Source organism: Pectinophora gossypiella, chromosome 8, assembly GCF_024362695.1.
Source record: "Pectinophora gossypiella chromosome 8, ilPecGoss1.1, whole genome shotgun sequence".
Classification (NCBI taxonomy): domain Eukaryota; kingdom Metazoa; phylum Arthropoda; class Insecta; order Lepidoptera; family Gelechiidae; genus Pectinophora; species Pectinophora gossypiella.
Genome location: NC_065411.1, coordinates 55,657 through 334,594, shown reverse-complemented (window position 1 = coordinate 334,594; position 278,938 = coordinate 55,657). Strand labels below are relative to the sequence as shown.

General features: G+C 38.9%; 1 protein-coding gene and 1 non-coding gene across 2 annotated transcripts; both read right to left on the bottom strand.

Moving 5' to 3' along the window:
- Positions 1-10,715: 10,715 nt before the first annotated feature.
- On the bottom strand, positions 10,716-10,788 carry Trnag-ccc (transfer RNA glycine (anticodon CCC)). The gene has a single exon. It is a non-coding gene; the product is annotated as a tRNA-Gly (tRNA).
- A 43,381-nt stretch (positions 10,789-54,169) lies between these two features.
- Positions 54,170-276,449, bottom strand: LOC126368627 (allatostatin-A receptor). The gene is made up of 5 exons (XM_050012697.1): positions 276,413-276,449; positions 276,084-276,269; positions 69,865-70,722; positions 61,017-61,172; positions 54,170-54,543 (listed from the first exon to the last, which is right to left on the bottom strand). The coding sequence occupies exons 3-5, from the start codon at positions 70,687-70,689 to the stop codon at positions 54,439-54,441; spliced, it is 1,086 nt and encodes a 361-aa protein (XP_049868654.1). The 5' UTR covers positions 70,690-70,722; positions 276,084-276,269; positions 276,413-276,449; the 3' UTR covers positions 54,170-54,438.
- Between the last annotated feature and the right edge of the window lie 2,489 nt (positions 276,450-278,938).

Below are 278,938 nucleotides of genomic sequence, written 5' to 3'. Positions count from 1 at the left end.
TGTCCGTAAGTAAGACGATCCGTGCTTTGGAAGGCACGTTAAGTCGTTGGTCCCGATTACTAAAGTCAAAGTCAAAAGATTTATTGCTACTTACTGATGTAAGTACGTAGTCGTCACGTGAGCCATGTCAGGGGCCTTTGGCGGCTCAATACTAATCCTGACACCAGGGTTGATGAGGTTGGTAATCCACCTCACAACCCACACGATAGAAGAAGTAATTCAACAGTTGCTCAACCAAAATCAAACTAAAAAGTCCGAAACGGGGAACAACAACCGTTTGCAGTAATCGGTCATCAGAACTTACTCCCATTTAGCAGAGAGACCAATAAACAGAACAAAACTCCACCAAACTCCTGCAGTGGAGTTGTGGACGATTAAACCTTGCGTTGGAGATCAATTGCAGTTTCAAACTTACTTGGTACATATAAAGGGTAGGCCACACGGGAGATGGCTCCGTTGCGTCGTCGCAGCGCTGTAATTTCAACGTACTGAGTGCGGACGTCGCAAAATGTCAAGTGGAAAGTCATTGTCAAATCTTCAAAATCAAATTGTTCAATGCATTTTCTGTTTTTTTTTTTGGATGATTGTTAATTCTTAAATGTATTTTTTTAAATAATAACGCAAAGATTGTTGCACTTTTAAAGTTGAAGAGATAAATTAGGTTTATCTCCTTGACAAAAACTGTTATATGTTTTTACAGAATTAAATTCACCGCTCTGTTAACGCAACGGACTCATAGCTCACTATTACCGAGCGAAATCAAAGATGACCAACTCAGTATTAATGTATAATAAAGAGTAAAAGATCACAAAATTATAATACGTAATGTGAAAAACCTAACTTACACCCCCGTTGCTATGCGCCATATAATCAACAATACCTAGGCAACGGGGGTTGCCATATCTGACGCCAACACTCACCCTGTGGCCTGTCATCCTTCTCTTCTATCGTGTGGGTTGTGAGGTGGTTTACCAACCTCAGCAACCCACCGAGCAAATATTATTAGTTAACACTGATTCTGACACCAGGGTTATTATTAAGCCGCCAAAGGTTTGACATGGTTTATCGTTTTGATTTAATTACTGTGTTTAGAGGAGCTCGGTGGCGCAGCGGTAAACGCGCTCGGTCTGCGATTGTTGAAGTTAAGCAACTTTCGCAAAGGCCGGCCATAGGACCACAAAAAAAAAAGTTTTCATCTCGAGCTCCTCCGTGCTTCGGAAGGCACGTTAAGCCGTTGGTCCCGGTTGCATTAGCAGTCGTTAATAACCATCAATCCGCACTGGGCCCGCGTGATGGTTTAAGGCCCGATCTCCCTATCCATCCATAGGGAAGGCCCGTGCCCCAGCAGTGGGGACGTTAATGGGCTGATCATCATCAGTGTGAAACAAAGCCTTAAGTAATACCTATATTTGCTCAGGTGTCGTAAAGTAACCGTAGTCGCAACGGAGCCACAGCGTACCGTGTGACCCGACTCTTATTTTGTACAGGTTAAAGTTTACCACACACAAATGTCAGGAATCTAGCAACTGAACTGGACTCTAATGGGTATTTAGTTAAGGACTGTTTTCAGGTGCGAACTCGGTTTATAGTCTAGTGTGCCAGTCAAGTGTGTTTGATTTACACCTGTTGTATAGTTTTAGTTGAAGTTGTTATGTTTTTAGGAGAATGTTTATGTGGGATTAGTTTCATATTTTTTAGTTCTTCGTAAATCTTGATAGATGTCGCTGTACAAAATTAGATCGCGCTATTAAGGTTGTTACGGAAAAATGCTAGGGTCGGTGTTTTGTTGGTATTAGTTTTATTCGACACCAGCTGCCCCGGCGACGGAGCAGCTCACCGGACAGGACACCACCGCCAGCTGACGGGCGCTCACTGGGCCTCCCCAATGGGGAACCACCCGGTGGGCTCGACCTCGCTGGCGGCACCACGGACGTAACATCGGGCTCACGGAGGGGCGTTCTCGCCCGCCGTGTCCCAACCCCGTGCCACGCCCGTTTTTGCGGGCGGCGACTGCAGCCACATTAAAGGGGCCATGCCCCGAGGATGTCTCCCCGTCGAAGAGAGAAGAAACCCGAGTTTTATTCTTGGGATTCTTTTTGGGCTTATTGGCACCACGCCGACGCTCTCAACAGTTTAGTTGAATGTCAAGGATGATTTTTGGTCCAAAGCAAAAGAGATACCATAATAAGCTGATGACTATATTCCCAATTGGGGTAGTCAGAGGTATATCCATCACATAAACTCTTTATTTTTTCCTTTCCTTCCACCGACTGTAATTGGAATACCATTGTATTTAAGTCTATAAATTATGTAATACAAACTGGATTAAAAGAAAAGAAAGGAAAACATGAAACAGTAGGACTAGGGCCCTGTGCTGGGAGGTTTTCTGGCCACGTCTTTCCCTCAGCGTTACAGATTCCGATGTGGTAGTAGTTTTACAGCTAGTTACATAATATGTAATTTAATTATGTTTGACGTTCAAAAAGCGCTAACTTTGTAAGCCAATTTTGAAAAATAAATATTTTTGATTTTTTTTGATTTTTTTTGAATCATAAGTTAAACTAAGTATCCACGCTTCACTGAGCCTTCTGTTAGACCAACGTGATAGGTAGTGAGCCTTATCCAAAAAAAATAGAGATGGCGCTGTCCATATCAAAGTGATAATTACCTGTTTTCTCATTGCTCGGGTATATAGTGATTCGAAAATATAATGTAATGGCAGAGGTATATATAAATATAATTGTTGCTAGACATTTGGAGCAGATATCTTCTAAATATATAAAAGGAGAAACTGACTGACTGACATATCAACGCACAGCCTAAACGGCTAAACGTAGGCACTTGAAATTTGGAAGGGACGTAGCGTAGGTACCGTAGAGGTGCACTAAGAAAGGAATTCCCGGAATTCCCATAGGAACGGGAATGAGCGGGAAAATCCCTTTTGTATGAATAAATCTAAACCGCTTAAGTTAGACGCTTGAAATTTGGCATGCAGGTACCATAGTAAACTTAAAGCTTAGTTGCAACAGAATATTGCAAAATTCCTACGGGAACGGGAGTTAGCGGGAAAAAAACATTTGTATGAAAAAATCTAAACTGCATAAGTTAGGTGCTTGAAATTTGACATGCACTCCCCCACACACAAAGATCTCTCTTTTATAACACGCCACGCGTACGAAGTCGCGGGCAAAAGCTAGTGTATACATATAATTATGTTGCTACCTATGCTTCTCTTTATTTTGATCAGAATAATAAGGCAGCTACCTCAGTGGTCCAGTGGTTGAGCGTTGTGCTCACGATCCCGAGGTTCCGGTTTCGAATCCCGGTGGGGACACAACACAAAAATCACTTTGTGATCCCTAGTTTGGTTTGGATATTACAGGCTGATCACTTGCTTGTCCAAAAATTAAGATGATCCGTGCTTCGGAAGGCACGTCAAAACTTTGGTCCCGGTAACTACTTACTGATGTAATTAAGTAGTGGTTACATGAGCCATAACAGGGGTCTTTGGCGGCTCAATAGTAATTCCGACACCTGGGTTGATGAGGCTGGTAATCCACCTCACAACCCTCACAAGAGACTACCACTGGACCACGGAGGCCCTTAGTGAATTTTGTGATATATCCCCACCGGAATTCGAACTCGGAGAGAGAGCACAGAGGTCGGTAAAAATGTTGAACAGGTCCTCTGTTGAGCAGCGATGTGTAAATCACGCGCAGTGACACAGTAGAAAATTAACACAAAACCACGCTAAAACGGAAATTGAATTCTATTTCAAAATGTAAACACATTTTGTTTGGAGGACAAAATTACATGACCGGAATGATAACCGAAATCGTTCCGGATTTTGCTTTTCCCTCTCAAAACATGCAACAAACGGAAACATGATTTCACAAACATGTTTTTATTTGGTCAAAGGGCAAAAGCATACCCTGACCCTTTATTTATTTATTTATTTATTTATTTATTTGTTGCACTCCATCCCTCGCCATCTATCGTGTTTTTGGGGAATACCGATTGGAAAGTCCCTCGTTGCGAAGTTAGACATACACAAACTGCCTATATATGTCCCACTGCTGGGCACAGGCCTCCCCTCAATCAACCGGAGGGGGTATGGAGCATACTCCACCATGCTGCTCCAATGCGGGTTGGTGGAGGTGTTTTTACGGCTAATAGCCGGGACCAACGGCTCAACGTGCTCTCCGAAACACGGAATCATCTTACTTTTTCGGACAATCAGGTGATTCAAGCCTGAAAAGTCCTTACCAAACAAAGGACAGTCTCACAAAGTGATTTCGACAATATCCCCATCGGGAATCGAACCCGGACCTCCAGATCGTGAGCCTAACGCTCTAACCACTAGACCACGGAGGCTGTTAAGTTAAGGAGGCTGTTAAGTGTGTGTGTTGTGAAGTTAGACATATAACCTTTTTTTTGACGAGAATTATTTTAGATTTGCCGAAGATGGCATTAACTACTTGTCCCGGACAAATGGGGAGCGCTGAAGCCTCTCACCCGGTACAAAGTTTAAGACAACAGGCCTGAGGGTGCCCAGTTGGGCGCGAACCTCGACTCAGGGCGTCGTCTGAGAGGAAAAATATTTGAAAGAATTAATCGACCCTAGTGGGTTGATAGCGATAAGCGCTGTTTGGGGGAAATCGTCGACCACGCCGATTTCCCCCAATCAAGACATAATCATACAATAAGGAATAATACTACGTATAGAATGGCAACTCTCCGCTCCCCACCAGCGGCTGAGCTAGGTTTACTTCACGTCAGGCACCGCATTGCAAACAAGTCCAGTTGTTTTCTAGAAGCGAATGCCTGTCTGACCTTCCAACCCGCGAAGGAAGGAAGGTAGAAAAGTTTGTATGTTTTGTTTGTGTGCAATAAAGATTAGTCACATACCTCCGAAACGCATTCCTCGAATAATTACAATTTTGCTAGAACAGGGGGGTTAAAATGGCCACATCAAAGCAATTCATCTAAGAACGCAATATTGCTATTTGACATTTGTTTGCGTTGCGCACTTACTTTTATATACGCATATGTCAATTTACAATATTGCTTTCTTAGATGAATTGCTTCGATATGGCCAGTTTTACCCCCCTGGTGTTAAAACGTAACATCTACAATCTGCCCTTTAATTATATATTAAATTGTTTGAACCTTCACCTTCTCGTGTAGATACCTTGTACATTATATCCTGTGATCCTTTCTGGCTACCCTGGATAAGATAAGGGTCACTTAACCTTTAGAGGGTAAGCGGGGTAATCTTGTAAGGATCTTTGTGGTCAATTTAAAAAGCGGAAGGTAAGTACGGAGGTAAGCTTGTGCAGGTTTTTTCGTTGACTACAATTTTGTTTTTCGAATGATATAATTTAGAATTGAATACCAAACTAATAGGGTAATTGACTCAAAGTCAAAATCATTTCATCAGCCGTACGACGCCCATAAATATGTATGTTATGTATGTCTCTCTCCTTGAGTTTGCGTGCTCTACCTTAGACTATGTGATTTTATTTCGACGTGACTTATTGTAGATTTGCCGCAGATGGCATTAACTACTTGGCCGGACAAATGGGGAGCGCTGAAGGCTCTCACCCGGTACAACGTTTAAGACAACAGGCCTGAGGGTGCCCAATTGGGCGCGAACCTCGGCTCAGGGCGTCGTCTGAGAGGAAAAATATTTTTACTGTTTTTTTACTGCACCAATCTGCTCAGGTGAATATAGATACACGCATAAGATCACGCCTATTTCCCGTTGGGGTAGGCAGAGGTTCTACTTACTACAATCCTGATACACCAGTTTTGCTTCTTCCACTCATCAAAGACTTCATGTACTCATTACGAATCTAGAAAGAAAGAAAGAAAGAAAGAAACATTTATTATTTAGGACACCACAGACACGGTTTACATATATATACATTATAATGACATCACATCAGAAGTTAACGCACACACGAAATATTTTCTATATAGAAACATGGAAAACGAACACAGAAACTTATACCTAAATTAAAATGTGACGTCATGTCGGCTTACCCATGTGTAGTGAATCTATACTTAGAATATAGATTTTCTATAACGGAATCTATCTAGGATCTATTAGAGATGTTTATGGTTAAAAGGCAAAGTAAGCGGGAATGCTCCGTACCTTTTTGGCAAAACGGCTTTTGTAAATAAAAAACTTCCATTATCCTGAGAGTGCAATACAACAATGCGTTCAGAGCGCTGCTGGGGCTGCAGCGACGCTGTAGCGCCTCCGGTATGTTCTGCGAGGCGCGTTTAGACGACTTCCACGCGATCATGCTTAAGCGCTGTGCGTCTCTGTTGCGTCGTGCGCGTGCCAGCCATCATGAGCGCATTGGTGGACCGGTTCGACTCACCGCTGCTGAACCGCTGCGTGCGATTGCACGCTGTTACATAGCTGCCCGCAGCTTCGGTGGTTCGGGCCGGCCTCATGTACTTAGTTTATTTTTATGTTGTTCGTCTTTCGAATCTGTTACTAATACGGACTAGTTTCCGAAATAAATATTTTGAATTTGAATTATAATCATCTTCCTTGCGTCATCCTGTTTTTCACGGGATCAGGTACCCACCACCCTGATATTGTGAAAAACTGGAGATTGAAATTGAGAGATGGAGATCCGTTAGATTAAAATCTCCATCATATTATTTACCTACTTATATCATTTGAAAATTTTAGGATATAACCACGGAATTGAAGAAAGAGAATGGAAAGGCTCTCACGCGCATTTTTTATGACACTCGCTATCGCCAGTTCAACCTCGCTCTATTTTACTTCTACTCCTGTAAACAGATAACTACAATAGCTCTACTCCTTCTCAAATTCCATTCAATTCCAGTTACTTTACTGGCAATGTATATTTTATGTGATAACTATTTTAAGTACTTTTTGATAAATCTGTACCGTCAGTGAAAAGTAATACAAGTCCAAAATTCCTGTTTTGAGAAAATCGAGTTTAAAGTTAAAAAAAAATTCTAGCTCGTGATTTACCAGGAATAATGGAACAGAAGTTAGATGTGTCGATAGGTGAAGATGGAAGGTTTCTTTTCTAATGTTTAGTAATATTTAGAACCTACACAATAATGATAGAGGATCAAAATAAATTACATGTACCTTTTTACACACATACCTATACAAAAGTCATTGTTGATATATCATATTTCAATTAATAATATTATAGCCGCTCATACTAAGGTTTTTAGCTTTGCTGTGATAGGAAGGGATGTCCCTGCATAGTCGATATTTGTTCTTTTGCAGGTTATAATGCACAAGACGACCTTTTAAAGTTCTATCGCGGAGCTCCGGTAAAGTTTGCGGACGAGTGGAGAGCAAAGTTGGAGTATGGACTATTAGGAGTATTAGCTGATACTTGTATGGCGCGCGTTTCGCGTTCTCTTGGCCCTACCAACCTTTTTCTTCTATTCCGTGGATATAAATACAATACTGGGAAAATACATCCTTCTTATCTTTAACTCACAGGTTTCTACACGATGTTTCCTTAACCGTTGCTATAACGATAAATTCCCAAATAACAAAGGTATTCAGTACCAATCTTTGTGAACGTTATAGGCCTGTTATCCTCATAAGGGTTAACTGAAACCACAAAACAATCTATTATCGGTATAGTAAACTTGTTTCTTCTATCTGGAGTAGTGACTTCACTTCAACTTCACTTCACTTTTGAGAGAAGTGACAAGAGCAGGTTAAAGTACCGCCCGAGTCAGACATTTTCGATTAAGTTTTCTGTTTGATTCATCTTAGGGGTTTAATATAAAATGTTGCATTCCACTGACTTGTGGTTCTGCATACCCCAATAGGGTTTACGGGCGTCACGTATTACGTCTGTGTTTTTGTGTGTCTTTAGGATATGTTAAAATCTACATGTAAGGCCGGGTTTTCACTGACGCGGAGATGTGATGGAGAAGAGCGGAGATGGACGGAGAAGAGCGGAGATGTGCGGATTCGACCAATCACAGCGTTCGAGAGCGCGAAAAACGAAGACGCTCTGTCACTCTCTCCCTCAAGGTGATTGGTCGATTCCTGCACATCTCCGCTCATCTCCGGATTCAACCAATCACAGCGTTCGAGAGCGCGAAAAACGAAGACGCTCTGTCACTCTCTCCCTCACAGTGATTGGTCGATTCCTGCACATCTCCGCACAGCTCAGCGTCAATGGAAACGCAGACTAACTGTAAACTTGTCGGTCTAAGTATTATTAGTACTCAATATTCTAGATAGATGGAGCTGTTGTCGGCTTAATGACGATTCATAGATCGAAAGAATTTCGCATGGACAGGAGGAGGACCCAGTGGTGTAATGGTTTATACGCTCGTCCCGGCTTGACAAGAGCTCGTGTTCGTGTATCCCGTCCGGGTCAGATTTTTTTTTCTATTTAATTTTCTCTTTGTGAGTTTCCCTTAGCACGAGTGAGTGCTAGAAAAACAAAAACCATTCACGTCTGTGTGTTAAGAAAACTTTACAAACGAGTCCAACTTTGTTATTTATACTGTTGGTGTTTTAACACAAAAAAAACCTTTTCACGAAAATGTTACTATTATTTCATGACAAGCAGGGAATTATGTTGGGGTTGCCACAAAAGAATTTGTACGTTATTTGTAACACTGACGACTTAAGCGGAAGCACATAAATAATAATCAGAAGCCCTCAGGCTGAAGCTGTACGAATAATGAAAGTAGTCTTAGAGTTCGCGGTTGATATGCGCTTACAAAAAAGTTTTATAATTTTTTCTTGTAGGAATATCAGACACACATACATACATACATACATACACATACATAAACTCACGCCTATTTCCCATCGGGGTAAGAGACTATAGAATTCCATTTGCTTCGATCCTGACACACTTCTCTTGCTTCCTCCACATTCATCAATCGCTTCATACACGCACGCCGGTTCAGAGTAGATCGTATTGAACCTTATATCAGACACATCCTTATTAAAAGTAAAGATTTAATTCTATTTTAGACTATGGCAAATAAATTCAGACATTACAGGTTGATCACCTGATTGTTCTAAAGTAAGATGATTAAACGTTAAGCCATTGGTCCCGGTTACTAAGTAAGTAATCGTTACATGAGCCATGTCAGGGGCCTTTGGGGGCTCAATAGTAACCCTGACACCAGGGTTGATGAGGTTGGTACTCCACCTCAAGACACACATGATAGAAGAAGTTTGAATTTATGTTTGGATCATATATAATTGATATCACGTGGTAATAGGTATTTGTGCCCGGTTATTCGCAATAGGCTCGTCTCTACTACATGGGACTCCAAAATAACTCGAGCTCATAGACTACAAGGAAAATGCCTCAAATAGATCTTGAGCCCGACTAATATTTTTCAATATCAAAGGAACTCTCCACGAGTTATATATTATTTTTCTTATATTGAAGATATTTTGTAAAAATATTATGTGCTCTTCGTTCTGCGTGCGGCTTCGCTCGCGTTAAATTCGGGTAACAACCCTTTACTAATATACCAATTTTTAGTATCCCACCTTGGAAACTGCGAAAAGTCCCATATCAAATTTCATCCCCTCTTTTGGTGTTGGAGGCAGCATTCCAAAACAAAAGAAGTTTTTTTGTTACTCACAAATATTCCGCGTATATACCAATTTTTAGCTATCTACCTTGAAAATATGCGGAATGCTTCATACAAACTTCCTCCCCTCATATTAGAAAAGTGGGGGGTTGGACAGGGACAAGTCCCATATAAAATTTCACTCCCTGTTTGAAGGGGTAAGGAGCAGGAGCAGAAAAAATCACGTTTTTTTTGTTGGTAACAAATTATAGTCCACATACCAAGGTTTAGCTTTCTACCTTGAAAATTGCGGATTGTTCCATAAAAACTTCCACCCTCCATTTTAGGCGGTTAGAAAGAGACAAAAAGTAACCTATATCAATTATCCTATTCAATTATCTAAACTTAAAAAAATACGTCATTTTGTCGCTTCGGTTTGCCGTGAAAGACGAAAAAACAAGCACAAAATTCAAAATTCAACATACATACATACATACATAAACTCACGCCCGTAATCCCTAGTGGGGTGGGCAGAGCCACAAGTAATCAAAGACAACTTGCAGCCACTGTCAAAATTCAAAAATAATTATTTTTCAAAATTGGCTTACAAAGTTAGCGGTTTTTGAACGTCAAAAAAATTAAATTACCAAAAAAAGAAAAAGGACGGAGAACCATTTGACTTAACTCAGAATCATGGTCTGAATCATCTCTCAAAGTTTTCGTTACAAAGTCACTAACACCCTTCTTCTTCATCTTATCGTTTCGTTTCGTTTCTATCGGTTGTGAGGTTGAATACCAACCTCATCAACCCTGGTGTCAGGATTATAACTGACCCACCAAAGGCCCCTGACATGGCCCATGTACCTATGCTATTTTGGGACGGCGGTACTTAACCAGATTACTCTTTCTGACTGTCACGTTATTACTGGTATGTTATTGTTATGTTTCAAACTGTATGTTTTACTGATTGTTTGTAACCTACTTGTACTGTTGTCCCAAATAAACGTCTTATCTATCTAACTATCTATGTAACGACTACATACTTACATCAGTAAGTAGTAACCGGGACCAACGGCTTAACGTACCAGGTGATCAGCTTGTAATGTCCTAACCAAACTAGGGATCACAAAGTGATTTTTGTGATATGTCCCAACCGGGATTCGAACCCGGGGCCTCTGGATCGGGAGCCCAACGCTCAACCATTGGACCACAGAGGACGTAAGTGTTAGAGTCGTGAATTATGTAGAGTTATTATTATCTGTTGTCATAATATAAATAGATTCGGAAACTTGTAAACAAAGTATACATTCTCGCTTGTAACAAAAATGTACCAGTGTTTTTAGGGTTCCGTAGCCTAATGGCAAAAAATGGAACCCTTATAGATTCGTCATGTCTGTCCGTCCGTCCGTCCGTCCGTATGTCACAGCCACTTTTCTCTGAAACTATAATAGCTATACTGTTGAAACTTGATAAATATGTGTATTCTGTGAACCGCATTAAGATTTTTACGCAATGATAGAAAAAAAACAATAAATTTTGGGGGTTTTATATAGAACTGAAACTCAAAAAAAAATTTTCATCAAACCCATACGTGTGGGGTATCTATAGATAGGTCTTCCAAAATGGTATTGAGGTTTCTAATATCATTTTTTCTAAACTGAATAGTTTGCGCGAGAGACACTTCCAAAGTGGTAAAATGTGTCCCCCCCCCCCGTAACTTCTAAAATAAGAGGAGGATAAAACTAAAAAAAATACATGATGTAGATTAGCATGCAAACTACCAATGAAAATTGGTTTGAACCAGATCTAGTAAGTAGTTTTTTTTTAATACATCATAAATCGTAAACCGTAATTTACTTTTCATTCAATCAACTCAAGTATAAAAAAAAACTTTTATGTTATGTTACTTGCTGTTACGGAACCCTTCATGGGCGAGTCCGACTCGCATTTGGCCGCTTTTTGTATGATTGAATTCTCGTGTATCGATCGTCTATGAAAGAAACTTGAGTAAATATACTAGGAAATCACATTAATATTCGATACCTTTGATCTTTAGGTATTTTGCTGAGTTTATTAAGACGATCAGGACCAACTCCTTTTTGACTTGACTTATAAAATATGCCACAAATGGCAATAACTACTTGGCTGGACAAATGGGGAGCGATGGAAGGTCTCGCCGGGTACAAATTTAAGATAACAGGCCTAAGAGTGCCCAGTTGGACGCAAACCTCGGCTCAGGGCGTCTGAGAGGATAATATTTGGAAGAATTAATCGACCCTAGTGGTCTGTTCGTCCCCACTGCTGGGGCACGAGCCTTCCATATGGATGGATAGGGAGATCGGGCCTTAAACCATCACGCGGGCCCAGTGCGGATTGATGGTTATTAACGACTGCTAATGGAGCCGGGACCAACGGCTTAACGTGCCTTCCGAAGCACGGAGGAGCTCGAGATGAAAACTTTTTTTTGTGGTCACCTATCCTTTGACCGGCCATTGCGAAAGTTGTTGTTGAAAAATATCTTTACTTAGTACTACGTAACATAGTTACACTTTGCTTCGTCAATATTTACATAACGAATGTTTCAACCACCGAAAACTACTGCAGCTTCTCACAAGCATTATAGCGAAGGTACAAGAAAAACCTCGTCAAATGGCCCTGACGTGCTTAAAAAAAAGTTATACATTTCTATAATTTGGTTGCTAATATGGAGGAGCTCGGTGGCGCAGCGGTAAACGCGCTCGGTCTGCGATTGTTGACGTAAAGCAACTTTCGCAGAGGCCGGTCACAGGATGGGTGACCACAAAAAAAAAAAGTTTTCATCTCGAGCTCCTCCGTGCTTCGGAAGGCACGGTAAGCCGTTGGTCCCGGCTGCATTAGCAGTCGTTAATAACCACCAATCCGTACTGGGCCCGCGTGGTGGTTTAAGGCCCGATCTCCCTATCCATCCATAGGGAAGGCCCGTGCCCCAGCAGTGGGGACGTTAATGGGCTGATGATGATGATGATGGTTGCTAATATCAGTTAACAGACAGTTAATCTCATGCATGCATCTTTTAAGTAATCATTTACCTCGCCTACTATAATAACTTTTTGTACAAATTCTGTTTAATGACTGTATTAAAACTTATCAAGGGTAAATTCTGAATGTCTTGATGATCATGGAATGAGTGACGAAAATAATGAAATGAAACAAAAACCAAAAGACTCACATACGCAATTTATTTTCAAATCAAGATTAAGTTACTTCATTGACAATTCGAGAGAGCGTCCGCCATTTTTCAAATTCAGCTGGAGCTAACCAGCAAGTTAGCAGCCCGAGGGTGGGAACCTGAGATGAATTTTAAACGAAGCATTGGTTGGCTGTGAATTGTCATTTGTAATCGTGAAGGATTATTTTAAAAGATCGCAAGGCTAGAATGACTTTAAAGTGTCAAAGGCCAAGGAGGAAATTCCAAGAATCATAGGCAGAGCCAAGCCGTGGTAGCCCGGTTGGCTGCTCATAGGATGGGTGACAAAAAAAAAGTTTTCATCTCGAGCTCCTCCGTGCTTCGGAAGGCACGTTAAACCGTTGGTCCCGGCTGCATTAGCAGTCGTTAATAACCATCAATCCGCACTGGGCCCGCGTGATGGTTTAAGGCCCGATCTCCCTATCCATCCATAGGGAAAGCCCGTGCCCCAGCAGTGGGGACGTTAATGGGCTGATGATGATGATGTCTGTAACCTGTAACGTGTGTTTATTAAATAAATAAATAAATAAAGCCTTTGAACTACGTTTTGCTAATTCTCTTCTCTACGCAAACCTAAGCTGTCCCGACCTGTTTTATCTTTAATCCCAACACTTAATACACCGTCGTGGATTTGTTAAGCCCTTTTACTAACAACATTCACTTCTAGTACCGCCTACGTATTTGACACCAATTTGGGTAAAGTGCTTTGTATTTTCATTTATCATTGTGACACTAAAGGCGTGGGATTCGTATTAGTCTACATAAACTGCCTATATACGTCCCACTGCTGGGCACAGGCCTCCCTTCAATCAACCGGAGGGGGTATGGAGCATACTCCACCACGCTGCTCCACTGCGGGTTGGTGGAGGTGTTTTTACGGCTAATAGCCGGGACCAACGGCTTCACCTCCGAAGCACGGAATCATCTTACTTTTTCGGACAATCAGGTGATTCAAGCCTGAAAAGTCCTTACCAAACAAAGGACAGTCTCACAAAGTGATTTCGACAATGTCCCCATCGGGAATCGAACCCGGATCTCCAGATCGTGAGCCTAACGCTCTAACCACTAGACCACGGAGGCTGTTATTAGTCTATTAGTTTTCAACTACTTACATAGTAACAACTGACTGATAAACGGGTCTATATTAAAGCGTATACGTTAATTATACTTACTCCTATTTCAATTTCGCAAAACAGTGGTGCCAATTCCTGTAGATGCTATCATGGTATAAAAACACCAGGAATGCTCAATCATATGACACACCGCCATTGCTAGTCCATTGATGACGTAAGTGTTACCATTCAATTGGTATCTCTCCAAGGACGCGAATTTTATTACTGAAAATTAAGTGAGTTACTAACTAATGTATTTAATTACTAATATTTGTCACGTACCTATACAAAAATCAAAAGTACAAAATATCCTTGCAAAGTAAATTGAAAACATTGAACGCGGGTAATTTATTTTTTACGAAATGACAACGTAGGGTCGGAAGACGTCGGATGGGCTAACCTTGAAAATGCTAGCTGTCAGTTTTGAGCATACCTGGTGTTTTTATGCCATGGACGCCGTATAATTTTATTGCAAACAAATGGGGAGCGCTAAGGGCTCTTACCCGGTACCTAAGGGTGCCAACTTCTCGGCACAGGGTATCGCCTGCCGAATTATTCTTATTATTATTGCGTATGGCAGACAAAAAATAAAATATCCTGCGTGGATCAAATATCCAGCTTAAGCTCCCTTAACCAAGTCTCTGCTGCATCCGTCACACAATGCAGCTCGGCTATACCACCTGGGAACTGGTGCAGAAGGCACTCGTTCACTATGTGAGATATGGTTTGATCCGGGTGACCACATTCACAGTATGGCGACTCCTTTAAGCCCTATTTATATATACTCGTAAATATAAAAGAATTATTCTAAAAGAGGGAAAGCTTCGACCACGCCGGCGGGGACGGATCATAAAGTGACAGATACAATGCATGTGAATACTTCCGGCAGAATGACCTCCGGGAGTGCCAAATTTATTTCTACTTCCTTTTTTTACTACAGATCAGATCAGGGGGGTTACAAAGGCCACATCAAAGCAATTTATTTAAAAAAGCAATATAGCATTGCGCACTCACTTTTATACAGGGTGTTAGTGACATCGTAACGAAAACTTTGAGGGATGATTCAGACCATGACTCTGAGTCATTATCAAGTGGATTTTTACGTCGCATAAATCATGTATTTTTTAATTTTTTAAAATTATTTTCAATTCTATACTTTTGCGATGGAAAATTCCACTTGATATTAACTCAGAATAATCAGCTGAAGCATCCCTCTCAGTATTCGTTACGATGTCACTTACACCCCGTACAAGTACATACGGTAGCCATACAAGTAGATATGGGTGTTAGTGATACCGTAACGAATATTGAGGGGGATGATTCAGACCATGATTCTGAGTTGATATCAAGTGGAATTTCCTGTCAAAAAATTCATGAATTTTTTTGTGTTTTTTTTAATTATTTTCCTATCCATACTTTTGCGACGGAAAATTCCACTTGATATCAACTCAGAATCATGGTCTGAATCATCCCTCAAAGTTTTCATTACGATGTCACTAACACCCTGTATATGCAAATGTCAAATTGCAATATTGCTTCTCTGGATGAATTGCTTCGATGTGGCTTTTTTAACCTCCCAGATTATCTTTTCATAAAAGTTGATGTCTATACGCAAACAACAACGTTATCACTTTGACATTCGGTATTCTATTTAAAATATTATTGTTTTTATAATACAAATCATAAAATACGCAATGAAGATTACATTTACTTGAATTAATGATGTTAATGATGTTTATATATTTATTATTATTTTAGTTAGGTATTATTGATTATTAAATATGTGGATTTTTTATTGGTTACTTTTATTTATAAATTGAAATTAATGTTTGATATTATATTATTCTGCATGACATTTAGGAATTATTATTATTGAGTTTAAATTTGAATTATATTATTGAATTATTGTCAAGTTCATATTATTATGTTGATTTCTCAGGTTGATTTAGTTTGTTTTATGCATGACAATTTTAAATTCGTATGTCAATTCTTGGCTGAATGTGCTGAGACCGATGACAACACTGTAACCCTGTAATATCTTGTAACACGCAATATTCACGAATTAATATATTTGTATTTGGGCTTAAAGCATCATCATCATTAAGAGTAGGGACAAGACCTCTGTAATTATAGCAACAGACGATCGAACCAGTGCGGGTCGCACCACGAACCTGGTCCGTTGTTGCACCAATTCGATCGTTCGTCCTAACCTTGGCTGGTTTTCCCTTCGCAGGTTGGGAGGTTGGGGTCAGACAGGCAATCGCTTCTGGAAAAAAACCAAGTTAATAACCAAACCAAGTTAAGTTAATAGTTAAATTAATGTGTGTATATTTTAATGTTGTAAATGTATATGTGTATTGTAGGTTTTACCTAATTAAACTTTTTTTTAAGTTTGTCACGTGGTTACGTTAGGTAAAAACCCTGCGAACACGATGTAAAGTTAGGTAGGAAGATGATTTACGCCTTTTGTGTAAGAACTTTAGAACGAAAAAACAGCCTCCGTGGTCTAGTGGTTAGAGCGTTAGGCTCACGATCTGGAGGTCCGGGTTCGATTCCCGATGGGGACATTGTAGAAATCACTTTGTGAGACTGTCCTTTGTTTGGTAAGGAATTTTCAGGCCTGAATCACCTGATTTTCTGAATAAGTAAGGCTTCGGTGATTTGGGCCGGCCTCATGTAGTTTATTTTTATGTTGTTGTTTGTAATCAGAAATCAGAATCATCTATTCAACTTAATTATCATGGATAAACTTGTTGAAGGTCAATGTAACATTTTTGAATCTACGTCATTTCGCAAGGTGTTATGGCTGAGGAGAAGAAATGACAAGAAACTGCCACAGTAACACATCTTTTAAAAACCAATGAGGGTATATTACAAGTTATTTAATAACTAGAGGAACACACTCAATACCAGTCATTTTTATCATTTAAGCTTTTTTACATGAAGTAAGCTTCATATGAGCTTTAAATTTATTTTCGGACAAATTTAATTTTCTTTTTAATAGAGTAATAGTCTTTCTCCACCAATCCGCAATGGAGCAGCGTGGTGGAGTATGCTCCATACCCCCTCCGGTTGATTGAGGGGAGGCCTGTGCCCAGCAGTGGGACATATTTACAGTATATAGGCAGTTTATGTAATAGTCTTTCGAATCTGTTACTAATACTAGGTTAAGCTTTTTGTTACTAACAAACTACGGACTAGTTAGGGAAATAAATATTTTGAATTGAATATCTCTCTAACCGCACCGCAATACCGAGTTCGTGGTGCCCGCACAGATTCGATCGTCTACTTGTACCTTAAGATTAGAACGGAGACAATGAAGGGCTGACTGTGGCGTCAGCCGCCTCCATCATTCAGCTTTAGTGGCTAACTTTACACCTATTCTGCCGACGTGGCGGCGAATAAATAATGAGCCTTTTAAGATAAAGGGGAGACGATTTGGTTACGTTAATACCCAGAGACCTGAAGTTCTGTGCTCACACTAGTGCTGCCGAACTATCGATAGTTTGATACTCGATCGTTGACATCAAAAATCATCTATACTATCGATAGAATCGATACTAATTGTCGATAGTTGATTTAGACCAATACTAGCTTCAAAGCACTACATCCACATATAGAAATTGAAATTAATATTTACACTGACGGCATAATATCCCATTGGAGTAATTCAATTCAAATTTAAATTCAAAAATATCTTTATACAGTAGGTAACATAGTTACACTTTGAATCGTCAATTTTTACTTAACGAACGTCTCATCCGCCTAAAACTACTGCAGCTTCTTACAACCTGTTTAGCCGGGGAAAAGAAGCTGCAAGAAAAACCTCGGCACAGGGCCGTAGACGTTCTTTAAAAGGTAGTTAGAGGTACTGTCATCGCAAGACCGACGCCTCACCAAGCTTTTTGTTCGAACGTTTAGGTGGTGAGCCGTATCGCCGTCTATAATGGTCGAGCCAAATGTGTTAGTCAAAACTGCACTTAAGATAAATTAATAATGAAACTCGTATAATGACTCGTTACTTAGCTACAAGAGAGCAGGCTCCGTTGGTTTGGGCACGTAAAAAGAAGACCTCCAGATTATGTGGGTAACGTTAGAGCCAATCTAAACATACCAGGGCTTAGACCAAGAGGACGACCAAAAACAAGATGGGCGGATGTGGTCAGAAAGGACCTGTGTATGTGCAATGTCTCCGAGAACAACACGTCCGATAGAGCGAAGTGGAAGAGAAGTACGAAGAAGGCAGAGCCCACCATCAGATGGGAATAATAAATGCCAAGGAGAGAGAGAGAGTATAATGACTCGTTAGTGAAGACTCTACTCCAAAGCCTAGAACATAGAAGAAGGGTAGCTAGTCTGTAGGCTTTATTATAGGATACTTCGGTGAGTGTGTGCAGGAACTTCACGAGTTCTACTCCATTCCACCTACGAACAAACTGGAGGTCGGCAGGCATTCAATCCTTATGTTGTAGATATACCAACAATTCGCACTAAACGTTTTCCCTCTTACTTTTTGATGCGCACAGAAAAGAACTGAACCTGTCTGCCATCGTCTGTTTTTCCTACTCGTTATAATCTGGGAGTCTTCAAGGCTAGATTAAATAGGCATTTGTTAGGTAAGCGTGATCCCTGACTCATCAGAATCAGAATCATTTATTCAACGTAATTATCATGGATAAACTTGTTGAAGGTCAATGTAACATTTTTGAATTTACGTCATTTCGCAAGGTGTTATGGCTGAGGAGAAGAAATGACAAGAAACTGCAACAGCAACAGATCTTTTAAATCAATGAAGGTACATTACAAGTTATTTAATAACTAGAGGAACACATTAAATACCAGACATTTTTATCATTAAGGTAATCATTAATCTTATAATAAGCTTTTTTACATAAAGTAAGCTTCACGTGAGCTTTAAATTTATTCTCTGACAAATTTAAAATATTATCTGGTATTTTATTGTAAAAACGTATATAGGTACATAACCCCAAAAAAGATGAATTTAATTTACTTAATCTAGAATTTTGAACAACAATTTTATTTTTATTTCTTGTATTGTAAGTATGCCACGATCCTACGATACCATCACTTACCATCAGGTGAGATTGTGGACTAACGCGAGCCTATATTATTAAAAAAAGTAACCATTGGTGCAAGTTCGGTACCGGGGTTGGAACCGGCGCTCCCGAGGAGCGAGGCGGTAAACCACAGGACCATAGTGCCTGTTAAATTATGTTTACGTATATTAAATCTCTCTCTCTCTCTCCTTGACATTTATTATTCCCATCTGATGGTGGGGTCTGCCTTCTTCGTACTTCTCTTCCACTTCACTCTATCGGATGTGTCGTTCTCGGAGACATTGAAAGAAAGAAAGAAAGAAAGAAACATTTATTACTTCCGGACATCACAGACACAGACAGACAGGTACATTACATTTAACACAGGACAGAAACCACACGGAAATCAATAAGTACACAGACAAAAAAAAATATCCAAAACAAAAAGAAAAGCAAACCAAAATCATAAAAACAATAATAATAAAACTAAGTATTCTAAATGCAACGCACTGACGGCCCGATCATCTGCGGTGGAGTCCGGAATAAAAGGACCTCGCTCAGCATAAGTCGCGGCGTGAGCCACGACGCTGGTATTCTGCGGGCCCTGCCGAGTGAGGCCACGGACATCGCGGTTTATTCGCGGTGCATTGCACATACACACCTGTGTATGTATGTGCAATGCACCGAAAAAGGACCTCCTTTTTGACCACATCCGCCCATCTTGTTTTTGGTCGTCCTCTTGGTCTAAGCCCTGGTATGTTTAGATTGGCTGTAACGTTACCCACATAATCTGGACGTCTTCTTTTTACGTGCCCAAACCAACGGCGCCTGCTCTCTTGTAGCTTTTTACGTATATTAAATCTGAAACATAAATATTTTCTTCCCATTTCTCATAATGGTAATAAATAATGGTACTTACTTCATTTAACGACTTTATCGAACACATCTCGACTTAATGTCGACCTAAAAAGATCGTTATTTGTAATTTATTTCTTTATTTACGACTTATGTCGGAGCCGTGGTTGCTTAGTAGGAAGAATGTCTGACTCTCACTGTGAGGTTGCAGCCAGTCGCAGGTTCAAATCAGCTGTGATGTTTAGATCATAAATGATTATCACACGGCGAAGGAAACCATACATTGTTTACGCGGTTACTATCATAATTAAAACACATAATTGGTAATTGCATAGAAATTGCTCTAGAGCAATAAGGCCGCCCAAATTGTACTGTATTCATGTGTTACGTCTGATTGTTGAAATTTAGTTCTGTGCAATGAAGTATATTTGATTTTTTGATTTTGATTTGATAATAACGGGTTTTTACCGGTTTTAAGCAGGGAGTCCCATATCCTTGCCTTAAACGCGGTAAGAATCCGTTATTATGTGTTTTAATTATGAAGGAAATCATGTCGAAGAAATCCATATCCCCGAGAAATGCACTTCGGAGGTATGAGTCCTAACCTTCGCTGGTTTTCCCTTCGCGGGTTGGAAGGTCACAGGCAATCGCTTTTGTGGAAAAACCAGATCTGTCACGTCTTTAGATTAGGTAAAAAGTCTGCGACGATATAAAGTTACGTAGAAAGATAATTTACGCCTTTCGTGTGAGAACTTGAGAATGAAAAAAACAGCCTCCGTGGTGTAGTGGTTAAAGCGTTGCGCTAACGATCTGGAGGTTTGGGTTTGATTCGCGATGGGGACATTATCGAAATCGCTTTGTGAGACTGTTCTTTGTTTGGTAAGGACATGTCTTTAATCACCTGATTGGCCGAAAAAGTAATAGGGTTCAGTGCTTCCAAAGGAACGTTAAGCAGTGTGGTGGAGTGTGCTTCATACCCCCTCCGGTGTATTGAGGGGAGGCCTGTGTCCAGAAATAGCGCTGTTTATGTTGCGTGCGACTCAGTAATAATTAAAACACATAATAACGGGTTCTTACCGCGTTTAAAGTAGGGATATGAGACTCCCGATATTTCGACACTGTTGCAAGTGCCATGATCACGGGATGACTGATGAGATTGGAGTGGAGTAGGTAGATCCATAATTTTCTACGGGCAGACATATCTGTCTACCCTCTTTCTTTGGCGCTTGTTGCCCGTTATTATGTGTTTTAATTATGATAATGGCCCCGATTCCTGCAGACATCTCTTAATTTTACTTTAAGTTATACCTGTCATTTTCTTATCCGCCGAAAAGGAAAGGGACGGATGATTGACAGCTCTTAATTTTAGGAAGAATGAGTAAATAAATTAATAACCCGGGCGAATTTTTAGACGGTTGTTTTAGATTTGTGCTTAAAATTGACGTGTGTTCCATAAATTTTATGCTTGTCGATTACCCGTCCCTTTCCTTTTCGGCGGATAAGAAAATGACAGATATAACCTAAAATAAAATTAGATGGTATTTACAGGAATTAGCACCAATAACCGCGTAAACTTAAAACGACTCGGTAATGTTGGTAAACCAGAACCACTTGGACCCAATGTATATTATTTACTCCCAATCTACGGAGAATGTGTAAAAAATAAACAAAAAGTTCAACAATACAGCACCCATTCAAAAGCCTAATAAACAACTTATTTTTTTACAATTTGTTTGAGAAAACTAAAGAGAGGTACGTACGTAAAAAAGGAAGTGAAAACCCACATTTTTAAAACACGGTCCCTTTTGTTATTGTGTGAAATTTTCCACCACATTCTTGAAGTAAAATATAAATGGCAATATTTTAGAGCACGTTCACTCGTTTTACAAAGCATAAAGACTTTATGGTATGCCACAATATATGGGAACAACGCGATTTGAACAATTTTCATCTTCTCTTCTTATCGTGTGGGTTGTGAGATGGAATACCAGCGTCATCAACCTTGGTGTAAGGGTTATGATTGAACCGCAAAAGGCCCCTGACATGGCTCATATAACGATTACTCACTTACATCAGTAAATAGTAACCGGGACCAACGGCTTAACGTGCCTTCCGAAGCACGGATCATCTTACTTTCGGAGAATCAGGTGATCAGCCTGTAATGTCCTAACCAAACTAAGGATCACAAAGTGATTTTTGTGATATGTCCCCACCGGGATTCGAACCCGGGGCCTTTGGATCGTGAGTCTAACAATTTTCATAATAAACACTTATAGACATGAAATATACCCACCAAATTTAACCACCAATCCACACTGGGCCCGCGTGGTGGTATAAGGCCCGAACTCCCTATCCATCCATAGGGAAGGCCCGTGCCCCAGCAGTGGGGACGTTAATGGGCTGATGATGATCTTAATTTAAAAGCCACGCTCTTGTCGGTGCAGCATTCTCAACTTCTTGACTATCCAAAGCCCATTCTTTAACTTCTTAATGACACGACGTTCGCCTTCTTTTTCAAATTCAAAAATATCTTTTTCATTAGGTAACATAGTTACACTTTGAATCGTCATTTTTTACATAACGAACGTCTCATCCGCCTAAAACTACTGCAGCTTCTCACAACCTGTATAGCCGGGGAAAAGAAGCTGCAAGAAAAACCTCGGCACAGGGCCCTAGACGTTTTAAAAAAAATCTCTTAAAAAAAAACTTCTCTTTAATATGTTCCATGTAAGTCCTTCCATGAAGTTTTTAATACATTTGGCGTGTCTTATTACGTAGCCAATTGGCTTGCATCTTCTATCCTCGTAAACTCTCAATATTTGTCCCTTCTCTCTTCATCATTAGTAAACCATAACACCTTGCGTAGTGACGTAGATCCAAAAATATTCAATTAACCTTCAACAAGTTTATCCGTAATAATTACGTTCTGGTTTCAGTAATCTTTTCTGACTTTCTGTTCAACTTATTATTTAGGTGTTTGATGTCATGAGCTTATTGGTTGCCTCTATGGCTAAAGTTAATTGCACTTCCATTAATGCTGAGTGTAGATGTAAACAAGTGCTGGAAAGAGTTGAAGAAAAGAGAACCATAATGAAGACTATAGAAAACCGGAGAGGAAATATCATTAGCCACATGATACGATACGATTCATTTATAACAAACATTATAGAAGAAAAACTTGAAGGGAAGAGAGGCAGGAGTAGACCTAGGAGAACATTTATGAAACAAATAAAAGAGAAGGTGCAGGTCGTGTCGTATCAGGGGGTGAAGGATTTGACGGGAAGAAGAGAGGAATGGCGATTACTCCACCGACAACAGCTCTTAAATAAAGAGAGAGAGAACAGTGATAACAATTCCATATAAAACTGAAAATTCTAACAGCAGCGCGTACGTCTCGAAAGTATCCAGCTCTCACGGCACAGCCACGACGTCGCGCGCGGCGCATATTATATCGAGGGCTTTGACCAATTAGTACCCGTACGACGTCTATCCACATAGATAGCATTCGATGCGTCTATTGGTTGAAACCCTCGGTATAATTGGCGCGGTTGACGTGCTTTCAGCTTAACCACCAGAAATGAAAGCCAGTGTGAAATGATCGAACATCAATCTCATTTTACTTTTCGACTTACTTTCGAATTTTATTCAACAATAAGGACGGCGTTTGAAGCTTTTATTGATGACGTCACAGGACAGTATTTCCATACAAACTCCAAAGAAAACTTTCGTTTTGACGTTTCGTAAAAAGTATCGCAACAAAAAAAAAATCATGTAAAATGTTGCCAAGACCAGATCATATTGATCACAATGACAAAAAAACATCAGATCTCATGTAGCGCCAAGTTTATAACACGTCCTATTTATACAAACTATGAGTTCACAAACTCTACACGTTAAGCAAAATATGGGACTTGCCTGTTTGCGCTTCGCTTTGCTCGTCTTGGCGGGGGCACTACCGTGCCCTCAGATCTCATTTGACTAAGTTGTTAAGTAGCCTATTTCAACATTAAGCAATTGGTCCTGCCATTTCGACACTAATAAAATATTCGTTTTACTGACTTACTTAAATAACTCGTATAAGTATGAGGGAGTTCAAATGTATAACCTATCGGTATGGTCAATTATATTAAAAAAAGGAATTTCTTTAACGCTTTAAAAAAAAAATAGCACGCCACATTTTGGAAAGGTAGTTTAAACCCGTTTGATATTTAATTTAATAGTAGGAAAGTGACAGAGGGTGAAATGACATTTATTTTTGGTCTACTACGATTTATGTGAACGATGAAATTAATTTTAGTTTTATCCTATTTTATCTTTTTTCTCATGTAAGAGACTTTGTATTGTCTTAAGTGAGAATAAATAATCAAATCAAATCAAATATACCACTTTATTGCACAAAACTAAAATTTCAACAATCAGACATAACACATGAATACAGTACAATTTGGGCGGCCTTATTGCTCTAGAGCAATTTCTTCCAGGCAACCGACTTTAAACTTCTAATAATCTTTAAACTTAACTCTGTCTCCCACAACTTGCGCCCCAGGTGTGATAAGACCGGCATTATGAAAGCTTCCTTATGGTGCTGGGACATAAATTCTGATGACATCCGACTCCCGTAAGGCTGCCCCCACATTGGGCGTTGGCCGAGCGTACGCGTTTCCTGAGCGTGCTGCCGCCGTCGGCGCGGCGCGGGCGTCGCGTCAGCGCGCCGTCTGTGGGGCGCGGGCTTCGCGTTGTCCAGCGCCGCACAAGCGCTGCGTGAACGCCGCGCAGACGCCGCGCTTACGTCGCGTTCCACGGGCGACTGACTGACTGACTGAGATGCTAGCGGGCGCGGGGGGGGAATGTGTGCGGGGGGCACGGGCGGCCGAACGCCCGTGGAACGCGACGTCTGCGCGGCGTTCACGCAGCGCTTGTGCGGCGCTGGACAACGCGAAGCCCGCGCCCCGCAGACGGTGCGCTGACGCGACGTCCGCGCCGCGCCGACGCCGGCAGCACGCTCAGGAAACGCGTACGCTCGGCCAACGCCCAATGTGGGGGCAGCCTAACAACGGACTGAACACAGGTTATGCTCCCACGCAGGAAAGACCGGGATGCCGGTTTTGAAGCTAATGTTCAGATTCCTTCGGTCAGTTGGTGCAAAATCCGTGAAATTTGAGCAATAAGCTCGCCCTCTATTACATGGGACTTAAACATACTTAGCTGGCGAAAAGTGAGTTTACATTGTGTGTACTGTATACCTCTGCCTACGACTTCGGGGTATCAAGCGTGATGCTGTGTATGAATGTAGTTGGTGGAATAAACAATGGCAAAAAACACGGATCATAAAAGGTTAGGAACATAATCTATTTTTTTATATCAAGCTACTTATAACCGATGTAAGCAGTCAGAAAGTAAATCTCAAAGTTCATAATTATCATAAGCTATCCAAATTGAAAATGAAAATGAAAAAAAGAAATGAAATAAAATGAATGAATGAAATTAATGATGATGGAAAATGCTGCACCGACAAGAATGTGGCTCTTGAATTGTTGATGATGATCCAAATTGATGTAGTCAGAGGTACATCCGTCGCAAGATGAACAAAGTACACACACTTCAACGAGCTTTCTGTTTTTTTTTTTTACTGTTTTTAGACCAATATGGTGAACCGTAGCGCCGTCTATACTGGTCGAACCAACCTGTGTTAGTGAAAAAAGTTTAACTTTATCACATATATAATTTCACGCTCGTAGATCGGACACTTCATATAAAAACTCATGTAACGAATACCTACGTACTTAATCCTCTTTAGCCCCGTTCAAAGAGCTACACCCACTGTTTCTACTTACACCTGCAATGCAGACTTGCTGAGCTCATGCACACAACTTAATAATTTGAAATTCGAACACTAGCTTCAACTTGAAAGTTCTCGAACTTGAAATTCTAAAAGCGCAAAGCCAGAAACTCTGGGAAAGAATGAAAGAACGAATGTAGTTCTCGTGTGGAGACTTCCAAAATAGGATGAAACACTATATCATACAGAGTGTTAGTGACATTATAACGAATGCTGAGGAGAGGAGGATGGTCCCGGTCATGATTCTAAGTTAATTGCAAAGTGGATTTTTTTTTTGCTTCTATGCTGTTCTGGGAGCAAATAAAAAACATAGAACACGTTCAGCTGCTTGTCTTCCCGGGCATGTCGTAAAAACCGACAGAGGGATTGTGTCCTCTAACATGATGGACTAATGTTATGGGCGATAGGCTGATCCCTTATCACCATAAAGTTCATCATATCCAGCTTACGACATCGTATCAACAGTGGCTGCAAGTTGTCTTTGATTACTTGTGGCTCTGCCCACCCCATTAGGGATTACGGGCGTGAGTTTATGTATGTATGTATGGAATTTTCCGTCGCAAAATTCAAGCTTTTTTGCGTTTATTTATAAATTATTTTCAATTATATACTTTTGCGATGAAAAAATCTACTTGATATTAACTCAGAATAATGAACTGAGTCATCCCTCTCAGTATTCATTACGATGTCACTTACACCCTGTACAAGTACATAATAGCAGCCATACAAGTAGGTATGGCTGTTAGTGATACCGTAACGAATACTGAGGGGCATGATTCAGACCATGGTTCTGAGTTGATATCTTTATTTATCTTTATTTATTTATTTATTTTCCAGTATTTAGGTATTGCTCTCATCTCTCACTCACAGGTATTGTTATAGTTTTACTAATGTCATTATGTCGAAATTATAAAGTTGCTTCAAAACGTGCCAGGATTTTGTAGACAAATATTACTAGGTACTTACTTATGATAATATACATTATATGATAAAGTATTAAATATTTTTTTGTAGGACGCTGTCAGGAGAGATCAAGGAAGTCACATTTGTTTACGTTGCGCAAAGCACATGTAGTAGTACCCGGCTTAGTCGCGCGTTTCAATAATTGTTTCCTCAATAAAATATGTTATGTTATCTACCTATTTCGATCACTGGAAATTACTAAAAGTGCTTACAAAATTTAATAAACAAGTAAGTTACATGTTGCAGCAAACATTTTTGATTCAATTAACGCAGTTGATTGCAAGTGATTCGATATTCAGTTCAATAATTTACAATTAAAAAAGAAATTGCCGAATGCCAATCAGCCAGTGTTGCAATCAAATTACGCCGAGAGTACGTATTGCAATTTCCCCGAAAAATACATTTTCGGAGGTATGTGATGTAACCTGTATTGAGCTGGTTTTCCCTTTGTGGATTGGAACGTCAGACAGGCAGTTGCTTTTATAAAAAACCGGACCTGTCAAATCTTCAGGTTAGGTAAGTGGATCCTGTGCAAAACGGGATAATAATAATTATTATTTATTTATTTCACGAAAAGTGTCTCAAATGTGTTAGTAAACTTATCTTAGATGTTAGTAGCCATATCTAATATTAGATGCTATGACATGCAAGTCACAGCATCTACGCAGACACGGGCAGTCGAGTCGCGCACCTATCATCGAGAGGGCGGGGTTGCCGCTGCTCCGCACCCTGCGCACCAGAGACATGCATCGCTTCCTCATAGTCGTATAAAAGCAATCGACACGAGCTTCAGGCTGCCTGTCCATTGAAGCGGAGCGAGCTTGCGGAGCGGTGAAACGGATAAATATTAACCAATAGGATTGCATAAAAACTCCGCTCAGCTGCAGTGGATAGAGATTGGTTAATCCTATTGGTTAATATTTATCCCTTTTACCGCTCCGCAAGCTCGCTCCGCTTAAATGGACAGGCAGCCTCAGCGGATATGCCCGAGGCGCTACAGAAGCGAGGCAGCCGCAAAAACACCCTGAAAGCGTTGTTGAGCTGGACGCGGATGGCGCTGTATGCTTTCTGAGTGAAGTTCGCCCACGTATTACAATCTCTGCAGCAATGAAGGACTTTCCAGGCTACGTTTTCCAAAAAAATATACAGATGGCGCTGTAAAAATTTTTCTTTATTTGAACTTCTAATTTCATGGATAACAGACATAACATGCATCTTTTACCTTTGTATTTCGGTATAAATGATGACCCTTATTACACCCAAGCACAGATGTTTTCCTTAACCACTGAGTATGCACGTAATCATTAATGATCCAAACATGTATTCGAAAATTTGGATTCTGTCCGTGATAGGATTTGAACCTGCGACCTCACAGTAAGAGTCAAGCGTTCTTTTAACTGGGCTACCACGGTTTCCTGCTGTAGATTTCAATATTGTAAATAAAAAAAAGATACTGTATTTATTACTCCACCCTCAGTTAGACTCCCGTTAGAATGGCAGCCATTCAACGACTGCCGTAGAAGATAACGAGTGATTAATTGTAGCTGTAACGATCACGGAGTACAAAAAAGAGGATGGGGCCAAATGAGCGTCAAACCAAGTACCATACAAGTATAGGCAAATGGTTCATACTTCAACATCGCACTCCACTCGTCCGCAAACTTTACGACACACGGAGCTCCGCGATAAAAAGCTCCGCTATTAAAAGGTCGTCTTGTTCATTCTAACTTGCAGGGGAAAAAATCAAATATCGACTGTCACGCAAGGAGATCCGTCCTTAACACAGGAAAGCTAAAAACTTTAGTATTATCGGTTTTTTTATCAAAAAAGTACTTTGTTATGCAGTAGCTTAAGAAAAGTACCTAATGATAAAATTGCAGCCTATCACATAAAATATATGTCGGAGTTAGTTATGAATTAAGAAGAGAAATTGATCAAATCGGAAAATAAAATGAAGTTACATCACTTCCGTCATGAAGTTGCAACGCTCCGACGAAAGGTGGCGTACGAGCAGAGCGGAGTGAAGTCGGGAGTCACTACAGAGTCGTCGTGTCGAGCGGACGTGCACTGCCGTTCTAGTCGGGCAGTCTACCGCGAACCATCGTCATGAGCGGACGTGTCGAATAATTACGAGGAGTGCTATAGTCGCTCACCTATAACTTGTAGGGACGTCAAGAAAGTGTGATCGGAAAAGAGCACCTAGCAAGTACGTTCACATGTCCCGATGATTCGGTCCGAATATAGGAACCATGGGTGGTGGAGGGCAAGTAGAGGGCGAGTAGCCCCTTCGCGCTAACGTCCTTATGCGCGCTAGATAACGAGAGACTGTGTAACCGTTACGAATACGGTGACGTTGCCGCGAGTGTGTACCTTATGCTGTGACTTTATTTAATCGTGATATAAAAACTATGTGGAAGTAAATAAAATGATTGTGATACTGATGACGGCCATTATTGTCTTCTAACGCCCATCCTCCATGATGATGATGATGTTACGACTCCCACTGTTACGACATATATATTGCCGGTAAAGTGGCTATGGAATTTGAGAAACAGTAGAGATATCGTGAGGAGCTCGGTGGCGCAGCGGTAAACGCGCTCGGTCTGCGATTGTTAAAGTTAAGCTACTTTCGCAAAGGCCGGTCATAGGATGGGTGACCACAAAAAAAGTTTTCATCTCGAGCTCCTCCGTGTTTCGGAAGGAACGTTAAGCCGTTGGTCCCGGCTGCATTAGCAGTCGTTAATAACCATCAATCCGCACTGGGCGCGCGTTACGGTTTAAGGCCCGATCTCCCTATCCATTCATAGGAAAGGCCCGTGCCCCAGCAGTGGGGGCGTTAATGGGCTGATGATGATTATGAGAGCTATTGTAGTTATCTGTTTGCAGGAGTAGTAGTAAAAGAGAGCGGGGTTGAATCTGTAACAGCGGTTCTCATATACATTGCCTTTCCATCTTCTTTCTTCTATTCCGTGGTAACGACTCACAGAGCCAGAGTAGGACTGTGGCTAAACAATGTTTTGTGGAAGTTCTTATTATCCACCCACCGGGGTAAGCAGACACTATGAAATTCCATTTGCTTCGATCCTGACACATTTATTTTGCTTCCTCCACATTCATCAATCGTTTCATACACGCACGCCAGTTCAGAGTAGATCGTACTGAACCTTTTTTAAGGACATCTCCAATTTGGTCAATGTACTTTCTAGGTCTTCCCCTGCCATCAACCTTCGCTTTATATACCGCTTTCGTAATCCTATTATCCTTCATCCGGTCTACATGTCCAAACCAACTTAACATTCCCTTCTCAATCTTAATTTTAGTCACTATATCGTCTTTTACACCACATCTCTCTCTTATCACACTGTTTCTCACTCTATCACTCACCTTAACACCGCAGATGCTTCGCAAAGACAGCATTAATCCTACTTTCATGCTTCTTCTGCCATACCCAACATTCACAACCGTACTTCAGCGTAGGGACAAGTACTAACTGCATTGTGAACAGCCATCCTCGCATCTTGCGAGATACATTGGCTACTAACAACTGCATGCATTGCCCCATTCACTAAATTACCCAATTTCACTCTATATTACATTATATAGAGCTACCAGCGGTATCTCCTTTCAAGACATACAGGTCACATAATTATGTTAGTGACACCGTAACCAACAACATATGATTTCCTAACGACAGAGTTCTAAAGAGATAAATAGATAAATGAAAGTATCTTTTAAATCGTCTATCTTTTTAAAAGTCGCTCCAAAGAAGATAGGGGCCAATTAGCGCTTGTGCAGCACAAAGCCTGTATCCGTGTGACGTTTTAAAATCGTGTTCCCATTCTTGCAGCCTTTAGAGCGTCATAAAGCCGTGTATAGACAGCCCTTCACTCAAAATTTATCTTCTCAAAGAATAAAATACTTACTACGTATAGAACGGTAACTCTCAACCCCGCACCGATTCGCGCGCCATCCTCATTCCCTCTGCTCCTCACCCCCTCGATCGAATCCAAAAGTAAAAAATAAAAATGAGAAATTATTCTTCTGTCATGTGGGCTGTGAAATGGATTACCAACGGGTCATTATTAAGCCACCAAAGGCCTCTGACATGGCTCATGTGACAAGATACTCGTAAATTAAACATTTCCGACTAGAAAACACCAACCATCGTTTTTAGTACAATACAGTAGACTCTATTTTTTATTACCGTGTGAAAGCCTTCAGCGCTCCCCATTTGTCCGGCCAAGTAGTTAATGCCACCTGAGGCAAATCTAAAATATGTAAATAAAACAAATAAATTATATCCATTATAATATAATTTCGTATTAACAGTGCATGTAAGTTGTCTTCGCTCCTCGTCTGTTCGGCCAATGAATTAAAGCCACCTTACGCAACCCACACACACAACTAGGTACAGACACTCTTCTCTCTCTCTCCTGACCATGACTTCCTGGAGATGGTGTCCTGGAGTCCTAAAGCACAGGGTATCCTAATTTAGCCTCCAGCCTCTACAAATATTACCTATCATGTTATGCTTATGCTAATTCTGTTTTGCTAGCAAATCTTTTCTTTGAATATAATTACTCTTAGATATAGGTAAGTAGGTATTATAAGTATGCTAAGGTAACGAGTGCAAGCTTGCCTACAAACCGCCTCGGCAGTTTGGCAGACTATTACACACACACACACACACTCACACACACACACACACACACACACACACACACACACACACACACACACACACACACACACACACACACACTCACACACACACACACACACACACACTCACACACACACACACACACACACACACACACACACATTACTCCATACCTAGAAGTTTTATTTTTGTTAATTTTAAATATTTTTATTATGTTTCAGTATTGTGTATGTTGATATAAGCAGTTATAATTTTTCATAGTGCTCTGTATTCTGTCCGTGTGTCCATTTTGTAAATCCTGACAGGAAATCATACTCTGGCCCCTGCGATACAAGCTGAGCTTAGTGCAGGGACCGCCGCATATCTAGAGTAATTGGTCTTATTATAGTTGTCTATATTTTTATTAAGGTAAAATTGTAAGCCTATGTTCAATAAAGATTATTATTATTATAAGTATTATAATACCACTTTGTGAATAAATAAAAAAATAAAGTGTATTTTTGCAACAAAATAAAAGATTTTATTTACTTACTTACCTACTAGAGTCAGTTTTCCTTTCATAACAATCTTGGAAACGTCAAGGCAAGAGTGAATAGGTATTTACAAATGAACGTATTCCGCCTTGCACACGGAATATAAGAATGAGGATGGAAAGGCCTTGGACGCGCAGTTTGTTCGCTCTCTTTTACTACTACTCCTGCAAACAGATAACTACAATACTGCCGTGTCATAAGAATCTCTGCTATCTCAAAAAATGTTGTTTTTAATAAATCGCCTTTAAAGTTTTTTTCAGTTAATCGTCTGTATAGTTCGTATTAAGTGAAATATCTGTTATCAAAATATGAGAAAATATTCTAAAAAGTACTCTGAATAAAGAAAGAAAGAAAGAAAGAAAGAAAGAAAGAAAGAAAGAAAGAAAGAAAGAAAGAAAGAAAGAAAGAAAGAAAGAAAGTATTTATTATTAGAGGACACCACAGTAACAATACAAACACAGTAGGGGAAAAAAAAATATTACACAAAATCACAATAACAGACACTTTTAATTTTTTTCTTTATTATAATAGTTTTTATTTAAATCGAGTTTAAGATTTCTGCATAACCACCCTTCCATAGAGATGTGGTCACGCGGCCTGTGCTATATTAAGTTTGGCACATCCAGCTGGTTTGTTATTAAAACTTTAATCTATCTATGCTAATTAGTGGTTGTATGAGATGAGCGTTGCAAGCTTTCTGTCTTCTTCTTTGCGAGTCGATGGCGATCAATACTATTTTTTTCTGTAAGGACTGCTTTTTGGGGTAGCCCGGGTTGAGTAGCTCTACTGCTTCTTAAATTCTATAGCTTATCGGCAATGTATATTTTATATGACAGGCTGCAATTGTATCATTAATTTTCGTAAGATACTACATACAAAAGTATTTTTTAATAAAAAACGATTATAAGGTTTTTAGCTTTCCTGTGATAAGGAGGAATCTCCTTGCATGATAGTCGATATTTGATTGTTTGCCATGCAGGTTATAATGCACAAGACAATGTTTTAATACTATGGTGGAGCTCCGAGCGCCGTAAAGTTTGTGCACGAGTGGCGTGCAAAGTTGAAATATGAACTCTTTGCTCATACTTTTTAAAAGGGTACTAACTAGTCAAATCAGTTACATTTTACTAAAAGTAAAAACAGAAATTACTATGGATGTATGATAATTGCAACCTGTGACGTCATAGAAAAAGGTGACAAAATTTCGCAATTAATAAATTATTATTATATTTTTATTTATGTATTTTATAAAAAAGGTAAATACAAAAAAGAAATCTTTTTTGTCGCCTTTACATCTATCTGCCTTTATTTAGTAATCAGAATTTTATAATTTATCTTTTACCTAGGAAATTACCCAATGATAAATTATTTAATATTCGCACGCTATTTGGTTGAGTGATGTACTTTTTTGTTGAATACAATATTATTATTTATGATTTTTTGTATTCAAATTCAAAAATTCTAAAATATTTATTTTTCAAAATTGGCTTACATAGTCAGCACTTTTTGAACGTCAAAAATTAAATTACATACATATTGGCCCCGATTCCTGCAGACACCGCCTAATTTTATTTTAAGTTATATCCGTCATTTTCATATCCGTCGAAAAGGAAAGGGACGGATGATTGACAGCTCTTAATTTTAGGAAGAATGAGTAAATTAATGTGTCGGGTTATTGACTGACGTAAAATTTTTAGACGGTTGGTTTAGATTTGTGCTTAAAATTGACGTGTGTTCCATAAATTTTATGCTTGTCGATCACCCGTCCCTTTCCTTTTCGGCGGATAAGAAAATGACAGATATAACTTAAAATAAAATTAGATGGTATTTACAGGAATTAGCACCATTATGTAACTAGCTGCAAAACTACTACCACATCGGAATCAGTAACGCTGAGGGAAAGACGTGGCCAGAAAACCTCCCAGCACAGGGCCCTAGTCCTACTGTTTCATGTACCATTCTAGAGCGAATAAATTTATTTCATTTCATTTCTTGTATGACGCGCGATTCGCGGTCACTTGGCCCTTCCAGCCGCTTTTTTCTATACCGTGGCCTAACGCCTACATGTCGTTAGGTAAATAAATAAATAATTTATTCCAATATTCCAGCAACGTCTCCGTTGTTGACGATTCATACCTGTGATTCTCGTGATAAGGTTAGGAGGTGAGAATCGTGTAATAAGTTCAAGATAAATTATGAAATTCTGATAACTAAATAATGACATACAAAACTAACGAAATCAACCAACTCAACCAACTCCAGGGGGTATGGAGTTTACTCCACCACGCTGCTCCGCTATCTATGCTATCTATGTGTGGGCTGGTATTGCTTTTATTGTTATTATATAATATAATATAAACAGCCTATAAACGTCCCACTGCTGGGCACAGGCCTCCCCTCAATCAACCCCCTCCGGTTGATTGAGGGGAGGCCTGTGCCCAGCTTATTATCGAGCTTACCTTAGGTTATGGATCCCGAAATTTTCATGATCTCGTCTAGTTCAAAAAAAAATTAAGTTAGGATAGCTGAAAACGATGAAAACTGCTTGTTTGTGATAGTGAGGTTAATTAAACAAAATATTTTTTTTTGAAAGAAAACAAAAAACAACTAACCGATATAATTTATTTATTTATTTATTTATTATAATGTAACGTAATGTGACGTAACGTTTCATCGCGCCTGTATTCCCGAAAGGGGAGGTCAGAGCACACCCCGGACACTTCATACAAACAACCTCGTTTTACACAGACAACACATCATCATCACCAGCCCATTAACGTCCCCACTGCTGGGGCACGGGCCTTCCCTATGGATGGATAGGGAGATCGGGCCTTAAACCACCACGCGGGCCCAGTGCGGATTGGTGGTTATTAACGACTGCTAATGCAGCCGGGACCAACGGCTTAACGTGCCTTCCGAAGCACGGAGGAGTTCGAGATGAAAACTTTTTTTTTGTGGTCACCCATCCTATGACCGGCCTTTGCGAAAGTTGCTTAACTTCAACAATCGCAGACCGAGCGCGTTGACCGCTGCGCCACCGAGCTCCTCGATACCTACAATAAAAACCTTATACGACGTCTGACGTCATACGATTCAAGTCTAAACTATGTACGAGGGGGGGGGGAAGGTAAATATCAGACGCTGGTGGGGAGCGGAGAGTTGCCGTTGTGGATATAGTATTATACCTTATTCTATGGTCAGTGGTCACAGTCGTGAGCAATATTGTTGCTTATGCAGATTTTATTTGCTGGGACTGAAGAAAACCCGCGGTGCAAGTGAAGATCCGGTTTATTTGGCAAACAACATTAAAAATACAAAGTTAAAAAGTAAAATACAAGTAAAAAATCTTAAGTAAAAATTCGTAAATAATCGATGTAAAATCAGTGAGAAGTAGAGAAGAAGTGATTCGTGACGTGTCCAATCAGATTCTTATTGGAAATCTTCGGTCCGGAACTAGCGGGCTGTGCGCGCATTACGTCGGCCAATCAGGAGCGCCGCGCCATGTATCCGCTCCTGGCGTCGCTCCCCGCGCCATGCCCCGCGTCGCTCCCCGCACCGCTCCCCGCGTCGCTCCTCCGTTTCGCGACGCAATTAGCGGGTCGTGCGTGGATTAACTTAGCCCGCGACCTCCTCTTCTCGGCTGTCCGTAACAAATATAATGTACCCACTTTAGGACTCTGTCGCATTAACATATTTTGACATTTAGTGAGACTTACAGTTCAATTTGTCAAAAAAGTTAATGTGACATGGTACCAAAGTTTTTATTTTATTTTATTTTTATTTTATTTTATTTGGGTAGCTTACAGCCTTTACAAAATGAATACTTATAAATACAAACAAATGCCAATGAAAAGCTACCACAAGTGAACATAAAACATTTTAAAATGTCCATACAGACTCAGATACACCCAGAAATTAAATTAGGTTCCTTGGTCAGCAAGGTTTTTACACTTTGAACGCTACTGCTAAATAGTGTATACATATTAATGCTCGTGACCGTACAGTACAAACATAATACACTTACTCCTCGCCAGTTATGTTTAAGGCCCATTGTAATAGGTCTTTTAGGTACTCTGAGTTTAGCAGAGAAGTCAATTTCGTGCTAAGTACCCTAGGTTCAAAGGCTGGCTTTAATTCAGACAAGCTTGAACTGTTGAGCACAAAGTAGATCCGACTGCTAAATCGAAACGGTGAAATAGGTTCAATTAGAGTGAAGTGAAATCAATACTTTGCAGAAACGGACGATGGTTGAAAAACGCAATGAAATATCTGAAATTTAGATAAAATCGTGGCTGACTTTTCTAACTGACGTATCTCTAATATTTTGACAAAGTGATTTGCGTCTTATTGACAATTGTAAGAGGTGCAAATCTGTTTTTACAATAATTGCAGATACGTTAGTTCGCTATATCAGCGCGGAAATGTTCTTTTTAAGTGTAGGCTTTATTATCACAGCACATGGCTATGTTCTGGGGGGTTAAAAAGGCCACATTAAAGCAATTCATCTGGAAAAGCAATATTGCTATTTGACATTATGTGCAAAGCGCGCTTACTTTTACATGCGCAAATGTCAAATTACAATACTAATTGCTTTGTTACTAGCCGTTTTTGGCAATCATCAACGGTCTCCGTGATCTAGTCAAGTGGTTGAGCGTTGGACTCACGATCCGGAAATCCCGGGTTCGAATCCCGGTGGGGACATATCACAAAAATCACTTTGTAAGCCCTGGTTTGCTTACGATATTACAGGGTGATTACCTGATTGTCCGAAAGTAAGATGATACGTGCTTCGGAAGGCACGATAAGCTGCTGGTCCCGGTTACTACTTACTAATGTAAGTAGTTAGTCGTTATATGAGCCATGTCAGGGGCCTTTGGCGGGTCAATAGTAACCCTAACATCAGGGTTGATGGGGTTGGTAATCCACCTCGCAACCCACACGACAGAAGAAGATGTGATTATCTAAAAGCAACTCCGCCACGACTCGATTCCACGTCTTCATTATCCCATTTTTAATAACATTCTTATTCCCTTTCCACAGGGTCCGCTTTCCTAACCTGAATATTTGATAGGATCGGTTTTTTCAGAGGCTGCCTGTCTACCCTTCCAACCCGAAGGGTAAATTAATACAATTACAGATTAGGTCACATACCTCTGAAAAGTCATTTTTTGGGGATGATGGTTTCTTTACTATGTTTTTGTTTCATCTCTAAATACATAATGGCTATTTAAGATCGAAACATGAATACATAATTAAACTGAATGCATACACGTCGCATGATATAAAGAAAGACACTGCTGGTAACCTGGGGAGTTAAAAAAGCCACATAGCAATAAGCTAGTTTCCAACTAGTCAAATCAGTTACTTTTTACTAAACGTCAAAACACGAAATTACTATGGAATTTGTACAAATAGGCAACCTGTGACGTCATGGAAAAACGAAACAAAATGTCGTATTTATTCATAAATTTTTCACATTTTTCTTTATTCAAATTCATAAATAAGTAAAATTGAAAAAAGAAAAGGTTTTTTGTCACATTTAGAACTGTCTTTATTTAGTACTTTTAGAATTTCATAATTTATGTTTGAAAACAGCAATATTGCTATTTGACATTTGTTTGCATTGCGCACTTAATTTTATATGCGCAAATGTCAAATTGCAATATGGCTTTTTTAGATGAATTGCTTCGATGATGTGGCCTTCTTGAGCCCCCTATTTACTTCATCATGTCCATGTAAGGGTTCCAATTACCAAATGTAGCTGCTTTATCACAGGATCCGTTGTTTGTTGAACATTGTATCAGCCAAAAAACGCATTAATCCAAGTTACATCTTTATCCGTTTTATTTATGTCTCCATAGTCTGTCTGTGGTCTGCCTCTAACAATATCCAATGCTGTCAATAAGTTAATTATTTCCGAAGCCTGCAACGAAGCGAAGGAGAGACAGCAAATGTAGCCTATTTATTGCTTCAGGGACAAATCAGAATCTCAAATTATATATCATGCTAAAATATACAGACATAAACTCACGCCCTCGGTAATCGTAGGGTGGGCAGAGCTGTAAGCAATGGAGAGACAACTTGAACTTGTGGTACCGTAGTCCTAAATGAAGTCCTAGTCATATGTCCCTATCAGAAATCAAACTGGGACCTTTAAATAGTGAACCAAACTCTTTTACAATTAGACCAGGGAGGCTGCATTTATTTAAAGTATTAGCTTTTGTTATGGAATTATAATCACTTTTTCAGAATAGATAAAAAATAGATAAAATAATTAAACAAAAAGCGACCTTTACTGTTCTGTGATGGTGACTATATTCCATGCAAAAGTGACATATTATATATAGTAGCTATAATAGCGCGTACGTCACAAATTCACAGTATCAGATAAGTTGTGAAAAGTTTCGCCTTGATTGCTCGAGCACTGAAAATGTAAACATTACGTCAGTCTATCACTGTCACCCTGACTTCAGGCTAAGAAATTCAGCGCCTGCCTATAAAAAGGCTTCTTTACAACCTAGTCAAATGAGTTAATTTTTACGAAACGCCAAAACGAAAGTTTTTCTTAAAGTTTGTATAGAAATACCATCCTGTGACGTCATCAATAAAAGCGGTCAAACGTCGTACTTATTGTTACTTAATTCATAAATAAAATTCGAAAATAAATCGAAAAGTAAAATGAGACTATGTAACTATGTAACAGCCTCCGTGGTCTAGTGGTTAGAGCGTTAGGATCACGATCTGGTCCGGGTTCGATTACCGATGGGGACATTGTCGAAATCACTTTGGGAGACTGTACTTTGTTTGGTAAGGACTTTTCAGGCTTGAATCACCTGATTGTCCGAAAAAGTAAGATGATTCCGTGCTTCGGAGGGTACGTTAAGCCGTTGGTCCCGGCTATTAGCCATAAAACACCTCCATCAATCCGCATTGGAGCAGTGTGGTGGAGTATGCTCCATACCCCCTCCGGTTGAATGAGGGGAGGCCTGAGCCCAGCAGTGGGACGTATATAGGCTGTTTATGTTATGTTATGTAAAATGAGACTGATTATTAATCACCGCATTTTATAATTTATTTTAGATTAGCATTTAATAATTTATCTTTGACTCAGTCAAATGCCCTATTAAGGCAATTTAGAACACATTTCAACAAAGTAGAATCGCTAATTGCTCGAGTTCTGCCATTTTATCTGTGAATACGAATTATGACGTGATAGCCAATGAATAAGTATCTAAACTCAGTGGTGCAATGTGGTGCAATGTTACGTCAGCCATATAAGAGCGCATCTTATGCGTTCCTAGATTGGAGACTTGTCGCCATGGCCGAATACGGCTGGGAAAGGATAGATCTAAACTCATCATCTCTCAAGCATTATCCCGTTTTCCACAGGGTCTACTTACCTAACCTGAACATTTGACAGGTCCGGTTTTTTACAGAAGCGAACACCTGTCTGACCTTCCAACCCGCGAACGGAAAACCAGCCCAATACAGGTTAGGTTACAAACCTCTGAAAATGCATTTCTCGGGAAAGTGAGTTTCCTCAGAATGTTTTTCTTTACCGGCACGTGATAATCATTTACGATCCAAACATGAATTCGAAAACAAATTCGACAATCATTGGTTTAAGCCTGTGCTGGATTCGAACCTACGACCTCAAAGCGAGAGGCAAGCGTTCTACCAGCTGTGCTACGACGGCTCACCTAACAATGTACCTAACTGTGTTACAAAAGCCATGTTGTGATTATATTACGTAGCACGTAGCATTGCTACGGCGTAGACACAGCTGCTACGATAGTTCAGATAGGCTGTAGGTTTGTTACCACAGAGTTCTATGCATACAGAAATGCCGCGGGAGCATAGCCAATGTGATCGTAATATGCACAAAATGAGCATATTATAAGGGGCAACAGTCGTATTTTAGAACTTTCCCCATCATTCAATTTCACATCTTTCACAACTGGCGCTTGAGCACGCAATGAGCGGAGGGTAAATCGATGTGGCGGTGCAGCTAGATATGTCTTGGCTTCACAGGCCGACGTGAGTTGACACTCGACATGCGGACTCGCGTAGTTGTAGAAAAGAATACCGCAATGAAAAAGAAAATTACAAACCTTTTGAAGTTTTTATGTATCTATCAATATCATCATCACCAGCCCATTAACGTCCCCACTGCTGGGGCACGGGCCTTTGCTATGGATGGATAGGGAGATCGGGCCTTAAACCTTCACGCGGGCCCAGTGCGGACTGATGGTTATTAACGACTGCTAGTGCAGCCGGGACCAACGGCTTAACGTGCCTTCCGATGCATGGAAATGATGAAATGCTCGAGATGAAAACTTTTTTTTGTGGTCACCCATCCTATGACCGGCCTTTGCGATAGTTGCTTAACTTCAACAATCGCAGACCGAGTGCGTTAACCGCTGCGCCATCGAGCTCCTCATGTATCAATTATAATAAAAATAAGATAAATTTCAAAAAGTTAGTATTTTTCATATCTATTTTGACTTTCTTTGTAAACGGATTATTTATAATCGGCTGCTCCCTGCCTGGACCCCCTTTGATTTGTTTATCATCATCTCCCTAGCATTATCGCGTTTTTCACAGGGTCCGATTACCTAACCTGAAGATATGACATTTTGACCCTTTGATTTACATATATACATACATAAACAGCCTACATACGTCCCACTGCTGGGCACAGGCCTCCCCTCAATCAACCGGAGGGGGTATGGAGCATACTCCACCACGCTGCTCCAATGCGGGTTGGTGGAGGTGTTTTTACGGCTGATAGCCGGGACCAACGGCTTAACGTGCCCTCTGAAGCACGGAATCAAATAAATAAATTTACATTTAAATTTACATGCAGAAAAAATAATAAGTAGATTTATTTTAATACACAAACAATACTAGATTTGTTTACAATAATAAGAGTATGATTAGAAAAAAACAACTATTTATTAAAGTTTACATGAACAAGATCGGAGCAAGAAATACTTCGAAAATGAGTAAAGTATTCACACATTCTCCACCAACCCGCAGTGGAGCAGCGTGGTGGAGTATGCTCCATACCCCCTCCGGTTGATTAAGGAGAGGCCTGTGCCCAGCAGTGGGACGTATATAGGCAGTTTATGAATGTATTCACACATATTTCTATTTCCGTATTGCTTGATTACGAGTACATACTATAATCTCACAGACTCACCGTGCCGCGGCTGGGGAGTAACATTAATTTTCTGTTAATTCTTTGATGTACTATTTATATCTTAGTTTACACGTGAATGTAGATATTGTTGGCAACCCAACAAATTTATTTTTTTGTTATATTTTAATATGGCAATAATTTTTCTCTCTGCTAAGAACTATTAGAACAACGACATTGTGCTCCTCAATTTAATTAACAATAAATTAATTATTAACAGTAACAATCAGTGCTTGTTATTAAAGTAGTGCATTAGTGGACCCACAACAGTGCGACAATCTAATTAATACAAGTTCGGTGTACCTAGTACTGTACAGAGATTAGGTAGAATTTATTGCTATAATTACTTGAAATTGTGTACTGAATCAAGGTCTCTCATACTTATACGAGTATATCATGGTATCTATCGACTGTCATAATCGTTGCAACTTTGCTAATCCTCCTGTTAACCCTTTCGCGGACAGAGACCATGGGCTATTGATTTGGAAACGGAACGTCATTAGACGTTCTGTCCTTGAAAGTGTTAATGATTTAGTTTAGTAAGATTGTTCCTTACGCTTATTAACAGCCGTTTACCTAAATACCTAAATATTAAATAATTTTTATTCATCTACTTAACGTAATTATCATTGATAAACTTGTAGCTACGGCTATACAGCTATACAGGTGTACGGCTATACAGGTTGTGAGAAGCTGCAGTAGTTTTAGGCGGATGAGACGTTCGTTATGTAAAATTGACGATTCAAAGTGTAACTATGTTACCAACTGAATAAAGATATTTTTGAATTTGAATTTGTAGAAGGCTAATTAATGTAACATTTTAAAATTTACGTCATCTCGCAAGGTGTTATGGCTGAGGAGAAGAAATGACAAGAAACTACAACAGCAACACATCATCTTTTAAATGAATGAGGATATACATTACAAGTTATTTAATAACTAGAGGAACACATTTAATACCAGACATTTTTATCATTTAGGTAATCATTAATCTTATAATAAGCTTTTTTACATAAAGTAAACTTCACATGAGCTTTAAAATTATTTTCTGACAAATTCAAAATATTATCTGGTATTTTATTGTATAAACGTATACATAACCCCAAAAAATCTAAAATTTTGTATAGTAATTTCATTTTTATTCCTACAAATTGTACATAATAAGTACTTACCCCACGGAACCCCACTAGCTCTGACGCAGCTTAACGATTTCAAAATGGCTGAAAACATTAACAAATTACATAACAATGGTGGCAGATCTTAACAAAAGCTTTCAAGCCAATCGGGAATTAATTAAACCACGAACCATTTAACGAAGTGAAACTGCATGTTAATAGCCTTAATGGCAGTGCAGCGATATCACAAAATATACATATGCAGTAAGACAGCTACATGCAATTAAAACACAGTAATAATAAGTAGTATCGGTAAAATATTATCTGTAGTTTTATCTTAGGTTTACGCAGTACGGTACGTAAAATTACATAAACACGCACACGCATAAGCACACACAAACGCACGCATACACACACACACACACACACACACACACAAAACAGAAACACACACAAACACAAACACAAACACACACACACACACACACACACACAAAGACAGGCGTCTTTAAATTCTAAACATAATTCATTGTGAATCCATCAGTCAGTTTTCTTGACCAGTCTGCTTACTTATTAACTTATTTATGAATTTTAATAAGAAAATGTTATAATAAGTAAAACTTTTTGTTACATTTTTCTATGACGTCACAGTGTGCTTCTTCATACAAATCCTATAGTAATTTCGTGTTGTGACGTTTGGTTTGGTAAAAAATAAAAAGTAACTGATTTGACTAGTTGAAAACAACCCTATAAGGCGTGTGCAGGAATCGCGGCCAATATGCGTATAACTAAAATACCCTTACTTGATATTAGCCATATTGATATACATGAATGTTTAATGGTAGGATTCCGAGGCGAGATTATGCGATCGACGGATTTGCTTAATGTGTTTCCGATATGGAGCTGTCAAGACGCTCTTCGGAGATAAATATTAGATTAGGCCAATATTTAAATAAATACAGAATTTCATAATTAAAGTAAAATGACATTTACTTACAGTACCATATTTATATACATGGTGTAAGTGTTAAAAAAACTAAAAAAAAACATGAATTTTGCGACGGAATATTCCATTTAAAATCAACACAGAATAATGGCCTGAAGCACCCCTCAAAGTTTTCGTTACGATGTCACTAACACTCTTCTTTTTCTTATCGTGTGGGTTGTGAGGTGCAATACCAACCCCATCAACCCTGGTGTCAGGGATATTATTGAGTCGCCACAGGCCCCTGACATAAGTAATAACCGGGACCAACGGCCCAAAGTCCCTTATTGAATTGAGAAGACCTTACGATCTCACATATGTCTACATCAACTACCGAATTATCTGTCAGTGTCATGTCACTTGTAAGTTTCAAACTAGTAACTAAGTGTCAGTTAACACTTGTGAAGATGAAACGTATGCCAAAGTTCCAAAAGTTATATAGACTTTATGAAGACATGTGCTAATTTGACAGTTGTGTTAGATACACACTTTTGGACTGTGGCCTTTAACAAGTTGGAAACGGTTATAACATAAGGCTATAACTTCTTATCGTGTGAGTTGTGAGGTGGAATACCAACCTCATCAACCCTGGTGTCAGGGTTACTATTGAGCCGCCAAAGGCCCCTGACATGACTCATGTAACGACTACTTATTTACATCAGTAAGTAATAACCGGGGCCAATGGATTAACGTGCCTTCCGAAGCACGGATCACCTTACTTTAGGACAATCAGGTGATCAGCCTGTAATGTCTTAACCAAACTAGGGATCACAAAGTGATTTTTGTGATATGTCCCCACCGGGATTCGAACCCGGGGCCTTCGGATCGTGAGCCCAACGCTCAACCACTGGACCACGGAGGCCGTTAAGGTTAAAACAATCAAACGGGTATAAAATAACGACAGTGTTGCCAATTTTATACCTGTGATTTTATTACCAGCAGGGCTAACAGGAAAATAAAAAAATGAAATGAAAAAAATATTTATTTCACTTTACAGCATGTGTTGCTAAGTATGGGTTGATGACTCCTTTTAGGCTTGGGCATGTGTTAGGTGTCAACGCTCTTCCGTAGTAACAAGTGAAGTGTTTGTTTAAGTAATAATAATAATAAAACACTTTATTGCACACAAATTCACAAATTATTTTTTTTTTCCTATAAAAAATACAGGAAAAAAATAATAAAAAAAATATATTTAAAATTAGGGTTAAAGTTAAATCTTAAATATACTCAGTAATAAATAGAAAAAGTAAGTAAAAGTTAAAAGAAAAAGTAATTTCTAACATGCGCGACGTGATAAAATTAATAATAATAATAAAAAAGTTAATTTAGACAAAACCTACAACACATATACATTTACATATTTAGTTGGATAACATAAAGGTAATTATCGATCGATTCAATAAATTTTGACGAAATCGATAAGTTTGTTTTTACCCTTAACACGCGTGCCACGTGATTTTGTTCGTACAACAATATCACATATTATATTATTATGAATGTTATTTTTCAAAAAATACTCTGCTCCGCACCACCCAAATCCCCTGGTAGTTGCGGCGTCCGAGTACATTCCGCTTAGGGACGGTACTGAAAAGTATCGGCGTCCGAAGGACGTAATATACGATCCCGACGACCCGATTACTCTAGCCATAGAGGCAGCCAATCAGCTCGCGACACCAAACACTACAGGTCCCCGATACCGACCCCGCCGGCGTGGTCGACGATTTCCCTCATTCAGCGCTTATCGCTATCGACCCACTAGGGTCGATTAATTCTTTCAAATATTTTTCCTCTCAGACGACGCCCTAAGCCGAGGTTCGCGCCCAACTGGGCACCCTCAGGCCTGTTGTCTTAAACGTTGTACCGGGTGAGAGCCTTCAGCGCTCCCCGTTTGTCCGGCCAAGTAGTTAATGCCATCTGCGGCAAATCTATAATAAGTCACGTCAAAAAAAATATACCTTACGTGGTTTTGACTACAAGGCGATCAAAGAGAATATACTAATCAGAAATCAGAATCATTTATTCAACGTAATTATAACGAATAAACTTGTTGAAGGTCAATTTAACATTTTTGAATCTCCGTCATTTCGGAAGTTGAAATGACAATAAACTGCGACAGCAGCACGTCTTTTTAATCAATGTAGGTATACAAGTTATTTAAAAACCATAGAGACACATTAAAATTAAGCATTGTTATAATTTAGGTAATCATTAATCTTATATCATACTTTTTTACAGATTTACTTTTTATAGGTAATTTAATCCAGTTCTACGTTTTAAAGGCGTCGTCATGCTCCCGAATCTAATGTACGTATTCAAATACAAACAGAGTCGAATTCAAACATAATTTTGCAAATTCCAATTTCACGGGAAAATATACCTGTCAATCAATTTTGTTTTTCTAAAAAAAAACTGATCGTCCACAGTGATGTGCCGTACTCAGAGTGGGAACATGGCAGTAAAAGGCACAAAATTTATGTGAAATCAGCTTTTAAATAGCATTTAGGGAATTAGGCGCATTAGGGCTAATTCTCATTATGGCTACCGACTCGCAAATGGACTACTTCTCATTATGGCAACTTCTCATTTTGGCTACTTCTGATTAGGGCTACTTCTCACTTGGACTACTTCTCATTATGGCAAAGAAGAATTTCAGAAAGCAGCCAGTATGCTTACTGTAGGTTACTTTTGATAAATTACTCAATTGTATAATAATATTTTATGTTTTTTTTTTATAAAGAACGTCTTGGGCCCTGTGCCGTGGTTTTTCTGGTAGCTTCTTTTCCCTGGCTATACAGGTTGTGAGAAGCTGCAGTAGTTTTAGGCGGATGAGACGTTCGTTATGTAAAGACTGACGATTCAAAATGTAACTTTGTTACCTACTGAATAAAGATATTTTTGAATTTGAATTTGAAGTTTGAATTTGATATCAAATCTTTTTACAACCTTTTTTATCATCATCATCTCCAGCTCATTAACGTCCCCACTGCTGGGGCACGGGCCTTCCCTATGAATGGATAGGGAGATCGGGCCTTAAACCACCACGCGGGCCCAGTGCGGATTGGTGGTTATTAACGACTACTAATGCAGCCGGGACCAACGGCTTAACGTGCCTTCCGAAGCACGGAGTAGCTCGAGATGAAAACTTTTTTTTGTGTTCACCCATCGCAGACGGAGCGCGTTTACCGCTGCGCCACCGAGCTCCTCATTTGTATAAATTCCTTTCATTTCGAATATTTTTACCTTTTTATACGATATTGTTTTTCAATCTGTTTTTTTTTACTTCTGACATACGTAAGATGAGAAATACATGTGTAAAAAAATAAAAAAAAATAAAAAAGTTTATTCAGGTAAAATCTACGACACATACATTTACAACATGAAAATATACTCACATTACATTAATATTTAGTTGGAAAACATAAAGGTATATGGGTGCCGCAGTTCACCAAAAAAGGCCAGGGTTCAGTGAAAATTTACCCAGAGGGCAACACTGAAACCGAACCGAAACCGAAAAAATCCCCAAATAAACCGAAATTGCTTAATTATTATAGACAGTACCAAAGAGTTTTTACAGCAGGAACATGTCTACTTTGGGGACATTCCCGGGAACGCGACATCACTGATTGTGCACTTGCTCATGAGAAATGACGAGGGGAAATTGAACGAAATATAAGGAGTGGAGGTAATAAATCAACGTAGAACTCACTCAATGATTAATTACACCAAGCCGATAGTCCATGACACCATTATTGTTGTGACAAGCGATTATAAGCACAAAGTTTACTTAAATTGAGTTTTGATACCGCAGCTTCGGGAGACTTTTACCATTTAAACATCCACTTAAAGCTTTAGATAAGCTTAAAGCTTAAAGGTAGTTATTGAGTGATGGTGCAGTAAATATTTAATGTTGTTAGTAGTAGAGTAGGAACAGCAAGGCCTGGGAACATCATCATCAGTAATTAAAGAGCCACGCTCTTATCGGTGCAGCGTTCTCCATTCTTGTCTATCAAATGCCAATTCTTTCACTTCCTTATAAGACACGACGTTCACCTTTTCTTTAATCTGTTCCATGTAAGCTCTTCTTGGTCTTCCCCTTTCTCACTTTCCTTGTAGCTTCCCTTCTCTCGTCATCATTCCCCTAGCATTATTCCATTTTTTCACAGGGTCCGCTTACCTAACCTGAAGATTTGTCAGGTTTTTTACAGAAGCGTCTGCCTGTCTGACGTCCCTTGAAACTTCCCTTCTATGATGTTTTTAATCATTTCGTCGTGACGTAATAAGTGTGAAGTTGTCCAGAACAGAGTGAGCCCAGAATAGGATTTTTCGCATATAAAAGTAAGTGAACCCTTACCCAGGGATACGGGTAAAGACCTCAACGGTTGCAGAGGCGGAGATGGGAGCCATTGGGCAATGCAGGACGGAAGAGGCGAGTCACAGGGACTGTAACCTGGAACCTGACAGAGAGCAGCAGTAACTGTCAGTACTATTCAGAGGCGGAGGACAGGAGTTCTAGTACGGCTTTGAAATAGACTACTCGGGCGTCATCCCATTCGCGTCATGCCATCCCACTGCGGGGCGGAATGCAAGAGGGAACCCACTACCCTATGTTTCCCTAAAAAGTAGCATGGAGAATGCTACACCGACAAGAGCGTGGCTCTTAAATTAGTGAATTAGTGAGGATGAAAAGTAAGTGAGCAATATCAACAAATGTCCAATAGCAATATTGCTTTTGCTTTAATATGGCCTTTGAGATTTAGCCCTCTGATATAAATAAAACAAATTACCACCAACTGCTCCTTTGCCGGTTTTAACGAAATTATAACAAAATTCAATCAGTAGATCTGAATAATAATTTGACTAATGAAGCAATTGTCTATTCAGAAATAATTAGAGCTGAACCAATATTCTTCCCGTCCTTAATCCATTGTAATTAAGAATACGTAAATTACATGAAAATTAGTCTTTAATCTGATTTCCTGAGGGGCGTAACTAAATTTCTTTTTCGACTTAAATTGATCAAATCATAATAGGCAGGCTTTAGGGCAGGTATAAAGTGAGGGTTGAGTACTTTGGACACTTTATCTGGAAAAATAATCTGTGGTAGAAAAGAAAAAACTACGTTCTACGTTCGTTGTTGAATGGAAGAAATGGCTGTAAACAATACGCTCGCCAATGAGGAAAAAAAAAAGTTGGCGATGTACAGATTTGCATTCACTTAACCTTCTAAGTAATTAAAATTTCATCGATAACAGACATGTGCATCTTTGTTTTTTGGTATTACCCTCGTTATAACACCCAGGCACAACACATTTTCCACCCATTATTATTCTAATCAAAATAAAGTGAAGCAAGCTATATCTCAATATCATGCAACAATTATTTTTATATACTTACTTTTATATGCGCTAATGTCAAATTGCAATATTGATTTTTTGGATGAATTCCTTCGAGTGGCCATTTTAACCCCTCATGTGTCACTGTTGAGTGTTCTTAAATTTTCACAGTTCCCCATGCTATTTGACTAAACAAACATAATTATTGTTTTGGTTATATTTTTACACTATAACCCTTTGCGCAGCGTTTAACTGCAAAATCATCGTGTTATATTTATTACCTACAGGAAAGATGAAAACTTAGAAAAACTTGTTTTTAATCAAAACTGTCTTTGCTAATTTTTGCTAGACAGTATGGAGAACTGTCAAAATTTAGGATCAATCAACAGCGCTGCCGCTTACATATTTTTTTATTTATTTTCTTATAAAAACAATTTTATTATTTGTACTCAATAGAACACACAAAGAAATCAGACAGTACAGGTAAGCTTATCTCTAAAAAAGAGATTTCTTCCAGCTGACCTACGTGATAAGGAGACATGCAGTGTATAATACTACAGATAGACATACCTACATACGCGTACAAATCTTATGAAATGTTACAAACACTGGCTTCTAGTGTTTAGTTTTTATTTGTTTTTTGTTTCCTTGATCTTCGTTTCATAATGATGCGGAGAAGGTACGTATTTATATATATTTTTTTTTAATTTTTTTTTAGGTAGGTATGTATTTTTAATGAGATTCAAGTGCAATGAAGAGTTTTTGTATTGTATTGTATTGTACGTATATTCTCCGCTCCGTTTATACTCACTCAACACCGCCTTTCTACCGTCCTCGTATACATTTTAAAGACCATTGCATGGTGTTTGTCCACGGCAAAGGAAACGAATTACCACTTTTATTGCGTCGCGACGTTATCCAATCTTATCGCGACAAATAACAGTTTAACATCACGCGAACATTGGTTACCAGTACTTTCAATTTACTAAGTTATTTTCGATGTAACATTCGTGTTATTTGATGGATTGCTGGTTGGGCTGTCGCAAGATTGGTTATTACATAACTTTTAGATTAACTACGGAATATAAAAAAGAGGTTGGTAGGGCCAATTGAGTGTCAATTATCGTCATCATCATTTCCCTTACATCATCCAGTTTTTCACAGTGTCCGCTTACCTAACCTGAAGATTTGACAGGTTTTTCACAGAATCGACTGCCTGTCTGACCTTCCAACCCGCGAAGGGAAAAACAGCCCAATAAGATTAGCTCACATACCTCTCACATTCTCGGGAATGTGGCTTTCCTCGCGTTTTCCTTTACCGCTCTTCTATCGTGTGGGTTGTGAGGTGGAGTACCAACCTCATCAACCCTGGTGTCAGGGTTACTATTGAGCCGCCAAAGGCCCCTGACATGGCTCATGTAACGACTACTTACTTACATCAGTAAGTAGTAACCGGGACCGACGGCTTAACGTGCCTTCCGAAGCACGGAACCCCCGCCTTTATCGCTGAGCACGTAATAATCATTTATGATCCAAATATGAATTTGAAAAAAATTCGTCAATGATTGTGCTGGACTCGAACCTGCGGCCTTAAAGTGAGAGGCAAGCGTTCTGCCAACTGGGCTACTGGGTACTGGGCAATTATACCTTGCGAAATAGCTTAGAACTATAAAAACCACTGATGTTCTTCAGATTGTAGGTGCTGACACAGCGCTAGCGCACAGCTAGCGGAGGCAGCCCCTCGCCTCACTGTACATTTAGTCTCTACGGTCCGGGCAACGGGGCAACACGCCTTAGAATTGGCTTTTCTAATATTTTATGTAGAACGCGCGCTCTACTGTGTTGATAAAGTGTAATGTAAATTTACTATGTTTTTCTCGGAAATAGACAGTGATCTCTATTAAGTGATTTTATTCATGAGCCCCAATAACACACCAAGGTCGATAACGTAGAGACTCCCTTAGGGAAACCCCACCCCCTAAGGCACACTAGCAAACACTAAAAGATCATTCCGTCGAATAAGTGAATAATTTCTCTCCCTATCAGAAAGTCTAAGTAGCAAAACGTCTAACGAGCAGTGTGTTTAATTAGAATACCGCCCATGTAGCGAAACGACTAAAGCCTAGGTTACACAGTGCGAGCTAACATGCGAGCTGACCGAGTCAGTTATTGAGGTGCAACTACTACGCACGTGTGACCTCATACGAGTTACTGTCATGTGCGAGTGGGACAGTTGCTCGCATCCGAGTTACTTCAACATTTTTTGTTTGTACTCGCTACTTGACTTCCCCCACCACACCACTCGCACGCCGCTCGGTCGTCAACTCGCACGATTTTGCGAAATGACAGTAGCTCGTACGCTCGGGCCCTCGCCGGGTACAGTGTTTCTTGTTTGGGCGACATGATACAAACGAATTCTACCAGTACACTGGTATAGTAGCTGTCTGAGCGAGGCGAGTCAAGCTACTGTCATACGAGTACACAGGCACAGTAGCTGTCTATTGTCACATCAGCTGCTCGCACTGTGTAACCTAGGCTTTACTATCAACGGGTCAATATAGCAGAACGTCTATTAAAGCAGTTTTATTTTATTTGTATCCTTTTGGTCGTTTTCTAGGTTCGTTATCGCCAGTTCATCGTATAGGAGCAAGCGTCGTTGAGCGAGGACATTTTTTTTTTGACGTGACTTATTGTAGATTTGCCGCTGATGGCATTAACTACTTGGCCGGACAAATGGGGAGCGCTAAAGGCTCTCACCCGGTACAACGTTTAAGACAACAGGCCTGAGGGTGCCCAATTGGGCGCGAACCTCGGCTCAGGGCGTCGTCTGAGAGGAAAAATATTTGAAAGAATTAATCGACCCTAGTTGGTCGATAGCGATAAGCGCTGAATGAGGGAAATCGTCGACCACGCCGGCTGGGTCGGTATCGGGGCCCTGAATTGAGCGAGGACACGAGACATGTCGCGCGTGAGGAAAGAACGTCTTTAATATAATTTTTCTTACCAGTGGATTTGGGTATCATAGTACACCATATAGTTTACAAAATCAATAGTAACATAACATAGCATCATACTTGTATCCCCGAGGGGGTAGGCAGAAGTGAGTGCTCCTCGCCTGCTATGTTTAAGCCCCTCGTGACCCACTGGCTTCACCCACCGGTGGGCGTATGGGTAATTCCGGTTTACCCGTGTACCCACTGCGTCAATAAATATCGAATTTTTAATCGATAATATTAAAATGATGGAAAGTCTATAGTCAATGAAGAACCCATTGACGTCCCCACTGCTGGGGCACGAGCCTTCCCTATGGATGGATAGGGAGATCGGGCCTTAAACCACCACGCGGGCCCAGTGCGGATTGGTGGTTATTAACGACTGCTAATGCAGTCGGGACCAATGGCTTAACGTGCCTTCCGAAGCACGGAGGAGCTCGAGATGAAAACTTTTATTTTTTGTGGTCACCCATCCTATGACCGGCCTTTGCGAAAGTTGCTTAACTTCAACAATCGCAGACCGAGCGCGTTTACCGCTGCGCCACCGAGCTACTCTACATAAACTCATAATATGGAATTTCATTTGCTTCGATCCTGACACACTTCTCTTGCTTCCCCCGCATTCATCAACGTTTCATACACGCACGCCGGTTCAGAGTAGATTGTACTGAACCTTTTCTAAGGAACCTGTCTACCTGTTTTTGTTCCTTTTCCAATTTGGTTAATGTGCGTCCTTCTAGATCAATGAAAAAATTATCGGAAAGTGTTATAATAGTGGCATTTTCTGAGTACCATGAGGTCACATTGATATCAAATACAGGGTGTTAGTGACATTGTAATGAAAACTTTGAGGCCTTTGATTAAGGCCGTGATTCTGAGCGGGTATCTAGGGGAATTTTCCGGCGCAAAAGTATGGAACTGAAAATAAATTGAAAAAAATCACTAAAATTATTATAAATTTTCCGACAGGAAATTCCACTTGAAGTCAACTCAGTATTTGTTACGGTGTTACTAACACCCATACGCACTTGTATGGCTACTGTACGTAATTGTAAGGGGTGTAAGTGACATCGTAACGAATACTGTGGGGGTAATTATGCTCATTATTCTGAATTAATATCAAGTGGAATTTTCCATCACAAAAGTATGGACATACATAAACTCACGCCTACTTCCCACCGGGGTAAGCAGAGACTATAGAATTCCATTTGCTTCGATCCTGACACACTTCTCTTGCTTCCTCCACATTCATCAATCGCTTCATACACGCACGCCGGTTCAGAGTAGATCGTATTGAACCTTTGAACAAAAGTATGGAACTGATAATAAATTGAAAAAATCACAAAAAAATTTATGAATTTTCCGACAGGAAATTCCACTTGATGTCAACTCAGAACCATGGTCTGAATCATCACCCTCAGTATTCGTTACCATGTCAGTAACAACTTATATATTACTATCGATGGCATATTACCTTCGGCCAAGTAGTTAAAGCCATCTTCGGCAAATCTACAACAAGTCACGTCAAAAAACAGAACTACTTTTTTAGACAAGTACTTACCTACATTAGAATAGATGAGAGCGGGTGGAAAGGGGGGGGGGGGGGGGGAGTAATAAAATGAAGACTATCAAAACATTGAATTTATTAACATAAGTTGTCTAAAGCATGGTACATAAAATGACATACAACAAATCAGAATTACTTTATTAACACTTACTTACTTTAGAATTTAACAATATAATCTAAAATTACAACATTATTTTATATTCGCCTATTAATAATTATTTCGATCATTTTTAAATGACAGTTTTTAAAACATTTTTTTCGTGATAAAATATTTTTGGTCATTAATAAACTCGGATTTGCCAATTATATTGTTACTTTTGAAGTAAAATTAATTTACATAAATTATTACTTTATAATTCTATCTATAAGAAGCGTTTACATTGATATCAAGTAAATTATTATTATCTATTTTTTTATTCTCTACGTGTATCTATCTAAGGGTGATAATTCGATGTATTAGCTACATAGACTCTAATTCATAAACTTAATAATTAAAAGTACAATTTTAAATATCGTCTGTATACATATTTTTTATTTACACAATTGAGAAAATTCGTCACTTATTTCCATGGGCTCAAATTATAGAAATGAGCAGACAAATTTTCTTTTAAAAACTTATCTACAATCTACAAGTTTTAAGTAGTTTACATAATAATTACTGAAAAATATTATCGTATAACTATACCTGTTTTCTAATAAGCAATCACAACATCTCTACATTAACAGTTTCAATATTTACACCTTATTATACCTAATATTACACGAAAGACTACACTTTGGTATACAGTAGGTCAAGTGAATCGATTCTGACGAACATCTCTTGTTAAATTTTACAACCTGTCATTTTCATCACTGAAATGTAAATGACGGAACTTAGAGCTGTCAATTGTCAACTTGACAGCTCTAAAAGAGTAAGTTTGTTCCGTTTTTGCATAGATATTATTTTTGATTTGGTTTTCCCCGTACGGCAAGGCAAAGGGAATTATGCCCATGCAGCCGTGTCTTATTAATTTTGCATAGACAACCAATCTCTGTAAAAAGAGTCCGCGGTGCATCTTGTCACAAGTGATATGACACTTTATTTGAACAGACATAACATCTTAACTTGAGAGAACGAACATTATAATATCTACAAAACTTAAAGTATGCGTATTTACAACACGGTTTGGACGCATTTTTAGAAAATCTCCTTAGTGTGAGTCTGTTTGTTTATCATGGGATGTCAGTGTACCTTTGTTTTTTTTTTAAAAATTCCGTTCCTTTCCTTCGAAAATGACAGGTAAAGTAGACATTTTTTGTTTTGTTTGTCGTTCAGAATCGACACCAGTGACGAACTTATCAGTCCTTAGCAACAGTCGCGCATATAACCGTTTACACAATGGTCGCTTGGTCGGTTGATAGGAACCTGGCGCGACTGCGAACCGACTCTCAGACTATGTCGTGGCAAGAGTTCCCGTTGCCTGTCCGTGTCGTCTTCGTCGGCTGTGGTCGGCCTGACATCCCATCGTTGTAAGGAGGTGGGCAGTACATTACCTGAGAAGAAAAAACAGACATTATTTTTTATTTTACTTCCTAATTCTAGGTGGTTAAGATGTTTTTTTGGTAGGTAGTTTTTCTGTTACAGAAAACTCTGTTAAAGTGGATGTAGCTCTGGCAACCTCATTGCGATATAGTCGTAAGCTTATGTGTTAAGTGTGTATTATTTAGTTTGTGTGGTGTGTGTGTGTGTGGGTTTCTCAATTTTGTGAGGTCGCAGGTTCCCTGCTCCGGCCTAAACCATGTCTTTATGATAGAATCATAAAAGTGATTATCACGTGCTCAGGGATGAAGAAAAATATCGTGTGGAAACCCACAACCTCGAGAAATGTGTTTCGGAGGTATGTTTTATGTTAGTGGGCTCTGTTTCCCGCATTTCGACTCTTAGATGGTCCATTATGAGTGCTATTGTTGACTACGCAAGCCAATATAACTCCTTATAGAAGGTCAGAAACCTCCTGGCGTTTCACAGGCTTCGCGACTCTTTGAGGATTTGTACCAGTTTTGCTTACACTCCCGTGCATTTTTCTGCATCCAGACAGACTCTTCAGAGTGAGCAGTCTGTAAGCCCTAAATTGAATAGATGTTTCGGAGGTAAGTGACTTAATCTGGATTGGGTTTGTGATCTCATCGCGGATTGTAACTGTTGGTAGGCTAAATAAAATAGAATAGAAATAGTTTATTATAAAAGGGCGCCACACAAAAAAAAGACAATAACATCATATCAAATTTCCACTAAATAATTACAAAAAAAGCAAGACGGATGTTTGTTGAAATGATCATAAGGTGGTGGACGTCGTGAGATAAAAGGGCCTCACTCAGCACAAGTCGTGGCGTGAACCACGACCCTGATATTATGTGGACCCTGTAAATAAAAAAATAGGCAAATTAATAGTAAATCGGCAGTCGCGTCTGTAAAAAAACGGACCAGACAAATCTTTAGGTTACGTATGCCGAATCCGTCATCTTTTTCGATTTAATTTTCCCGTTTTATCCAGTTGTGTTACTTCTAATCGCAATATCTGAAGGAAACAAGCAATGTTTCGTCTGTCTCTTTCATGATACGATCCTAAATCTGTCACTGACATGATTTATTATACAAATTACGTACGTGTTATATTACAAGGGAGAGATTATTCATATTGTTATACTTGTCAGGTCACGTCTCGTTATAGTAAACGTATTTCGGAAGTAATAATTAATCTAAATGTCATAGTCCTCAGTTTAGTTGCCGTCATGTACACACACATAGACTCACCATCCCACACACTACACACACACACACACACACACACACACACACACACACACACACACACACACACACACACACACACACACTGAATTATACACATGCATCACCTACTTGATACTTGTTACTACCAATATCTCGAAAAAATATATTCAGGAACAGCCTATATTCCTTAAATAAGCCACTTTTGAAAAACAAAAATGATATCAATGTTTGGTAAAAACTTATTTGGTTATACATATATTTCCCTTAAATAAATAAAATATAAGGAAAATAAATAAAACTGTCGTATTGGGTGCATACCTGTAATGATAGTTGTAAGATTGAATATATAAATAAATAAACCACCAACCGCGACCACGTTGTGTGACCAAAAAAAACACACACACACACACATAAATAGCCTCTCCTCATTCGATTGGAAGGATGGTGCATACTCCATGACGCTACTCAATTGCGGGTTGGTGTACGGGCTATTAGCTCATCATCCCAAAGTAACATGCTCCGCACTTCGGAAGGCACGTTAAGCCGTTATACTCAGTTACTACTTACTGATGTAAATAAGTAGTCGTTACATGAGCCATGGGGCTTTTGGCGGCTCAATAATAACCCTGAGGGTTGATGAGGCTGGTAATTCACCTCACAAACCACACGACAGACGGCGTGACGGCGTGGCGGGATGGTCTTATTGCTCTAGAGCAATAAGGCCGCCCAAATTGTACTGTATTCATGTGTTATGTCTGATTGTTCAAATTTTAGTTCTGTGCAATAAAGTATATTTGATTTGATTTGACAGAAGAACAGGGTAGTTTCCAATTAGTCAAATCAGTTATTTTTTACTAAAAGTCAAAACACAAAATTATAATGGAATTTGTATGAAAAGTAACTTGACTTGTGACGTCATAGAAAAACGTGATAAAATGTCGGACATATTGTTACGTGTTTCTTCATTAAAATTAATAAATAAGTTAAATATAAAATAGATGATGATAGAAAATGTTTTCCGTTAGTTTCAGATGAGTCTTTATTTAGTAATCAGAATTCCATAATTTATCTTTCAAGGATTCTAAATGCCCAATAGGGATATGTGGGAACATTAAGATAGTCACCTTCGAAAATACCTTCAAAACAGCATTGCAGAATTTGTTTGATATTATCTGTGTCTTTATTTTCTTCTATTATCTCGTGCGGGTTCAGAATTCCATAATTTATCTGGAACCTAGTACATAACCCAATTCTTTAAGCTATAATACTGCCAAAAATTCGTTGCCCAAACTTATATTAGGCACATTTCTATCATGACAAGATTAAAAATAAGTATTTGGGTTGATTTATTATTACAAAGCCGACAATGTTTATAAGCTCTTTATATAGAATGAAGTATAACATAAAAGTACTTTATGAATCAGTAAAACCATTTTCTTTGATGTATTTTTTACCATAATGTAAACATTATTTTTTATATTACAAAAGCATTTTTATTTTGCCGCTGATCTGCGAACAAAGAATAATGTTACTTACTTTCTATGTATAGATCGGTAATTCCCCGCACTAATTCGTATCGAGCGCCAAGCTAGATTTACCTCACCCCCTCTGGGTCGTACTTGACAGAGTGCGCGCAGATTGTTTCTCTCGCTCGCACTCAGGCGGTAAGATGGCGCACGATATTTTTGTATGGAGAGTTTGTGGTGTACTGGGAGTGAAGATTAGAATGTGCTCAACTATATACATAATTCACGAACAATGGACATGGGGACGATATAGGGTAGTTTCCAACTAGTCAACTTAGTTACTTTTTACTAAACGTCAAAACACGAAATTACTATGGAATTTCTCTGAAAAAGCAACCTGTGAAGTCATATAAAAACATGATAAAATGTCGCACTTAATTTATAAATTCAATTCCTTTATTAAAATTCATAAATAAGTTAAATAAAAAAAAAGGAAAACGTTTTTTGTTATCTTTAGAGCGAAAGTTGATGGTAGGGCTGGCAGAGGAAGACTGAGAATGACTTACGATGACCAAATTGGAGATGTCCTTAGAAAAGGTTCAATACGATCTACTCTGAACCGGCGTGCGTGTATGAAGCGATTGATGAATGTGGAGGAAGCAAGAGAAGTGTGTAGGGATCGAAGCAAATGGAATTCTATAGTCTCTGCTTACCCCGGTGGGAAATAGGCGTGAGTTTATGTATGTATGTATGTTAGATCTCTCTTTGTTTAATCATTAAAATTTCATAACTTATCTTGGACGCAGGAAACTACCCAATTTGACTATAGAATAGGCTGACAGTCAATGACGTATGAGAATACATAACGGTGACGTCATCACTCAATGTTGTCAAACGTCGTACTCATTGTTACGTTATTACTAAATGGGGTACTCGACTGGGTCAAAGAAAAATTATAAAATGCTAATCTAGAAATAGAAACCGGTTTAAGATGATCAAAAATTAATTACATTTTACTTTTTAACCCTTTCACGGACAGAGACCATGGGTCATTGATAGTTTATAAGGTAGTATGACACCTTGGAATCGGAACGTCTGTAGACGTTCTGTCCTTGAAAGTGTTAACTTATTTTCGAATTTTATTTACGAATGAAGTAACAATGAGTACGACGTTTGGCCGCTTTTATTGATGACGTCACAGGAAAGGATTTCCATACAAACTCCAAAGAAAACTTCCGTTTTTACGTTAGAAGCCTATTAAAATTGATTTTTATCGCTATGTATGGATTTAAGTATTTCTAAGTAATTATTTACTACGACTTTATTCCGCGAAGAAAGCTCGATGAAGCGTGGATACTGTTAGGTCGGAATCCGTGGTCCAGTGGTTGAGCGTTGTGCTCATGATCCGGAGGTCCCGGGTTCGAATCCCGGTGGGGACAAATCACGAAAATCACTTTGTGATCCCTAGTTTGGTTAGGACATTACAGGCTGATCACCTGATTGTCTAAAAAGTAAAAAGATCCGTGCTTCGGAAGGCACGTTAAGTCGTTGGTCCCGGTTATTACTTACTGGTGTAAGTACATAGTCGTTACATGAGACATGTCAGGGGCCTATGGCGGCTCAGTAATAACCCTGACACCAGGGTTGATGGGGTTGGTAATTCATCTTACAATCCACACGATAGAAGAAGAACTGTTAGGTCTTAGGTTATCTTGCGACGAATGTGCTCTGACTACCCCAATGGGTAATATAGTCGTGAGTTTATGTTATGTAGTGATAATGTATGTAAGAGAAACCTGGTTTAAGTAATACAATACAATTACACTTTATTGCACCAAAATAAAAAGAAATAGTTACAAAAAGACTCTTAACTAAGTACAACGCAAATGGCGGCCTTATCGCTTAAAGAGATTTCTTCCAGACAATATTAATGCGAGGCGTAAGTAAGTGTTTTATTAATGTTTACGAGTGTATATTAGATGGTTGAAGTTTTGGAAATGGCGCGCAAAAAGCACCTTGACACGAATATGTTTTCAGAACATCGAGTGCCCAAGTTTTCGGTACATTTTCCCAAATTTATAAACTAAGTACATAAGTATGCGAAATCACCTCATAATGTTTACGCATTGAAGCTTTTAAAAGTTATGAAAGAAACAAAAAGCATAGATTTTAATATTAAGTACTTAGTTAATGTAACGTCTTAAACCTAAATAAAGATTTTATCTATCTATCTATCATCTCTCTCTCTCTATTTAAGAGCTGCGATCTTGTCGGTGGAGTAATCGCCATTCCTCTCTTCTTCCCGCCAAAACCTTCACCTCCCGATACGACACGACCTGCACCTTCTCTTTTATTTGTTTCATAAATGTTATCCTTGGTCTACCCCTTCCTCTCTTCCCTTCAATTTTTCCTTCTATAATGTTTGTTATAAATGAATCGTGTCGTATCAGGTGGCCAATCATATTTCCTCTCCGGTTCTCTATAGTCTATCATAGACGTACTTAAATTATGTGTGTGGTATTATGTGGATTGATGGGGTTGGTAATCCACCTCACAACCCACACTATAGAAGAAGAATAATGTGTGTTTTGCTTTAGAGGTTAGTTTGTATACTTTTTTCTCTAGACTTAATATCTTTAAGGTGATACGCGATCAAATATTTGAAGGTTTAGCTTTTTGTTATGGGCATGTAATAATAAATAACGGCCTCCGTGGTACAGTGGTTGAGTGTTGGGTTTACGACCCGGAGGTCCCGCATTCGAATCCCGGTGGGGACATATCACAAAAATCACTTTGTGATTCCTAGTTTGGTTAGCACATACAGGCTGATCACCTGATTGTCCAAAAGTAAGATGTTCTGTGTTTCGGAAGGCACGTTAAGCCGTTGGTTCCGGTTACTACTTACTGATGTAAGTACGTAGTCGTTACATGAGTCATGTCAGGGGCATTTGGTGGCTCAATAGTAACCCCGACAACAGGGTTGGTGAGGTTGGTAATCCACATCCAAATCCTTCCCCTCCTGATACGACACGACCTGCACCTTCTCTTTTATTAGTTTCAGTAATGTTCTCCTAGGTCTACCCCTTCCTCTCTTCAATTAGTTTTAGTTTTTCTGTGGAGACATAAAATATTTCTAACAGCCTCCGTGGTCTAGTGGTTAGAGCGGTAGGCTCACGATCTGGAGGTCCGGGTTCGATTCCCGATGGGGACATTGTCGAAATCACTTTGTGAGGCTGTCCTTTGTTTGGTAAGGACTTTTCAGGCTTGAATCACCTGATTGTCCGAAAAAGTAAGATGATTCCGTGCTTCGGAGGGCCGTTGGTCCCGGCTAGTAGCCGTAAAAACACCTCCACCAACCCGCGTTGGAGCAGCATGGTGGAGTATGCTCCATACCCCCTCCGGTTGATTGCGGGGAGGCCTGTGCCCAGCAATGGGACGTATATAGATACTGGCCCCGATTCCTGCAGACACCGCCTAATTTTATTTTAAGTTATATCCGTCATTTTCATATCCGTCGAAAAGGAAAGGGACGGATGATTCACAGCTCTTAATTTTAGGAAGAATGAGTACATGAATGTATCGGGTTATTGACGGTTGGTTTAGATTTGTGCTTAAAATTGACGTGTGTTCCATAAATTTTATGCTTGTCGATTACCCGTCCCTTTCCTTTTCGGCGGATAAGAAAATGACAGATATAACTTAAATTAAAATTAGATGGTATTTACAGGAATTAGCACCACTGTTTATGTATGTTATGAGTCCCTTACCTTTCTAAAAGCGACCCTGAAGTTCTCAGAGAGGAAAGCGTACAGCACTGGGTTGACACAGCTGTTCATGTACGCGAGTACGTGCGACACGATCTGCGCCGTCACCGTGAAGTATGTTATGTGGTACTTGTCCAGGGCCTTCACTAGCAGAATTATCTGGAACAATCGAGAATAGGAATTAGCGTTTAATGTCACGACTCCAGAAATCAGAATCATAGAACATAATAAGTAGGAATTATATTATGTAATTATATTATATATAATATATATAATAATTATAATATGTGAATAAAGGTCTCTCATATACAAGTAAGTATATCATGGTCTTTGTCGACTATCATAATCGTTTGCAACTTTGCTAAAAAAAAGAACAGAAAGGAAAACATGAAAAGGACTAGGGCCCTGTGCTGAGAGGTTTTCTGGCCACGTCTTTCGCTCAGCGTTACAGATTCCGATGTGGTAGTAGTTTTACAGCTAGTTACATAATATGTAATTTAATTTTTTTGACGTTCAAAAAGCGCTAACTTTGTAAGCCAATTTAGAAAAATAAATATTTTTGAATTTTTGAATTTGCTAATCCCCCTGTTAACCCTTTCGCGGAAAGAGACCATGGCCCATTGATTTGTAATCGGAACGTCATTAGACGTTCTGTCCTTGAAAGTGTCAATGATTTAGTTTAGTAAGATTGTTCTTTACGCTTTTTAACAGCTGTTGGTCACCTATAGGTATATACATTTTTTATTCATCTATTCAACGTAATTATCACGGATAAATTTGTTGAAGGCCAGTGTTTAAATTTACGTCATTTCGCAAGGTGTTATGGCTGAAGAGAAGAAATGACAAGAAACTGCAACAGCAACACATCTTTTAAATCAATGAGGGTACATTACAAGTTATTTAATAACTAGAGGAACACATTCAATACCAGACATTTTATCATTTAGGTAATCAGAAACAAGTATCCTCTAAAGGACATTGTTTAAAAACCCTAAATCGATTTTCGAGGATCATGACGCCACCGTTCGTTAAAAGTAAAAAGCAAAAGTGAAAAGCAAAAAAAATGCTTAAAGCGTCGTCGTGTGGCAGTATAAAGCCGCAAAACTTATGTAAAAAATGCTTTATTACGTAACCTTTAGGCAGATAAAACCAGAGTACATTCATAAGCAATATAATGTACCCACTTTAGGACTCTGTCGCACTAACATATTTGACATTTAGTGAGACTTACCTACTCGACTTGTCAAAAAAGTTAATGTGACATGGTACCAAAGTGTATACATATTAATGCTCGTGACCGTACAAGAAAGAACAATTTGAAAAAGAAAAGCAGCCAGTGTCCTTACTATTAAAGAGTTTTTACAACGGGACATTCCCACTTTGGGAACATTCTCGAAAAGAACACACCACTGCACCTATGCATTAGCAGTAGTTATGTCAAATAAACACATAAAAGAACAAAAAAAAAAGTATTGTTTTTGTCAAATAATGATTGGTAGTTATTTGTTCATAAAAATCGCCGATAAATTCTTCAATACATTTTATTGTAGTCAATTACTGACACACATGCTTTCATAAAAGTCTTCATTTTTTAAGTAATATAATAATATTACCTAATATAATATATTTGTTAAAATAATGCTCCTATTTTCTTAGTACGTGGTTTGCTTTTTCTTAATTTAAATATTAATTTATTATTTATTTATTACAAAAAATTGCGGACACGATACGTTAAATTGTAAGCAATATGATACGATTCATAATTATTCGACTGTTCACAATCTCGCGAGATTCAAATCGATAGATTATAATCTAACGTTATTTACAATTTTACGGTGACATATCTACACATAAACACAGTTATGGCATAGAATAACGAATAATACTACATATAATGTAGAATGATAACAATAAACGATTTTTTATTATATATTTTATAAAAATATTATGATATAAACGATTTTTTATGTGATCGTGGCTTGCATACTTGACCTTTTTATTTATTATTTTAATTAATTGATTTTGTTGAATGAATTGTATCTTTTACAATAATAATAATTTTACATACAAACAGGTCACAATTTTGTTATAATGTAATTGTATCCGTTTGTTTTTTTACTTGACATCTTTTAATCAACAATTATAATTATAAATAATTAATAAAATTGTGGATACTAGTTCAATGTCATTTTTCTTTTTTTTATGAATACTTATACAATTACTGGGTTATGTACTGATACTGTTGTTAACTTTAAGACGTTTTATCTAATGTACAGTCACAAGTACTTATTAATATGTACCTATACACTTTGAAACCATGTCACATTAACTTTTTTGACAAATTAATGCGTAAGACTCATTAAATGTCAAACATGATAGTGCGACAGGGTTCTAAAGTGGGTACATGATATTGTGGGTACATGACTGTACATGATACATAACATAACATAAATAGCCTATAAACGTCCCACTGCTGGGCACAGGCCTCCTCTCAATCAACCGGAGAGGGTATGGAGCATACTCCACCACGCTGCTCTACTGCGGGTCGGTGGAGGTGTTTTTTACGGCTAATAGCCGGGACCAACCGCTTAACGTGCCCTCCGAAGCACGGAATCAACTTACTTTTTCGGACAATCAGGTGATTCAACCGTGAAAAGTCCTTTCCAAACAAAGGACAGTCTCACAAAGTGATTTCGACAATGTCCCCATCGGGAATCGAACCCGGACCTCCAGATCGTGAGCCTAACGTTCATACGCAACGCGCAAATAAATAAATGAACGAATGAATGAATAATTCTCCGCCCCGCACCATCGTAACGGGCGCCGACCTCACCCTCTGAGTCTTACTTTAAAAAAAATCAAAATTATTTATTTATTTATTATTTATTTTTTAATCTTAAATGGCCGCTTCTTCATCTTCTTATCGTGTCGATGGCAAACTAAATAGTATCGGCCCAATACTTGACAACAAGTATGACGCTATCAGCAGCGCTCATCGGATCTCCTGCGTGCAGGTGTTCGGGCACGCAGGACACGATGTAAGATATTCGCATTCGTTATGTAAAAAATGACGATTCATAGTGTAACTATGTTACTTATTGAATAAAGATATTTTTGAATTTGAATTTGCGGCTTTTCAGTCTTGGCCGCTAATTAGTAACTTATCTGTCTCCCTTACACTTACGCGTTAAGTTATAAGTACTTAAGTATATGTATAATTTCATAAGATCAATAGACGTTTCCCCTCGACATCCATATACCCATTTACTCTGAGCAAGCGTGAAATGTGTCTAATCTCAAATTTTGGTAATTATGTTCCTTAAAACTTTTTCAGATAATTTGAATATATTTTTTCTCTTCTTTATCCTGTTTATGTATATTTAGCTACCACAAATTTTACTTTTTCGACTGGTTTAGAATAAGCAGATGTATATATTATTTTTTAATATATGGTAAATTAGTCAAATATGATAAATTATTATATTTATTACGAAATGTAATAATGAAAATTTTCTTTTATGTTATGCACATATTCAAATGCAAAATGTGTAAATAAAATTAATAATGTTATTATTATGTTGTGATATTTTTGTACATTAATAGGACCTTAGCGCCTGAAATAAATGACTATTTTATTTAATTTAACAAAAACATTTTTTTCTTTAATTTGAGTACGAAGCTATGTCATCAACTTTACAATGCTTTAAAACGTCCACAGATTAAAATAGTCGAGTTTACTTTCAGGCTCGTTTGCATAACGATCCGTTTTGCAACACAACCCAATTTAAAACGTGAGCAATCAATCAAAGTGGCGTGCCTCGTTTTATGCGCTGGCGCATAGTAAATGCCTCGCTTGCCGTCGACCGGAGAAATTGACAGTATAACGAGTGAGTGTTGCTATAACATACTAGCTGCTACCCGCGAATTTGTTGAGGAGTCTCTTTTGTCGCGTCGCCTTAGACGTTGAATTTCCATTTAACGACTACATATTTACATCAGTAAGTAGTAACCGGGACCAACGGCTTAACGTGCCTTCTGAAGCACGGATCATCTTACTTTCGGACAATCAGGTGATCAGCCTGTAATGTCCTAACCAAACTAGGGATCACAAAGTAATTTTTGTGGTATGTCCCCACCGGGATTTGAACCCGAAACCTCCAGATCGTGAGCCCAACGCTCAACCACTGGACCACGGAAGTCGTTAATGGATGGATTACAAATAATGATTATCACGTGCTCAGCGGTGAAGGAAAGCATCGTGAGGCAACCTGTATTGGGCTGGTTTACCCTTCGATTTGGAAGGTCAGGCAGGCAATCGCTTCTGTAAAAAACCGGACCTGTCAAATCTTCAGGTAAGCGGACCCTGTGAAAAATGGGGTAGTGCTAGGGAGATGATGTAGCTATAAATATTATTTTTCTTTCGCTCCAAATAATCGCCGGCAACATGTGCCATCTTGGCAACATTTCGCCGACTTGCGTAATCTTTTTCACTTTATTTTTATTACATACATTTTTAATAAAATATGTAAAAAGACCGGAAACGCTCTTTGCCTGCCCGAGAATAAAAGAGGCAGAGGATCTTATACTTGGTGGACCAGCATGTCCCGATTATTGAGAAATGAAAATTTACCCGACCCGACAACCCTAGACAGAATGTCATGGCGCCGCAAAATTAGGAGAGCCGACCCCACCTAAAGTGGGATAGCACAAAGAAGAAGAAGATGTAAAAAACCGGATAACACTATGGACTAGAAGTCAACGAAAACAGTTATTTACAAATTCTTCTTCTTCTATCGTGTGGATTGAGAGGTGAATTACCAACCTCATCAACCCTGGTGTCAGGGTTATTATTGAGCCGCCAAAGGCCCCATTTACAAATTGAAATATCGATATTGCACTAACGTCTATCCTTGAACTGTGAACACACGTGTAATTCCGCAATAACGCTGAAATAGGATTCAGGTAAAGGAAAACTCTAGAATTTACTCGTGCGAAATTAAAAATAAAATGTTTAGATATTTTTGCTACACGCTTAAGGATTTCAAGACTAACAGCTTTATCTTGTGTATTTTTAAACCCCACTAAGTTTTTTTTTTTTTTCAAAAGTAGTATTATATTTGAAAAGACAACTAGCTTTTGCCTATAAGTACGGTCACGAGCATTAATATGTATACACTTTGGTACCATGTGACATTAACCTTTTTGACAAATTGAACTGCAAGTCTCACGAAATGTCAAATATGTTAGTGCGACAGAGTCCTAAAGTGGGTACATCATATTGCTCATGACTGTACGACGTCAAACATACTCCACCACACTGCTTCATTGCGGATTGATTCTATTTAATACGGCTAGTAGCCGGGACCAACGGCTTGACGTGCCTCCCGAAGCAAGATTAAAATCCTAATTTTTTGGACAATCATGTGATTAAGTCCACAATGTCCTACCCAAACAAAGGACAGTCTCACAAAGTAATTCTTCTTCTTACGTGTGGATTGTGAGGTGGATAACCAAACTCAGCAACTCGGGTGTCAGGGTTATTATTGACCCGCCAAAGGGTGACATGGCTCATGTAACGATTACTCACTTACATCAGTAAGTAGTAACCGGGACCAACGGCTTCCGAAGCACGGTTCATCTTACTTTCGGACAATCAGGTGATCAGCCTGTAACGTCCTTAACAATCTAGGGATCACAAAGTGATTTTGTGATAAATCTCCACCGGAATTCGAATCCGGGACCTCTGGATAGTGAGCCCAACGCTCAACCACTGGACCACAGAGGCCGTTACAAAGTAATTGATAATGTTCCCGTAGGAAACCCAATCCGCATCTCCAGAGCGCTTTATCGATCGATCTAAGGCTTCGTTAGACATCAGGGTTGATGAGGTTGGTAATCTACTTCACAACCCACACGTTATAAGAAGAGGTTTCGTTAAGGGACGCGCGGGGCGTCAAGCGCCGCTTTGCGCGACGCTGGCTGCGGGAGAAACAAACGTATGATAACGTGCTGAGCGTTCACAGAGAAGCGTATTTGCACGCGTTTGTTTTGTAGCGTAACACACTTCATCATCACCAGCCCATTAACGTCCCCACTGCTGGGGCACGGGCCTTCCCAATGGATGGATAGGGAGATCGGGCCTTAAACCAACACGCGGGCCCAGTGCGGATTGATGGTTATTAACGACTGCTAATGCAGTCGGGGCCAACGGCTTAACGTGCATTCCGAAGCACGGAGGAGCTCGAGATAAAAACTTTTTTTTTGTGGTCACTCATCTTATGACCGGCCTTTGCGAAAGTTGCTTAACTTCAACAATCGCAGACCGAGCGCGTGTACCGGCTGCGCTATCGAGCTCCTTAACACACAATACAATAAATCAAAATAAAATTGCTCTTCAAAATTCTAGGTTAAGTAAATTTCATTCATCTTTTTTGGGGTTATGTATACGTTTTTACAATAAAATACCAGATAATATTTTAAATTTGATTGAAAATAAATTTAAAGCTCATGTGAAGCTTACTTTATATAAAAAGCTTCTTATAAGATTAATAACTACGTAATTGATAAAAATGTCTGGTATTGTATGTGTTCCAAGTTATTAAATAACTTGTAATGTATACCCTCATTGGTTTTTAAAAGATGTGTTGCTGTTGCAGTTTCTTGTCATTTCGTCTCCTCAGCCATAACACCTAGCGAAATGACGTAAATTCGACAATGTTACATTGACCTCTAATAAGTTTATCCATGATATTTACGTTGAATGAATGATTCTGATTACGATACATATGTACTTGGTTGGTTGGCGTGGAAGGTAGCGGGCGTCGCGATGATTATTAGCGTGCTAAAACGAAAACCCTTCTTCTACCTTAGTCGGTTTTCAATTCATTCCCCCCTGTTAGTATAAATTTCCGTATCATTCATCATCAATTTAAGAGCGTGGCTCTTAAATTGCCCCGCTCCGTATCATTAGCCCCTTTAAAACTTTTGTTTATAATAAAGATTTGATATTAAATTAATAAGGAAGTCTTAACGGAAGAACATTAATTAAAATTTGCATTAAAGCTACCAACGCAGTTCTTTGTTGATCTATCGACTTCGCTTTGAACTCACTTGTGAATTGTAAAAGCCACTTTCGCTGTTTGAATTGAGGTTCATTATCAAAATTCATTAAAGCTGATGTGACTAGGGAAGAGTCGGTTATTTTACGTGCCTAAAAACAGTTTCTGTGAACTTGCGGTATGGACTAAATAATAATACAGCCTATAGAATGGTTATGGTTGAAAAACGTTCAGCTGCTTGTTTTCCCGGGCATGTCGTAAAAACCGACAGAGGGATTGTGTCCTCTAACATGATGGACTAATGTTATGGGCGATAGGCTCATCCCTTATCACCATAAGGTTCATCATATCCAGCTTACGACATTGTATCAACAGTGACAGTTGTCTTTGATTACTTGTGGCTCTGCCCACCCCATTAGGGATTACGGGTGTGAGTTTATGTATGTATGTAGAATGGTTATGGTAACATTCCCGCCCGCCGAACTAGATTTACCTCACCCATTTATTTAGTTCTGCCCTTCTCGGGAATGCAGGCGTGATGTTATGTTATGTAAGATCTTAAATAATACTAACTTCAACGAAATTATTACGTAAGCTCACGGTTATGTTCGAATTGGGACAGTCAAAGGTATATCCATCATAAGATGACTAAGTACCTTCACCTAGGATACATCACCCTCAAATTCTACCCCCGAGGAAGTACGCCGTTCTACCCGCACTAGACGTGTCCCTGGGCACCTCCAGGATTATGTGCTACTGATTCGTTAGTCGGGCGGGAAGAATGACGTGAATTCTCTATGTCTAATGTTGTCAGTTGTCAGGTATCACATTATTTTAAAAGTTGAATAAAGCCAACATTTTGGTAATGTCTCTTTCTGTTAGCCAACTTAGGTGAGCCGTACCGCCGTCTATAACGGTCGAGCCAACTGTGTCAGCGAAAACAGCACTTAAAATAAATGAATAACACTTGTGCAAGTTCGTTACGAGTTTTCGAATCGGTGCTCTTATTTTTTTTTAAAAAAGCTGCTCTCAATGAGAACCAAGCCGTTGTATCTACCACAGGACCACAGTGACTAACATGAAATTCTCGGGAAAGAACATTCGAAATTTTACTTTACACCGCCGGTCTTTCATGAAACGTTTTAAAGTGTTTACATAATCAAAACAAGACTGAAATCCTCCTCAAAATCTCTTTAATCATTACAAACGCTGCCTTAAAACAGTTAATCTCGACATCCAATGTTGTTTCCACAACACCCTCTAGCTCAAATCCCTGCGCAAACGGCTTTTGGAATATTTACCTTATTAAATTAATGCTTCTTATTTCTATACCTTTCCACGCCAACTTTATAAGATTATCCTGATTTTTAAGGCTTTTACAGTCAGCACCGTGAAAAGAAAAGCAAGATCTTTCATTTAAATTAAAATGTTTTTCGGGCGAGGAGTGTTTGAATATGGTAACGTCAAGGTGAGGTTCTAAAGTCGTTTGGGAGAAAAACATTTTACGAGATTTCGATTTCGGTACCTGCTTCAATTGTTAGGGAGGCATTAGACAGACTGCACTGTAGCATCGCACGTGGTTGGTATATTCAACTGTATACCATTGTACGGTGAGTTTGTGCAGTCGTTATATGAACTTTACGCGAACGGCTGCAGACATGCAGTGTCGATACACGCTGTATTTCATTAGTCAAGTTGCAAACGTTTAGGTCAAAAGACAGAAAGAAAGATGAAAATAATGTCTGAATCCACGATCAATACACTACGTATATTAAAAAGAAAGTAATAGTTACCTGTATAGGACACCAGCAAACAGCAAAGACTACAACGACGACCACAACCATTCTTGTGACCTTCTTCCTCCCCCTCCTGCTCTCAGCAGACACCCTCCCCCCCGGAGCACTCTTCCACAACCGCGTCAACATACACATGTACAACACACTGATCAGCGCCAGGGGGATCACATAAGAAGACAGGAAGAACGACATTTGGAAACCCAACTTGCTATAACCCTGCTCTTCCAAGAAGACGCAAGAGGAATGGTTCCTTCGGAAGTAGGAGTACTCGCGCTCCCCATGACAGATCCCCACAGGAATCGCAGTGGTGAGTATGACAACCCATATGCAGGCTATGGCGAGCAATGCGTTCTTCTCTGTACGTATAGACATTGAAGCTATAGGATGGACCACTGCCATAAACCTGTCCAAGGACATCAAGACAAGGGTATAGACAGAAGCGTGAGCGGTAACCACTATGAAATACTGGACGACTTTGCACCACCAGTCACCAAAAGGCCATCGCGGCATGACGTAGTCTGTCGCAGTGAAAGGCACACAGAAAATTACAAAGAGAAGATCAGCTACTGCAAGGTTGATTATGAGGAGGTTGGTGGTGGATCTCATGCCAGGGTTGGCAGCTACGACTAGGACGACCAAGGCATTGCCGACGAGACCAACGATTCCAATGAACCCGAAGAAGATAGGCACGACCCTGGAGACGACTTTCTCAAGCAGTTCTCCATTGTCGTCGTAGTTGCTGTAGTTGCACTGGAGACCAGCAATCTCTTCGCTGGTCAGATTGATGCATATGCTGTAGAACTCCTCTTCGGTGGACTCCATTTTTGAAGGTTCAACTGCTCATTTTACGGCTACCTGGAACAAAAGAAAATATACCGTTTAAGGAATGCATAAAAACTTACTCTTTTATGACTGAAGAGGGATTTTGTATACTTATTTTAAGTGTCTTAATAGTCATTGTGTTAGGCTTAAAGTAGTTAGTATTATTTAAGATCTTACACAATATAAGGCCTTCTTCTTCTATCGTGTGGGTTGTGAGGTTGAGTACCAACCTTATCAACCCTAGTGTCAGGGTTACTTTTGAGTCGCCAAAGGTCGTCAACATGGCTCACGTAACGACTACTTATATCAGTAAGTAGTAACCGGGACCAACGGCTTAACGTGCCTTCCGAAGCACGGATCATCTTACTTTCAGACAATCAGGTGATCAGCCTGTAATGTCCTAACCAAACTAGGGACCACAAAGTAATTTTTGTGATATGTCCCAACCGGGAATCGAACCCGGGACCTCCAGATCGTGAGCCCAACGGTCAACCACTGGACCATGGAGATCGTTAACATAAGGTGTACCTATAGTATAGATGGTATAGGTGTTCAGGTAATTTAAAATCACGAGAGGATAATTTTCAAAGACAGTACGCCTATTTAGCTAACGTCAGAACAAAAGTGTCCAACGCGTATTAGAAAGTCAATGATTTTTGGACTGGTGGTAACATAATATTGCTACAAAAGAGATGATACTCTTATGTATACTGGAATATCTATAAATAGATGTAATTCCTATCAGTATCGTATTATACCTATCAGTGAAAATATTTGCCCCTTAAGACGTGTTGATTACAGTTATTAATGTGGGATCAAACAACGATCCTATATGTATTTTGTATGTTTATGTTTATGTATATGTGTGTATGTATATTTGGAAAGATCTTGCGTGGTTCGTATCCTGTATTTGTTCGAAACTGCCCCACCTACCACTTTAAATAACATTCCCATAAATACCTCTTAACATGAGCATTTATTTCTTATTAGACGTTACTTATTGTAGATTTGCGACTATGCTGAGGACCCTCATCCGGTACAAAATTTAAGACAACAGGCCCAGTTAAACGCGAACCTCGACTCAGGGGGTCGTCGAAGAGGATAGTATTTGAAAGAATGAATCGACCCTAGCGGATCAATAGCGATAAGCGCTGAATGAGGAAATAGGTAGCCTAGTAGCATAGAATAAGGAATAATACTACGTATAGGACGGCAACTCTCCGCTCCCCACCAGCGGCTGAGCTAGGTTTACCTCACCTCCCTCGAGTACAGTTTGGCCTTGAGTCTTATGGCGTCAGACGTCACACACACAGATGCGCGTGTACGAAAACGTCAATGTGTGGTGTCTGTGTAAAACGAGGTGTTTTGTATGAAGTGTCCGGGGTGTGTTAGTAGTATTGAAATCAGACTTGGTTAAATAATTTGCGGCGTAATGAAGGCTGTCGAACAGAACAGCTGATAATAATATATCGGGTGGTCACCCAAGTGAACCACGTGATACACAATTATGTAAAAGGTCAATGAATAATGTGGATTAATTATTATTAATCCACATTATACACAGTGAGTACACTTGCTTTTGTTATATTTTTGGAATCTTACACAGGAAAGAAATGCTTTATCTATCACACACACACACACACACACATGAACATAAATTCAAATATATCTTATTCAGTAGGTAACTTAGTCACACTTTGAATCGTCATTCTTTACATAACGAATGTCTCATCCGCCTAAAACCTACCTATTGCAGCTTCTCACAACCTGTATAAGTAGAATATAATAGAAAATTCTTTATTATTTTTCATTTCTGTGAAACAATTTCATGTCCCAACTTGGGTGTGTACTTAACGCAATATGTCTTAAAGATTTACACATTCCCGGGAAAATAAGCTGCAAAAAACACCCACCATCGGCTCATACACATACACACAAACAAACGCACACACACACTTAATTTAAATTCATGCGAAATTTTGTAACTAGTATTAAAATAGTATCGCTTATGAATGTTATGTACATATTATAAACATATACAGTATTTTGATTTGTCAAACTTTTTAATTGGCTGTATAAGTATGTAATCTTAAGTTGTTAATATTGTAGTTTTATGCTGTAAAGTTTGCAATAAATGATAAAATAAAATAAATAAAATAAAATATTATAAACATAAATTGTTATAGAAGAGCGGAGCCACCTAATGCAAGCATAATGTCTGCTTAAACGGAAGCTCGAACCTTTACTTAATGCTATATAGGTACCCAATGTTACATTATATATTATACATATTTGTGAACATTAAAGTGAGTTTTCGTTTAGAACTGTTTATATTTGGTGATATGCTATAAAATAAGGTTGATATTTGAATCCATTCGTATCCCTTTGTAACCTTTCCAAACTGGTAGCATTATACCATATTATGACAGACGCGCTTAATTTACAAGATGTCATCTTACGGCACTATAATAAACGAGATTTTATTATTATTATTACAAAAAGGTGAGTATAAACAATTCACATACATACATACATAAACTCACGCCCGTAATCCCTAATGGGGTGGGCAGAGCCACAAGTAATCAAAGACAACTTGCAGCCACTGTTGATACGAAGTCCAAAGATGGATATGATGAACCTTATGGTGATAAGGGATCAGCCTATCGCCCATAACATTAGTCCATTATGTTAGAGGACACAATCCCTCTGTCGGTTTTTACGACATTCCCGGGAAGAGAAGCAGCTGAACGTGTTCTATGTTTTTTATATGCTCCCAGAACAGCATAGAAGCAAACAAAACAATTCACAATTTTATTATAATAATACAATTTGTCACATAATCAGAAACATACCTAACTTCGTCACGTTCAATTAGGCGTTTAAGTGTTCTGAATCTGACCTGGTCCAAACGAACCCATTACACTAGCGGCATTGCACAGCCACTGACAGGCGTTAGACCAGGCAAGACGCAGACCTAGGGTCACCCCCTCTGACTTTCAGTATAATAATTATTTATTTTGGAAGTTTTTCGTGATGTTCGCGTTCTGATATGAACCAGCGGCACGCTATGATGGGCGTTTGGACATAACCTAGTACAGCAATTCGCTCCGTCATATACTTACTTAGTTACATAAACAGCCTACATACGTCCCACTGCTGGGCACAGGCCTCCTCTCAATCAACCGGAGGGGGTATGCAGCATACTCCACCACGCTGCTTCACTGCGGGTTGGTGGAGGTGTTTTTACGGCTAATAGCCGGGACCAACGGCTTAACCTGCGTGTACTTACTTAGTTACTTATAAATTATTAGGAAACTTGATAAATACAATATAGTACAGCTATTTGCTCCTTTAATGTAGTTATTAATTAATTATGAAACTTGATCTTCTTCTATCATGTAGGTTGTGAGGTTAATTACCAACCCCATGAACCCTGGTAATTAATAAATTATCTTAAAAATAAAAAAAAATAAAATAACAATATAATTATCCAAGGCGTTGGTTCCGGTTATTACCCGTAAAAACACCTCCACCAACCCGCATTGGAGCAGCGTGTTGATTGAGGAATGTGCCCAGCAGTGGGACGTATATAGCCTGTTTATGTTATGTTAATGATTAACTACCATATCCGACATAAATAATTCTGTCAATTTAAAAATGGAAAAAATATTTTAAATATGGTGTGAGCCTCAGTGAGCTCAGCACCCATTGATGTTCAAAAATGTTACCCTGTCTAATATTGCCCGGGGCAAAAAATATAAGTCACATCAAAATGAAAAGCTAATAATTTCCGCGGTGTCAAAACATCGGGAAATTGGCATATAAGAGATTTTGATTTAGCAATAATGTTCCCGCAGAATCTCTTCATATTAAGTATGCCACTCAAACTGTCAAACGTAAAAGATAGCATTACCGATGAATATCTATGATACCTATATTCATTGATGTATAATCGCCCTAATTCCTGCAGATGCCTCCTGATTTTATTTTAAGGTAAACCATTTTCTTATGCACCGAATACTGATTGAAAACTGTTAATTTTAAAATAAATGAATAACCCGGCGAATCAAATAGGCATCTCGCTGATATTAACCCGTTTGACTTGTGCTGTCAACTTATCACTACTCACTACATAGTATAAAACAAAGTCGCTTTTTCTGTCCCTATACCCCTATGGTACGCTTAAATCTTTAAAACTACGCAACGGATTTTGATGCGGTTTTTTAATAGTTAGAGTGATTCAAGAGGAAGGTTTATAATTACATCCATTAAATAGTGGAGAAATACTGTTATTTTTGAGGTTTTTAATGTGATGTCGTAAATAATTTCATTTTTTCCTCAGCATTGCACCCGAGCGAAGACAGGCTAGTCGCTAGTAATTTTATAAGGTTATAAGTCAAAATAAAATTTTGAGAGGATTGTGTTTAGTGCCTATAATTGACGTGACAGTGGCCGAATTCCTGCAGACACCTCCTAATTTTATTTTAAGTTATACCCGTAATTTTTTTATCCGCCGAAAAGGAAAGGAACGGATGATTGTCAACAAGTTAATTTTAAAACGAATGAATAACCCGGGTGAATAAAATAGGCATCTCGCTGGTTTGCACTCCGTTTGACGTCGGGTTATTGTCCGATGTAAAAAAAAATTAAACGGTTGTTTTAGATTTCTGCTTAAAATTGACGTGTGTTCCATTAATTTTATGCCTGTCGATTACTCGTCTCTTTCTATTTCAGCGGATAAGACAATGATAGGTATAACTTAAAATAAAATTAAATTTCGTCTGCAGGAATTAGCACCAGTGTGTTCTATAATAAAATTTACTTGACTGTCGATTACACGTCCCTTTACTTTTCGGCGGAATAAGATGTACGATGTTGTCTTTTTGTTATACAAGGTCTATGGTTCAATAAGGGTGTACCGTCAATACTGTCTAGAGTGAATATATTGAGCTGCCGAAGTATTAGCTACTATCTTTTGATCGTAGTTTTCGATATCAAAGATCAAAAGGTGAACAGTAAATTGGAATGTAACCTTTCCTTCTCAATGGGGTAGAGAGAAGACACGTTTCTGCATTGGTGTCATTTATTACGCTATTTCTAAAGACGAAGGTAAATTCCGGCCATTCGTATGCCAGGTTCGTATGTTTTTCGAGTCTTGGCGAAATATACTGCCTTTACAAAAGGAAGACTAGAAATATTACCAGGTTTAAAATATCGAAAGAAGTCCACATAAAAAAAAAAAAAACAGCTGTGCAAATTGGCCGACGGTAAACACCTTTTTAAATAAATCATTATTTTTTTTTAGAAATAATTGACAAGTCATAAGATACAAATAAAAACAAGAAGCTTAATAAATCAATAGGACTTATTACCCATCAGACCCGATTCGTCAAGGTCTGGGGCTCAAGCATCGTGTGTCACCACGATATCGCCATATATTTCATAGGAACCTAAACCCGATGCCCACCGAAATCCCCTGGTAGTTGTGGCTTTCGAATACATTCCTCTTAGAGAAAGTACTGAAAAGTATCGGTGTCTGGGGGACGTAATATACGAACCGAAAAATTTTAAACTTTTTTATTTTCATGAAAAAGGTTCTGCTCATAGAAAAATATTCAAGTACTTTTATGTTTTTCATTTTAAGGGCAAATCTACGGATAAAGACCTCAACGGTACGGCAATGCAGGACGGATGGGGCAAGTCACAGGGACTGTAACCTGGAACCTGACAGAGGGCAGCAGTAACTGTCAGTACTATTCAAAGGCGGAGGACAGGAGTCCTAGTGTGGCTTTGTAATAGACTACTCTGGGCGCTTTTTCACTTGCGTCAGACAGAGTACTGGGGGGCGGAAGGCAAGAGGGAAACCACTGTCCTATTTTTCCCTACAATTTGGGCATAGAAAATGCTGCACCGGCAAGAGCTTGGCTCTTAAATTGATGATGAAGGAACAAATATATATGTCTACGCTTTGCCGTTTATTTCTACATTTGATGTTTGTTGGAGGACTATATTGCGAGAATAATACAATATAATATTCCTTTGGTTTATATGTGAAAAAATATAACAATAAATATATGTTTATTAGTGTTTCTGCTTGATTGATGTAAAGGAAGAAAGCGAAGGAAATGGAATTCCATTGTAACTGCTTACCCCGGTGGGAAATAAGCGTGACTTTATGTGTGTGTATATAATATATCATTGATGGCGTATTACTGTATTATTACTCAAAAATGTGCGTGTGTGTGTGTGTGCTTATGTTTTATTCGTATGTTTATGTCCTTTGTATATGTTGTTGTGCAATAAAGTATTATTGATTGATTGATTGAAATGTGAATAAAAAAATAAGTAGTTATGTGATGTTATTAATAACATAGCTATAGGTATCGTGCGCTTTTGCAATATCTCTATATTGCGAAGCTAATGGAGCCCATATAAACATCAGATCTAACTTTTTCCCTAACAAAACATAGCACAGAAAACTCAACGATAATACCACTAAGTAGAATACATAATCCGATGGAATGCTGTTCACAATTCCATCTGACAACATAATGCAGCAGTCAAGACTCGTCAAGAGGGGATTAACTGGCTTCTACTGGGAGCTATTGTGGAACTATTTTAGAATCTTAAAGGCTTCGGCACATAAAAAGCTGGAACAGGTTAGAAGCAGCGCGGCGCAGTTTCAACGCGGGCGTAGAATAAGGAATATAGAACGTATAGAACGGCATCTCTCCGCTCCCCACCAGCGGCTGACCTAGGTTTACCTCACCTCCTCTCGGTCTTACTTTAGTTTTCAATCGTACGGACGTCAGACGACACACACAGATGCGCGTGTATGATAATGTCAATGTGTAGTGTCTGTGTAAAACAAGGTGTTTTGTATAAAGTTGTCGTAAAATTTTGTACCTGGTAAGAGCGGTCAGCGCTCCCCATTTGTCCGGCCAAGTAGTCAATGACATTTGAAGCAAATCTACAATAAGTCACGTCAAACAAAAGCATTTGCAACGCTTTTGTTAGGTAACGCCCCACTTGTAATGTAATGTACCTGTCTGTCTGTGTCTGTGGTGTCCGGAAGTAATAAATGTTTCTTTCTTTCTTTCTTTCTTTGTCATATTTGATTCTCATGCAGTATTTTCCCATAATGTGGTGTTTCTTTCTTATTTGCTTTCGATATCATATATATGATCATGAATATATGTGTTTTGTTCGTGATATTATATTATTTTTCACTAACACCGTTGGCTCGATCAATATAGACGGCGATAAGGCTCGCCTATCACGTTGGTCTAATAGAAAGCTCGGTGTAGGAGGAAACCCACTAAGTACTTAGTTCATCTTGCGATGGATGTACGTCTGTCTACCCCAATCTCGATATACTAGTGAGCATGTTATCTTATATTTCGTATAAATCTATTACATATTGCATATATCATATATTGCATGCTGTGTTTACTTATAATTAGTCACTACATTTAGCTTATAAGTTGCAAATGTGTTACTTATTACAATGTACTAATGTAAGTGATTGTTAGTAAACCAAATAAATAAAATAAAATAAAATTACACACGATGCTCTGTTACCACGCAGGAATGCTGAAACTGCCACCGTTCCGCGCCTGCGCTACTGCGCTTTTGGTGTGTCGAAGTCTTTAGGTTTGTTAAGCTGATTTGAATCTGTTAGGAGAGTATAGAGGTAGTTTACTACTAACACAATTTTCTGTTGAAGTGGGAAATAAATTATCCATTCAGGTTTATCGATAAATTTCATTTGTAGATAAAAGTAGAATAAGATAGGCGTGATAGCTCAGTTAGTAGAATGCTCGCCTCTCACTTTGAGGTCGAATCCACCACAGGCCTACACCAATGATTTTCGAATTTGTTTTTGAATTCATGTTTGGATCATAAATGATTATCACGTGATCAGCTGTGAAGGAAAACGTCATGAGGACAACCACATTCCCGAGAAATGCATTTTCGGATGTGACCTAACCTGTACTTTCTGAAAATAAAAAATCAGCTTAACTTTCAGCTATAAACCAGATATATATTCAACTAAGCATATTCTGGCGTTCGTATCTGCCAAACTACGGTAGGAAGAGATATTGCTACGTGCTAGTGATGCCAATGTCTCGATTTGTTAAACATGTCCCATTTCAGAAGGCCTTATTGTAGGGACATATTGGTGCTAATTCCTGCAGACGTCATCTTATTTTATTTTAAGTTATACCTGTCATTTTCTTATCCATTGAAAAAGGAAGGGACGGGTATAATCGATAGAAATAAAATTTATGGAATACACGTCAATTTTAAGCAGAAATATAAAACAACCGTCTAAAAATATTACATCGGCCAGTAACCCGACAGAGTCAGCACGTCAAACGAATTACATACCAGCGAGATGTCTATATTATTCGCCTGGGTTATTCATTCGTTTTAAAATTAACTTGTTGACAATCACCCGTCCCTTTCCTTTTCGACGGATAAGAAAAGGAAGGACATAACTTAAAATAAAATTAGGCGGTGTCTGCAGGAATCGGGGCCATTATGCCTCTAAGCCGTGTATTAGTAGTTAAATTACAGGTCATTTTTTTTTTTTTTTTATTTAAGGAAAACATACAGCTTAAAATAACACATGTATCAGTATAACACACTTAAGGTAGTACAGAAGCCAATGAAGTTTTCACCAAGAATTAATGCATGCACTTGGGTATACAAAAAGAAGTAAAAATAAAACACATATAGGATGATTAAAAGAGAATACGAATTTAGACATAATAGTAATAATATTAGTGAGTACAGTATATCTTTGAGTACTTACTCTTCAGTAGTCAGTTTAACTTACTAATAACAAACAAAATAAAGAAAGAAACAAAACACACATAAGTACTTATTTTAATTCAATTTAAATAGAATTTTTTATTCTATTTTTTTCTTTCTTTCACCTTTTTATGTTTCATGCATTGAATAAAGTATAATCTCTCTCTTTATTTAAGAGCTGCGCTCTTGTCGGTGGTGTAATCGCCATTCCTCTCTTCTTCCCGCCAAATCCTTCACCTCCTGATACGACACGACCTGCACCTTCTCTTTTATTTGTTTCATAAATGTTCTCCTAGGTCTACCCCTTCCTCTCTTCCCTTCAATTTTTCCTTCTTTTATGTATGATGTTTTTCCTTGTATGATGTGTGTAGAATAATACTACGTAATAATACTGCGCCCCGGATCATACTCAGGCCTGTTGTCTTAAATTTTGTACCGGGTGAGAGCCCCCAGCGCTCCCCATTTGTCCGGCCAAGTAGTAAATGCCATCTGCGGCAAATCTACAATAAGAAACGGCAAAAAAATAATGTAAAAATGATATTCTTTTGTCCTGCTTTTTTCATACTTCCGTCCCGTTTCTTCTGCTCCTCAAGCAGCACTAGCGCAAGCCTACTTGGCATGGTACATTGCATGTCGGCAATTGTACAATTTAACAGGCGGTTTTATAAGATCTACAGTCTATTGCAGAGTTTGCCAACCAGTGGTCCGAGAACACTGAAACTTAAGTTTAAACTTAGGTTTATATATTTATGGAATATATATTATATAAAATTTATTTCAGTTTGGTTTGTAGGTTTAGTTTTATATTAGTATAAGTAATTTGTAAATAATTTGTACGCGTATGTATGTCTATCTATATAATATTATACGTTGTATCTCTGTCTTGTCACGTGGGTCAGCTGGAAGAAATATCTTTGTTTAGAGATAAGTTTACCTGTACTATCTGTTTTCTTTGTATGTTCCTTGTGTCTGTTTTATTGTATACAAATAAATAAATAACAAAATAAAACACACCAAAATTGTACTCACTGCTTTCAATATAGCTTGAATAGAACTGGAGATAAGTATAGTAAAACGTCGAATGCAATCTGTAAAGTACCTACCCATTATACACCCACTTTTCGCCAGACTTTTTCAATTCAATTCTCAATTACTTATTGCATTCCCTGTAGTACAATGGGGTGTTATAATAGACATAGGAACTAAAACATGGACCCTGTAGGGCACAGCAACGTTGAAGGGAAGAGAGGAGTGTGTATTAAAATTAAAACTTATCATTTAAAAATTCGTCTACAGTATAGCACTTTAAGTCTTACATTGTTTAGTTTTAAGATTTCAATAAATATTGTTTGTGAGAAAATAAATATAAAAAAAACATACCGGGTGCTAGAGACATCGTACCGAATACTGAGAGGGATGATTCAGACCATAATAAATTCTGAGTTGATATCAAGTGGAATTTTACGTCGCAATATTCATGTCGCTTTTTGTGTTTTTAAATTATTTTCAAGTCTATACTTTTGCGATGGAAAATTCTACTTGATATTAACTCAGGATAATGAGCTGAATCATCCCCCTCAGTATTTGTTACGATATCACTTACACCCTGTACAAGTACATACAGGTAGTCATACAAGTACGTGACACCACCGTAACGTAACAGTTCCTCATACCTACTATTTGAGTAAACGAACTTATTATTGTTTTGGTTACATTTTCACACTATAACCCTTTGCGCAGCGTTTACTGCAAAATTATAGTATAATATTTGTCCCTAAAGATCGGAGAGAAGAAAACTTATATTTAATCAAACTGCCTTTTTTCCAACTGGCTACTTTTTTTTTCATCACTCAACCTTCAGATGGGATACACTCCACGTTGCTCCACATTATATTTTATAGCAATTTATTACGGATTTTAGCAGGACATTGGTGCTAATTTCTGTAAATACCATCTAATTTTATTTTAAGTTATATCTGTCATTTTCTTATCCGCCGAAAAGGAAAGGGACGGGTAATCGACAAGCATAAAATTTATGGAACACACGTCAATTTTATGAACAAATCTAAAACAGCCGTCTAAAAATTTTACATCAGGCAATAACCCGACACAGTTAAGTAGACAGCATGTAAAACGGATTGCATACCAGCGACGTACCTTTTTCATTCGCCGGGTTATTCATTCATTTACTCATTCTTCCTAAAATTAAGAGCTGTGAATCATCCGTCCCTTTCCTTTTCGACGGATATGAAAATGACGGATATAACTTAAAATAAAATTAGGCGGTGTCTGCAGGAATCGGGGCCATTGTATAGAGAACTGTCTAAATTTAGGAACACTCAACAGTGCTGCCGCCTACGAGCTACTAGTTTTTATCCTCATTCTTAGGAGATTTTATTTTAAGCACTTTGAAATTAAAAGTGCCCTGGCCCTGGAAAGAAAGGTTAGAAACCACTGATCTATATAAATAATGCGAGGAGCTCACGAAACGTTTGCAAATGCTGTTGCGAAATATGTTTACGGCTTCTAATTTACAATTTATGTTTCAGTGGAGTTTATTTGTTTGGAAATTACCGATAACCATAGAGTTTTTTTTTGTTTCCCCGAAGGGTAAGGCAAAGGGAACGATGCCCATACAGCCATGACTTATGTATTTTTTTTTCTTGATGATAATTAATGGAATGATGAAAGGTAATGACGATGAATGATGAAACGTAAGCCCCCACCTTCGGAGCAGAATCCTACTCCGAACCCCAAACGAATTGACTCAAAAGTACGCATAAAGTTTCGAGTTATAAAACGGCTTGTTGGCACGAAGCAAAAATAGATACACTTTGTTTATGGAATGTACCGATATAATAACACCATCGCGAATGTTTTCCGACTAACATAATGCGATAATTAACGACAAAACACCACTTCGTATTGATTATTTAGATCAACGAAGAACATTTTGACTGACAGCTAAGAAGATTGAATGCCAAGTCCGCGAAATAATTTTACAATACAATACAATACAAAAACGCTTTATTGCACATGTAAACACAACACTCAAAACAATTACAAATGTCACGAGAAGTACAATCGACGGTCTTATTGCTAAATAGCAATTTCTTCTAGGCAACCTTAGGGAGAATGAACTTCTTACATATTGTAGTCGGGGACGGTGAAATACAGGTCATCATCATCATCATCATCAGCCCATTAACGTCCCCACTGCTGGGGCACGGGCCTTCCCTATGGATGGATAGGGAGATCGGGCCTTAAACCACCACGCGGGCCCAGTGCGGATTGGTGGTTATTAACGACTGCTAATGCAGCCGGGACCAACGGCTTAACGTGCCTTCCGAAGCACGGAGGAGCTCGAGATGAAAACTTTTTTTTTGTGGTCACCCATCCTATGACCGGCCCCTGCGAAAGTTGCTTTTTTTTTTTGAAAATTGAAATACAGGTACAAGTAAATAATTCAATATAACTTAAAACGATTGATGCACTTACTGAAGTGCATTTATTCAATCTACCACTGGGTAGATTACCAGCTCATGATCTGTCTATCAATTTATCCTATCCAAGCTGATGTATGCCAGTGGATGTTGTTATTGTCTTCGCCAATACGTCAATTATGTTCGACAGCGTAATCCCGGGCTACGGAATTCCCGGGAGCATAAGCCGAATACGTGGGCCGAAGTCAAAATTCTCTCCTTCGCTTTTCTAGCCATCACATCTACGTAGATATTTAAGGGATTTTTGACGAGAATCTACTAAAAGAGATTTCCTCGAACGGCATAAACTAATAGTGATGGGTAAGTTATTTGATGGGGAAACGGGAAAATAACTTGCATGTTTGAATTGGTAAGAACAGATTGGTAAGAATTTACCAATTCAAACATCTCATATCCCTAACTTTAACGCAGTAAAAACCCGGTATTATGTGTTGTAATGATGAGTTTCCGATCTATCGTTCTGTAAGGTTTATTGTTATTTCGCTGTTTGTGTCTTTTTTACCCCACTACAAGGGGAACCAATACTTTGTTCTATTCTATTGTATAACTTATTGTAAGTAGGTCAAAGGGACCAAGCCAAGTAGGTCAAAGGGTTAGGCCGGAGACCACGCTCGAAACCAGGGGGGTTAAAAAGGCCGCATCGAAGCAATTCATTTAAAAAAGCAATATTGCTATTTGACATTTAATTTTGTGTGCATTGCGCACTTACTTTTATATGCGCAAATGTCAAATTGTAATATTGCTGTGATCAATTGCTTTGATGTGGCTTTATTAACCCCGAGGTTGACGTAAATAACACTTTCCACTGTGAAGCTGTACGCCCGTTGTAGTCCGCCGTCCCTTTTGTCTTCGCCTTAGGGCTTATTACACACACCTGTGCGACAGGGCACGGGTGGTTACCATGGTCACTACCCACCAACTCGCTCGAGATCGTGGTTACCATAGTTACGCTCCGCAGATTTGCTATTAGACTAGACGATCTGATAGGGGAACGGGAGTTGGTGGGGAGTAACAATGGCAACCATCGTGACCTTCACGCATCTAGCCTGTCGGACAGGTAGGTGCAACATTATCGAATGAAAATAGTGCCAAAGGAGATTGCTAATTTCCCCGTCACACTACTATAGTGTCACGGGAAGGAAAAATCTCCCATGACACGACTGGTAGTGCCAACCAGTATTATCTAGGGAAACAAAGGGTCATAAGCCCTTTTCCCGTGGCTGGTGAGCTACTTCATACACCATGTCGTCCTGTCCTTTCCATCGAAGACAAGGATTTGTTATCTTGTGTTATTTGTCATTTTAAATGCTTTTTAAAAGTTCTTAACTTATGCTTTGTTTCGATCCGTGACAGATCGCAACAGTATTTTTTTTAAATTCCAACCCCCCCCCCCATGATCCACCACCCCGCGCGGTATCCAAAGATTTAGTTTGCTTTGAAACCTACGGCATTTCATTCAAGCTGATCAACTGAACGTAATACCCTAAATTGATACCGTTATCTATTTAACTTCAAAAGATTGTCCCTCAGCTTCGTAGTTCCAAGTTTCCTTGTTTACAACTGTCATTACTATATTGACTGTTAATTAAATATCTTGAAAACAACTATTATTCAACTTTTATTTATGTTAGTAAGTGCTCCACTTCGCTATAGTACGTGCAAGTGAGTTTTCGGCTCGTGTTTTACCACAATCTCACCTGATGGTAAGTAACAATTTGGTCTACGATGTGTCACGATTACTTAGAAAATGCCTATTCACTCTAACCTTGAAGACACAATCGCATCAAAAAGGAATAGATATATCATTCGTATGAATGATTTCGGTCAAAAACCATTCGAAAATCGAATTATCATTCAAATGATAATTTATAATTCGAATGACGCATGATCTTTTGAATATCGAGTATGGAATCATTCGAATATTTTTATAAACTAACTACATGATAATCAAATCGTCATAACAACACTTCAACAAAATGTCCTAACTAGATTTTTCATATTTTTCTAACCTTTTTTTAACCATTTTTCTTATATTGCTTACGTTTTTTTTTATTAACTTTCTTTGAAATGTTCTCTATAGATAATGTTATAAATGACCATATTCCTGGAGGTGGAGGCCTGGACACCTATAACACATAGGGTATCCTAGTTTTAGGCTCCAGCCTCTACAAATACTATTCTTCTTCTATCGTGTGGGTTGTGAGGTGGGTTACCAACCTCGTCAATCCTGGTGTCAGGGTTACTATTGACCGCCAAAGGCCCCTGACATGGCTCATGTAACGACAACTTACTTACATCAGCAAGTCGTAACCAGGACCAACGGCATAACGTACCTTCCCAAGCACGGATCAATAACTAATACTATAATACTATTATTGTTCATGTTAAAAACCCTTATAAATAAGAATAAGATTAATATTATTTGTACATACATACATAAACTCACGCCCGTAATCCCTAATGGGGTGGGCAGAGCCACAAGTAATCAAATACAACTTGCAGCCACTGTTGATACGATGTCGTAAGCTGGATTTGATAAACTTTATGGTGATAAGGGATCAGCCTATCGCCCATAACATTAGTCCATCATGTTAGTGGACACAATCCCTCCCCCCTAAACCCTATTATTTGTAGAGGATATAAATACTTCACTTATTTACTTAGATACTAGTGTAATGTTGTAAAATTAAAGAGATTGGTTGTAAAACGTCGGCTTTTATTGAGGTGTAAACTCCAGTGAGAGATTACTGTCTTAGATAATTTACAACGAAAATACTTCAACATTTACTATGTCGTTGGATTAACAAGTCGACTTTTTTTTTGACGTGACTTATTGTAGATTTGCCGCAGATGGCATTAACTACTTGGCCGGACAAATGGGGAGCGCTGAGGACGCGCCCGGTTTAGTCAAAATAAATGTTTCATTTATGTAACTCTTAAAAGAAGAAGATATCTACAATTCTCAGAATATCCACGAAACGCGGAATACTTTGAAAGTTATTTATAAACGGCCAAGCTGGAAATATTACGCGGAAGATAAAAATGTGTTTTGATTTATTTTATACCTACAAATATACCGAGTAGAGTCCAAAGTTTATGAATTACCTGGCGGATGATAAACTTGAGTTTTAAATTAAAATTTGGGAAACTTTTCCTACGCGATTCTCACGCCACGCGATTTTTGACCTTCTATTAGCATACTTATATTAGCTTAGTTTAAAAAGCGCAAAAGTAATAATTATCTTTTTATGATAATTAAAGCACATAATAACGGGTTCCTACCGCGTTTAAATGGGGATATGAGACTCCCGATATTTCGACACTGTTGCAAGTGCCATGATCAAGGAGGTAAGAACCCGTTATTATGTGTTTTAATTATGATAATAACCGCGTAAACTTCAAACAATGTAAAAGAAAACGTTTTTGTCACCTTAATATATGTATTTATTTAGTAATTAAAATCTCATACTTTATCTATGACCTGAGAAACTTGCAATAGGGCTACCTGTTTAATTTAATTCCTTTTTCCTTTAACAAAGGCTCAAATACCTACAGCACGTGTAACAATCGTATTTTATTAAAAAAAACACAAAGAACGTATTTCAAAGAAGAGTTCTGTTCATTTAATTTTAACAGATCTCTCCCAACCGCACTATGTCTGTCAATACATTGAATGTAAACTAAATTATATTGAAGAATGACTAATGGTATATTTATTTAAACATACCAGCAAACTCGTGGTAGTGTCATGAATAACCGTGGGTTTGTGAGTGATGATTTTGTTTGTGTTACGTTTGTATTTTGTTGAATTTGTTATGGGTTGTTATAAATTGTTGGTGTAAAAAAATGGGTGTAAAATCAGATATTTATTTATTTATTTAGGTACACATACAGCAATACATATTAAACTTATACAGACAGCATTATAAATAGAAAGACAGACTTGGTATATTATGCTTGCCAATTACATGCGTACACAGCATTCACCGTAAATGGAAACAAACAAACTATATTATAATTACAAATAAACTAAGTATATAAATGTTTGCCGATCACAATACAGATTGTTTCTTTGCAATTATTAGGAAGAGGTGTGCATCGCTATTGAGGCGCTTACGTTCCAGCTCAAACGGCATTCTGAGCGTGTTGACTGATAGGTGGGACTCCCCACTGCTGGGCCACTGGATGCGCTTACATACTGAAGTGGACTTGCAGATACCGGTGACCAGGCGGTGGGTACCTGCTTATTAGTAATGTGTTGTATTAATGTGTACGTTTTCTTGTTGTTTATAATTGTCGAGCCGTGTCGTGTGTAAATGTTATTTTATTTTTATCGTTCTATTACTAACACTAGATTAAGTTGTTTATTGCTTGTTACTAACATGTCCGAAATAAACTCTTTTTATTTTATTTTATTTATTTATTATTAATACTAAACTATATAAATTATAAAATAAATATAAATATATTACATTTTTATGATTATGATACTATATTATGATTTTTATGATACAGTTTTATGAACTTTTTAACAAAATATAAATGTAAGTACTGTTTAACGCTTATAACGACAACCAAAGTGATTTAGCACTTTACTTTTGTAGCATCGAGGAGTGTTACAATATTATAAAAATATTTCGAATTTTGTTTTCGAAAGAATTATTTTTTATTCGAAAAATTCGGTTATCGAATGGCGACTACGTGTCAGTGGGTAAGCCCGCTACAAGTTGGACCGACGATCTGGTGAAGGTCGCGGGAAGCCGCTGGACGCGGGCAGCGCAGGACTGATCGTCGTGGAGATCCTTGGGGGAGGTCTATGCCCAGCAGTGGGCGTCGTACGTCTGATAATGATGATGATGATGATTTTTTATTTGTTTATATTTGTATAATAAGCATAACTAAAGTCTCCGTGGTCTGTTTAGAGCGTTAGGCTCGCGATCGGCGGACGAGACGTATCTTATGTATAAAATGAGAAGATATTTTGGAATTTGACCTCCTCAGTTGGATTATAGGCGTCAACTTATGCTATGTTACAATAACGCGGCGTCTGTCGGTTGAAGCCTGCGTTCTACGTCGCGTCTGCGTAGATAGCGACCGCTATGCCGCGAGTGTTGATTTATACGAAAAAAACTGGGCCACTTACATTATTCACAACATTAAACATGATATTCTTTGGAAGTACTTGGGAAACTTTTCAAATTTGCCATTTTTTTGCGTAACAGTTTCTCTGTTTACGAGCAAAGTTGAAGAAAAATTATTCTTTTAATGAATTCTTAATAAGCGAACTGAGGTTTAGGATGGAATGGAGGTGCATATATGAGGTATTATTGAAAAAATTGCCATGGAAATGTTACGAGAAGTCTGCAAAGGCAATAAATTTAAAATTATTACTTCTTTGTTAGGGCCTCTATACACCTCTACGTCACAATTCCACGACATATCGCACCTGAATTTCCACATTAGGACCCCCTCGTAATAAGTTTGTGTGTTTTCTGATTATTATTGACTGTGGCCACCCCGTGCTCACCCCATTAGGGAGCACATGCGTGATTTTATTGTTAGTATTCACTTATTAGTAGTTCAAAGAAACGCTAAGCTAAGTTATTATATATATATATATATATATATATAATATAATATATTAATTAGATATTATATATTTTTTTATAATAATTGTATTTTTAATTTTAATTCTAGGTTTATTTTCATTTTAATTTTTACTAGCATTAGTCATAACTTATAATTAGCAAAATTTGTATATTTTATTTATTTTGTATTTATTATTCTATTATAGACATACGTATATTATAATGGTCTGAAAATAAAGTTATTTGAATTTTGAATAAGACACTTAGGTACTTACTCTGTCGAAGTTACTCAGTGAATGATCTACGAACTTTTTCTTTATTTCGTTCGAAACTGTCTATTATTATTTAGTATATCGTCCTCCTGAGAACTGTTACTCACGAGTTACTAGCAGTAGATACGTTTCAGATTTTAAACAACTCTCAAAGTTTTAGAACTTACACTGAAAAGTGATGTAAAATATGTTGCGTCACAACAAAGTTTGTTAAAAGTTTTTGTCATCTTGTAAGAGTTATTGGGGTTGATTTTTGAGAGAGAAAATAAACTTTTCAAAAGCAAGAATGTACGTTAAACAACATTACGAATGTTTTTTGTTTATATTTTACTCTGAAACGATTGACTAATGTGGATGAAGCGAGATAAGTGTGTTAGGATCGAAGCTAATTCTATAGTTTCTGCTTACCCCGGTGGGAAATATGCGTGAAAACAATAAACTACCTAAAATTGTGGTCGGACTATCGATTTCATAACCCCATACACGCGACATAAATAAAAATTCAAAATGTTTTTACAAATATGCGTTGGAGTCTTCCCAATAAGTAGGATATTTATGTTGGGAATGACATAATGATAATAATAAAATAATAATATTTTTATTGCCAAAAATATCGGTACAATGTTTTCCTTAAATTAAGCATCATCATCAGCCGTATGACGCCCACTGTTGGGCATAGGCCTCCCCCAAGGATCTCCACAGCATAGTTGACATTAATATATTGAGTAGGTACCATAGCTGACTAAGTATAGAAATACATACTTGTATTTCAGTCTATGATATGATAAGAAAACACTATGACCCTTTTTATGTGGTTATTTATGGAGCCGTATCGAACATGAAAAAAAAATATAACTTTAAAACCCGCCTATAGAAAATCACGTACTAAAAAGCACTACTTAACAAGAAATTATTCTAATCTATTCTCTCATAATTTACGAATAGTGTTGTATAGCAGATAGTCGTGGTCGCATGCTATGGTAAGCAAACTCCACGGCTGTCTGTAAAAAATCACTACTTATTCGGAAGAATTTCAGAGAATAGAACGGAATATTTTCTTGATTAATACTTTTTAGAGCTTGATTTTTCCGTACTCGGGTTTTAGTTTTCAAACTTACATTTTTATGTATGTTATTTTGGGGTCTTATTTATTAAAATAACGGAAGCATTCAATACGTATTTACGCAAGATTTGGAGATAAATGATTGATGAATGTGGAGGAAGCAAGAGAAGTGTGTCGGGATCGAAGCAAATGGAATTCTATAGTCTCTGCTTATCCCGGTGGGAAAGAGGCGTGAGTTTATGTATGTGTGTTGGAGATAATACCTATCGAGAACATGTCTGAGTAAATTTATTATCAATTCAACGTAGTTATCAAGTAAATGTAAGCAAACTCGCAAGGAAGCGCTAGTAATACGTACATATTTGTAATTTGCAAATTAAGCTCTTTCATTTCAAACCCAACACGGTATTGTGTTGGAAGAAAATAACTGTTTCGTCCTCAGTTTATGTCCTCTAGAGGGCACCACATTGAATTTAGCGTAACGTCACATGGCCTATAACCACCGAATATTTCAGACGCTTCTAGTGACACCTCATTTGTTAAATTATGACAAGTGGTTTAGAAGTTAGGTGGTAACAGACGTGCATACACACATACATACCATAACATACAGCCTATATACGTCCCACTGCTGGGCACAGGCCTCCCCTCAATCAGCCGGAGGGGGTATGTAGCATACTCCACCACGCTGCTCCAATGCGGGTTGGTGGAGCCGTTTTTACGGCTAATAGCCGGGACCAACGGCTTAACGTGCTCTGCGAAGCACGGAATCATCTTACTTTTTTTTTCGGACAATCACGTGCAACTTGAAAAGTCCTTACCAAACAAAGGACAGTCTCTTAAAGTGTATTCGATAATGTCTCCATCGGGAATCGAACCTGGACCTCCAGATCGTGAGCCTAACGCTCTAACCACTAGACCACGAGGCTGTACACATACACATATACATAAATAAAAACATAGCGGTCAAACACATAACCCTTTTTTGCCACCGCTGTTGGATAAAAACATATTGAGCGATACACAGTGAACAGACAAGTGATTTAATAAAAACAAAATGGCCACCGGAACCCAATCAATCGATCAATCAATCACGTTGTTTTTTTAAAGCTTTTCATATCCCTCTTGATTCTAATTTACGATAATTCTTTTTCGCGTTTTCCTTTCATCAAGAGTTGTGTGTGTTTGGTATAAGTTAAACAGGACAAATAGGTATCCGTAAGTTTTATTCATTCATCATTAGTATCAACCTTTTTTTTTGACGTGACTTATTGTTTTTATTTTTTTAAAGAACGTCTAGGGCCCTGTGCCGAGGTTTTTCTTGCAGCTTCTTTTCCCCGGCTGTACAGGTTGTGAGAAGCTGCAGTAGTTTTAGGCAGATGACACGTTCGTTATGTTAAAATTGTCGATTCAAAGTGTAACTATGTTACCAACTGAATAAAGATATTTTTGAATTTGAATTTGTAGATTTGCCGCTGAATGCTCTCACCCGGTACAACGTTTAAGACAACAGGCCTGAGGGTGCCCAGTTGGGCGCGAACCTCGGCTCAGGGCGTCGTCTGAGAGGAAAAAATATTGGAAAGAATTAATCAACCCTAGTAGGTCGATAGCGATAAGCGCTGATTGAGGGAAGTCGTCGACCACGCTGGCGGGGTCGGAATCAGGGTCTTGAAGTGTTTGGTGTCACGAGCTGATTGGCAGCCTCTATGGCAATGTGAGCCGTGGTAGCCCAGTTGGTAGAATTCTTGCCTCTCACTCCGAGGTCGCAGGTTCGGATCCAAACTCACCAAAGCTGTGTTATAAAAATGTCTCGCTATCGCTTTTTTTTTTCTTTAGCTTGGATGGATTTGCTCTTGACCCCAGACTTGCCCGAAGGCATTGACGAGGCCTAAGATGGAGTGAGCTCGCCTAGAAGGTGCCTGTTCACTCTGGCCTTGAAAGCACCCGGGTTATATGCATTCGGAAATACAGAAGACGGCAGAGAATTCCACTTCTCTTCTCTTATGAATTGGCCCATTGAGTACACACAATTTCGATAATCCTTGTTTGATCGATGGCCTCTGGATTACGCCGCTTGCTCTGTTTTGATCGAGGAATAAATTTATCCGCTGCGATTTATGCGGCCCTGGTACTTACATAGTGCTAATAGTTTATTGTTTACGTTTGCTGTTACAACGCACGGATTAGCGTAAGCGTTTGTACGTGTCAATGTTGTTGGTAATCAGTCGAGCTAGCCTAGATGACAATATTAATTTCAATACATGCACAAGATACGGTCACGAGCTTTAATATGTATACACTTTGGTACCATGTCACATTAACTTTTTTGACAAATTGAACTGTAATTCTCACTATATTTCAAATATGTTAGTGCGACAGAGTCCTAAATTGGGTACATTATATTGCTCATGACTACACCAAACCCGTCGGCTATTTGTCAACGGCTTCATTCATTATGTTGTTTTTTTTTATTAGTGACCGGATACTGATGGGGATGATTCAACTCATGATTCTGAGTTAATATCACCACTCAGTATTCGGTAGGATGTCACTAACACCCTGAATATATAATTTATCTATTGTTATTTTACTAATATAGTTCCTAAGCGCATAATTCTTACAAGTGATATAAAAAGGAGAAACTGACTGACTGACATATCAACGCACAGCCTAAACGGCTAAACGTAGGCACTTGAAATTTGGAAGGAACGTAGCTTAAGTACCGTAGAGGTGCACTAAGAAAGGATTTCCCGGAATTCCCACGAGAACGGGAATTAGCGGCAAAATCCTTTTGTATGAAAAATCTAAACCGCTTAAGTTAGACGCTTGAAATTTGGCATGCAGGTACCTTTAGTTAAATTAAAGCTTAGTTGCAATAGGATATTGCAAAATTCCCACGGAAACGGGAGTTAGCGGGAAGAAACATTTGTATGAAAAAATCGAAACCGCGTAAGATAGATGTTTTCAATCTAGCATGCATGCATACCTACCTTAGTAAATATAAAGTTTAGTTACGACTGTATTTTGAAAAAATGGGAGTTAGCGCGAAAATAAATTGTATGAAGAAATCTAAACTGCATAAGTTAGATGCTTGAAATGTGATATGCACTCTCACACACACAAAGATCTCTCTTTTATAACACGCCACGCGGACGAAGTCGCGGGCAAAAGCTAGCGTAGAATAAATCTGGAATATCATAATAAACTATTTCTATTTCTATTATGAATAAATGTCATAAATAAATTTAAAAAAATTGTATGTATGAAAAATAAAGTGAAAAAGAATACGCTAGTCAGCGAAATGTTGCCAAGATGACGCATGTTGCCGACAATTATTTGGAGGAAAGAATAAAATTATTTATAGGTACATCATCTCCCTAGCATTATCCCGTTTCTGACAGGGTCCGCTTATTTAACCTGAAGATTTGACAGGTCCGGTTTTTCACAAAAGCTACTGATTTCTCGCGACGTTTTTCCTTCCGCTGAGCCCGTGACAAGGCATTTATGATCCAAACATGAATTCGAAAATAAATTCAGGTTTAGGCCCGTGCTGGATTCGAACCTGCGACCTCAAAGTCAGAGGTAAGCACTCTACTGACTGTGCTACCAAGGCTCCAAAAGTTAGAAAATATTAATAAACGAGAGAAAAATGTGTTATTTTAACTAAATAAAAATAATATCTACTTAGCTTTCTGGGATGAACCGAAGAAAACAAAGAGCATAGTTTATTTCCTGTTCACATAAAAGAAAAATAATAATTTTATACGAAAACGAAGTCTCTTAGCGTGTGTAACTTACTTTGACGTCGTCACAGGAAAAACGCGCATTAATGTATAAGTAATAATATATTTTTCTCCTTTTTAGGATTCCGTACCAAATAATAATAACAAGTAGTAACAAAAGTAAAAAAGTAAAAGTAATTAAAATCTTTATTTCCTCTACAAAAAAATAAAACACATGGATACATAAATACATACAAAAATACAATATTTGTAGAGGGCGGAGCCTAAACTAGGACACCCTGAAGGAAAACATCGTGAGGAAACCCATATTCCCGAGAAATGCATTTTAGGAGGTATGTGACCTAACCTGTATTGGACTGGTTTTCCCTTCGCAGGTTGGAAGGTCAGACAGGCAATCGCTTCTGTAAAAACCGGACCTGTCAAATCTTCAGGTTATTAGCGGACACTGTGAAAAACGAGCACGTGATAATAAAATTTATGAACATGAATTCGAAAACATATTCGGCAATCATGAGGTTAGGCCTGTGTTGGATTCGAATCTGAGACCTCAAAGTCAAAGGCAAGCGTTCTACCAACTGGGCTACCATGGCTCAAAAGTAAAATGAGATTGATTTAATAAAAAAAGACAAAATCCGTCGACTTCTTTCGTGGCGCGGATTATTATTTTAAACTTAGTTTAGTATAAATCATAATTTAATATAATAATATAGTAATATCACTACTACCTACTGTTTCTATAGCGTCCGATAATTATTACAACAACGTTTTTTCTTTGGTTTCTTGCCAACCCTATCTACTCAATCTATGTGGCTGTCTATTTGACGTATTAAATGGCGTAATTCCAACTTATTTCTACCGATATAATGTAGAAATTTTCATTTCCGACGCTTGAATTTGTCAGTTTTACAATTAACACTAACAATAATAAAACACACAGTAAAATAATGGAGATGGTGGATGGCCTTATTGCTCTAGAGCAAGAATCATATCAGTGATTGCTCTGTAGGTTTGACAAACACTGATACTTACAAGCGTCAAACGTTACGAAATGGCTATAGGCCATAATCACACACACACACACACACACACACACACACACACACACACACACACACACACACACACACACACACACACACACACACACACACACACACACACACACACACACACACACACACACACACACACACACACACACACACACACACACACACACACACACACACACACACACACACACACACACACACACACACACACACACACACACACACACACACACACACACACACACACACACACACACACACACACACACACACACACACACACACACACACACACACACACACACACACACACACACACACACACACACACACACACACACACACACACACACACACACACACACACACACACACACACACACACACACACACACACACACACACACACACACACACACACACACACACACACACACACACACACACACACACACACACACACACACACACACACACACACACACACACACACACACACACACACACACACACACACACACACACACACACACACACACACACACACACACACACACACACACACACACACACACACACACACACACACACACACACACACACACACACACACACACACACACACACACACACACACACACACACACACACACACACACACACACACACACACACACACACACACACACACACACACACACACACACACACACACACACACACACACACACACACACACACACACACACACACACACACACACACACACACACACACACACACACACACACACACACACACACACACACACACACACACACACACACACACACACACACACACACACACACACACACACACACACACACACACACACACACACACACACACACACACACACACACACACACACACACACACACACACACACACACACACACACACACACACACACACACACACACACACACACACACACACACACACACACACACACACACACACACACACACACACACACACACACACACACACACACACACACACACACACACACACACACACACACACACACACACACACACACACACACACACACACACACACACACACACACACACACACACACACACACACACACACACACACACACACACACACACACACACACACACACACACACACACACACACACACACACACACACACACACACACACACACACACACACACACACACACACACACACACACACACACACACACACACACACACACACACACACACACACACACACACACACACACACACACACACACACACACACACACACACACACACACACACACACACACACACACACACACACACACACACACACACACACACACACACACACACACACACACACACACACACACACACACACACACACACACACACACACACACACACACACACACACACACACACACACACACACACACACACACACACACACACACACACACACACACACACACACACACACACACACACACACACACACACACACACACACACACACACACACACACACACACACACACACACACACACACACACACACACACACACACACACACACACACACACACACACACACACACACACACACACACACACACACACACACACACACACACACACACACACACACACACACACACACACACACACACACACACACACACACACACACACACACACACACACACACACACACACACACACACACACACACACACACACACACACACACACACACACACACACACACACACACACACACACACACACACACACACACACACACACACACACACACACACACACACACACACACACACACACACACACACACACACACACACACACACACACACACACACACACACACACACACACACACACACACACACACACACACACACACACACACACACACACACACACACACACACACACACACACACACACACACACACACACACACACACACACACACACACACACACACACACACACACACACACACACACACACACACACACACACACACACACACACACACACACACACACACACACACACACACACACACACACACACACACACACACACACACACACACACACACACACACACACACACACACACACACACACACACACACACACACACACACACACACACACACACACACACACACACACACACACACACACACACACACACACACACACACACACACACACACACACACACACACACACACACACACACACACACACACACACACACACACACACACACACACACACACACACACACACACACACACACACACACACACACACACACACACACACACACACACACACACACACACACACACACACACACACACACACACACACACACACACACACACACACACACACACACACACACACACACACACACACACACACACACACACACACACACACACACACACACACACACACACACACACACACACACACACACACACACACACACACACACACACACACACACACACACACACACACACACACACACACACACACACACACACACACACACACACACACACACACACACACACACACACACACACACACACACACACACACACACACACACACACACACACACACACACACACACACACACACACACACACACACACACACACACACACACACACACACACACACACACACACACACACACACACACACACACACACACACACACACACACACACACACACACACACACACACACACACACACACACACACACACACACAAGCACTCGCTAGCTATAGACACTAATCATCCGAGGGGGAGCCTGCGGTTCTGTACTACAAGCTAATGCTTCTCACAGACCCCAGTCTCTCTCACCAACAACTGCATCTTAATCTTGTTTTATTGTTAATTACCAATTATCATGTTGATGTGAGTGTAATAAACATATTTGCAATATGAAAGCCGGTCAAAAATGACTGGTTAATACCTACTTTTTAGGGCTCAGTAGACAAATTGCATATGGAAAAGGTGCAGGTCGTGTCGTATCAGGAGGTGAAGGATTTGGCGGGAAGAAGAGAGGAATAGCGATTACTCCACCGACAATAATCTGTCTCTCTCAATAAAGAGAGAGAGAGAGAGCCAAATGGCAAAAACGGAACCCTTATAGATTCGTCATGTCTGTCTGTCCGTCCGTATGTCACAGCCACTTTTTTGTAAATGCGTTTAAAAATACCTCACGTACGAATCCACTGATAATGCCGTAAGCGAGGCCATTATTGGTCAGCAAAAATTTTGTGTCGATCGCCATCGACTCGCAAAGAAAAAGATGTACGGAATCCTCCCCAGTGAGCACGCTCGACTCGCACTTGACCGGATTCTGTGTCCTCCTTTGAGAGAATTTTTAACTTTACGAGACAAAAAGACGACTACTTTACTCACGTTTTTCAGTCTGGAACAAAAGCGAAAAATGTTGAGCGAGTTTCATTATCTTTGAGAATAGTTTTTGAAAACTCCTATTAAATTTAATTTTGCTAATATAAGCCAAAGTATTCGATACTTTTCGAAGAACAACAGACCTGGACTGTAGCATATTTTTATACACATAGTCATAGGCAATATAATGTACCCAGTTTAGGACTCTGTCGCACTAACATATTGGATATTTAGTGAGACTTACAGTTCAATTTGTCAAAAAAGTTAATGTGACATGGTACCAAAGTGTATACATATTAACGCTCGTGACCGTACATACATAAGATTACCCCTATTTCCCGTTGGGGTAGGCAGAGACAACAGAATTCCACTTACTATGATGATCCTAACACACCACTTGTTACGCTCCAAAAATAAAAGAGAAAATAAAAAATAAACGCGAAAAGATGTGAAATTTTATCGACATTTTAATTTACATTCGGATTTTACCCAAATTATCAGTATTTTATTATGCGGAAATTAAAAAAAACCGAAATTAAAATTTTGTCCATATTTTTATGCTCGTCATCACTACATAGCATAAAACAAAATCGCTTTTTCTGTCCCTATATCCCTATGTACGCTTAAATCTTTAAAGCTACGCAACAGATTTTGATGCGGTTTTTTAAATAGATAGAGTTATTCAAGAGGAAAGTTTAAATGTAAGTATAATAAAATCCATTAAATAGTGGAGAAATACTGTTATTTTTGAAGTTTTTGATGTGATGTCGTAAATAATTTCATTTTTTCCTCAGCATTGCACCCGAGCGAAGCCGGGGCGGGTCGCTAGTAATTTATAAATAGATTTTCAAAATCTAAAAATCTATTACTACTAGGGTCCGTTACTATTACGGTCCGTTAAATTCATAAACCATCAATAATAATTGACGTATCATTTTTTAGGGTTCCGTAGCCTAATGGCAAAAAACGGAACCCTTATAGATTCGTCATGTCTGTCCGTCCGTCTGTCCGTCCGTCCGTATGTCACAGCCACTTTTTTGATATTTACACAACTTAGACACTCCATACAAAAATCACTTTCTTACCATGTGCCGTCTAACGCGTGTAAGTGAGAGAGACAGCTCTCGTTCATCTCTCCACTTATCTCCCTTACTCTTTAGCGACTTACGGTCATTTAAGATTAAAGTCAAAGCGGCGAGGTCGGTGCCTTATGCGAATTTGGTGCGGGGGGAAAGTGACCGTTCTATATGTTGTATTATTCTTTATTCTTTGCCTGAAGTTGTTTTAAGTGAAACACAGAGCTGGAAGATTTTACGACATGCTCCGAGCATCATAATCATAACAGAAGTTTATTAGATTTTTCTTTCCATCCCTGACCAAAACTACATGAAACAAAATAGCGCGGTGCTTCTATATTATTATTTTTCTATTTTATTTGACGTGACTTATTGCAGGTAGATTTGCTGCATATGATATTCATGACTTGGCCGGGCAAATGGGGAGCGCTGAGGGTGCCCAGTTGGGCGCGAACCTCCGCTCAGGATGTAGTCTGAGAGAATAATATTTGAAAGAATTAGTCGACCCTAGTGGGTCGATAGTGATGAATGCTTAATGAGGGAAATCGTTGCCACGCCAGCGGGGTAGGCATCGGGATAAGTGTTGAGTGTGCTTAATTGTGCGTAAATCTCGGCTCAGGGCGTCGTCTGGGGTTTTCTACGTCACTAAATGTATAAGTAACGAACTTATCGTGGCTGACTTTGCTTACTGGCGTATTTGTAATTTCTTGCTAAAGTAATTCGTGTCTTATTGACAATCGTAAACATAATCACGCTAGAAAAAGTTTAATAAGTACGATCTACTCTGAACCGGCGTGCGTGTACGAAACGATCGACGAATGTGGAGGAAGCAAGAGAAGTTAGGATCGAAGCAAATGGAATTCCATAATCTCTGCTTGCAGGAACTCGGTGGCGCAGCGGTTAACGCGCTCGGTATGCGATTGTTGAAGTTAAGCAACTTTCGCAAAGGCCGGTCATAGGATGGGTGACCACAAAAAAAAAAGTTTTCATCTCGAACTCCTCCGTGCTTCCGAAGGCACGTTAAGCCGTTGGTCCCGGCTGCATTAGCAGTCGTTAATAACCACCAATTCGCACTGGGCCCGCGTGGTGGTTTAAGGCCCGATCTCCCTATCCATCCATAGGGAAGGCCCGTGCCCCAGCAGTGGGGACGTTAATGGGCTGGTGATGATGATGATGAATCTCTGCTTACCCCGGTGGGAAAAAGGCGTGAGTTTACGTATGTATGTATAATCACGATGTTGTCATAAGCTTGAAATAGAAACGCCATTTTAAATTCAAATCTCGCTGGATGTTCCGAAAGCTGTTGCATATAACGAATTTTATGGTCATGCCAAAGGGCTGGATCGACTGATAGCGGGTTCCCTACACGCTAGTAAAAAATATGCATTAATTAGGGAAATTATATTTTTTATTTATATCTTTTTACACACAGCATTATAAAAAGAGGAATTTGGTATATTATATATGCTTGATAAAGTTAAATAAATAATAAATAAATTAAATATTAAATTAAATAAATAAATTAATTAAATACTTAGGGAAACATAAAGATAAAATTAAACAAGTATTTAGGTAAGAAGAAAAAATAATAATTATGTATAATTTGATTAGGGACACATTAGTAGGACACATTTTTTTCCTGTCTATGTACAAAAATTCTAATGTGTTTATCGAAAAATAACATTACACGTGAGAACGTCTCGGTTGATACATAATTTTCAGTTTTACAGTGAACGTGTTAATCTTATATTTATAACTCGCTTTCTCGCTATCACAGAGTCTCCTGACTGCGATCTCTAGGGAGATAGAAGGTGGGGAAAGAGAGTGGTTAAACACGTCACGACTAAACGTGGATTGCGACCAAGGAACGAATCTCATGCCTTTTTTACTAGTAAGAATCAGAATAATCTATTTAATGTAGTTATCATCGGTTAGTGAGCCATGTCAGCGCCGAAGGCGGCTCAATAATAACCCTGACACCGGGGTTGTTGAGGTTGGTAATTCACCCTACAACCCACACGATAGAAGAAAATCGGTTAGTAAAAGTTTCAAAACTAGAACCCGACTACGGAAAAATCACGCTCTAAAAAGTATGAAACAAGAAAATATTCTGTTCTATTCTCTGAAATTCTTCCGAATCCGAAGCAACAACGGGTTTTGAGGCCAATGACCGACCCCATCAACCCTGGTGTCAGGCTTACTATCGAGCCGCCAGACTCATGTAACGACTCATACAGGGTGTTAGTGACATCGTAACGAATACTGAGGGGGATGATTCAGACCATTATTCTGAGTTGATATCAAGTGGAATTTTCCGGCGAAAATTCATGTATTTTTTTAAATTATTTTCAATTATATACTTTTGCGATGAAAAATTCCACTCCTCATGATGCAATATATTAATATAAGCTCACGACTTACATTACCAATTGGGTTAGTCAGAGGTTCAGCATCGCAAGATGAACTAAGTACTCACACCTCACCGAGCTTTATATTACACCAACGTGATAGGTGGTGAGGTTATCGCCTCCTACAATGGTCGAGCCAACTGTGTTAGTGAGAACTGCGCTTAAGATAAATTAATAGCTTATTGGTGCAAGTCCAATTATACAATTTATTCACAGATAATTAGAAACATGCATAACTTCGATGCGTACATCAAAAATATATTATTAATAAAATAATGTAATTGCTTCTATGCTGTTCTGGGAGCAAATAAAAAACATAGAAAACGTTCAGCTGCTTGTCTTCCCGGGCATGTCGTAAAAACCGACAGAGGGATTGTGTCCTCTAACATGATGGACTAATGTTATGGGCGATAGGCTGATCCCTTATCACCAAAAGGTTCATCATATCCAGCTTACGACATCGTATCAAGAGTGGCTGCAAGTTGTCTTTGATTACTTGTGGCTCTGCCCACCCCATTAGGGATTACGGGCGTGAGTTTATGTATGTATGTATGTAATAAAATAATGTAAAACTGAATATACTTAACTAAATTGCTTGTCTCTGTGTGGTGTGATGCTATCATCACTAGTCCATTAACGTCCCCACTGCAGGGGCACGGGCCTTCCCTATGGATGGATAGGGAGATCGGGCCTTAAACCACCACGCGGGCCCAGTGCGGATTGGTGGTTATTAACGACTGCTAATGCAACCGGGACAAACGGCTTAACGTGCCTTCCGAGGCACGGAGGAGCTCGAGATGAAAACTTTTTTTTTTGTGGTCACCCATCCTATGACCGGCCTTTGCGAAAGTTGCTTAACTTCAACAATCGCAGACCGAGCGCATTTACCGCTGCGCCACCGAGCTCCGGTGTGATGCTATATTACACTAATTAAGGCATCTATAACTTTAAAAGCGTCATAATCAAGGTTGGCAGATCGCCATTAGTTAATAATAGGATAATGGCTCGACAATTTATCTCAATAAAGTTCATTTCAGAACGCAATGATAATTATTTTAATTAATTGTATTTATATTTTTTCAATTCAAATTCAAATAATTTATTTTCAAACCATAATAACGTCCATAGGAAAAATAAATAATAATAAACAATAAATATAAAAATTGATAAAAAAGATAAAAGTACAAATACATAAAAATTATAATCTAGAAATTAAAATTAAAAATCAAGATTAAAATTAAATTAAAAATAACTTGATTTTGTGTTTTAGTGAAATAGGGGTCTCAAGACATTATTTTTGAGCAATATTACGTCTTATTTACTCCCAGAGTTCAGTGGAGAATTAATAATTAACAACTTTGTAACTACGGCAGTTTCTGTGGCAGTTTAATAAAACTTCTCTTTTGTAAATGTTCATAACTCACAACTTTTTTGTCGTACGCAAAAGTTGGAAGTTGTGGCGGGGTTCCTGTTTATCCCGATAAGTCACACATGCCGCGAACTTTTGTGTAAAAAAGGAAAAGTTTTTATTCATAAAAAGGTTTCAGCAATATTATATACGGGTTTTGACGAGAAAAATCTGTATTGGTTTTTCTGTCTTGAGCTCGCATAAAACGGTCATGAAAACTTGGTTTTTGTTTTACCCTTTCAGGTTTAGGTGTCGTAAGTGCGGTGACGTCGTAAAGTGAATGTTTTAGCGTTCCAGTTCTGTTGCTATGAAAGTTTTATTAAGCCTTTGCAGTCACACCTCTTCTTTGAAGATCTTTTACTTATCAGTTAGTATTTCAGCTGTCTTGTTAGCTTCTTCTATCGTGTGAGGTGAATTACCAACCTCATGAAACCGCTTACCTAACCCGGCTATTTGACTGCCTGTCTGACCTTCCAACCCGCGAAGAGAAAATCATTCCAATACAGGTTAGGTCACATATCTCCGTAAATGCATTTCTCGGGAATCTTCACCGCTGAGCAAGTGATAATCATTGTATGATTCAAATGTGAATTCGATGACAAATTCGACAATCATTGGTTGGCCTTTGATTCGAACCTGCGACCTCAAAGTGAGAGGCAAGCGTTCTACTAACTGGGCTGCCACGGCTCTTACTTTATAATACCACATGGAACGCAATAAAATTTGATTTGGTACGACTCATACGATTTCTTCAAAAGGAAAATTAAAAAAATCAATAGAGATTTATTGCAATCGTACAGTACAAAAAAGAGGTCATATTTTACATTTATAAAAAGAAAAAATTACGGTTCTTAGGTACAATTTAACCCAATCGCGCGTGCAACATTACTACATAGGTACGTACTTAAATATTACAATATTAAAATGAATATAAAAGGTTTTGAACACTCGCCACATATTAAAATCGCGGACATCCCTCTGACAATGTGTTATATCCGTATAATTAGGAACCCTTTTAATATCATTCGGTCTTTTGCTTCCGGGTACGAAAAATTAAAATGTAACGAATCCTTTGACTCGTGTGATGGATGAAAATTTAATTTTTAAATTCCACGATTTTACTGTAAAGGCTGGCGTTCACTAGCGATACACTGTGTGCGGAGGAAACTGTTTCTTATGTGCATAGTGATAAAGATTTCAGTACAATAATAATTAGTCTTCTTCTTCTATCGTGTGGGTTGTGAGGTGGATTACCAACCCCATCAACCCTGGTGTCACGGTTACTACAGACACGCCAAAGGCCCCTGACGCCCTGACATGGCTCATGTAACAACTAATAACTTGCATCAGTAAGTAGTAATCGGGGCCAACGGCTCAACGTGCCTTCCGAAGCACGGATCATCTTACTTCCGGACAATCTGGTGATCAGCCTGTAATGTCCTAACCAAACTAGGGATCGCAAAGTGATTTTTCGTGATATTATGTCCCCACCGGGATTTTAACCCAGGAACCTCCGGATCTTAAGCCGAACGGTCAAAGACACTGGACCACGTAGGCCGTTAGCACAATTAGTAATTATATTTCAATGTAGACGAAGATTTATAACGGCTTAACATAACATAAACTGCCTATATACGTCCCACTGCTGGGCACAGGCCTCCCCTCAATCAACCGGAGGGGGTATGGAGCATACTCCACCACGCTGCTCCACTGCGGACTGGTGGAGGTGTTTTTACGGCTAATAGCCGGGACCAACGGCTTAACGTGCCCTCCGAAGCACGGAATCATCTTACTTTTTCGGAAAATCAGGTGATTCAAGCCTAACCAAACAAAGGACAGTCTCACAAAGTGATTTCGACAATGTCCCCATCGGGAATCGAACCCGGACCTCCAGATCGTGAGCCTAACGCTCTAACCACTAGACCACGGAGGCTGTTACAACGGCTTAATAGTTTTTAATATCTAACACAGTTGGCTTGGCCATTGTAGACAGCGATATGCCTCACCACCTACTCGTATCACGTTGGTCTTACAGAAAGCACGGTGAAGTGTGGTGACTTAGTTCATCTTATGATGGATGTACATCTGACTACCCCAATTGGGATAAATTCGTGAGCTTATGTAATCTTACAATGGTGCTAATTCCTGTAGACACCATCTAATTTTAAATTAAGTAGTATGTGTCATTTTCTACAAACATACAATTTATGGAACACACGTCAATTTTAATCACAAATCTAAAAACAACCTCATAAAAAAATTACATTGGCTAATAACCCGACAGAATTAAGATGACAGCACAAGTCAAACGGTTTGGATACCAGCAAGATACCTTTTTGATTCGCCCGGGTTATTTATTCATTTACTCATTCTTCCTAAAATTAAGAGCTGTCAATCATCCATCCCTTTCCTTTCTGACGGATAAGAAAACTTAAAGTAAAATTAGGAGGTGTCTGCAGGAATCGGGGCCAATAGCTTTAATGCGCGGTACGGGTTAAAACTGTCAAAAGCCAGTGTTGTGTCGTTCATTAGCCTAGTGACATATCAGTTGATATTAGGCCGATCGTTCCTATTTAGTCTAATACTAGATACTCCGCGTCAAGGGAGTTACTACTCATCATTCTCCTAAGAAAATACCTGTTATCCTGTTTTTCCCAGATGATTAATGATAGCAGGTGATTTGCCAAATGATGAACTGTCTATAGGAATTACCCTTAGGGCCATATCTCACTAGTGGTACACCCCAGAGACTTCATACAAAACACCTCGTTTTACACAGACACTACACATTGACGTTTTCGTACACGCGCATTGTGTGTGTGACGTCTGACGCCATACGATTGAAGTCTAAAGACCAAGGGTGAGGTAAATCTAGCTCAGCCTCTGGTGGGGAGCGGAGAGTTGCCGTTCTATGCGTAGTATTATTCTTATTCTTTGCTAGTGGTTGCACCACCAACAAACTGTCTTCTTCTATCGTGAGGGTTATGAGGTGGATTACCAACGTCATCAACCCTGGTGTCAGGTATTGAGCCGCCAAAGGCCCCTGACATGGTTCATGTAACGGCTACATACTTACATCAGTAAGTAGTAACCGGGACCAACGACTTAACGTGCCCTCCGAAGCACGGATCATCTTAATTTCGGACAATCAGGTGATCAGCCTGTAATGTCCTAACCAAACTAAGGATCACAAAGTGATTTTCGTGATATGTCTCCACCGGGATTTGAACCCGGGACCTCCGGATCGTGAGCCCAACGCTTATCCACTGGACCACGGAGGTCGTTACCAACAAACTGTATGCAGTTGTATAGAGGCGCTACCCTGATAGATAGAGCCCTTCTCTATCGTCTATAAGGATAGACGATAGCTATACAGTGTGCTGAAAAATTATACAGATGTGCATTTAATAATATCCCTTATAAAATGTTCGCGGCAGTAAGCAGCTAAAAGCATTTTTCCACCTTTCCAATTCCAGCAGAGAAGATATAATATTAATTAATATAATTGATATTCTCGTATCTTCTAACCACAGGCATGCCATATTTAATTTATGACCGAATGAGAGTCCGCTGTGCACACTCAGAATTAATGCCTTCTGCATTAAATCTTGATTAAGAAAAATGCGACATTAACTCTGTCAGTATGTTGCCGGTAGGTTTTCACAATCGCTGCAGAATTTTATTAAAAATTGTCATATATGTAATAAAAAATTGTCATATGAAATTTAAAATTGTCATATAAAATAGAAATGCCATATGAAATTAACAATTGTCATATAAATTTTAAAATTACAATTCAAAATATATTTTGCTTGTGAATTATTATACAGCAGAAATTAAAAATTGTCATATAAAATTATGATTTTATGAATTTGTTCACAGCAGGACGTCAACACTAATTTAAGATCATTTTTCATGCTACTTTTTAAAGGAAAAATAAGGCAGTGGTTTCTCTCCTGCCTTCCGCCCCACGCACACAGTGCTTACATAAGTGAAACAATACGTCATTATCATTAATTAATTTAAGAGCCACACTCTTGTCGGTGCAGCCATTCTTGTCAAGGCCAATTCTTTCACTCACGACGTTCACCTTCTCTTTAATCTGTTCCTTGTAAGCTCTTCTCTTTCCTCTCTTTCTTTGTATCTTATCTTCTACGATATTTTAATAAATTCGTCGTGTTTTATTAAGTGTCCAATCATATTACCTCTTGAGAGGGCGTGTAAATAGCCCAATCTTGGGTGGGTGATTTACCCTAGTAAAAATTTTAAGATTATGTGGATTGCTTCAAGTAACATAAACAGACTCCCGTGCAAGTACAAAGCCACTCACTCACCTGCTTTGACAAAGTGCCGCCTTCTAGCTGCAGGAGGCGAAGATTCGACTCCTCTTCAAAGTAATTTTAAAGAAAACTCGTCGCACAGTCACAGCGAGTCACAGCGTGGAAGTCGGTGACGAAAAAGTCAGGAAGATTGCGAGGTACCTCGTATAATAACACTTCACACACACGAGCACAAGTTTATAAAGTTATTTGAAAGAAATCCGGTGGCTTTTTTAGTCAAAGAACACTAAAAATATTTATTTATTTGACGGAGCTAAAAATTATGCAGCCGCCATGAAGCCGACGAACAATTCGAGAAGGGGCCGCGTCGATCACGACCAATCAGCACGCAGTTTTTCATTGGAAAATGGTGTAACTAGCGCCACCTCTGCGAGCCATCCAGCAACACTCGCTACTCACGGTCAAGCGAGCGCCGTGCACAAACAGCGGGAATCTCAAATGTTTTTACTCGAAGCAATCAGAACACACATATTTAATAATTAAATAAATACAAACTTAATGGTGCTTAACCATGCTCCCCGGGTTGAAAGGTCGCAGAACTTTCAAGAAACATTGAAGATAAAATAATTTTGGTGGCAAGTTAACAGAGAATGTTGAGGTTTTTAAAGGCTAAATTATGTTATATTAAATATATATACTACTATAAGTAATGTAGATTTAATTATTGAGTTGGAATTGGATATAACTTAACAATAGGACGTTTAAATATTCCGAATTTTGTTTTAACCGTCGCTACACGAACGATTTTGTCCGAACCAGGATGAACTTCCGTGATTACGCCTAATGGCCAACTTAACGGAGGAGCATCATCACGCCCAACAAGTACAACCGTTCCAATAGCAATTGGATGATCTGGTTTAGTCCACTTCTGCCTGACTTGCAGCGTATGCAGATATTCTAAATGCCACTTTTTCCAGAAGGACTGAACCATATTATCAAGTAATTGTTTACGGTCAGAAAGACTAATGCGCACGTCGGTCAAATCCGTAGCAGGTAAATACTGCAAGGGTGTCGACATTAAGAAATGTGCGGGTGTGATTATTTCCGGATACGGGTCAGAGGATACGACCGTGAGCGGGCGTGAGTTCATAATACACTCAATTTGCACCAAAACGGTTTGTAATTCCTCATAAGTGAGAATTTGGGAACCAATAACCCTATACAAGTGAGTTTTCAGACTCTTTATATTAGACTCCCACATACCTCCAAAATGAGGAGAGTGAGGTGGAATCATTTTCCATTCAATGCGATGCTTAATAAGCTCTTGCTTCAAAACAGGATTAAATGCAGAGCCAATCAAGAACTTGTAAAGATCATCCAGTTGAGCCTTTGCACCAATAAAATTGGTTCCATTATCGGAGTACAAGAACGACACAGGACCACGACGAGAAATAAATCGGTTGAATGCTGCCAAAAAGGCATTTGTAGTCAGATCGGAGACCAATTCAACGTGTGTAGCTTTAGTTACAAGGCACACGAATAGGCAGATATAAGCCTTTTGAGAACGTTGACCCCTACGACGAGTGATCGTTATTTTAAGTGGACCTGCGTAATCAACCCCTGTATGTACAAAGGCCTTTGCTTCCGTTATACGAAAAGGCGGAAGGTCTGCCATCATAGGCGTAGGGTGAGATGGATTAACACGAAAGCAAGAGTTACATTTCCGCACTTGAGCCCTAATGACAGTTCTGGCATCAAGTATCCAAAATCTTTGCCGCAAAATGGACATAAGAAGTCCTGGGCCTGTATGGCAATTCATCACATGATAGTGATTAATTATCAAGTCCACGACATGGTCGTGTTTAGGAAGCAAAGCCGGATGCTTAGCCTCAAATGGTAAATCCGATTTTGAAATTCGACCACCAACGCGTAATATGCCAACTTGGTCGAGAAAGACAGATAAGTTCTGTAACTTTTTTGAAGGTTGTTTACCTTTTTGAAGAGCAATTATGTCATCTTTGAAATACGCTTCTTGAACAGAAGAGACTATCATTCTTTCAGCAGTTAAAAGATTTTCGACAACACTTGAAGATTTTATCTTTTTAATAAATTTGAGGACATAAATGACAATCCTTAACAATTTATCCCATGTGGATACACGTCTAGCCAGAGAATTGAGAACCGATTGTTCACAGTGAACAGTTGCAGTCAACACATTTATCTTGTGTTCGGGTATGTCTCCAGATATACAAGGAACAAAGGGCTTCACAGGCCATTCCTCGCAAGGCTTCCGAATCCACTCCGGACCCTTCCACCACAACTTATGTGATATGAGTTGGGAAGGCAACATGCCTCGCGACAAACAATCACTCGGATTTTCTTTGCCAGCTATATGGTAGAAATTATTCGGTGGCAAGTTTTCCTGACATTGAGCTACTCGGTTGCTAACGAACACCGACCAACGATGCGGTGACGAATGAATCCAGGAGAGCGCAATGGTGGAATCAGAAAAAGCATAGATCCCTGCAATAGAGATCCGAGATCCGTAAGTATTATGGACAGTCCGTACTAACTTGGACATCAATACTGCAGCACACAACTCCAAACGAGCGAGTGTGGTTACCTTGGTGGGGGACACCTTAGACTTGGCACACAACAATCTTACTATGATTTTTCCATTTGCGTCAGTGGAATGTAAATATATGACACAACCATACCCGTTCATGCTAGCATCGCAAAACGCGACGAGAACAACAGTGGAATCGTTGAGAACACCAACATGACGTGGGATTTTCAAAGTCGCAAGAAGAGGAAATTCTTGCCTCAGAGCAGAGAATCTTTGAATAATACCATCCGGAGGAGTTTCATCCCAACCAATGTCACATAGCCATAGCTCTTTAATGAGTAATTTGGCATATAAAATCACCGGACCTACGAGGCCAAGAACGTCAAATAAACGTGCGACCATGGAAAGTATGCTCCGCTTAGTACACTTTTCCTGGACATCAGAGGTCGTGAAGAAGAAAATGTCATCACATGGTTCCCAAGAAAGACCCAACACCTTAGAGGCACTGCTAGAGCCGTCAGTAAAATCCACCTGGCTACGATGAGACTCGGGTAAGTTCTCAAGTACAGAAGGTGAATTGCTGTTCCATTTCACCAGATCAAAGGCACCAGACTTAAATAGTGAGATCAATTCTCGTGCAAGAAGAGCGGCACAGTCATCATCTGGTACACTATGGACCAAGTCATCCATATATAATTTGGACTCAGCTACTTGGGCAGCGTCCGGAAAATGTGGTCTCATGTCATTGGCCAATTGGCGAACAGTTCGCATGGCTAAGTATGGACTAGACTTCAGTCCAAATGGAACACGATTGAACTGATAGGTACGCAAAATATCATTACTCGTAAATCGAAATAAGATTCTTAAATATTTACGATGTTCATCAGGCACCTGAATTTGTAAATACATTTGTGTTATGTCGGCAGTTATGGCTACCGGGAATAAGCGAAAATCCAGCAACAGTAGCGTAAGATCAGCCTGTAAGTTTGGGCCAGTATGAAGAATATCATTCAGTGACAACCCTGTGTGAGTTTTAGCGCTGGCGTCAAGCACAACCCTAGGCATGGGCTTGTCTGGCCGAATCACGGCGTGATGCGGTATGTAATAACCATCATCAACTATATCAGCCTGCGCAACTTCAGATAAGTAGCCTTTGTCGATATATTCACCGATTACCTTATTATAGTTTCCCTGTAAATCGGGTGACTGTTTAAATTTTCGCTCTAAGGCCATAAAACGACGCTGTGCCACAGCGCGTGAATTTCCAAGGTCACTCGGATCCTTAGAGAAAGGCAACGGGACACAGTATCTGCCATCATCAGCTCGTGACACAGAGGCTAGGAAGATGTTCTCACACTGAGTCTCTTCTGGACTTAAATATTTTAAGCCAGGGACTTCTTCTAACTGCCAAAACTTTTGAACTAAATCATTAAGCGCAAGCGCGGAGAATGACATCGATGTATTAATAGCATTAGTGGGATAGTCACCCATAAGTACATATCCAAATGCGGTCATCATAGCGGGAGGCGCATTTGTCCCCGAGTCGACCCTGTTGCCCAAATAAATATAAGGAAACAGTTGTGCACCCAAGACAACGTCAATGTTTCCGGGTATGTTCCATGTCATATCCGCTAGGGGCAATCCCTCTAAGTAGCTCATATTCTCACCCTTGGCTATATAGTGAGCAGGCAACTGATCGGTTATACAATCCACGACCAAAGCATGAATCGCGTATTTATTATTTGGGTATACGCGGGACTCAATGTCCACGTAGACGTACCCCAGTATGGGCCGAGAGGTGGAACCAATTCCTTTAACAAAAGAATTACTTAAAGGAATTATTGGCAAATTAAGCGCTTTGCAGCAGTCGGTCGTAATAAGATTGTTCTGCGAACCATTATCGATTAGACAACGTATTATCCTTTTATTATTAATACCATCACCATTCTTCGGCTTGGCATAAACTTGCGCCGTCGATAATAAAATTGTAGAATTAGGCTTTATTTCAGCATTAAAAGACAACGTCGGGTCACGAAGCGGTGGCGCGGACGGCGGCGGCGGCGCAGGAGGCGACAGCGCGAGCGACTGCGGCGGTGCATGCGTAGGTACATAAGGTACGCGGCAATCAGCTGTGCTAGTGATCGGACTCGCGCTAGACATTTTGTTCTCCGGCGGCACGTCAGCGGTCAATGACCCCTTACCCGTAGGTATAGGTAAACTTTGGGACACATGAGTGTAAGTACCCGATTTCTTATTGTCAAAATGTAAAAATGTGTGATGGCGCTTTTTACACAAATCGCAAACACTTATCGATTTACAAGCAGTAACTGTATGTAAACCACTAAGACAGTTTACACACGCATGCTTCGACTTGATGAATTCAAACCGAACTTGCGGCGAAGTCAAATTTTTAAACTGTGAGCAATTATTCACAGTGTGATTTGAATCACTGCAAAAAATACAGTGTTGCGTGTTTGAAATATTTTCATTACACGCGGCGAAAGACTTCGTAACTAAGCGCTTTGAAGTTGATGCTTTGTTTACATTCGCTGTATTAGTGAATAAACGATGCGAGTTGGAATTAATTAAGTTAGATCGTTCTAATATTTTAACTTGATCTCTAATGAATGAAATCAAATCCTTATATGAAGGAATCGTTTTGTCTCTAACAGACAATTCAAAGGCCTGAACGGTTTGAGAATCGATTTTTCTTAAAGCGCAATGTAAAAGAATAAAATCGGTAAGATCGTCAATACCTAACTGTTTCAAAGCCAATACAGAGGCAGAATACCGTTCAACAAATGAGTCGAGGCTGCCGGGCGTATTATTACAGCTCTTCACATCTAAAATATTATTCAAATAATGCGTGCCTAATGCGCGCTTATCTTGATATTTTTCCACTAAACTATCCCAAATGATAGTATAAGTCTCGCCCGACGGCACAATACCGGCGGAAATCTTGAGCGCATCGTGTGTAAGTTTACCTATTAAATACTGCACACGCTGCGAGTCAGTCAGTTGGTTGTTATTATGAATGTTCGCTTTGAAAGATTCGTAAAACTTTGGCCAGTTCTCTGTCTGTCCGTTAAAGCTCGGTAGCTCGATCGGAGGCAATTTAATATTGAGTTTGGTATTCATATCGCTGTTATGAGACGACGGAACAGACCGCGACGACTCGATAATATTATTTCGAGTGCGCCTTACCTTCAAATACAAATCTTCAAATGCAGTCAAAGGTTGATAATCAACCTTGTATTTAGGGTTTGAAGTTAACTGAATGTCATTTATATCGTCAATTATTTTTTCAAACTGACCGCGCATGTCATCAATAATCTCGGACTGAGCCATGAAACGTTCATTATCTCGAGACGCGAAATTAGAAATTTTTGAAGCTAAACCATACAACTCGTTAATACGTGCAAAAAGACGTTCTTTTTTCGCAGTTAAACAGGCAAGAAGATTATCCGGAGAACTGAGAGTTGTACTATCCCCGGGTTTCGACATTTTTAAAGGTTATTAAGTTTTATGCAATTCCAATAGAAAAAAAAAACAACAAATATTAAACTTTAAGCACTTAGTAAGTTGACGAGTTATACATTTATCATATTACCTATTATATTGAAATAATAAATTATGTAGGTAAATGGAAAAGAAAAGATGGCGTACGTAGGAAAGTTACTATGAGATATTTTTACCAATAATTACGTAAATAAATACCTATCAACGACCATTCAACTACTATAAGGATTAAGATTCGCACTGGATCTCTAATCCTGCTCGAAAGGACCAAATTATGAGAGGGCGTGTAAATAGCCCAATCTTGGGTGGGTGATTTACCCTAGTAAAAATTTTAAGATTATGTGGATTGCTTCAAGTAACATAAACAGACTCCCGTGCAAGTACAAAGCCACTCACTCACCTGCTTTGACAAAGTGCCGCCTTCTAGCTGCAGGAGGCGAAGATTCGACTCCTCTTCAAAGTAATTTTAAAGAAAACTCGTCGCACAGTCACAGCGAGTCACAGCGTGGAAGTCGGTGACGAAAAAGTCAGGAAGATTGCGAGGTACCTCGTATAATAACACTTCACACACACGAGCACAAGTTTATAAAGTTATTTGAAAGAAATCCGGTGGCTTTTTTAGTCAAAGAACACTAAAAATATTTATTTATTTGACGGAGCTAAAAATTATGCAGCCGCCATGAAGCCGACGAACAATTCGAGAAGGGGCCGCGTCGATCACGACCAATCAGCACGCAGTTTTTCATTGGAAAATGGTGTAACTAGCGCCACCTCTGCGAGCCATCCAGCAACACTCGCTACTCACGGTCAAGCGAGCGCCGTGCACAAACAGCGGGAATCTCAAATGTTTTTACTCGAAGCAATCAGAACACACATATTTAATAATTAAATAAATACAAACTTAATGGTGCTTAACCACCTCTTGTATCTTCAAGAACTCTCAATGTTTGTCTCTCTTCCCTTACCCGTTCTAGCTTTTCCTCATTAGTGACCCTTTTTGTAATATAATACGCAAAGAAAGAAAAATAATACAGGGAGGTTATTTTTCCGCTTAACGTATGTCGTTCGTAAGCACCGCACGTCTTTTATTTTTGGTGGACTCTGGGCTTTATCAGTGTAAATTAAAAACGTTATTCGATTCAAGCGAATGCCAATCGATTCATGCTGTGTTCGAAGTATGAAAATTTAATTGAATTCCGTTGACTGGAATCGATGGGAATTCGATATCTGATGGAACTTTTACAAATGATTTCTTTGTTTTTATATCACTCCTTGCTTAGGGAAACTCACAAGGAGAAAATCTGACTGAGACGGGATTTGAACCTACAGCTCTTGACAAGTCGGGACGAGCGTGTTAACCGTTACACCACCGACTCCTCCTCTTGTTCACGCGAAATTCTTTCGATCTATGTACGGTCACGAGTACTAATATGTTATACACTTTAAAACCATGTCACATTAACTTTTTTCATAAATTAAACCGTAAGTCTCATAAAATGTCAAATATGATAGTGCGACAGGGTTCCAAAGTGGGTACATGATATCGCTCGACTGTAAATCAAGAAGTCGACGCCGACACCAGCGCCATATTTTAAGGTTCGCGCCCAACTGGAGAGCCCTCAGCTCCCCACTTGACGGTCAAATCTACAAGAAGTCATGTCTAAAAAGATGATTCTTACAAAACTAGTTTCGGAACTGTTTTCTGACGGTTCCAAATGGATATTTCTTTTCACTTGACTTGAAGTATTCGAATAACTTCACTTTTCACCTTTCAAAAAGTACTTTTAAATCTAACTACTGATGCTGATAAAACAATTGTCTCTTAAAAGCTAGTTTCTAAGCTCTCACAGTATCAACTACAAGTTCTGTGAAAACTTGTATTATCTAGTTGAAACACGAAGAGCTCCGTTGAAACAAACTCAAAAGTTGATTGTACCCTCAGCACCCGCGCTAAACAAATAAAACTAAAATTTAAACTTGTTTCAATTCTATAAAGACTGTTCTTATTTCAATTGTTTAGGAATTGTACGAAAAAAAAATAAACGAAATAAATATACACGGTGTTAGTGACATCGTAACGAACACTAAGGGGGATGATTCAGACCATCATTCTGAGTTAATACTCGTATCAAGTGGATTTTTCCGTCGCAAAATTCATGACATTTTTTTAGGGATTTTTAAATATTTTCAATTCTATACTTTTGCAACGGAAAATTGCACTTGATATTAACACAGAATAAAGAGCTGAATCATCCATATCAGTTATTGGTTATGATGTTACTAACACTCTGTATTTAGGTGAGGTCATGAGCGTACGTAATATCACGTACTCTGAACCCTGTCACACTAAAATATTTTACATTTAGTGAGACATCCAGTTGAATTTTTCAAAAAAGTTAATGTGACATGTTGCCAAAGTATATACCATAGGTAAACTCGCATGTGTCTTTCCAAATGAAACGCAAGAAAACTAACAAAAACTTTGAAAAAAAAAAATAGAATTCAAAATAGAATTGAAAATAGTTTTAAAAAATACAAATACAATATATAAATTTTGCCACGAAAAATTCCACTTGATGTTAACTCAGAATCATGGTCTGAATCTTCCCCCTCAATATTCGTTACGGTGTCACGTTTTTGTTCTTGACGTGATTTATTGTAGATTTGCCGTAGATGGCATTAACTACTTGGCCGGACAAATACGATGTCACTATTATTCTGTATGTTGTAATACTTAAAAAAATAAATAAATAAGATTTTATACACATGAAAATATTTATTTATACAAAATAGATTCAACAGTTTGAAGGTTTCAATATTAAGGTTATTTTGATATTGTTGAGAGCCTTAAAGAGTTACGCTTGACTTGATATGAATAAGACTTAGGGATCTTCCTGACAACGTGATTCAATATCGCATTGTTCTTCGATATTTGGGTAAGTTTCGCAATCTGTGGTACAAACCACAGGCTACTAACGTTTGGAAGTTTAACTATTGTTTGATCTCATTCATATTATTTTATTAAAAAAATTAAACATTTCGAAAGTTTATCTAGATTTTCATTTGTCGTATACCCTTTACAGTGATATACCAGACGTTAAATAATAAGCCAATTTAAGAATAAAAAAAACAATAATGAAATACATGGACTACTGTCATAATATATTATTATTATTATATTTATTTGGTAACAGTAACAGCATACCCGGCGCCATACAAAAATAAAACTTGCATACAACATTTTGTTAAAATTTATAAATTTTCACGAATTTACGGCGAGCTGTTTGCCTATGTTAAATGTACTTGCAAACGTTGGTTTTTAAAGTAAATATGTATTGTATATATTATGTTTTGTTATGTATTAAATAAAACTATTTCTTTGAAACACTGTTCAATTTTTTAGACATTAGGATATATTATTAAAATCGTGAATATTTTCGCAAATCACGTCGCGCTGTGTAAATATGACGTCATAAGAAATACAAAAGTCTAAATCTTTGTTATAATCAGAATAATTTATTTAACGTAATTATCATGGATAGGACTCAAATTGCGGACGTGATCCACGCAGGCGCCAAGGTGAAGTGGGATTGGGCAGGTCACGTCTGTCGGATGCCTAACGATCTATGGGCTAAGATCACCACAGAATAGTCTCCAAATAGAGACAGACGCAGGACTTGCATGCTTTGCTGGAAGGCTGGCCAAATGAAGAACTGGAGAGAGAGTCCTGGAAGAAATGAAGGAAGGCCTTTGCCCAGCAGTGGGACACTTTAGGCTAGATAAGATAAAATTATGGATAAACTTATTAAAAGTCAAATTTATATTTTTAAAGTGGTCCTATACAGGCAATATTACCATAATGTCGATATCGAATCGTGTTGTGAGGAGGGTCACTAAGAGTTACACGGCTTGACCTCACACGGTGTCCAAATCCGGCTTAAAGCTGTCGAGTGTGAACGCTTCACGAAATTAAATTCAGGACGTTCTTTGTCTGTGAATAGCCCGAGCCTTTGGGACCTGAATAGAATATCTATTGGTAAATATCTGAGTTAGTCCGGGTCTGAGATCTCCCTAGCGTTATCTAGTTTCTCACAGGGTCCGCTTACTTAAACTGAAGATTTGACAGGTCCGGCTTTTTACAGAAACGGCTATCTGTCTGACCTTTCAACCCGCGAGGGAAAAACCAGCCCAATACAGGTTAGGTCACATACCTGCATATCTCGGGAATGTGAGTTTCCTCAGATGTTTTCCTTTCGTAATGGGCGTTTTATACAACACATTTCGTGAGAATGTGAGTTTCCTCACGATGGTTTCCTTCACCGCTCAGAACGAGATTTAAGATCCAAACATGAATTCGAAAACGAATTCGACAATCATTGATTAAGGCCTGTGCTGGATTTGAACCTGCAACCTCACAGTGAGAGTCGAGCGTCCTTCCAACTGGGGCTACCACATTGCTGGGCTGGGCTGGTCTTTAGAAACGCATACCAAAACAATGCGTTTCCACTTCGGCAGTTGGCAATTCCCGTCTATAATATCTTTGAGGCATATACTCATTTTGGTTTACTGGCTGTCCCTACCTATTGACTAACAGTAGATTGGCGTAAATAACTGTATGGGCAAATTAAATTGAAAGCCAAGGGTTCCCTCACCCGGAGTAGCTACATTCTGAACGACATGCCATGCGTCAACTCGGAAGCCGATATTGCGGTATATTGGATCTTGAGGTTACTGAGGGCTACAATTTATAATTCAAACAACCGGCAGCCACTCCTTACCTATGGGATAACCAATAATACTACTTGTAGAACAGTAACTCTTCGCATCAATGAGGATAACAGCTGGCAATTTCTCCCATCAGGTGTCGCTACTGTTGAGTGTTCTTAAATTTTGACAGTTATACTATTTGAGTAAACAAACATATTGCTTTGGTCATATTTTACACTATAATCCTTTGCACAGCGTTTACACACATCGTGAGGAACCTACACATTCGAGTGTTTTCAGAAGTGAGACCTAACTTGTAATTGGGCTGGTTTTCCCTTTGGGGGTTAGAAAGTCAGACTGATAGTTGCTTCTGTAAAAAAACTTCGCGGGTTTAATTACACATTAATTTATAACAACCCTTGGGGGAATTAATCATGTACGCTTTTCATAATATATTGTTTCCATTTAACTAAAATAACACCCAGGGGAGTGAGATAAACCTAGCTCGGCGTTCGATATGTTTAGGTTAGGTCTCATGCCTCCGAAACATATTTTTCGGATATGTGGGTATACAGGATGTTTGCGATACAATACCGAATGAGTATTCGCCACAGAGTTGTGGCGGCCCTAGCAAAATATTTAGGTGGTAAGAGATCCCAAAGTGGCACCCCTCAGCCCCTAAAAATACAAACATTTTCCATTAGTTTACAGCCACCAAAATTTACCTGTTTAAATCTTTTTTTTTATCTTTTTTTCCAATATGGAAATAAATATTTTCTTTCTTTCTTTCTTTCTTTCTTTAAAATTGTTGTTTACGGCCACATTGTATAAGTTTTAAATGGCCGCAATTTGACGCGATGAAGTTAGTTTGCAGCCAGGGTGGACCAGTCTTGGTTGATTTTGACGCGCCCAAACACGTAGGCGTCTCTTGCGATAGCACCCCTCCAGACTCGTGGTCACACCAGGTTGTCACACCAGTATGACAAACAGGAATAGTACCGCTTGCACCGCTCTAGGGTCGCCACTGCGAATACTGAGGGTGATGGATGATTTAACTCACGATTCAGAGTTTATATTATGAAGTGAAGTGGAATTTTCCGTCGCAAAAGTATGGAACTGAAAATAATTAAAAAATAATAACATTGTCATGAGTTCTGCGATAAAAAAAACCACTTGTTCACAATCGGGGTAATGATCTGAATCATCTTATACTGATAACAACGAATACTGAATGACAATGAATATCAAGTGGAATTTTCCACAGGAAATGTATGAAATTGAGAACATGAATTTTGAGCTGAATGATCCCCCTCAGTATTCGGTACGGTGTCACTGATGATGATGCTTCACAGTCGATTTCGACTACAGCGACAGCAGCTGGTGGATTGATTGACGGTTGCCATTCAAGAGCTTGGTAAGTCAAAATTAAATAGCTACTCGTAATAGGAGAGCAATATAATGACAATATCGTCCATAAAGAGCCCACGTTCTTTGTATCATTAACATTTGATTGAAGATCCAGACAAACTGGCGAATGAACAAGGTCTTCTTCTTCTTATCGTGTGGGTTGTGAGGTGGAATACCAACCCCATCAACCCTGGTGTCAGGGTTACTATTGAGCCGCCAAAGGCCCCTGACATGGCTCATGTAACGACTACTTACTTACATCAGTAAGTAGAGTAACCGGGACCAACGGCTTAACATGCCTTCCGAAGCACGGATCATCTTACTTACGGACAATCAGGTGATCAGCCTGTAATGTCTTAACCAAACTAGGGACCACAAAGTGATTTTTGTGATATGTCCTTACCGGGATTCGAACCCGGGGCCCCCGGATCGTGAGTCCAACGCTCAACCACTGGACCACAGAGGCCGTTATGAACAAGGTACTATAGATATACTACGAACTATAGAAATGGTCAATTAACTAATGACAACTCGTTATACCACAACCGCGAGGGCCGTGGTAGCTTAGTTGGAAGAACGCTTGGCTCTCACTATGAGGTCCCAGGTTCGAATCCCAACAAGGGCCTAAACCAATGATTTTAGAAAATGATTTGTAATGTAGCATCAGTAATTATCACGTGCTCACAAAAGTGTTGACCACGCCGGCGGGGTAGGTATCGGGGTCCTGAAATTATTGATGTCGCGAGCTGATTGGCTGCCTCTATCGCTACAATAATCGGGTCGTCGGGATCGTATATTACGTCCTTCGGACGCCGATACTTTTCAGTACCGTCCCTAAGCGGGATGTATTCGGAAGCCCCAACTACCTGGGGATTTGGGTGGTGCGGAGCAGATTCGGAAAACGTTTTGAAGCTAATTTGAGCCATTAGGCAATGCATTGTTTTAGGTTTACGCGGTTATTGGCCCCGATTCCTGCAGACACCGCCTAATTTTATTTTAAGTTATATCCGTCATTTTCATATCCGTCGAAAAGGAAAGGGACGGATGATTCACAGCTCTTAATTTTAGGAAGAATGAGTAAATAAATGAATAACCCGAGCGAATCAAAAAGGTACGTCGCTGGTATGCAATCCGTTTGACGTGCTGTCTACTTAACTGTGTCGGGTTATTGACTGATGTAAAATTTTTAGACGGTTGGTTTAAATTTGTGCTTAAAATTGACGTGTGTTCCATAAATTTTATGCTCGTCGATTACCCGTCCCTTTCCTTTTCGGCGGATAAGAAAATGACAGATATAACTTAAAATAAAATTAGATGGTATTTACAGGAATTAGCACCATTATCATAATTAAAACTGATACTGATGGGATTGGAGTGGAGTAGGTATCATAAGTCATCCCGTGATCATGGCGCTTGCAACAGTGTCGAAATATAGGGAGTCTCATATCCCTGATTTAAACGCGGTAATAACCCGTTATTATGAGTTTTAATCATTAAGCAATGGTTGGCAGAAGTCTTATTCAGTCATGATCATACATGAGTAGGTGTACCTATTAGGGCCCTCTTAGGGCAAGTGGCTCATGTTAGTACCCTGACTGTGCCAGAAGCCTCCTCCGCAAAATTAATTACACGTTCTTGTAATTCATGGGGGCTAGACTGTACTTAATCCGTTGCCATGGTAACCGCAAAGCCTGCGAACTATTGGCTCCACGGCCATCCGTCAATTGTGCTTCATTGACCCAATTGTCAAGGGGCCCTCTTCAATGCAAAACCACTTCTATAACAAAATTGTTAAGAGTCTTATTCCTCTTTCAGTATTTTGTGTAGACAACAATAGTCGTTTTCAAAGAGAATTGTATTCTATTTCGAAAGTGATAAGATTGTTTGTTTGTACTCGTGAGTTGTGAGGATGTTAGTGATTTGCTTAACGATGAGGTCAATTAATAAAATTAATTTATTAAAACAACAAAAGTCACTGGTTTTATATTCAAGAGGGAATGTTCTGGAAAAAGAAGATGATGATGGCCTTGGGTGGATCACGCTTACCTTGCAAATGCCTATGCCTTGAAGACTCCCAGATTATGATGATGTTTCTTTTATTTCTTCTCATGTTAGTAGGACGGTGACACAAATCTTCCTTTTGTCCTACTAGGTAGGACGCACAGGTCTATTCCGCAAATGGACGCCTGCAGTAACTGTATTGTGCTTATTAATTGCCTACGATCGTAAAATTTTAACAATTATCGATTTTTTTTTGACGTGACTTATTGTAGATTTGCCGCAGATGGCATTAACTACTTGGCCGGACAAATGGGGAGCGCTGAAGGCTCTCACCCGGTACAACGTTTAAGACAACAGGCCTGAGGGTGCCCAGTTGGGCGCGAACCTCGGCTCAGGGCGTCGTCTGAGAGGAAAAATATTTGAAAGAATGAATCGACCCTAGTGGGTCGATAGCGATAAGCGCTGACTGAGGGAAATCGTCGACCACGCCGGCGGGGTCGGTATCGGGGCCCTGAAGTTTTTGGTGTCGCAAGCTGATTGGCTGCCTCTATGGCTAGAGTAATCGGGTCGTCGGGATCGTATATTACGTCTTTCGGACGCCGATACTTTTCAGTGCCGTCCCTAAGCGGAATGTACTCGGAAGCCGCAACTACCAGGAGATTTGGGTGGTGCGGAGCAGAATCGAAAAAACGTTTGGAAGCTAATTTGAGCCATTGGGCTATGGTTGGCAGATCTAGGTCAATGTGCAGATTTTCATTGCGAAGGAACCACGAAGCTCCCGTGGCTTTCCGCATGAAACGATTTTGTATTACCTGTAGACGGTGAATTTGAGAGGGACTCGCGATCGGACGGATGCAAGTCGTGTAGATTTTCACCTTATTCCTAAGGGACAATTTACTTCGCTTGTTAAGGAGACAATGAAGACGGCCCATTACAAACGCGGCGCGATCGCGTACACGTTTGATATGGGCCTTGAAAGTAAGATTTTGACCTTGTTAAATATTTTCAACGAAAATCAAAAAGTGTTTTGTACCTACAAAAAGTTTGCCTATTTACTTTATAGGCGCATTAAATGCTTACATATGACTAAATAGTATAAAACAAAGTCGCTTTTTCTGTCCCTATATCCCTATGTACGCTTACATCTTTAAAAGTACGCAACGGATTTTGATGCGGGTTTTTTAATAGATAAAGTGATTCAAGAGGAAGGTTTATATGTATAATTACATCCACTGAGTAGTGGAGAAATACTGATATTTTTGAGGTTTTTAATCTGATGCCTTAAATCATTTTTTCCTCAGCATTGCACCCGAGCGAAGCCGGGGCGGGTCGCTAGTATTATATAAATATTTATCACAAAAGCTCTGAAGAAATCAAGAAATTACTAACTTAAACTGTTTGTTGTTTACAAGAGAAGCTAATTGAATTAAGAGATTGTCTAGACTCAAGATTTATGGACGAACTCTTGAGTTTGATTAATTTTGTGTTTGTATTGGTATTGAAAAGTATTGCTTTTTCTGTTAGGCCTCTTTTAGCAGTGCGGAGAATTGAGTTTCCTAGGTCAAAGATAAATTCTGAAATTCTTATTACTAAATAAAGGCAGATTTTCAGAATAAATAACAATTAATAATAATGAATAATAATTGTACTGTATTCATGTGTTATGTCTGACTGTTTAAATGTAGTTCTGTGCAATAAAGTATATTTGATTTAATAAATCTTTCTTAAAATGAATAAATAAAATAAATCTTACGTATGTAGTATGACGTATATTAACTCTGATAGCACCCGAGTGTCAGGAATTTACCTACAATATTTGTCAACAGCCGCCGTGGTCCAGTGGTTGAGCGTTGGGCTCACGATCCGGAGGTCCCGGGTTCGAATCCCGGTGGGGACATATCACAAAAATCACTTTGTGATCCCTAGTTTGGTTTAGGACATTATAGGTTGATCACCTGATTCTCCGAAGGCGATCCGTGCTTCGGAAGACACGTTTAGCCGTTGGTACCGGTTACTACTTACTAATGTAAGTACGTAGTCGTTACATAAGTCATGTCAGGGGCCTTTGGAGGCTCAATAGCAACGCTGACACCAGGGTTGATGAGGTTGGTAATCCACCTCTTAACCCACACGATAGAGTAAAGAGAGATTTTTATATTTAACTTATTTATTAATTTTATTAAACAAAAATTTAATAATAAACTCGACAATGGTGCTAATACCTGTAAATACTACTTTAAGTTATAAGTACTTGTCAGTTTCTTATCCGCCGATGCAACCAATTTGACGTGTGCTTAATTCTGTAAAGTTTTTAAAGAGTTGTTTTCAGATTTTTGGTTAAAATTTCCGTGTTTTCCATGAGTACGTATAATAGCTTTCGATTATCCGTCCCTTTCCTTATCGGCGGATGATTTTGTCTGAGGTGTCTACAGCAATTAGCGCCAATATTAAAAACAAAAATATTGATAAAATACTTTACTTTACTTTTATACTTTGCCTTTTTTAAATATTGAAAGTTGCTCTACTTGCTACAGACATCATATTTTCATATTTCTGCTTTCTTAGACATTAACCTCCTAAGGGCAAGATATCCAGACGCAATAGTTGAACAATGGAGTTTGGATTTTAAAACAATATTCGATCTTTGGGGAAGACCAAGAAGAGCTTACATGGAACAGATTAAAGAAAAGATTAACGTCGTGTCTTATAGGGAAGTCAAGGAATTGGCCTTTGATAAACTGGAATGGAAAATGCTACACCGACAAGAGCGTGGCTCTTAAATTGATGAAAAATCAGATGATTTTAGCAATCCTGTTTTTACAGTGTCCGCTTACCTAACCTAAGGCCTGCCACGGATAGTTATGTATACATTTACCTAACGTAAGTAGCTACGTAATTCACCTCGCCCATAATGTTAACAAATAAATTCTTATTTCGCAACGTAATGGTGCTAATTCCTGTAAATACCATCTAATTTTATTTTAAGTTATATCTGTCCTTTTCTTATCCGCCGAAAAGGAAAGGGACGGGTAATCGACAAGCATAAAATTTATGGAACACACGTCAATTTTAAGCACAAATCTAAACCAACCGTCTAAAAACTTTACGTCAGTCAATAACCCGACACATTAATTTACTCATTCTTCCTAAAATTAAGAGCTGTGAATCATCCGTCCCTTTCCTTTTCGACGGATACGAAAATGACGGATATAACCTAAAATAAAATTAGGCGGTGTCTGCAGGAATCGGGGCCAATATCAACTTAATGAGTTTTAATTCGAAATTACGGCAGAAAGCTCATTATACTATTAAAACCATTCTTGATAATATTACAAAGGGAAAATTATGAAATTAATATCTTAATTGAAATATAAATTTAAGAATCAATTTTCTCTGTGCTGAGGTAACGAGCTGGTTTATTATCGAAAGCAATAACCGTTAACCAAGGCAATAGCCGTTCCATTTGTCGCCAAGCTAAATTCGCAGTCGTTATGATTGTGAAAGATTTATGACTTAGGTCAGTTTTAGCTTCTAAATTTGAAATAGTTTTTTTTGTGCGAGAAGCTCATGCGCAGCGCCAACCTGAGCCTTATTTATTTATTATTATTAAGCCTTAAATAACACTGGCATAAATGCAGTGTTGCATAAGAAATTTGACTGCAGGATCAGAGTCTTACTAAAACATAGTTAAATTACAAAAAAATAAAAATAGGTAAGTAACTGCTAAATTAAATCTAATAAATATTTTTTTTAACTTATTTTTAAACATTTTTGGCTGATTTTTTTGGTCTCAGGCAAACTGGTGAATATCAAAGTGTGCCAAGTTTGGTGGGGAACTTTCATATTTATGTTTTCGTGGCATTAAAAAGGATAGTTCTAGGTACGAAGAACCCCTAGAAAAGAAGAAGAAGGACTCTTCCCTGGGAAGAGCCTATTGTACTTATGTTTTTATTCGTATGTTTATGTCCTTTGTATATGTCGTTGTGCAATAAAGTATTATTGATTGATTGAAGAACAGGTTACCTCTGAATAAAAGTTCGCCACCAAACTTGGCACATTTTGATATTCACCCTGATAAGATAGGTATGCGCTTCCTTAGGGTCCTATCCCCTTAATAATTGTACACTCTCAGAACAACCAGTTTGCCTGAGGCCATTGATCTAGTATTATACTTATTATCTATTTTATTTACTATTACGCCTGTTTGAGTATTATTTGTACATTATACTCTCCATACAATCGTCACGTGTCGTCTTTAACACGTGCGTATGTGTGAATGACCTTCTAGTGTCTACGCAAATACTTTGTTATTTAGTAAAATGATCAGTCTTAAGATCCGAGCTGTGGTATCTCAGATGGTAGGACGCTTCTCACTTTGAGGTCGCAGGTTCGAATCCAGCAACCAATGATTGTTGAATTTGTTTTCGACTTCATGTTTTGATCATAAATGATTATCACGTGCTCAGCGGTGAAGGAAAACATCGAGAGGAAACCCACATTCTCGAGAAATGCATTTTCGGTGGTACTAACCTAACCTAACCTGTATTGGACTTGTTTTTCCTTCGCGGGTTGGAAGGTCAGACAGGCAGTCGCTTCTGTGAAATTGGACCTGTCAAATCTTCAGGTTAGGTAAGCGGACTCTTTGAAAAACGGGATAATGGTAACGGTGTCACTCACACCCCGAATAGTAATTATCTATTGCGTGTGTTTTATCATTATTTTCTTACCTTTAGCGATAAAGAGTTAATGTAATTGCGTCAAGGGCTCCAAATAGCTCTGCCAGCGGGAAATTTGTCCCAATTTAATTTTGGACTTTGTGATACAAGAAATTATATTTCGATCAAAATTAAAACAGAAAGGGGTGAAACGGTTTGTTGCAAAATTTCATTACTCGTTTAAGTAAAAGATACCTTATTGTTTTCAAACAAGAATGTGATTCTCTAGGTGACTGACGTCTTCTATCGCGTGGGTTGAGGTGGATGACCTTGGTGTCGAGCTTTTCATTCAAATTCAAAAATATCTTTATTCAATAGGTAACATAGTTATAGTTACACTTTGAATCGCCAATTTTTACATAACGAACGTCTCATCCGCCTAAAACATTGCAGCTTCTCACAACCTGTATAGCCGGGGAAAAGAAGTTGCAAGAAAAACCTCGGCACGGGGCCCTAGACGTTCTTTAAAAGAAAATTAACGTAAAATATTATTATACAATTGAGTAATTTAGCTGCGTAATATCAGTTCTCAGACAGTTAATCCCGTGCATTCATATCTTCTAAATAATCACTAACTTTATAATAATAACCTTTTTTGCAAAGTTTTTGTTTAACTACATTGACTCACCAAAGGCCCCTGACTGATATGGCTCGTAACGACTGCTTACTTACATCAGTAAGTTATTACTTACTGACCAGACCATCGGCTTAACGTGCCTTCCGAAGGACGGTTTATCTTACTTTCAGACAATATGGTGTTTAGCTTGTAATGTCCTTACCAATCTACAAGGGATCGCAAAATGGTTTTTGTGATATGTCCCCCAGGGAATCGAACCCGGGTTCGAAAGACCAACGCTCCAATGACTAGACAAGTGTCATTTGTGTCTGTATTTTTATTGGAAGCGACTTACTGTATACTGGGTGTTAGTGAGATCGTAACGAATACTGAAGGGGTTGATTCAGACCATGATTCTGAGTTAAAATCAAGTGGAATTTTCCGACGCAAAATTCATGATTTTTTTTTAGTTTTTTAAAATTATTTTCAATTCTATACTTTTGCGATGGAAAATTCCACTTGATATTAACTCAGAATAATCAGATGAATCATCCCTCTCAGTATTCGTTACGATGACACTTACACCCCGTACAAGTACATACGGTAGCCATATAAGTAGGTATGGGTGTTAGTGACACCGTAACGAATACTGAGGGGGATGGTTCAGACCATGATTCTGAGTTGATATCAAGTGGAATTTCGTGTCAAAAAATTCATGAAAATTTTTCTTTTCTTTTTAATTATTTTCCAATCCATACTTTGCGACGGAAATTTCTACTTGATATCAACTCAGAATCATGGCCTGAACCACCCCTCAAAGTTTTCGTTACGATGTCACTAACACCCTGTATAAGCGGCAAAGAGCATTAACTACTTGGCCGGACAAATGTGGAGCGATGAGGGCTGATATAAATCGAGTCCATTATAGGTACTACAGTATTTTTTTTTATTGACTTTGCGGCTTAGTCTCTGCGTACCCCGGTGGAAAATAGGCGTGAGTTTATGTAGCTGTATGTATATTGACTTCGCGGATTACAACACCTTGGTTTTTGAACGACGATTATTTAGATTTCATTACTTTAAAATTGGTTACCCATTTTAATCAAATTATCTATACCCTCTCAATAATTAATGACTCTCTTAATAATTAATTACATTTTGGGTTTGTTTGAACTCGTTTCGCCCTTTTGTTCAATTTAATTGAAAATAGTTGAGTAATGGAAATATGGTTTAAAGTACAATATTGGGTTTTTGTGTTGTGGTGACCGTCAGAATGACTGGCTTATAAATATTACCGTATCTTGGCCTCTATAGCCGTAGACGCGCTGAGTGACCGACCATCCTAACGTCAGAACCGTCGGTCACCTTTAAACGATATTATTTTATTTTTAAAATACGCTGTAAGCAAATATCTAAGCAAATCTAAGCAAATGTCTATGTTAGGTTATGTATATATTTGTAAGTACGTTATATATTTATTTGCATGTATTTATTGGTAATTATAGTTTGTACCCGCAATCTTGCAATTTTTTTTTACATTTTTTCCTCACCTTATGGTTGTCTGGAAGAAATCGCTTTAAGCGATAAGGCCGCCATTTGCCATGTACTTGGTTAAGAGACTTTTTGTAATTATTTCTTTTTATTTTGGTGCAATAAAGTGTATTTGTATTGTATTGTATTGTATGTCTGTTGATAGGCACTAGGTGGCATCAAGTGGGCAGCACTTATTGAGCCCCATTTCAACTTAAAATACGCCGACAAAATACGAGTGACGGACGATTCTGTTGATCACTGAGTAACGAGTAGAAATTTTGATGGGCATGCTGAGATATATAAAGAGAGCTGAGAGAAATATACAGGGTGTTAGTGACATCGTAATGAAAACTTTTAGGGATTACTCAGAGCATGACGGATAATTCCACTTGATAGGCTGAATCATCCCCCTCAGTATTCGTTACGATGTCACTAATACATTGAAACAGTAGAACTAGGTCTCTGTGCTGGGAGGTTTTCTGGCCACGTCTTTCCCTCAGCGTTACAGATTCCGATGTGGTAGTAGTTTTACAGCTAGTTACATAATATGTAAGTAATTTAATTTTTGACGTTCAAAAAGCGCTAACTTTGTAAACCAATTTTGAAAAATATATTTCTTTTTTGTATTTCTTGTATTTTGTGATATTTTCCTGTAAAATTATATGCATTCGAGAGATTAGTGATTTTCCGGCCATGTAGTTAATACATAACATACATAAACTGCCTATATACGTCCCACTGCTGGGCACAGGCCTCCCCTCAATCAACCGGAGGGGGTATGGAGCATACTCCACCACGCTGCTCCACAGCGGGTTGGTGGAGATGTTTTTACGGCTAATAGCCGGGACCAACGGCTTAACGTGCCTTCCGAAGCACGGAATCATCTTACTTTTTCGGACAATCAGGTGATTCAAGCCTGAAAAGTCCTTACCAAACAAAGGACAAGAGTTAATACTATATGCAGCAAACCTCTAACAAGTCACGTAACGGTTTTGCCGAGGTTTTTCTTGCAGCTTCTTTTCCCCGGCTATACAGGTTGTGAGAAGCTGCAGTAGTTTTAGGCGGAAGAGACGTTCGTTATGTAAAAATTGACGCTTTAAAGTGTAACTATGTTACCTACTGAATAAAGATATTTTTGAATTTGAATTGAATTTGAATAAAAAAAGGAAAATAATGACAGATTAGTCCTGTCGCTCCTCATTTGTCCGGCCAAGTAGTTAATGCCATCTGCGGCAAATCTACAATAAGTCACGTCAAAAAAAAAAATAGTCGCCCTGTCTACCCAGATAAGATGACTATTGTGAGGATGTCAAAATCAAAAAATCAAATCAAAATCAAAATAGTTTATTTGCTTTAAATAGTACATCAATATATAACCCCGTTATTGGGACTTCCTAGTAAGCCTCATTTAAAGACCTGTGTCAGGAAGCCCCGCTCTTCCTAATCGGTATTACAACTTTGATAGTACATATTTATTTTTTATTTTATTTTATTTGGGGAGCTTACAGCTAAATTTACAAAGTTACATACTAACTTAATATCTAAAAGCCATTAACAAGCTTCCACAGATTGAAAGAAAACAAAACATTATTTCTTTTAACAAAAATAATCAACGTTTAAATAAAGATAAATACTTATGAGATAATGGCCCCGATTCCTGCAGACACCGCCTAATTTTATTTTAGGTTATATCCGTCATTTTCGTATCCGTCGAAAAGGAAAGGGACGGATGATTCACAGCTCTTAATTTTAGGAAGAATGAGTGAATGAATGAATAACCCGGGCGAATCAAAAGGTACGTCGCTGGTACGCATTCCGTTTGACGTGCTGTCTACTTAACTTTGTCGGGTTATTGACGGATGTAAAATTTTTAGACGGTTGGTTTAGATTTGTGCTTAAAATTGACGTGTGTTCCATAAATTTTATGCTTGTCGATTACCCGTCCCTTTCCTTTTCGGCGGATAAGAAAATGACAGATATAACTTAAAATAAAATTAGATGGTGTTTACAGGAATTAGCACCAATATGTGTGTGTGTGTGTGTGTGTGTGTGTGTGTGTGTGTGTGTGTGTGTGATAGCCCTACGATGCGACAGCGTCTTGGGATCGGAAGCTGCTATTGTTATAGCAGCTTCCACTAACACCTACACGTGTGTTTGTGTGTGTGTATGTGTATGTGTAAGCGTGTGTGTGTGTATTTGTGTCATTATGTAGTGTATTTCAATGGATGTGTGTGTGTATATATATCACCATTAAGTTAAAGCCCTTCTCAATATACGCCTTTTTATGATTTTGAGGGTTCCGTAGTTTATGATGATATTAAGTTAAAAGCTTTTTCGGTACTAAAGTAAGCTTCTCTTTAAAATCAGGAAGAGTTATTTTTATGGCAACACTATTTTTGCTACGATGTAATAAAGATATGTTTCATAAGATATTGATGTTGTGTATTGGTGATTTTAGAATATTTATTATGCGTTAGGTAGGTACTAACTTAAACAAATTAGGTAGGCTACGTTACTTACTTATTCATTATTTTCAGTTGATAACTTTCGCAATGGAAAATTCCACTTGATATTAACGCTGAATCATCCCTCTCAGTATTCGTTACGATGTCGCCTACACCCCGTTCAAGTACGTACAGGTAGCCATACAAGTAGGTATGGGTGTTAGTGACACCGTAACGAATACTGAGGGGGATGATTCTGACCGTGATTCTGAGTTGATATCAAGTGGAATTTTCTGTCGGAAAATTAATGAAAATTTCAGTGTTTAATTAAATTACTTTTCAGTCTCACGGAAAAATTTCACGAACATAGTTGGATCGACTATAGACGGCTCACCTATCACGTCGGTCTAACAGAAATCTCGGTGAGATGTGGGTACTTAGTTCATCTTGTGATGGATGTATTTCTGACTTCCTCATTGGAACAAACTCGTGAGTTTATGTAGAAATAGAAATGTTTTATTGCGACTATGTGTTCGTACAAATTGTGATGTTGTAAAAATACAGAAGTAAGTATTATAGTATCAACATGGACCCGGTAAGGGCACTGCAACTGGTAGAGAGGACGACATACTTAATTATTAGTCAGTGATACAATTTATATTTATCATATTATTATATTTAACAATATCATTGCACTTATATTTTAAATATTGTTTTATATGTTTACTATGATTTAATTTATAAAATGTTATTAAGAACATTCTTTTTAATTTATCATTTATATACTCATTAACTGTGTAATAGCTTTTAACGTTTGAATTGCAGTCAGTTTGCAGTTCTGATGCAGTTACGCTATCCACAAAAACTGCATCCAAGCTGCATTTATATTTAAAAATAAACAGAACAATGAATGCAGGGAATAAACATCAGTTTTTACTTAAGAAATACCATAATACCAGAAGCTAGTGGTCATTATGGTAAAGTTCTTTTAATGTCGAATGTCGTTAGTGGAAGCTTAACGGATAACTAGAACTAAGTAATTATCTTTATTATTTTCGTATCCATAAAATATTTTATTTTATACCTAGAACGACTTGAGTTCTTACCCGACTGCAACAAAGCAAAGAGGAGAAGGGACGTGGAGGGTTATTAACAAATTGTAATATGAAACTGATGTTTAGGAGATAGCTGTGGTCGAATGCCAATCTGTCCTAAGGGCTTGGTTACCATGGCACTAATACCGTGGTCTAAACCACGGCTATCTAATAAATATCAATTGTTGGAACAATTTCAGAGATATATTTTCATGATTCATACTTACAATACAATACAATACGATACGATAAGATTCGATACGATACGATACGACACGATACGACACGATACGATACGACACGATACGATACGATACGATACGATACGATACGATACGATACGATACGATACGATACGATACGATACGATACGATACGATACGATACAATACAATACAAAAACGCTTTATTGGAATCGCTTGATTTGTCCAATAAAGCACATATTTATTCCGTATTCGGGTTTTAGTTGTTTAGGTAAGCGGACCCCGTGGAAACTGAATAACGCTAGTATTAATTAGTGACGGTATAATTAGTGATTCAATTTGAATACAGATAACATTTTACACTAGCCTGAATGCGTGGTTTAGTTAGATCTGTCAAAGCATAAAAGCCAGTGTTGTGACGTTCGATTAGCATAGTGATGTATCATATTTGAGTTTAGGCCGGTCGATTTTTTTCTATCTAACATTGTAGACCTTCCAACCAAGGAAGGTAAATCAATCTAATATAGGTGCTCACATACCTCCGAAATACACTTCTCAGGATTGTGGGTTTCCTCACAATGTTTTCCTTCACTGCTGAACACGTGATTATCATTTATGATCCAAACATGAATTCGAAAACAAAATTGAAACTCATCGGTTTAGTCACTGGGATTCGAACCTGCGACCTCATAATGAGAGTCAAGTGTTCATCCAACTGGGCTACCACGCCACAGTCACTCTCACATTAATAAAAGAAGTTTCGACACTTACTGAGAATTCGTGGGGCCGCTCTATTTTTAAAGAATTTGAAGAGAATTCAACACAAGCTTCCAATTAAATTGTTTAATCATTCTACATTAAGTTGGGTCCTCACTGGATTGTAACAAGTCTAAATACCTGTTTTATTTGTTTAGTACGAAGTTGAAACAACTTTTGTGTTTATTTTAGCTCTTTGTATTTAAGCTAGATAATATAAGTGTACTCTGAAATAGAGGCTGGTAGGTACAAAGAGAACTTAGAAGAAACTTAATTAAGATTGAGTGAAAATCATTACTTAGTAATTACTATAAATTAAAAAGTGACTTTTCTTCAAATAGCATTCACAAATGGATAAAATTATGCTCTATAAAATGTTCTATATATTATTAGGTTTGATCTCCATCAAGAACACCAGTTTACTAATAGAAAATATCGGGAGTCTCATATCCCCATTTAAACGCGGTAAGAACCTGTTATTATGTGCTTTAATAGAAAATCTATCTTTACCAGTGTTTTAATTAAAAAATAATATAAAATAATAAAAATAAAATTTATAACAATTACAATTTCTAAGTTAAGAGCGTAACCACATTACTAAGTTAAGAGCCACGCTCTTGTCGGTATAGCATTCTCCATTCTTGTCTATCATAGGTCAATTCGTTTACTTCCTTATAAAACACGACGTTCACTTTCTCTTTAATCTGTTCCGTGTAAACTCTTCTTGGTCAACAAAATAAATTACGAAAATAGCCAAGTGTATCTATTCCCAAGCCCCAATAAAAAACCAGCTGGAAGAAATTAATTTTCATTAGACTGAACCCATTATCCGAGTCCCTCTAAGAGCATTTCCAAGTATTCTAGCCAGTCGGAAATATTTGTCGGATGTGAAAGGAATAATAACGACAATGTCCCAGGGTTACCCGGGAATTACATCTGCTTACCTTAACAACATTGATTAATGCTTGGGATGAGAAATAGGTTAATATTATGCGGAGTTTAAGGTGCGAAGTGAGATTTTTTGCCAATAGGCCCCTCCTTTTTTATATTATATCATCATCAACAGCCTATATACGTCCCAACGCTGGGCACAGGCCTCCCCTCAATCAACCGGAGGGGGTATGGAGCATACTCCACCACGCTGCTCCACTGCGGGTTGGTGGAGGTGTTTTTACGGCTAATAGCCGGGACCAACGGCTTAACGTGCCCTCCGAAGCACGGAATCATCTTACTTTTTCGGACAATCAGGTGCCGTTAAGCCGTTATTACATGGAACAAAATATTTTTCTTTTTTGACGTGACTACTTGGCCGAACAAATGGGGAGCGCTGAAGGCTCTCACCCGGTACAACGTGTAAGACAACAGGCCTGAGGGTGCCCAGTTGGACGCGAACCTCGGCTCAGGGCGTCGTCTGAGAGGAAATGTATTTGAAAGAATTGATCGACCCTTGTGGGTCGATAGCGATAAGTGCTGATTGAGGGAAATCGTCGACCACGCCGGCGGGTCCATAAAGAAATAAAACGTAACTGCTTAACTTACATACTCAACAAAAACAACAATCAAAACATCGTGACGAAACCCACATTCCCGAGAAATGCGTTTCGGAGGTGTGACCTAACCTGTATTGGGCTGGTTCGCCCTTCGGACACAGTCCGGACACTTCATACAAACAACCTCGTTATCTTCTTCTTATCGTGTGGGTTGTGAGGTGACGTACCAACCTCATCAACCCTGGTGTCAGGGTTACTATTGAGCCGCCAAAGGCCCCTGACATGACTCATGTAACGACTACTTACTTACATCAGTAAGTAGTAACCGGGACCAACGGCTTAACGTGCCTTCCGAAGCACGGATCATCTTACTTTCGGACAATCAGGTGATCAGCCTGTAATGTCCTAACCAAACTAGGGATCACAAAGTGATTTTTGTGATATGTCCCCACCGGGATTCGAACCCGGGGCCTCCGGATCGTGAGTCCAACGCTCAACCACTGGACCACAGAGACCTCGTTATACACCGACTCTATACACATTGACGTTATCGTACACGCGCATCTGTGTGTGTGACGTCTGACACGTCTGACACTATACGATTCAAGTCTAAACTATGTTCGAGGGGAGGTGAGGTAAACCTATCTCAGACACTGGTGGGGAGCGCAGAGTTGCCGTTATATACGTAGTATTATTCCTTATTCTATGCTTCGGGTCGGAAGGTCAGACAAGCAGTCGCTGTTGAAACCTGACCTGTCAAATCTTCAGGATAGGTAAGCGGAGCCCGTCAAAACGGAATAACTCTAGGAAGATGATGATAATATGTAAAAAGGGTACCCTTTTCATCTGCTTGCGCAGACGATTTGCCGGCAACGGAATTACGAACCCTGCTATGGACCTCATACGAAAGCACAAGGCCACTAAAAGGGCTCGGAGTTTCTCTGCGTGATAGAATCAGAAACGAGGAAATTCGCAGACCCAAAGTTACCGATATAGCCCAAAGATTTGGTTAATTGAAGTAGTTGTTAGTGGGCTATCGCTCGTAGAACGGGCGGCCCATGGAGCCGTAAGGTTCTCAAGTGGTGACCGCGAACCGGAAAGAGCAGCGTAGGCAGGCCCCATACAAGTTGGACCCTCTGAAGGTCGTGAGACAACGTTTTTCCATTCATTAGATGCGGGCAGCAGAAGATCGGTCATTGTGGCGAGTCTTGGCGAAGACGCAACCATGGAGTCTTATAGAGATAGGGTCCTTGGTGTAACAGTTTCTCAATAGAAAACGGGACAGTGCTCGTGGCAATACACGAATGGTGTTCGACCGTGGGTAAACTTTCTGTTATCTCGAACTGCCCTAGAAACTACCCCTACACCTGCTGTTATTGAATAACTTTATCCAATATCAAACACTCTTTCTGTTTCCAATACCTGATACAGCCCGGGTAACAGCTTACGTAGATAGCTACGTATACAAATATCGCTTCATTTAGAAAAACTTCTTCTTTCTATTTGTATGGCATATAGGTAACAGCCTCCGTTGTCTAGTGGTTAGAGCGTAGGTCTCACGATTTGGAGCTTTAGGTTCGATTCCCGATGGGGACTTTATGACACTGTCTTTTGTTTGGTAATACCCTGATTGTCGCTGTTTCAGGCCACGCTAAGTCGTAAAACACCTCCACCAACCCGCAGTTAAGCAGCGTCGTGGAGTATGCTCCATACCCCCTCCGGTTGACTGAGGGCAGGACTGTGTTTAGGAATAGACGTATATAGGTTGTAAAAGATGCATGTTATGTATTATGTATAGGTAACGTTCGGTTCGGTTCGTGACAAAAGACAACCGAACCGAAACTGATTGTCCGAAAGTAAGATGATCCGTGCTTCGCTAGCCACGTTTAGCCGTTGGTCCCGGTTACCACTTACTGATGTAAGTAGTCGTTACATGAGCCATGTCAGGGGCCTTTGGCGGCTCAATAGTAACCCTGACACCAGGGTTGTTGAGGTTGGTAATCCACCTCCCAACCCATACGACAAAAAGATCTTTTCGTAAGTCTACTATGAAAAAGTATTTATTATTTATCTTCTCGTTCAAGACCTTTGTTCATATATTCATTGAATAAAGCTTAAGTGAAAGTTATTTTAATGTAACCTATTCTATAAAGGGAACCCCTTTCCGAATCTTTATCATTTCGACTTCGTGACATTGAATCTTTCTACCGCACCTGCTCACAATAATTTATCCACTTGAAACGGGTCCGGAAGAATCTTCCTTTTAAATACAAAGAAAATAAAAAATGTGGACGAAAAAGTAAAATAACAAATTTTATCTCTTTCAGTGCGACATGGGACGAAGAAGAACGAAGGGAAAGCTTAGAATGTAATTTGAATTTAGAATGGCATTTCAATAATTTTATCTCTGGCTCATCCGTTATAGTCGGCGATACGACTCACCAGCTATTACGTTGCTAACAGAAAGCTCGCTGAGGTGTGGGTACTTAGTTCATCTTACGATGGATGTACCTCTGACTACCCCAATTGGGATATAGTTGTGAGCTTGTGTTATGTTATGATGAAGGGGGTGCATTGACGGACCGTGTTAGAACTTCTGAGTGCATCTTCTTCATCTTCTTCGTCGTTCCCTCACTGCTGAGGATCGCGACCACAGGTTATGGTTTTCCACTTGGTACGGCTATATGCTGCGTGCACCGCCCTCTGTATGCTGCCGCCCACCGTCTTCTTCACGATGTCAGACCACCTCGTTGGCGCCCTTCCTCGCGCACGTTTGCCATCCACTTGCCCAACGATGATCTGCTTCTCCAGACTGTGCTTCGGAGACCGCATAACATGATATGGCTGAGTGCATCAGGAGTTAGTAAAATATTGTGAATGCATCCAATAATTTTAAAAATAGACACTCAAAAATCACAGTCAGGTTGTGATCGAGTCAACTGCGTGTTAGTAAAAACTCCTAACCGTGGTACGAACCGGTACTTCCCGTTCGAGAAACAAGCCTGTAAACAACAGGACCACAGTGACAATTGGGCGACTTCGTCATTCTTTTAATTATGAACTAGTTATTTGAAAAAAATAAACCCAATCTAAACCCTTTCACGGACAGAGACCATGGGTCATTGGTGGTTCATAATAGGAAGTATGAGAGTATGACAACTTGGAATCGGAACGTCATTAAACGTTCTGTCCTTGAAAGTGTTAAATTAATCAAACGCTCAAAGAACGAACGGAGGAGTTGAATTAAAGGGAAATCATTTTGAGAAAGTTTTCACTTTATCACGATCAACCGAATTGCACTTTCATTGGATTCGCTCAGTTGGCTTATGTAATCACTGAACGAAAGTTAAAGCAGATAATATTTTAAAGTGGCTTTGTAGATTTGCCGTATATGGCATTAACTACTTGACCGGACAAACGGGGAGCGCAGAGGACTCTCATCTGGTACAAAAAGACAACAGGCCTGAAGGTGTCCAGTTGGGTGCGAACCTCGGCTCAGGGCTTCGTCTGAGAGGTTTATATTTGAAAAAAATCATCGACTCTACTGAGCTTGATAGCGATAAGCGCTGAATGAAGAAATAAATTGGATCAATAATTGTTATATTTCAACATGCATACATAAACTCACGCCTATTTCCCACCGGGGTAAGCAGAGATTATAGAATTCCATTTGTGTCAATCCTGACGATCCTGACGAATCCTGACAATCCGGTAATCATGATCAGCTTGCAATTTCTAACCGAACTAACACAAAGTGATTTTATGATTATGTCCCCCCCCCCCGAGATTCGAATCCGGGACCTCTGGGTTGTGAGCCTATGCTCAACCACTGGATCACGAAGGCTGTTGTGTATTCATGAAAAAGTAATAATACTACAAAGAGTTCAAAAGCTAATTAATGCCAATGAAAAACAAAACATGTTTACCTTAAAAACAATACAAAATGACAATGGGCACTTTTGTATGAAACTTGGTCCAAGAACCTCCACTGATGAGACTTATATGTAATGAAAGCTTATGCTTTCCCTATGATTCTGGCAAAGTTCTATCAGATTCTGTCCCGGGGTTCTTTTTTTACGGCCATGTTTGTCCTGGCTAAAAGTGTGATAAAATACAGTGGGAGCTAAAATCGGCTCAAGATTTGTTGCTGGATAACTAAGTCTACATAAATAATTATGTATCATATTGTATATCATTTTAAAGAAGGAAAAAAATGATTGGGCTCCTTTGGAAAGGTTGGAAGGCGCGAAACTCGTACATAGCTGCTGAGAAAAATGGTGCTACGGACATGAGTTGGCTAAAAGTCGTTTACATAATTTTTTTTTTTATTTGTGTTTCTGATTCTGATAACCTTCCCCTTTAAAATTGATATACATTATGATATATAATTATGTATATAGACTTAGTTAAATAGTTTTTCGACAACAAATCCTGAGGTGATTTTGCAGTCCACTACTGTACACTCAGGACAAACATGGCCGTAAAAAAACCCTAGGACAGAGTTTGATAGAACTTTGCCAGAATCATAGGACAAGTATAAGCTATCATTACACGCAAATCTCACCAGTGGAGGTTCTTGGACCAAGTTCCAAGTTGCTGATAAGCTTATATGCAATACCGTAATGACTTGCTAATGATGACGATTTCTTGCAATAGGCAATAGCCTAGGCGGTCTCTATCGGAGAGGTGTCTATTTATTTTTCTTGTTATTATCACTCAGATCAAATTCAGGAAGCAATATAAAAAAAAATCGGTAAGATACTTTTGGAAGGGGTAAAAGGCATGAAACTTGAACTTAGCTACCGAGAAACAATGGCGCTGCAGATATAAATTGACTATAATTCGCCTACATAAAGATTTTTTTTGTTTTTTTTTATGTTTCGGATTCTGGAAAAGATCCTCTTTAAAATGATATACAATATGATACATAATTATTTATGTAGACTTAGTTATCCAGCAACAAATCTTGAGCCGATTTTAGCTCCCACTGTATTTTATCATACTTTTAGCCAGGACAAACATGGCCGTAAAAAAAGAACCCCGGGACAGAATCTGATAGAACTTTGCCAGATTCATAGGGAAAGCATAAGCTTTCATTACATATAAGTCTCCTCAGTGGAGGTTCTTGGACCAGATTCGCCCATTCTCCTTTGTTATTCTTAAGTATAAAATTTTGCTTTTATTAATAAAAACATTAGACACCGTATATTAATAAGCGAGGGTTTATTTTAAATTAACTCGTTTCGCATATTTTAACGAAACTCAAGGGTTATCCCGAAAATTCACGTTAAAGTTGAAAAGAAAAATATTTTCACATTAAAGTTTTTTCGTATTATTTTAATGCTTTCCACGTTAACGTTTTAATTATTTTTTGCTTTACTTTATTAAAGATGTATTGTGATATTTTCCTTTATTTTTTTATTGATTTGTTAATAAACATCTATACGATTGAAGACGAAGAAAGTAATACCGACGGGGGTGAGGTAAACCTAGCTCAGCCTGTCAGAGACAAGCGCCATCTAGCGAAAACGGGATGTAACCTTTTTTATCATAAAACAAAAGACAAACAATAAAAAACAAAATAGTAACAAGAACGACGCCGTTTCATTTTCCCGCTCCTTGTATTAAATTTATTTTATAAAACCAAATATATCCATATTATTTACCTATTTCTTCACAGCCGCTGGTGGGGAGCGGGGGGTTGCCGTTCTATACATAGTATTATTACTTATTCTATGCCATTACCACCGGTTTGTCATCCTCTTTATGCGAATTTTTCGATCCATGACGTCAGTAGGCTAAAAAATACTTTTTGGAATTTTCTTTACGAGTAAGTGTTTCGTAAACCCAACTTAATTAAAAAAAAAAAAACAATAACACCCTATATACGTCCCATTGGTTACAGGTCTCCGTACCGGTTTATTGTGGAGGTGTTTGGGCTAGTAGCCCGGGACCGTGCCTTTCGAAGGTGATTCAGCCAGGACGGGAATCGAACCCGGTCTTCCAGATCGTGAGCTCAACGCTTTAACCATTGAACCACAGAGGCATTACAAAAATTAGTAAGTACTTTAAAGTACCGGCTGCAGCAGCCTAATCCGCTCCAGTGCTCAGCTGTTGGAATTCAGATGGCGGAAGCGATCGCTCTCATTTGTGTAAATATGTAGTACAGCCGCAACAAAGGGACAGTGTCCCGTTCTTGAATGGATTATACTTTTAAGAATAAGAATAAGAATAAAATAAATTTATTGCCAGTAACAATTTACATTTGCTATATAAACTAAGTACTTAATTATGAATATTGCGAATACGGGCAAAAGGAAATGGCTCAGCTTGTGCTGCCATGGAGCCATGTTATGGCGCCATCCAGCGCTGGTTTTCAGTCATTTCCTCTTCCTGAGATATTGTGCGGAAGTAATTGTCAACGAGGGCTAGAGGATATTAAATAGAATTATACAGTAGCTTTAGGTAGAAAAAATAAACAATAAAAAGACAATCAATTAAAATTATAAGTAGGTACTCTTGAGTGTGTGTGTGTGTATGTGTATGCGTGCGAGTGTGTGTGTGTGTGTGTGTGTGTGTGTGTGTGTGCGCGCGTGTTTAAGCGTGTTTGTTGGGTTAGATTGTGTTTGAATGAATATATATGTCAGAAGTAAACTATTTTAACAGTAATATAATGAATGGGGTTAGTATTTTATCAAAAATGATCTTTTAACTTGAGCATTTTCCAGTAGGAATGTTTCAATTTTTCTGCAGTTAATTGTTTTTTTAGTAAAGCTGATTTATATTTAGTTTTAAAACAATTTATGCTCATTTTATTCCTCATTGGAGGGGGGAGATCATTCCAGATTTTTGCTGCATTAAATTTGAAACATCCCGTGTAGCGTGCGGATTTGTGTTTTGCGGTTTTAATGATATTTTGTGAGACAGAACGAAGGTTTCTACGATTAATGTCTTTCACCCAAGTAATTTTTTCAAATAGATATTCCGGTTTCTTATTCCAGATGACTTTTTGCACTGTACAAGCATAATGAAGTTCCATTCTAGAGCTCATGTTAAGAATACCTTTTTTATTTAAGAATGGAGTTATATATTCCCTTTTTGGTACACTTAGAGAGAAGCGAATGCAAGCATTTTGTACTCGCTGTATGGCTCTTTCCAAGCCAGAGTTAAGTCTAGGCCCAAATACAGTACTGCAATAATTGAAAGGAGAAAGTACAAGAAGGTCAGTTAAAAGCAGACGTAGCTCCTCTTTAATATATGGTCTAATTTTATATAAGGTTTTGAGTTTATAAAAGGCGTTCCGAATCTTCCTATTAACATGGTCAGTATATTTTTGTTCCCCATCCAAAAACAAACCTAAATTACGTGCAGTTGTCACTTGCTTAACTTCGATATCATTAATTTTTATTTTTTCGTCGCATTCCATAACTTTATCGATTTGACATTTCGTTCCCAGAACTATCATTTGCGATTTATCAGGGTTTAGGGCAAGTGAATTTTGTTGCGACCAAGTGTATATGTTGTCAAGATCTCTGTTTATCAAAGTTACAGCTTGACGTGTATTTTTCCCTTCAAATGAGTAATATATTTGTGTATCATCAGCATATAAATGATAATTACAGGTCTCTAAGTTAAAAGGTAGATCAGAAGTAAAAATCGTAAAAAGAACCGGACTTAATAAAGAGCCTTGTGGCACCCCACGTTGTATGGTCTTGAGTGTGGAATACTTCACTTCTCCATCTTTTCCCTCTGTGGCTACCATTTGCTCTCTGTCTGTAAGGAAAGATTCAAACCATTGACATGTATTTATTGAAAATCCGTAGTATTCCAGTTTGGCTAATAGCTTTTTAGGATCAAGACAGTCAAATGCACGTGAGTAATCAAGAAGTATCAAGATACTACTTAACCCCTCATCTGAAGCTTTAGTTATATCGTCTGTTATATGGAGAAGTGCAGTTTCCGTGCCATGCCCACGGCGGAACCCAGATTGAAATTTAGGTATTATTTTACTATTATCCAGATATTTAAGAACCTGAGCTAGTACAACTTTCTCTAAAACTTTAGACAATACAGGCAGAATTGAAATTGGGCGTAGGTCTTTAAAGCCTTCCACCGTGTTTTTCTTTGGAATTGGTTTAACAAGTGCACGCTTCCAAGAGGACGGGAACACTTTAGTTTCAATAGACTTATTCACTATAGCTGTTATAGTAGGAAGAGTTACATCTAGCGTTAGTTTAATCATGTCAATGTTTATGGAATCATGTCCCACTGCTTTTGTTTTAATATTGTTTATGATATTCCTTACTTCTGATTCTGTTGTATATTTTAGTTCAAATGTACCTGAGTGTTCAAATTGCGTTTTTATCATAGTACTATTTCCTATATTTTGTTGTTTACATACCGGTAAGTCTAGAAAATATTCATGTATTTTATCAGGATTGTTTAAATTATCAGGAATCGAGATTTTACATGGATCATCAAATAGAGTGGTATTCCTAATATTTTTCCATAGCAAACTTGTATTCTTTAAGTTGTTATTTATAAAATTATTAAAATAAGCTTTCCTTTCCCGTTCTGTGGTTGCCGTTACGAGATTTCTAAGGCTGCGATAGTAATTCTTCGAGCTATCTGTTTTAGTTTTTTGAGCTTTTTTTAAGGCATCATCACGAAGACTCATCATAAATTTTAATAGGTCGGTAATCCACGGTTTGGGTCTATCTTTTATTTTTATATTTTTAATTGGCGCGTGTTTTTCAAACAACATTAAGGTATAGTAATCAAAAATGTTAACCATTTCATTAACATCTTCTAAACTGTGTATCGATTGCCAAGGGATTGAACCAAGGTCTGATGTTAATTCGTCCAAGTTAATAGTGCGTAGAGATCGAAAGGACTTGATTCGTTTAAAAAATTTAGGTTTTTTGATGTCAAAATCTACTAGAATCATTGCGTGATCACTCAGAGACCTATTGTGTATAACTTTAATATCTCTACAAAGTGACGCACTGTCAGTAATTACTACATCAATAAGCGTTGCTGATTTATCAGTTATTCTAGTAGGTTCATTAACTAACTGTTCTAAACTATGCTGGTGGCAGAAAGTAAGTAGTTCTTTCGCTCGTGACGATTCTAGCTTGGTAAGATCCATATTAAGATCGCCTACAAAACAAGTATAGTTGCAGCGTGCCATAGAACTTATCGATTCGCTGAGGGAGTCCAAAGCGTCTCCTGTGCTAACCCTTTCCGTTCTATAGGCGGTGCCAAATGCTAGAGTAGCTCCTGGCAGTTGAACTTGGAGCCAAAGCTGTTCAAGGTTGGAAGGTGGATGCTGTAGGATACGAGTAGATATTCCCTGCGCAACATAGAACCCGACACCACCACCCCGCCTTTTTCGGGCCTTTTGTATAAGCCGGTAACCCTGCAAAGCTGGTGCGAGATTCTCTTCGCCTTCTTGGAGCCACGTCTCATTGATAGCTAGTATATCAGGTTTGTAATTATCAATAGTCACCGCGAGCTCGTCCTGTCCAGTGTTTAATGATTGTGCGTTTAATAACCCTAATCTCAAACATTTTCTACTAGTGTTAGCCATTTATGGTTGTTGATATGTAAATAATGACGTAAGAAAACGTATTGAAGTAATAATATGTAAGTGTGTATGAAGATGTGTATGAGGGTGTGTATAGGTGTGTGCATGTATGTGTGATTAGGGTGTATAGTGATGGTGTGTATACAAGAGTACTCTTACTAATACTAAAAAAGCAATTAAAATAAATGAAAATTGAAATGAAAGTTAAGTTAAACAGTTCAATGAAACTAAACCAAATATCACTATAACATTTGAGATCAAATTTCAAGCTTCCCAAAAACCTTTTGTAGGTCAGAATCAGTACGCAATCGGTATCGCTCTTTTCCATTCTCCTGGCGAACAAATATTTTTCCTTCACGCGTCCATACATATTTGAATTTATTCTCTGCCGCTAGCTTCCTTGCCTTTTGGAATAAAATGCGATTGTGCTTGGTAAGTCGCTCATTGATATAAAAGGTGACAGCGGGACCGGGTAGATTTAGACCTTCAGTAGTAAGATTGCGCTTCACACGTGCAACCTTCAGTATAGCGTCTCTTGGAGCACGACGCGCCAGTCGCACGGCAAGCGGCCGCGGGCGGGCAGGCGTACCATCTTGCAGTGCTGGTCTCGGTACAGCGGGTCCAGCCCGCTCCACGCTGACGATGTCCCTTTCATCAAGGTCAACTCCAATCTTCTTCGCGATAATAAGAACTAGGTGAACGCAGTTCTCGTTTCTTGTTTCTGGACAGCCAGCTATTTCTAAATCATTGCACAGAAGAGCTTGGTCGCGTTCGGAAATTTCAGCTTGAAGATGTGATATAGTACTCTCAATTGCCGTAATGTTTATGGGGATGTCTTCGTTCTCCTTGTTTTCTAGTCGGCCGACTTTGGCTTCCAGTTCTTGAATACGACTATTTTGCTCTTGTATAGTATTATTGAGTGTAGAAATAGTTTGATTTAAAGTTTCCGTTTGGTTTCGAATCAGCTCCATCATGAATAGTTTTAGCTCGGCGACAATAGCATTGTCTGTATGTCCGACATCAATCAAATTTTTCGTAGCAGTGCTGGCAGGCTTGTTCATGACAGGGACTGGTTGTATGTTTTTTGACCGGTAAGTAATGTTGCTATCGCCATCTTCATACACACTTTCCGTCATTACTGGTGGTACGGAGCTACTTTTCTTCAGACATCCTTGGCATTTCCAATTATCTTTCCGTTCCATCAAGCTGAAGAGTTTATAGCTTATACTTGCACAATCCAAGTCATATTTATCTGCGCAGACCGAGCATTGAACAAATTGTTTCTTTGGTAATTGATTTTTGCACCCAGTGCATACTTCATATTTATTTTTATCGGAGTTCGACATGTTGACCAAGCTTTATTTTACTGCCCTCTATTGTCCAGTTATTTGCAACTGTAAGTACCGGTATTTCACACTAGGGTGCGCAGGAAATATTATTTGTTACTGAATTTTAATTTTTCCACTCAACAACAGATGGCGCTGTTAGTCAAATATTATATTCGGTATTTATAATTCAGTAATATTTTAGGTTATTATCAGACACTTGCTATTTCTAAGTCAAAATGTAAAGGTACTCAGTCTAATAAGATAGATATCGAAGGAATATTGATGTAAATAGTAGTTTCTTGATCAGATTCAAAGAAATATTCAAATTATTCCAGTCAACAAACCACATTAATAATTTCACTTTTTACACTGTTATTTGAGGAGAAACTTCACACCTCCACTTTCAGAGCAAGTTTGTGACACTATAAATGTAACTTCAACGAAATAACTGTACAATTAACACTTTAAACAATTTTTAACAATATTTTGTTATCGCTCGCTGTTTGTTTACGCTCAGTTGTTTACTTCCCTGTTTAAGGTGCAATCGAATTTGTTACCACCCATCCACAGACTATTCTCATTGGAAAACATTATATATGTTAGTGGCATCGTAACGAAAACTTTGAGAGTTGATTCAGACCATGATTCTCAGTTGATATAAATGGAATTTTCTGTCGCAAAAGTATGGAAATGAAAATAATTAAAAGAACAAAAAAAAATTCCTTAAATCATTTTTTTTTAATCTATGCTTAGGATTTATTGATGTTCAAAAACCCCTTTTGTGAACTGGTTCGAGACATTTTTTTAGGTATGTTGATATAATTCAGTACCTATTGAGGGTACTCTGTGCTATTTTTAGGACATCAGTGTCACGTCAAATAAGAAAGATTCTGTCCGTTTGTTCATTGAACAGCAGGAACAAGTAATTTTGCCGCTACATTAATCACTGAATACATCAGCATAATTCGCGTCCTGATTAAAAGAAAAATAACGCTTTTTTGTTGAAAGCTAAAACAGGCTAGAGTTGTAAAAACAATCTCTAAAATTAATTCCAACAAAAACACAGAATTATTAGAGAATTCGGAAATATGCATCATGAGATTATATCCAAATTGGGGTAGTCCGAAGCACATATTTATCACAAGATGAACTAAGTACCCAAGTCTCACCGAGCTTTCTGTTAGGTCAACGTGATAGGTGAGCCATACACATACATACATAAACTCACGCCTACTTCCCACCGGGTAAGCAAAGACTATGGAATTCCATTTGCTTCGATCCTGACATACTTCTCTTGCTTCCTCCACATTCATCAATCGTTTTATACACGCACGCCGGTTCAGAGTAGCTCGTACTGAACCTTTTCTACGGACATCTCCAACTTGGTCAATGCACGTCCTTTTAAGACTTCCTCTGCCAGCCTTACCACCAACCTTCGCTTTATATACTTCTTTCGTAATCATATTCTCCTTCATCCGCTCTACGTGTGCAAACCAATCTTAGTCACTTTATCGTCTTTTACAGCACATCTCCTTTTTATCACATTGTTTATCACTCTATCATTTAATTTAACACCGCAGATGCTACGCAATGACATCATTTCTACGGCGAATACCGTAATGGAAGTAACATAAAAGTAGGATTATTATCCAACTTTCATGCTTCTTCTGCCATACCCAACATTCACTACCGTACTGCAAGGTAGGGATTCTAGCCATAGAGGCAGCCAATCAGCTCGCGACACCAAACACTTCAGGACACCGATATCGACTCCGCCGGCGTGGTCGACGATTTCCCTCATTCAGCGCTTATCGCTATCGACCCACTAGGGTCGATTAATTCTTTCAAATATTTTTCCTCTCAGACGACCCCCTGAGCCGAGGTTCGCGCCCAACTGGGCACCCTCAGGCCTGTTGTCTTAAACCTTCCTTCAGCTTTAGCTTCCTTTAGCCTTAGCCTTCAGCGCTCCCCATTTGTCCGGCCAAGTATTTAATGCCATCTGCGGCAAATCTACAATAAATCACGTCAAAAAAAAAGTCAGGGTAGGGACAAGTATTGCATTATGAACTAGTAACGCCCATTATTAGCGTTAGTTATTTTTAACGTTATCGCATTATTTTTTACCTGTGGTATCACTACTGCAGCGCCCTCTGGCGAGCCACTTAACTTTTGGTTGCCAATTTTAAAAATGGCTACAATCCGCGCCTTCTAACTTCTCCGCACCCCGCAATTTTGTTTTTGTTTAAACCGCTGACGTTATTCAACCCCCTTGTGCCACAAACACAGCTATTGTACACACAACAACTCAAAAATACATCATAACACTTCAAACATTCGAAAAGTGGTGAGTGATAGTTTTAGTTCCCGCGCGAACCCCTTGGTAAGTGATTTTACTTTTTTGTAAACACTATTTTCATTATTATATTCCCGCCTAGCCTACGCTCAACGGCCACCAGGGGAAGCTGGTGCCCGGCGTAGCTATAGAATTTGGTGCCTCCTGTGAGGATTAGTCCTCAAAACATTGTTTGTCGACCGCGTTTTCTCGTGTTACCCGCCATTTTCTTGTTAGAAAAAGTTGGAATTTATTTTCGGTGTATTTCAGCTTTCCTCGCATTTAAACCTTAATAATCCGCCTTATAACTACTGTTACTACTGTTATTTACATATTTTTTGTGTGTGTAAAGTGGCATAATCGCATATTTTCTTATAATTTTGTCCACCGCATTTTTCTTGTGTGTTGCGTCACTATGGCGCCACCCACTGAGAAAGATTTTCGCAAAAAAATATACATTCTCGAATCACGCCGCGATGCTTATTGTGCACGTATGCAACGTATTTATGATAGCCGTCCTTCTATTTCAAAGGTAGAATCTTGTGACTTATTTCTTTCACAATGTGAAACAATTGACGACATCCGCAAGGAATTTATGGCCACCATTAACGACATAAATTCACTGAATATGGAGTTAGATCCCGAATTCATTCCTGATTTTAATTCATGGAGTGGTTTTGAAGACATTTATTGTGCTATTCGACATACAAAAAATGTATTGAATCGTAATGTAAAACAAGACGAACAGCCTAGGTCGTGTTACGCGAAATTACCTCCCATCGAGATACCTGATTTCAATGGGAATCCCACACAATGGAGTTTATTCTATGAAACCTTCAAATCCACTGTTCATTCCAACATGTCGCTATCGAAGTCTGAGAAGTTATATTACTTGTTGGGACGTTTGAAGGGACCCGCGCAGCTAGTATTTTCCGGCATAAGTCCCACCGCTGATAACTACGAATGCATTTGGAACGCATTAGTAACCAAATATCAAGACAAGCGTTTTTTAGCAAATGTATTTCTTGACAACATTTTTGATTCAAAAGCTTTGCCGAACCCCGCTACCGCGTCTCAGTTGGAAACGTTTATAGATAAATTTGCCGCATCTGTCGCCGCGCTAAAACAATTAAATATTGTAGGCCTGAGCGATTATATTTTTATTTATCTCGCTTTGAAACGTTTGGACCGTGACACCGCAAAAGCATTTGAAATGTTTGTTCGTGACACTGACATACCTACTTATGATCAGTTTATCGACTTCATGAAGGGCCAAGTTAAGATTATACAACGCACTAACAACACGGCTACTTCGTCGAAAGTTGTTCAAAAGGATGTTGTTAAACCAAAAATGGTTTCCCCTCCTAAAATTACGCATACTTACATTTCCGCGACTTCTCATAATAATTCTGACTCTGTATGTTCTTTGTGTAATGCAAATCACGAACACATTTACAACTGTAAAGCATTTCTTGACATGTCCCCCGCAAACAGACATACATTCATTATGGAAAATAAATATTGTACTAACTGTCTCAGTTCCAAACATAAATGGACCGCTTGTAAAAGCACGAGTTCTTGTCGCAATTGTGGCTATCGACATCACACTTTAATTCATTTATCTAAAACCGCTTATGTAAACGAGGATAGAAAGTTGTCCCGTACTCCTCTCGTAAAACCGCAGGTGGACAAACCGCAGCAAGTCTCATCAACGCCGCAAGACGCCGAGTCACCCCACCACGCTGATCGACATGCAACGACGTCGTGTATGCCGGTCTCTCGCCCGCAAAGACCTCAGCCGCATAACCATGTCTCTTCTCCCGCTCCCGCACACTCGGTGGACGTACCCATCGCAGGCAGTGTTTCTTATCTGTCTGCTGATAATCCGCGCGCGAATTTTAACTCGCAGAACCCGCCACTTAGTACATCTGTTGTATTAGGTACCGCTTGTGTTTACGTCCGCGATCGTTATGATAATCTCGTCCTATGTCGTTGTATTATCGATCCGGGCTCGCAAAACAACTTCATTACCGCTTCTTGTTGTCGCAAATTAGGGTTAAACATTGAACAATTAAACCGCAAAACTATTATTAAAGGTTTAGGTGACCATTCGAGTACCGCTCGCGGAAAAACACATTTAACTTTTCATAGCCGCGTAAACGCTGAGCAAAGCTACTCGATGGACACTCTAGTCCTCAATACAATCACCGAAAAGTTGCCAACCGTCCCGATAAATATTTCATCGTGTGACTATTTAAAAACAATACCGCTCGCTGATGATAACTTTTCTTCGCCCTCTGATATTGAGATTCTTATCGGTGCTAAACTGTTTGTTGACATTCTATTACCGGATAAAATAGTCGGACCGCCGTACTGTCCGTCCGCTTTTTCCACCACTCTCGGTTATATAGTGATGGGCGATGCTCAGGTTGATACGGAACCCGTAAGTTCTGTTTCTTACTTCGCTACCGGCGAATCTATACATGACGATCTGGAAAAGTTCTTCGAGTTAGAGGACTTAAAAGATAAACCCGTTTTATCTCATGACGATCGAGAGTGTGAGTCATTTTATCAATCGACAACCTTACGTGACGGCTCTGGACGTTTTACCGTAGGACTAACTTTTAAAGAGAACCCTAATTTACTAGGCGATTCATTAAAAACCGCACGCAATCGTTTTTTATCTCTTGAACGCAAGTTTAAAAAAAACCCGCATTTTAAAGCCAGATATGACGAGGTCATACGCGAGTACCTAGACAAGGGTTATTTACTAGAAATACTCGAACCCAAAACCAATAGTGAGGGTTTTGTTTTACCGCATCACGGGGTACTTCGCGAAGATAAATCGTCTTCAAAACTTCGCATTGTTTTGAACGCAAGTGAGAAAACCAGTTCCGGTACCTCACTCAATGACATTCTACATACTGGCCCCGCATTACAATCGGATTTGTTTAATATTTTATTGAATTTTAGACTGTTTGGTACCGCCGTAACCGCAGACATTCGTCAAATGTATTTACAAATACTTACCCGCGAGCAAGATCAACCTTATCAACAAATCATTTACCGTTTCGACCCCCGCGAACCTCTACGTTTCTTCGCTTTTAACCGCGTTTGTTTTGGACTCCGCTCGAGTCCTTTCTTGGCTATCCGCACCATTCATGAGCTCGCTCATCAAGAGAAAGAAAGGTTTCCTCTCGCAGCGACGCTCGCGTTCCGCGACTTATATATTGATGACATAGCTAGCTCGTTCGCTACAACGGACGAAGCAGTTACCGCCGCGCAACAGCTGATTGATATGTTCAGCGCCGGTTGTTTTGAAATGGTTAAATGGTCGAGTAATGCCCGCGACGTTTTATCCGCCGTTCCTGAATCGCACCGCTTAACAGACCCTGTCGATCTCGATAAGGATGAATCTTTGAAAATATTAGGAATGCAATGGTTTCCCGCGAGTGATTTATTCAAGTTCACGATCACTCCGTCCGATCGAGTTTGTACAAAACGCAATATGTTGTCCACTATCGCCCGCTTATGGGACATTTTAGGTCTTGTAGGACCGGTGATTGTTACCGCGAAAATTCTAATAAAAGAGTTGTGCTCGCTCAAGCTCGACTGGGACGACACTCCACCCGACTACATAGTCCACGCGTGGGATCGTTTCCAACTGGAGTTACCGCTTCTTTCTAATTTCAATTTCCCGCGACATTTAAATGTATTTTCGCATAGTGATGTGGTTATTGTAGGATTTAGCGATGCAAGTGAGAAGGCGTACGGGGCTTCTGTTTATTTACATGTTGACAACAATGGTACTCGCTCCACCACCTTGGTGTGTGCGAAGTCAAAAGTGACCCCAAGTAATCATGTAGTCACCATGCCGCGACTTGAGCTGATGGCAGCGTTACTTCTCGCGAAACTTATCCGATCTGTTGTTGATACCTACTCAACCCGCTGTCATATTAGAAATATTTACGCGTTTTCGGATTCAACCATTGCCTTGCATTGGATTAATTCATCCCCGCACAGATTACAGACCTTTGTCGCGAATAGAGTGTCTAAAATCATCGCTTTGTTACCCGCGAAACACTTTTGTCATATACCGGGAGTGACAAATCCTAGTGATTGTTTATCTCGCGGCTTGTTGCCTTCGCAACTTATAAATCATTCGCTGTGGTTTACGGGCCCTTCTTGGATGTCAATGGACGAGAAGGACTGGCCCATAACACCGTTCAAGCCGGACGCTTCAGTCGACGTTCCTGAGACGAAAGTGATTTCTCTCACATCTACTACCGCGGTAGATGAAACTCCACTGCTGTGTCAACTCGCCGCCCGCTGTTCCTCTTGGACTAAACTTTCAAGAACGACTGTTTATATTTACCGCTTTTTACATGTTTTACCCCGCTCTGACTTTATTTCCGCAACGGATTTAAACTTCGCTGAAAATAAAATTTTATCCGCTTTGCAATCCGCTCATTTTAAAGACGAACTTAAAAACATAACCGCTAGTAAACGCTGTCAAAAGAAAATTCAAAAGCTCAGTCCTTTCATTTCACACGGCCTTATCCGTGTCGGAGGCCGCTTGAAAAACTCGCACCTTTCTTTCGATCAACAACATCCCATTTTATTACCACGGAAAGATCACATAGTTGATCTAATTGTCGATCATTATCATCGCAAGCACTGTCACGCCGGCCCGAACTTGTTGTACAGTTTACTTAGACAGCAGTACTGGATTATTACCGGGCGCCGCACTATTCGTACACGGATAGACAAATGTAACTTTTGTTTCCGCACTTGTCCCAAACCCACGTTTCCTATTATGTCCGATTTACCATCTGTCCGCACTCAGGTGGTTCCGAAGGCTTTCATACATACAGGATGTGACTATGCCGGACCGCTAAGTATTACGCTAAAGCGTGGACGTGGTATACACAGTCAAAAAGCGTACATTTGTCTGTTTGTGTGCATTACCACCCGCGCGATTCATATAGAATTAGCATCCGATCTAAGTACCGCTACTTTTATCGCTGCATTCAAACGTTTTATTTCCCGCCGTGGTCCCATTTCAGTTTTACATTCGGACAATGGTACCAATTTTGTTGGTGCAAAATCATTTTGTACCGAACTTTTTAACTTTATAACTTCAGATAGTTACTGCCGCGCTTTAGTTTACGAACTTTCCGATTATAAAATCGAATTTAAAAATATCCCACCGAATTCACCGCACTTTGGTTCTTGGGAACCTCTAATTAAAACGGTTAAAACGCACCTGTTTAGGGTGATAGGATCACAAATCCTCACTCTAGAGGAAATGAACACTGTCTTGTGTCAAATAGAAAACATTGTTAACTCGCGCCCACTATGTAGTACATTGTCACAAGATCCAAGTGAACCGCTCGCTATAACTCCCGCGCATTTCTTAACACTAACCCCGCTTAAGTTTTTACCAGCGGCCCCAGTCGACGACAAGCCTTTGCATCTATTAGACAGATATCAGCTGTTAGACAAACTAGTTCAGTCTTTTTGGGACAAGTGGTCCCTAGAATATTTAAACACGCTTCAATCGCGACAGAAATGGAATTTTCCTGTTTCCAATATTAAACTTGGTACTGTCGTTCTTGTCATTCAAGACAACAAGGTTCCGCCTTTGCAGTGGGAGTTAGGCATTGTTACCGATGTACATCCTGGTAAAGATAATGTTATCAGGGTTGCTACGATTAAAACTTCTAAGGGTAGTTTCAAACGGCCGATTGTTAGGTTGTGCCCTTTACCCACACAGTAGTTTTAGTTTATTTTTTATTACCGCAGACACTAATTATGCTGCGTTTAGGATAGTAGTTATAAGTGTTTCTTATTTTATTTTTTTTATTTTATTTTCGCATTCGCGTTTTTTACGCTAATTTTCTTTGAAAGTTCACCCTTTCAAGGCGGGGTGTGTAGTAACGCCCATTATTAGCGTTAGTTATTTTTAACGTTATCGCATTATTTTTTACCTGTGGTATCACTACTGCAGCGCCCTCTGGCGAGCCACTTAACTTTTGGTTGCCAATTTTAAAAATGGCTACAATCCGCGCCTTCTAACTTCTCCGCACCCCGCAATTTTGTTTTTGTTTAAACCGCTGACGTTATTCAACCCCCTTGTGCCACAAACACAGCTATTGTACACACAACAACTCAAAAATACATCATAACACTTCAAACATTCGAAAAGTGGTGAGTGATAGTTTTAGTTCCCGCGCGAACCCCTTGGTAAGTGATTTTACTTTTTTGTAAACACTATTTTCATTATTATATTCCCGCCTAGCCTACGCTCAACGGCCACCAGGGGAAGCTGGTGCCCGGCGTAGCTAATGAACAGTCATCCTCGCATCTTGCGAGATACATTGGGTACTAATAGCTGCATGCATTGCTCCATTCATTGAACTTGACCAACTTTACTCTCCATTCTATATCTTCATCACATTTACCAACCCTTGTAAACATAGTATCCATAGGGAGTCATGTCGCCGTCTATAATGTTTTTCATTCTTTATTAAGTAATCTAAATTTTATAATTTATCTTTAAGTTAGGACACAACCCAATCGCCGGTAGTGTAGAGGAGGCATTATGTTGAGTAATTTACCTTAATCTGTCAAGCTAATTTTATACATGTCAAAAATGTAATAAATTAAGAAAAGTATAATGACAAAGAACGGGAAATACGATATTTTTAATACCAACAAAAATATAAAATGATTGATTTATCTGTTCCTGGTTAGCGCTCGTCAATCATAAGGATTATTTCAGTAGAGAGCGGCTAAATTAAAATTTTTGACGATATTGAATTCCAAATTATCATTTGGAATACTTTCAGAAGTCTTGTTGTAAAAATATGTAAGTTTATCTTTTCGGGGATTTATGAAGTACTTCACTTCTTTAAATTGTTTCACCTATTTTTTTCTGACATTTTTCAAAATACGAACAAAATCACGTGTCACGTATGTTAGGGAAAAAAACAAACTCATCGATTTCAACTAAATTTATTGAATCAATCGATAATTTTACCACGTTGCGCATGTTAGCTTTGCTAGTGTGCTACGAGTAACATGCGCGTATCATAATTTTTACCCTACTACACGTGTAGTGCCAAAGACATAATTGTATCTTATTTTACAAACAAAACAGATCGGCAGGTCTTTACAGCTTAAAATTAGAGATGTCATGGATGTGAAGTTAAGGTTGCGGATGCGGATCTTTATCCGTAAAATATTTATTTATTTATTTATTTTTTTAGGTTTGCGATAGATGTACCTCTGATTACCACTATTGGGATAAAGTTGTGAGCTTACGTTATTGTTGTGTGTGTCATAAATGTATTTTTTTTGTAAGGATAATAGGATTACAAAAGCAGTATATAAAGCGAAGGTTGGTGGTAGAGGGCTGGTAGAGGAAGACTGAGAAGGAACAAATTGGAGATGTCTGTTGAAAAGGTTTAGCACGGTCTACTCTGAACCGGCGTGCGTATATGAAACAATTGATGCATGCGGAGGGAGCAAGAGAAGTGTGTCAATATCGTAGCAAATGGAATTCCATAGTCTCTACTTACCCCAGTTGGTTAATGCATGCATGTTCTGTGAGTAATTCCATAATGATTTACTCATTTAACACTTTCCAGGACAGAACGTTTAATGACGTTCCGATCCCAAGGTGTCATATTACCTATTATGAACCATCAATGACCCATGATTTCTGTCCGTGAAAGGGTTAAAGGAAGCAATAAAAAATACGCAAAGCAGAGAACGTGATATCGGTTTGTCTATCCGCTAGTTTCAGTTTCGTTTACGAGACTCCATGACATCCCTACTTGAAACAACATTTCACCTGAATCCCTAATACGTGACGAGAATAGAAACCGTCTCGTAAATAAAAAAAAACTAATAATGAAGTTACGAGTCTGCTAGTGTTTACTCTTTGTCATATAGCTTTGGCGTGTCTAGCATATTCTGTCTGATTTATTCAGGGTATTAGTTTAAGGAAGGCTTAGGGAGTTTGTTAAGAGCTTTTTGTCATCAACGGTGACTCATCTGCCTGCCTCGAGAATATAAAGTCGGATGTTTTTAGCCAACGTACTTTTATGTACGTTTAGCGGCATTCTGAGTGGTCTTGGATTTATAATTTAAGTATATAGGTACCTACTTAATAATTTATTTAAATCTACATCAATGTGTAGACACTCGGCCTTCTACAGTATATCTAGGTATATTACATAGATCCTGAGAAATTGATGAAACAAATGTTTTTTATTTGCTTTGTAAAATACCTTTCTGATGAACTTTTTGATTTGGATGAATGCTATCAATGTCGTTGCGTACTTACCTGAAATCAAAGAAAATTATAATTAGTAACATTAATAATTGACAAATCAGGACGGGGCAAGTCACAGGGACTATAACCTGGAACCTGACAGACGGCAGTAGTAACTGTCAGTACTATTTAGAGACGGGGCGGACGGGGCACCATCCCACTTGCGTCAGATAGAGTACTGCGGGGCGGAAGGCAAGAGGGAAACGGCTGCCCTATTTTTCCCTAAAAAAATAGCATGGAGAATGCTACACCGACAAGACCGTGGCTCACAAAGAGAAAATTTAAATCGAAAGAAAATTCTGACTCGAACGGACTCGCAGCTCTTGTAAATTTTTATTATTATTTGAAATTTTTTGAGGGCCGGACTGAAAGACAGCCCGCGAGATCACTGCGACCTTGTCAGATCTATTGTGATTAAATCCCTACATTTAAAAATCCTCCCCTAGTCCGATCCGTTCGAAGAGATCCAACATCTTTTTGGGAGAAAGCTCCATGACTTCCTGGGGGTCCATTATGTGGCCCCCAAGTGTACGGCTCTACTATGTATGAGAGCCTCACAGCTGCACAGCAGATGTAGTGGCGTCTCATCTTCCCCTAAGCAGAATCTCCATTCTGTGTAGGAGCTTATTGAGTCTTCAATGCCCCGTAAGGGCTCTTATTAAAATCCTAACCTGCCCCCTAGTGAGAGTAAAGATTTCTGACGAGAATTTCTTAGAAAAGGGTCTAATCAGCTGCCTCGAATGTTTCAGGCCAGCTGAGTTGGACTAAGATTTCTTGGATTCATTTCCTAGTCGCACCCCCAGATGATATCTAGAAATGATGATACATAGATCGAAAGATTCTCAAGGACAGGAGGAGGACCCGGTGGTGTAATGGTTAACACGCTCACAAGCAAACACATAGTAACGGGTTTTTACCGCGTTTAAAGCAGGGATATGAGACTCCCGATATTTCGACACTCCAACCTCATCAGTCATCCCGTGATCATGGCACTTGCAACAGTATCGAAATATCGGGAGTCTCATATCCCTGCTTTAAACGCGGTAAGAACCCGTTATTATCTGTTTGTATATTATGAAATGAAAAATGTTTTTATTACCAGAAAACAATTCAATGAGGCACATAAAGTAGGATGGGTACTTATATTAAAAATATATGCAAATGAACAGAGGTTCCCAAACTAAGCGGAGCCTGTATCTTGGGAAACCTTAAAATAAGGGTACATGTGATGTTGGCGCATAGTTTGCCAAAGGAAACTTGAAATTAAACTTACATCTAAGTATAAGAGTGAAGGGTGAATGTGTTAAGAAGGAATATGAATGTGTGATTATGTGAGTTTAATGTATGCGAGTATAATAGTAGAAGTAATAATAACGATAATGAGTCAGTAATAAAATAAGTGCATATGTATTTATGTATGTGAGTGTGTATGTGTGGGGGTCAGAGTTTGGATGAATTTATGTGTGTGAGGGTGTGCGTTTATGTTTATAATAATAATAAAAACACATTATTGCACACAAATTTACAAAACATTTACAGGATAAACTTATTCTAAGGTGGGCAAAGGCGGCCTTATCGCTAAGAGCGATCTTTTCCAGACAACCTTCGGCAGAGGATAGTACACTTGTACAGCTGCAGTGTAGCGCGCAAAAAAGTAAAATAAAATGAGAGAAAAATAAAATATAAAAATATAAAGTAATAGACACATCTAACACACAAATAAATAAATATAATATATATGTATATATAACACAAAATAAATAATAATAATTTATATAATATATAAATATATATATATATATATATATATATATATAATAAACATAATATAAATGTTTATGTGTTATGTCATAATTTATAATTGAATTTCGACTTGCGCAACCCATGCAACCGCTGTTACTGAGCTGACGGCACACTAACTTCACAACAAGTCAACACACTTCAAGAACAACGATAACTCTAGACGGAAGTTGAATAATAATAATAATAATAAAAACACTTTATTGCACACTAATTCACAAAACATTTACAGGATAAACTTAATCTAAGGTGGGCAAAGGCGGCCTTATCGCTAAAGGCGAATGAATGAATGTTGAATGTCGGTTTGTTATTAATTAACAAGAATTAAACAAGAGTGAATTGCATGATTAATGTTGTTCTGGAAATTATACGAAAAATCCGATTTGTGCTACGAGAATTCGTCATTAAGAGTTCGTCTATCGTGTGGATTGTGAGGTGCATGACCAACCTCTTCAACCCTGGTGTCAGGGTTACTATTGAGCCGCCAAAGGCCCCTGACGTGACTCAAGTAACGACTACGTACTTACATCAGTAAGTAGTAACCGGGAGCGACGGCTTAACGTGCCTTCCGAAGCACGGATCATCTTATTCCGAACAATCAGGTGATCAGCCGGCAATGTCCTAACCAAACTAGGGATCACAAAGTGATTTGTCTCGGTGTGGGATTCGAACCAAAACGCTCAACCACTGGACCACGGTGGCCGTGAAGTGGGCCGTGGAGAAAACTTTACAAATACCGAATAAAATACCAGCCAAGTGCGAGTGCGAGTCGTGCACCGATGGTTCCGTACAGACTGCTGTAAATTACTGACTGGCTTTGCCGTTAAAAAATATTGTCTCCATACATCGACATACGTTTCAACTAGTTTACTAACTTCAAACGATATAGAATAGAATAGAATAGAAATAGTTTATTATAAAAGGGCGCCACACACAAAAAAAAGACAATAACATCATATCAAGTTTCCACTAAACAATTACAAAAAAAAGCAAGACGGATGTTTGTCGAAATGATCATAAGGGGCCTCACTCAGCACACGTCGCGGCGTGAACCACGACACTGGTATTATGTGGACCCTATTGGGTGACGCACGAACATCGTGTTCCATAAACATGTGTTAATGGTGTACTTACGTACAAAAGGCTAGTTTCCAACTAGTCAAATCAGTTACTTTTTACTAAACGTCAAAACAAATTACTATGGAATTGGTGTGAAAAAGCTACCTTTGTCATCATAGAAAAACGTGACGCCGCAATTATTATTACATTTTTCTTTTTTAAAATTCAAACATTCACACACACACACACACATCACTACACTTGAGACACTTTACTAGATAAGATTAGGTAAGAAAAATCATGAATAAATTCAATAGAAAAAAGAAACGTTTTTTTCATCTCTAGATCTGTATTTATTTAGTAATCAGAATCTCATACTTTATCTTTGACTTAAGAAACTACCCAATTCCATTTACTAGGATCCTGCCACACCACTTCCGCTTCTACTCTCATCAACGTCTTCATGCATGTGTGTATAAAATCTGGATACAATATAACCTGGAAGAACATCAGTTCTGTTTTTATTAAAAGAACAATATTCTGAAACAAAACCCCTTGTACGTGAGACGAGGGAAAAGTGTCTCGTATCATAAATAGATCAAAAACACATTTAATATTAAAATAAATTGTTTCTCCCTTCCTCGTCTAACTTCAGACGTTACCACAGATTATGTTTTAGGTCCTTACTAACGTAATGATTGTGTATTTCTTCTTTTTATTACAAAAACTTAAACATACATGTGGGAAATAGAAATTACACAGGATATATTTTAAATGTCTTAACTCCTTTTATTTTACACATACCTTATATTAAAACAAAAAACCTCTCACCCGACCAACATCGCACCAAAGACCCCCCTTTCTTACTTTTTAAAACTGCCTTACGTCCCATTCATTAACCATCCTCCTTTCATACCATAAACAATCAAATTCCCAATCATTATCCTTCCATAGTATTCTCACTTTCCTACATACATTCCAAAAAAGTTAGTAACAAAAAAGATCGCTATCAGAAAAATCAACGTCAAAAATATTTAACTTTAGGCGTTTTCTCTCGGGGTTCGCTTACATAATTTGAAGGTTTGACAGGATTAATTACGAAAGCGACAGTCGAAGGATGTAAAAAAAACCGAAATTTCTACAAATTAATTTATTGGAATTTCTTCAAGATAGAAAAAATACACTGTTTTACTTAATTAACTTAATACTAATCCACAACTCGACCCGACCGATGCGTGTGTCAAAGTGGTTCCCAGGGCTCGTCTTCGAGGTCACACGCGCTTCCGATGCGCCGCTGCTTCAGCAGTTTCCAGTTTCTATTGCGAAATAATCTAGGCCATCAATGGCGTCATATATTAGTGCCGTGTGCAGCGTTGGGGTGTAGTCAGCATTATACATAGGGGATGATGACGTAACATCTCCCTCCCGAAGAACAGCAACTATTTTCTATGTTTTTATAGAAAATATTGCGGGATGATTCCTCTTGCCTGGTTCTCCTATGTCTTCATATTTCGTTTCGCTTTTTGTAGAGGTAGAATGATTTTTAATTTTGTTGAATTTCTTCTGGCGTTTTAGTATTAAAATGATGATACTCAGTGCAAGTGCACCTAATACAAGTGCATAAAATGGGATGGTTGTGTGATACTAATAGGATTCACTAATAGGAACCTCGAGGATTGGGTTCTCCTGAGACGTATGGGCGGTGAGTGTTCGAGAGCCAGATGGAGAGGGCGGCCTCTCAGAAGGGTTCACGTCCATGGAACTAGTCTCTTCGTTGTGTAATTCGACGCGGGATAAAGCATCTGCATTTACATTATGTTTCCCTTTCTTATACACCACGGTGTAGTCGTATTCCGACAGTTTTAAACGCCATCTCGTTAACCGTGAATTGGGTTCTTTAATATTAACGAGCCATTGTAACGGTTTATGATCCGTTACTATTTTAAACTTTCGGCCAAATAGGTACGGCCTGAAGTATTTAGTAGCCCAAACGATAGCTAAGAGTTCTTTTTCGATAGTGGAATAATTTATTTCACTATCGTTCAAAGTTCTCGACGCGTAGGCTACTGGTTTGTCCGCGCCTATCGTACCTTGTGATAAAACAGCTCCTAACGCGATGTTCGATGCGTCAGTGGTCAGGATAAACTCCTTAGAGAAATCCGGGTATTGTAAAATCGGATCGTTAGTTAACAGTGTTTTGCAGTGCTCAAAACTCTGTACGTATTCAGGGGTAAGTTTTATTTTTACACCCTTTTTGAGCATAGATGTCATAGGTTTTGTGATTTTAGACAAGTCCGGAATAAAACGGCGATAATATCCTAACAACCCTAGAAAACTTTTAATTTCCTTGGTTGTCTTCGGAATAGGGTATTTTTGTATGGCGGCTATTTTATCTGGGTTAGGCTTGATGCCTTCTCCACTGATAATATGCCCGAGATATGGTGTTTCTAATTTAAGAAATTCAGACTTGTCCATCTGAATCTTAAAATTAGATTCACGAAGTTTTTGAAAGACTTTACCCAGATTTACCATGTGCTCCTGTAGTGAAGCGCTGAAGACTATAATATCGTCGAGGTAAACGAGACATACGGTATTTTGCAATTCTTTGAGAACATTGTCCATGACACGTTGAAACGTAGATGGACTATTTTTGAGTCCCATTGGCATGCGTAAAAATTCGTAATGTCCATTTTCGACATTGAAAGCTGTTTTCGGGATGGATCCATCCGATGTTTCCATCTCAACCTGATAAAACCCACTGGCTAAGTCCAAGGTGGTGAAATATTGACATCGTCCCAGCTTGTCCAACACGTCTGTTATGTTGGGTATGGGATACTTGTCATCCAGGGTTTTCTCGTTTAACTTACGGAAGTCTATAACGAGTCGCCATTTAGTTTTACCAGAGGCGTCAGCTTTCTTCGGCACAATCCAGATTGGTGAGCTCCACGCGGAGCGGGAAGGTCTAATGATACCCTGTTCCAACATTTTGTCTATTTGTTCCCTAACTTCTTGCCTGTGTACATACGGATATCTATAAGTTTTTGTATAGATAGGAACTTCATCGGTGGTTTTTATACTGTGCTTAATTTGGTTAGTGAATGTAAGGGGTTCACCTTCCAGATAAAACACGTCTGCATACTGCGAACATAAAGATTCCAGGTTCGCTTTTGCCTCTGCGTTCATATGATCCGTACGTAATCGTTCTAATACACGTTTCGCGCGATCATTATGGGCGCGGTCAGTACGCGTGCACTCGATATTGTATAACTCTGCCTGTGCGGGCCTGTCTAGGGAAACGATAACGTCATTAGGTGTCGGATTCTCGACTTCTAATATTCCACGATTGTTACTTACCGTTGTCAAGCATTCGTGAATAATACAACTACATATGATCTGTCTCGGAATGTATGCATCGCCATCCGAGGTATGGATAGGTATTTTTATTAATTTTGTACTTTGTGCCGGTATAATGTTTTCATACAAATTTGTATTGCGCGAATTATGTACATTGATTGGATTTACGGCATGTTTAGTTGCTAAGGATAGTGATTTTAAATCGATCTTAGCTTCCCAATCCGTTAATAGGTCAAGCCCGATTAGACCGTCGAAAAAATTATGAAAATGATATATGAACAGTTTAATTTCATTTTTGTCGTTTAACTCTGGAAAGCAAGGTATAGTTATTGAGTACTTATTTCTAGATGTCGCATGCACATTAGTCACTTCAAAGGGGTCATGGTTAAGTGGCAAGTGGGGATAGTATTTTTTTACAGCTTCCGGGCTTATGAATGATTGATTAGCCCCGGTGTCAATTAACAGTTTCAAAGGTGGATTTGAAATCTGTATAAAGGGTAATTGACGCTGTGTTTGCAAATTAACCTCTATTTTAGTCTTTTTGTATTCGGGGTTTCCTGAAAATTTTCACCTACAGAGGGGGTGGTTGTTTCGTCTTTCTCATCGGTAAGTACAGTAACGTCAGCTGGGGATGTCTCTTCGTACAGACACGGTAAGTTATAGTTATCGTCATACTGAGTGTAATTTTGATAGCTATTATAATAGTCATTGTCATAAGTCGGCTGGTAAGTCATGTCACTATAGTAATCTGGATAGTAGTAGTAGTTATCATAGTCGGTCGCACACTCATTAAAATTTACTTCACGAGTCTTGAAGTAGTTTGTTGGGGGTGGATTTCCGTGTCTCCTCCAGTCATGTCCTGTCAAAGGTAGGTTTCTTGGTGTAAAATGTTGGACACCACTCATAGGCGTGGGAACTGGATTCCTTTGCGGTAAACGGAATACGTTACTGCGTGGGTTATAGTTAGGTGGCAACGCACGGAACATTTGCTGCGTGCTTGAAGGTCCAGGTAAGGGATTCTGAGGCTGTGGGTTGAATCTCATATGCTGCTGAGGGGGAGAGTAAAATTTGAATGGCTGCGGTGGCATATTAAATGGTTTATGTACTGGTACAGGTACCGGTGGTAAAAAGGTAGGGGTTGGTTTACCCGGTAATTGAGCTTTAGGTAGCGTATCGTTACGCTGTTGGAGATAGAGGGCGTTTAGTTCCTCTTGTACGAATTCCAAGGCTTTCTCAATAGTAGGAGGTCTCATGCACCTGATCCTAGACCCTAGAGGGTCTTTTAGTCCTCGCACAAAAGCCTGTAACGTAAGCTTCTTGTAAAGCTGACGTTTAGCCTCGATAGTGGTGGATAAGGTTTCATTCAATGTCACATATGTCATTATGGTGCTATATAAAGTCTGGCAATGGTTATAGAATTCTTGAGGAGATTTAGAGCCTTGCATAGCGAGTGACAGATCATTGTAAAGAGCTGTCTCGTCCCTTTGGTCAGCAAAGTTGTTGATTAAAGCATCACGGATACCTTGCCAGTTGTCTGGTACACCATTTGAATTTATAATCGTCGCAGCAGGTCCAGTTATCTTATTCAAGATGCCGTTAATTAGACATAAGTTTCCTAATTCACTGCCCTGAGCAGTTGACATGTAACTTACTACCAGTGCGTCACATAATTTTATAAATCTAACGAGAACGTTAGGATTCCCGTCAAATTCGGGGACAGGGCGAAGTGCCTTATAAATTACATCAGGGTCGTGAGACATATTTACTTTCGTTTCAAAAATATCCTCAAAAATATTACCTAAATCAGGGCTATCTATAATTCTACCTAAATCTACGTTACGTTGCCTGCGAGCCTGCCTGATTGCAGAGTCGCTCGGCGTTGATTTTACGTTACGAAAAATTTTGGAAAGGAACTAGGAACTAACAGAGCAACACGAATAAGAAATATATTCAGTAACTCACATATACATCTCGGTTTCTCTGCAGTATCAATTTCTGGATACTCCTCCTGGCTGTGCAGCTCCCGTAGGTTCAGGATACTCGAACTGGACTTGAAAGCCTCCAGGTGGTCCGCGGATGTAGCGACGTGTCTTCGATGTCCGGAAGAATGCGTAGTTCACGAACCAGCCCGCGAGTATCCTACCGACTGCGCCAATTACGAAAGCGACAGTCGAAGGATGTAAAAAAAACCGAAATTTCTACAAATTAATTTATTGGAATTTCTTCAAGATAGAAAAAATACACTGTTTTACTTAATTAACTTAATACTAATCCACAACTCGACCCGACCGATGCGTGTGTCAAAGTGGTTCCCAGGGCTCGTCTTCGAGGTCACACGCGCTTCCGATGCGCCGCTGCTTCAGCAGTTTCCAGTTTCTATTGCGAAATAATCTAGGCCATCAATGGCGTCATATATTAGTGCCGTGTGCAGCGTTGGGGTGTAGTCAGCATTATACATAGGGGATGATGACGTAACAGATTTGCAAATAAACAAAAAAAAAACAAACAAATACAGGGAACAAAGATAAAACGACTGCCTCTCTGACCTTCCAATCTGCGAAGGGAAAATCAGTCCAATACAGGTTAGGTTTTCGAATGCATTCCTCGAGAATGTGGGTACTTAATTACATAATTATTAATAATCACATATGATCCAAAGAGGAATTCAAAATGGGGTGTTAAAGACGATATATAGTGACTAAGATTGAGAAGGGAATGTTAAGTTGATTTCGACACGTAGAGCGGATGAAGGATAATAGGATTACGAAAGCGGTATATAAAGCGAAGGTGGATGGTAAGGCTGGCAGAGGAAGACCTAGAGCTGTGGTTCCTAACCTTTTTAATGTCACTAGTAGTGACTCACTACCCCTGTGAACAAGTATGGAAATTGAGTTTACCCCCCTCTCTCTCTCTTATACTAGATCATATAGCTGTGTTCATGACCAAAATAAATTGGGAACTTACGTGTTGCGTAGTAAGCGGGCTTGCATTGAATTCCCGGGTTACGGAGTTCCACGACTCATTTTTTATACGAAGTGTGGCCCCGTCCGTCTGCTTATTTTCTATTATATGGCTATGTTTTTTTAATATTGATAATAATAATTGTTTTTCGGCAGAGGAAAAAGAAAATTTCTGGCGCTTATCCATTTTACAAAATTCACTTCACTTCACTTTTTAAAGTTTATGGCTGCATCGTTTAGAAACGATGATTACAAAATTCAAATAAATCGGTCTGGCCTGTCAAATACTGACAGTTGCGTTTAGCGTCAGTAGGTAACTTACATCTGCGTTTTGTTGGTTAAAAATAATAACAAAAAAGCCATCTATTCACGCGCAACTCATTGAAATGGACTTGAAAGTTTGGTAACTAAGCCAAGAAATAAAAAAGAAACATGAGTTCGTCTCCAACTGCTACTTGAGATCAATCTCAGCTGAGTTGAGCTTAAGTCATGTTTATTAATTAGTGACAGACTTAAGACGTTGCTCACGTCTCAAGTCAATCTCAGCTGAGACGCACTTAAGATGACGTTTGAGATCGATCTATTAATACGGGCCTTAGGTTCCGTTTCACTCAACGAGCATCTCATATCATGCTCAACATTCAGACGGTTTCTGGCTTTTGTTTTTAATGTAACAAGAGTTATAATACTATTTCGTGCCATCCCGTGTTACCCCCTAGAATCTCCGTTTTACCCCTGAGGGGATAATTACTCCCAGGTTAGGAACCACTGACCTAGAGGGACGTTTATTGACCAAATTGGAGATGTCCTTGTAAAAGGTTTAGTACGATCTACTCTGAACCAGCGTGTATGTGAAACGATTGATGAATGTGGAGGAAGCAACGGAATTGTAGCGGGATCAAAGCAAATGGAATTCCATTGTCTCTGCTTACCCCGGTGGAAAATAGGCGTGAGTTTATGTATGTATGAATTCTAAAACATTGGTTAAGGACCGTTATAGATTCGAAGTGGCGACCTCAAGCGTTCCAACTGGGTCTGCTCAGTAGATCTAAATAAAATATAGAGTATATGATCCCAAGTGATATAAATACTGTCAACTGAATATACAAAGCTACATTACGAGCAAACCAGACTTCTATTGACTGAAACGCGAGAGAGTAAACAGGAACCCACATCCCATTAGTGGTTGTTTGGTAGTAAACATGACCTGCTTTTGAAAAATACCCACAAAGTCCCGGTACTGCGGTTCAGAATAGTTTGTTTATCAACTAAGGTTTACTAGGAACCATTCAGGCTGATACTTTGAAAGCATAAACTACAAGGAAAGAAAGATCTTGTGTAGCACTATGGAAAGTTTCTTGGGAATCCGTGATGGTCCTGTTCGGAGAACGCGAAGCTTACATATTAATGTTAAGGGTTCGAAGCTCGGTTCGTGTAAACCCTTGAATTCGACTTTAAGAGTTTGAAATCATGTTTGGATCATAGATAAATGAATATCCCGTGGTTTCTAGGATTTGTGCCTGGTTAATGGCAATAGGAGGAGCTCGGTGGCGCAGCGGTAAACGCGCTCGGTCTGCGATTGTTGAAGTAAAGCAACTTTCGCAAAGGCCGGTCATAGGATGGGTGACCACAAAAAAAAAGTTTTCATCTCGAGCTCCTCCGTGCTTCGGAAGGCACGTTAAGCCGTTGGTCCCGGCTGCATTAGCAGTCGTTAATAACCACCAATCCGCACTGGGCCCGCGTGGTGGTTTAAGGCTCGATCTCCCTATCCATCCATAGGGAAGGCCCGTGCCCCAGCAGTGGGGACGTTAATGGGCTGGTGATGACATGAATGGCAAGAGACTCGCCACCTAAACATAGCTGGCGAGGAGTGGGTGTATATTATATACATGACTGCCTACCCCTTCGGGACACAGGCGACATGCTGATGATGATGATCATAATCAAACAGAAGATTTAGGAAAATACAAAGTGAAGAGTGTGGAATGTATTCATAAATCATAAACATAATTATATACGTTTCACTGCTGTATATTATAGACGTTATGTGATTGGTGGGACTCCCCCGTTCTAAAAAGGTGGATGGAGCTTCACACTCTATAAGTTTGTATTTATGATCGCCCGAATAATGTCTTACTAACACTAGTTTATAAGTCGTTTGTATACTAACATTCTATGGACTTTTTCCGAAATAAACGATTTTTATTTATTTATTTACTGCTGGGCACAGACCTCCCCTCCATCAACTGGAGAATTCTCTACTGCGAGTTTATGTAGGTCTATGTATTACAGCTAATAGCCGGGACTAACGGATTTACGTGCTCTCCGAAGCACGGAATCATTTTACTTTGATTCAAGCCTGCAATGTCCTTGGCAAACAAAGGTCACCAAGTGATTTCGACAATGTCCCCATCGGGAATCGAATCTGAACCTCCAGATCGTGAGTCCAACACTCTATCCACTAGACCTCAGAAGCTATCAGCAAATACGGTGGCATTTAATGCATAATACAGCAGAAATGTATTATGCAATAAAATGCCATCGTACCGTTCGATTCGCGATATCTTCAACGCCCGATCGTCCTTCAGTAAATTCAATTTTCCCCACAAAGAACCCATTCTTTAAATCATTCTGTCTATAGAACTGATATTATTTATTATTTCCACACAAAGTAAGTTATTGGTCACACCATGAGCAAGGCGATGTCATGCTTCGGTAGGCACTTTTAGTAGTGTCCGTCAGGATCATTGGTCACCAAATTTATTTTATTTTTAAAATACGTTGGAAGCAAATGTCAGGTGATTGGAACTAGGCGACATTAAGTGGCAGCACTTATTGAGCACCATTTCGACTTAAAATACGTCGACAAAATGTTAGTGACGGACGATTCTCACGGACACGTTTAGTACCTATTTAGACCTGTTTTCTTTCTACCTTCCTTCGGTCTATTTACTTAAGTAATTACAAAAATGTAACTTAAAGTATGTTAAAAATAGCCCACGCACTACAGATTGATTCACCCAAGTGCCTCTTTCGGAAAAGACCTTATTAGTAGGAGAGTGGACCGTAGCAAACCATAAATCATCAACTACCATGATGGGACCAGTTCATAGTTTGCACTGTGTGAATAGGCTTTCTAAAACAGTAGGGTTGCCTCACCTAATCGTACTATATAGGGACGGTGTTTTTTGGTGTGTTCTAATCAATTGAAGAAAAAATGTTTAGAATTGATTTGACGAGAGGAATGGGAAGACCAAGCAGCTTTTTTTTTTTTTTTTTTTTTTTTTTTTTTTTTTTTTTTTTTTTTTTTTTTTTTTTTTTTTTTTTTTTTGACAAAATTTTGACAAAACCTGACAAATCTTCAGGTTAGGTAAGCGGACCCTGTGAAAAAATGGAATAATGCTAGGGGGATGATGATGATGGAAAGGAAGCTACATGGAAAGTGAGGAAGGGGAAGACCAAGAAGAGCTTACCATGGAACAGATTAAAGAGAAGGTACGTGAACGTCGTGTCTTATAAGGAAGTGAAAGAATTGGCCTTTGATAGACAAGGGCGTGGCTCTTAATGATGATGAAGTTCTAATCAAACTGCACCCCAAAGGGATTTTTGTAATTATCCCCACCGGAAATCGAACTCGAGACCTCCAGATCGAGAGACGCTCTAAACTCTAGACCTTAGAGGTTATTGTGCCGATAAGGCATAAAGACCCGGATATCGCGATCCGGGTATCACATCCGATGCCCGGGAAAGTCCTATTAAAAGCACAATTTATTTTTATTAACACCCCCCTCTGTTTATTTCCGCTGGAAGGTCTTTCCGTTGGCCTTTATGGAAAAGAAGTGTGATGGTCTCTTCTTTCTTATCGTGTGGGTTGTGAGGTGGCATACCAGCCTCATCAACCCTGGTCTCAAGGTTATGATTGAGCCGCCAAAGGCCCCTGACATGGCTCATGTAACGATTACTCACTTACATCAGTAATAGTAACCGGGACCAACGGCTTAACGTGCCTTCCGAAGCACGGATCATCTTACTTTCGGACAATCAGGTGATCAGCCTGTAATGTCCTAACCAAACTAGGGATCACAAAGTGATTTTTGTGATATGTCCCCACCGGGATTCGAACCCGGGGCCTCCGGAACGTGAGTCCAACGCTCAACCACTGGACCACAGAGGCCGTCAGTGTGATGGTAATACTCTCGTTAAAGAATACAGGGCGATACAATGCTTTTTAGATAAATACGCTCCTTAATCGTGTTATCAGCGAGCAAACGGTTTAGTTGGTAGTGCTTCTGTAAAACCGTATACAGTTATCCCGTTTTAGCAAGGTCTGCTTACCTAACCTGAAGATGACAGGTCTGGGTTTTTATACAGAAGAAAATGCCCGTCTGATCTTCCACCCCGCAAAGAGAAAACCAGCCCAATACAGGCTAGGTCATATACCTCCGAAACGCATTTCTCCGAGATGTGGGTTTCCTCACGATGTTTTCCTTCACCGCTGAGCACGTGATAATAATTTATGATCCAAACATGAATTCGAAAACAAATTCGACAATCCTGAATGCATGAATGGCTGAATGTGCATGCATGTTTTAATGTTATAGTCTAGTTTTACGTTACACTTAATTATCTAATTTAACGACTGTAACTAGTTATGTATGCCATAAATAAATAAAATAAATAATCATGGGTTTAGGTCTGTGCTGGCTTCGAACTTGCGACCTCAAAGTGAGAGGCTAGCGCTCTACCAGTATTGCAATTTGATATAATGCGCATGTAAAAATAATGTCAACGAATGTCAAATAGCAGTTTTGCTTTTTTAATTGCTCCAATAAGACCTTCTTAACCCTCTGCGCATATAAATCTACTATGTCACCATTTTTTTTTTGACGTGACTTATTGTAGATTTGCCGCAGATGGCATTAACTACTTGGCCGGACAAATGGGGAGCGCTGAAGGCTCTCACCCGGTACAACGTTTGAGACAACAGGCCTGAGGGTACCCAGTTGGGCGCGAACCTCGGCTCAGGGCGTCATCTGAGAGAAAAAATATTTGAAAGAATTAATCGACCCTAGTGGGTCGATAGCGATAAGCGCTGAATGAGGGAAATTGTCGACCACGCCGGCGGGGTCGGTATCGGGGTCCTGAAGTGTTTGGTGTCGCGAGCTGATTGGCTGCCTCTATGGCTAGAGTAATAGGGTCGTCTGGATCGTATATTACGTCTTTCGGATGCCGATACTTTTCAGTACACTATGTCACCAAGTATCAAATAGCAATATTGCTTTTTTAGAGTAATTGCTTCAGCGCGGCCTTTTTAACCCCCCCAGATGAGCCCAACGTAATCTAACTTCTTTTTTGCGTTACTTAAGAAATAACATTTTTGTATTAATCTTGTTTTAATACAAAAATGTTGTTTGTCGTGGAGTTTGCATATTCTGAAGGATAATGTCATCAAAACTCGTAGGATAAAAGCATATTTGTTTAGGATGCAAAAATGATTATGCTGTGTTTGAAGAAAATAAACGGATAAAATAACGTACCGAGTGGAAAGGTATTCTACCTTTGAAAGTTTATAAAGTGGGGCAGAGATAAGCGGAAAATTCGTAGGTAAACATCAACCGTAGATACAGGGTGATAGTGACACCGTAACGAACACTTCGAGGTGCATTCAGACCACGTTCCTGAACTGATATCAAGTGAAATTTTTCGCCGCAAAATTCAAATTCAAATTCAAAAATATCTTTATTCAGTAGGTAACATAGTTACACTTTGAATCGTCAATTTTTACATAACGAACGTCTCATCCGCCTAAAACTACTGCAGCTTCTCACAGACTGTATAGCCGGGGAAAAGCAACTGCAAGAAAAACCTCGACACAGGGCCCTAGACGTTCTTTAAAAAAATAAAAATAAACAAAATATTGGTATACAATTGAGTAATTTAGCTGCCTAATATCAGTTCTCAGACAGTTAATCCCATGCATTCATATCTTCAAAATAATCACTAACTTTATAATAACCTTTTTTGTAAAGTTTTTGTTTAACTACTGTCTTAAAACAGTTGAAAGACAAATTCTGAATGTCAATTATCTGCCTAAAGGCTTTGTAATAAAGCTCTCAAAGTAACATTCCCGGTAAATCACTGAACAAGCGGATAGATTAATTAATCGCGATTACTTTATCAATTGCAAATAAGTTTGTAATCCCATAAAGATATTTTTCTTGCAGTGGAAAAATTGTTTCCTCCATACTACTAATAGTACCTACATCAAGGCATCTAAATAGGCCCCATTGAAGCTGTTCATAAAAAAAATGCAATTTGTCTTTATTGACATTGGTGCTAATTCCCAGTTATACCCAGCTATACCTATAATTTTCTTTTCCGCCGAATAGGAAAGGGACGGGTAATCGGCAGGCATAAAATATATGGAACACACGTCAATTTTAGGCAGAAATCTGAAACAATCATCTAGTTATTATTATTGATTATTGGCCAATAACCCGACGGAATTAAGTTAACAGAACACGTCAAACGCGTTGCATGTCAGCGAGAAACTTATTTGATTTGCCGGAGTTATTAATTCATTCGTTCATTCATTTTAAAATTAACAGCTGTCAATTGTCCATCCCTTTCCTTTCGGCGGATAAGAAAATGACAGGTATAACTTAATATATATATTATAAAGATTAGATGGTGTCTACAGGAATTAGCACCATTGTACACCTAGTTATATGTAATGCACAAATTTAATATCAAATTGATATATTGCTTTTAAGATGAATTGCTTCAATGTGGCCTGTTTAGACCCCCTGTTGGAATATCTTAATCTCAACAGTAGTGTAAACCGTTCCAAAACCACTTATCCTCACTCACGTCCTATTTTTTTTCCATCAAAAGTGAACTTGGCTCGGCTCCAAATGGTATATTTAGCCAATCCAACGTCAATTTTCGTAATTCATGTCCGTTCGTAAGAAGGTTGTTAAATTCCCATTTACTGAACAGGTGAAGTTGGCAGGCTTCCAAAAATTTCGAATTTACTCAATTGGTGTCATTAATCGTGGCGCCTTTTTCAATTACATTCTTCTAGCCGGAAGGTGACAGCGAAGTCCAATTTTTAAGTTCTTCTTCTAATCCTTTTTCCCCTGTTGAGAAGTAGGGCTGGAATAACAAATTGTAAGTATTTAGTCGTTACATGAGTCATGTTAGAGGCCTTTGACAGCTCAATAATAACCCTGACACCAGAGTTGATGAGGTTGGTATACCACCTTAAAATCTAAGAAAAAGAAGATAACAGATTTCCACTCCTCGCGATTTTTTGCAGCCGCAACTGAGTTTTCAACTTCCGGTCAACCGAGCGTCTCCAGGTCTCTTTGGGCGCCTTTTGCGTTTTCCACGCGCACACCAGGTACAACAGCTTTTAAGTTACTTTACTAAATTATCTGGAAAGCTCAGCGTGGGCAGGTATCCGAAAAAGTGGACCGATGACCTTCTGAAAGTCGCTGGAAACGACTGGCTGGACGTGGACAGCGGAGGATCGGTCAATGTGGCGAGTCTTGGGGGAGGCTTATGTTCAGCAGTGGACGATTCACCACCAGGTGATGATAACTAAATTAACAACCGTAGGGTTTTTTGAGTTTCAGGATTAAAACAAACAGTGTTTTTAAAAAACGAAGACTAAAGAACTCCCTCGGCCGCGGCGCCACTGTCAGAGATTCTGCATAGAATTATTATGACTCGCTGATGAGTTTCATTACAACCCGTCGACTTCTTAAGTGGCGCGAATTAACATTTTAAAGCTAGTTTATAGTTAGACTACGTTTTTATTAAGTCAGGGTTATCATTGAGCCGCCAATAGTCTCTGACATGGCTCACATAACGACTACTTAATCAATGTACAATGACTTAACATGCCTTCCGAGGAACGGATTTATTTATTTATTACATGGAAAACCAACTGCGAAACCAAAACGAAACAAAATAGACTTAAAAATAGCAACGGAAAGCCAATTACAGATCGGATCGTAAACAGCCTATATACGTCCCACTGCTGGGCACAGGCCTCCCCTCAATCAACCGGAGGGGGTATGGAGCATACTCCACCACGCTGCTCCAATGCGGGTTGGTGGAGGTGTTTTTTACGGCTAATAGCCGGGACCAACGACTTAACGTGACCTCCGAAGCACGGAATCATCTTACTTTTTCGGACAATCAGGTGATTCAAGCCTGAAAAGTCCTTACCAAACAAAGGACAGTCTCACAAAGTGATTTCGACAATGTCCCCATCGGGAATCGAACCCGGACCTCCAGATCGTGAGCCTTACGCTCTAACCACTAGACCACGGAGGCTGTTAGACCACGGAGGCTGTTGGTCGACATCGGATCATCTAGTAATAATAATAAATAATAATGATGATGATGATGATAATTTATTTAATAACATTCGTTACAGGTCATATTAGTTCACAACTTATCATAAATAGGTATTTATTACAATTAGTCTATTACCTATTCCAACGTCAACGTAATAAACCATTACAAGTAATAATTTATTTGGATCGCTAAAATAAATTGTATAATTACGTTAATATATTAGATAAAAATAAAAATATTAAATTGTATAATAACATTAATGAATTAGTTCAAAATAATAAATTATATAAGTACTTAGTTAAAACATTAATAAATCTGTCTAAAATTACAAATTGTATAATTCGGTTTTAGAAACTAGTTCATTAAAATTAACTTAATAGAAGCAAGTCTAAGAGTTCGGGAAAACAATAAAAGTTATGGTTTAGTAGCCAGGTTTTCATTAATAATAATCATTCATCTGCAACATTATGTACTAGCTAACGTCTATTCACCCTGACAAGGTTAAAGCGCGTTAGGTATAATTATGTTGGACTATATTGAGCCTCGCTTGGCCGCAAAACTCAGGGCTTTGACACGGGAAGTGACAGTCAAATGACCCATTGTTTCAGAAGGGCCTTTTCACGTCGCAACCCTTTTAAAGCCTCACCAATGAGGGACTCCAGGCTACGTTCAGTAAAAACAATGTAAATGATGCTGTTCAGATTTATTTCCTCATCGCTCAGGTACATAATTATGCAAAAGTACAATGTACTGGCAGAAGCATCATCATCATCATTAAATTGATATTTAAGAGCCATGATCTCGTCGGTACAGCATTTTGCATGGTAAAAAATTATAAAAAAAAAGTAATGAAAAAAAATATATAATGTATACTGGGTGTTAGTGACATCGTAACGAATACTGAGGGGGTTGATTCAGACCATGATTCTGAGTTAAAATCAAGTGGAATTTTCAGTCGCAAAATTCATGATTTTTTTTTAGTTTTTTTAAAATATTTTTAATTCTATACTTTTGCGATGGAAAATTCCATTGATATTAACTCAAAATAATCAGATGAATCATCCCTCTCAGTATTCGTTACGATGACACTTACACCCCGTACAAGTACAAACGGTAGCCATATAAGTAGGTATGGGTGTTAGTGACACCGTAACGAATACTGAGGGGGATGGTTCAGACCATGATTGTGAGTTGATATCAAGTGGAATTTCATGTCAAAAAATTCATGAAAATTTTTCTTTCCTTTTTAATTATTTTCCAATCCATACTTTTGCGACGGAAATTTCTACTTGATATCAACTCAGAATCATGGCCTGAATCACCCCTCAAAGTTTTCGTTACGATGTCACTAACACCCTGTATATGTTGCTTGATATTTGGATCATGTTATTGTCATTTGATAAAATAATAATGGGTGGAAGATAAAGGGTCATCAATTACTTAAAAACAAAGATAAAATATGCATATACGTTTTTATTATTCTACTCCATTCTTCTTACATATTCTTCTTTATAAAGTAGGTATTGTAGTACTGTCATGGTTTTCACTCTTCCATAGTAATATACAGGGTGTTAGTGACATCGTAACGAATACTCAGAGGGATGATTCAGGCCATAATTCTGAGTTGATATCAAGTGGAATTTTTCGTCGCAAAATTATGGAACGGAAAATAATTTAAATAAGCTCTAAAATTTTCATGACTTCTCCGACAGGAAATTCCACTTGATATCGACTCAGAATCATGGTCTGAATCATCCCCTTCAGTATTCGTTACAGTGTCACTAACACCCATACCTACTTGTATGGCTACTGTATGTACTTGTATGGGGTGTAAGTGACATCTGATGATTCAGCTGATTATTCTGAATTAATATCAAGTGGAATTTTCCATCGCAAAAGTATAGAATTGAAAATAATTTAAAAAAACTAAAAAAATAACATGTATTTTGCGACGGAAAATTCCACTTGATATTAACTCAGAATTCAAATTCAAATTCAAAAATATCTTTATTCAGTAGGTAACATAGTTACACTTTGAATCGTCAATTTTTACATAACGAACGTCTCATCCGCCTAAAACTACTGCAGCTTCTCACAACCTGTATAGCCGGGGAAAAGAAGCTGCAAGAAAAACCTCGGCACAGGGCCCTAGACGTTCTTTAAAAAAATAAAAATAAACATAAAATATTGATATACAATTGATTAATTTAGCTGCCTAATATCAGTTCTCAGACAGTTAATCCCATGCATTCATATCTTCTAAATAATCACTAACTTTATAATAACCTTTTTTGTAAAGTTTTTGTTTAACTAGTGTCTTAAAGCAGTTGAAAGGCAAATTTTGAATGTCAATGGGAATCTTATTGTAAAAACGTATACATTGCCCCTTAAAAGATTTAGTAATCTTATGTAATCGACTGACTTGTAAAGCAAGTTTATTTTTATTCCGGGTATTAACAATGTGCCGATCGCTATTTTTTGCAAATAATCTTATATGTTTTTTTACATATATTAAGTTTTCAAAGATATATTGTGATGCCAAAGTTAAAATATTAATTTCTTTAAATTTATTTCTAAGTGACATCTTGGGTCCCAATTTGTAAATCGCCAAAATCGCCAAAAAAAAATCATGGTCTGAATCATCCCTCTGAGTATTCGTTACGATGTCACTAACACCCTGTATGTATAAATTTACGTATTTATATATTATTATAATCATTATTTATTGTCTTCTATGTAATGTTATTAATATAGTTTATCTAGGTTTAAGTAATTAAAACACATAATAACGGGTTCTTACCGCGTCAGGGATATGAGACTCCCGATATTTCGACCCTGTTTCAAGTGCCATGAAACACTAGGTATAAAGTACTTATATATTTATTTATTTTTTATTTTGCTGTTACAACTGTTAAGTAGCCAATACTGATTTTCATTTTGTTTTTGCTTTGTTGTCACGTTAAGCCATTGGTCGCGGTTACTACTTACTGACTGTTGTCGATCAAGCGCAGGATTGGGTCAAAGATAAATTATAAAATACTTATTTAGCAGTTAAAACCAGTCTAAAAAAACAATATCTTTTATCTTTTTGATTTACTAACGAATATATCCATAAACTCATGAAATAGGATCTCCAATAAATGACGCAATCCATGATAGCAGAGTTCGAACTTTATGAGTTTCAATTTACGAATGGACCATAGATAATTTAATGATATTGCGTGGCTTTCAGGATTTGTGCACGGTTAATGGCATCCCCCTAATGAATGGGACCTAAAAATAGCGAGGAGTGGTGTACGTATATACTGTAAAATATTTACAGTACCAGATAACTAAACATATAAGTAATATAAAATATTCTTAAGTAGTAAATTACCGTCTTTACGCTGCATTTTATTATTACCTAATACGAAAAAGAATCACATAATATAAAGGGAGAAAGAATGTAAATACATACGATGAAGAACATCAAAATCAAAAGAGATATATTGCAATTGTACACTACAAAAAAAGATGTCATAGGTACATTATACATACTTACATACATACATACATACATAAACTCACGCCCGTAATCCCTAATGGGGTAGGCAGAGCCACAAGTAATCAAAGACAACTTGCAGCCACTGTTAAACCACTGGTACATTATAAAAAATAAAAAATACAGTTCTTAGGTAAGTACAATTTAACCTATCGGGCGTGCAACATTACATAATTATATCTAATCTAATCTAATCTAATCTAGCCTACAAGATCCCACACAGCCAAGGTCCTACGCACAGGACCGCGAAAAATGGAAGGAGAGGGAGGCCTTTGCCCAGCAGTGGGACATAATTATATACAATATTAAAATTTATTTATTGTCAATTGGGTGTGCTAATTAATAACCCTGGCAAACAAATAGTCTACGTCTTACCTACTCAAACTTGACGGTATTCAGTTGTATGTGATCCGTTGAAGCTCACACAATCAAAATGCGCGTCATGTGGGAATCGCAAAATTATATCAAGAAGAAGATTTTATTTATTTATTTAATATTACACTACATTTGCAACATTACAGATATATATCCATTGCGTTACAAACAATATTCATATCACAAGAACTTAAAACTTTTGGGTAAGCAAAGAGTAATACCTACTGCGTATACAGGATTTTAGTGAAATCGTAACGAATACTGAGAGGGATGATTCAGACCATGATTCTGAGATGATATCAAGTGGAATTTCCTATCGGAAAATTATTAATTACTTTCACTTCCACACTTTTGCGTCGGGAAATTCCACTTGATATCAACTCAGAATCATTGGCTGAATCATTCCTCAACGTTTTCGTAACGATGTCAGTAATAACGGTTGGTCACGTGACATTTCGGCCAGTGACAAACAAAGAAACTGTCAAACAGTATAATTTGAAACCTGACAGATAGGTTTGTTTATTTTGTGAAATGTGACGTCACACGAAGCTCAATCATGGCCGCCCGTATTTCGGGTCTTGTAAAACACATAAAAAAACGCATTCTTATTTTGTAATAATAATGGCCCCGATTCCTGCAGACACCGCCTAATTTTATTTTAAGTTATATCCGTCATTTTCATATCCGTCGAAAAGGAAAGGGACGGATGATTCACAGCCCTTAATTTTAGGAAGAATGAGTAAATGAATGAATAACCCGGGCGAATCAAAAGGTACGTCGCTGGTATGCAATCCGTTTGACGTGCTGTCTATTTAACTGTGTCGGGTTATTGACGGATGTAAAATTTTTAGACGGTTGGTTTAGATTTGTGCTTAAAATTGACGTGTGTTCCATAAATTTTATGCTTGTCGATAACCCGTCCCTTTCCTTTTCGGCGGATAAGAAAATGACAGATATAACTTAAAATAAAATTAGATGGTATTTACAGGAATTAGCACCATTATAATAATAAATAAAATGATCTTAATAAAAAAAGATCTTTTGGATAATTATCGTTACATGATAAACTAGCATATTTGACATAGTTTATATTTCATTCTTACAACTTTCAAATGGCCAATTTAGTAATTTGGCTGCCGAGTATCAGTTCCCAGGCAGCTAATCCCACGCATTAATATCTTTGAGATAATCACTAATCTTATTATAACCTTTTTTAAAAAAACGTAATATGTGTTTTGTAGAAGGTCTCATCCGCCTAAAACTACTGCAGCTTCTCACAACCGGCGGTCACGGAAATGTGGCTGCAACGAAATTCAGCAAAGGGCTCTAGACGTAAATAAAATAAAATATAAAATATTCTTTATTTCACAAATTTTAGTTACATCGTGGCCGAGACCTCCCATTAAGTAATCCTAGGATATTTGTGGCGGGAATGTCTCGCAATTCCCAAGGGGTAGGTACAGTTTGTGAGTTAAGATAAGTAATAACACTACTTCTATAAAGAAAACACATAATTAAGTAGGTGTAATCTAAAGATTTTCAGAGTAAAATAAAACTAAATATCAAATTTTTGCCCATAGCACTATGAGTGACATATATGTTCATATACATATACACATGCACATGTGTACGCACGTGCACACACACACACACACACACACTCACATATACATACATATGCGTGTGTGTGCGCGCGACGTTGTTTAAAGAAAACACATTACAATAATTTAATCATTTTCCTTACTCCAAGCTTTCGTCACGTATCGACATTGCCCACAAAATGTCGTAAAGCGAATAAAAAATAAAACCTTCACGTCGTTACAGCCATTTACCGAAACAGCCTGTTGACCCTTGTACGTGACTCAAGCATATGTCAACAAAGACTGTTACAAATAAATCATTTTCATATAAATAATTCTTTCTTCTTACAAAGAACATAAAAAAGACTGTTGTGTTTACCTAAAAGTTGAAGTTTTTCATCCCCTGTTTGTACTAACATTTTTTCTTTTTTATTGACGTGACTTATTGTAGATTTGCCGCTATGCCGATATAAAATATTTGAAGAAAAATATGTTTTTTCTATTATACAGGGCTAATTACTTAGTTTTTTGCCCTTATTAAGGGTACTTTTTTTGGATGTTTCTAAAAGCCTATTAAATGGAGCAGTTTTAAGAAATACATTCAGGGTCCATGACAATATCATGTGTTTATTATTCTTCGGCGAAGTTTTAACAACTGTAACAATTTTGGTCGAATTTCACTTTGAATTCCAATAACTTTTTTTATCTTTGATTTGACTGCTTTCATTTTTTAACCTAGCTGTACATATCTTTAGGCATAGTTATGAAGTTAAATAAAATAATTATTAAGAAAGAGATAGCGATAAAATGATGATCTCTGAAGTAAGGTAGAAAATCTAGAAAAAGGTACAAAATGGGTCATATCTCCTAAACCGTAAATAATCGCTAAACATACATGGGGGTGTTTCTGGTAGCTAATGAGTCTCTCTATCTATTTTTTCATTTTGAATGTGAACTTCTGGGCCACCCTGTATAAAGCGTTTTCGTAAAAATAAAATATTTTAGGAGGTATACAATTATCGCTTCTATTTTTTTAAATACTTATCGGAAAACTGTCAAGTAGTCAATTGTATAACAGTATTTTATTTAAAAAAGGACGTCTGGGGTCCTCTGGCGAGGTATTTTTTTGCTGCTTTTTTTCCCGGCTATACGGGTTATGAGAAGCTGCAGTGGTTTTAGGCGAATGGGACGTTCGTTATGTAAAAAGGACGATTCAATGTGTAACTACATATTATGTTACCTACCGAATAATGATATATTTCAATTTGAATTTGAATATATTTACTTATGTTAAAATTAACGATTAGAAGTGTAACAATGTTACCTGATGATAATAGATAATTTTGAATGTTTATCCAAACCGCAGTTTATGATATCAGATGTGTCATCATCACATCACTCATTTAAGAGCCACGCTCTTGTCAATGTAGCAGTCTCCATGCTACTCTTTAGGGAAAAATAGGGCAGTGGTTTCCCTCTTGCCTTCCGCGCTCTTGCCTTGCGGCCGTCGCCGTGTTTGTGTCATTATAGTGTAAAAGTAAGGTCACGACTGTATTCCAAATGGGGTAGTCAGAACATCCATCGCAAGATGAACTAAGTACCCCCGGGCTTTCTGTTACACCAACTTGATAGATGGTGAGCCGTATCGCCGTCTATAATGGCCGAGAAGAAAGTGTTCATGAAAATTGCATATAAGACAAATTAATAACTCATTGGTGAAAAACAGGTAACGGAGTTTGAAAGCTTCCTTATGGTGCTGGGACGTAAATTCTGATGACATCCGACGCCCGTCACAACGGATTGAACACAGGTTATGCTCCCACGCAGGAAAGACCTGGATGCCGGTTTTGAAGCTAATGTTTAGATTATTTCGGTCAGTTGGTGAAAAATTCGTGAAATCTGATGAATGTGTCACGGGTACGAATTCCGACTGCGCTAAACCATAGAATTCGACTTTGTGAGTTTGAATTCATGTTTGGGTTCGGCTATGTTCGCGGAGGCGGGTGTGGATGGTTTTGACGCTGTCTGGCGCAAAAAAACCGCATCCCTGCTGAACAGAATGCGAGTCAGTAGCAATGGAATCTTGGCTGCAATTGCTAATAGATGTGACAGCCCTCTGATATTGGACCTCATAAAGCGTGTCAAATCCCCTCTAGTTATAAGGTACTAACATAAGTGAATTGTACTAACAAATAAATGGATCTGTGTTGTCTTTAATAAATAAATTATTATTATTATTATTGTATGTCTTTTTCATATCTCGGGCCTATGGAGGCCCGAACTTTTGGAAGGCGTGCGTGGGGCCGAAGCCAACACGTAGAGGCCCCTTAAGACAGTTTAATCTAAATGTGGTGTGACACCAACCGGCGATTATCCCTGTATGCTCTATGGGAGTGCACCCAAAGACAATCCTCGGTTCGTGTAGGACTATTGGGGATTATTGGAACAAAGGGAACTGGGCTATTGGGTTGGGGGTTAGTGGACCGGGATACTGGAGCTATGGGGGACTATGGCGCTCGCTCGACCAATGTTGGTAAACCTGGTATTATTATAGATAATTGGTATCACGTGGTTTCCAAAATTGGCCCGGTTAATGGCAATATGCTTGCTCCCTATTACATGGGACTTAGACAAGGCTCATGAGGAGTAGTTGTAAATACAGGCGTGATGATAAATCTGGCGTAACAGGGGTGAGGTTTCGCACAATAAATGACAACAGAACAACTATTTACTTTATGTGGGTAATAAGCATTATACTTGTTCAATCAAAACAACAATCTAAGAGGTCATACACTCAAACTCCATAAAAGCTTTTCAAACAACAACCCCAATAAGCACTCCCTGACTAACAGAGTAGTAGCAGCGTGGAACGGGCTGTCACAGGACGTGGTCTCCGCTTCCAGGGTCAACACCTTCAAAACCAAACTGGACAATTACCGTAAAACAGAGAAAGGAAAACACAACTACTGAATAGTCGAATACAGGCATTTATCAGTGAAAGCCTGCCTGAGTTAATAATAATATTCCAATTAAAATTAAAGACAATTAGTGTAAGGCTTTTCAGACAATTACGAATGTTTAAATTACTGAGCTTCAAAGCCTACAGGCTTAAGATAGGTTAAGTCAAAAGGCTTCTAGCCTCAAAAGGCTCTAAGGCAGAAATTTAGTAATCTTTTGACTTTAATGCTAGCCTTTGAATTTGCGATATATTACTGTTAGTTATTCCCCGTTGGGTTACAAAATTGCTGTTACGTACGATGTGTACACAATATGTTAGTTCTGCATTCGGTTTTAGATTAAAAAAGGTTCACAAACTAAAATCGCAGTAATTGTATTGTCACTAATTCTTCTTCTATCGTGTGAGTTGTGACGTGGAATACCAGCCTCATCAAACCTGGTGTCAGGGTTATGATTGAGGCGCCAAAGGCCCCTGACATGGCTAATGTAACGATTACTCACTTACATCAGTAAATAGTAACCGGGACCAACGGCTTATAGTGCTTTCCGACGCACGGATCATCTTACTTTCAGACAGTCAGGTGATCAGCCTGTAATGTCCTAACCAAACTAGGGTTCACAAGGGGATCTTTGTAATATGTCCCCACCGGGATTCGAACACGGGGCCTCCGGATTCGGAATCCATCGCTCAACCACTGGACCACAGAGGCCGTTCTGTCACTAATTGATACTTTTTTATTTTTCCGTATACGCGCGGTCCGGTCTTCATATACTTAACCTGAAAAATAAACGTTAGAAAAATAAAATTAAAGAAACAAATTGTTGTGATATGTCACCATCGGTGTTCGAATCCGCGACCCGACGCTCTACTACTAAACTTGTTTTACTGTGGGTTAGTACAGATATACTCAAACCCGAAACAACATTGGAAACATTCGTTTCCTGAGCTTACCCGTCGGGTAATTGAATTGTTTAGTGGTCAAAGTCCAGCTATTCCACTCCTTCAACAAGATTTTCCGAGAAAATAAGTTTATAGAAAGAAAGATAGTAACATTACCTACTGTACTTATTATTGGCTCATGTAACGACTACTTACTTACATCAGTAAGTAGTAACCGGGACAACCTCTTAACGTGCCTTTGGAAGCACGGATCATCTTACTTTTTGGACAATCAGGTGATCAGCCTGTAATGTCTTAACTAAACTAGAGATCACAAAGTGATTTTTCTGATTTGTCCCCACCGGTATTCGAACCCGGGACCTCCGGATCGTGAGCCCAACGCTCAACCACTGACCACGTAGGCCGTTTTGTTTATGTTATGTATGTTATAATAGCTATCATCCTTGATGTAAAGTATTAATATAAAGGTCAGGTAACCGGATCATTTAAAATGACATAAAGCCTGAACGACCTAGTTATCTAGACCACAGGAGAAATGCCTGCAGTAAATCAGGTTTATCTTAGACTTTATACCGCTTGTTTAACTTAATAGTGGGTGCATAAAGTGGTGTGGTTGGCTGTTTAATGGGATATAGAAAGCTATAAAAATAAGTATAAAAACTAAAACTCGATAACGTAAAAATCACGCTTTAAATATAAACGAAACAAATCAAATACACTTTACTGCGCACAACTTAATTTTAACAATCAGACATAACACATGAATACAGGTACAACTTGGGCGGCCTCATTGCTCTAGAGCAATTTCTTCCAGGCAACCACTACCAGGAAACAAACATTTGCTAGACTTGGATGCGGGATGGTGCAATAAGAAACAAAAAAGGTAATAATAATAATAATAAACTTTATTTACTTAATACAGGGTTCATACATAATTTCTTAATATAAGTAACGCAATTATAAACTTAGTCTAGTGTTCACTAGTATCTGAACTAGGCCGATCCTGTATCTCAGATACTAGTCCCTTCCTTGTGTACAATAAATACGCTTCCCTCGCGCAAAGCGCATAAAGTCTGTTTCGGTGAGAAAGGCAGCCCAATGCAGATATGCAAAAGGGCTTGGCTGACTTGGCGACTCAGCAAGGCAAGGTGGATGGCCTAGGGCGACGATAGAGGGCAAAGTTATTATATAAGTAGTTATCGTCGGCCAGACACATCATCTGACCTCTCCTTCAGTCGTATCGGTTTTCCGTTCCACTGAAGCAAGGAGGGGTAAGATAAGTGTATGCGCCTGCGTTTTGCGCGAACGTCTGCGCACCTTAATATATCCTGCGTACCTGACCGCTTCCGTTAGTCGAAGTGGTCGCCATGGCCGAAATCGGTCGGAGAGAGATCTCACAATAAATACAATGCGTGACAAACAGAGTGAGTATAAAGTATATGGACCGGGAAAACAATAGCAAATAAATTATCTTTATCTTTTTTTAATAAGTAATTTTTTTTTTTTTTTGACGTGACTTATTGTAGATTTGCCGCAGATGGCATTAACTACTTGGCCGGACAAATGGGGAGCGCTGAAGGCTCTCACCCGGGTTTAATAAGTAACTATCACAAACAGAGCAACTCGGACCCCCTTGGATAATCACAAACAATCATCTGACTATTCTTATTTCACTGTCACAAACAAATTTTCAACCTTAAGGTAAACGAAAGTCAATATAATAAATACTCTATCATCACTTATCTTGTCGGTGTATCATTCTCCATTCTTGTCTATCAATGGCCAATTCCTTCACTTCCTTATAAGACGAGACATTCGCCTTCTCTTTAATCTGTTCCATGTAAGCTCTTCTTGGTCTTCCCCTTCCTCTCTTTCCTTGAAATTTCCTTCTATGATGTTTTTAATAAATTCGTCATGTCCAATCATTTTGCCTATAGGAGCTACTACCATACGGTAGTAATATACCAATGTTAACAGTTGTCAATCCGTCCCTTTCGTTTTCGGCGGATAAGAAAATGACAGGTGTAACTTAAATAAAATTTGATGGTGTCTATAGGAATTAGCAACATCATATATTATGTCTATATTTCGTATGGAAGTTGTCATTTGTTCGCATAGTATGACACCAGTAAAGTAACTTAATTCAAACTTGTAAGGGGTAGCCTTGGGACGCAGAACTAAGTTTTCCACTTAATTAAGTTTTAAACATGAATTGGTATATATACCTACTAAAGGATTCATGGTGAATTTATAATACGACAATTAGTAACTAGGGAGAACAAGGCGTGACTAGCATCGTAGTGTTACGGGTTCGAAACCCGGCTCGGGCTGTTTACCATTGTATTCGACTTTATGAGTTTGAATTCATATTTGGAATTGAATTCAATAGGCTCGTCTCCTATTACATGGGAGTTACATATAGTTGGCGATTAGTGGGTATTTGGATGTGCTCCTCTACCTACCTTTTGAGGATACAGGCGCGATGATATGTTATATTATTATAATATCGGCTATCGGTCTGAAGACTCTGGTATATTAAGATTGTCTATATAATTAAAGCACATTATAACGGGTTCTTACCGCGTTTAAATGGGGATATGAGACTCCCGATATTTCGACACTGTTGCAAGTGCCATGATCACGGGATGACTGATGAGATTGGAGTGGAGTAGGTAGATTGTCTATATAAGCCTCATGCGAACATATGAACGTCGGAGTTGAAGCAGTCGCCGTAGCCGAAATCGGCTGGTTCACTCATCATCATCATATTAAGTAGCTGCAAGTAACTTAAGATCGCGCCGCGGCTTATGCTGAGTGAGGTCCTTTTATAAAGGACACCACTTTCATTGTTGACCAGTCCATACACTCAATTGTTTGTTTGTTTTTTTTTCATCATCATCATCACCAGCCCATTAACGTCCCCACACCTGGGGCGCGGGCCTTCCCTATGGATGGATAGGGAGATCGGGCCTTAAACCATCACGCGGGCCCAGTGCGGATTGATGGTTATTAACGACTGCTAATGCAGCCGGGACCAACGGCTTAACGTGCCTTCCGAAGCACGGAGGATCTCGAGATGAACTTATTTTTTTTTTGTGGTCACCCATCCTATGACCGGCCTTTGCGAAAGTTGCTTTACTTCAACAATCGCAGATCGAGCGCGTTAACCGTTGCGCAATCGAGCTCCTTTTTTTTTTTTGTAAAAGTTCTTTATTCAAATACTATAATTAGTACATGTCACGACATTGTCAGCGAAATAACAATCATAGATAACATAACATTTTATCGGCGGCTATCGCGTTTTAGAAACGATATAATAAGTATAACGCTAACTTTGGAAAGTAACATTTACATGAATAAACATTATATATACTCAATCACAACTTGCCTTAATGTTTACTGTCTATTTATTTGTAGCCTCTTGTGTAAGTTGTTTTTATTACGTATTTTGATTGTAAGTTATGTGTTATTTCGTATTTTGTTTTTTGTTACTGTGGTGTCCCTATGTAGTAAACATTTCTTTCTTTGATTAATTGTCTCTGATCATACCTTTAGGCGTGAATTATGTGAGTAAACAACATACACATAAAACGTAAACTGCCTATATACGTCCCACTGCTGGGCACAGGCCTCCCCTCAATCAACCGGAGGGGGTATGGAGCATTCTCCACCACGCTGCTCCACTGCGGGTTGGTGGAGGTGTTTTTACGGCTAATAGCCGGGACCAACGGCTTAACGTGCCCTCCGAAGCACGGAATCATCTTACTTTTTCGGACAATCAGGTGATTCAAGCCTGAAAAGTCCTTACCAAACAAAGCACAGTCTCACAAAGTGATTTCGACAATGTCCCCATCGGGAATCGAACCCGGACCTCCAGATCGTGAGCCTAACGCTCTAACCACTAGACCACGGAAGCTGTCTGAAAATAATAAAAATGTTTATTACTTTATCTTTGTTATTTTTACATTATCAGGTGTAAGGAGGCTCCATTTAAGCAACGATTTGCTTGTGATAGGAAACTCCGCTCTTCTATAACTAGATTTACATTATTATTTAACTAGGCTACAGTAATTAAGTAAAACTAAGTACGTCGTGTTTACAAATCAAGAAGTATCATAAGTGTAAGTACTAAGTAAAAGCGATAGACAAAAGGTCACGATGCGATGACGTCACTTCTATAGTACCTTATTTTCAGTGCACCTTTTCATTCGTAGAATTCTATTCACTCTTGTATTCAACGACGTAGCAAGACCCAGTCACTCTGAATGGACCCTTTCAGGAGGACCCTTGACACAAAAATCGCGACGGCATTCTTGGCAACTGTCTATCACCATTTTAGAGGAGAACACACACTTGGCCAGAGGAAAAGACACATAAGCAACTCTAGACTTGCATATTTATGGAACACGACGTTCGTGCTTCCGGCCAAGTAGTTAATGCATCTGCGGCAAATCTACAATAAGTCACGTCAAAAAAAATGATGTTCGTGCCTCACCCATCCACATAAAACCAGCCTCGTGGATCAGTCATGAGCAATATAATGTATCTACTTTAGGACTCTGTCGCACTAACATATTTGACATTTAGTGAGATTTACAGTTCAATTTGTCAAAAAAGTTAATATGACATGGTACCAAAGTGTATAAGTATGTGTAACTAAGTATTAGTATAAGTACCGTATATACTAAACACCTCTGCCTACCCCTTCAGGGACACAAGCGTGACGCTATGTTAATATTAAAATCTATTAATATATATACTTTTATATTACTCGTGTACGCCTACTATCAAAGAGCGTAAGATGATACGCATTGTGTCATTATACTTTTCCCTAATAGAATACATTAGTTACGTGATGTTTTTCTAGTTTTTCTTGGGTCAATGATAATTATTTGATTATTGCGTATGGCAGACAAAAATAAAATATCCTGCGCGGATCATAATTATATCCAGTTTAAGATCCCCTAACCAAGTCTGCCGCATCCGTCACACAATGCAGCTCGGCTATGCCACCTGGGAACCGGTGCAGAGGGCACTCGTTCACAATGTGAGATATGGTTTGATCCGGTTGACCACATTCACAGTATGGCGACTCCTTTAAGCCCTTTATGTGGGTGATGGTTTGACTTTCCATGGTAGGTCCTACACCGGTTCAGTTGGGTCCAGATTTTTTGAGTCTAAGCCAGGGACCCTCCGCGAGGGATCCTGAATAAGGTCCGAATTTGTGCTGTCGAACATGTTCCACTCCAGCCTCCATCCACATTGAATTGACTTTCTATGGGGCACTTCCCATACATTTAGAGTCAAGGAATTTGGCAAAAAAGAAGAACTAACAGCGCATGTAAAGAACAAAATCCATCAGAAAAAAAATGTTTTTGCGATTACAATTTATTTGCTGTTTACCTAATCACGAGCCGTGGGAGCCCAGTTGGTAGAACGCTTGCCTCTTACTTTGAGGTCGCAGGCTCGAATCCAGCACAGACCTAAACCAATGATTGTCGAATTTGTTTTCGACTTCATGTTTGGATCATAAATGATTATCACGTGGTCAGCGGTAAAGGAAAACGTCGTAAAGAAGCCCACATTCCCGTGAAATGCATTTTCGGAGGTATGTGACCTAACCCTTCGCGGTTGGGAAGGTCAGACAGGCAGTCGCTTTTGTAAAAAAGCGGACCTGTCAAATCTTCAGGTTAGGTAAGCGGACCCTGTGAAAAACTGGATAATGTTAGGGAGATGATGATGAAACTACTTATTTCGATGAAAAATGTCAAAAACGTTGGTGCGGTACTCGTTCCTGACCATTTTTTTTTATAAAAAAAAAGTTTTAGTTTGACCACAATCTGACCTGGGGAGTTACAAGCCATATCGAAGCAATTCATCTAAGAAAGCAAGCGCACTTACTTTTATATTCGCAAATAACAAATTGCAACAATGTTTTCTTAGGTGAATTGCTTCGATGTAAAATAAATAAATAAAATAAAAAATAAAAATAAAAATAGTTTATTTCTCATAATTGTTACGAAGTTTGTTGTAGAGACTTCCCAGTAAGTAACTAGAGTACTTGTGTTGGGAATGACTCGCAACTCCTCTTTGGTGTACATAAGATTTAAAAACATGGCAAATATGTATATAGATTTTATTTATAGGTATATAATCCCATTGAAAAGAAAAAAGATTGAATTTAAAGAAAATGTGTGTGAGAGCAAATGATCTGCGTGGGTGAGTGTGCGTGTGTGAGTGCGTGTGTATATGTGTGTGTGTGTGTGTGTGTGTGTGTGTGTGTGTGTGTGTGTGTGTGTGTGTGTGTGTGTATGTGTGTTTCCCAACGAAATGATTAATAAATAAATAAATAAATGATCTATTATGTAGTCCTAAGTAGGAGATTTTCTACTTCATCGTAGGTTAACGTGTGAAGCCAGTCCGAAACAAGTTTTTTGCAAGTATGAAAATGTAGAGGATATATTTGTATTATTCTATTTATTTTATTATATACGATGTGGCCATTTTAACCCCCTTGATGTATATTGAAAAATAATGGCGGGAGCCATATTCTAATCATATTTTTCCCGGTATAATATTATTATAATAATGGGTACATATCGGTTACCTTTAATTACTTCCTGATGTTTAGTCTCCCGGGCAATACTTACCTGAAAATAAAGAAGGGAAGTTATTAATAAGGTTCAATAAAGGAAAATGAAAAGCCTTTGTTGGTTGGTTGTTGGTTGTGAGGTGGATTACCAGCCGCAGCAACCCTGGAGTCAGTATTCAGCCGCTAAAGGCCACTGACATGGCTCATTTGACGAGGACGTATACATAAGTTAACGTACCCTCTGAAACACGAATCATCTTACTTTCGGACAATCGGATGATCAGCCCGCAATTTCCTAACCAAACTCATCATCATCATCAATTTAAGAGCCACGCTTTTGTCGGTGCAACATTTTCCATGCTACTTTTTTAGGGAAAAATAGGGCAGTGGTTTCCCTCTTGCCTTCCGCCCAACCAAACCAAACTAAACTAGGGATCAAAATTCAGAATTATTTATTCTACGTAATTATCATGGATAAATCGTTGAAGGTCAATTCTACATTTTTGAATCTACATCATTTCGCTAGGTGTTATGGCTGAGGAGAAGAAATGACAAGAAACTGCAACAGCAACACATCTTTTAAATCAATGTAGGTATACATTACAAGTTATTTAATAACTAAAAGAACACATTTAATACCACGAATTTTTATCATTTAGGCAATCATTAAAAAAAAAAAAATAAAATAAAAAAAAAAAAAAAAAAATATTTATTTGACCATAATAACAACAAACTTAGGACAATAGATTAAAAACATAAAAATAAAAACATAAGCTTCAAAACTTGAACCCTGCTCCTTAAACTAGGTTAGCCTGTATCTTAAGGAGCAGTGATCGGTGCATGCGAGATGACAGTACAGTACCAGTGTTATAACAGCTTGTTCGGATTTAAAATACATACTTAATAATAGTGTTCATATTTTGTTAGAGTGTATGTGTTTGTGTGTGTGAGTGTATGTGTTTGTGTGTGTGAGTGTGAGTGTGTGTGTTTGTGGGGTGTGTGGTGTGAGTGTGTATGGAAACATCAGGCAACAAACTTTATTAGGTCTTCCGTTTTTTCGTAGTCCATTTCCAATAGCCACTTTTGAATTTTAAACTTAAGCTCATACCGACAGCAGTTACTGATGTTTAAAATTTTATTAAGTTTTTTGTAAAGCAGTGAACTCAAGACGTAAAATTGGTGCTTGGAGAATACAGTCCTGTGTGTAACACCAGCGGGGTCATTTCTGCGCCTGTCGGGTCTGGATGGTATTGTATCTCGGTGCTTTCTTAAGATCGAATTCAGCACATAGAGCTGTCTGACGGTAAGTACCTTGCACTCCTTATGTAGTTGAGCAATCGGAAAAAGACGAGGTTTTTTATGTATTACCTTCAGTACCGCTCTCTGCGCTCTCTCAATCTTTATCATGTGGGTTTTAGCAGCTCCACCCCAGACAGGTACACAGTAGGACAAGATAGATTGACACAACGCAAGGTAGGTTAATTTTAAAACTTCAGAGAAAGCTGAGTATCGCAAAGACTTAAAGATACTTATAAGTCGAATGACCCTATTTGAAAGTTCATTAATGTGAGCAGACCAATTGAGTCTACAATCAATATTTATACCCAGATATTTAACTCTATCAACTTTAGCAATAACAGGGCAACTACAGTTGTAATCATCCATCTGTTTGCAAAGATGAGCTTTGATTGCAAAGTTACTTGTTGGTTGCGTACTGCTACGAATCGAAAATGGAACATGATACGTTTTTGCTAAATTGATAGTAAGCAGATTTTGATTAAGCCAATTTATAACTTTATGCATTGATTGCTCCGCCGTATTATAAACTGAATTCCAGTCCCTGCCGTAAACCAAAATTGCTGTGTCGTCAGCGTATGTGAAAACACTACAGTTAGGGAGTCGCAAAGTACAGAGATCATTTATGTAAACCTGAAACAGAGTTGGGCCAAGTATGCTTCCTTGCGGAACACCATAAGTTACATCCTCTGTTTCGCTTATGTATTCATCAATTTTCACTGCCTGCTTTCTCCCTGCGAGGTAGTCCTTGAAAATTTCCAGTCCAATGCCCCGAACACCGATTCCTTCCAATTTGTGAATTAGTAAAGGAACAGACACAGTATCAAACGCTTTGGCGAGGTCCAAAAATAGACCTAAGCATTTGGTTTTGACATCAAGATGTTTTGCTATGGTTTGAGTTAAGTCTATTACTGCGTCTTCTGTGGATATTCCAGAGCGAAAGCCATATTGGTTTGCTGCTATTAAGCCATTTTTGTCCAAAAATTTGCAAAGTCTTTTGTTAAGGGCCTTTTCTAGAATTTTAGACAAAACAGGAAGGACTGAGATTGGTCGATAGTTATTGACACTGTGCCTGCTCCCCCCCTTATGAATTGGATGAATAACGGCAAGCTTAAAGGCGCTAGGAAAAACACCGGTGCTAATAGCGAGGTTACAAATATGCGTAATAGCAGGAACGAGAACATGGCGAGATTCTTTAAGAAGGGTAGTTGGGATCCCATCCCACCCAGCAGCACAATCACTGCGAAGCTGTAAGATAATAGATTCAATTTCACAATCATCCACTTCTAAGACTACAAAAGAATTTGAAGGACTATTGTGGGTTTTTGTTTGAGATAGGGGGAATTGACCAGGGTTCGATGATAAACTAGGATTATTAATTTTTGAAGCTAATTTTTTTCCTATATTAGTGAAAAATCTGCAAACTTCGTTAATTGATTGTTTAGGGTTATTGCATATTTCTAACAACTCTGTAGGCTGGGTAGCTATTTTGTTAGTATTGGTAATGTTCTTAATGGTCTTCCACAGCATTTTTTGGTTCTTTCCTGCCCTTAAAAGTTCATTTTGATCATGTACTCTCTTTAATTGTCGAAGTATACGATTACAAAAATTGCGATATCGCTTATAGGTTAAATTTAGAACTACGTTATCGGGTGAAGTTTTTGCTTTATAGTGTAATCTATCTCTATTTTTGATGCAGCGCAGCAAACCTGAAGTTATCCAAGGTTTGATTGTGCGAGCCCTTCTAGGAACTTTGGATACATTTGTGTGTTTATCAATAATGTTCTTCAGAATTGTTATAAAAATATTTGTCGCAGCATCAACGTCATTGGAAGATAATATTTCATTAAAATCAGTTTGTTCCAGTTCACGAACCACTGCAGGTTGATCTATTGTACTTAAGATTTTAGTATTTTTGCGATATGGGGCAACATTGTTAAATACTAACATTAATGGTGCGTGATCGGTAATTGATGACTGGATTACAAGAGAAGTATTTTTTAGTTTGCTTTTTACAAGGATGTGATCTAAACAATTATTTAGTCTAGTGGGATAAGTATGAGTAGGTAAGAGTCCATGAGAGGCATTTTGAATAAGATAGTCCATGCTATGTTCATCAATGGTATTTGGTTTTATATCAATATTGATGTCTCCCATTAGTGCAACACTGTTAAAAGATGACAAATTTGTATAGACGTCAGTTAAACTTTTTAAGAAGTTATCTAAGTGCTGTTTGGTGTTATAGGATGGAGATCTGTAAATGGCAACAAAAGCAATTTTATTTTCCACTGCACAAGTAAGACAACTACCATCCTGGAAACAAGGTTCAAGTATCTTACATTTTAGCCCCACCCTGGTATAAATCACTATTCCATCGTTCTGATTTTTGTTAACTTTAGTAAAAAATGAGCTATAACCATCCAAATAAGGAAGTCTCACGACTTTACTTAGCCAGCATTCAGTTAGAATTATGATATCAATTTTGACCTTAATTAATTCTAGAAGCAATCGTAATTGATCAAAATTTTTATTGATGCTGCGAATATTTATATGTAGTGCACTTATATTTTTATCTTTGACCGTAATGTGATCGATACATTTCTCAGGAAAACACACGAAAGAGTTTGTTAAGTTTAGGGAGTCTAAATCATTACAAATGTTATTTAAGTTAGCCATTGATTAATAAGAGAAAAAAGGAGACCAAAAGAAACACAGAAACGGTTAGAGACGCTACGCAGCTATAGTAAAAATAAAAATAAAGGGGGACTCTGATTATAAACACTAGTGTGCTGGAATAAATATTAGTTCTGTAAGTTAGTGTAAGTTTGTGAGTGTGACAGAAAGGGATGAGTGTGTTGAGTTTGAGTGTGATATAGGTGAAATAAGTAATTGAGTAACAAGTGAAAATGTAGGTTATAAGGCGTAATACAAAATTATAAAAGTTGTTACATTTATACTTAAAAAATAGTCATTTATCTTTAGAAAAATTTTGTAGGCATTTTTCAGAAGAGATCAGCACATGCCTGTCGCCTTCGTTCTTACGCAAGAAAATCTTTCCATTAGAAATCCAACAGAACTGGTATCCATTATCTTTAGCGAACATCTTTGCAGAATGAAACAGCTTCTTAAGACTGCCAGGCAGATGTTCCGAGATAAAGACAGGTTGCTTCTTGCCAGGGAGTCCGAACTGTTGAGTATTCAACTTGTCTTCAGATGATTTACATCGTTTATTAAAATCGCGAACTGCCATCAGAAGCTGTTGTTTCTTCTGTACGTTAGAGAACTCTGCGACAATAGGGCGCGCTGTGGTTGAAACGCCTGGAATTCTATAAATATCTCTCAATTCTGACTTATCAATTTTCATACCAACAGCCCCCCCTATGTCAGTCACCACCTTCAACAAGGAGTCAGTGTTCTCGTTTTTGGCTACAGGTAGATTGCGAAGCTCGATTCCTGATGAACGCGACTTGAACTCAAGATCTTGTATTTTTTGTTCCAGGTGCTTGATATAGACCACGTTTTCTTGACGTTCCTGTTTTAGTTTTTTTATTTCGGATTTCAGGTCTTCAAATTGACTATTTATGAAAGCCATTGCTTCATGTATTTCGGCATTAGATTTTTTTATGTCAGCATTTTGTGCCTTTACTTCTGCCATTTCTTGAACAAGTTTTGTTAAGATGGCTGATTGTTGAGTAAGTAGCTCAGATATAGTCTGATCAACTTTGTCCTGAGCAGCCTTAGTCATATTTTGGTCAGGCGAAATGTTTTCTCTCAAACGTTTAGATCTGTTTTTATTAACATAATCCGGCGTGACACCTAGTTTCGCCAGATCAGATTCAGATCTGGTTAAACCCGAGGGGGAGTCCACGCTACGAGGAGGAGATCTTTGAACGGACATCTTACAGTCTCGGTTGGCCCAGTATATATAAAGTTACTTTGATACTTGCGCCAAATACTAATAGTCGAGTCTCCAGTCGCAGGAACGGCTCACAACCCAGCTTCGCAGTCGTAAAGGTGTTGTCGTTGGCTCGTAGGTGCAGCGTAGCTACGTAGCAGTACTCGGCGTGCAAAAGGTAAAGGTATCTTAATAGTAGTAACAAGCGTTTATCGCTGTCTCGCACACACAATCCCCCAGGGGAGTCACCATATGTCTGCCGGTATAAGGTGCGAGCAGGAGGATCCAATGCAGTGCGTGAACCAGACGAACAAGACACTGGCCCCAAATATGACACACTAAGCAGCGGAGGTCTTTACACTGGTCGAAACAAAAAGTGAAAGGCACTTGTGGACACCAATCGTGCGAGACACCGACGCCCGGGTTAATTCTCGTAAGCGGTAGGTCAACACTAACTGGTCACTGCGCAATTTTAGCTAGAAACGCGTCCAAACACGACGGTGGTCACGCACCGAAGATCAAACTTTCTATCAAAATCATTAATTTTATAATAAAGTAAGCTACACATGAATTTATTTTCTGACAAATTCAAAATGCTGTCTGCTATTTTATTATAAAGACGTATAATATACGTCGATGATATATTAAATAGATACCCCAACCGACCTCAACGGTTGCAGAGGCGAAGATGGGAGCCATAGGTACGGCAATGCAGGGCGGAAGGCAATGCAAGTCACAGGGACTGTAACCTGGAACCTGACAGAGGGCAGCAGTAACTGTCCGTACTATTCAGAGGCGGAGGACAGGAGTCCTAGTATGGCTTTGTAATAGACTACGGGCGCCATCCCACTTGCGTCAGACAGAGTACCGCGGGGCAGAAGGCAAGAGGGAAACCACTGCCCTATTTTTCCCTAAAAAAGTAGCATGGAAAATGCTGCACCGACAAGAGCGTGGCTCTTAAATTGATGATGATGATATATAGATAAACCCAAAAAAAATGAATTTAATTTACACGACGGGCGCCTGTTCATGCCTGGCACGGTCCTAGTACGATGTAGTGTGCGCAGGCATTTATAGTCTGAGATTACAGTCGTTTCATCAGCATACATTATCGATCTGAACTTATTCATTCATCAACATCACTCACTCACTCGGTCTTTAATCTCTGAAGCGTGGTGACGGCACTCTGTAATCTCACGACTTCAAACAAAATCGACAATTTGTAACTCAATGTGTTTATATTTATAGGGTTGACTAATCTTTTAGACTTGTTTGTACTGGTATTAAAACCTCTTTATATTGCAAGAGATATACAAAATATATTGATATACATGATTCATGCACCTGATCTCTAACAGGGTTGAGACAATTTGCATTGGATTCGAGTCCCAAAATTAATAAGGATGAACCGGTGACCCTTGGGTTCCCAGGTCATCCTTCAATGGATGTACCTCTGACTAGCTCAATTGGGAATCCACATCGAAGCAATTCATCTAAAAACCAAAGCATTACAATTTGAAGTATGTAATGTCAACAAATATCAAATAGCAATATTGCTTTTGTGATGAATTGCTTATAAAGCAATATTGCTATTTGTCAATGTGCCTTAAATGGGATCTTTTTAATACCACTAGGCTTATGATAGTAATATTATGTAATATCGTCATTCTTAATTATATTGATTTCTGCTGTTCTTATCAGGTTTACTGGAATTACAGGAGAGTAATAATGTTTATATGGAAATAGCTTGGTTGCCAAACCGTCGTCAAACCGTATATTCGAATATAAATTATTTGGTGACTGTCGCCGGCGACGTAGTCATGGCATCCGGTGAAGTGCAACCCCAAAAAATTACGAAAGAAAAGCTCATTTTAACTTCTTTAATAACCCCCGACGCAAAAACGAACGGGGTATTATAAGTTTAACGTGTCTGTGTAAACGTGTATGCGTCTGTCTGTGGCATTGTAGCTCCCATACGGATGATCCGATTTTACTGATGTTTTTTGTGTTTATGTTTGGTGGATATCGGGTCAGGTCTTCAAGGTCATCAGGTCGTTTGTTAGCTGTGATAGGAATGTTACACGCTCAATCTGACATTTGAAACACTAATGTCTTCTGAAACCACTGAGCTGGTCTGCTGTTAGCGTACTTTATTACTGGTCGGGGGGTTTTTTAAATTTTTAATTTTATTAAAAGATTAAGGTGCGTTAGAACACGATCCAGACTGGACTAAAGCAGCAATGTGATTTAAGATGTAGCACGCAAATTGAAATAGTGCATTTTACCTTGAAAATCCCAACAAAAACTATAGCAGTTGAACAATAAAACTAACTAACCATAATAAAGCACAAAGTGGCGAATCACACGTTAATGTTACTGCCAATAAAAATCTATTAACGTGCACTAGAGTGCTTGCAGTTAACTTTCAGTGTTTGATATAAAACACTCAACAAAGTAACTTTTTGGTCTCGGTTTGGTCGTGAATAAAATGTTGCTTAAAATATATATAAGTATATATAGGATGTTGGTGACATGGCTAAGCCGTTATAGCCCAGTTGGTAGAACGCTTGCTTTGAGGTCGCAGGTTCGAATCCAGCACAGGCCTAAACCAATGACTGTCGAATTTGTTTTCGAACACAATACATGTTAGGATCATAAATGATTATCACGTGCCCAACGGCGAAGGAAAACATCGCAAGAAAACCCACATTCCCGAGAAATGTATTTTCGGAGGTATGTGACCAAACCTGTATTGGGATTGTTTTCCCTTCGCGAGTTGAAAAGTCAGACAGGCAGTCGCTTCTGTAAAAAACCAGACCTGTCAAATCTTCAGATTAGGTAAGCGGACCCTGTGAAAAGCGGGATAATGCTTGGGAGATGATGACGGGGTGTTAGTGACATCGTAACGATAACTTTGAGGGATGATTCAGGGTAATTTATCGTCCTCTCTTTTACAATCCTTCACCACTGAGCACGTGAAAACAAATTCGACAATCATCGATTTAGGCCTGTGCTAGATTCGAACCTGCGACCTCAAAGTGAGAGGCAAGCGTTCTACCAACTGGGCTACTTCGGCTAATGTATTTAAAATGTGTCGTGTCTAATTCCAGATTGTCAGAAGTTCAGGTCAGATTACGAATACTTAAGCGACGTAGACGGTTTTTTGAAATTCCATGTGATTCCGGCTAACATGAGGCTCGCCTAAGATGTACAATGGAAGGTAAGCACTGGGAGTAAGGATTGGTGATATGTCCTCTTTTGTGCCGGTTGCAGACCACGAGCTAAATTTTTTAACGCTTAGCGCGCGTAGCTGACCCAATAAAAAGGGTTTATTTCTTGACCCAAGTACTTAGTAATTCTGGCCACATGCGGAAAATCGGCTCAGCGGTTTTCCATAGTTGTGTACCACGCCCAGTTGGTAGAACTGAGCTCGGCCATGTCACTAACACCCTGTATAGGCAGACGTCACAGAAGCGAATGAACAGTGTTTGTTTATTCAAAGCTGTTTAGCGGGCGAATGGCTGATGGCTTATTTTAAGAACGAAAATGTTTACCTTTATCGTCGAGACTAATCGTGTATTTAGGCTATAATGTTGCATTATGTTTCTTCTTCTATCGTGTGGGTTGTGAAGTAGTCTAAACCCTGGTGTCAGGGTTACTATTGAACCGCCAAAGGCCCCTGGCCCTGACATCGCTCACGTAACGACGGGACCAACAGCTTAACGTGCCTTACGAAGAATGGATCATCTTATTTTTCCGACAATCATGTAAATTAGGGATCAAGTTAGGGATCGTAAAATGTTTTTTGGGATATGTCCCCACCGGGATTCGAACCTGGGACTTTCGGATCGTAAGCTCAACGCTCACCCACGGAGGCCGCTATAGTGTTACAGTGTTGAACTATTGAGTATGTACTGTTAGAAAGAACTAGTATCTGCATCCGAAGGCATGCGTTAATTTTTGGTGAAAACTTAATTGGCTACTGTACTACCTAAAGTGTGTTATATCTACAATGTGTTATTTTAAGCTGTATGTTTTCCTTAAATAATAAAAAAATAAAACAAAGAAAAATTAACAATACAGTTAAAATAACATCGCTAAACCCCACATGGGTTTGTCTTGGCGCTATAATCCGCTTAGAATTACTAAGTACTATAAATATAAAATTAAGCAAAATTAAAAATTTTGAAAAAGCCCACGATGGTAAAAACCTCATCGAAAAAGAATAAAATAACCAAAAAAGAACAAAACCCCCACCTTAACCCAATTATTATGTAACGAAATATTATAATAGACTTAAAAATACTTTCTAAGAAAGAGTTGATATTTCGAGAAATCGGTAATAGATATACTTAAAATCGGTAATAGAAGTACTTGCCTAAACAATGAATATGGATGTTTACAGTTTTTTCCTAACGTGTGTGTTTCTCGAAGATATATTTAAATGGAGCGATAATAATTTTACCATAATACATAACCGAGAAATATCCGTCGGGGGTTGCCCAACTAAAGAAAATAAATCGGAATAGTATAATAATAAATATTAACAGTGGAGGCATACACAAACTATAATGTTTGCGAATAATTTTACCTACTTACCTAAATTTACCTACATATTTGCATGTACAATATCAATACTTATAAAATAAGATTAACAATATTGTAGGTATCCAGGGTGTTAGTGGCATCGTAACGAATACTGAGGGGGATGAGTCAGACCATGATTCTGAGTTGATATCAAGTGGAATTTGCTGTCGGAACATTCATGAAAGTTTTTGTGTTTTTCTTAATTATTTTCAGTTCCATAGGTACTTTTGCTTTTGAGGAGCTCGGTGGCGCAGCGGTTAACGCGCTCGGCCTGCGATTGTTGAAGTAAAGCAACTTTCGCAAAGGCCGGTCATAGGATGGGTGACCACAAAAAAAAGTTTTCATCTCGAGCTCCTCCGTGCTTCGGAAGGCACGTTAAGCCGTTGGTCCCGGCTGCATTAGCAGTCGTTAATAACCATCAATCCGCACTGGGCCCGCGTGATGGTTTAAGGCCCGATCTCCCTATCCATCCATAGGGAAGGCCCGTGCCCCAGCAGTGGGGACGTTAATGGGCGGATGATGATGATGATGAGGTACTTTTGCGACGGGAAATTCCACTTGATATCATCTCAGAATCATGGTCTGACTCAACCCTCAAAGTTTTCGTTACGATGTCACTAACACCATGTATTAATAACTTATTGGTGCAAGTCTAAGTATCATAGGTAGGTTAAATTTAATAGGAAAAATTTAAGGGAAGAGAGGAAGGGGTAGACCTAGGAGAACATTTATGAAATAAATAAAAGAGACGGTGCAGATCGTGTCATATGAGGAGGTGAAGGATTTGGCGGGAAGAAGAGAGGAGTGGCGGTTACTCCACCGACAAGAGCGCAGCTCATAACCTTCAAGCGGGCGCGCGTAGTCGAATCGACCGCGCTTAGTACATTTTCGTTCATATTAATATTATTACCTATTACATTTATTTGTCACTCTTAGTAGTCTGTCGCTATGTCATTGGGGGTAAAACAAAGAATAAACCGTGGCTCGGGGCGCTCCCACCACTCCACAGATCGCAATCGTTTTAGTCCCGGTGCAGACAAATGCGGTGAAAATCCAAGCACTTTTCGGATTATTATACATAGCGGGATCCTTGAAGACATCACACGCCAATTTTAATTAGGTTACTAATAATTGTTTTTTTTTCTTCATAATTTTAATTACTTTTTTTGACAAATTATACTTTAAGGACAATGATAATATAAAAAACATAAGTACAAATAAATAAATAATTATTGAATAATTAGTGCTTTATTTCCTTTATACATCCCAAACCAGAATACCAGCGTCGTGGCTAGCGCCGCGGCTTATGCTGAGTGAGGCCCTTTTATAAAGGACACCACCACCATCGTTGACCAGTCCATACACTCAATTATTTGTATTTCTCGTGTATGTTGTTTTTATTATGTGTTTTGTTTGATTGTAAGTTGTGTGTTACTCCGTGTTTTAAATTATATATTTGTTTTGTATTTGTTACTGTGGTGTCCCTTTATAATAAACGTTTCTTTTTTTTTTTCTTTCTTTCTTTCTTTCAAACGTCTTTTCGGTTACGCGCGCCCGCTCCCGTTGCAAAAGACCACGCGCCCGCTTGAAGGTTAAATAAAGAGAGAGGGGTGCAAGTCTGGTACCGGAGACTCAGAACCGACGCTCCCTATTTTAGAAGCAATCCTGTGTTACACAGACCACAGGCTAACACTTGGCCAACTAGAGGAGATAATATTTCCAGCAGGAGTGGAAAATAACCATTTTCCCAGAAAATACTTTGATTAATTTCCACCTTCAAGAAGCCTCTCATTGCTTTACAACTTGTGTTTGTACTTAATTGCTTCGTGTTTATCAGTTTTCAATACGGATTCTGTTCAGTTTCGATAACTTAATATATAAAAGGAGAAACTGACTGACTGACATATCAACGCACAGCCTAAACGGCTAAACATAGGCACTTGAAATTTGGAAGGGACGTAGCTTAGGTACCGTAGAGGTGCAATAAGAAAGGAATTCCCGGAATTCCCACGGGAACGGGAATTAGCGGGAAAATCCTTTTGTATGAAAAATCGAAACCGCTTAAGTTAGACGCTTGAGGCATGCAGGTACCTTAGTTAACTTAAAGCTTAGTTGCAACAGGATATTGCAAAATTCCCACGGGAACGGGCGTTAGAGGGAAAAAATATTTGTATGAAAAAATCGAAACCGCGTACAATAGATGTTTTCAATCTAGCATGCATGCATACCTTAGTAAATATAAAGTTTAGTTATGGCTGTATTTTGAAAAATGGGAGTTAGCGGGAAAACAAAAATTGTATGAAAAAACCTAAACTGCATAAGTTATATGCTTGAAATTTGATATGTACTCCCACACACACAAAGATCTCTCTTTTATAACACGCCACGCGGACGAATTCGCGGGCAAAAGCTAGTTAATTTATATAATAAGTATCGCCTACCGCCTACTCGGAATCACGCTATGAGTCTCATCACTTTCTCAGAATATTCCAAGACTGACGCGAGAAACAATATTATAGGTGTTAGTGGCACCAAACTGATACTGAGAAGGATATTCACCTCCTGATTCTGAGTTAATATCAAGTGGATTTCATGAAAATCTTACATAACATAACATAAACCACCTATATACGTTCCGTTCATAGAATCACATGGTTGTTACTGAGCTGCCAAAAGCCCTGACATGGGTCATGTAACCGGGACCAACGGGTTAACGTGCCTTCCGACGCACGTATCATCTTACTTTCGGATAATCAGGTCAGCCCGTAATGTCCTAACCAAACTAGGGACCATAAAGTAATTTTTGTGATATGTCCCCACCGGGAAACGAACCCAGGACCTTCGGGTCGTGAGCCCCACTGGTTGAGCACCTTGACCACGGATGTTGATCGTAGCATGTCTTTTATATTGCAGGTATAATAGTCTGTCCCGTTCTCTCCTTGGTTCCTGATTAGTATTCAACTACCATCGTTTTTCCAAGAATATTGAAAGCTGGCTCGAATCTATAAGGAGATAGGAGATTGGTTTCTCTTTGAATATTTAACACTGTCTACGTTTGACACAGGTTAGCTTCAGTAACACGCCGACACTTCATGCATAAAACCTCATTTTACACAGACACTACACATTGACGTTACCGTATTTTAATTAAAACACATAATAACGGGTTCTTACCGTTTAAAGAGTCTCATATTCCTGCTTTAAACGCGGTAAGAACCCGTTATTATGTGTTTTAATTATGATAACAACCGCGTAAGCTTAAAACAATGTTACCGTATTTATTTATTTATCTAATAATTACAATTATAAGTTACCACACAGGCACTCGCCCAAGGCTGTACCTTAGACACATAAATATAAACTTAAATTATTATATGTAAGTATAAATATTTACAGTAGGTACTAAACTTATCAAATATCCTTCATTATTATAATTATGTATTATTCTAACCTATTATCACATAATATTTTAATTATAGTCTCTGCAAACCTCGCCCATGAACAACTGAACAGGGGGTTAAAATGGCCACATCGAAGCGATTCGTCTAAAAGAGTAATACTGCTTTGACATTTGCGCATATAAAAGTAAGTGCGCAAACTACTGGACAACTTTCGGACAATCGGGTGATTAATCTAATCTCACCTAACTAAACTATGAGTCCCAACCGGGGCTCGAGCGTATGACCTCAACCACCAGACAATGGAGACCATGATTCATTATAAAAGTAAACTACGTACATAAAAATCGATACAAAATTGTATCTCTTCAACAAAAATGGTCTAAAATTTTACTGGGTTGTATAAATTGGACCCTATTACCAATAACTTGATGCCCAGTAACGAGATTATTGTGTTTCAAGATCATTAACCCTTAATACGGTTTCAAATTGTCTGTCTGTGTTAGTTCACGTCGATTCAACTTAAAAATATTTTTATCATCCGGCGAAAACTACTATAGCTTCTCACAAACTGTATAAATCTTCCCAATAGTGATGTTTAGCAGATATGCGATCACAGCTATCTGCTAAACATAAAAAAAACAAACGCTTCTAGTGACACCTCATTTGTTAAATTCAAATCAAATCAAATATACTTTATTGCACAGAACTAAATTTCAAAAATCAGACATAACACTTGAATACTATACAATTTGGCCTGCGGCATTATTGCTCTAGAGCATTTTTTTCCAGGCAACCACCAAAAGGAACCAAACATTTACAAACAATTTGGATGCGGGATGGTGCAACAAAAAATAAATACATACATAAATTCACGTCCGTAATCCCAAATGGGGTGGGCAGAGCCACAAGTAATCAAAGACAACTTGCAGCCACTGTTGATACGAAGTCCTAAGATGGATATGATGAACCTTATGGTGATAAGGGAAAAAATAAATACTCGTACTTAAAAGTAAAATTAAAGTTATTATAATAAAAAATATGCTATACTATACGTACATATATTAATAAATACTCAATAGAATATAATACATATTTACTAAAAATATACCTAACTACAATCTAAGGAAACTAAAAATCAAAATCAAATCAAATCAAAAGTAAAAAAAAAAAATAAAAAATAAATAAATAAAAAATAAAATAAAAAAAAAAGTAATAAATAGTATCAAAAATTATGTATATTGTATCTCTAAAGACATAAGCAGAGTTGTATAGTGGCCCCAATGTCTGCAGACACCTCCTATATGTATTTTAAGTTACACATGTTATTTTCTTAACTTCAACTTCAACTTTATGGTTGTATGGCAACCGGTCGTCATAGAGTTATTTTCTTATCTGCCGAAAAGGAAAGGGACGGATGATTGACAACTGTCAAATTTTAAAATGAAAGAATAACCCGGGCGACTATCAATGGTGCTAATTCATGTAAATACCATCTAATTTTATTTTAAGTTATATCTGTCATTTTCTTATCCGCCGAAAAGGAAAGGGACGGGTAATCGAAAATGACAAGTATAACTTAAAATAAAATTAGATGCTGTTTATGATGATTGTTGATGGTGTTGTTTTTGATGTGTTGATGATGTTTGTTTGTTTAGATGTTGTTTAAGACACGACGAATTTATTAAAAACATCATAGAAGGAAAGCTAGAAGGAAAGAGAGGAAGGGGAAGACCAAGAAGAGCTTACATGGAACAGATTAAAGAGAAGGTTAACATCGTGTCTTATAGGGAAGTCAAGGAATTGGCCTTTGATAGAGTGGAGTGGAAAATGCTACACCGACAAGAGCGTGGCTCTTAAATTGATGATGATGATGTTTACGGGAATTAGCACCAGTAAATATATAAATATAAATGTACATGGTTGGTTTAAGCACTCAAGTCACTACCATTATGCACATGCGCCCGTATGTGTTCTGAATTGTTTATCATGTGAACACATCTTTACTTTGACATGTGTTCGCAATTTGTGTAGGGTACGTAACCTCAATGAGAACATTAAAACAAAAGACACGATGAAATAGGTCAAAATGTAAACACAGGAGGAGCTCAGTGGCGCAGCGGTAAACGCGCTCGGTCTGCGATTGTTGAAGTTAAGCAACTTTCGCAAAGGCCGGTTATAGGATGGGTGACCACAAAAAAAAATAAGTTCATTTCGAGATCCTCCGTGCTTCGGAAGGCACGTTAAGCCGTTGGCTGCATTAGTAGTTGTTAATAACCACCAATCCGCACTGGGCCCGCGTGGTGGTTTAAGGCCCGACCTCCCTATCCATCCATAGGGAAGGCCCGTGCCCCAGCAGTGGGGACGTTAGTGGGCTAATGATGAATGATGAATGAATGTAACTTACAGAAAGTTTCTATGCGGGAGTGAACATAACATAAGATGACGACTATATCCTATTGGGGTAGTCAGAGGTACATCCATCGCAAGATGAACTAAGTACCCACGCCACGCCTCGCCGAGCCGTCTATAATGGTCGAGCCATCTGTGTTATTGAAAATTGAAAACTGCACGAATAAATTAATAACTCATTGGTAGCCTCAGTGGTTTAGTGGTTAGAGCGGTAGGCTCACGATTTGGATGTCCGGGTTCGATTCCCGATGGTGACATTGTCGAAATCACTTTGTGAGACTGTCCTTTGTTTGGTAAGACCTTAAGCTTGAATTACCTGATTGTCGGAAAAAGTAAGATGATTCCGTGCTTCGGAGGGCACGTAAAGCCGTTGGTCCCGGCTATTAGCCGTAAAAAACACCTCCACCAAACCGCATTGGAGCAGCGTGGATGCACCATACCCCTTCCGGTTGATTGAGGGGTGGCCTGTGCCTAGCAGTGGGACGTTTATAGGCTGTTTATGTTATGTTATGTTTGGTGCAAGTCCAGTACCGGGGTTTGAACAGGCGCTCCCCGTTTGAGAAGCAAGCCGATGTACTACAGGACCACAGTGAACTCAAACCACTAGAACATGAAGTCTGTTTCTTCTTAGTAATCACAGTTCTATGTCAAAGTTATCAGCACATCTAGTTCCGAACTTAATTACTTACAGATATCTCAAGACAGTGACAAATGGCTGGAATTTCCGACGAAACAAATACGGGGTGTTAGTGACATCGTAACGAATACTGAGGGGGATGATTCAGACCACGATTCTGAGTTGATATCAAGTGGAATTTTCAGTCGGAAAATTCATGAAAATTTTTGTTTTCTTTTAAATTATTTTAAGTTCCATACTTTTGCGACGAAAAATTCCCTTTGATATCATTTCAGAATCATGGTCTCAATCATCCTTCAAAGTTTTCGTTACGATGTTACTAACACCCTGTATAAATAGGATATTCTTCTTCTTTTCGTTTCGATGGCATTCAGATTTTTTCAGCCCAGTATTTTGCCACTCGGACAGCATTTTAGGTGGTATTCATCAGCTCAGGTATCAGGGCACGCAAGGCAAGATGTCAGGTGAGCCATAACCTCCTCTTGATGAACCTATTGAGCCAATGCAATGGTAAAGACGGCTTTTTTTTATTTATTATTAGGTTTACCAACAGTTACAACATTATTACTACGCTTATTCAACAAACATAGGTGTTATTCTAAATGCGTAACCAATTAAAGGTAAACACAGCTAACAATTTGTATAAACTTATCAAGCTAAAAGTAACGTGTGTGTGTGTGTGTGTTTAAGTGTGTTTGCATGTATCATCATCATCAGCCCATTAACGTCCCCACTGCTGGGGCACGGGCCTTCCCTATGGATAGGGAGATCGGGCCTTAAACCATCACGCGGGCCCAGTGCGGATTAATGGTTACTAACGACTGCTAATGCAACCGGGACCAACGGCTTAACGTGCCTTCCGAAGCACGGAGGAGCTCGAGATGAAAACTTTTTTTTTGTGGTCACCCAAAAACATGTATATGCGTGTTTAATACTTTAGTCTTATTAAAAAGTGCTCGCCTCACCACTGCTCGTGTTGTACGCCGACCTAGGATACTTGAGCCAAGTTTTACGACAAGTTTAAATCTACAATAAAAATAACTTTGGCCCCAGTTAAGGGCAAATGCGTCAAAACTCGTTACATAAGGTGAATTGCGGTGGCATTTCTCCCATAATATACACATTCTTATCACTTTAATACTCAGAAAGAGTTGAGAAAGTTCGTGCAAGAAAACGTTTTCTTGCACGAACTTACGTAAGTTAATGACTTGTCATACGTAAGCAAGGAATAAAGAAATAATAGTACTAGTTTCGGAGAGGAGGTTTGTGGGGCCCACTCAGCAATTCCTCAGGCAACGAAAATTATCAGTATCCTCACACCTAACACAGCACCACGCCTGTGCATGTGTCGGGTGTACACAGATGTGTATAGTACGGTCACGAGTATTAATTATCTACGAGTATACACTTTGTTTGACGCGCTTATTGTAGATTTAACTACTTGGCCGGACAAATGGGGAGCGCTGAAGGCTCTCTCACCCGGTACAACGTTTAAGACAACAGGCCTGAGGGTGCCCAGTTGGGCGCGAACTTCGGCTCAGGGCGTCGTTTGAGAGGAAAATGTTGATATTAAGCAGGAAAAGAATAAGACTTGTTTGGGTTTTACGGACAAAACGCGCGAACGTATTTATTGAAATAAAAAAATGACAGATAAGAAAAGGTATTGCCAACATAATCAGTAGCTAGAGTTAACTAGCAGATTAGCCAACATATTAGGCTAATATAATGGGTGCGTTCTCAATTCCCAACAGAAAAATATTTGAAAGAATTAATCGACTCTAGTGGGTCGATAGCGATAAGCGCTGAAGGAGGGAAATCGTCGACCACGGCAGCGGGGTCGGTATCGGGGTCCTGAAGTGTCGACTATACACTTTGAAACCATATCACATTAACTTTTTGACAAGTTAAACCGTACGTCTCATTAAATGTCAAATACGTTCTGAAGTGGGTACATGATAATGCTCGTGTCTGTACACCCACTCTTCGCCTGCTGTGTTCAAGTCCCATTTCATAAGGGGCGTCCATTGCTATTAACCGGACGAAAATCCTGGAAACCATTATCTATGATCCAAATCAAATCAAAACAAATTAACGCAAATGATGATAGATATAGAACATGCATTCAAGCTCATAAATTCGAATTCAGTGGTTTAGAGCTCGAGTCGGGAATCGAACCAGGGACTATGATGTAAATCACGCGAACAGGGCTACTACGGTTTTATAAAGTATCGGGAATTAAACATATTTTTACACAAGTTTCCCTTAATACGATACTGTATCACTACATAGTATAAAACAAAGTCGCTTTTTCTGTCTCTTTATCTCTATGTAAGTACCTTAAAACTTTAAACTACGCAACGGATTCATCATCATCAGCCCATTAACGTCCCCACTGCTGGGGCACGGGCCTTCCCTATGGATGGATAGGGAGATCGGGCCTTAAACCATCACGCGGGCCCAGTGCGGATTGATGGTTATTAAAGACTGCTAATGCAGCCGGGACCAACGGCACAACGTGCCTTCCGAAGCACGGAGGAGCTCGAGATGAAAACTTTTTTTTTGTGGTCACCCATCCTATGACCGGCCTTTGCGAAAGTTGCTTTACTTCAACAATCGCAGACCGAGCGCGTTAACCGCTGCGCCGCCGAGCTCCTCAACGCAACGGATTATGATGCGGTTTTTTTAATAGATAGAGTGATTCAAGAGGAAGGTTTATATGTATAATAACATCCATTACATAGTGAAAAAAAGTGTTATTTTTGAGGTTTTTAATGTGATGTCGTAAATAATTTAATTTTTTCCTTAGCATTGCACCCGAGCGAAGCCGGGGCAGGTCGCTAGTAATACTATATAACCCAGCAAAATTGCAGCGACTGAGCATTTAATGTTGGGGTCTTCATACGAAAGACCGCTTCGTTTCCTACACTATACGCATAGAACGGACATTCTCCGCCCCGCACCATTTGGTACGAGCTAGATTTACCTCACCCCCTCTGAGTCTCACTTTAGTCAAAATAGTCGTTAAGGAGTAAGGAAGCGCGCGCGGGCTGTTTGTCTTGCTCGTTCTTACGCGATAAGGAATAGATTTCTGTTTGGAGTATTTGGCTGTGCCAGTTGACCGCGAAAAAAAGGGTGTGAAAGCAGCCTTACGCTTGGCGGATTTGTGAGGTTTGTTTTAAATCTTTATTTATGGGGGCATTTAGTAATTTATTGCAATGTCAACCTTGATGTGTGTCGTTAAAGGTTATCGCTACCTGAGAATGCCAATACACGGTAGGGATTGTCATCTTTTTTTCGGATCCGGGATTCGATCATCATAAGATAATCGCGCTATACGTCTTGGTCAACTGAGCCGGACAAATGGGGAGCGGAGGGCTCTCCTCAGAGACAACAGGCCTGAGGGTGCCTAGATAGGCGCAAGCCTAAACTATATGAACGAGCCTAAATAATATGAACTTTTTTTTAATTTAGTATGGCTTTGTAATAGACTACTCTGGGCGCCATCCCACTTGCGTCAGACAGAGTACTGCGGGGCGGAAGGCAAGAGGGAAACCACTGCCCTATTTTTCCCTTAAAAAGTAGCATGGAAAAGCAAGAAGACAAGAGCGTGGTTGCAATTGATGATGATGATTTATTATTTATTTTTTGCTTTTATGTAGATAATCGACCCGTAGGCGTTGTAGGGATAACGTCGACAACATGCGAGATCGGTATTACGGAATAGATAAACTAAATACTTGCGCATAATATTACCCCTCCCAGGACACTTATCGACTGACATTATCAACACGTGCAACTATGTGGGTGACGTCTGAGGGCTGCCAATTACAATACCTAATTTGACCGCCATTACTTACGTAGGTAGTAGTGATGTAACGAATGTGTGTTTTTGAACATTCGCGAATGCGAATGCGAATGCGAATATCTGATATCGACATTCGCGAATGCGAATGCGGATGCGAATATTCAGTTTGTGTTCAAATTTGGCGCCATTTGTATGGTTTGGTGGCAGAATGAATATTCAAGGAAAGGAAGAACTACAACTGCTATGAGAAATCATTTGAAAGCAATGCATAAAACTGAGTTTTCCGAACGAATCGATTTTGATTTTTTTAGCCTACATTATTTTATTTTAAAAATAGTTTTTTTCTAAGAAGTACATATTCGCAAAACATTTTGCGAATGCGAATGCGAATGCGAATATGCAAAAAATTGCGAATATTCGCGAATGCGAATGCGAAATGCGAATATTCGTTACATCACTAGTAGGTAGTACTACTAACGAAAGAAGCTTTTATAATCACCAGTTAATATTTACTTACCACACAAATTTTAATCACAACCAAAACATTTTGAACAATAGGCTTGACTTAAAAAAATATTGAAGTAAATAATTGCATTTAAATTAGTTTTACATTACGCATTTTGATGTACAATCAATTACTGTGAGATCAAGTATTCGAAGCCAACAAAAGAACGTCGGCGTCCAATTTCAAAATTCGAACATGTAAACTAAACTGATAAAGAATAAAAAAGCAGTCCGCGCGTAGCCTTCACGATTCAAGTCTACACTAAGTGGTGTGAAGTCTAAACGATGGGGTGAGATAAACCTAGCTCAGACGCTGGTGGGGAGCGGACAGTTGCCGTTCTATAGTATTGAGCCCCCACAAACCACAGACTTTCTATCTGCCGATAGTTTGGTCGGGTTAGGCTGTTAGCGCGCACACTACGCCAATTAAAAAAAACAGTTGGGTTGGTGGTGAGTGCGCAAACTGGGCAACAGTCTGCCGACGATATTCAGTTTTAAGAGCCCCCGCAAACCACAGACTTTCTATCGGCCGATAGTTTGGTCGGGCTTATAAACAGTATGAAGATGTATGCAAGTCCGCAAACTACAACGACCGATACCAAATCGTTGTATATAAGCCCGACCAAACTATCGGCCGATAGAAAGTCTGTGGTTTGCGGGGGCTCTTACTGTAGATGCTGTGGGCTGTTTTTCCTTCGCGGGTTGGAACGTCAGACAGACAGTCGCTTCTGTAAAAACCGGACCGGTCAAATCATCAGGTTAGGTAAGCGGACTCTATAAAAACGGGATGATATGATGTTACTGTAGATATTAGTTTTATGAGACGACGATTCCGCACAGAGCTCCTCATTAAACCCCTTTTAAAAGAGCTCCTTTGTCTACATTAACGACGATAATTTAAAGTAGACAATAGACTTGTATCTATAATATTTTATACCCTTCGTTTAACTAAACCCAATTCAGCGTTTACTACTTCGAAGACTGGAGGTTATCGTCGATCGTAAATATTTATTAACATCGTGGTTGCTATACACTTCACATGTTATTGGACGATTCCTAGGTAAAATTTTGTCTAAAATTGAAGCAAACGTTACCATTTTTTTTTCATATTATACAAACATAGTCATCATATCCGTAGCATTATCCCGTTTTTTAACCCCCGACGGAAAAATGACGGGGTGTTATAAGTTTGACGTGTCTGTGTAAGTGGGTATGTGTCTGTCTGTGGCATCGTAGCTCCTAAACCGATGATCCGATTTTAATGCGTTTTATTTTTGTTTGAAAGGTATATCAGTCGAGAGTGTTCTTAGCTATGTTTGGTGGAAATTGGTGCAGGTCTTCAAGGTCATCAGGTCGTTTGTTAAGTGTAGTAGGAATGTTACACGCTCAGTTTGCTTGCAAGCATATGTGGGATAAATTATTTTTTGCTTTTTATAGGATTTAGCATTTTTAACCTTTTGTCATAATAATTGAGTACTTTTTTTGTGGGGGCTTTTTAAATTTTTAATTCAATTTTTTTAGAGGTCCGCTTACCTAACCTGAGGATTTGACAGGTCCGGTTTTTTACAGAAGCAACTGCCTGTCTGACTTTCCAACTTGCGAAGGGAAAATCAGCCCAATACAGGTTTGGTCACATACCTCAGAAAATGCATTTCTCAGGAATGTGGGTTTCTTCACGATGTTTTCCTCAGTATTCGTCACGATGTCACTAACACCTTGTATAATCAGTGTAGTTGCACATTAAGACTACATATAGAACTCAAGATAAGTAGAATATAAATTGGTGTGTAATTGGTGTAGTCATTGTAAATAGGGCCATGGAGGTGAATAGGGACAAACTCCAGGAAAGTTTTTTACCTCGCAACCATAGATTAATTTGTAGTATTTTTCTGGAAATATTTTTTTGTATGAGTAGCGGAATATCCAATAATATTAGTGGAATATATTTAAGTTTGTTTTATCGATGTATCGACACCCTGGAAGCCCTAATGCGATGTGACAGGCAGTGACTAGCAGGTGATGTTGTGTCAATTTGCTCAAATAGCTGACTTGAAGTGCCTTCCATACGGAAGCTTCGGGTAATGGCGGGTGCTGAGAGGAAGTATGTGGAGGAAGGCTGTTGTTATAATAAGTGACAGGAAATGTGAAGTAGGCATAGATAAAAAAATAATACTACATATAGAACGGTAACAGGATTGTGTGATGCTCTGTCGCGGGGCCACCACCTCCAATTCAGTTGAAAACGATATAGATTAATGTACGTACATATGCACATACGTGAAAAGATTTTATATGTACGTGCTATAATAAGAAAGAAAACAACAAATTAAAGTGGTTTCGCTGCAGAGCATACTCCCCAGCGGAGCCACTCAGTATGAGTTCTTCTAGGTTATTTATTTTCCTAATTTTAAATACAAATTGATGTACGGACGCTGTTTTTAGTGTACGTTAAGAAATAATAGTAATCATCTCATGAATTTTGTTGTAATCTCGTCATTAAATAATTTATATGACGGGTATGACAGTTTGAAGAACATTCTCTTTGCGAGAACTTTTTGGTTGTGAAGTGACCTAGTTGATTACTTAGTGTGTTTATGACATAATTAACATAAATTGTCAGTGCCGTACCGAGCTGTCACAGTAACCACAGTAAGTGGTCTAACCACTGTTAGACCACGTTATTATCATTCTAGTTGTTTATACAATTCCCTAGTAATTTCATGTTTTGATGTTTAGTAAAAAGTAACTGATTTGACTAGTTGAAAACTACCCTATTGTTAAAAAACATTTCGAAGATGGATTTCTACAAAATATATGGAATAATCGAGATTAATTCTTTAAAAAAAACACAATTTTTAATACTTAATTTATATTTTAACAGCCGTTAAAAGTTCATTATATTAACCAACCCTTTCAAATGAGAGCGTCCCTAACTTGGGGTCGAAATACGAAAGTAAAAGCTGGTTTAAGGGAAAAACAATTTCATTTCAAATTGCTTCTAATCTGATTATTGAGATTATACAAAGCCTGACCTCATCATCCCCCTAGCATTATCCCGTTTTTCATAGAGTTCTTACCAAAACTGAAGATTTGACAGGTCCGGTTTTTTTACAGAAACGACTGCTTGTCTGACCTTCCAACCCGCGAAGGGAAAACCAGCCCAATACAGGTCCGAAAATGCATTTGTCGGGAATGTGGGTTTCCGAATGATGTTTTTCTTCACCACTGTACGTGATAATCATTTATGATCCAAACATAAATTCGAAAACAAATTCGACAATCATTGGTCTAGGCCTAAGTCTGTGCTGGATTCGAACCTGCGACCTCAAAGTGAGAGGCAAGCGTTGTACGAACTGGGCTATCACGGCTCGATACAAAGCCTGACTTCTAATAATCATTATAATCACCCTAGCTTTATCGTGTTTGTATATAATAGGTAGACATATTATCATTCATGTTTGGATCATAGTTAATTGGTATTATAGTTATTGGTTACGTGGTTTCGAGGAAATGTACTCGTTTAATACAATACAAATACAATCCTATTTATTATAATTAAAACACATAATAACGGGTTCTTACCGCGTTTAAAGTAGGGATATGAGACTCCCGATATTTCGACAATGGCCCCGATTCCTGCAGACACCTCCTAATTTTACTTTAAGTTATACCTGCCATTTTCTTATCCGCCGAAATGGAAAGGGACAGATGATCGACAGCTCTTAATTTTAGGAAGAGTGAGTAAATGAATGAATAACCCGGGCGCATCAAAAAGGTATCTCGCTGATACCAGCGAGATACCTTTTACCTTAGATACCTTTTCAGCGTTTACATAAGTAAACCATTTGATGTGTGCTGTCAACTTAATTCTGTCGGCTTATTGACCAATGTAAAATTTTTAGACGGTTGTTTTAGATTTGTGCTTAAAATTGACGTGAGTTCCATAAATTTTATGCTTGTCGATTACCCGTCCCTTTCCTTTTCGACGGATAAGAAAATGACAGATATAACTTAAAATAAAATTAGATGGTATTTACAGGATTTTTTTTTTTTTTTTTTTCCCATGTTATCTGCCATCAGTCGCTAGACTATTATCAGATTTGTTCTGTTATTTTCACTGTTTTGAACTATACAGCCAGCACTGCATTGTCCATTAGTCTGTAAGTACATTCGCACGTTTCAGTCTTTTTATGTCCCAAGAGGATAGGAGGGAGTTGGCTAAAGGATTAGGATGGTGGACCAAGTGTTCCTTGTGTACTGCTTTACGCTGCTGTGCTTCTTCAGCGACAGTAGGCATTTCTAGGTAGCTGTGCAATTCATCCATTCTGGTGAACCAGGGTGAATTGCAAATTGTTTTAAATATGTTATTTTGTACACGTTGGATGCGTTGAATGTTGCACCACTGTTGCAAGTGCCATGATCACGGGATGTCTGACATTGGAGTGGAGTAGGTAGATCCATAATTTTTACGGGCAGATATATCTGTTTTTCCTGTTTCTTTGCCGCTTGTTTATGTATTTGATATATAATAATATACTTATATTATGATATTTGATAATAACCGCGTAAACTTGAAACAATGTATAATAATCTTTATTGTTAACAAACACAACATTAAAAAATACAATTAGAAAAGTGACTGGCAATAGACTCGGCCCCTATTACACGGGACTTAAAGAACGCTGGCCAGTAGAGGGTGTATACAGGTGTTAGTGACATCGTAAAAAAACCTTTGAGGATGATTCAGACCATAATTCTGAGTCGACATCAAGTGGAATTTTCCGTCGCCAAATTATGGAACTGAAAATAATTTAAAAAACCACAAAAAAAAACATGAATTTTCCGACAGCAAATTCCTCTTGTTATCAACTCAGAATCATGGTCTGACTCATCCCCCTCAGTATTCGTTACGGTGTCACTAACACCTATACCTACTTGTATAGCTACCTGTATATACCTACTTACTAACTTGTACGGGGTGTAAGTGACATCGTAACGAATACTGAGAGGGATGATTCAGCTCATTATTCTGAAAGACTAAAAAAATCATGAATTTTGCGACGGAAAGTTCCACTTGATATCAACTCAGAATCGTGGTCTGAATCATCTCCCGCAGTATACGTTATGATGTTAGTAATAAATGAGATGATTTAGTATTAGGTGTTATGAAATATGGAGAGAGTATTTCGATGAACGTTCCAGACAGTCGGTATATGGTACAGGACTATCCAAACTGAGCCATTGAATACACCCTGGATCAATAATTGTTTAAAAAGAAGTGATTTAGTATTGGCTTTAAGACTACGATCCGGACACATTCCACTTAATAAATTCGCTCATTTGTTCAAAATATCTGATTCACCTAATTGTGTGGAATGTGACCGAATTGAGGATGTATACCATATTATAATGGAATGTGTGCGTAATGAATCCCTTAGATCTACAATGCAGATTATGTGTCCTGAATTTTATCAGATCGGTGCATGTAACAGCATTTTGGCTTTTCCGTTATCTAAGGAGGCCAAGATGCTATACAATTTGGTCAAGCGGGGTTTGAAATTGAGATGTGAGTGAATACTTGCGTCTGGGTTTCAAGCCTTGTTTTATTTTTTATTTTTTTTCTATGAGGCTGTATTGAGCGGCATAGTCACTTTTGAGACAAAGCTCATTAAATAAAGATTAAAAAAAAAAAAAACGCGTACTTACTGCTTTTTTATTTATTTTACAGTTTATTGACTCACAGCTCATTGTTTTTTCTATTGTTTGTTTTGACTAATTATTTTGTATGCAGCAACAAAAACTGTTATGTATTCTCTGTAGGTAAGAATTTTTCACACAACTCAAGTCCGTATTATTGTAATTGTTTCGTCATTTCCAAAGGCTCGTTTAAATTGTAGGCTTTGTTAAAACACCAGACGTATTGTTCTCTCTACGTTTAATTTCGCCTGCTCCAATCAACATATTTAATTGTTCATTGTCCATATAATTAGTTTTGGGATTACGAGTAAAGTTGTTTTGTTTGCCTTCCTAGCCTAATTTGACGAGGTTGTTAATTCTCAGATTTTACTTTCAATGAAGGACTCTCCAATCGACGTTCCCCAAACATACGATAGATGGCGTTGTTCACTTTTAATGTGATAATTACCTATTTTCTCATTGCTGGGGTACACACACACACACATAAACAGCCTATATACGTCCCACTGCTGGGCACAGGCCTCTCCTCAATCAACCGGAGGGGGTATGGAGCATACCCCACCACGCTGCTCCAATGCGGGTTGGTGGAGGTGTTTTTACGACTAATAGCCGGGACCAACGGCTTAACGTGCCCTCCGAAGCACGGAATCATCTTACTTTTTCGGACAATCAGGTGATTCATGCCTGAAAAGTCCTTAACAAACAAAAGGCAGTCTCACAAGGTGATTTCGACAATGTCCCCATCGGGAATCGAACGCGGACCTCCAGATCGTGAGCCTAACGCTCTAACGCTCTGACCACGAAGGCTGTTACACAATTATTCAAAAATGTAATGTAATGGCAGAAGCATATATAAAAATCATTGCAGCTTGATGTTTGAATCACATTGTATAGAATGATGTTGCTACCAATATTGCTTCTCTTTATTTTCATCAGAATAATAATGGGTAGAAGTAGTAATTGTAGGTACCTTGGTGTAATAAAAACAGTCGTCATTTATACCTAAAAATAATTCCCATTGACATTCAAAATTTGCCTTTCAACTGCTTTAAGACAGTAGTTAAACAAAAACTTTACAAAAAAGGTTATTATAAAGTTAGTGATTATTTAGAAGATATGAATGCATGGGATTAACTGTCTGAGAACTGATATTAGGCAGCTAAATTAGTCAAATGTATATCAATATTTTATGTTTATTTTTATTTTTTTTAAAGAACGTCTAGGGCCCTGTGCCGAGGTTTTTTTTGCAGCTTCTTTTCCCCGCCTATACAGGTTGTGAGAAGCTGCAGTAGTTTTAGGCGGATGACACGTTCGTTATGTAAAAATTGACGATTCAATGTGTAACTATGTTACCTACTGAATAAAGATATTTTTGAATTTGAATTTGAGTTTGATAAAAGATGCATATGTCTGTTATCCATGACATTAGAAGTTTAAATGAAGAACACCTTAACAACGCCATCTGTCGTGCTTTTGGGGAACGCCAATTGGTAATTCCTCATTACTACAAATACGAAGTCTGACTACCGTTCAGTGTGTTCCATTGAAAAGGTCGTTATTAATATACACATTGTTATATTCACTGTGTGATTACTAATTGAGGAAGAAAAAGACTTCATGCTTTAGTGGCTATAATCAGAATCAGAATCATGTATTCAACGTAATTATCATGGATAAACTTGTTGAAGGTCAATGTAACATTTTTGAATTTACGTCATTTCGCAAGGTGTTATGGCTGAGGAGAAGAAATGACAAGAAACTGCAACAGCAACACATCTTTTAAAAACCAATGAGGATATACATTACAAGTTATTTAATAACTAGAGGAACACATTCAATACCAGACATTTATATCATTTAGGTAATAATTAATGTTATAATAAGCTTTTTTACATAAAGCTTCACGTGAGCTTTAAATTTATTCTCTGACAAATTTGAAATATTATCTGGTATCTTATTGTAAAAACGTATACATAACCCCAAAAAAGATGAATTTAATTTACTTAATCTAGAATTTTGAACAACATTTTTTTTTTATTTCTTGTATTGTAAGTATGCCTTTCACAGTTTCTCGGAAGGAGAGATACATTTTTACGCACATACATAAATAATGTTTTCATAAATATATTGAATTGAGACCGTCAGTATATTTATTTCTTTAAACAGCTCCTTTAAAGAGTTCCGACAACGCAGATTATAAATAGCGCGAACTGCCCTTTTTTTAAATTAAGATGGGTTTGCTCTTGACTTCGTTCTTCCATAAGAAGAAGAGATCGACGTTGGAACGATCGATTTTGCGTTGCCGTTTTTTGAATGATGAAAATAGTTTCTACATCAGCGGCTCGACCCCGGCCTATAGAGTTCAATGTGCCTCTGTGGTATACTGACTTGCTTCTCAAACGGGGAGCGTCGGTTCAAACCCCGGTACCGTACGTGCACCTATGAGTTATTAATTTATTTCATGAGCAGTTTTCACTAACACAGTTGGCTCGACCATTATACACGGCGCGGCGAGGCGTGGGTACAGACAGTTATGAGCAATGTCATGTACCCACTTTAGAAAGAAAGAAAGAAAGAAAGAAAGAAAGAAAGAAAGAAAGAAAGAAAGAAAGAAAGAAAGAAAGAAAGAAAGAAAGAAAGAAAGAAAGAAAGAAACATTTATTATTTAGGACACCACAGACACGGATTACATATATATACATTATAATGACATCACATCAGAAGTCAACGCACACACGAAATATTTTCCCCTGAACCCTGTCGCACTATCATATTTGACATTTAATGAGACTTACGGTTTGATTGAGGAGCTCGGTGGCGCAGCGGTAAACGCGCTCGGTCTGCGATTGTTGAAGTTAAGCAACTTTCGCAAAGGCCGGTCATAGGATGGGTGACCACAAAAAAAGTTTTCATCTCGAACTCCTCCGTGCTTCGGAAGGCACGTTAAGCCGTTGGTCCCGGCTGCATTAGCAGTCGTTAATAACCATCAATCTGCACTGGGCCCGCGTGATGGTTTAAGGCCCGTACTCCCTATCCATCCATAGGGGAGGCCCGTGCCCCAGCAGTGGGGACGTTAATGGGCTAATAATGACGGTTTGATTTGTAAAAAAAGTTAATATGACATGGTTTCAAAGTTTATACATATTAATACTCGTGACCGTACCTAGTTCATCTTGCGATGTACAGTCATGAGCAATATAATGTATCCACATTAGGACTCTGTCGCACTAACATATTTGACATTTAGTGCGACTTACAGTTCAATTTGTCAAAAAAGTGAACATGGTACCAAAGTGTATACATATTAATGCTCGTGACCGTATGTACCTCTGACTACCCGAATTGGATATAGCTGTGAGTTTTTGTTATGTTCACTCCGGCATAAAACATTCTGTAATATGGTACACTGTGTTTACATTTCGACCTAGTAGATCGTGTCTTGTGTTTTAATGTTGTCGTTGACGCTACATACTCTGCATAAATTGCAAACACATGTCAAAGTAAAGATCGTCCACATGATAAACAATTCAGGACAAATACGGGCGCATGTGAGGAGCTCGGTGGCGCAGTGGTGAACGCGCGCGTTAAGCAACTTTCGCAAAGGCCGGTCATAGGATGGGTGACCAGAAAAAAAAAGTTTTCATCTCGAGCTCCTCCGTACTTCGGGAAGCACGTTAAGCCGTTGGTCCCGGCTGCATTAGCAGTCGTTAATAACCATCAATCAGCACGGGGCCCGCGTGATGGTTTAAGGCCCGATCTCCCTATCCATCCATAGGGAAGGCCCGTGCCCTAGTAATGGGGACGTTAATGGGCTGATGATGATGACGGGCGCATGTGCATAATGACCCCCGGCACCGGACCACTATGAGTTGAGTTATTATATACAGTCTCGGACAGTCAGCTGTTGCGCTCGGTTGTGCCTATTCAATCGTAGTGTTGTCATACAAGTTTTCTTAAAGAATGTGGCCATAGTGACAAGCAATAGCGTTAAGTGTTAAGTGATGGCCGGTGAAATAATAATAAATGAACTCTTAACTTTTATTCAAAACAAAATAGATTGCCTTGATGAATTGAGTATTGTGCAAATATGTGCAACAAATTTTACTGACAAGGATGTAGAATCCGGAAAAGACCTGCTTCATTCGAAGATACAAGATGGACCTCGAAATGTGCGACGAGCAGGAGAAGATAAAAAGAAGAAAAACCTCAAGGATATTATTAAGATGTTTAAGGAGACTGAGCCAACGCTGCTGCCAAGTTTTGTAGCTAAGGATTTGAACCGGTTACCCCCTGTAACCTTTGATCATGTGGACGTGACGAGACTTCTTAAAGATATTACTATAATGAAGAGTGAATTACTTTCGCTACGAAACGATACTATATCTAAAACTGAAGTACAGCAACTGCAGACAACAATTAGTGACGAGTTAGAATTCATTCGCGCTTCTCTAACTATCAGCAAGAATGCCGAATGTAATAATCAGACCGACGGTCACACGTCAGCATCACCGCGCCCGCTTCCGCCTGTGCTCTCACCCCGCGCCCGAACTTGCTCGCCTGAGGCGGTACACATGCCGCTATACCGAGACATCGTGTGTGCGCCCCGCCCGCGCCTTCAAACACAGCACACGAAAACCGCCCGAAAGTCACCTGTGCGGACTGGTCATAACGGCTCCAAACTGACCGCTGCCGCGATGCGCCCGGAGTGCGGAGCGTTGGTTTGCAGTATACCTCCTAAACAAACTGCAACTAATGATGACGACGAATTTAAAACTATTCAACGCAAGAGGAACAAGCAACGTAATATGCGTGGAACTCTTCAAAACTCTTGCCGAATCCTAGTCAATGAACCTAAGATTTCTATATATTTATCGCGAGCGGTTAAATCTACATCGGAACAGGACATCCGGGATCACATTTCCGACATGAGAGAAAAGTGTGAAGACGTGACATTGTTGAAGCAAAACCGAGAAGTTGATTTCAATTCATTCAAAATTACTATTTTTGCATCAAAAATTAATACATTTTTAAGTAAAGATTTCTGGCCTAATGGATTAGTATTCCGGCGTTACACACAACGTTCTCTAAATAAAACTTTAAATAATGAAACTTTAAATAACGAAACAAAAAATCACAATGGACCAGTCTAAAAACAATGCTGTTACGGTTTCTTCTACCTGTGGATCGGTTATACCGACTTCCTTACCTACTACTATGATTACTTTTAATTGTCAGTCTATCAAGAGGTCGGTGCAACAGGTGCGCGATCTGTGCGCCAAAGCAGATATTGTCGCGCTACAGGAGACCTGGCTCCTGCCACACGACCTGGACTTCGTGCACCATGTGGATGGTGACTTCGGCGGTGTAGCGAAATCGTCTGTCGACACCTCTGCCGGTGCCCTGCGTGGAAGGCCGTACGGTGGACTTGCCCTACTATGGCGAAAGTCGAAGCTATCTAACGTGTCCGTTATCGAGTGCTCTAGTGATAGGCTTTTAGCTATTCGCGTGACTACTGTATCGTGTTCGTTCATAGTTTTTAATATATACATGCCAACCGATGAAGTCGATAATCTTCCAGACTTTACAGACTGCCTATCAAGAGTCTCTGCCATAGTTGAGGAGAACGATATTTCGATGGTTTACGTTTTGGGAGATTTCAATGCTCACCCTAGTGCATCTTTCGGAAAAGAATTGCTAAGTTTTTGTGACGAGCAACAATTTATCTGTGCAGATATAAAGATGTTGGGGATAGATTCAGGTACCTATACATTTATCAGCGGTGCTTGGGGTTGCCGCCGATGGCTGGATCACTGTGTGATGACTCATGCCGCCTGGAGTACTATTGTATCAACTGATGTCATAATTGACACTTTCTTATCAGATCACCTCCCGCTACGCGTCGTATGTGATATTAGTGGAATATGTCACAGCAGTTGCTCTACTCTTACAAATAGTCCTGAACGAAACGATGTGAAGTGGGGCAACAGGGACGCTAGCCAAATAGAAATGTATTTTAATTATTGTAACTCTAGTCTAAGCAGGATTAATGAAGTGATATGTTGTTCTTACTGTGATAAAAATATTGAATGTCAGAATATTGATGAACATATTACTTTTATTGACATATTGTACGATAATATTGTGGTAGTCTTACAAAATGCTGCCATATGTAGTGCTGGTTCGAGTTCACATGGTTCCAATCAACATAAACGTAAACATATCACGGGCTGGAACTTGCATGTTCAGGAGAGTCACCGTATGGCGCGTTTGTTTTTCGAGTGTTGGGCAGCGGCGGGTTGGCCGTCCACAGGCACAATATATGAGAACATGCGTGAAAGTAGGAAGAATTTTAAAAATAAGTTACGTTGGTGTCAACGGAATGAAGAAATGATCAAACTCGACATGCTAGCTACATACAGAAAAGACAAGGACTTCACAAAATTTTGGAAAGCTACTAAGAAATTAAATTACAAACAATCTTTGCCTGTGTCTGTGGACGGTTTACAAGAGCCAAAAGATATAGCAGAGATGTTTGCCAGAAAGTTTAGGGTTCAGCCAGTTCCCGTTCCTTGCTTGTCGACGACGGAACAGAATGCAACGCCCGATTTCAGTGTGAGCGATTGTTCTTTACATATAACCGCGGAAGATGTAAGAAAGGCTATAGCTCAGACGAAGCGTGGCAAATCTCCTGGACACGATGCACTGAGCATTGAGCATTTGCTATGTGCAGGAGAATTGCTACACTCAAAACTGAGTTATTTCTATAATCTGTGTATTAAATACAATCACTTACCTGAAGCGTTGATGAGGACACAGATAGTGCCCATCGTAAAAAACAAGACGGGTGACCTTAGTTCTGCAGCTAATTATCGTCCTATTTCTTTGGGAACGGTGATTGGTAAGACTTTGGAGAGGCTGCTACAGCCTGAACTGCTGAAGGCATTAAATATTGATGACGCCCAGTTTGGCTTCCGTCCAGGGCTCTCGACGGACTCGGCCATTATAAGTTTGAAGCACACGGTGGGTCACTATATTGCTCGTGATACAAGTGTGTACGCGTGTTTCCTGGATTTGAGTCGTGCGTTTGATCTAGTGAATTATAATATACTCTGGAAAAAACTGCGCGACTCTAAGGTGCCAAAAGTAGTGGTCGATTTGTTGAGGGTTTGGTACGGCGGCCAAACTAACAATGTTAGATGGGGTGACACGACTTCCAACGATTTCAGGTTGGATTGCGGAGTTCGCCAGGGAGGGCTTACCTCTCCGGACCTTTTTAACCTCTACGTAAATGACTTGATGGGTGAGCTGAGGAGGACCAAAGTCGGTTGTCACTTGGGCAATGTTTGTGTAAACAACCTAAGTTACGCTGACGACATGGTGCTCCTCAGCCCATCGATCAATGGTCTCAGAAAGCTTCTTTCGGTCTGTGAGCATTATGCTAATGCTCATGGACTGAAATATAATGTGCTGAAAACGGAAATGATGGTTTTTAAAGCTGGTAAGGGTCCGGAGAGTGTGCCAGAGGTAAGGTTGACTGGTACGGCGGTTCAGGTTGTTCGGCAGGTCAAGTATCTCGGACATATACTGACACCTGAGCTGAAAGACGATCTGGATATCGAAAGGGAAAGGCGGGCGCTCTCGATTCGATGTAACATGCTCGCCCGTAGATTCGCTAGATGCAGTTCGAGTGTTAAGAACACATTATTCAGGGCTTACTGCCAATGTTTTTACACCAGCCAGCTATGGGTTACATACAAAAAAGCGTCCTTGAGAATCATGAGAGTCCAGTACAATGATGCTTACCGCATTCTCATGAAGCATCCACGTTATTGTAGTGCATCGGGCATGTTTGCCGAGGCGGGAGTGCCAGACTTTTTCGCTGTTGTTCGGGGCCGCATCGCTTCTTTTTGGGAAAGATTGCGAAAATCGAACAATAGTATCCTGAAAGCTATCTGTGAAGATCTACCTAGTCCAATATTTAGACATTGGTTGGGGGTCCATCTGAGTTCGAACCAAAAATAACTTTTAACTTTTAGGTAACTACTTGACTGGGTTGTATTTTACTACACTCTTATTATTTCATTTTATTTTATATTTTATATTTACTATTGTACTTATTTGTTTATCTCTTTTTGTATGGGTTTATTGCCTCAATAAAAAAAAAAAATTATTATTATATATTACGAGTTAATATATGAGTATACTTATATGACCACCTTTTTTATTACACCAAGGTACAATTACAACTTCTACCCATTATTATTCTGATGAAAATAAAGAGAAGCAATATTGGTAGCAACATCATTCTATACATAGTGTGATCCAAACATCAGGAAAAAAATACTTTTTACATATTATGATTCAGCGATTATATTACATTTTTAAATAATTGTGTACCCCAGCAATGAGAACATAGGTAATTTATTTATTTATTTTTTTATTTATGAGTCTCTTTGCATGTAGGAGGTACGGTAGTAACTATGCTAAAAACAACCCTGTTCGCCGCATCTGCAGTGATTACAACCACTTGTTTTCTGACCTTGACATTTTTTCTCTCTCTAAGCCCGTTTACAAAAAGCACATATCCTTAAAACTTTCAACTAGCTGCTGCCCGTGACTTCGTACGCGTTTTTCTTTTGCTTTATTAATTGTTATATTAACGGCTAAGATGCTGCTACTGCTAGGGGGAATCACATTAATTATGCTATAGTGTAATACAATAAATATATAAACACCACATTCACACATACACTTCTTCACACATACATGCAAACGCACACACACAAACACACACGCACACACATACACACACACACACTTACACTCGGACACACACTACTCCCAATCTTATTATTATCATTTTTGGGTACTAGCCTTAAACCATGCTAAGATGTTTCATATTTTTATTTTTACTGATACTTTCTTTTCAAAAAATAATTTTCTGGCCTCTTTCGTTTAGCTTCGCTTTTAAAAATATATAACGATGTTCCAGAACTCTAGGGAAACCTATAAATAGCTTAAGTTTAGATAATAAGTGTTGTTAAATATGTTTTTATAATGCTGTTGGTTTTCTCAATAAACATAAAAATAAAAAAATAAATAAAAATATATTTATTTATTTATTTATGAGTTAATTTGCCCTAAGTACACAGTTGGCTCGATCATTATTAAAAGCGATACGGGTCACATGGTAGGTCCACGTTGGTCTAACAGAAAGCTCGGTGAGGTGCGGGTACTTAGTTCATCTTGCGATGGATGTACCTCTGACTACCCCATAGTCAAGAATGTGAGGTGAATTATCAACCTCCTCAACCCTGGTGTCAGGGTTACTATTGAGCCGCCAAAGGCCCCTGACATGGCTCATGTAACGAGTACTCACTTACATAAGTAGTAACCGGGACCAACGGCTTAACGTGCCTTCCGAAGCACGGATCGGATGAGAACTTGTAAGTTAAGTTTAAGTAAAGCAATAATGTCGATGTAGGCTTAAAATGTGTTTCCTCACGAGGCAATATATAATCTACATGTTTGAACTTCGGTAGTAAGTAATTAAGTTGTCCCATTAATTACAATATGTAGTGACATGCAAATGAATTAGGAACATTCAAGTCGTATACTGACGACGCTATGATAATAAGACGGAAGGAAATGTACGCGATAGATAGTGGGATGGTAATCCGTCTGTCCTTCAAATATACTTCAAACAGCCTCCGTGGTCTAGTGGTTAGAGCGTTAGGCTCACAATCTAAAGGTCCGGGTTCGATTTCCGATGGGGACATTGTCGAAATCACCTTGTGGGACCGTCCTTTGTTTGTTAAGGACTTTTCAAGCTTGAATCACCTGAAAAAAATACTAAAACATAAAAAAATAATAAGCTTAAAACTACACAATCAAATCAAATTAACTGTATTAATAATATACATTTACAATTATAATAGCTTACCTCGAAAATCAACTTTTCAATCGATACTAATTTCGATCAATACTAACTACGTACAGTAGGTATTGCTTCTGACTATTGCAAGGAGAATCGATGCTATTGCACGTTTCTGACTGTTGCAAGGACTATCGTTACCATGGTCTGGTATATCCTTCAAAGTTTTTGTTACGATGTCACTAACACCCATACATACCCGTATGGCTACCTGTTAGTACTTGTACATGGTGTAAGTGAATCGTAACAAATACTGAGGGGGATGATTCGGCTCATGATGCTGAGTTAAAATCAAGTATGACTATCGCGACAGCAAATTCCACTTGATATTCACTCAGAATCATGGCTTGGTCCCTCACTAACAGTCTGTATAATAATTCAATAAGAAACACTATAAAGAAATTCTTTCCTGCTTCTGTTCCTAAGATAATACACTGTCATTCTTTCTTCACAGACGAGAACTATTTCCTAATTACGTACATTCCTAAGTTCTGTCTTTTAAAACTTTTTAACGCAGAAATAGCAGAACACTAAGCGACTAAATAAATAGTTTAAAGACGGGTTCACACGATACGTTGAGGGTCCGTTACGATGTGACAGTGTAGATGTTTGGTCTAAGTATTCATTAGAAAAAATCGAATCCTACTAGTTTGACACATTATTGATTTTGATTTGATTGTTGTTGATTTAAATTCTAATAGTGTAATATGGACGTTGACTGAAAAAAAAATCGCAGCCAATCAGCCCCCGCCGGCGTGGTCGACAATTTCCCTCATTCAGCGCTTATCGCTATCGACCCACTAGGGTCGATTAATTCTTTCAAATATTTTTCCTCTCAGACGACGCCCTGAGCCGAGGTTCGCGCCCAACTGGGCACCCTCAGGCCTGTTGTCTTAAACGTTGTACCGGGTGCGAGCCTTCAGCGCTCCCCATTTGTCCGGCCAAGTAGTTAATGCCATCTGCGGCAAATCTACAATAAGTCACGTAAAAAAAAAAAAACTGAAATAAATAATTTTTATATTTTTTTTAAGCCATCGTGTACATTACACCGTCGCTGCGTTGCGACGTCGAGGCATTCCGTACATAATTTAATAGTTGCGACGACGCAACGTATCCACAACACCCGTGTGACTCCCTTTAAAGGACACTGAATAAGAAATTACGTTTTGCATATCTTAATTAAGACTCCAAGTTTGTTAAAAGGCCTTTTGTGAAGCCCGTAGGAGCACTTTAGTTCTCGAGAGGTTCATAATTTAAGTGGTCTAAGTAAATAGACATGCATAACTCACGTCCTTCGGGTTGAGCATAGACAAAAACTCAGACCGGACACTTCATATCGTCACTGGAAAGGCAAAATTACTTAAGCGCCAAGAGGCCGTTTCGAGAAAAAGCCGTTTTATGTATTTTTCATAACTTTTTACCCATTTATCCAATTTGGACGACGTCCTCGTACTTGTTTATTTTCTACATCTAATAATACATAATTATCATAACATTCATAACATTGAGGAGCTCGGTGGCGCAGCGGTAAACGCGCTCGGTCTGTGATTGTTGGAGTTGAACTTTCGCATAGGCCGGTCATAGGATGGGTGACCACAAGAAAAAAAGTTTTCATCTCGAGCTCCTCCGTGCTTCGGAAGGCACGTTAAGCCGTTGGTCCCGGCTGAATTAGCTAGCAGTCGTTAATAACCATCAATCCGCACTGGGCCCGCGTGATGTTTTAAGGCCCGATCTCCCTATCCATCCATAGGGAAGGCCCGTGCCCCAGCAGTGGGGACGTTAATGGGCTGATGATGATGATGATCATAACATGGACTGGTATTTTATGTTATTTTGGCGCTTACGTAATTTTGCCTTTCCAGTGACGATATATAAATCTCGTTTTTACCATGTGTCACCTTATCGCGTAAGTGCGAGCGAGACAAGCGGTTGGTGCGCGCTCGTTTACTTCTTAACGGCTTATGGGAATGTGGGTTTCCTCACGATGTTTTCCTTCCCCGCCGAGCACGTAATATTAATTTATGATCCGAACAAGAATGAGGGTCTTTCCAATCGGTGTTCCCAAAAAACACGATAGATGGTGTTATTAATTTTTTTCTTCGTTTAAACTTCTAATTTCTAGAATAACGGACATATTATGCGTCTTTTATCTTTGTTTTTGTTTTTTCTTTACACCCATAGACGCCCGTAACACCCAGCAGTGTGAGAAGATCCGTTGGTAGTAGGTAAATTCCGGTAGTAAAGTATTTTTTATTCTTGTGTAATTTATTCATACGCGCTACATCAAACGGTGGTTTAGATGAGGAATTAGTACGACTACGAATGTCATCCTTATTATTGTCGCCTTGTATCCTAGGTGGTAAACAGCCTCCGTGGTCTAGTGGTAAGAGCGTTACGCTCACGATCTGGAGGTCCGGGTTCGATTTCCGATGGGGACATTGTCGAAATCACTTTGTGAGACTGTCCTTTGTTTGGTAAGGACTTTTCAGGCTTGAATCACCTGATTGTCCGAAAAAGTAAGTTGATTCCTTCGTGCTTCGGAGGGTACGTTAAGCCGTTGGTCCCGGCTATTAGCCGTAAAAACACCTCCACCAACCCGCAGTGGAGCAGCGTGGTGGAGTATGCTCCATATCCTCTCCGGTTGATTGAGAGGAGGGTTATGTTATGTGATGTGTGTCCTAGGTCCTTGATTAGTCCTCCTTGTTAAAAAACTGTTGCCTGTCTTCTTAGACATCCTTCTCAGGTAGATAAGCAGTTGTGACGGTCTTTTCAAATCCAATCCTTGGGCGTTTAACTTTATATTATAGTCAAAAATACCGTTAATAATGCAATCGACTGCATTTCCACCCCGAATGCCGCACATTTTGACTAATCTTGCTTTAGTAGAAGAAACTGATTGGCTGACTGATCGATAAACGGGCTAAAATAGCTCGGTCCAGAAATAGAAAAAAAAGCGAGACGACGTCCACACTGATGAGGTTGCGGTCAGAAATTTTATTCAAAATTTAAGTTAGAAGTTAATTTAAGATAAAGTTACGTGAGTTAATAATAATAAAAATTCTTTATTACTCAAACAAGGTACGATTTAAACATTTTAACAGCGAGCCCTGCACTAGGGATCACCCTGTATCGCAGTGGCTCAATGAGATACAATTTTCGCTTAATATTAATAAAATTATACATCAAGTCCGGTGGAAACTTAACTGAATAATACAGTTAAAAATTATATTAAGAAAGATAGGACATAACAAATCTTAGAATCTAAAACATTTAGAACGATCTTAAAAGATATTGAGATCAAGATGAAAATACAACAAAATTGTAACTTATAAAAAGGACATGTAACAATAGAAGTATTAGGTATGTAGTAAGTAATGTGTGTATGTATGTGTAAGGGGATATGAAGCAACTTTCGCAGAGGCCAGTCATAGGATGGGTGACCACAAAAAAAAAAAGTTTTCATCTCGAGCTAATCCGTGCTTCGGAAGGCACGTTAAGCCGTTGGTCCCGGCTGCATTAGCAGTCGTTAATAACCACCAATCCGCACTGGGCCCGCGTGGTGGTTTAAGGCCCGATCTCCCTATCCATCCATAGGGAAGGCCCGTGCCCCAGCAGTGGGGACGTTAATGGGCTGATGATGATGATGATGTGTAAGGGGATATTTTTTTTTTCTATTTCTGGACCGAGCTATTTTGGCCCGTTTATCGATCAGATTATATTTTGCGTTAAGACAAACCGATGTCGGGTTTAACAATGCCTCTTAGCGTTTAAGGTATTATGTTCATATTTTTGTTATCAATAAAAAAGTAGGTGCGTAAAATGTGCCAGAAAATGAAAAGAAGTGTTTCGTAACTACACCCCCCTCCTCGCCAAATATGTTTATGTCCCCTGTAATAGTGGACGAACCTATTGCCATTAAACTGCATTTTTTTTTGTATGACTCAGATTTTTGTATGGAATATCCTGTGGTTATTGTTGTATTGATCGTTACGGCAAACCTTGTGGTTTAGGTCCCTTATTAACAGCGAGGCATTTGGTATGTTATGTTAGGGTATGTGGACCTCTAGGCTACACCTGTGTTGGAGGCTTTATTTTAAGGGCGTTGTTCACATTGGGCTAAAGTTCTAGGCTTGCATGGGCCAAGGTGATTGGGCGATGTGTTGATACGTATAAGATCACGCCTATTTCCTATTGGGGTAGAAATTACAGAATTCCAATTACTACGATCCTGACACACCTTACTTCTTCCACTCATATACAGGATGTTAGTTCTACCGTACAGAATACTAAGGCGGATGATTCTGAGTTAATATCAAGCGGAATTTCCAGTCGGAAAATTAATTTAAGTTATAGTGTTTTCTGTTTTATAAAATTAATTTCAGTTCCATACTTTTGCGACGGAACAACTTGATGAGCTGAATCATCCGTCTCAGTATACGATATGGTATCACTAACACCCTGTACGGATTGTGTTATCGATAGTTGACGAATATAGTCAAATATTATACAATTAATAGATATACCTACTATGCTTCTATGCTGTTCTGGGAGCATATAAAAAACATAGAACACGTTCAGCTGCTTCTCTTCCCGGGCATGTCGTAAAAACCGACAGAGGGATTGTGTCATCTAACATGATGGACTAATGTTATGGGCGATAGGCTGATCCCTTATCACCATAAGGTTCATCATATCCATCTTTGGACTTCGTATCAACAGTGGCTGCAAGTTGTCTTTGATTACTTGTGGCTCTGCCCACCCCATTAGGGATTACGGGCGTGAGTTTATGTATGTATGTATGTGTAATAGATATACTGCTTTCTTGCGAAAGCGGTATACCTATAAAGCGAACGTTGACGGTAGGGCTGGCAGAGAAAGACCCAGAAGGACTTACATTGACCAAATTTGAGATTTCCTTAGAAAAGGTTTAGTACTATCTACTCTGAACCGGCGTGCGTGTATGAAGCGATTGATGAATGTGGAGGAAGCAAGAGAAGTGTGTCAGGATCGAAGCAAATGGAATTCTATAGTCTGCTTACCCCGGTGGGAAATAGGCGTGACTTTATGTATGTAAGTATCATACATCAATGGCATCAATGATATTGGCTTTTCGTGAACTCTAAAACTAGAACATTTGCGCGCCCCGTAAAGTGTATTTACATGTTTTTGGCATTTTGTTTTACTTGATTCTATGTTGGAGCAGCGTGGTGGAGTATGCTCCATACCCCCTCCGGTTGATTGAGGGGAGGCCTGTGCCCAGCAGTGGGACGTATATAGGCTGTTGATGATGATGATGATTCTATGTTACATAAAAATATAAGTTTAAAAACTAAAACCCGACTACGCAAAAATCACGCTCTAAAGAGTATGAAACAATAAAATAGGTATAAGTGTGGGATGACGTGTGATGTAAACGATAATAATATTCTTCAATCCCTGTTTATTAAAAACGTTTTACTCATTTAGTACATTTTCCCTTTTCCTCTCCCGCTCACTCCTTGCTCTCTCTTTCAAACACCTTGGGTAGGTCCCATTTGTTCCACAACATGACGTCATAGGACAAAATGAGACATTTTTCCCATTATATTCTATGGAACTATATGCAAGCATTTCCCCCGACTTTTTTATTAGTGACGTCAAAGAACAAAAATTCAAAATTCAAAATTCAAGAAACAAATTCAAAAATATTTATTTTGAACGTCAAAAAATTAAATTACAAAAAAAAATATTATGTAACTAGCTGTAAAACTACTACCACATCGGAATCTGTAACGCTGAGGGAAAGACGTGGCCAGAAAACCTCCCAGCACAGGGCCCTAGTCCTACTGTTTCATGTTTTCCTTTCTTTTTTTTTTAAATCCAGTTTGTATTACATTATTTATAGACTTAAATACAATGGTATTCCAAAATAAAAAAAATGGGAATTGTCTTTTCCAAAATTGTTCCATGTTCCTAATCTCTCTGGCTGAATATCAATCTTCGTGCCAATTCCTATGTATCTACAGAAAGGTGTCAATATTTGACGTCGCCTCTCTCTCTTCCATTACTTTCGAGTACCTTCCTTTCGAGTGACCAGTTTGATAATCATTAAAGAGTCTTATCTTTGAAAGAGTCTCTAAACTTGTTCCATGGAACATATTGAAATAAAAATGTAGTAGATGTCCTATTGAACAAATAAAACAGACTGAGATGAAAATGCTTCGATGGTCGGGAGGGGTGACTAGGCAGGACAAAATTAGAAACGAGTACGTTCGCGGAAGCTTCAAAGTAGCCCCTATATCCGATAAGCTGAAAGAAAGTCGTTTGAGGTGGTATGGCCACGTAATGCGGAGAGATCAGCAGCATGTAGTCCACACAGCTCTTAGGAATAAGAACAAATTAGTAGTTCCTAGTTCCAGACTATCCAAAATTAGCACATCATTTGTAGCGCTGTGTGTGCGATACTATAATAAGATACCAGAAGATGTACTAGGCCTTTCGGGAAACATGTTTAAGAATGTTATAAAAACTACTTTAATCAGTAAAGCTTATTATAAAGTAGGAGACTATCTTAAAGATAATAATATTAAATGGATTACTTCAGCTCAACACAAGAAAGACAAGAATGTTTGCAATAAAAACTTGGCCCTAAAATACTGAATTTGAAATAACTTTGTAAGTGGATTAAAAAGGATTGTGAAACACTTGATGATATTTGAACAGTAGAGTACTTTTTTTTTTATATCCAGGCGGAGGATTTTTGAGCTTCTTTATATAAGTGGTGCATGCTCGCCTCGAAATGTTCGTGTACGCGGTGGCGTCCGGAAGTCGGGTCGCACCTTTCCCTCAAAAATGTGCGAAGGGAGCGATGGCTGGCTTTCGCGTCAACTCGTGATCGGGTGCTGCGTATGTGGACAGGCCTGCTTCTGTCAGGGAGCTCATAGAACACTGTTTCTGTGATAAAGTCACATAAACTCTTTATGTTTCACTTTCCTTCCACCGACTGTAATTGGAATACCATTGTATTTAAGTCTATAAATTATGTAATACAAACTGGATTAAAAGAAAAGAAAGGAAAACATGAAACAGTAGGACTAGGGCCCTGTGCTGGGAGGTTTTCTGGCCACGTCTTTCCCTCAGCGTTACAGATTCCGATGTGGTAGTAGTTTTACAGCTAGTTACATAATATGTAATTTAATTTTGACGTTCAAAAAGCGCTAACTTTGTAAGCCAATTTTGAAAAATAAATATTTTTGAATTTTTTTTTTTTTTGAATTTGCCTGCCCGAGAACAAAAGAGGCAGAGGACGCCCTCCTTATACTTGGTGGACCAGCATGTCCCGATTATTGAAAAATGAAAATTTACCCGACCCGACAACCCTAGACAGAATTTCATGGCGCCGCAAAATTAGGAGAGCCGACCCCACCTAAAGTGGGATAGCGCAAGGAAGAAGATTGAACAAATAAAACTAAAAAGTTTAATTTTGTCCCATGACGTCATGTTCTATGGAACAAATGGGAATTAAAACACATAATAACGGGTTTTTACCGCGTTTAAATGGGGATATGAGACTCCCGATATTTCGACACTGTTGCAAGTGCCATGATCACGGGATGATGTCATCCCGTGAAGAACCCGTTATTATGTGTTTTAATTATGATAATAACCGCGTAAACTTAAAACAAATGGGACTTACCCAACACCTTTACATTACGTGTCATTTAGTCTATTTCTACATAAGTACATATTCCTTTGAAATTCTTCCGAATAGTGATGTTTAAAAGACAGTCGCATGCCGTGGTAAGCAAACTCTTAGGACAGATTGGCATTCGACCATGGCTACGTCCTAAAAATCACTAATTGGAAAAATGTCATCGATTAAATTTTGCCAAATAATTTAGAAGTTAGGTTGGAAGAGACGTGCGTACACACATACATACATAGCGGTCAAACACATAACCCTCCTATTTGCTTCACCGCAGTCGGGTAAATAGTGAGAGTGAGTCCAATTGATGTGGTGTGCTGAAGCTGAATCCCTTTGTGGCGGAGGCCTTAATGTGGCCTATGCTTAAATGCGTCCCTGGTTATTGGTCGTTAACTGTGGTATACCGAGCCCAGAGGAAACTATTAGGAGGCTGTGCTAGCGGAAATGGTGTAAGTAATGTTATTAATTATTGTATTTAATATGATTCGCAGTATTCGTTCTTTTTAGGGTTGCGTTGTCGACATAAACCTTTTAAGTTGTTTCCTCGCGATTGGATATCGCATCGCAATAAAAAAAAGAAAAAGAAATGTAAGTGTATGAAAACTCCTGAGCCTTTAGCGGCTGCATTACCAACCTGATCAAAGAGGTTGGTAATGCACCTCATAACCCACACGATAACGGCCTCTGTGGTCCAGTGGGCTCACGATCCGGAGGTCCCGGGTTCGAATCCTGTTGGACATATCACAAAAATCACTGTCATTACTAATTTGATTAGGACATTACAGGCTGATCACCTGATTGATCAAAAGTGAGCTTGGAAGGCAGGTTAAGCCGTTGGTCCCGGTTACTACTTGCTGATATAGGTGAGTAATTGTTACATGAGCCATGTCAGGAGCTTTGGCGGCGCAATAATAACCCTGACACCATGTTTGATGAGGTTGGTAATTCACTTCGCAACCCACACGATAGAAGAAGAAGAAGTCCCGCACAATAGAAGAATTTAAAAGGGTCAGTTGTTACTTGGTACCACAGGACGGACACCGTAGACGTGGTAGACCCCGGAAACAATGGCGCGATGATCTCTAAAAGACTAGAAAAGACTATCGAAAAGACTGGATAGAGCTCGCACAGAACCGGGATACTTGGAAAGATATGGGGGAGGCCTTTGCCCGAGATAATTGCCGGTTGGTGTCACACCACATTTAGATTAAATTATCTTAAGGGGCCTCTACATGTTGGCATGCACGCCTTCTAAAAGTCCGGGACTCCATAGGGCCGAGGTATGGAAATGACTAACATAATAATAGTTGCTGTTTATTAATAGAGAGATGTGATATTTTTGTATAAAATTTTACATAATCGAGTAGAATCTACATACCTTTTAAGAAAAATCTCATTTAGCTGTCCAAGAGCCAACCTCCGTTTGTCAATTAGACCAACATTCGTCTTGCCACGTTTCCGTTCTAATTTCACTAGTAACCGCTTTATTAGACGTTCTTGCCATGTTTTTAATTCTAAATTTAATGATGTAGACATTTTCCACCTTAACTTTCAGTGGTTCCTCTATCAAAAGAAGAAAAAAAAACTTAATAGGTAAAAAACATTAGTATAAAAAAAATTATAAGTAATTTAAGACGAAATTGTAAAATTTTTACGTGAGAGCACTATACGCTTGTCATAAATTTTCGGTTCTTTTTCCTCTAATTATATGAGTTGCTTTTCTTTGAATACCCAATAGCAGGTATTATTCTTTGGTGAAAACTTGATTGGCTATTGTACTACATATATGTGTTATATTTATAATGTGTTATAAAAGCTATACAGCTTAAATAAATAATGTATAATAAATAATGGTATGTTTTCCTTAAATAAATAAAAATAAAATAAAAAAGCATCAGCGGATGTCGTACGTTATAGACAACTTAATAGACAGATCTCGAAGTCTTTGACGAGCGACCTTCGCCAATTTAATACTAAACGTATTAAAGAGGCTATTGAGCGGAACAAGGGCTCCAAGGTGTTCGCAAAAGATCTGTCTATTGGGCAAAGTCAACTAGCGAGACTGAAAACTGAGGACGGCAGAATCATTTCGTCGACTCCCGAAATCCTGAGAGAGATTGAGAGTTTCTATAGACAGCTATATTCCACGAAAACATCAGGCGAAAGCATGGCTCGAGACCCTCGAGCCAAGCTTACCCGACACTACACTGAAGATATCCCGGACGTCAGCCTGTACGAGATTAGGATGGCCCTCAAACAACTCAAAAACAACAAAGCGGCAGGAGATGACGGAATCACAGCAGAACTTCTGAGAGCGGGCGGAACGCCAATACTTAAAGTCCTCCAGAGGCTCTTCAATTCCGTCATATTTCAGGGCAAAACGCCGAGGGCATGGAGCGGAAGCGAGGTGATCTTGTTCTTCAAGAAAGGGGATAAAGCCCTACTGAAGAACTACAGACCTATCTCGCTTCTGAGCCATGTCTACAAGTTGTTTTCGAGGGTCATTACGAATCGTCTCGCTTGCAGGTTTGACGACTTCCAGCCTCCCGAACAAGCCGGTTTCCGAAAAGGCTTTAGCACCATAGACCACATCCATACGCTGCGGCAGGTTATACAGAAGACCGAAGAGTATAATTTGCCACTTTGCTTGGCGTTTGTGGACTATGAGAAAGCCTTTGATTCGATCGAGACCTGGGCTGTGTTGCAGTCTCTTCAGAGGTGCCAAGTGGACCATAGGTACATCGAAGTGCTAAGGGACCTCTACCAAAATGCCACTATGTCAGTTCGAGTACAGAACCAGAGCTCTAATCCGATCCAACTGCAGCGAGGAGTGAGACAGGGAGATGTCATCTCTCCGAAACTGTTCACTGCTGCATTGGAGGATATTTTTAAGCTTCTGGACTGGAAAGGATTTGGCATCAACATCAACGGCGAGTACCTGACGCACCTTCGATTTGCCGATGATATAGTCCTAATGGCTGAGACCCTGGAAGACCTGAACACCATGCTTGAGCATCTCAGTAACGCATCCCAACGAGTGGGTCTTAGCATGAACATGGCAAAGACAAAAATTATGTCCAACGACCATGTCGCACCCACTCCAGTTCAGGTTGGGAACGTTACACTCGAAGTTGTAGACCAGTACATTTACCTAGGACAAATAATCCAGTTAGGTAAGTCCAACTTCGAGAAAGAGATCTCTCGTCGGATCCAACTCGGATGGGCAGCGTTCGGGAAGCTGCGGAATATCTTCTCGTCCAGAATACCTCAGTGTCTCAAGACGAAAGTCTTTGACCAGTGCGTGTTGCCAGTGATGACCTACGGCAGTGAGACGTGGCCGCTTACTATGGGTCTCGTGAGGAGGCTCGGTGTCGCTCAGCGGGCAATGGAGAGAGCTATGCTCGGTATTTCCCTGCTGGATCGAATCAGAAATGAGGAGATCCGCAGGAGAACTAAAGTCACCGACATAGCTCGGAGAATTGCAAAGCTGAAGTGGCAGTGGGCAGGACACATAGCGAGGAGAACCGATGGCCGATGGGGCGGAAAGGTTCTGGAGTGGCGACCACGTGTCGGACGACGCTCAGTGGGTAGGCCCGCTACAAGGTGGACCGACGATCTGGTGAAGGTCGCGGGAAGCCGCTGGATGCGGGCAGCGCAGGACCGATCGTCGTGGAGATCCTTGGGGGAGGCCTATGCCCAGCAGTGGGCGTCATACGGCTGATGATGATGATGATGAAAATAAAAAAAAAATAGACTCGCGAACTTGTGGCCCGCCGTTGAGCACGAATCCCGCCTTCCACCTTGACGAATCGAGGTCGATGGAGTGCTTAGTGTAATAAGGCTTTAAGGGTTAAAATAAGACTTCACGTGTTCGATGTCAAAAGTCAGCCCTTACGCGAGTAAGGTGTATAAGTTACACCCGAATCAATCATATTCGACGTGACAAGACTTGTTTCCTCGGTCGGCATCGCGCCCTAGCAACGAAAATGAATATGGAACAATCGAGTTCTATCGTTGCCCTGGGTGATAGTAGGAAGTAATAATACAAATATACATATACATATATTAGTGAAATCGTAATGAAAACCTTGAGGGATGCTTTAGACCACGATTCTGAGTTGATAGTAATAGTACCACAGCTACGAATGATACGCTTAGCTAGACGAGAATAAGTCATATTACTACAGGGTGTTAGTGGCATCGTAACGAAAACTCTGAGGAATGCTTTAGATCACGATTCTCGGTTGATATAACGTGGAATTTTTCGTCGTAAAAGTATGGAATTAAAAATAATTCGTAAAGAATACTGAGGGGAATGAATTAGACCAGGAATCTGAGTTGATATCAAGGGGATTTCCTATCGGAAAATTCATGAGAATTTTAGTGTTTTCTTTAATTATAATTCGTAACGAATACTGGGGGAATGATTCAGACCATGATTCTGAGTTGATATCGAATGGAATTTCCTATCGGAAAATTCATGAGAATTTTAGTGTTTTCTTTAATTATTTTCAATTCCATACTTTTACCACGGAAAATTCCACTTGATATCAACTGAGAATCGCGATCTAAAGCATTCCTCAAAGTTTTCGTAGCTATTCGTATCATGAGTAGTTGTGGTACTATTGCCTATCGAACTATCAGTCGATTATCGATTGTGGCCAAATAATCTAACGATAGGTAATAACCATCGATATCTATCGATCTTTGGACAGTATTGCTTCTGACTATTGTAGGAAATATCGATAGTTTTGATCGAAAAGATGATTTATACACTCACTCGCCCAAGTCCCGTGTCGCGCGCGCGATTCTATTGCCATTAACTGTGTAAATCTTGTAAACTACTTACATGATATTAATTATCTATGATATGAACATGATTTCAAACTTAAAGTCTTCATACATTTTCAATGCGGATAAAAAACCAACGTCTAGAATTTTATTTACACACAAGTTGCCTACATCAAGGCTTCAAAGAGCTTTGAGGTGCCATTACGGCGTACCCAGCTCGTGCCAGCCGCATTAAATGATTTTAGAGCTAAGAACATTATTTTTTAAAGTATTTAAAAGAAAACTTATAAAAGTATAATATTCGATTTTAATACTCTCTCATTAATTAAGAGCTGAGAAGTTAAAAGGGGAGAGTTAACGACAGCCTCCTTGGTCGTCTTAAGGTATTTTTTTAAGAAAAAAAATGTTTTTATTACCAGAAAACAATACAATGAGGCACATAAAGTAGGATGGGTACTTATATTAAAAATGTGTCTTATATTGAAACCGTAAAATAAGGGTACATGTAATGTTGGCGCATAGTTTGCCAAAGGAAACTTGAAATTAAACTTTGATCTAAGTATTAGAGTGAAGGGTGTGTATGTTAAGTAGGGAATACACACCCTACTTGCCAATTTCAGTATGTTCCATTGTTATTTAAAATGTCTGTCAGTTCCTTTTTTTAATATTAAAAAGCAGCACGTAATGTTTTTGATTTCTCAATAATCATTTCATAATAATATGTATGCACTCTCAACAAGTGGAGGCCACATCGACCCAGCAATTCATTTAATGGAGCATTTCATCTAAAAAAGCAATATTGTAATTTGATCTTGTGCATATAAAAGTAAGTGCGCAATACAAACAAAATATTAAATAGCAATATTGTTTTTTTAGATAAATTGCTTCGATGTGGCCATTTTAACCCCCCTACGCTCTTTTCGGTGGAGTAATCGCCATTCCTCTCTTCTTCTTCGCACCTTCTCTTTTATTTGTTTCATAAATGTTCTCCTAGGTCTACCCCTTTCTCTCTTTCCTTAATATTTTCTTTCTATGATTTGTTTTTATAATTAAATCGTGTCGTATCAGGTTGCCAATCATATTTTTGCTCTCCGATTCTTTCTCAACATATTTTTTTCTACGTAATAATATTTTTTCTACAATATGGTTGCATTTTATGGTTCTATACTTAAAAATATTTACATAACATAGCACCACGCCCGTATCCAGCTGTGTTTAATTCCGTTGTAATATGCACAAATGTTGGTAAGCACGTGATATCAATTACCTGTGATCCAGACCTGAATTTATTTAAACCCGTTAAAACTTAATATATGTGTCTGTCTGTGTGTGTGCCTAGTTTGTCTTGTGTTTGAATTGAGGTAACTTTTTAAGTGGAGATAGGAAGAGATGGAGAGTGACATAGGCTAAATTTTCAACCCCCCACTTCCCTAAAATGGGGCTATGTATGGAGCATTCCGCAATTTTCAAGGTAGAAAGCTAAAAATTGGTATATTGCGGAACATTTGTGAGTAATAAAAAAGCGTGCACCATTGTTTTGGAATGTTGCCCGCAACCCCTTCAAAGAGGGGATGAAATTTCATATGGAACTTTTTGCAGTTTTCAAGGTAAGAAGCTAAAAATTGGTACGTTAAAGGGGTACCCTGTTACCCCAAATTTAATACGAGCGACGCCTGTGCGCTGGTAACCACCACCCAAATCCCCGGATAGTTGCGGCTTCCGAAAACATCCCGCTTAGGCACAGTACTGAATAGTATCGGCGCCCAAAGAACGTAATATACGATCCTGAAAACCCGATTACTCTAGCGATTGAGGCGACCAATCAGCTCGCGACCCCTCCGGCGTGGTCGAGTTTTTCTACAGTCGATTTTTTTACACCATACGGTTTATCTTGTTTAGCACGAACATTTAAGATCAAACACAATGTTATTTGTTCCACACTGCCTCAATTATTCAAGAGTGCATTCACCTATTTATCTTCCCACAGGGAAACCGAGTATCGGATTTCCTCTCGCTCTAATGGCACAGTATAAATAATGCATGGACATTTTTTATCTCTTTCTAACCCATTTGTGCAGCTTGTGATGCATACTAATTTTGCAAGTGTGGTCTTGAGTAAGGTTTCGCTACGACTGTAGACATTTGCTACGAAGCTACGGCGTAGCTCTGACGTAACTACTTGAAAGTGCTTGAATAAAGTATTTACTTACTTATTTTCGTGTACATACATAAACTTGCAGTAATTATCTGTAATGGGTTGAGCAGAGCTAGGTACAATAGATTTTCTATTATTTACCTTGCATATCGAGTAAAATGTATGCAAAAAATAAAAAAAAAACTTTTTATTTATACCAAAACTGTGAACAATTATGATTTATTTTATGATGTAAACATTTACTAAGAAAAAATATTCAAGACCGAACCCTGTGCTGGATTCGAACCTACCAGGAAAGAGAAAATATCTCCACCAGACTGTGGAGCAGCGTGGTGGAGTATGCTCCATACCTCCTCCGGTTGATTGAGGGAGGCATGTGCCCAGCAGTGGGACGTATATAGGCTGCTTATGTAGTTTATGCATGCATATAATATTTGTGCCACCTACGCATTTCCTCCAGATTTTCGTAATTATTCTTTGGAATATTAAATGTCTTCAGTGGCAAGCGTGACTAACTCGAACACGCGTGGGTTGGAAGGCCGAACAGGCCGTTGCTTCTATAAAACCGAACCTGTCAATTTTAATATTGAATAAATAAACCGGCCAAATCATCTGTCAACTTAATTCTGTCGGGTTAATGGATCATGTTAAATTTGAAGAGGGTCGTTAAGGTTTCTGTCTAAAATTGAAGTGTAAAAATTGTCAGATTAGAAAATGACAGGTGTAATGGAAAATAAAATAAGATGGTGTATGTTGGAAATCAGCACCATTGACATAGTAATCTGTGTCATGGCACATAATTAGCTGCCCATGTGCCCATGGCACATAAAAGTGTTTCGGCACGTCGTCGCAATGTGACTGTTTACGATATATTTATAAATACATGTGGGATGGAGGAGCTCGGTGGCGCGGCGGTAAACGCGCTCGGTCTGCGATTGTTGAAGTTAAGCAACTTTCGCAAAGGCCGGTCATAGGATAGGTGACCACAAAAAAAAAGTTTTCATCGATTAATTTAAACGAAGAATCACGTAACAATAAGTCCGATATTTTATCACGTTTTTCTATAAATAAATGACGTCACAATGTGTTTTTTCATACAAATTCGATATTAATTTCGTGTTTTGACGTTTAGCGAAAAGTAATTGATTTGACTAGTTGAAAACAAGCATATTCGTCACTCGGTTTCGCCATAAAAGACGGACAAACAAACATACATAAACTGCCTATATACGTCCCACTGCTGGGCACAGGCCTCCCCTCAATCAACCGGAGGGGGTAAGGAGCATACTCCACCACGCTGCTCCACTGCGGGTTGGTGGACCAACGGCTTAACGTGCCCTCCGAAGCACGGAATCATCTTACTTTTGCGGACAATCAGATGATTCAAGCCTGAAAAGTCCTTACCAAACAAAGGACAGTCTCACAAAGTGATTTCGACAAAGTCCCCATCGGGAATCGAACCCGGACCTCATCGTGAGCCTAACGCTCTAACCACGAGACCACGGAGGCTGTTAGACACACATATACTCTTTCGAATTTATAATATATTATAATAATAACATGGATGTTGCGTGCACAGCAACTGCTTGGAGCCACCGGTGAGAGATTGTAGGGTGACTGGTAGTAGGATACGCTCCCCATAATAGGGCGGCTTGCGAATCCTGCAGGCACCCCACTACACCCCTCCACTACACTACTTTTTTTTTTTTTTTTTCAACATGGATGTTGTTTATGTTGCGTGTTTAGGCTTCCGAAATACATTTAAATTACCCATTTCAAACCCATATCTTCATTAGAATTCGTCATTATCTTCCACCAAGCGGAAATTACCCACAATTGTATCAGCCCCATTTGTCTATAGTAATACTGCTCAAATAACGTGTTTACATGTTAAATGCAGACCCTTGGGACGTCGCGTACAACCCACCCGTTTTATTACTACGGTACGCGAGTTCCTATTTATGAAACAGTTATCATTTGTCATCAACAGATTCTCTAGTTATTAAATAACTTGTAATGAATACCCATTGATTTATTCCTCGTTCGTCCTGAAGTTTTGTCCCACATTCCAAAAAATTATTAGTTCGTCCCATATCAATTTCGAAGTCTTGCTTCGTCCCAAATTATAAGTAGGTACTTTAAAGGTATAGTCAACAAAAAAGAATACTTACTTACTTATTTTTTTAAAGTTAAATACCAATAAAACAAGTCTTATCATTAAAATATAAATCACTTTTATTATTCAGTATCACATTCAAAATCACAGAAATGTTATGTTATAATAATTTTAAATAAATACAGAACAGTCAGATCTATGAGAAACAATAATTAGGCAATATTTACAATTAAAAATATAAAAAAAATATTTATTAAGTTTTATTATAATAAAATAATACGAGTAATATTTAAAATAATAGGTAATCCTTTTTTGCTGATTGTACAATATAGTAAGTTTGGCATATAAAAAAAAACATGGGCCGTATAAGGAATACAAAATGGGACGAAGTAGGAATAGAATATTTAAAATTATATTTTGGGACGAAGGAAGAATATTGTTCGGGACGACAGGAATTTTTTATGTGGGACAAAACTCAGTGGGACAAACGAAGAATAAATCGATTTAAAAGATGAATTCCTGTCGCACGGCTCACCACGTATCACGTCGGTCTAACAGAAAGCTCGGTGAGGTGTGGGTAATTAGTTCATTTTGTGATGGGTGTACTTCTGACTTTCGGAGTTAGGAGTTTAGACCTTAAAGCTTAGACCGTCTTGCCGTCTATAATGATCCAGCGAACTCTTTTAGTGGTTTTGAGAAATGGCGTAGATTCAAAATTGTTAAGCTGACCTTCGTCAAGTTAATCAAATTATTACGTTGAATTAATGATTTTGATTCCAGTGATTGGATAGTCTTATTACCTTTCAAAAAAAATGTTTTTGTTTTAATAATAATTTCAATAATTCATTTTGATAATTTAAATCCCGGGGTGAAATATTATATAATAATATGATTATCACGTGCTCAGCGGTGAAGAAAAACATCGTGAGGAAGCCTACATTCCCGAGAAACGCATTTTCGGAGGTATGTGACCTAACCCGTATTGGGCTGGTTTTTCCTTCGCGAGTTGGAAGGTCAGAGATTTTGTAAAAAAACCGGACCCGTCAAATCGTCAGGTTTGGTAAGCGGACCCTGTGAAAAACGGGATAATGCTAGGGATATGATGATGAGTGCAGATAATATAACATATTTTATGATATATTATAATGTTAGAGTCCAATTACAGAGATCGAAAAATGGTTATTCGGCGAAACTTTCTTAGGTAAACGTACGATATTTTTGTTGGCTTTACAATAGAATACAAACACACTTTTTTTTGGTTGCTTTATTGGCTTTATTATTTTCTTTTCCTAAGTATCTTGTCTAGTCCAATAAGATAATAAATAACCTTCGAGGCAGACAGACCTCAATGAATAGGGCTTATCAACCACGGTACCCTAATAATAGTTTCATTCATCACTCAATTGGTGAAGACGTTTCTCTATTGAGACTAACAAGGTATTGTACTCATGTACAGTCATGGGGAATATCATGTACCCACTTCAGAACCCTGTCGCTCTATCATATTTGACATTTAATGAGACTTAAGGTTTATTTTGTCGGAAAAAGTTAATGTGACATGGTGTCAAAGTGTATTTTTAGTACTCGTGACCATATACTACGCTCATTTCCAGACTGGAAGCGTATAAAATACCTAGATCATGTTTTTTTTTACCTTTGATGGGTTTGCTCTTGTCCCCAGACTTGCCCGAAGGCCTAAGATGGAGCGAGCGAAAAGTAATTTCAATGTTTTGACGTTTAGTAAAACGTAACCGATTTGACTAGTTGGAAAAGATAACATAACATAACATACACAGCCTATATACGTCCCACTCCTGGGCACAGGCCTCCCCTCAATCAACCGGAGGAAAAGATACTATCCCATAAAAAAAAATTGACAGGCTCAGGAAGGCAATCAACTGAACATGTGCGCACTGCTAAGGAGTGGAAGTCTCTGCCGTCTTCTGTATTTCCAAATGCATTTAACCCGGGTGCTTTCAAGGCCAGAGTGAACAGGCACCTTCTGGGCGAGCCCGCTCCATGTTAAACCTCGTCAATGCCCGAAGGCAAGTCTGGGGCCAAAAGCAAAACCATCAAAGGCAAAAAAAGGTAAGTACGCCATATTACGCCGGAAGACCGAGAAGGACTTACGATGATCAAATTGGAGATGTCCTTAGAAAAGGTTCAATACGATCTACTCTGAACCGGCGTGCGTGTATGAAGCGATTGATGAATGTGGAGGAAGCAAGATAAGTGTGTCAGGATCGAAGCAAATGGAATTCTATAGTCTCTGCTTACCCCGGTGGGAGATAAGCGTGAGTTTATGTATGTATGTATGTACGCCATATTAGGAACGGGCGTGAGTGAACGTTCGATTAGTTATTACACTGAAAGTTCTCTAATCCACCACACCTCGCCTAGATGTAAATATCGATTGTAAACGAGAGTCCATTAGAAGGGATTTAGGACGACCGTAATAATCCCGTTTGACATTATCTACGAATTTGCTATCATTCATTGACAGTTATATTAATTGGTTTAATGGATAGACTTGACGGGCCTGCCGTAAAAACCGATAGAGGGATAGTGATCATTTTCCATGATCGACCATTAAGGCGACGGGTTTATCACCTGTGACCGGTTTATCTTTTTCGTCTTCTCTCGTGTGGGTTGTGAGGTAGGGTTATTTTTGAGCCGCTAAAGGTTCCTGACATGGCTCACGTAACGACTACTTACTTACATCAGTAAGTAGTAACTGGGACCAACGGCTTAACGTTCCATCCAAAGCACGGATCATCTTACTTTCGGACAATCAGGTGATCAGCCTGTATTGTCTTAACCAAATTAGGGATCACAAAGTAATTTTTGTGATATTTCCCCACCGGAATTCGAACCCGGGACCTCCGGATCGTGAGCCTAACACTCATCTACTGGACCACGGAGACCGGCACCGGTTCATCGACATGTGTGCAACATGCTTGGTTCTTAAATTGGCAGCGCCGGTTCGATTGCTGGTACCGGATGAGTTTTTTTTCACTAACACAGTTATAGCGCTTGATACAAAATGCGGCGAAACCTTGGCGCTTGTTTAGCTATACATTCGTACACAGCGGTATATATATCTAATAAAATCGTGTCAAATTAAGAAAGTATGCATCGTCTCATTACTTATATTAGCGCGTGGTGCTTCGTAACGCGGTCGGGTTATACTGCGACTCGAATTAACCGGGAGTTCTTGTTTTAGTGTACTTTAAAGTAAAATAGTCACATGCACAATGGCATTACTTATTATAAGTATGATGTTCCATTCTTCTTTTTTCGCTTTGAGCTTCTATTTTTGCAAGTTTTACCGTACACTTCCCCGTGTTACCAGTTCGGCACCTAATTGCGCACTGAAGTAAAGTACTGTCGACAACGCGATATTAACAGTAACTTTGCGTCCCTCTTTCCACAATCTACGGTAGTAGTAAATCTATGACAGCGATACGGGTCACCACCTATCACGAACAGAAACTTCGAGTGCGATGGATGAACCTCTCATTTGCCGTAGTCTTATGTTATCTTAAAATGTTGCTGTACATAGCGAATGTATCAATGGGGATTTATCCACTTCAGTCGTACGTTTACAATCACTAAGTATGTTTAATTCTACAATACAAACACTCGAATACTGGAAGAGATTAATTCAAAGCGATAACATACCAGTATCTTTCCACAGCTATACACAAAGCCAGCCGGTTGTAATCTAAATCTAATAATTAATTACAACTTGCTACTATCAACGACTGCTAATTAACTGGAGCAGCGGAGAATGGATTAAGCATTCGAATCAGCTTGAAACCTTCCGGAAAATCCGGAAATTACGTTATAAGCACCCTCACATTACAGCCTGATCACATTTGAAAGAAAGAAGATCCGTGCTGCGGAAGGCACGTTAAGCCGTTGGTCCCGGTTACTACTTACTGATGTAAGTTGGTAGACGATATATGAGCCACGTCAGGGGGCTTTGGCGGCTCAATAGTAACCCTGACACCAGGGTGAATGAGGTTGGTACAGTTATGAGCAATACCCTGTCGCACTATCATGTTTGACATTTAATGAGAATTACGGTTTAATTTGTCAAAAAAGTTAATGTGACATGGTTTCAAAGTGTATACATATTAGTACTCGTAACCGTACTCAACCTCACAACCCACACGATAGAAGAAGAAGACAGCAAGTTGCAAACTTAACTTTATTTATTTTATTTATTTATTTATTAGGTTTGCCAACAGACATAAACACTTTTACACGTAACTTAACCTATATACAAATACTGGACTAGTGCTCGTCCAATTATAGGCAAACACAACATGCTACTTTATTAACGCTACAAAGGACGACAATCTACATAAAATAAAGAAACAATAGAGAAATAAAAAAAAGAAAAAAGTAAAAAGATCCGTGCTTCGGAAGGCACGTTATGCCGTTGGTCCCGGTTATTACTTACTGATGTAAGTACGTAGTCGTTATATGAGTCATGTCAGGGGCCTTTGGACACCAGGGTTGATGAGGTTGGTAATTTACCTCACAACCCACACGATAGAAGAAGAAGATAGAGAAATAAATCTTAAAAAGAATAAAAAAACACTTAATAAACTTTAATGGTTAAAGATTACTCGGGCAAACGAACATTCACAAAATTATTTAATATTTTTTTTAATTTAGGTAAGGAACAGGATAGCAAATCGACTTTGGATTCCTTATAAAAGTTATTATGTTCTCGACACATTCTAGGTACAACGCTAAAAAATCCAAGATTGGTTTTAAAGTTCCTGATTAACTTAATATGCTACAAACCTACATGCAGGCAGTTACAGAGTTAAGAGCTTAAACTGAGTAACAAAATGTTTCTGTTGATGATATTGATGCTACTCAATACATTAATTAAATTTGTTTGTTTATTATCTCGTTTCGTTTCGTTGAGGACAGAAGAGGCAAGATGATTGGACACTTAATGAGACACGGCGAATTTATAAAAACAACAAAGAAGGGAAGCTACAAGGAAAGAGAGGAAGAAAACCAACAAAAGCCATAATAATTTATTACATGACTGCGAAAGTGTATGTGTGTGTCTGTTTGTTGTCCGTGTTTCACGGCAAAACGGAGTGCTGTATTGACGTGATTTTATAAAGTGGAGATAGAAACAAATAAAAGAGAAGGTGCAGGTCGTGTCGTATCGGAAGGTGAAGGTTTTGGCGGGAAGAAGAGAGGAATGGCGGTTAATCCACCGACAAGAGCGCAGCTCTTAAATAGAGAGAGAGAGTTGAAGAAATGGTTACTATTACTATGGGCTACTATAGGGGTCTGGCTGAAAATCGGCATCGTATTGTCCCTAATGTGGGTCGATACGACATTAGCCGAGCTAGTACCCTTTTTTAGTTTTAAGTCTTACATTTCATATATGTTCAAATTTTAATATTAAGAAGTTTATGTAACGTCTTAAACCTAAAGAAAGATTCTGTCTATCTATCTATCTACTTTTAATCTCTTTCTAACACCCCACTTCCCTAAAATGGGGGGGTGCATTCATATTGTACATTTGTAACATTCCGTAATTTTTAAAGTAGAAAGCTAAAAATTGGTATGCTGACTACTTGTGACTAACAAAAAATCGTGTAAGAATCACTTTTAAGGGTTCCGAACCTCAAAAGGTAAAACGGAACCCTTATAGGATCCGTCTGTATGTCAACCCCTTTTTTTTAAATCTGCCCGCAGCCCCTTCATAGAGAGAGTTGTATATGATGTTGTACATTGTATATGAGACTTTTCGCATTTTTAAGGTATGAGGCTAAAAGTTTGTACCTATATTAGGAAAAGGAAACCGTGTTACCCCGAATATAACGCGAGTGAAGCCGCGGGCAAAAACTAGCACATCATCATCATTTAAGAGCCACGCTCTTGTCGGTGTAGCATTTTCCATTCCAGTCTATCAAAGGCCAATTCCTTGACTTCCCTATAAGACACGATGTTAACCCTTCCTTTAATCTGTTCCATGTGAGCTCTTCTTTGTCTTCCCCTTCCTCTCTTTCCTTCTAGCTTTCTTTCTAGATGTTTTTAATAAATTCGTCGTGTCTTATTAGATGTCCAATCATCTTGCCTCTTCTGACCTCAATAATTCTCAGTATTTGTCTTTAAATAATTAATTGTGTGCGTTAGTAATTATTGATCGTGGATTGGTGGATATTTACTGACTATAAACCCATACACAAGATGGTAGGTATGTGTGTGATAGCCCGGTTGAATCTCAGGTGGGATCGAAGTCTAAACCACAAAATCGGAATTCCGAAGCATCCAGAAGCACGAGAAATGTATTGTCGGAGGTATGTGACTCAATCTGTTGGGTTGGTTATCCCTTCGAATTGGTCGATCAGAATGGCAGTTGGTTTTGTAAAAAAACAATCGTGTCAATATCTGGTCATAATAGTCTGGAGATAATTTAGACAGAACGTACAGCCTCCGTGGTCTAGTGGTTAGAGCGTTGAGCGATCTGGAGGTCTGGTTTCGATTCTCGATGGGGACATCGTTGAAATCACTTTGTTTTACATAACAGGCTTGAATTACCCGATTGTTCGAAAAAGTAAGATGAAAGTAAGATGTAATAAAATTATCGATCGATTCAATGAATTTTGTCGAAATCGACAAGTTTGTTTCTTTCCCTAACATACGCATGAGAGGACACATATTAGCACCAATCGACGAATCGACATAATTATATCGATAAAATGACCGTGACAAAATGATATCACATTGCGCATGTTGGCCTTAAAGGATTGATAAGATCGATTATTAGCCTCACAACCCACACGAGAGTAGATTAGATTAGATTAGTCATTATATTTCAATTAAATTTGTCGTTTAGACGAAGTTTATAGTAGCTTCTATTCATATATATATATATAAACAGCCTATATACGTCCCACTGCTGGGCACAGGCCACCCCTCAATCAACCGGAGGGGGTATGGAGCATACTCCACCACGCTGCTCCACTGCGGGTTGGTGGAGGTGTTTTTACAGCTTAATAGCTGGGACCAACGGCTTAACGTGCCCTCCGAAGCACGGAATCATCTTACTTTTTCGGACAATCAGGTGATTCAAGCCTGAAAAGTCCTTACCAAACAAAGGACAGTCTCACAAAGTGATTTCGACAATGTCCCCATCGGGTATCGAACCCGGACCTCCAGATCGTGAGCCTAACGCTCTAACCACTAGACCACGGTTTCTATTCATATTCTTATTGTATTGTCTGAAATAAAAATCAATTAAGTACTAATACAATAGTATGAGTTAGATTTGATAAGGTGTCAGTGCGTGTGTCTGTGTGTGTGTGTGTGTTTGTGAAAGTGATGTGACATTAATTAGCATAGTGACGTACCAAACGAAATTCAGTCGATGGATTGTATTTCATCCAACAGTATTGATAAGAGTATGTGCACCCAGTGAGCCAAATCAAATGTCCACTTTGCCTCACCTAGGCTAAGCTCAAAGCTTGTAGCTGCCAACTCTTTTTGTGCAAAATTGTACCGATCAGAGCACGAAATCGGCAAAAAATGGAGTGTGAAATCGGAGCGCCTAGGAATAGACAATCCATTACACTAAGCGGACAGAAGCGGAAAAAGGAGACGCCATTTTTAAAAAAAGTTTCGATTTGAATATCGAAGTACCCATCGCTACTTTCGAAATAGATTTCAAATATGAAGTTCTTCTTCTATTGTGTATGTTGAGAAGTGGACTTCTGAGGTTAGTTCGTAGTCCGGTGGGGACATATCACAAAAATAACTTTGTGATCCCTAGTTTGATAGACTGATCACCTGATTGTCCAAAAAGTAAAATGATCCGTGTTTCAGAAGGCACGTTAAGCCGTTGGTCCCGGTTACTACATACTGATGTTAATAAGTAGTCGTTACATGAGCTATGTCAGGGGCCTTTGGCGGCTCAATAATAACCCTGGCACCAGGGTTGATGGGGTTGGTAATTCACCTCACAATCCACACGATAGAAGAAGATCATAAACTGTTTCTATTCTATTCTACATACAGGACTGAAAGGTTGATCACCGCTGACCTAACTGAATATTTTGTTCCTAATATAAGTTTGTAACAAAAGGTCCATAACAAAGTAAATTACCAAAGTATTATCTTTATAACCCTACCTAAGGGCAGGGCACAATAACATTATCGTCCGTAGCAAATCATTTTAGGCATAACAATAGAAAGTTGTTCGTTTGATTACTTGCGTGATTTTGTTTGTATTGTTACATTACTTCAAGTTATTTCTAGATAATTCCATGGAATGATTTCCTCGAAATGGAACATACCTCCGTGGCCTCCGTGGTCCAGTGGTTGAGCGTTGGGTTGGGTTCGAATCCCGGTGGGGATATATCACAAAAATCACTTCGTGAACCCTAGTTTGGTTAGAATATTACAGGCTGATCACCTGATTGTCTAAAATGTAAAATGATCCGTGCTTCGGAAGGCACGTTGAGCCGTTGGTCCCGGTTACTATTTACTGTTGTAAGTAAGTAGTCGTTACATGAGCCATGTCAGGGGCCTTTGGCGGCTCAATAGTAACCCTGACACCAGGGTTGATGACACGATAGAAGAAGAAAGAAAGATCGAGGCAAGAGCACTGTAAGACGAGCATGCATGAAGACTTTGGAGAGTGGAAAAAGGGAAAATGGTGTGTCAAGGTCATAGCAACGAGAATTCCGCAGTCTCTGCCTACCTTAACGGGAAATAGGGGTGATTTTATATGTGTATGTGTCGTTATCATTTTTAGGACTTCATATCGCATTTTTAGATGCCATATTCTCTTTTTAAGGAATGTCTTATGATTTAGACTATGTTTTATTTAATTGAACATTTTTTTCTTTTGACCATGTCTTTCTGGAGGTGGAGGTCTGGAGTCCTAAAACACAGGTTATCCAATTTTAGACTCCGGCCTCTACAAACATTACCATGTATTTTTGTAGAGGAAGTAAAGATTTTACTTAATAAACAAAATGAGTGTGTCCTTACTTACAATATTTTTGTCCAGCTAGTCACTTTCAAATTCATAAAATCAAAATTCAAAAATATCTTTTTTCAGTAGGTAACAACTACGGGTAACATAGTTACACTTTGTGTCGCCAATTTTTACATAACTAACGTCTCATCCGCCAAAAACTACTGCAGCTTCTCACAACCTGTATAACCGGAGAAAAGAAGCTGCAAGAAAAACCTTGGCACAAGCCCCTAGACGTTCTTTAATAAAAAATACACATCAAATATTGTTATACAATTGAGTAATGTAGCTGCCTAATATCAGTTCAAGATATATCTTGACGTTTGACCTCTTGATTGTAGCAACAAAAACAAGCATTTTCGATTATCTATCAACCCAGTCTTTTACACTACCAGACTTTTCTTTAAAAAGACATACAGTAACACTAGTTAGTAAATAAAATTACAATTAAATTACTTATAGCATATCCAGCAGTGACAGACTTGAAATATTCAGGAACCTCCGTTTAAACCTCTCACTGAAACAGTCACGATCCGAATTGTTGAAAACTTCGTCAAAATAAAACTCCATGAAAGTATCCATATTGCGAAACAGGAAATTTAAATAAACGCGAGAATCCAAATGAAAAGATCACTTTAAATGAAAATAAATAAAATAATTATACAATACAATACATTACAAATACACTTTATTGCACTAAAATAAAAAGAAATAATTACAAAAACACTCTTAACTAAGTAAATGGCAAATGGCGGCAATTATTTTATTATTAAAGCCATTTTTTTTACTTTGGGTTTTATATTTTGTCAAGTATAGAAAATAATTTTATTATTTCCAATATTCTTAGTCTTAAGACGTTGACTTTATTCATTATCATCAGCCCATTAACGTCCCGACTGCTGGGGCACGGGCCTTCCCTATGGATGGATACGGAGATCGGGCCTTAAACCATCACGCGAGCCCAGTGCGGATTGGTGACGACTGCTAATGCAGCCGGGACCAACGGCTTAACGTGCCTTCCGAAGCACGGAGGAGCTCGAGATGAAAACTTTTTTTTTTTTGTGATCACCCATCCTATGACCGGCCTTTGCGAAAGTTGCTTTACTTCAATAATCGCAGACCGAGCGCGTTAACCGCTGCGCCACCGAACTCCTCACTGACTTAATTCAACAGTCATCAATAGGGGATACACATACACATACATACATAAACTCACGCCCGTAATTCCTAATGGGGTTGGCAGAGCCACAAGTAATCAAAGACAACTTGCAGCCACTGTTGATACGAAGTCCAAAGATGGATATGATGAACCGTATGGTGATAAGGGATCAGCCTATCGCCCATAACATTAGTCCATCATGTTAGAGGACACAATCCCTCTGCACAATCAATCAATCTCTCAATAGGGGATATGTTACTGAATCCCCCCTTTTCAACCCCCTCCCCCTCTTTACCCCAATTCATAACTCTACCGCAGTACCTACACCACTGAAAGATTGATCACCGCTAACCTGACTTGCTCATTGATAACATAGCTCGGTTACCAAACTAGTTACTGAATGATGTATTGCATTAACACCGGTGGCACTGGGTCAGACCAAAGTAGAGGTGCTCTCTCACCGGAGGATTCAGTAATGAAACATTTCAACTTTGATTTTGAGTACGTTACAATACTGCTTGCTTCCTCCCTCACTTTTTCTTCTATCGTGTAGGTTGTGAGGTGGAGTACCAACCTCATCAACGCTGGGGTCAGGGTTACTATTGAGCCGCCAACGGCCCCCGACATGGCTCATGTAACGACTACTTATTTACATCAGTAAGTAGTAACCGGGACCAACGGCTTAACGTACCTTCCGAAGCACGGATCATCTCACTTATTGGACAATCAGGTGATTAGCCTGTAATGTTCTAACCAAACTAGAGATCACAAAGTGATTTTTGTGATATGTCCCCACCGGTATTCGAACCCGGGACCTCTGGATCGTAAGCCCGACGCTCAACCACTGGACCACGGCGGCCGTGGCTCCCTCACTGAAATTGTAATGTTCCGAATTGTTACGTTATACAAGTGGGACCACCTTAATTATGTCCTTGTCAGTTTAATAATCTTCAGATTGATACTTTATTACGAGTATATAATGTACTTATGTTTATCTTTTAAAATATACATATAAATGTGTTTAGCTTTATAGCTAAACATAAGTGATTATGATCCAAACCAGAGATAACACAAAAACTGCATATATAAATCTCGAATAGTCCTTTTCGAGGTCCGTGTTGCTCTATGTTTTCTTAACAACATTATACCTAATAGTTACTTCTTTTGTTTGTTCCAGGTAAGCAAAAAGATTACTTATAAAAGTAATCATGGATGACAGTAAGTTGTAAAGAGGGATTCACCTATGGAAACGGATTCCTTTCCACCACGAGGCCCATTGAGAAGGAGGGTCTTTGGGCAGTACAGTCATGAGCAATATAATGTTTAATATAATGTTGTAATTTTTGGAACACTTATGTGTTCCAAAAATCTTTACCTACACATCATCTTCCTAGCATCATCACGTTTTTAACAGTGTCCGCTTAGCTAACCTAACTATTTGACAGGTCCGGTTTTTTACAGTAGCGGCTGCCTGTCTGGCCTCCCAAACTGCTAGGGGAAAACCAGCCCAATACAGGTTAGGTACTCGTAACATACCCCTGAAAATGCATATCTCGCGAATGTGGGTTTCCTTCACCGCTGAGCACGTGATAATCATTTGCGATCTAAACATGAATTTTGAAACTAATTTAATAGTCATTGGTTTAGGCCTGTGCTGGATTCGATCCTGCGACTTCAAAGTGAGAGGCAAGCTACCAACTGGGCTACCACGGCTTCATCTACATATAAAAGCGAAATACCAATCACTGATTAACTAGAGAACTAGAACACTAAGACGGGTTTTTGTGAAATTAAACCCCCAAAGGGACAAAAAATGGAGTTGAAAGTTTGTATGAAACTTTGTCAGTTTTAAAGTTAGAATCATGACGCGGACGATGCCGCGGGCGGACAGCTACTAAATAAATGAACACATAACACTCCTTTTTTGCCGCAGTCGGGTAAATAGAAATGCGTGTTAAAAATACCCTCGTTAATTAAACAGAGGGCGAAATAAACACCCAACTTAATAGCTCGCTTGTTATTTTTATTGCCAGCAACAGGCAACTAATTAGATTAACGCCCTGTTATCTTTATACCATCTGTTAATTTTGTCAACGGCAACATAAAATCACGCCTCCGATCACTAATGGAGTGGGCAGGCTATATATTATCAAAAGACAACTTGCCAGTTTCGATACGAAATCCAAAAATCATTCCATTGATGAACCTTGGCTTCATATAACTAATTCGATGAATGCTCCATTTTATGTGACTTATTGTAAATTGCCTCAAGTGACAGTAACTTCAAGTAGTCACAAATCATCATCATCATCAATTTAAGAACCCCGCTCTTGTCGGTGTAGCATTTTCCATTCCAGTCTATCAAAAGCCAATTCCTTGACTTCCCTATAAGACACGACGTTAACCTTTTCTTTAATCTGTTCCATGTAAGCTCTTCTTGGTCTTCCCCTTCCTCTCTTTCCTTCTAGCCGAACAAATGAGGATCACGAATTTTCAAACCGAAACTAGTTTTAGTTTTTTTTTTTTTAATTTAACACGAAGTGCGAAGGGACACGTAGTCCGCAATTTTCGGAAATGTAGGTTTCTTCACGACGTTTTCCTTCACCACTGAGCAATTGATAAATTCAAAATTTATTGACTTAGGCCCGTACTGGGATTCGAACCTACCCCTTCACAGTGAGAGTCGAGCGTTCAAGCTATGGATCCTAACGAAGTTATGGATGTATGTAGGTATTATTATCAACACAAGCATCTATTCACAAATCCGTATTCTTTGTATTAAGGTAGACATGATGAAAAAACAACATCATTTCCCAAATCATAATCCAACCATAAACTAAAGATAACACAGGCCACAGAAACAATCGTTGGAAGATAAACACGTCTTAGAGCTAGACTAAACTTTCTGTCATCGACGATGCATCCTCTAGACTCCTTCTCAGACAAACGGGTCCTGTCAACATAGCTGATAAATACGTCAGATGTAAGATATCCTCTGACAAAACAACGTTAGACGAATTGCCACTGCTTCCGTGATCTATCAACGTATTTAGTATTTTGAGTCAGACCGCGCCAGAATAGAATACAATAATCAACTACCTAAACCATTACGTTGTCTTACATTGCAAAAGTTGTGTGCACCTATATTTGGCTTACGTAACAGTGTAATTCCTGATGTAACTTTTATTTTATTTTAATACTTTGGTACCTTTTTTTATAAATAAATCATTGTATTGCTTGAAGTGGAAAAAACAAATGTCCTTTTAAAATTTAACTCTTGTATCTGAAAGTTTCGCGCCTTAGGAGGTTAAAATGTGTTACTTAGTGATGGATAATGTAATAAATAGTAATTATAGTTACACACATTTCGCATATTTTATTTTCTGTTATATAATATGACTTTCTTCGCTATTAACAAGCACAATGTAAAATTAATTCGAATGTCAGAGGGTTACAGAAACAATATTAAAATTCCAATTTATAATTGGTAATACATACATCATACGTCCATTTCTTGTTTGTGATGTAACTAGTTGTTAAGTGCAATAAAGTATAGTATATTATACATTAGGTCACAAACAAGTCGATTCAACAGTCGAGTAAATAAATTCTACGCGAAAAACATTTGGCGTCTATTTGGTTGTATGGTCGATGGTGCCGCAATTTCTTCTTTCATAACATTTCAATTATTAAGTTCGTAATTTGTCTGCGAGGTTTATTGGTTATAGAATATTCGATTCCCGAAGGAAACATTTGTTCACGGCTAAACCACTTAATTCGACTTCTTGACTTTGAATTCACGTTTGGTTCATAGATAATAATTGATATCACGTGGTTTCCAGAATTAGCGGCCAGTTAACAGAAGTAGGATCTGCGATAGGACTTAGACGTAGCGGTAAGGAGTGTCCATGTAAATGATTTTAGTTTTTATAGCACTTACCCAATGGCTTAACGTGCCCTCCGAAGCACGGAATCATCTTACTTTTTCGGACAATCAGGTGATTCAAGCCTGAAAAGTCCTTACCAAACAAAGGACAGTCTCACAAAGTGATTTCGACAATGTCCCCATCGGGAATCGAACCCGGACCTCCAGATCGTGAGCTCAACGCTCTAACCACTAGACCACTGAGGCCGTTGGTCCCGGCTATTAGCCGTAAAAAAACACCTCCATCAACCCGCAGTGGAGCAGCGTGGTGGAGTATGCTCCATACCCCCTCCGGTTGATTGAGGGGAGGCCTGTGCCCAGCAGTGGGACGTATACAGGCTGTTTATTTTATGTTTATGTAGCAGTTACCCGTGCTTTGGGAAACTCACAAAGGGAAAATTTCGAAAAAATGTCTGACTCGGACGGGACTTGAACCCGGAGCTCTTATCAAGCCGGGACGTTTAACGTATTATTCTTCTCTGAATTATTGTATTTTATTAATGACTTGTGCCCCTCCGGTTGATTGAGGGGAGGCCTGTGCCCAGCAGTGGGACGTATATAGGCTGTTTATGTTTATGTATTAATGACTTGTAATAGTATACACAAATAGCCTATATACGTCCCACTGCTGCGCACAGGCCTCCCCTCAATCAACCAGAGGGGGTATGGAGCATAGTACCAATAGTATATTACATTTTTCATTTTTCTGCCAGCCATTTTGGGGATATATTGTATTGTATATAATGTGTATATTTATAAACCAATATAGAAAGTATATAATATGTTTATATATTTATGAAATATATATAATATATATAATTTATTTAAATGTAGTTTGTATGTTTAGGTTAATATTTTGTTTTATATGAGTATAAGTAATTTCTAAATAATTTGTACGCGTATGTATGTCTATCTATGTAATATTATACGTTGAATGTCTCTCTTGTCACGTAGGTCAGCTGGAAGAAATCTATTTGTTGAGAGATGACCTGTGCTATCTGTTTTCTTTGTATGTTTCTTGTGTCTATTTTATTGAGTACAAATAAATAAATATATGCGTAAATACGTGGTATCACTCGTACTTCTAACCAGTCATATAATCTTCTTCTATCATGTGGGTTGTGAGGTTGAGTACGGTCACGAGCATTAATATAGGTATATAGGTACACTTTGGTACCATGTCACATTAACTTTTTTGACAAATTGAACTGTAAGTCTCACTAAATGTCAAATATGTTAGTGCGACAGAGTCGTAAAGTGGGTACATTATATTGCTCATGACTGTACCAACCTCATCAACCCTGGTGTCAGGGTTACTATTCAGCCGCCAAAGGCCCCTGAAATGGCTCATGTAACGACTGCTTACTTACAGCAGTAAGTAGTAACCGGGACCAACGGCTTAACGTGCTTTCCGAAGCACGGATCATCTTACTTCTTGGAAAATCAGGTGATCAGCCTGTAATGTCCTAACCAAACTAGGGATCACAAAGTGATTTTTGTGATATGTCCCCACCGGGATTCGAACAACTGGACCACGGAGGCCGGAGACCACGCAGGAATATAATCTATGTTTATAAGATAAAATAAAACTTCGGGCTCAATACTTTAGTAGCTAACATCATTAGATCCGCATGCATAATATGAAATAGTGTCTGTCAGTCTGTCCCGCTGAGATAACTGAAATGTTTGTTAATACCGCGCTTCCTCTGATGTGGAGTTCGCTACGATACCAGATTATACGGTTATTCTTGCTATGGTTAGCAAATTAGTAGCTTTTATATAATCTTAAGTCAGTAATTGAGGAGCTCGGTGGCGCAGCGGTTAACGCGCTCGGTCTGCGATTGTTGAAGTTAAGCGACTTTCGCAAAGGCCGGTCATAGGATGGGTGACCACAGAAAAAAAAAGAAGTTTTCATCTCGAGCTCCTCCGTGCTTCGGAAGGCACGTTAAGTCGTTGGTCCCGGCTGCATTAGTAGTCGTTAATAACCACCAATCCGCACTGGGCCCGCGTGGTGGTTTAAGGCCCGATCTCCCTATCCATCCATAGGGAAGGCCCGTGACCCAGCAGTGGGGACGTTAATGGGCTGGTGATGATGATGATGAAGTCAGTAATTGGAGATGTCCTTAGAAAAGGTTTAATACGATCTACTCTGAACCGGCATGCGTGTATGAAGCGATTGATGAATGTGGAGGAAGCAAGAGAAGTGTGTCAGGATCGAAGCAAATGGAATTCTATAGTCTCTGCTTACCCCGGTGGGAAATAGGCGTGAGTTTATGTATGTATGTTAAGTCACTATGATCCTGTAATATACCAGCTTGCTCAATCGGAGAACAACTCGAACTCCAACGGCGTCTGTGGTCCAGACGTTGAGCGTTGGGTTCACGATCCGGAGGTCCCGGGTTCGAATCCCGGTGGGGACATATCCCAAAAATCATCTTTGTGATCCCCAGTTTGGTTAGGACATTACAGGCTGATCACCTGATTGTCTGAAAGTAAGATGATCCGTGCTTCGGAAGGACGTTAAGTCCGTGGTCCCGGTTACTACTTACTGATGTGAGTAATCGTTACATGAGCCATGTCAGGGGCCTTTGGCGGGTCAATAATAACGCTGACACCAGGGTTGATGAGGTTGGTAATTCACCTCACAACTCACACGATAAGAAGACTCGAACTATCGGATCGGTATCGGACTTACACCATTTAGTTCTTAACTTATCTTTAGTGCATTGTTTTAAGTAAGCACATAATAACGGGTTCTTACCGCGTTTAAATGGGGATATTATACGCGGTAAGAACCCTTTATTATGTGCTTTAATTAGCTTTAGTGCATTTTTCACTAACACATTTGGCTCGACCATTATAGACGGCGATACGACTCACCTATCAAGTTGGTCTAACAGAAAGCTCGAGGTGTGGGTACTTCGATCATATTGCGGTGGATGTACGGTCACGAGTAGTATGTATCCACTTTAATACCATGTCACATCAACTTTTTTGACAAATTAAACCGTAAGTCTCATTAAATGTCAAATATGATAGTGCGACAGGGTTCTAAAGTGGGTACATGATATTAAAACACATAATAACGGGTTCTTACCGCGTTTAAATGGGGATATGAGACTCCCGATATTTCGACACTGTACACATGATACATGACATGATACATGATACATGATATTGCTCATGACTGTATCACTAACTACACCAATTGGAATGTTGCCGTGAGCTTATATCATTTAAATTACAGACAATGTTATGGCTCATGACCTTTCACGTTGATCTTACAAGGAGCTCGGTGAAGCATGAGTATCTACATAGCCTATTTATTTCATCACGCAATGGATGTAGCTCTGTCTACCCTAGTTGGGAATATAATCGTGAATTTATCTTGTGAAACTTTGTGTCTGACCGTACGTAAATCGTAAATAAAAAAATACCTCTAATATATACAATGTGGGCAGAGATGGTTAGTCTGTTTATTTTTTTACAAAAGAATAATTAAAACCAAATGTTTTTTTTCCACTTTTATGAAGTCTCTATCTCTACGTTATTAGTCCCAACATGTATAATATTATGTTCGCTTTAATAAACATTCATTAACAAAGTTTTTTTTTAACCCCCGACGCAAAAACGACGGTGTGTTATAAGTTTGACGTGTCTGTGTGTGTGTAAATGTGTCTGTCTGTGGCATCGTAGCTCCCAAACGGATGATCCGATTTTAATGCGGTTTTTTTTAAACAGCCTCCGTGGTCTAGAGGTTAGAGCGTTAGGCTCACGATCTGGAGGTCCGGGTTCGATTCCCGATGGGGACATTGTCGAAATCACTTTGTGAGACTGTCCTTTGTTTGGTAAGGACTTTTCAGGCTTGAATCACCTGATTGTCCGAAAATGAAAGATGATTCCGTGCTTCGGAGGGCACGTTAAGCCGTTGGTCCCGGCTATTAGCCGTAAAAACACCTCCGCCAACCCGCATTGGAGCAGCGTGGTGGAGTATGCTCCATACCGCCTCCGGTTGATTGAGGGGAGGCCTGTGCCCAGCAGTGGGACGTATTTTAGGTTATGTTATGTTATGCTATTAGTTATCAACCTTCGAGTACGTCCGCGTGGATTTCGGTTATCACTATAAGTTCCTAGACTCGAGCACACTCCGGAAACTCCATCCAAAAACCTCATTCTTACCGTCTGCCGCCTTTTCGCGTAAGTGTGAGTGAGACAGACAATCCGCGCGCGCTCCCCTTTACTTCTTAGCCGCTTAGGGCCATGTAGACTAAAGTATGATCCAGAGGGGGTGAAGCAAAGACCATTTTTTAAAACATTCTGCATCTAATCGTAATATGTACGCCTAGCCTTCCTCCTTCAATTCTTCATCTGATAACGAAAATTAGAACTGGATAAAATAATGAATCAGATTTTTCAAGCAGACTTATGTTGGTAATGAGAATAAAAACTGCCTATTTCTCCCATCGGGGGGGTTAAAATGGCGACATCGAAGCAATTCATCTAAGAAAGCAATATTGCTTTTTGACATTTGTTTGCATTGCGCACTTACTTTTATATGCGCAAATGTCAAATTGTAATTTTTTCAATGAATTGCTTCGATGTGGCCATTTATTCCATTTTTGCATTTTAACCGCCAGGTGTCGCGTGTTGAGTAAAATTTTGTCAGTTCCCCATACTATTTGTGTAAACAAACATATTGTTTTCTTTATATTTGTACACCATATCCCTTGGCGCAGAGTTTAACTGCAAAGTTCATCATCATCATTAGCCCATTAACGTCCCCACTGCTGGGGCACGGGCCTTCCCTATGGATGGATAGGGAGAACGGGCCTTAAACCATCACGCGGGCCCAGTGTGGATTGATGGTTATTAACGACTGCTAATGCAGCCGGGACCAACGGCTTAACGTGCCTTCCGAAGCACGGAGGAGCTCCAGATGAAAACATTTTTTTTTGTGGTCACCCATCCTATGACTGGCCTTTGCGAAAGTTGCTTAACTTCAACAATCGCAGACTGAGCGCGTTTACCGCTGCGCCACCGAGCTCCTCACTGCAAAGTTATAGTGTTATTTTTATTTCCTAGAGATTAAAAAGAATAAAACTTAGAAAAAAATATTTTCAATAAACTTATTCTCCACGTGGCCCCACATTTTTTTCTCAAAATTTAGGAATACTCAACAGTGCTGCCGCCTACATTTTAATTGAGCTTCTAGTTTTTGTCCTCATTTCAAAAAAGGAATGTCACGTCACTATTTTAAAAAGTAACGTTTTGGCGCGAAGTACGGCTGGGACTTCGAATTAAGAAAAACAAGCGAAGACGTAATTTTCTTGAGAGGTAGAAAACTAGTTTTGTGTTTTATTTTATTTTTATTTTATTCATAAGATATCCAACAGCAGTTTTACAGGTAAAGTTAAAGTATCTAAATTACATAGTGTGTCTTAGCCAATAACAGGATATCATAGATTGCGTTAACTATTGAACCGAAATTAACAGAAAACAATAACAAAACTTAAATGAACAATACGCTAGTGTACAAACGAGTTACATACAATGGTTTAAGAAAGTTATGAATAATATTTATTTATTTGCATATTCAAACACATTATAAATATATTTAAATTATAATTATTTTAACTACAGCATTAGAGTAATAAGCGAGTGAGTTGCAAGACAAAAATCAATCTGAAACAGCGAGCAGTAATACAGCTTCGCGGTAATGAGATGAATACGTGAATACGTGAAAATAGTAATGAAACGAAAGTTTACGGCGGCATGCATTGTTTGTTAATTTTCGATAGTTTGTCTAGTAGGTACATGTTTCTTTAGATTCTGTTTGGTTGTGTTAACAATGTTGGATTTTATTAATGTTACTTATTATAATATATATATTTTTTTTCTGTAGCCTAATCAATGTCCCACTGCTGGGCAAAGGCCTCCCCCTTCTCTTTCCAACCCTCCCTGTCCCGGGCATCGTTCCGCCAGGTGTGCCGGAAGGCGTCCAGCTCGTCCCTCCACCGTCGTCGTGGTCTACCTCGACGTCGACGACCCTGTGGGGCCCAATCAGTTGTAATTTTGGCCCACTTTTCCGGATGCATACGGCAGACATGTCCCGCCCATTCCCACTTCAGTTTAGCGGATTTTTCTCCGACATCTGCCACTTGAGTTTTGGAGCGCAGTGTCGTGTTATATCGGATTCCTATCATATTTATCTAAGTATTATCAACAGTGTCAGTAACAGTGTCATTTACTCTTATAATGACTAATTAATACCCGGAATGTTTATAATAATTTACGTGTTATTGTAAAGTTTGATGACACCTAGCAAGAACGTTTCCCGGAAGACATATTACATATTTATCGATATGTATTATATGTGTGTGTTCGCGAGACATAACAGTTCCGTGAAGCTTGTGTTATCATATGTTAATTAAGTACTAAGAAGATAATAGGTACTAATAATAAATACTTGATATGCCAACACACAATAAAGTATGTGACATTGTCTTTGATAAGATGACAGCAGTCTCGTGTACAAGCACGCAAGATCTAGGGGATTAGAAAGACGACATTGAATCAATTTATTTAAAAAAAGCAATATTTCTATATGACATTTAGTTGACATTGCGCAATTACTTTTATATACCAACAGGGTGTTAGTGACACCGTAACGAATACTGAGGGGGATGATTCAGACCATGATTCTGAGTTAATATCAAGTGGAATTGTCCGTCGTAAAATTCATGACTATTTTTTAGTTTTTTAAAAACATTTTCAATTCTATACTTTTGGGGTTGAAAATTCCATTTGATATTAACTCAGAATCATGGTCATAATCATTCGTCAAAGTTTTCGTTACGATGCCACTAACACCCTGTATATGCGCAAATCAGCATCATCCTAGCATTATCTCACTTTTCACAGAGTCCGCTTACCTAATCTGAAGATTTGACAGGTCCAGTTTTTACAGAAGTGATTGACTGTCTAATCTAATGCGTCGAGAATTAGACCTATCCAAGTACGTAAGTAGTGTTGTGACGTTTATGGGCATAGTGATGTATCAGTCGATTTAAGGACGATCGATTATTTTCTACATAAAAGTACATATGAGTATGGCAACGGCAGTCAGTTTCTTGTTCTTTTTTATGGTTTATAGAAATGCCCTACGGGTTGAGAATCAACTTGTATCGGTGTCAGGAAGAGAATTTTCCTTCAATTCCTAATGAAAAATGACATTATTGATTCTTAATCATCTCAGAGTGATTTCTATTCTCATGTCAACATTTTATAAGTAATTTATCGTGAAGAATTTTTTATCTATCTACTCAGCCTGTATCCACCCAATGCTGGGTATATGCCTCCTCTCTTTTCTCATCCATTGCTTTCCGGCGTACCTCACATTGTCATCCGACCACCGGGCTGGCGGTCTGCCTCGATATCGCATACTATCTCTTGGTCTCATTAATTTTATTTGCCAATATTTTGCCAAGAAATTGCTACCATAGAAATAAGGCCGTCTTTTGTACCAATTGTTTGTACAATGTGTTTCTTTTGTTATTATTGTAAATCTAAAGATTTCACGATTCCATTTTTTTACAGAAGCGACCGCCTGTCTGCCCTGCCAACCCGAATGTGAAACCAGACCAATATTTCCGAAAACACATTTATTATTGAACCAGTCATCTACCCAACTTTACTGCACAGCTTGCTTATTATGGTAACTAGGTGACGTACATTCTAGAGCCATAGTTCCGTGCGTTACGATGGTTAATCCGCTTGTGCAGAGTGGCTTTTAGGGCTCCCGACATAGACCAGCTTAAATAGGCCTTCTACCTGGAAATACATATGTCGTGGCCAGATCGTAAAATTGATCATTTGATGATGTGGTCGACCATTTCATGAAATGTTCATATTTCATGAAATGGCCAACTTAAGTTGACCATATCGCTGAAACGTCAACGTTTAATGATCAACGTTTGGCCATATCGTTAATGCAGGCGGTGTCCATGGTATGTGGTGTAATAAAAATGCGAATAGTCGATTAATTTCTTAGGTTCAAAATTATGTACCTATTCGATATGGAAAATTGAACATTAACATTGATTCATCGATTATAATATCAATCAAGTTTTAAATATAATCGACGCCAGCGCCACTACCGGTGGATAATGTTACTAATTTTACGATATGATTGCCAACGTTTGGCCATATCATGAAGTAATCATGCATCTCGTTAGTCATATCGTTAAACGTTTTGTGTTCATTGATCTGGCCACACTACATCATGATGTGGCCAACGAGTGTTGTTCTATTTCATGAAATACGGCAATTTAATGAAATGGTCGATCATTTCATGAAATGATCAATTCTATGATCTGGCCACGACACATACATTAATTTACGCCCGTACTCCCGTACTTAATGGTGGTTGTAAAATGGATGTCAGTAAAATTGTTTTTTTTATTTCTGTTTATAATTTTTTGTTTTGAGAAATTGTTTATAACATAAATAATATAAAATTTAAAATAATTATAATTAATTTAATAAATATTTTCTTTCTTTTCATTATTTCATTTTATTGTGTTGTTTTTGGGGACTTTTGTACAATCATTATATGACATACCCGGTAATACCAGCAGCTAAACGTGACAAGACCGAAATTATTTTTATAATTTTTGAAACGGTATTTGGTATTAACAACGAATGTAAAAAAATCATCACTAAAATAAAAAGCTTCACGAAATGGTACCGATTCTAGAAAACACAAACTTAAACTTATCTTCATTTGACACTTCGAAAATTAGTGTTATCCTTCTCTAACTATTAGCGCAAGAAAGAGACGAAGCTAGTAGGTAATACCTAAGTAAAACTTAGGCTCTGCTTTACGATCGACGCGGACAAAGTTGCAGGCGTAAAATTAATATCTTATAAGAAGTATTCCTAAAGTTCCAGAGTTCAAGACGAAACAATTCACTCGAATAATTATTTGTCTATTGAAAAGCAAATTTTAATATCCCGTTAAACCTTCTGTTAAAACAGGGCAAAATAAATTTGTCTCTAAACAAATAATTACAAATGGAAACGTTTCCTGTTTAGACGAATTTCCCTAAAGTTGGAAAATCCGTAATTAGACAGCGAACTTGAAAGTTTAAATCGACGGAAAATGGTACTAGGCGATGCGATAATAATATAAACAAATTACTTACATGCGGATTATAACTGCCTAGTGGTTACAGCGTTAGGCTCACGATCTGGGTCCGGATTTGATTCTCGATGGGAACGTTGGTGAAATAACTTTATGAGATTGTCATTTGTTTGGTAAGGACTTTGCAGACTTGCATCATCTGACTATGAGAAAAACTAAGATGATTCCGTGTTTCGAAGACACATTAAGCCGCTGGTCACGGCTATTAGCCGTAAAAACACCTCCAAAAACCCGCAGTCGTAACTAAGTTTATATTATAGTCCGTCCGTGATGAGAGAAATAGGCAGTATTTTATCCTAATCTAGGTAATCAATGTTAGTTTCATTGAAACCCGTCGACGTCTTTTGCAGCGCGGATAATTATTTTAAACCTACTTTTTCTTTAGTCTTCGTTTTGCAACACTGTGTAAATCTCGTATTTAAGTTGTATATAAAAAAAGCAGATAATTTCTCTCGGACATTTATCCTATTTACACCACTTACTACAACAACTCATTTACAGCGCCCTAGCCCCAGCGCCAACAGTTTAACGTAACCAGCATGCTACAGTTCAGCCCGGATACCATTAGGCTGCGTTTCCATTGACGCGGAGCTATGCGGAGATGAGCGGAGATGTGCAGGAATCGACCAATCACCGTGAGGGAGAGAGTGACAGAGCGTCTTCGTTTTTCGCTCTCTCGAACGCTGTGATTGGTCAAATCCGCACATCTCCGCTCTTCTCCGCGTCAGTGGAAAGCCGGCTCAAAGTGAGGTAAATCTAGCCCAGGGCGACGAATTGGTGAGGACAGTTACCGTTCTATAAAATAATATAGCATCACGTCTGTGTCTCCAAAGGGGTAGTCAGGGGTGTAGTATGAATATACACCTCCTCCTCGCCAGCTATGTTTAAGTCCAACTGATTTAAAACCTACAAATCCTGAAAACCACGTGATATCAATTATTTAAATTGACATCCAACATTCATTATACACTTACATTTGTGTCGATTATATATAAATTAGCAGTAATTGTTCAATACAAGTAATAAATTAAATATCTGTAGTTCAACCATGATCAATCCATTTCGCTCCCGATCGTCAACTGTCTTCGTTTTCTTCTAAAATATGTCAGCCATTATATTTACTTCGTTTTTATTGGTGTCTGATTATTTATAGAACTACAAGTATTAAAGCAGCGTCCATTTATTTCGTTTATCCGCTTTCGTGACTTAAGTATAAGCCGTAAGTAGGCACTTCATTTTCCTAAATCGTATAGGGCGTTTCTATGGGAGAAAGGATAAGAGCTCTCCTGATATTATTTATACCGAAAGTGGAGGAAAAGGGCCGGAACCCATGATTTGCTATTTATTTCCCAAACATAAACTCCCTGTAAATGACGATAAAATCCAAATCTTCCGATCTGCATGTGAATGTATTAACCATAAACTTGTTTAAATAATAATATAGTTTAAATATAGTAAACTAGCTTTTGCCCGCGACTTCGTCCACGTGGCGTGTTATAAAAGAGAGATCTTTGTGTGTGTGGGAGTGCATATCAAATTTCAAGCATCTAACTTATGCAGTTTAGATTTTTTCATACAATTTTTTTTCCCGCTAACTCCCATTTTTCAAAATACAGCCATATATAAACTTTGTGTTCACTAAGGTATGCATACATGCTAGATTGAAAACATCTTTTTCGATTTTTCATACAAATGTTTTTTCCCACTAACTCCCGTTTTCGTGGGAAGTTAGACCAACGTGATAGGTGGTGAGCCGTATCGCCGTCGATAATAGCCGAGCCATTAACGTGTGTGTTTAAATAATACCTATCCCCATTAATGGCATGTATCAATAAATAATGATTTGTAAAATAAAAATCAATAGCTAATAGAACCAAACCCTTTATACTCTAGTCGTAAAATAGTTCTCATAATGACACTGTTACTTTCTCTCTTGAGCAGTTTTCATAAGTGATTTTATCTCTTTTCTGCGCCGTGTATGTCTTGTCCGCGTAAGCGCGATATAATTCTATATATTGACTAAGTATATTATACACTTCTCATCAAAAAAATCGAAACACTTCCGTTTTCATTGTTTCTGTCCGAATTTAACACAAAAAAGAATTCATACGATGAAAAAAAATACATAAATGTATAGCTGGCAGTTTGGCCATTACAGTAATAAGCGAAAATTCTAAATTCAAAATTATTTGTTTATCTTATAAACGAAATGAATCACTGTTTTGAGACAAATGTGTGTTTAGGGTTGGAGTACATTTAGCGTTTAAAAACTAAAAATTGGCGCCTATCCTTAAACTTTTTGTTTTTTATTTCAATACTGTGACTTTGGGACGTCTGAAAAAAGGTTTTTTTTCTAAAACGTATGGATACTTCGCCCACAGAAGCCGCCCAAGTTGTGGCATTGCTGGATTCTGGCCTTAGTCAGCGTATTGTGGCTGCAAGACTGCATCTAAGCCTGTCATCTGTTCATAGAGTCTATAAACGTTATCGGGAGACTGGTTTGTTCACGCGCCGTTCAGGATCTGGCAGGAATCGGTATATTGGCATAGACATTGAATTATATCGCGTTTACCCGGAGAAGATTTTATCTCTTTTCTGCGCCGTGTATCTAAGCGCGATGTGATTCAATGTCTATGCCAATATATAATTATAATATAGTCAATACATAGAATTATATCGCGCTTACGCGGAGAAGACATACACGGCGCAGAAAAGAAATAAAATCACTTATGAAAACTGCTCAAGAGAGAAAGTGACAAAGTGTCATCATGACGACTATTTTACGACTAGAGTATAAAGGGTTTGTTTTATATTTACATATATGATGAAGTATATAATGATGTTGAAGTAATATTATAAATATCTTAACAGCTAGCAACACACGATTAAATACAAGAATGTTTATTTTACGTTAAGTCCCTAAATGCTTTTTGATAGTCAGGCAAATATTGACTAAAGCAACATATACACGACTCAAGTAAACTTGTACGACTAATGTGGACAAGATAGTGTTACTAATCGACAAGATATAACATTAAGTCAAGTTTCAGACATCGTGCGCCCATTTGGTAATATAATATCTTCGTGGTTTAGTGGGTAATTACTTCGATAGCCAAATTAGTAATTAAGACTGTTTAGAGCGACAATGGTGCTGATTTCAGTACATACCACTTAATTGAATTTTAAGTTATGACAGTTTCTTATCCGTTGAAAAGGAAAGTGACGGATGATTGACGGTTGTTAATTTTAAAATGAATGAATAACCCAGGCGAATCAAATAGGTATCTCGCTGGTGTGCAACCCGCTTAATTCTGTCGGGTTATTTGACCGATGTGATTTTTTTTAGATATCAACCTAAAATTGACGTGGGTTCCATCAATTTTATGCATCTCGATTACCCGTGGCTTACTTTTTACAGCGGATAAGAAATTGACAGGTATAACTTAAAATTAATATGGTGTCTACAGGAATTAGCACCATTGCTTTCAAAGACGATAAAAAAATACGTACATACATAATATGTTCACACCGATTTCTAGTTGGGGTAGGCAGGGACCACGGAACTCCACTTACTACGATCCTGACACAAACCTTGGCTTCTTCCCCCCTCATCAATAACATCATGCATGCACACCGGTTTAGAGAACTCTTGACCAGAAAAAAAACCTCTTGATAAAAAAAAAACATAAAGTTCTATTTCTAATTTATCACCTCGAGATCGAACGCGTTGTTAGAATAGGCTACTTGACAATCTAGTCGAATGAGATATTATTTACGAAACGTCAAAACGAAAGCTTTTTTTGGAGTTTGTATGGAAATACTGCCCTGTGACGTCATCGGCGATTAAATTTAAATTCCTAAGCGAACAAATGATTTATGATTCTGTTTCTGATTCAGTAGAAGCGGTCAAACGTCGTACTCATTGTTACTAAATTCATAAATAAAATTCGAAAATGAGTCGATAAGTAAAATGATATTGATTTTTGATCATCTTAGACTGACTATATTTCTATTTAATTATTTATCTTTGATGCAATCTGATACCAAATTTTAGTCTGCTTTCAAGATTCCTCGCCAGAGCAACCCACACAGCTCATCATCCTAAGACTTCAGTGCACGAAAGTTGTTAGCCTGTAAGTTTTCTTCCAGTTACTTCCAATTCTGCGCACCCCTCTAGCAAGCGCGTTTGAATCTTATTTACCTACCTGTACGCTGAATAAAAAAAAGCCTTTAAAATTTTTTCGCTTAGTTGACCACCGAAGTGCGTACTTAAAAGAATCTATTCACCACAGCTGGTTGAATAAAGATATTTTTTACAGTGAAGTGTACTTGCGTCAGGCTGTCGAGGAGAGGTGGCCCTTGACCCAACAATACCAGGGTATCCTTATCTATAAACAATATTACTACGTATAAAATGGTCGAGGAGCTCGGTGGCGCAGCGGTAAACGCGCCCGGTCTGCGATTGTTGAAGTTATGCAACTTTCGCAAAGGCCGGTGATAGGATGGATGAGCACAATAAAAAAAGTTTTCATCTCGAGCTCCTCCGTGCTTCGGAAGGCACGATAAGCCGTTGGTCCCGGCTGAATTAGCAGTCATTAATAACCATCAAACCGCACTGGACCCGCGTGATGGTTTAAGGCCCGATCTCCCTATCCATCCATAGGGAAGGCCCGTGCCCCATCAGTGGAGGTGTTAATGGGCTGATGATGATGATAGAATGGTAAGTTACTATGGTCCTGGAGTTAACCGGCTGGCTTCTCAAACGGAGAGCGCCGGTTCGAACCCGGTACCGGACTTGCACCAATGAGTTATTATCCCATTATAGAGGGTGATCGGTCTCACTGGACTAACTGAAAGCTCGGTGAGGTGTGGGTACTTAGTTCATCTTGTGATGGATGTAATTAATACGTGGATAATGTGGTTCAAATTTTCACATGTAATTATGTAAAAATATCCTACACCTATATGTTTATAATCCCATGAAATAAATGTATTTTTCTACTCCTCTACTTTAATCTGGCATTTAAATAACCAAAAAGTCTAATATAAGTACATACATAATTAAACTCTTTGAAAAAGTGTACGCTCTATGGCCTATAAAAGCATTGTTTACAAAGTGTAACTGTACTATAATGTCGCCAAAAAAGCATTGTTGTTGTTTTTTTTTTTGACCTGGAAACTGGCACCTTTACTTTGTTTGGTGCCATAGATATACTATAAAAAAAAAGTATACATTTGCCGCCATTTTCCCGCGCGTTGGAAAATAATTTTTATAAATAAAATTTTTCTTTGTATAATTTTTGTTTCATTTAAAATTACGTCGTCGTAGAAAAAGTATTGTATGCAACGTTGTATAACTAGGTCAAAAAATGCTCGTGGCGTCTCTTATTGCGATGTTCGCCAAGGCTCACATCGCAACTCACGCCACTCGCATTTTTTGACCCTTCTTATACAACTGTTGCATAAAATACTATTATTTCACTCACAACAACTATCTTTACAGGCTAACCTAATGCGACAGAGTTGGGAACTTATTTATACATATTTAAAATTAATCATTAATTATTTTTTACTAGTACATTGCACGATTTCCTTAATTAAATATAACATAATATTACAATCATTGCTATTTTTGCGAATTCACTCTTGGAACACGAAAACAGATCCACTCTCTTGGCTATCTCATTTACTGCGCACAAGGTCCGGACGAATGGGTCTTTTGACAGAAGGTTGGTGCGGGCCGTCGGTAGTGCCAATAGGCGCAGGCGCCGTCGCTTCCATATATACCTGTCTGGTACGCATGGCTGTAAGCGTAGTAATATTTCCGAATTATGTTTTAACCCTCTCAGTCAGTGAAAGAAAAATAAATGTACCTCTCTTGTCGGTGTAGCATTCCCCATTTTTGTCTGTCAAAGGTCAAGTCTTTCACTTCCTTACAAGACACGACGTTCACCTTCTCTTCTCTCTGTCCTCCCCTTCCTTTTTTTCCTAGTAGCTTCCCTTCTATGATGTTTTTAATACACGTCATACTCCACGTACGTACGTACGGTCACGAGTACTAATATGTATCACTTGCAACCATGTCACATTAACTTTATTGACAAATTAAACCATAAGCCTCATTAAATGTCAAATATGATAGTGCGGCAGGGTTCATGATATTGCTCATGACTGTACGTCTTGTTTTACACCCCACCTGCCGTCGTCTGCTGCTGATGTACCTCTGACTACCCCATTTTGAGATATAGACGTGAGCTTATGATCATCACTAATCTAAGAGCCACGTTCTTGTCGGTGAAACATTCTCTAAACTACTTTTTTAGGGAAAAATAGGGCTATAAAAATAGTGGTTTCCCTCTTGCCTTCCGCCCAGCGCTTAGGATATAGAACAGTAATTCTCCGCCCCGCATCAGGCGCCGAGATAGATGTACCTTGCCCCTTCTTATGTTAGTCTTAAAAGCCCCAAAAGTGCTAGAAGTAAGGGTGAACTCACGATCAGTATGTCTCATTCGCACTTACGCATTAAACGGCATACGGTACAAATGAAATTTTTGTATACAGTAAGTATTCGGGGTTTTCCATAGAATTACGTGTCTCCCTTTTACAGTTTCGGCATTTTTTTTTTAATCTGTGTCTCGCTGTTTACACACAACGAACTATTCAACTATTCATACACTACAAAAAAAACTCATCCGAATGTGATTTTTGTTAACAAACCCTCCAAAACGGACTCTATTCTGTCATTATAGGTACAAACCAGAACTGCGAAGTTTTACCTGGATTTATATTACCGTGTCTGTTGCTAGGTTTTGTCATAGAATAGGGAATAATACTACGTTTAGAACGGCAATTCCCCGCTCCCCACCAGTGGTTGAGCTAAGTTTACCTCACCCCCTCCCAACCCCTCGGTCTTACTTTAGTCTTCAATCGTATGGCGTCAGACGTCACACGCACACATGTACGTGTACGATAGCGTCAATGTGTAGTGTCTGTAAAACGAGGTGTTTTGTATGAAGTGTCCGGGGTGTTGTTGTGTTAACAAAAATTATATTAGTATATTTTTAAAGGTGAGTAATGACTGGTGTTACTCGGCATAATGTAATGTGTTACACAGCAAGAGTTCGGGCTGTCAGTACAGGGAAATAAGGCGCTCGTAGCGAGCATCAACACAGATTTTAAGCACATGACGCTCGCTCGCTGCGAATGGTACAATACGCCTTATAACACCAGTCAGTACCCACCTTTTGGCGACTAGTAATTTGAAAATTATTCGTACGTAGAGAGAGAGACTCGAGGTCTTTGAAATGTGGTGTTAGAAGAGGATGGAAAGAATTAAGTTGGACAGAAAGTGTTACAAATGAGGAAGTGCTAGTAAAAGTAAGAGATAAAAGACAAATATCGAAAATTATTGAGGACAGAAGAGGCAAGGTGATTGGATACCTAATAAGACAGACGAATTTATTAAAAACATAATAGAAGGAAAGCTAGAAGGAAAGAGAGGCAGGGAAAGACCAAGAAGAGCTTACATGGAACAGATTAAAGAAAAGGTTAACGTCGTGTCTTATAGGGAAGTCAAGGAATTGGCCTGTGATAGACTGGAATGGAGAATGCTACACCGACAAGAGCGTGGCTCTTAAATCGATGATGATGAAGGTATGTCAACGCAATGAAGACTCATTGTGCCCAATAATGATAATAAAAACTGCTTATTTCTCCCAACAGGTGTCGCTATTGTTGAGTGTCCTTAAATGTTGACAGTTCCCGTACTACTTGAGTAAACATACATATTGTTTTGGTTATATTTTACACTATAACCCTTTGCTCATCGTTTAACCTAAAAACCATAGTGTTATATAAATTCCCTAAAGATCGCAAAGAAAACTTAGAAAAAGTATTTTCAGTCAATTTGAGCTTCTGTTTTTATCCTCATCACGTCAAACTGATTACTAAATAAAGACAGGCGTGACAAGAAAACATTTTCATTTTTGTACTAAACTTATTCCAGGGTTGACGAGGTTGGTAATCCACCTCACAACCCACACGATAGAAGAAGAAGACTAAACTTATGTATGAATTTTAATAAAGAAAATGTAATAATAATTGCGACTTTTTGTCACGTTTTTCTATGACGTCACAGGTTGCTTTTTCATACAAATTCCATTGGAATTTCGTGTTTTGACGTTTAGTAAAAAGTAACTGACTAGATTTGTTGGAAATAGCCTTTTCTGAAACAAAAAAGTAAAGTTCTTTTTATTTTCTTGTACATCGGTAAAGGTCTATCAATTAGTTTCGAAGTAAATAAGAGTTCCATCCAACCTTTTTTATCCGTGTTGTTAACATCTAGGGTCTGAGGCGTTAGACACGTGAAGGAAATTCATCTATCGAAGTGGTAGTGTGTGTGTGTGTGTGTGTGTGTTTTGTGTAGTACTCACTTGTGGCCCCGATCAAATCCCAGCTTGGGCTATACCACTTAAATCAACGTTATGAGTTTGACTTGTGTTTGAATCATAGATAATTGGTGTATAAATATCACGTGGTTTCCAGGATTTATGCCCGGTTAATTTGCAACAGGCTCGCCTACTACATGCGATTTCAACGTAGTGGGAGTGAGTATATTATACACTATACACCACTGCCTACCCCTTCGGTGATACAGACGTGATGATTATGTTAAGTAGTTTCATCATCATCATCAGCCCATTAACGTATGGATGGATAGGGAGGGAGATCGGGCCTTAAACCATCACGCGGGCCCAGTGCGGATTGATGGTTATTAACGACTGTTAATGCGGCTTAACGTGCCTTCCGAAGCACGGAGGAGCTCGATATGAAAACTTTTTTTTTTGGTCACCCATCCTATGACCGGCCTTTGCGAAAGTTGCTTAACTTCAACAATCGCAGACCGAGCGCGTTTACCGCTGCGCCACCGAGCTCCTCAGTTAAGTAGTTTATTGAGAATTATTTAGGGAAAGTAGATACTTTTTGTCATTGATTCGGATTTAAAAAATCCAATTTGTAACGTCAAAATGAAAATCTAAATACTACTTATATTACTTACTTTTAATTTAAAACTGAATTTTTAAAATCAAGAATTTTTTTTTTTCATAAAATTAATTTATTACTTATGCTAAAAATAATATTAAATAAAACTGTGTAACAGAAAACTACTGATTATAAAGCGATTCTGAGTTAATATTTAAAGTGGATTTTTCCGTCGCAAAATTTATGTATTTTTTTTTTATATTTTATACTTTTGAGATGGAAAATTCTACATGATATTATCTCAGAATAATGAGCTAAATCATACCATTTTTTTAAAAAAAGTAAGGGACGATGTCGTGTTTAATATAAGGTTATGTTATGTGTTACCCCTCCTTACGAGACAGTTGGGTAAAACACGATCCCTTACCAACCTTCGGGAACAAGGGATTTATGTAACAAATTATTAAGTTCTATTCCGATACATTATACCCTTATAAAGAGGTAGTTATTGGAAATTATTTACGTAAAAAATAATTCGGGGTATTTGTGAAATGTTGAAAAGGTCATTTTATACAGAGGAAGTAATTTAAAAAAAGAACGGGCATATTAAAACGGGATTTTTGATGTTATTGTAATTGTTACAATGGCGTCCTTTAATAATAAATATTATTCTCTTGTCTTTTTTACGTTTTATTAATAGCCTTCTTTATTAACGAAACGCTTTTTATGTTCTATTAACGAAAGTTTTCTTTGGAGTTCGTTTGGAAATCTCTTTTGTGACGTCATCAATAAAAGCAATCAAACTTCGTACCTACTCATTGTTGTTTAATTCATTCATAAATAAAATTCGAAAATAAGACTTAAACGCCTAGTTGGACGTGACGAAGTTACGTATGTTTCTGCTTATGTGACAAATTGTATTATTTAAAATGAAATTGATTTTTAATCATCTATTTCTAGAGTAGTATTTTATAATTTATCTTTGGCCTAATCAAATACCTTCCCTTTTTCTATTTCTAAATGTATTTTTTGCAAAATGAAAATTTCGCTTATTTTTGGTCCAAAATAAGTTGTCAATTTGTTACAATTTACTACTAAGCTAGCTAAATTAGGCATTGTGAAAAAAAAAAACATATTTTTTGAAGATAAATTATGACAATATAGGTATTTAGACGTAATATCGTGTGTGTGTCTATAGATAAAGTAAGGAGTTTAGAAAAAAAGAAAATTTAGTCTTAAGAAAAAAATCTAATTTTACCTGCCGAAATCCTTACAAGTACAGATTTAATACAATCGATTTAGTTGATATAATTTTGGGAAAGAATGTTTTATAATTTAAATTATAGCTAACAATTATTTTAAAAAGTATTCAAAAAATTAGTACTTACATTACAGTCCAATGTCAAGAAGCCATTAAGGTGCTGGGGAAATCACTTGAGTCAGTAGAACAAAATGCCAAGATCCTTAATTTTGTCAGCAACACTTCACAAACACCTTTTCCAACTATTTAATTTGAGTTCGGAACAGTCAATGTTAAAATATCCAAACTGAACTGGCCGGAAAACTTCTGGAAACTAAACAAGTACAAACTTTTCAAAAAAAGAAAAAATTATGAAATGTCAGATTGCTGTAGTCTAATTCTCCTCTTCTTATTTTAAAAACTTTGGTTGAAGTCTAAAAATAAATTGGGTTCGGAATTCGAAATGCGCTGGGCGACTTGTTTTTAGCGGGACAGGACGCGTCTTCTACGCTCGGGATTCCGAACAAGACTGAGTGAACTGATTCCAGGGTAGCCTGACGTCCGAGGTACCATGGAACTATGCCGTTGGTATCGAAATTGTGTTGAGTTTGATAATTAAATAATGATTTGCTGGTTAGAGAAATGAGCCATCATCGTTTCATTGGCTCGTTCGGCGGTTGCTATGACAACGATTTGAATTAACAGCCCTCGCCATTTCGAGTCTAATTATAAGGAAGTCACAGATTAATAAAAGGAAGTCGCTGATCAGAATTAATAAGACACGTTTGCGTTGAAATATCAGGTTGGAATAGACGAAACGGTTCGTGTTTTAATGTGTATAGGTAATTGATTGGGTCAAAGATAAATTATAAAATGAGAATCTAGTCTAGAAATGAAATCTAGGATAATCAAAATTCCTTTATTTTCGAATTTTAATTTTGAATTAAGAACACTTTTGACCGCTTTTATTGATGACTTCATGCCGTAGTATTTCCATACAAATAAATAAGATTTTTTTATGTGTGTTTGTAAATCGTCTTCTTCTTCTATCGTGTGGGTTGTGAGGTGGAGTACCAACCTCATCAACCCTGGTGTCAGGGTTACTATTGAGCCGCTAAAGGCACCTGACATGGCTCATGTAACGACTACCTACTTACTTACATCAGTAAGTAACCGGGACCAACGGCTTAACGTGCCTTCCGAAGCACGGATCATCTTACTTTCGGACAATCAGAAGATCAGCCTGTAATGTCATAACCAATCTAGGGACCACGAAGTAAGTTTTGTGATATATCCCCACCGGGAATCAAACTCAGGACCTCAGGATCGTGAGCCCATCGCTCAACCACTGGACCACGGAGGTCGTTCGTTGTGTTTGTAAATTGTATTTAGCGAATTATTTTTCTTATAAAGTGATCAATTAATAAGTTATCAATTAATTAGTTTCTTAGTTGTTTTATGATATTTTTACAGTGTTTTGTACCTTATGCATTTCCGACAAATAAATTGCTTTTCAAATGTTTGACTACTACTTAGCACTCGGTAAATTTTGCTAACTGAATCGATCTGTATCCATTATGTGTGCCCATGAGACCCTACACGTGTAATCTGTGAATGGCGGCAAACATTTTTTTTTGTTATGAAGCTAACTTTCAATCACTATATTCATTACTTCATCATCACCAGCCCATTAACGTCCCCACTGCTCGGGCACGGGCCTTCCCTATGGATGGATAGGGAGATCGGGCCTTAAACCACCACGCGGGCCCAGTGCGGATTGGTGGTTATTAACGACTGCTCACGCAGCCGGGACCAACGGCTTAACGTGCCTTCCGAAGCGCGGAGGAGATGATGAAACCTTTTTTTCTGTGGTCACCCATCCTATGACCGGCCTTTGCGAAAGTTGCTTAACTTCAACAATCGCAGACCGAGCGCGTTTACCGCTGCGCCACCGAGTTCCTCCAATATTAATTACTTAATTATTATTATTATTATTATTATTATTATATTATATATAGCTACAAACCCATGTACTGACTGACTCACTGACATAATTGTTCTCCCAGAAGGAGCGTCGGGGGGTAAAAATAATGTATGAGAAAAGTGATCGGGACCTCCCGGTGAGTATGGGAAAACTTCCAGATCCTGGAAAACTGCTCCGCATCAGGGAGACACCCTACGGCCTGGCAAAACTATCGCACCTGGATCGATTCTTTTTTCACAATACCTATTTAATTCTTAGTCAAATCCTATGGCCAGTAAAAAAAAATCAAAATGGCGGAAAAACAAGATGGCCGCCATACAAAATTTAGTTTTTCCAGAAAATGTCTCTTAGGTAAAAACAATGTATTTGGGTGTAATCGGAATGTCATGTTGAGTATGGAAGTACTTCTCGATCTTTGAAATCTGCTCCGCATCAGGGAGAGACCCTATGGCCTGGCAAAACTATCACACCTGGAACGATTCTTTTTTCACAAAACCTATTCAAATCTTGGTCAAATTTTATCGCCGGTAAAAAAAAAACAAAATGTCGGAAAAACAAGATGGCCGCCATACAAAAATTTGTTTTTCCAGAAAAAAGCCTCAGGGGTAAAAAATGTGTATGGGAGGTGTGATCAAAACCTCAAGTTGAGTATGGAAATACTGCTCGATCTTGAAAACCTGCTCCGCATCAGGGAGACACCCTACGGCCTGGCGAAACTATCGCACCTGCAACTTTTCTGTTTTCACGATACCTATTTAAACCTTGGTCAAATCCAATCCCCGGTGACAAAAAACCAAAATGGCGGAAAAACAAGATGGCCGCCATACAAAATTTTCGTTTTTCCAGAAAATGCCTCGGGGGTAAAAATGATGTATGGGAGGTGTGATCAAAACCTCAAGTTGAGTATGGAAATACTGCTCTATCTTGAAAATCTGCTCCGCATCAGGGAGGCACCCTACGGCCTGGCGAAACTATCGCACCTGGAACGATTATTTTTTCACAGAACCTATTTAAATCTT

What these genes read in the sequence shown, in the direction of transcription:
- LOC126368627 (XM_050012697.1), bottom strand. Translation starts at nt 70,689, where the DNA reads ATGGAGTCCACCGAAGAGGAGTTCTACAGCATATGCATCAATCTGACC. An exon ending in TTTGCTGGTGTCCTATACAG is followed by an intron (nt 61,173 to 69,864) that starts GTAACTATTACT and finishes CGATTGTTCCAG; the next exon opens with ATAATTCTGCTAGTGAAGGC. An exon ending in TCAGGGTCGCTTTTAGAAAG is followed by an intron (nt 54,544 to 61,016) that starts GTAAGGGACTCA and finishes TTTTCTTCTCAG; the next exon opens with GTAATGTACTGCCCACCTCC.